This window comes from Orcinus orca, chromosome 11 (genome assembly GCF_937001465.1).
Source record: "Orcinus orca chromosome 11, mOrcOrc1.1, whole genome shotgun sequence".
NCBI classification, from domain to species: domain Eukaryota; kingdom Metazoa; phylum Chordata; class Mammalia; order Artiodactyla; family Delphinidae; genus Orcinus; species Orcinus orca.
In genome coordinates this window covers 41,542,669-41,831,026 of record NC_064569.1, presented here as the reverse complement: position 1 = coordinate 41,831,026, position 288,358 = coordinate 41,542,669, and the positions used below count along the sequence as shown (strand labels likewise).

General features: G+C 46.5%; 5 protein-coding genes, 1 long non-coding RNA gene and 1 pseudogene across 14 annotated transcripts; 3 read left to right on the top strand and 4 right to left on the bottom strand.

The window, feature by feature from the left end:
• Nucleotides 1–2,426: 2,426 nt before the first annotated feature.
• On the bottom strand, nt 2,427–17,540 carry ACVRL1 (activin A receptor like type 1). Of its 4 annotated transcripts, XM_004274302.3 has the most exons (11): nt 17,417–17,540; nt 16,742–16,933; nt 12,154–12,222; nt 11,358–11,609; nt 10,960–11,171; nt 10,608–10,707; nt 10,088–10,234; nt 9,521–9,796; nt 8,732–8,929; nt 6,061–6,191; nt 2,427–4,848 (listed from the first exon to the last, which is right to left on the bottom strand). In XM_004274302.3, exons 3-11 carry the CDS (start codon nt 12,215–12,217, stop codon nt 4,714–4,716), a joined length of 1,515 nt encoding a protein of 504 aa, XP_004274350.1. In that variant the 5' UTR covers nt 12,218–12,222; nt 16,742–16,933; nt 17,417–17,540; the 3' UTR covers nt 2,427–4,713. The 4 variants fall into 4 exon arrangements, with proteins under 4 accessions (XP_004274350.1, XP_049550085.1, XP_033292146.1 ...); XM_049694128.1 differs by lacking the exons at nt 16,742–16,933; nt 17,417–17,540 and adding an exon at nt 14,947–16,407; XM_033436255.2 differs by lacking the exons at nt 16,742–16,933; nt 17,417–17,540 and adding an exon at nt 12,793–13,548.
• A 10,620-nt stretch (nt 17,541–28,160) lies between these two features.
• ANKRD33 (ankyrin repeat domain 33) lies at nt 28,161–31,864 on the bottom strand. Of its 2 annotated transcripts, none has more exons than XM_033436551.2 (4): nt 31,723–31,864; nt 31,367–31,535; nt 30,361–30,416; nt 28,161–30,268 (listed from the first exon to the last, which is right to left on the bottom strand). In XM_033436551.2, the coding sequence occupies exons 1-4, from the start codon at nt 31,841–31,843 to the stop codon at nt 29,547–29,549; spliced, it is 1,068 nt and encodes a 355-aa protein (XP_033292442.1). In that variant the 5' UTR covers nt 31,844–31,864; the 3' UTR covers nt 28,161–29,546. The 2 variants fall into 2 exon arrangements, with proteins under 2 accessions (XP_033292442.1, XP_004274351.1); XM_004274303.3 differs by lacking the exon at nt 30,361–30,416 and having other exon boundaries at nt 28,161–29,678; nt 29,873–30,268; nt 31,395–31,535.
• Nucleotides 31,865–32,963: 1,099 nt separating this feature from the next.
• On the top strand, nt 32,964–36,424 carry LOC125960411 (uncharacterized). The gene is made up of 3 exons (XR_007470036.1): nt 32,964–33,093; nt 35,676–35,791; nt 36,154–36,424. It is a non-coding gene; the product is annotated as an uncharacterized LOC125960411 (long non-coding RNA).
• Nucleotides 36,425–37,709: 1,285 nt separating this feature from the next.
• On the bottom strand, nt 37,710–38,767 carry LOC125960408 (uncharacterized protein C10orf143-like; annotated as a pseudogene).
• Nucleotides 38,768–69,809: 31,042 nt separating this feature from the next.
• FIGNL2 (fidgetin like 2) lies at nt 69,810–94,829 on the top strand. Its single transcript, XM_004274304.3, has 2 exons — nt 69,810–70,036; nt 92,700–94,829. The coding sequence occupies exon 2, from the start codon at nt 92,711–92,713 to the stop codon at nt 94,679–94,681; it is 1,971 nt and encodes a 656-aa protein (XP_004274352.2). The 5' UTR covers nt 69,810–70,036; nt 92,700–92,710; the 3' UTR covers nt 94,682–94,829.
• Nucleotides 94,830–99,599: 4,770 nt separating this feature from the next.
• On the top strand, nt 99,600–100,591 carry TMDD1 (transmembrane and death domain 1). Its single transcript, XM_049694136.1, has one exon. It carries the CDS (start codon nt 99,633–99,635, stop codon nt 100,548–100,550), a length of 918 nt encoding a protein of 305 aa, XP_049550093.1. The 5' UTR covers nt 99,600–99,632; the 3' UTR covers nt 100,551–100,591.
• An 812-nt stretch (nt 100,592–101,403) lies between these two features.
• Nucleotides 101,404–278,954, bottom strand: SCN8A (sodium voltage-gated channel alpha subunit 8). 5 transcript variants are annotated; one of them, XM_049694090.1, is made up of 27 exons: nt 278,874–278,954; nt 219,355–219,684; nt 194,051–194,168; nt 192,041–192,131; nt 191,260–191,388; nt 189,289–189,380; nt 178,471–178,692; nt 177,453–177,516; nt 175,552–175,693; nt 173,451–173,657; nt 172,305–172,598; nt 161,051–161,413; nt 151,620–151,752; nt 146,467–146,705; nt 140,156–140,329; nt 137,710–138,066; nt 134,404–134,874; nt 133,751–133,868; nt 133,069–133,223; nt 129,973–130,146; nt 124,432–124,554; nt 118,162–118,446; nt 116,312–116,365; nt 115,662–115,799; nt 114,563–114,667; nt 111,261–111,531; nt 101,404–107,998 (listed from the first exon to the last, which is right to left on the bottom strand). In XM_049694090.1, the coding sequence occupies exons 2-27, from the start codon at nt 219,628–219,630 to the stop codon at nt 106,851–106,853; spliced, it is 5,943 nt and encodes a 1,980-aa protein (XP_049550047.1). In that variant the 5' UTR covers nt 219,631–219,684; nt 278,874–278,954; the 3' UTR covers nt 101,404–106,850. The 5 variants fall into 5 exon arrangements, with proteins under 5 accessions (XP_049550047.1, XP_049550046.1, XP_049550045.1 ...); XM_049694089.1 differs by lacking the exons at nt 189,289–189,380; nt 278,874–278,954 and adding exons at nt 189,537–189,628; nt 278,545–278,684; XM_049694088.1 differs by lacking the exon at nt 278,874–278,954 and adding an exon at nt 278,545–278,684.
• Nucleotides 278,955–288,358: the final 9,404 nt, after the last annotated feature.

Sequence of the window (288,358 nt, the reverse complement as noted above, 5' to 3'; positions counted from 1 at the left end):
CCTCAGAGCCTGGTGCCTATTCTGGGCATCCAGGCCTGGGACAATTAGGTGCTTGGCACAGACTTCTGAAGGAGAGGAGGGGACTCTAGCATTGATTGACCTCCTACTATGTGCCAGGTGCTTTAAAAACATTGATCATCAGTCTAGGATACCCGTCTCCCAGATGGGGCTCCCGGAAGAGGGACAGACTGAGGGTCAGATTTCACAGGAGGCTAAGAGCAAGTCTTAGTGCTGAAAGTAAACGTCCAAGACGGATAGCTGGGCCAAGCCAGCTTTATGGTGGCCGAGAGGAACAGGTTTATCTAGATGTCTTCCGTCAAACTGGCAGAAGACTGAACCAACCATATGGGAACTGGCTGTTCTGGTAGAAGAGGCGGGAAAGGTTTGTGTACCACAGAATGTGGGCCACCTTGCTTCCCGTTCCTTGCCTCTGCCTATCAGTTGCCCCCGAGCAGCCCCACTCTGCTTTTGGTGGTGCTGGTGGTAGTAAAGGAAACGCCAGTGTGCCTCTTGCCCTGCCCGCCCCCCCCCGGCTTTCCGGACAAACCTGCTCTGCCCCCCACCTCACCACTTGCTCCTGCAGTTGGGGATCTAGGTCAGTGAGAGTGGGTGGGTGAAAAAGAACAGAGAAGAGACTCATCCAGACGTGACACCCGCAGGGCAGCAGTGACAACACTTTAACCTGAAAGCTGCCTGAAAATAGACTGTGTGTCTATGACATTATGCAGATCATATGCAAAGACAAGAAGCCTTCTGTCTCTATTTCTAGCAATCTGAACATGGCCCTGGTAGAAGCAGCTCGTTCCCAGAGTCGCCCACCCGGAGTGATGACTGCACAGTCAGCATCGGTCCCCGCCCTGGGAGACCGGACTCAGGACGTGCACCCCTCCGCTCCATCCCTAGGGCTGGATCTTCTAGGCATGGGGATTTGCCACTTCTTGGTCTGTTAATCTGGATGTGAGAGAGGCTCTAGAGGGAGAAGAGCCACCCTCCGAGGGTAGATGCGGGGCAGGACTGAGGGAGAATGGTGACTGGGAGAATAGGGAGGACTGGGTACCACAAGGCCTTGACAGGGGAGGGCGTGGTCCTCAGCATCAAAGCTCACGCTCCAGGAACCAGCTTCACTCTCACTTGGGCACGTTACACAGACACTCATCACCCCTCAGAGAGAATCCTTACCACACAAATGATCCTCTCCCTCTTTATATAGATAAGGCAATTGGAGCCTGGGGTCCCCCAGGAAAGCAAAACAAAGCTGCGAAGAAGGTGATGGGTTTTCTTCTTTCAAAGGCAGGCAGGTTCCCTGAGGCTCTACATGGAGGCAGGGGCTTAGATGCCGCGACCTCCCACCGACTCTGGAGGGCAACGAGCCAATTCTTTTCCAGATCCCAGCCTGTCTTCTTGTGATTTCTTTTCCGTAATATTCCTACGGACCTTCTGCCCACACGCCAACCATAATGTGGACATCAGGGTGGGGATTTAAGGACCAGGGACTGGCAGGCACGGGAGGAAGGGAAAAGCTGCCTTTGCAGGACACCAGGAACGCTCTTATTTCCCCAAAGCTGGTGTAAGAGGTCCTCTGGGAAGGAGGGTTCTGTCTCTTGTGGAGGTCCATGGACATTGGCATCCACAGTCCTAGCTGGCTCCAGGCCTGAGGCCGCCTTGGGGGCTGCTGGGAGGCGGGCAGGTCCTCGTGGTAAAACGAATTGGGATACCCTTTTACCAAGGGTACCCCTTTCTGTGGCTCCCTAAGGGGGCCTCTACTGCAAAGGCACAGATCTTCTAGGCTGGGCGGTCAAATGGAAAAGTCACCTCTTGTCTTCTTTCAGTACCTGCCTCCCCCATGGTATGTCCCCGCCCTCAATTTCCCGTGGGGAGAGGGAAGCGTGCTGTCTGAGCCCGCCCAGGACGCCAAGGTGGGATCCCGAGGATGGCGGTCGCCTTCTCATTCTGAGGATGAAGACTGACTCCAGGCAAGGCGGGGCCCCATTTGAGGAGGGGATTGAGAACAGGGAATTAAGGCGGGCGGGTCCAAGCTGCCTCTGAGTGAGGACGCAGCTCCTTTCTAGATGTGGTTTTCGGGGGACAGTCCCTACAGAACAGAAGCATAGGGAAGCTCACGCACGCGGGCGCCGGGTGGGGAGCTCCTGGGCGGGTAAAAACAGGCGATCCCCGCGCGGGAGGCGGCCGCTGGGTAGCCCTTCGGCCAGCAGAGGGCGATGCGGAGGCGCCGCGAGCAGGCTACTCCCAGCCGGCGGTGGGAACTGAGATTTGGCTCCAAGCGGGGGCCTGCGCCAGCTGTGACTTGTCTCTCACGGGCAAAGCCCGGGCAGGATACCCTGGGACCCTCTCCTTCCCCGTCCCCTCTGGTTCCCTCTGCGATGGGCCACTGCAGAGGCACCGGCCTGCGAAGACTCAGCAGGAGCTCCGGACCTTCAACCATGCTTTATTGAGGACCTACTGTGTGCTAAGCACGAGCTAAATGCTCCCATGAAGAGTATCTCCAGGTTAAGAGACTGTAATTTCGGCCTTGGAACACCGTCCTGAACTCAGAAGCATTATGCAGACCGCTCTCACCAATGCCTCCTCCTCTCCCTGGCCACAGCTGTACTCCCAACCCCGGCCCCTTCCCTCAACCCTCCCCCATCACTCCAGCTCTTGCCTCAGACCTTCTCCTCTTAGGGATTTTCCAGCCTTTGGTGAGCTGCTGCCTTCAGTTTCTGGCTGTGGAGTCTCAGGAGACTTTTAACCCCCAAATCCAGTGGAGATAAAACCCTTGAGGAGTGTCCTGATTCCTGGGCTAGGTGGGTTCCAGTGACCAGAAGACGTGACACTATCGGGAAGCAGAGTGACCCACGACGATGTGGGAACGTGGCAGGTCCATGTAGCTTTCTGTTTCACCCAGTTTCACTTCCTGGTTCTCCTCCGGGCCTTGCACAATGCTGGGAGGCAGCCTGGGAAGGTGCCTCTCTGACGGTGGAAGGAAGAAACACTCGAGAAGCCGAGAAGCCGGCCAGGGAGGCTGTGCTGGGGCGTTTCCAGCAGGAGGGGAAGGAGGCTGTGTTTCCTTAATCTCCTGTGGACAACTGAGGGTCCTTCTCCACCCTGTCCCAGGCTGAGGGCTGTGAGGCCAGGTCTTCCCAAGCTTGGGGCTGTCATGTCCCTAGCCTGAGCTCTGTTCCCCACCAACACTCAGGCCCCACCTCCAGCCCCATCACCCTCCAGCCCATCTACCCGCCTAGGATTCAGGGTAACCTCCTCAGCGCATGGACATACACCCTCGATATTTCCAAACGCCAAACTTTCCATGTGTTTCTCTCCAGCCACCAGGTTCTTCCTAGACACACACTCTCTGGGGCCCGGCCAAGGGTGTGGGCCTGGGCCAGGGGCCAGTGGGGAGCAGGAACCTGGGTGCTGCAGGCTTGCTGGCTGGAGCCAGATTTCTTCTGAGCCTTGAGGCCCTGCAGGAAGCTGGCCCCTGGCCCCTCTCAGCCCTGGGCAGAGAAGGCGAAGCTATAGAGCAGGTGAGGGGCTGGCTTGCCTGCCAGAAGGCCCAGGGCTGTGTGAGCCCAAGGATGGCCACAGGCATGGGTTACGGCCGGAACTGGAGCTCGTGGAATTAAACTAGGAGGCATTTCAGACACCCTTGGCCTCAGCTAAAGTTATTTTCAAATCTCCATCTTGAGGCAAATTGCCAGGGGCTGGGGCACAATGAGTACAAGGGACTGATGAACTGAGTTCTGACACAGGCTAAACATTTCAAAGAACTTTAGAGCTGAAAAACACCTCAAAAGACATCAGGACCAAATCTTCATCTACAAATCTTTCAGTATGTAGTTAAAGAAACAAAGGTCCTGGGCCAGCGAAGCCCTCCTTCTTGTCCTGTAGAGCAAGCACCCGGACCAGACCCTGGGTCTCCTGACGCCCAGCTGAGCCCTTCCCCGACAGCCATGCTTGGCTCCAACATCCTCTCAGTTTATTCTGAAAGTCCTGGGCCTTGCCCATCTGACCTGCCACCTCTCCACTGGCCTATGACTCTGCCACGCCCGCAGCAAGACTCCTTGGGTTTAACACCACAGTAAGTCAGCTAGGAGGGGAGTGGAGCAGGGGCCCAGGATCAGGCCCCCCGCTCTCTTGGGCAGCTAGCATTCAGCTGGCAGGGGTCTTGTCTAGGAGATAGAGGCCCAAGGCGGCCTGGAGCTGAGATACAAACCCACGGAGAAAAACCCATGGGCCTGGGTGTCCGGGGCTTGGGACAGAGGCTAAAGCCTGGCAGGGCAGGGTGTCTACTGAAGGCTGGACGGGGCCCTGTGCCACCCTGGCAGCTCCGGTGGGGCAGTGGGGTTGACTGACAGCAGGGGGTAAAGTGCAGGCCACCCTGGCTCTGAGGCCTCTTTTGCATCAGGTCCTGGGGGTGGTAGGGGGGTGCACCCAGGGTGTGGGAGGCGGGGGAGTGGGGGGGAACCCGGCGTCAGGGAGCCTGCTGCTTTGAGCAGGCCAGACGGCGCGCGCGGCGGGTGCGGGGATCGGGTTTCAGCCCAGCTGTATTTTTGGCTGGATGGGCTGGGGGCCGAGTTGGGCAGGCACAGCTGCCCACAGAGGGGCACTCCCCTCCCCAGCACACACACTCACAGAACCTCTACCCAGACAGGCCACCATCCACTGCCACCACACACACTGCAGGCAGAGGGGAGTCAGGCTTCAGGCCTGTGGCTAGTGAATCCCTTTGGGCCTCTGGAGACCGTTGCTGAGCTTCTGCAGTGTCTTCTTGATCCGCAGCGCAGTGAGGCGGGCAGAGGGGTTTGGGTACCAGCACTCCCGCATCATCTGAGCCAGGCCTGAGAGGACCTGGGGGGAGGGAGAGCGAAGCAGAGGAGAGAAAGCAGAGACACGGGTCAGGGAAGGTGGAAAGGAAGAGGCGAGGAGGATGCCCAGTAGTGGGGAGACACGAGCAGAACAGAAAGGATGAGAAGACGGAAACCAGAGTGTCGAAAAGGAGGGGGAGATGAGGGACAGAAGTGGTGGGAAGAGGGAGCGTGGCGGGAACCAGGCAAGGATGAGGAAGAAAGATAAACATGGAAGACGAAGGGAGTGGAGTGAGTAGGGGATGGAGAGAGGCAGGCAGGACGGAAAGAGAGATGTAACTCAGATCTTCAGGGACACCCTTCGGTGAGTACACCCCACCCTCACCTCCACCAAGATCCAGGAAAGGGGAGATCTGCAGGCCTCGGGGCTCCCACGTGCCTATCTGCAGCGGAACCCCAGTGTAGAGGGCAGTGGCTCCCAGCACCTCCACCAGCCCTGGCTGCGTCCTCAAAATGCATGTGTCTAGGGAGGAACCTATCCCAGGAGTCTCAGCGGTCCCAGAGTGAGCCAGCCTCACTCCACCTCAGAGCTCGAGCCGGTTCCCGAGCCAGAGCGTATGTGTGTGCGCACAGGAGTGCATATGAGTGGCTTTTCGTGGCTCTGTATGTTGTGCAGAAATATACACATGTCTGTGTATACATACATGTATACACATGTGTACGTGGATTAATTCTTTCCATAAACATTTACTGAGTACCTACTGTGTGCCAGGCACTGTGACAGGTTAACAGGGAGATAAGGGTCAGCAAAGGAGACATGCTTTTCCTCTTCATGGGGTCAACAGTCTGGCATATACGTGCATGTGTGTGTACCTGTGAGTGTGTGTTTGTGTAGCAGCGCGTGCATGCCCCTGTGTGTCTATATACACGTATGCATGTGTCCTATGTAAGTATATGGAGTGTTCTGAGAAAGAACAAAAATGAGTAACAACAACAAAAACTTCGTGGCAGGAAATGCAGCAGAGAGCCTCTGACTTTTAAGGCGAGGTGAAGGGTTCTGGTTACCAGAATAACCACAGGGTCCCGGAGGTCCACAGGCAGGGACGTGGGAGGGAGTACCCAGAGAAGCGCCCTGGAATCTGTCCCCCAGAATCTATCCAGGTGAAGCAGAGGCCAGACACAAGTTCCTGGGCTCAGAAACCCCAGCTGTGAGCCACCACCCCACGCCATCCCAGCCCCACCAGAGGGGCCTTACCGGGTCTGCAGCCAGCCGGTTGGGGATAGTGGGGGTCTGCTGGTCAACACACACCACCTTCTTCATGTCCTCAAAGCTGGGGTCATTGGGCACCACATCATAGAAGGGGGGCCTGTAGTCCTCCACGATGCCTAGGGATGGAGGGCAATGGGACGGTCACTTGGGACCTCAAGGAGGCCCAATACCACCCAGAGGACAGCCTTGCCCACCCTCTGTCCCAGGGTCCAGGAAACCAGTTGCCTGGCCTTGCTACCCCTGAGAGAGACACCATAATATAATAAATATATTTATAAATAATAATAATTACTGCCATTTATTTTACATCTACCATATATGCCAGGCATCGTGCCATAAACACTTTACATGTATTATCTTGTTGGTCTTCACAGCAACCCAAAGACCCATTTTACAGATGAAGAAACTGATGCTCAGAGAAGTTGAGCCCACGGTTACACAGCTAGTAATGGCAGAGCCAAGACTTAAACTCATTGTATTCCTAGGCCAGATCTTGTTCCAGTCTTTCCACAGCTGCCTCCCACCCAGGGCCTGGGTACTGCTCCCAGGCCCCAACTATCACAGATGCCCCCAAATACCTAATGTTCACTGAGCACTTACTATGTGCCAGGCACTGTCCTAACTGCATGGCATTAAATCCTCACAACAACTCTATGAGGTAAGCAATACTATTAGCTCCACTTTATAAAAGCAATGAAATTCAGGCCAGAGGAGTTAAGAAACTTGTCTAAAATCACACAGGTAGTAAGTGACAGAGCTAGGATTTAAGCCCAGAAAGTCTAACCAAAGCCAATGCTCTTGACCTCCAAGCTACACTTAAGGAAGGGAGGCTGGCTGACTGCTGGATGAGGATGTGGAATGAGGGAAAGGGGGAGAAAACACATCTCCTAAGAGAAAGAGATTTTCACCCAGGTCCAGATCACATCCATCCACTCCCAGGGGTGGCACAGGCCTCTGCTGACACCTTCAGCCAGCAGCGCCCCCTCCCCTCGTCATCTGAAGTACGTGGTCCTTAGCAGTTTTCAGAAGATGATGCCTGTGGAGCTGCAGGCGCTGGGGCAGAAGAGGCCAGACCCCAGAAGAGCGCCCCAGGCCACACCCTGCTTCCAGCCCCCCCGCTGGGAGCCGCGGCCACACAGCACAGCCGCAACCTCGGTAGGGCCCACGCCAGCTGTGCTCCCCGTGGCGGGCTTCCAGGCCAGCCCCTGTGCTGCTCGAGCCCTAATCAGTGCTGCACAGAGGCCTGAGCGTGTCTAATGGGCCTTTAATCAGCGCCGGGGCTGACACCAGATTACAGTGTTTATAATGCACCACGAATCTGTGTGGGGCTGACAGAGCTTCCCTCCGCTCCAGGAGTCGGCCATCGTCCTCCCCCTCAGCTCAGGCTGGTCCAGCCTCCCTTTCCTGCCTGAAGCCTGGTCCAAGGGGCTTCGGCTCCTTCCAGGTGCCCCCTTCCCCAGCCCCAGCCTCTAGAGCTCATGTCTGAAGGGGCAGGGACCTGAGCCCATCCAGAGGGTGGTCCCCAACCTGTCAGGATTCCCAGCAGCCTCTCCCCATGGACAGCCTCCACAAAGACTGATCACCTCCCCACCTGGTCCAGACTATCACCCAACACCCATCCACCCCAGGGCTGGGAGGGCACCAGCCACAGGGCGGCCCCCTCTATGGGGCCATCAGGAACGAGGTCCCCCGCCTGCTCTCAGCCCCTCCAAATCTGAGTCCCCTGTGGCACCCATGGTAATAAAGAGGCAGCAGGGAATTCCCTGGCAGTCCAGTGATTAAGACTCTACACTCCCAATGCAGGGGACACGGGTTCGATCCCTGGTCGGGGAACTAAGATCCCGCATGCTGCACGGCTTGGCTAATAATAATAATAAGGCAGTAATAAGCAGGCACTGCAAGCGCTACTATATCCCGCGTTTTTGCGGTCAAAGAAACCAAGGACCGGAGAGGTAGAAAAAGCACAGTAATAAAGAGCACTGAGCCCCCAGAGTCAGATTGCCTGGTTTCAGACCCCAGTGCTGCCTCTAGACAGCTGTGATTCTGTGCCTCAATCCCCTCATCTGTAAAATGGGGATGATACTGTGTCACGCATGCGTCATTACAACAGTAATTGCCACTAATATTTACTGAGCTACAGAACAGCTCCAGATGCTGCCCTGAATACCCTATTCGGATTATCTCAACAACTAGAAGTTATGTTATTCTCATCTTACAAATGAGGAAACTGAGGCACAGGAAGGTTAAGTACCTTGCACACGGCAAAATCGGGAACTGAACTCAGGCAGTCTGATTCCCAGCCCACGCTCTTAACCACTAAGCAATACCACCTCCCTGCCAACAAAGAACGATTCAATAAGATAATACGTGTATACAGCGTGGCATCTGGCACATGTTGAGACTCAATAAATGTTAGCTGCTCTTAACACTTTTGTTATTGTCACTTACCCAAGATTTCACAGCCAGAATAGGACTCAGATGAACCTTAAAAGGTCACTCAGCTGGACCAGCTGGTGAGTGGCAGTAAAGGGAATATGGGAGGTCTGACAAGCCTCTCAGGACACGGGCACCAGCCACGGCAGGAAGTCCCATCTCCTGCCTGTCTATCCACCCACCCTATTCCCCTTTCCCTATCCTGTGCAGGGGGGAGCCTCACCATTGACAATGGTCCGGCGGGCGATTTCCCACAGCACCAGGCCAAAGGCCCAGATGTCCGTCCACTTGTAGGACTCGAAGCAGTCGGTTCGGATCTGCTCTTCCAGCACCTCGGGGGCCATGTACCTCTTGGTGCCCACGCGCGGGTTGTTGCCGATGTCCAGGTAGTCACTACCCTGGGAGTGCATTACAGCCAGGCCTGTGGGTACCGGGCCTGTCACTCCTGCCACTCATCCCAGCCCACAGACAGGGTGGCCCCTGGGAGGCTGGGGTCCGGGGGTGAGGTGGGATGGAGAGAGATGGTAGGACGTAAGAGGGGCCGGCACATGGAGACCCGCCCTGAGGTGGGCTGGGAGACGGCAGCCACGGGGAGAATAACTGTCCCAGTTACACTGTGCTTGTGTGGTGCCCTCTAGGCGCAAGAACTCAGCGAGGTGTGAGTAGGGGAGGCAGGCATTATGATGCCCATTTCACAGAGCTGAACCCCAAGGCCTGGTGACGGGGAGCGATGTAGTCAGCGAAGCCAGGACGAGAACCCAGGTTGCTGGCTCCCTGTCCCTTTCTCCTAACTCCTGGAGCTCGGCTGGTGTGGGCTTGAAAAGAACGTTAAGGCAACCTGTGGGGCTCTTGGAGAGGTGAGATGAGACCAAACACGCGTCTGTACGTTTTAAAGCGCCCATCAGTGTCCTCACCGACGCAAGGCATCCAAACCAGCAAAGGCAGTACCGCGTGGAAGGGGAGGAGCTCGCGGACCCCGCCCCCCGCGAAGGGCCCGCCCCTCCCCGCTCACCCAGGTCCGCGATGCAGCACTGCAGGTTGCTCTTGACCAGCACGTTGCGGCTCTTGAGGTCGCGGTGGGCGATGGCCGGCTTGCCCTGCGTGCCGAAGATCTCCACGTGCAGGTGCGCCAGGCCGCAGGCCGCGGACACGGCTAGCCTCAGGGCCAGCTGGGGCTCCAGCGTCTGCCTCTGCAGAAAGTCGTAGAGCGAGCCATGCTCGTGGTAGTGCGTGATAAGCCACAGCTGCGTGCTTGAGTTGCGGGAAGTCATGTCCGAGGCGATAAAGCCTGTGGGCGGAGGGTCAGGTGGCTCACCAAGGGTCTAGGGATGAAGGAGGCTCGACGGGTCAGGGTCAGGGCTGGGGACAGAGGATGCACTAGGTCAGGGCAAAGCTGGGGCTGGGGTGGAGGCTCATCTGGCTTAGGTCAGAGAGGAAGCTGGAATCAGAGGGCTGAGGAAGCTGAGGGCCAGCTGGGAGTCCTTCAGGGTTAGGTCAGTGTCCAGAGGCGAGGTGGCGGTCCAGCCCTGAGTGCGGGGGGATGAGAGCCGGGGGCCTGGCACCGCACCCTCCCGCTTGCCTAGGATGTTGTCGTGTCTGAGCAGCACCGTGTTGTAGATCTCAGTCTCCCGGAACCAGGACTGTTCATCCCTCGAGGAGAAGATCTTGACGGCCACACTCTCACCGTGCCACAGGCCCCGCCATACCTCGCCATAGCGGCCCTTTCCTGATCCCACGGCCAGAGAGGAAGGAGGGGGGTCACATACCGGACACACAGAGCCCGTGGGCACAGTAATCCCCAGAAGAGTCCCCATCGTTATGCTGCACCGACTTCATCTGCAGAACCTCTGATGATTATGTTTTAACTTAATCCAGACCCAAAGGCAGCCGGCAGCCCACCCCCATTGCCTCTTGCTCCAGCCCAGCTCCTGCAGAAGGATCTGGCACTGACCCATCTCCAACCCCCTCCCTGGCCAGCAGCATTCCCATTCGGAGCCAGGCCTGGCCCCACCTGTGACGCCGGACGCCAAGAGCTCCCTCACCCCTCCAAGCTCATGGGAGCTCTTGGTCCCCATTCCCCGGGCTCACCCACTGCTCACCCACACACTCCACCAGAGCCACCTGCCGCGCCACTGTCCTCTGCACCAGGAAGGGGAGCCCTGAGCCACTGCCGGTGGTGCAGTCACTGTCCAGGAGGTCCTGGGAGTACCGAGAGGCCACTGAGAGGCAGCCACGACCCGCCCAACCCGTTTCTCCCTCCTCGACCCGGGCCCCACTGCTGTGTCTCTCCAGGCTTCTCACTCACCAACCCCTCCTGTCCAGCACCCAGTCAAATCTCTGAGTGCCCGCCATTGTGCTCTTCTCGGCTACCTGCCACTCTGGGTCCCCTCTGGCTCTGTGCCTCCTGTCTACTCTCACCACCCTGTGTCCCCGGTTCTCCCAGTCCCATACCCCCAGCATGCTGTCCCCCTGCTCGGATGCCTTCAGGATGAGGCTGGACTCGCCCAGCTCGCTGTTCAGGCTCCGCTGCTTCTCCTGCCTCCGCCGGACATGCCACAGGCCCAGGGCACCCAGAGCCACTAGGACCAGCAAGGCCAGCACGGGGCCCAGGATGAGAGGCAGCTGGCCATCTTCTTGCGGCGGCTCTGGCGGAGTCTGGGTGGCTGGCACAGGAGGGACACTGAGACCCAGCTTCCACCAGGCCAGACGCCCCCCACCTTGCCACTCTGCCAGTCAGATCCCAGGGTCCTGCCTCCCCTGCCCTCCAGGCCAGAGCAGGAGAGGCAAGCAGGGCGGGGAGGGCAGAGTCTGAGAAGACAGGGAGGGGTTGCTGGAGCAGCTGGACGTACCCTCCAGCACCAGGGACACGTTGTGGTTGCAGAAGGGGCTGTAGCAGCAGTAGTGGTTGAAGAACTCGGTGGGCCGCCCCTTGCAGAGCTCCTGGTTCAGGTTCCCGCAGCCCCGATGTTCCTGGAGGTGTGTGCCCTCCTCCCGCACCAGCACTACTGTGCACCAGGCCCCCTGGCAGGTAGGCCCTTTGCAGTGTGGGTTCTCACACGTGCAGGTCACCAGCGGGCCCCGAGAGGGCTTCACGGGGTCGCCTGGGAGACACACTGGAAGCTCAGCTGCTCTGGGCCCAACTCCCCAGAATGAGCCTAATACCCAGGTCTGCCCCCTGCACCCCCCCACCCCAGCTTCTGAGCTCTCAAATCTTTGAGGCCTTGGTCCTTCAGTTCCATGCCCAGATTATCCTTCCCTCCAGTGACTTATCCCTGCCAGGGGCAGCTGCCACCAGGAGAACCAGGCTTCTGTCCCTTCCCTGAGCCTAGGACCTCCCCTCCCAGTTCCAGGCCCAGCCCAGCCCCCAGCCCCAACTCTGAGGGCTCTCCCAGGCCCGCACCCCCAGATAGAGGTCCCGCCCTGGAGTCTGACAGAGCAGCAGTCTGTGGGTTTGGGTCAGGAGGACAGCACGGGAGGGTTGGGGTAGCCGGGAGCTTAGTCTCACTGAGCCCGTCTCCCACCCTCCAGCCAAGTTCCTAAGTCCCCCTCCTCCCCAGCTCCTCAAGTTCAGCCCAACAAGAGCTGCGCCCAGGTAGCCCTTTCTCCACCCAGGCCCCTGTTCCATACTCGCTCCCCAGTACTCACCCTGGGTCAGGCCCAAGGCTGTCAGTAGCATCAGAAGGGTTCTCCTGGGAGGGTCCAAGGTCATGGTCCCTGGAGAGGAGAAGGGGTGCAATATCATCTATGAAATGTGATCCCTTCAGTGTTTTCAGCCACTGACCGTGGGTCCCTCCCACCCAGAGGAAATCACTGGGAGTTTTTTTGTGGGGGGGCAGGGAGGCCTCCTCCCTCCCCCCTGTGTCTGGCTTTGGGGAGGGGCCTGCAGGGGAAGTCCTGGTTCACTTCCCCATGGAAACCATCCTGTTAGGGGTAAAGGGTGGGGAGCCATGTTTAAGTGACTGAGAGCCCGGGGGACTCCCAGCTCTCCTGCTGCTGAGTGCAGACTGGAGGGTGCAGAGGGCGGAAGGAGACTACGGGACTAGGGTAGAAGGGGCATCTCTTCAGCAGTACCACCACCTCTGTCCCCTGCCCCCTTGCCCACCCCTTGGCAGCCTCCACCCCTGCCCACCCCTTTCCCAGTGCCCCCGCCCCCCCGGCCTGGCTGCCTCAAACATAAACAGTCTCCTGTCTTCACTTCCTGCCATTCAGGGTCCCGCCAAGCTGGGAACAGGAATCAAGATTGTTTAGATTGGGGTCTGGATAGAACAGGCAGGAGTCACGCACAAGCAGGGAGCAGGACATATTCTCAGGGCAGGCTGGAGTGGCCACAGGGTCTGCAGGGGCCGCCCGGGGCTGGGGCACCCCCATGATGGAGTCCTAGGAGGAAACCGTGTGAATCACGAAGCCCAGCTCTTATTTTAGAGAAGTTGGGGATTAAGGCTCAGTCAGGAGAGGAGGCTTGTGCAAGGTCAGGCAGGATTCAGTGGCAATACCGGGAGTACCACCCGGGTGTCCAGACTCCCGGTCCAGTGTCTTTCTACTCCATATCGCAATCCAGGGTGGCAGCCCACGTCTGAGCCCTCAGGGTTGTAACAACCATACAAAGCTTGGACAGTGCTGGGCTGTGCCAGGTGTGAAGGAACCTCTCTGCACCCTCATCAGAGTATAAGACGCCCTCTCTGAGCCACTCCCCGGCCCCCTTCTCTCTCCTTGCCGTCCTGGGAAAGAGTGGGGGTAGGGCCAGTGATGTCGAAGGGAAGTGAAACATACTTAGATGTTGAATGTTTGACCTTCTATGGCTGGTTGAACTTTTCCAGAAGTTTGGTGGAGAGCACTAGGGGAGTAATTCTGAGCTATAACAGTCCCCATCTCAGCTCCCAAACCATCCAGTGCTTCAGAAGCCACGCCCTTCTTCATTTCTCCAAGGTTTAGAATGAGAAGATTAGGGCTGAGGCTGCAGCAAGAAGGACTGAGGTCAGACAGCAAGAAGGACTTTCTGAATGGTGGTGAGTATGCAGGTGTGTGCCTGGGGACTGGATCCCCAGGTAGGGGCAGCTGCCACGACGGAGGGGGAGTGTCTTCTGGCATGACATGGTAAGGCTGGTAGGGCTGGGCATATGGCCACATAGGCTGCAGAAGGCCCCTAGTCTAAGAATGGTGCCAAATGAAGATCCATGATGCTGAGGTTCTGAGGGCGGGATGACTCGTGGGGGGATGAGGGGGGCGCTTCGTGGGCCTCTCTGGCTGGTGGCAGCTCTGGCCTTCCTGCCTGGGCTTCCTCTGCCCCAGAGGCCCAGGGCTGGGGGAGGAAACGGAGCCCTGGGCTGCTGCAGCTGTGTCCCCAGCCTCTGCCTGACCTCCTGCCTCTTGCCCCTCCCAGAAGGCAGTGGGGAGTCTGGCAAGCCCTCTACAGTGGGACTGGTGGCTGGAGAGGGAGCCCCAGACAAGCTGAATTTGCCCACTGGGGTAAGGGCGAGAATCCATCCTTGGCAGTCTTTGCCCAGAGAGCAGCTAGGGAGAGAGTGTGCAGCAAGAAGCAAAAGGGGGTAACGATAGGATGACAGCCGGCAGCCTTCTAGAACCCTCTACCCATGCTGTCACCTCTCTGTGCTCCAGCGCACCCTCTCACCTACACAGTTCCTCAGCAGAAGCACCTGAAGTGCTTCATTAGAAATGCACGTTCTTTGGTCTCACCCCCACTCCAGATTCTGATTTAGTCCATTGGGACCAGTAAGAAACACGCATTTTAAAAAACGTCCCCAGGTAATTCTGATCAGTTTGTGTGGGTACCACACTTTGAGAAGTGGGTCCTACACAATGCTGACTGGTCCCCGTGCTTTCATTTCACTGGGCAGGACCCCGCTGGGTGAGTGGGAGTGGAGTGCAAGGGGCAGGGACTCTAATTCCTACCCGGGGACCTCTCCCCCCTTCTACTGGAGAAGGGACAGACAAGGCTAAACACTGAAACCAGGGACTCAGAGACACGGCGGAGGGAGGGCAGGGCGCGGGCTTTGTTCAGGACATGTCCAGCCTCTGGGGCCCAGGAACAGTGCAGGGAGGGCTTGGTAGCATTTGCAGAATCCGCCTCTGGTCTAATCCTGGGAATGTAGTGGAGGCAAACTGCGACTGTCCAATTTCTAACCGGGCCTGGCGTGAGATTAGGTACAAGAGGATGCTGAGTCCAGACCAGTCCCAACTCCGAGCTGACCCTGCCTGACTCGCCCTGAGACCTGACTCTAGCACAGACAGACTCCTGGGGACTGGTGGACTCCTTTCATGTCTAACAAAACTTCTTGAAAGATCTCCTGCTGACTGAAGCAACACAGTTGTAAGCCAGAAATCACAAATGCTAAACTAATTTCAAATATTAACTCACCACTGTGAAATTCTTAGTAATAAGAGTTAACCTCCTCTGAGTAATACTTATGTGCTAAGTACCGAACTTTGATGGCTGATCTCATTTAGTCCTCACGACAATCCAATAGGGAAACAGAAGCTCGGGGATGTCAGGTTTCTTGCCCAGAATCACCAGGTATGTCTTGATCAGCTTAAATTGCTGGTAATAAATCCTCACTTGGTCATTTTATTTCTGCTGTTGTTTGCTGTTAGGTAGGTCCCTCAAAAGAGGAAAAAGAGCAAGCGGGGGTTGCATGAACAGACTGCAACTGTCATCACCTGCTGCCCAAATGCGGGTTTGTTTAGAAATCATCTGTTTGCTGTAGGCTTAGCCCTAGTTGGGGAGAAGCAGAGTAGAAGTGTGCTCAGAAGGTGGATGTCAATCCCTTTCTCCCCAGCACACCTGAAGGATTGATATAACCGGCTCCCAGCAGCAGCAGTGGCTCAGCACAGCAGGGACTGTCATGGGGCTGGAAGCGCCTTGCTCTGCACGTCGGCAGAGGACCATACGGCAGAGGACCAGGCTGAGCTGCTCATCCTGGGTTGCCCCTCAACTGTCACAAAGCACTTTCATCCGCATCACTTCACAGCGCTGGGATGTAGCGTCAAGTCTGGATTTTAGGATCTCAGACAGAATGCAAACGCAGCACAGTATAGCACGGAGGTCAGGTTGTGGTCTCTGGATCATGTAGACCCGGATTCAAATCCTGCTTTTACCACTTAGGGCTATGAGATTTGGGGCAAGTTACTTGAACTTTCTGAGGCTTCGGCTCCCCTATGAAAAATGGGGAATAATAATAGTGCTCATTTCATAGGTATAATGTAGTAAAATTATTTAGCAGAGTACTAAGTGGTACACAGTAAGCACTTAATAAATGTTACTAAACACCCAACCATCCATGGAGCTTTGGACAAGTGATTCAAATCTGAATCTCTTTCCTCTTCTGTAGGATGGACATAATAACACCTCTTCTGCTAGGTTGTGGCCAGGATTACATGACAAAAATGCATCTAAGTGTCTACATAGTAGTACTCAATAAATGGTAGCTATTTTTAACCACCTGATAAGATGAGAGGACAGGTACCAGGCCAAACAAACAGTAAGGGGTAAGAGATGTCGGACAGACCCTGACTCAGCCAGAAGCTGCCCATATAGAGAGGGTGAGAGCTACCGTCCACTCTGCCCCTGTCCTTAGAGAAGAAAAGAGGGGGTGGGTGGCCAGCCTTGGGATGGTCATAACAGCACTGGTCTCCAGGCTGACCTCCAGGGCAGACTGAAAGCCTGGGGTCCCAGGCTGGAGGGAGACTGGGATCCCCTCTGACCTGGATCCTGAAGGAAGTCCGTGCATTGGGGATTATCTGACCACACAGGGTTGGAACTGAGGTTTGGAGGAGGGAGTTGTAGTGTCACATTCCTTTGGCAAGAGCGGCCAGGACTGGTCTGGGAAAGATGGGCTCAACAGTGCTGGAAGTAGACACCCACCCCCAGGTCAATCCAGGTTCCTGGAAGGACATGTGACCCCCTTCTCTGTAAATGAAGGAGGGCAGGGATCCTTCCGCCCATTTTATGGATGAGGATGAGAGAAGCTAAGTGACGGGCCCCAGGAGCAAAGTTTTCTGATTCCCAGTGCGGGTTCAGTCCAGCCCCCTCCAGTCTTAGGTGGGGTGATGGGCAGATGTTGGTGGAGGGCGAGGGGCGGCTTGCACTACGAGGAACTGGGACTGACCCTACAGCGACCTCTCTGAGGGTCTCTCTGGGATATGCCATGGGGAGGGCCCACTGGGGTTGGGGTCAGCCGCCCCCCCGCAACGGCCCGGCCCGCGGACCTCGACTCACCTCTGGGCCTGCCCTGCGGGCAGCGCGGCGCGAGCGTGCAGCAGGCGGCCTCCTCCCCTCCCCGGCGGCGGCCGCGGTCGCACGACGGGCGCTGGACAGAGGGCCAGGGTCTGGGGTCCGGGCGCGGCCCCGGGCAGGGCTGGGGCCGGGGAGGGGCTGGCTCGGCGCGGCTGGCGCGGCGGCCTCCCGGGACTGGGAAAGGGGCCGGAGCAAAAATGTTTCTTATTCCAGCGTCTTCCTGCCTGGCCCAACTCCACCACTCCCTCCTAATAAACCGTTTCCTATTGCCCAGCTAGCCGACGGCCGCCCGCTCGACCCTCGCCAGGGCTCAGGGCCGGACCCTCCCCTGCGCGGCTGCAGATCCCGAGGGCGGCATCCCCCTCGGCTGCCCCCGCCCGGGATCAAGGCCGCGCTCCCGCCCCCAGCCTCCCACATCCGCCTCCCCGAGGGGGCGGGCCTTGGCCTTGGGCCGCGGGGGTCTCGCGGGGTTCAGGCCCAGAGCCGTGGGAGCCAGTGCTGGGACGCTAGGCACCGTACGAGGGCCGGCCGGGGGAGGGGTGGAGGTGGAGGTGCCCCTCCCCGCTCAGAGCCGCTGAGGGGCGGCCTGGAATCCTGGACGGGTAGGGGGGCACCGAGGGAACGACATGCGGGGAGGGCAGAATGGAGAGAAATTACCTGTCTTCCCACCCAAAACTCCAGCTCCTCCTTCTAGAAGGCTCAGAAGCAAGGGCAGACTTTGGGGCTGGCTGGGTGCGAAATATTTTGGCTCCGCCCGCCCCCCCCTCGGGGACTCCCCCCTCTGTCCAAATCCTTCAGCCGCCTCCCTCGGCCCCTTCGCCCCCCTCCGCAGCCTCTCACTGCTCAGCGCTCAGCGCAGGGTAAACAGGCCCAGATGGGGCAGCTCTGAGTCAGGGGTGACGGTGGGATGCCTTATCTGCACCACGGGCGGTCAGAATGGAGGGAGAGGCTGGGACCTGCCGTGGACTGCCCCCTCCGAGGCCGGCCCCTCACCCCACCAAGTGGAGCTTTAGAGCTGGGGACGGGGAGCCTCCCTCAGGACACTGCTGGGACAAGGCGGACAAGGTGCTTTGGGGAGGGGAGCAGAATGGCTTCTCCTGGAGAGAGAAGCAAACCCTTCCTGCTCATGCCCTTGCCTGGGCTCAGAACAATGACCTTGTTGTCTTGCTTTGCTCCAACCACTGTGAGCACCCTGAAGGCAGGACTCCGCTTCATCCCTAGCCTCAGGTTATCCACAAAGACTCTGAAGTCAGAATCCAGAGCAGTTGTATAACCCTAGACAAGTGACACCTCCCCATGCCTCAGTCCCCCATCTGCTAAATGGGCATAATAAACAGTGCCAGCCTCATAGGGCTGTCCGGAGAAGGAAGGGACATGATGCTTATCTCAGTTCATAGCCAAGATGCTAGCTGGCTGAGCCTGGCACAGGACCTCCATGACAGTGTTTAATTAAATTAATAAATGAAAAGGTTGGGGAGGTGATGGCCTCCATGAAAGTGTTTAATTAAATTAATAAATGAGAAGGTTGGGGAGGTGATGGCCTCAGGTGGAAAGATGTTGGTGTTAGAAGCAGAAGCAGACTTCTAAGGTGTCTTGCTCTAAGATGGGGATTCTGTAAGATGGGCCAGGGCATCCCTCCCAGGCCCCCACACCCTCTCCGACAGGAATAGAGGCTGGGGGAGACAATGACTAAAGGCTCAGACGAGCATCAATTGTTGACTGACCTCACTTCCTCTGCTGAAACCCTTCCCAGCCCCCACCCACAGCTGCTTCGCAACTTGTGAGCCTTGTGAATTCCAGAACCAAGGCACACCCAAATTTCAGTGTCAGGGCAGAGCTGTGTCCTGCAGCCAATAGGAAGTACTATGGGATTACAGTATCTGCTCTTTCAGATTATAGCAGCCGCTTTAGCACACTATTAGCTGCAGAACTGGGAGTGTGGCTGGTGTCCATCTTTCATATCCACTCTCCCCCATGCCTTGCTGTGGTTTAGGATAAACCCTTCCCAATCCCAGCCCACGGATCTGTGTCCTGAGAGGTGGAACGAGCAGGGGGGTGCTTCCCCAAGGGAAGCATTCCGTCTGAAACACACGCTGAGAACAGAAACATCGAGATGGACAAGAACTGAGCATCGCTGGGGAGAGTCAGTGGGGATGGGGGACTTTATCTGGGAAGAGTTCATGAAACATAAAAGGAGAGCAGGGTTTGGAGGAGGAAGACGGGGCCCGATGCAGGCTGGCTGTTCCTCAGGGCTGGAGTCTCCCCACCTCTCCAGAGCATGGAGCCCTGTGGATCCTGACGGGTGTGCTTTGGGGCTTCCTGTGGACTCCATGCTTTCCACAAAACACAGAGAACCTGGGGAAGGCATCAGAGGAGGGACACAGAGTTGGAGAAAGCACTGGAGACTCAGCCCAATGAGGAAAGGGAAAAGGAATTACAGACTGCGTCCAAGTCTACAAGAATTAATTACTCAAAAGGACCAGCTGTTCCCCATATACAGTGAGGACAGAATAAGAGGAAACAGGCGTAAAGGGCCAAGACTTAGTTAGATTTAGACATTTAGAAGAATTTCCCAGCAGTGTGTGAAGCAGAGGCCTGGAGATCCTAGGAAAGGTATGTGGGGTGAAACTTCAAGGAGATTCTCACCTATGGAAGGCAGGTGACATGAAGGCAGGGGATTGGACAACTTGACCTTTCAGGACAAGCTATGAATGTTGAGTTCAAGCATTGCTCTTGATACTAGGGCAGGGCCGGCTTCGCGGGTGTCCAACCTGTACAGACACCACGCTCGGTTTAATGCTCTGCTGGTACCATCTTGGAATTCTTAATCATGTTTGAAAAAAGGGCCCAGCATTTTGCACTGGGCCCCACAAATTACGTAGCCAGTTCTGCACTGGGATGAGTAGGAAGGAAGAGCAAGGAGTGGGACTTCCCTGGTGGTCCAGTGGTAAAGAATCAGCCTTCCAAGGCAGGGAATGTGGGCTCCACCCCTGGTCTGGGAACTAAGATCCCTCATGCCACGGGGCAACTAAGCCCTTGCACCACAACTGCTGAGCTCGCGCGCCTCCACAAGAGAGTCCGCATGCCACACACTACAGAGCCCACGCGCCCTGGAACCTGCGTGCCACAACTAGAGAGAGAAAACCCTCAGGCCACAAGTAGAGAGAAGCTGGCACGCCGCAGCAAGACCCATCGCAGCCAAAAATAAAAAACAAACAAAAATACCCAAATAAATAAAGAAAATAAATATTTTTTTAAAAAAAGCAAAGCAAGGAGGGTGCGACGGTTAGCAGAGGGTGAGGTGGGCTTCGCTCCATTTAAATTGAGAGTGGGAGATTTAGATCAGGCAACCTAGGGAGTTTTTCAAATGAAAACAGTAGAACAGGATACATAAGGAGGAAGAACTGTGGGTCTCCTTCAGGGAAGAAGTGGGGCAGATTCCTATGAATTCCATTTATCCATCTGTTCAACACAGAGGAGAGAGTCTCAGCTCTGAGGGCTGCAGGGAGAGGACGTGCCCTCCCTAGGTCTCCTCCGCTCGGGCCGGAGGCACCCTTCCACCATTACTCCATTACCATGGAGTCCTGAGAAGAGCAGTAAACCAGGGGGCGTGGGGCCTTGGTTCCGGCCTGTCTTAGACCGAATCCTCCCAAAGGTTCTTCCCAGCCTTGTGTTATCTCCTTTGGCTGTAAGATTCAGGAAACCACTTGGTCCTGGGCCCTGACACCACAGCTCAGGTGAAAAGACAGTTTGGCCACTGCTAATGTTTGGGGAGCGGAGGGCAGCCAGAGCTCTGTCCAGCACCTCAGGAAGAGGCTGGCAGACAGAGGCCACATTTTGAGCCACTGAGTCACCTTCCTCTTCCTCTCCAGCTCTTCCAGGATGTCCCCTAGATGGGTTTGTCCACTCCTTGCCTAGCCGGAGCCCTGAGGATGACTCATCTCAGGGGGGAAGCTCTTAAGAAAGGGATGGCACTACAGGGCAGGAGACTGAGATGAGACGGTGCCCGCACGATGCCTCGGGGGCCTGGGCTCTGCTGAGAAGCTGCCCCAGTCCCACCTCCTCCTCGGCAGTCCAGCAACCTGTGGATTGCCCCTCCCCACGGGCCTCCTCGAGGCCCTGACTCTCCTCCTCCAAACCGGCCCCAGCGCTGGAGGAGAGCACCCAGGCTCACCTTCCATACCCGTAAAAAGGGGCTGCGAATTCCATCTCTACCACATTCTCCAAATAAAAGCAAAATACCTGTGAACATTCTCCTCTAGCTGTGAAACTCTCACAGCTGTCTGGCTTTGAGAGAAGGAGACTGTGCTGTGAGGCAGGAGAAGGGCGTGAACTGAGAGTCTCCGGAAGGGCGGAGGCTCGCCTATGTGACAGGGGCCTCAGTTTCCTTACCTGTTCGGAGAGGAGCCCTAAATACCGCCTCTTCTATGAATAGCTCTCTGAGGGGTTGTTGTATAGATGAATGCAGAGCCACTGCAGAGGACCTGGAGGCACGAGGCAGCCATTCTGAAAATAACTCAGGAAATCCTAAAGACACACAGAGTAAATACACTTTAAAAATTCTGCAGAAGGGCTTCCCTGGTGGCACAGTGGTTGAGAGTCCGCCTGCCAATGCAGGGGATGCGGGTTCGTGCCCCAGTTTGGGAAGATCCCACATGCCGCGGAGCGGCTGGGCCCGTGAGCCATGGCCGCTGAGCCTGCGCGTCCGGAGCCTGTGCTCCGCGGCGGGAGAGGCCACAACAGTGAGAGGCCCGCATACCGCAAAAAAAAAAAAAAAAAAATTCTGCAGAAGAGTTTATAATGAGAAGCGACTGTGTCCATCCCCAGACCCTCTTGCTGGGGCCGTCCCCTTCCCAAAGCTATTTATTTCTCTGACATTTACCTCTATAACTCTAAATAATATGTTTACACTTCTATCTCTAGATTGTTTTCAGCTTTACTGAGGTATAACTGACAAACACAATTGTAAGGTATTTAAAGTATAAACATTGTAAATCAACTATACTTCAATTTTTAAACAGATGCAAGATTTTCCCAAAAGATATTTAAAATGTACATCGTGATGATTTGATATACGTATCCATTGTGAAAGGATTCTTCCCATCTAGTTAATTAACACATCCATCATCCCACATATTTATCTTTTTTTTTTGGTGAGTAAAATTTAAGTGCTACTCTCTCAGCTAATTTCAGTTATACAATCAAGTGTTATCAACTATAGTTGTCACTGAGCAAAGGGCTTGTGGGCCCGTCACGCAGAAAGTCCAACTCTGCCAGCAGGAGTTTGCAGCAAAGTAAGGATTTACTGCAGGGCAGCAAGTAAAGGAGCAGGAGACAAGCCTCAGATCCACTCCCACATTGTCTCTGAGTTAGGGGTTTTTTTAAGGGGAAGAACAAAGAGGCTGGGATTAATCATCGTCTTCTGACATTTCTGTGACATTTCTTTTTTTTTTTTTTTTTTGCGGTACGCGGGCCTCTCACTGTTGTGGCCTCTCCCGTTGCGGAGCACAGGCTCCGGACGCACAGGCTCAGGGGGACTCGGTTTCATAGTCACCATGTTATATGTTAGATCCTCAGACCTTATTCACCTTACAGCTGAAAGTTTGTACCCTTTACCAACCTATCCCTGTTTCTTCACCCTTCGGCCTCTGGCAAGCACTTTTCTACTCTCAGTTTCTATGAGTTTGACTTGTTTTTAGATTCCACGTGTAAGGGATCCCATGCAGTAGTTGTCTTTCTGCTATCGCTAGATTTATTTATTTATTTTTTTGCGGTACGCGGGCCTCTCACTGCTGTGGCCTCTCCCGCTGCGGAGCACAGGCTCCGGACGCGCAGGCTCAGCGGCCACGGCTCACGGGCCCAGCCGCTCCGCGGCATGTGGGATCTTCCCGGACCAGGGCACGAACCCGTGTCCCCTGCATCGGCAGGCAGACTCTCAACCACTGCGCCACCAGGGAAGCCCTATCTCTAGATTTAAAAGCTTCGGAATTTGGGTCATTTAGGCTCTCTCCCTTCTAATTATTGATCATGTGTTATTCTTCTGTAAATTTAATAATATACCTTCAGTTCCTGTTCTGTTGGTATCACACAGTATGTCTTGACTCTTCACCAAGTCGGAAGCGTGGTACCTCCACTCTTCCCTAGAGTTGCCATTTTGCTGCAATAAAGGAAGATGTGTCCACTAGCTGAGGTGAATGATCTTGTTTTGGGGGGATGTTCCACTGAATCTCAGGACTTGAAGATGTGCTGAGGGTCTGGCTGAGCATTTTGGATGTCACAGCAGTTCCCAGGGGCATCAAGACTTTTGCCCACTTTAAGCACGAGCAGGGCCTGGCAGTCTCTTGGGTGGTCCTGCAGGGACCCTTGCTGCTTGAGGAGAGAGTCTGAGGAGTTAAAGGAACCATCCCCAATGGAGAGGGCTTGTTATTTGGACAAGGAGGGGGTCCGCAGGATTTGAGAGCTGGTAATGGCCCCGGCTGGGACAGACATTGTTTGAAAGAGAGGCTGAGTGGCCGGGTGAGGCCAGAGGCCAGCGGGATTTCCTTCAGCTCCAGCCACTCGGGTGGGCGGGACCAGATTGCTGGAGCTGGACACAGGAATGTGCCTTTGTTTCCAGCTGGAGGGGAAATGCCACAAATCCTGCCCCTTTCCTACCCCTCCAGCATCCGTGCCTAGGCTCTGCCCTTCCCAGCGCCAGGGGGCCTGGTTCTGAGGGCTCTCAGCGAGCTCTTGTCTCCAAGACTCCCTCATCTGCAGGCCTCTGCCCCTTGTCCCCAAGGGCAAATCACAGATGTAGGATGTAGGGGATGGGGGGTAGCCAAGCTTGGTCTGGAGGAAACAACCACAAAGAAGGATTTAGGCTTTAGCTGCCCACCTCTCTTCTTTCATTTTTTCTTTCTTTCTTTTCTTTCTTTCTTTCGCTGTGGCGGTTCTTTGTAACATGCGGGATCCTTGTTCAGGCATGCGGGATCCTCACTGAGGCACGAGGGATCTTTTTTGCTGCGGCGCGTGGGCTCTTCTTTGCAGATCGCAGGCTACTCTCTAGCTGTGGCGTGTGGGTTTTCTCTCTCTAGTTGTGGTGCGCAGGCTCCAGGGCATGTGGGCTCTGTAGTTGAGGTGCGCGAGGTCAATAGTTGTGGCGCATGGGCTTAGTTGCCCTGCAGCATGTAGGATATTAGTTCCCCGGCCAGGGATCGAACACACGTCCCCTGCATTGGAAGGTGAATTCTTTACCACTGGACCACCAGGGAAGTCCCCACCACCTCTCTCCTTTCCCTGAGAGGGACCATGGATTTTATAGTTACGGATGATACCTAGGTCTGTGGGGAGGACTCGAGGGTCAGGCTTGGCACTCCCTCGACCCCCTAACTGCTGCTCCCAATGTTTAGACAGACTCTGCAGCCTCGATCACCGTCATACACGCTATGTATGGAGCCGGTTGGACAGGGGACTGCAACGTGCTGGGGGCACAGGGGATAGGAAGGGCAGGGGAGGGGCCGGGAACCTCAGGGAGTGGGGGGACCCTGTCTTTATTTTTTCCTTTGTCAGTGAACCTGTGTGTTTGTGCACCTGTGTGATGGGGTGTGTTTATATGTGCTTGTATGGCTGGCCTCTCTGTATGGGACTAGAAGTCTGTGGACCAGTGCGTCTGTGTGTACTTCTGTGCCTGTGAGCCTGCAGGCCCCTAGGGCCCCTGGCTGACCCTGTGTCCGCATGTGACGTTGCCTGTGTGACTCTGAGGGATGTTACAGAGTCCATCCAACCCCAAGCCTTGTCCTCAAGTCCTCCCTTCAAACGCAGTTATCTTCCTTAACCATGAGAAGCCGTGGTCCCTCTGAGGAGGAGAGGCACGACTGGCCTGGTGGCTGGTGTGATGGAAGGTACATAGATGTTTGCAACCATTTGGAAAGTACGACTGCCAGAGAGGAGGGAATCCTGTCAAGATGCCCCAGTTTGGGAAAAAGGGGACACACACAAATGAGCTCCTGCTTGTCCTTCTGTCCTCCCCACATATAGGTACTCCCTTGCCTTCTCTTGACCCAATAGGTGTTTCCTAGAATGGAATAGCCAGGGTCACTGCCACTCCTGGAACCAGGGCAGCCCCTAAAAAGAAGAGGGAGATGCTAATGGCCTCTCTAAGCATCCCAGACCTTGGTGGAGCCTGAACTCTGTTCTTTTCTTTATTGAGCCTGTATGGGTCCGGCACAGACCTAGAGGGCTTAGGGAGACAGACGCGGGTTCTGCCCTTGCAGGAGTGAGGGGAGGGTTCCCCAGGAGTCCCCACAGCCTGGCTGACATCCCAGCGTGCGTCAGGACAGCCAACCTTGCAGTCCCCTCTGTAGGAGCCCCTGTCTGCCAGGTACCATCAGCGCTATGGTAATGGGGAGTGGGCCGGGCTTGGGGGCGCCGGGCTGCAGAGCTGAGTGGGAGCCGGCCTGTGTGTTTTCACTTCAGGGTCTACCAGAATAATATCGTAGAATCACAGGGGAGGCCATGGGGTTCCAAGGACACGTCCGCTGGCCTCCTCCGCGGAACTGCCCCCTTGGTCGTTTCCTTACCCGTTGCCGCCCAGCACAGTAACAAAAGCTGCTGTTTACCGGGCGCTGACCGTGAGCCAGGCGGTGCTGTGTGCCTCGCAGGCCTCCCGCTGTTTAGGCCGCACAAAAAGTCTGGGAAGTAGCGATTAAATATTATCACCATTAGATGTTACAGAGGAGGAGACCGAGGCTGGGAGGGGACCTGGTCACAGAGATAAGAGGCAGGGTCAGGATCCAAACCCACGTCTGTGGGCCGTAGCAGAGCGGCTTTGACGTGGCCTGTGCTCTTCACCCCCAGGGACCTTGTCCTGGGTTCCGTGGCCTCTGCTGACAGGGACTCAGGCTGGGGGTGCTAGTGGACACGTGGACTTAGGGCAGCCCACTAGACTTCTTTCCTTGCTGGTGGCCTGAAAGGCTGTCAGGAGCTGTTAGAGGGAGAGAGAGATGGCTCAGCCTAGGACTCTAGTGGCCCTGGAGATGGTCAGGGATGGAGGGGTGGGTCTTCTCCAAGGTGGAGAGGCTCCCTCTGCTGGAAACTGTTGTCTGACCCATGGACAAGGCGTTACCACCTGCCAGCCCAGATCTACCCCAAGCCAGCGAGCCTGGAGGGAGAGCCGCAGAGGGATCGTTCTCTGGCCCTGAGGGTGCCATGGTCACCCCTGCACCCTTGTAAAACTCAAACTGGTTGGAAGTGGGAGGGAGAGGTTCCGAGAACCAGGGAGCCTAGGCTGTGGGCGGAGTCCGGGCGTGCTGCAACGGAAGGGACACGGGCTTCAGAGTCCGACAGACTTGAACTCCAAGTACCACTTAGCCACTTACCAGCTGGTGACCTTGGGCAAGTACCTTAACCTTCATAGCCTCAGTTTCCTCAGCTGTAAACGAGGAAGGTCGTGAGGATTACATAGGATAATGATGACATTAAGGCCAGGCACAGTGCGGAGCGCTGCCTTAGCTCAATTAATTCTCACAACAGCCCTTTGGTGACAAGTCATTATAACCTCCACTCTACATATAGGAGCCTTGAGGCTCAGAAAGGTCCGGTAACTCGCCCAAGGTCCCAGGCCAACTCTCAGGCTGAAGCATGTAACTTCCACGCTGTTCCAAGCCTGGAGATGGAGTTTCTTTACCTGGCTGCAATGCCCAGGGCCAGGGCTGGCTTCATGTGCTCTGATTTCAGCAGTGGGTGGGGAGGAGGGAACTCTAGCTCCATCCCAGAGGTTCGGAAGCAACTCGGTCAAACTCGGTTCCCCAGGGCCCTTCCAGAGCACCTCACCTCTCGACAGCACTTAACGGTTTACAGAGCCTTTTTACCCACATTAGTTAGTGGAGCTTTCATTGGAAAGAAAGAAACCCTGTTTGCCCCCAGTTAACAGATGAGAAAGGAGGCAAGGGAAACTTAAGTGTCTTATTCAGGATCACACAGGTAGGAAATGGCAAAGTTAACCTTGAACCCATTCTGGTTCACCACAGTTGCCTTCAGAACCCTCTGGGGGAAATCACGCACTATCTAACCCTAATATCATTGTCACCTCAGTGTGTGTGTGTGTGTGTGTGTATGTTTTCCTCTATTCAAAGAACAGATGTGTTTTACTTATCTATTTTTAACTGAGGTATAGTTGATTACAATATTATATAAATTTCAGTTGTAGGACATAGTAATCCACAATTTTAAAGGTTATATTCCATTTACAGTTATTATAAAGTACTGGCTATATTCCCTGTGTTGTACAATATATCCTTGTAGCTTATTTATTTTTTTTGTTTTGTTTTGTTTTTGTTTTTGTTTTTCGGTACGCGGGCCTCTCACTGTTGTGGCCTCTCCCATTGCGGAGCACAGGCTCCGGACGCGCAGGCTCAGCGGCCATGGTTCACGGGCCCAGCCGCTCCGCGGCATGTGGGATCTTCCCGGACCAGGGCACAAACCCGTGTCCCCTGCATCGGCAGGCGGACTCCCAACCACTGTGCCACCAGGGAAGCCCTTATTTATTTTATACATGGTAGTATGTACCTCTTAATCCCCTAACCCTATCTTGCTCCTCCGCCTTCCCTCTCCCCACAGGTAGCCACTAGTTTTTTCTCTATATCTGTGAGTCTGTTTCTTTTTTGTTATATTCACTAGTTTGTTTTACTTTTTAAGATTCCACAAGTAAGTGATATCATGCAGTGTTTGTCTTTCTCTGTCTGATTTATCTCACTTAGCATAATGCCCTCCAAGTCCATCCATGTTGTTGCAAATGGCAAACTTTTATTTTTACGGCTGAGTAGTATTCCATTGTGTGTGTGTATATGTATATATATATAACACATCTTCTTTATGCATTCATCTTTTGATGGACACAAGAGCAGATTTATTTTCAAGTCTTTCAAAATTTGGTAACACTTGACTAAAAAGTTGAAACATTCTGTACAGAATTCCAAATAATTTATGTAGGTACTCCACCCCCAAGGAGACGAAGTATAACTCCCCACTCCTTAAGTGTGGGCTTCATATAATGACTTCCTTCTGAAGAGTGCAATATAGAAAGGTGGTAAAAAGAGGAACATAACAGTGGAGAAACCTGACAAACACCACCTCAGCCAGGTGATCAAGTCATGTGCGTAGGAGGTACCCTGAATATGATGTGAGGAGAATGGTACATCTTCCTCCCCAAAACCCATAGCCCTCATCTCTTCAGAAAAACATCAGACAAATCCCACCTGAGGGACAGTCTACAAAATATCTGACCAACCCTCCTCAAAACTGTCTAGGTCATCAGAAACAAGGAAAACCTGAGAAAACTGTCACATTCGAGAGGAATCTATGGAAACATGATGACTAAATGTAATGTGGTGTCCTGAAAGGAATTCTAGACAGAAAAAGGATATTAGGAAAAAACTAAGGAAGCCTGAATTAAGAATGGATTTTATTAATAGTAATGTATTAACATTCGTTCGTTAATTGTAACAAATGTACTACACTCATGTTAATAAAAGAGGACACTGGGTACGGGGTACATGCAAACTCTCTGCATGACCTTCACAACTTTTCTGTAAATCTACGACTGTTTGAAAAAATTCAGTTTATTTTTTAAAAAGGCCTAAAGTTTCAAGAAGATACTTAGTGAAAAGTCTCCCTCCCACCCTTCATCAGCTGCTCAGTGTTCTTCCCTAAAATACTGTCATGTCTCTTTCCAGAAAGGTGCTGTGAGGCAGCATGGTTTGGTGTTAAGAGTCTGGCCCCTACAACTGGAATGGCTGGCTCTCAATCTTGATCTCTGTCAGTTTCTAGCTGTGTGAACCTGGGCAATTCCTAACCCTCTCTGTACCCCGTGTCCTCAAAGATAAAATCCTCATAGGATTATTGGGAGTTAAGTGTATTAATGAATATAGTAAATACCTTACAAGTGGTTGCTTTCATTATCACAAATAAGCAAGCAAACATATCTATGCAACAAATATGTTAAGAAAAAATACCCAAAACTTGTAAATAAGGCACACCAAAAAATCACTGAGTGCCCTTTCAAAGATATTTTAGATCATTGGCTAATAACCCCACCTATGGGTCATTCAGGGGAAGGAACTAAGTTTGCTATACGATTTACTATTGATTAGTGCGCAGACTGTAAAGTTAAGAGGTTAACGCGTAGAAGATTGATAAATAGCAAATTATTTTTGTCTGGTAAGAAAAAAAAACAGTTATGGTTTTATTGCCAGGTAGGAATTGATATTTTTGTATCTATCTTTGCAATCTTATTCAAGCATTCTTTTTTCCCCTGAATGTCTATAATAGTTTTTCATTTCTTCCTTTGATCCATGCGGCTGGTTTGCTCATTAAGTAGTTAAATAAATCTTGGTACTCACTACATATCTGTATTCGTCGAGTTTATCTTGGTGTGGATTTTACTTTGACAGATAGTAGCATGCCGTACACACTGTTCCACCCCTTGTTTGGGGTTTTTTTTCACTTAATACATCTTGAAGATAGTTTCACATGAGAACATAAAGAGCTTCCTTACTCTCGTTTTGCCACTGTACAGAATACATCATACGGGTGTGCAGTATTTACACTCAGAATCAATTTAGCCAGTCCCCTTTTGATGGACACCTAGGCTGTTTCCACCCTTTTACTGTTGCAAACAATGCTGTATGAATAACCTTGTACACAGGCTAAGAGTACAGTCACTTAGACAGAGGTGGATGGGAAGGCAGAAGGGGCTCTAGAGGGCAAAGGAGCCTCAGGGAGGGGCTTGATTACCTAGTCCCAGTCCGGCCTATCCCTTCGTCCCCTGGCTCTGTGCCAGCCTGGCCTCCTCCTGCCTCCTCCTCTCCATCCTGAGCTCCTGGTATCTCCAGACAGGAAGGGACAGCCTTCGATTCCCTGCAGACCTGGGCTCTGGCTTCCACTGAACGCCAGATGAGGGTGCCTTGGAGAGGAGGATCTTAGGGGCTTGGGGCCTGGGGCTGGTACTATCTCTGGGCTGGAGCCACTGATAGCACATGCTCAGTACACCCTGAGGGCTCTGGTAGGGGATGAAGACCCGGGGGCCAGGGACTTCCTGGGGGAGTTGGGGTACTGGGGGAGGGGGCGGGGCAGTGCCTAGCAGCTCTGGCACAGACTTGCTTCGAGTGCCCAGTGCAGGTGGGTGGTCAGGGCACAGGGTGTGGCAGGCAGTGGTGAGGAAAGGACTCGCCAGGCTGGTCGTGACGGTCACAAGGTGGTCCAGGACACCCCCCTCCTGAGGAGACTGCGCGAAGGGGAGGCTCAAGGTGGCCTGAAGTCGTTCTAGGAAAGACGGGGAGGCCTGAGCCTGGGCCTGTGCCACAAGCCCGGGCAAGGCTGGCCACTCAGGCTGGTAATGATGGCTGAGCTGCTCCACTTGGGGCCGCCGCAGCAGCTGCTGGATCCTTTGCACCGTGTCGAAGCTGTCGGTCAGAAATGCCCACTCCAGGGCTGTCTTGCCCCTGACAGGATCCACTGCAGTCAGGTCGGCACCTGGGGACAGGTACGGGGTGACATGGGGTAGGACAGGGATTGATGACTTGCAGAAGGGCAGATTCTTTAGCAGCAGGACTGATTGGGGTTACATGCAAAGCCACAGAGTCCCATCCTGTTGCAGCTGGAAGCTGGGGCCCCTCTGTGGCTACAGCCCAGAGACAGTACCAGTCCCAGATCCCAACTTCCGGTTTAGGACTGATAGAGAAATTGGAGTCCAGCGAGGGGAAAAGACTTCACAGAGACCTACTGTGTGTGTGTCGGGGGGGTATCTCCAAAGCTGGAGAAGAAGAGACCTCCTGAGCCAAGGCACTGACCAGAGGGCTGGTGTGACGTTTGCCCGGGACGGGTGGGGAGCGAGCTGTACCCTCTGGAGCAGGTGGAGCGGGGATTCTCATGGTTCCCACTCCTGGTTCTTCTCTGCACCACCACACACCCCTAATCCTGGGCGCGAGGGGAGTGGCAGTCACTCTGAGACAAAGGAGGGGGTGTAGAGCTTCCTCCCTTCTCACCCCAAACCCGGTGTGACGGGATGGGAAAGGGAAAAGCTGGAGGCTGGGGTCCCCCAGAGTGAACAACAGAGGGCAGCCCCACCTCAGGGAGTAATGAGGGCCCGAGACTCCACAGACAGTGTGGACTTCACCCCAGAACAACTCTACACGGCCACACGTCTCAACTACCCATCACTGCATTTCTGGAACCCTGGCTCGTCAGAGCTGGAAATCAGCCCAGAGAAAGCCATCACTCTCATCTTACACTGGTGAGGCCCAGAGAGGGAAGCTGTTTGCCCACGGTCACTCAGCTGGGGGCAGAGCCGGGATGAGAACTTAGGAATCTGGTTCCAGTTACCAGCCTTTTTGTATTAGGTTCTCCAGCTGGTCTAGGTTATCCTCCCAAGCTTTCTTTTCTGGGACCGCCATTCGCAATGCAAATAGAGCTATCAATAGCTGGACTTTGTTGCTTGTGAGAAGCCCCAGCACACTCCCCTCCTCCAGGAAGTCAGCCTGGATTGATCTTCCATCTCCACCTCTCTCCTCATTGCAACTATGACAGCTGATTTAGTGTCTGGTGGGGAGGCGTGGGGGAGGGACTGGAGACCACACATCCTGGTTCAGGCCCCATGCACCTGCCATGAGGAGGGCAGCCACGCATTCGGAGCGGTCCCGCATGGCGGCCTTCATCAGCGCAGTTAGCCCCCGCTGGTCCCGGCGCTCCAGGTCAAGGCCAGCATAGTAGTTGATCAGGAGACTCACCAGAGGCACATGGCCTGCAGGGCACCAAGGGCAGAGCTTAGCTACCCAAGAAAGGGATGACAAAGCCCCAAACCCACCCTCCCCCCAACAAGGCAGCATCTGGGGTGGGAGAACGTCGGTGCAAAGAGTGTGGGACTGTGGCCGGGTCTGGGGTGGGGGGGTGATGGGGTTTGGTAAAGGGTGGGGTTAGCAGCCTCTCACCTGCTTGGGCAGCCAGCATGAGGGCTGTGTCTCCTTCTTTGTCCTGCTGGTTCACATCCAGGAAAGGACAGCGGCTGAGCAGGGCCACAACACTTTGGAAGCCGTGGTAGCATGCGACCATGAGGCCTGTCTGGGGGAGGGACAGCTCAGCCCCGGTGCTTTCCTCCATGAGCTCGCTGGGGGGTCCCTGTGCCTTCTACCCCACAACTGTCCCAGAGATGCTCCAGCCCCTGTGAAGACCCACTCTCACCCACTCCCTTCCTCCTGAGGACCCAGGCTGTGGCTGTTGATCCTGAGACTCTCTAAGGATGAGTGTGGCGTGGTGAGGACACAGAGCGCCCCCTGCTGGCCTGTGAAGCACCCAGGGTAGCTCACCCTCCCATTGCTGTCCACCTGGGTGGCCTCCTCGGGGGAGACCCCATCGTCCAGCATGGCTTGGAGCTGGGCAGTGTCATTGTGGAAACAGGCCCAGTACAGGGCGCCCAGCACGCAGCTTGGGGTAAAGGTCTCGTGGTCGGGGCAGGACAGGGTCTCAGCGACGTCCAGCCCTCCCTTCTGCAGTGTCAGTTCCTCCTCTTCCATCCTGGGGGCAAGAAGGTGAGTCTCCCCTCCTCACGCAGTTGGCATCTATAACACAGAATGAAGGGAACAGTCTCCCTGGATTCCGGGAGGGGTCCCAGCAGCTGGCCCTGGGGAGAGCTTTTGCCCGCTGGAGTCTCCCGTCGCATCCACCTTGGAGAGAGGACAAGCCCCTGGCAGGGGGGCCGAAGGGCAAGAGCCCTAAGAGGGCCGAAGTCGTTCACTGCAAGTGAGGGTCCTAGCGAGAGTCAAGGAAGAGAGGCGGTCTTCTCTTTCCCATGGGACCTTACCTGGGGTTTGGAGGGTCCCTAGGAGGCAGTCATTGCTGGGGCCCAGGCTGGAGCCCACAGCATCCCCCCAGACTCCTGGGAGCACACACACCAGGTCTCTGGAGTGTCTCGAGGTGGACTAACAGCCCCAGGAAGCAACGCAGGTAACAGATGGCGCGACTTAACAGAAAAAGCTGCCTCAGACACCTCGGGGCTGAGCCGGGTCAAGCCGGGCTTGTTAGGGATCGGGGGGGCGGGCGGGGACGCTGCTCTCCTCTCCAAGCCGACCAACACCCGCCCCAAGAGCCTGGCCGGGGTGGGCGGGGCCCGAGTCAGGGCGGCTCCTCCCCCGCGGAGGCGGCTCTGAGAGTAAGACCCGCCTCTCTGCCGACGCGCTCACCTTCGGCCTTCTGGGGAGACTAGCTGCCGTAGAACCAGACCCTTCGACCGTGGAAGCGTTGCCAGGTTTCGGAACTCGGCCCCCAAAGCTGAAGTCCCTTCCTCCTTGGTGGAGCAGGGCTTGGTGAGGGGGTGGGGGTGGGGTGGGAGAGAGTGCAGGTGAAGACATCTCACTAAATAGGGGCTGGGACGCAGGTGGGGTACCAGGGGTCACCTGAATCTATTTTTTGAGGTTCTGGGAAAATTAAAGTATAAAGAATTGCTTAATTAGGGGTACAAAAATCATGATATATTAAGTTTAATGGATTAATCTGGTGTGGTAAATTAAATATGAAATATTTAAATTGTGTTAATACTTAAATAAATCATTTAAATTAAACCATTTATTTACAATTATTTATTAAATTAATAAATTATTATTAAAGTATTCTTTAAGTTAAATTACTATTAAATATCAAACTTAATGAATTGGGTTTGGACCTCAGGTGTAGAAAATGGAGCCAATCATATTGCTCTACTTATATCACTCCCACTATCAGATGTACAAGATCTCTCTCTTGTTTTCTTTTACTTCATTTGGTTTATCTCTTTCATCCCTGATCCCCACAGCCCATCCTCCTCCTTTCCTTTACCGACTGACACATATATCCTTGAAAATGTACATTTCATTGAAAAAGGTAGTGTTGATTTGTGTCCGTTTTAAGTAACACCTTAGATTGTGCTACAGAGCTCATCGTGTTTGTTCCTTTTACTCAGCGTTATGTTTTGGGGATCTGGCCTTGTTGCGTTCTGTGCAGTGCGCCAGTCATGAATGCCTTTGGTTGTAAGTAACCAAAAGCTGACCTCAGTGGTGTTGGAGGCTGCCACATTCTGGCAGTTCAACATCCATCCAAAACTACAGAAGCTGGAAAGCTAAAATGACACCTCCCAGGTTCTTGTGAGCTAGGAATCTGTGATTTAGGTCCTACTCTTGCGTGAGGCATAAGTCTGGAATAGAACTAAGTAGCATGGGACATCCGTTTTGCTGTCACAGGTCATGACAGATGCAGGAGGGTCCTGGTGAGCAGCTTCCTGATTCATCAGCTTCCTGTAGTAGTGACTGTTGTTTTCCCCATCATAGGCAGAGGTCACATGCCTCCCAAAGCTGGGAGTTGTTCCAGGACCTAGAGCCTGCTTCTCCATTTAAACTAGCCAGATTTATTTCTGTTGTCTGCAATTGAACCCTAACTGACACATGTGGCTTAAACAAATAGAGGTTTATTCTTCATACGGGATAAAAAGTTCAGGCATAAGAAGCTGTTGGTGTTGACTCCATGTTGTCAGGGCCTTCTCTAGGAGTCTCTTGACTTTTCCTCATGGTCACAAGATGACTGCTGTACCTGTAGCCATCACAGTAAAATGTGGTGAGTGCACACTATGGACTCTATGCAGCAGTTAGAAGAAATCTACCAGGTTATGTGTCAGAAATCACTGATGAGATGATAGAATCCCTGTCCATAACCTCCCTTCTCTCCAGTCACCTTTTATTATAGTTTGGTGTGACCAGGTGACACAATTTTGGCCAATGAAATGCAAGCAGCAGTCTGATGGGTGAGGCTCCGGAAAACAATCTTTGCTCTCTTGATAAAATATGTGAGGTGTACCTTTTAACGTCTTTCTTTCTTCCCTCTTATTCCTGCTGAATAGAATTCCATAGTGTGAATACATCACATATTACTTATCTACTCTTCCAGTGATGAACACCCATGTTGCCTCCAACTTCATGCCATTGCAAGTAATGCTGCAGTGAGCAACCTTGTACATATCTAGTTGTAGACCTGAAAGAGAGCATCTCTGAGACTGCTAGGTCCTAGGGAACATACATACTTATTTACCAGGTACTGTCGGATTGCTCCCTATTTTGCAGTGCACCCACCAACAGTGCATAAAAGTCTCCCAAATCATTACAAACCCTTGTACTTATTCGGCCTTCTAATGTTTGTCAATCTGATGGTACAGAACTATAAGGGGCTATTGCTATCTTACATTGGATTTTTCTGGTTATCAACAAGGTGAGCATCTCTCCACATACCTGATAGTCATTCTTGTTTCCCCTCCTGTGAATCACCTGTTCATAGCCTGGGTCCAATGTTCTATTAGAATTTCCTGTCTTTTTCTTATTGAGTTTTCAGGAATTCCTTTTAATATTCTAGATAATACACCCATTGTCAGATGGGTTTTAAAGGTGGCAACTGTAGCATAAACCTTTCTGTTAGCTTTATCTGTGGTGAACTTCATCGAAAGAAATCCTGAATTTTGATGTGGTTAGATTCATAAAAAATCTCCTTATACTTTGTGCTTTTGGGCCTTGCTTGAGAAGAATTTCCCACTCCAAGATCACAAGGATCTTCATCTCTCATTACTCTTGCAGTTTTATTTTTAATATTTAGTTTTTAATCCATCTGGAATTTACTTTTATATATGGTGTGAGGAAGAGAGCTGTTATGAACTGAATTGTGTCCCCCTACAATTCATATGTGGAAGGCTTAACCCCCAATGTGGCTGTATTTGGAGACAGTGATATTATGGAGGTACTTAAAACTAAGTGAGTTCATAGGGGGCCCTAATCCAATAGGACTGCTGTCCTTTTAGAAAAGGGAGAGACACCAGAGCACGCTGTCTTTCTCTTTTTCTCTCCTCCCTTCCCCCACCCCTGTGTGAGCACAGTGGAAAGACCATGTGAGGATACAGTGAGAAGAGGCCATCTACAAGCCAAGGAGAGAGCTCTCACCAGAAACCAACCCTGCTGGCACCTTGATCTTGGACTTTCAGCCTCCAGAACAGTGAGAAAATAGATTTCTATGGTTTAAGCTTCCCAGTCTGTGGTATTTTGTTATGGCAGCTCAAACAGACTAATACAAGATCCAGTCTTTTCTCCAACTAGTGAAGTAACCCCATCTATTAAACAATTCTCTTTCCCCTGATTTGTAGCATCATCTTTATCATATATAAACTTCAAATTTTCTTTAATGTTTTATGTTGTGTTTGAGTTCTTATATCATTTTACTAGACTGTTCCAGTGCTGATGCAACACTGATTTTATTACTCCAGCTTTGTAGTATGTCTGACTACCTGATAGGGTAAGTTCTCCACATTTCATTTTCTTTTTCAAAATTGATTTTTATTCTTTCATATAAAATTGCAGGACTTCCCTGGTGGCGCAGTGGTCAAGAATCTGCCTGCCAACGCAGGGGACACGGGTTCAAGCCCTGGTCTGGGAAGATCCCACATGCCGTGGAGCAACTAAGCCCATGTGTCACAACTACCGAGCCCGCGAGCCACAACTACTGAGCCCACGTGCCACAACTGCTGAAGCCTGCACGCCTAGAGCTGGTGCTCCGCAACAAGAGAAGCCACCGCAATGAGAAGCCTGTGCACCGCCACAAAGAATAGCCCCTGCTCGCCACAACTAGAGAAAGCCCGCGCGCAGCAACGAAGACCCAACACAGCCAAAAAAAACAAAATTGCAAATAAGTTTGTTGAATTCTTTAGAAAAAATTTGCTGGCATTTTGATAGGAATTGCATTGAATTTATAGATTAATTTGGAGAAAGTTGACTGCCTCACAATGTTAAATTTTCTCCTCCACAAACACGGTATATATCCATTTTCCAGGTTTTCCTTTATGTTCTTCAATAGTGTTAAATTTTCTCCAGCAAGGTCTTATACATTCACTGTTAGGTTGATTCCTAGATTCTTTATAGTTTTTCTTGCTATTGTAATTAAAGTCTCATATTTTTGTTTTTGTTTTGCTTATTGTTGACGTAGATTTAATTTTTTCTTTCTCTTTCTTAGACCTCATACATGCTGGATCAGATTAATCGCAATCCCCCATTCTCATTATTGGTGCCTGTATAGTCTGCTTTTATTTAGCTTATTAATTAGTTAATTATTTTTAACATGGCAATAAATACCCGTAATACCACCTCCAAATGAAAGCTTGAACTTGACAATACACTACGTGATTTTCCCAATGTATCCCCTGCCTCTCCCCACCCGAGGCAGCTCTAATCCTGAATTTCATGCCCTTTGTTTTGTTCCTTTATATATTGTTTTATTGCATCTTTAGGTATTCCTTCAAAGCATATATATTATGTATATTACACATATATAATTCTAGTATTTTAGCTTAAAGGATGTAAATGCTGTACGTAGCCTTCTGCTGTCTACTTTTATCACTGAATAACATCTTGCTAAGGTTCGTTCATATTGTCGTGTGGTGCTACAGTCCGGTCATCTTTGTTGCTATGTGTATATTCACTCCATTGTGTGAATATACCACAGTTATCATGCTGCTTTATTGATGGATATCTGGGGGGTTTCCAAGTTTCTGCCACTATAAATTGTGCAGCTATGAACACTCTTCTTTTTTTTTTTTTCTGATCCAGCATGGAGGTATGCAAGATCTTAGTTACCTGACTAGGGATCGAACCCGCGCCCCCCTGTAGTGGAAACGCGGAGTCTTAACCACTGGACTGCCAGGGAAGTCCCAAACACTCTTCTTTTTTTAATGAGAAATTTCCATTTTAATATAAAAGTGGTCCTGTGCCTGATAACTTCAGTTAGGGACTCACACAGAACAGACTGGGTACTAGCATTTAGTAAAATTCAGTTGCAGATTACAGTGCATTTTAAATATAAAAATAAGACTTTTCATTTAAAAAGAGTACATAGCCCTGGATACATCCATAAAACAATGGAAAAGTATAAAGCAGGGCTACATCTAGTTATGGGTCCATAAGCCACAGGATTCTCAAACCTCACAGGATGTTTGATACTGAATTTTCTTAAACTTTTAAATAATGCAATTGATCTTCTCAGGCAAGATGCATTTGAAAGGAGGCCTGGTGAGTAATAACATTTGGAGGCTCTTCTGAAGTGACGGGATCCTCCTGGCTCTGGCGCAGAGGCCCATGGGAGTACCTGGCGGAGAGGACAAACCGGGCTGCTATTTGAACAGGTGGGCACCCACCTCCATCCATGAGAGGTTTACATTTGCTGGCACACGAGGGTTCCAAACCACAATTGGAATCTTCCTTTTTCAACTTGCATCTTCTAAGAATTCTCTGTATGGTTAAAATGTCCAGATTCCCCCGCAGTGCATCTGGAGCAAGGCTGAGCCGAGGAATCCCCACACTTGGTCTCCCCTGGCCACTGTGTGTCCTTCGTGCTCCTCCCGGCTCCAGGATTCCAGGGTGCTCGCCTTCACCTGGAGGCAGCCCTGCTCCTGTGCAGCTGCCTCCAATCTCCTGCAGGCCAGTTTCCAGTTCCCCGGAATCTGCAGCTCCTCTGGCCTCTGCCGTCGCCACCGGACCGGGGCCAGAGTGTCCATGCTGCCCCAGGCCTGAGTCCGCCCAGCCTCTCATCAAACTCTCTTGCATGATTGTGTATGCAAGAGTATTCTAGGAGTGGAATTGCTGAGTCAAAAATCATTTAATTATACAATTTTAGGAGATAATGCAAACTTGTTTTCCAAATTGTTTGTACCTTTTATAACTGAACCCAGTAAATGTAAAAGACCCTGTGAGGCTTCTTCCACTCTTGTGTTGTCAGGCTTCTAATTTTTGCCAGTTAGAAGGATGTGAAGTGGTATCTCATTATGGTCTTGATTTGCATTTCCCTAATAACTAATATGGTTGCACATCTCTTCATGTGTTTGTGGACTGTATGTAATAGAATTCTCTCGCTGGACGCAGGCTACCCAACTAGAGAGTACATTTTCTAGCCATCCTTGCATTGAGTATGACTATGTGATTAAGCTCTGGCCTAAATTGACTCTTTGTAAGTGCAGATGGTATGCTCAGTTTCTAGAAGTATCTTTAATGCGATGGGAGTGTGTTCTTCTCATCTTCACCATCTTGCCTTCTGGCTGCAGACGTTATAGCTGGCGCTAAAGCAATCATCTAGGACCATGAGGCAGAAGCCATATGTTAAAGATGAAGGAACTACAGAGAAGGCACCTGGTTTATTTGTCTATACCTGGGCCCAAATCACACTGTCCTAATTACTGAAGCTTTAAAATGAATCACGGTTTCTGCCAAAGCAAGTATTCCCACTTTCTTTTTCTCCTTTAACAATGTCTTGACTACTCTTGGTCCTTTGAACTATTGGTATTTTGAATGTTTGTCAAATGTGACAGACAGAAGACGGCCACAAATCCTTTGACACTTCTCCTACTGGGAGGTGTTCTATTTACCTTTCCCTTGAACCTGGCTGGTCTTAGGGGCTCATGGCAGAAGTGATGCTGTGTGACATCTGAAGCTGGATCACCAGAAACCTTTCAGCTTCCCCCTTGGAAGTCACTCTCCAGACACTCTCTCAAGTTATTCCCTCTCAGGATGCAGCCACCATGCTATGAGAAGTCCAGCTTGTAGGTGCTATAGTTGACAGCCCCAGCTGAGTTTCCAGCCTCCAGCCGGCATCAACAGCATCATGGGAGTGAGCCACCTTAGGCATCCAGCCTAGTTGAGCCTTCAGGTGACTCCAGCTTTGCAATGAACACCTGTCTGTGACCACATAAGAGACTCTTCTATTTAATCTGTAGATCAATTTAAAGAAAACTGATACCTCTGTAATATTGAATCTTCTAATCCTTAAACATGGTCTATCTTCTGTTTATTGAGATTTCTTTAATGTCTTCAATATTTTATAGTTTTCTTCCTAAAGGTCTGTGCTAGAGACTTATTGTGCCCACCCGTATTCAATTCTTCTATCTCTTCCAGACATATAGGGGATTATACTTCCCCAGCTCTCTTGCAACTAAGCGACGTTGTGTGGTTAATTCGTCTAATAGGCTGTGAGTGGAATCGACAATGTCCCTTTTGAGCCCGTGCATTCACTTGCTAACGTAAGACCCTCCAGCAGCTTTTTTCCTGCCTTGGTGATAGCAGAGGATGCCTCATGGCAAGATGGTGGAGCCACAGGATCAAAGCAACCTGAATTACCAAATTGCTACCTGGATAATCATCCAGACACATGGCAGATTTTGAGAGAATGAGAGTGAGAAATCACCTTTGTGTGTGTGTTAAAGTACTGATATGGTTGACTAATAGAACATTTTATATTGTACACGTTTTGATAGATTTTTTTCCTACATACATTCTGATGGTAGGTAAATAGTATCCTTTTATTAATTTTATTAATATTTTCTAACTGCTTATTCCTATATTCTATATTTCCATATATTATTTTTACATTCTATTGTGTTTTATTCGAATAGAATATATGTTGCATATTAATTTTATATGCAACAAGCTTCCTAAACTTCCTTATTGATTTTAATAATTTATCTATAAATGCTTTTGGATTTTTGTACCTATATTCATGGATGAAATTGGCCTCTAATTCTCACTTTTTATCACCCTTGTCAGGTTTTGATATCATAAAATAATAATCCATAAAATAGGCTCATATAGTAAGTTGAGAAGTATTCTCTCATTCTCTCTTTTCTGGAAGAGTCTGTGAGGGGATCATGATTATTTGTTCCTTAATATTTGTTACTCTTCCCAGTGAAATCAACCAGGCTGTAGTTTTCTTTTTTCTTTTTTTTTAATTTTTTTTGCGGTACGCGGGCCTCTCGCTGTTGTGGCCTCTCCCGCTGCGGAGCATAGGTTCCGGACGCGCAGGCTCAGCGGCCATGGCTCACGGGCCCAGCCTCTCCGTCGCATGTGGGATCTTCCCGGACCGGGGCACGAACCCGTGTCCCCTGCATCGGCAGGTGGACTCTCAACCACTGCACCACCAGGGAAGCCCTGGACTCCTAGCTTTTTACAGAAATCGTCTATGAAATTCCTCACCTTGATTCTGTCAGATATAAAGGCTATGGAAATTGAAGCTCAAGTTTGCCTAATTCAACAGCTGTCCTCAAGCTAAAGTATATTCTTTGCTCTGTTCCCCTGAGTTTCTGCCTTCCCTTAGATTTTAAGCTAATAAATTCTTGCTATCTGGCCAACTCTTCAATGCTTTTAAAATAATTTGTATTTTAACTTGCATTTTTAGTGTTTTACTCCGAAAGATTAGTCCAGAGTCCAGCCAGTCATATTATTGGAAATAAAATTTCCTCTAATCGTAATTAAAAATCAACCTAATAGGAAAATGGGCAAAAGACATGGTAATTAATTCATAGAAGAATACAAATGGCCAAAATAATATATGAAAAGATACTTCATCTCACAAGTAAGCAGGAAAAGGCAAATTAAAACAGTAATGGGGACTTCCCTGGTGGCACAGTGGTTAAGAATCCGCCTGCCAATGCAGGGGACACGGGTTCGAGCCCTGGTCTGGGAAGATCCCACATGCCGCAGAGCAACTAAGCCTGTGAGCCACAACTTCTGAGCCCACGTGCCACAACTACTGAAGCTCGCACACCTAGAACCCGTGCTCTGCAGCAAGAGAAGCCACCGCAATGAGAAGCCCACACACGGCAACGAAGAGTAGCCCCCGCTCGCCACAACTAGAGAAAGCCCACGCACAACAACGAAGACCCAATGCAGCCAAAAATAAATAAATATATTTTTAAAAAATAATGAAATATCAATATTACTCTGGACCATCAGCTTAACAAAAATTAAACACTAGTAATATTAAATGCTTACACTGTTGGAAGAATGTAAATTAGTAAGTATTTTTGGAAAGCATTTTGACAGTGTCTATCAATATAACAAATGTACATACACATTAATCCAGAAATTCTGATTTTAGAACTCTTTCCCAAAACAGCACTTGCATATGTGAACAAAGATATACTGTGTATAACTTTGCAGTGTTATTTGTATTAGTAAAAAAATTTAGAAACCACTTAAATGTTCACCAGTAGAGGAAGGGCTTGGGAAAATATGCACGTGTAGATTTTGCCTTCATTAAAAAAAAAAAAAAAAAGATAGGGGAATTCCCTGGCAGTCCAGTGGTTAGGGCTCCACACTTCCACTGCAGGGGGCACGGGTTCGATCCCTGGTCAGGGAACTAAGATCCCACGTACCGTGCAGCATGGCCAAAAAAAAGGATAGATCCATATGGATTGCTCTGAAAATATCTCTGAGAAATGTTGTTAATTGAGAAGAAAAACTCAATGTAATATATATATCACGTGTGTGTGCACCCGTGCACAGTTGGCTGCTTACATATATGTAAGTAATGCATAGAAAGGCCTGAAACAGTAGTTCTCAACATTGGCTGCACAGTGTAATCACTTGTGGACTTTTAAAAATAGTGATGCCTGGGGACTTCCCTGGTGGTCCAGTGGGTAAGACTCCACGCTCCCAATACAGGGGGCCTGGGTTCGATCCCTGGTCGGGGAACTAGGTCCCACATGCATGCCTCAACTAAGAGTTCGCATGCCACAACTAAAGATCCAAGTGCTGCAACTAAGACCGGGCACAGCCCAAATAAATAAATAAATATTAAAAAAAAAATAGTGATGCCTGGGACGCACCCCAGAGATTCTGAGGTAATTGGTCTGGGGCACAACTTGAGCAAGGGGATTTTAAAAATCTCCTCATGTGATTCTAGTGTGCAGCCAAAGTTGAGGACTACTGTAAAGAATGAAGCTCATTAAAATGTTGGCAGTGGGGACTTCCCTGGTGACACAGTGGTTATGACTCAGTGTTCCCAATACAGGGGGCCCTGGTTTGATCCCTAGTCAGGGAACTAAATCCCACGTGCATGCTGCAACTAAGAGTTTGCATGCCACAACTAAGGAGCCCTGGAGCGACAACTAAGGAGCCTGCGAGGCACAACTAAGGAGCCCACCTGCCACAACTAAGACCCGGTGCAACCAAATAAATAAATAAATATTTTTTAAAAATGTTGGCAGTGATTCACTTAAGGAGGGGGATAGGAATGAGATGAAAGGGGACCTTCATATTTTGCTTTTTAATGTTTGAATCTTCCACCAGGATAATTACTACTTGATAACAAAAGGGGAAAAGAAAAGAATCAGAAAGATTTCCCTATTTCCTCCTCTTCCTCCACAACCTCTGCTGTACAGAGTTCATCATTGCTCAGTGCTATCTCAGAAATTCATTCATTCACTCAATAACTATTCATTGAAACCTACTTTGTGTCAGGCATATATTTTGGCTCTGGTGCTTTTCACACTAGTTATCATTAATCTCATACTTGGCTATTTCCCTCACCTTGGTCCCTCTGTCTCCTGCCTCTAGCACAGGGTCCGCCACTCAGGAAATGTGAATTTCCTGAGGCTCTCCTCCGGCCTGAAGAACCCCTCAGCACCATTCAGGAGTGACTGTACTAGAAGGATAGGAGCCTTTAACTTGTGCTGAGAGGCCCCAGGAACATCTAGCGAGGTAAAGGGGATTTCACATTTTGCTTTTCAAATTCTCTTCCCGCAAGCCTTGAGAAGCTCCTGCCAGTTCAGTACACACCACCCCCCAGCCTCTGCAAGGGTCCTGTTTCTGAAAGGCCACTCTCAGCCAGCAGGTGGCAGCCCTGTGCAGGGATTGGGGGAGCATCCCCACCCAACAGAGTGGAGGCTATAGCAGAGGGTTCTGGGGTCAGGGGCAGGTGCAGGGTCTTGGCAGGACTAGTGCACAGGGGGAGGAGAGTGGTGGAGTTCGATTTGTGGCGCAAACCACGAAGGACAGGAGAATTATTTTTGTAGGTCATCATTCGTCAACTTCTCCAGGCACCCAGAAGTTTCATGAGCTTTCTTTTACATTCCATCTGCAGCGATGCCCATTTGGAGGTGCCCCGTCCAGGCCTCGGGAGACCTCTGTGTCCCTCCCCCACCCCTGCTCAGTTCCTCAGCCTGGGTCTTGACCCTTCCTGTGTATGTCTTTGCTGATAGAGATGATTGCGGCAGGGGGGGAGTGGAGGTTGCTGGTTAATGTGTCAAATAATGGATAACATCCTGGGTGATACAGGTAACTTTCTGTCAGGTACATTTCCTTCTGGAGGCTCCGTGTGGCGGCCTCAAGGATTAACCGTGAAGGAATTGTGCAGGCTATCCTCCTTTTGATCTCTGAGCTGCTGGGGTCTGACAGGAGTTTACCAGAATGCTCTTTTCTTGCCACTCCAGTTTCTCTTCAGCTTAGTTCTCGTCACTGCCTTCTGTCTGGCCATCTTTTCAGTTTTTGATCTTTCTCATCCTTCTGTCTGGGTCTTTCCATCTTTTGACCCCTCTAACTCGCTCTCTCAAGCCCTGATAATATGCATTGTTTGGAGTACCGGCTTGATTCTCTCTCTATCTTGCTCTCTGACTGTCATGCCATATCTCCAGCCATCTAATCCTCCGGGCTGGGGTTTGCAGGAGTCTTGACATGTGGAATTCAATCAGAAAAAAAGGGGGAGTTTGGGGGAGAGCACAGTGGCACATCTTCAGATAAAGAGCTGAGAAAGCGCTTGGGTCCAGTTTGGAGCACAGACCAGTCACCCGTCAGGAGCCAAGTGTCCTCTCATCTCATCCTCTTCCTTTCTTCCAGGATCTTTTTCCAGCATGAACCACCCTATTCCTATCCTACAGGTCTGGTGGCAGGTACAGCTGGGGCCAGAGGTCAGTAGGGAAATGGCCCAACCCAGCTTAAGGACTAGGAATGGTACCCAGCAGGGTAGGGCGGAGAATGGAGGAGATGGCCTCTGACCCCAGCTCTGGCCCCTTCTGGGGGTCCTGTGTGACCGGCCATAGGTCATGCCCCCTCCTCCCCAGCCACGATCTACATCACAAAACCCACAGCTCGTAACTCAATGCCAACCAGGGAAGCCTGGGATTGATTTAGGGCCCCCTCTGACCAGTTCACCATCACTAGACTGTGGCCCCGGGGGTGGGGGTGGGGATGAGGGTCATGGGTGAAGTTCAGGCAGGGGGGTCCTGCCCAACACTACATCATACCTACTGCGCTCTTAGTGGACTTTTCGGGGGAGGGGTCCAGGCACAGGAGTTTAAGATTCTTGCTGGCTCAGCTCAGGACCATGCTGAAGGAGCAGCGTCCACGGCTTAGGAGGTGTTCAGGGTGAGCATCCTCAGGATTCAGGCCCCAGGCATCTTACAGAGCAAAGAGTGCCTCCTTACGCCCCCGAGAGCAGATAGGTCCCAAGTAAGCCCCTCCACCCATCGCCACCAACCTCAGTTACACTGAGCTTCTCAGGGCTCATCTTCCCAGCCTGGGGTTCCACAGTCCACCACCAATTACGTATATGTTTCACCTGGTGCATTTTTTTTTTTTTTTTTTTTTTTTTTGCGGTACGTGGGCCTCTCCCTGTTGTGGCCTCTCCCGTTGCGGAGCACAGGCTCCGGACGCGCAGGCTCAGCGGCCATGGCTCACCGGGCGCAGCCGCTCCGCGGCATGTGGGATCCTCCCGGACCGGGGCACGAACCCGTGTCCCCTGCATCGGCAGGCGGACTCTCAACCACTGCGCCACCAGGGAAGCCCCCTGGTGCATTTCTTGTTGTTAGCTTCCATCCATCCACTATTCCTTTCTCGAGATATCACTAAAGAATCTCCTCCATTTGGAATGTTTCAAACTTTTTTGACCATCACCCACAGTAAACACATCTACCTTCAGCCTCAGGACACATGAACATACATATAAGTAAAAGCAAAGTTTTATAAAACTACGTGATGCACTGTGATGTTTTCTTTTTCTATATGATGCACTGTGATGTTTTTTGGTTTTGTTTTTTAAATTTATTTATTTATTTATTTTTGGCTGTGTTGGGTATTTGCTGTGCGCGGGCTTTCTCTAGTTGCCGTGAGCAGGGGCTACTCTTTGTTGCGGTGCTAGGGCTTCTCATTGCGGTGGCTTCTCTTGTTGCAGAGCACGGGCTCTAGGCGTGCAGGGTTCAGTAGTTGTGGCACGCTCTAATGTTTTCTACTCCATTTTATTTTGTTGTAAGAAAAAATGTTTAAAAAATAATTTTACAAACAACTAAGGTGCTGACACTTACAGTTTATAAGTAACCTGTTACATTTTTACACCTTCACAAGTTGTAAAGCCCATTTTACAAAGAGGAAAATCCACATCATCTTCATAAAAGCCAGTGAGAAGGCAAGGCAGGGTTCTTTCATCGACCCATTTTATAGATGGAGAAACACAGACTCTGGGAGGTTAATGGACCTGCTTGAGGTCACCCAGCTGGTGAGTGGCAGGGATGGGCTTCCAAGCCAGGTCTTTTCCGTGCTGGTTTGCGGTCCCCTGTACCCTGTAGCTTCCCTTTCTCTCCTCCTCAACCCTCCCAATTGATATCGTTATCTCTTTCCAGTTTGAAGGCCATCCCTTCTGGGGGGAAGATGGAGGGACAGAACATCTGAGTAATTCTGTTTTCCATGTCATCTGTTAGCCTTGCGCCATCTGCCGATTCTACTCAGCCCCGACCCTCTCTCCCTGAGAGGCCGGAGCTGGGGAAGAGGCTGTTTTCTGGGGTCAGGACTCAGAATACCCACAGAACGCTCACTTTTCTGCTCAGAAGCAACAGCAGTGGACTAGAATTACAGGGCGTGCAAGGGAGGGGAAGGAAATGGGGGAGAGGACTTTCTGACATCAGAGGGATAAAACAGTAGGAGTCCCCCACCACTCGCAGGGTCTTCACGCCCCTCACACCTCCACCTTGGTGAGGCTCCAGAGCTGCTGGGAGGATGAACTGATCCCAGCAGCCCGAGCCCTGCAAGCTGCTCGGGGTGAAGGCAAAGGAAGTCCATCTTACAGGGAGCTGGGGCAGATTTATGGGGCCTCGGGTGTGGCCGGCTGTTACTCAGCCTCTGACTTTTTAGTTCCCCAGTCTCCTCCCCCGCCCCATCTCCTCCCCAAGAAGGCCTTTGTGCAGGACAATGAAGAGTCTATAAATTCCAGGGGACAGGGATGTCGGGGGAGGGGACACTTCAGCCCAGCATAGACAGCAAAGGGGGCCTCCATGGACCTGCTGCATCTCATCTAATCCACGCTGGAGCTCAGAGAGGACGGTGGGCCAAGCCTTTCCACTGCTTTTGACAGATGAAGAAACAGGCTCAGGGGCAGAGGGTGTCTCTAGTCCCTGCTCCGTTCACTCTATCTTTGAGTTTGGGCGTCAGTACATCACGGTATTTATTTTCCCTCTCTTACTCATCCCCTGGTCATTCCCTCAAGCCAGGCATTCACTCAACAAACATGTGTATTCACTCAACCAACACTCATTGATTACTAACTGTGCCAGGCCGAGGACAGAGGCAGAGCCTGGCCCGCCCTGGAGGAGCACACAACAGCGGGCTGTGACTTAGAGGCGCCAAAGTGTAGCTCTAACCCCAGTTTTTCAGGCTGGCAACCTGTACCCTGATCTCTTTCCTCAGCAAGTCCTCTGCAGCTGATGAAGTACTTCCACAAGCAATTTTTTTTTGTTTGTTTGAAGTATAGTTGATTTACAATGTTGTATTAGTTTCAGGCATACAGCAAAGTGATTCAGTTATACATACACATATATATTTTCTTTTTCTTTCCAGATACTTTTCCCTTATAGGTTAGGGCTTTTTTTTTTTTTTTTTTTTTTTGCGGTAAGCGGGCCTCTCACTGTTGTGGCCTCTTCCATTGCGTAGCACAGGCTCCGGACGCGCAGGCTCAGCGGCCATGGCTCACGGGCCCAGCCGCTCCGCGGCATGTGGGATCCTCCCGGACTGGGGCACGAACCCGTGTCCCCTGCATCGGCAGGCGGACTCTCAACCACTGTGCCACCAGGAAAGCCCCTAGGGCATTTTTTAATGTAATCCTGCCCAGGGCTCTGGGAGTTAGGTATTGTGTATGCCTCCCATGACGCTTCGTTAATATGGCGCTGAGAAGGTAAGTGGTTGCCCTTTGGCGGAGGGCAGAACACCAGGACCCAGGTCCTTGCCTCTGCATCACAGCTGCACCTCTGAGTGCTGTGGGGACCCAGAGCAAGGGCACAGGCTGTGGCCTAAACGTCCTCTTCTACTCACTTGCCCAAACTAGCCCTGTGCCCCCATGCTGACCCTTCCCTGGTTCTGTTCTCCTGTTGCTGCGGTAGTTATTAAATGCCCCAGCTTCAACCGTATGTTACTCATCTCACGCATCTATTGTGCAATGAAAGTTAATGAATCCAATGCTGATGATGCGTGTGCATGTTTGCTGAACGATCACACATTGTGTGTGTCTGTGTCTCTACTTGTAAACTGAGGCTATTAGTAGGTACTTTGTCATACAAATTAAATTAATTAAGCCATGTAAAGCACCTAACGCCTGGCACATAGTAAATGCTCAGTAAGCGTTGGCTGCTAAGATTACCGTGACTGGAAAGCACAGGCCTGCCCACGTCTAGGAGGCATTTGGGTGAACACAGCGGTTTGCAGCTGGCCCCCCCAGGGAGTAGACCCCTAAGTGACCAGATAGACTAGTGTCCAGTTCATTTCCCAGGGACTCCCGCGTTCCTGAAATGTATGGAAATACTGAGCACCTTCTGGGTTTGTGCTGGCCATCATGCTAGCAGAGAACAAGAAAGACACCTGAATTCATGAAGCTGACGTTCTGGTAGGTGAAACAGACCGCAAAGCAAGTGAATGAAGAAGATAATTACAGAAAGTGGTAAGTCCTGTGGAAGACACAGATGAGGTTAAGGGACACAGTACATCAGGCAGATGGGTGTGGGGCTGCTTCAGTATTGTGGTCAGGGCTGACGGGGAGGTCACATACCTGTGAAGGAGCTGAGCAGAGCGTTCCAGGCAAAGGGACATGCAAGGCCAAGGCCAGAGGTGGGGAAAAGCTTGTCTAGTTCAAGGAACAGAAAGGCAGCCAGGGAGCAGTGCCTAGGCAGAGGGGGGCATGCTGGAGGAGACGTCAGCACAGGCAGGGGCCAGGGGGAAGTTGGGGCTCTCTTCCAGAGGAAGCCATGGAGGCTGTGTAGCAGGGAGTGACATGCTCTGATTTGTTTTCTGATTGGTATTTTTAACGCCCCCCTGGCAGCTGTATGAGTTGACTGTTGGGGAACCAGGAGAGCAGACAGAAACCTCTGAAGCTGTGCAAGGAAGTAGGAGTAATAGGGGCTTACGTGCTGGAGAGGTTGGGGGCGGGGTCTGATCCAAGATACAGCTTAGAGACAGAAGGGCCAAATTTTGCTAATGAGCTGGACAAGGGAAGGATGGGAGAGTAATTCGGGAAGAGAGAAAGGGCCAGGGAAGCCCAGTTTGTAGAGCTGTGTCCTGGGTCTTGAGAGCCCTCTTGTTCTCTCTGGCCCTGCCCCTGGCCCACACAGGCCACCTCGAGCCATCTGCGCTCCGGCACACAGTCCGCTGCCCTAAAGCACGCGCAGTCCAGGCTTGCTCCTTCCATCCCTCAGTGAGAAAAGGTGCCCCTTGCCTTCCTCCAGAGTCAACTCCTGCCAAGGCCCGAGGTTGGATTTCGGACCCCATTCTAAACTCCCGGCCCTTGTTTAGATCACAACCTGCACAACCGTACAGCTCCCCTCTCCCCAGCCTGAACCCCTGCCCGGACCTGAACACCCTAGGAGCTCTGAGACCCACAGGCGCGGGGCTTGGAGGGACAACCGGCCTGAGCCGACTCGGGCTGGGAGCGGGACGGGAGGGCTTGGCCTTTCCTAAGGGAATCTCCCAGCCCCGCTCCCGGGGGAAGGAAGTCCCCTCCCGGACCTGCGCCCCTCACCCCGCTCGCGGCCCCGTCGGTTCCAGGCCGCAGAGGCCGCCGCCCCTCCCGCCCGCGAAAGCTTGCGCGGCCGATCTTCCGGCCTCAGGCTAAGGGCGGGGGAGGGTCCGAGCGGTAATTGCTGCCATCTGCTCCCTCCTCCTCCCCCTCCCCCAAGCCTGGGGGAGGGGCTGAGGCGTGCCGAACGCCCCCCTCTTACGCGCACCCCCGGCTCGGGAGGGGAGGGCGGGAGCTCAGGGGTGACCCGCGAACACGCCTTGGGGCGAATGCTGTGGGGTGCCGAGAGCGCCCCTACCCGCCTCTCTTTGGCCGCGGACGGGAATTCCCCTGCTGGAGTCCCACAGCTTTACAAGACACAGAATCCCAGTGTTCAGGTTCTGCTCCTGGTGGGGTCGAGACTTCTGAAGCGTCCTGGGGGTTGTCCCTCCTCAACTCGCTGACGCACGCTTTGGTCCGTGGTCAAGTCTTGCTTTGGGATATTAACGCATCAATCTCTGAACAGGACGGCTGTGACTGGTGTGGGTGGAAGGGGAGGGGAGGGTGAGGAACCCAGGGGAGGGACTGGAACCCCCTCGAAGAGGCTGGGTGGAGGAGACAGAACTTGGGTCTCAGACGCCTCCCTCAGGCTGGGCTGAAATTCTCCTCCAGTTACTCCGCCAGGGTGGGGCATCTTGAATACGTTCCTTCTCCGCTCAGAGCCGTTTCCTCCACTGTAAAACGGGGATACCCCAGTATCTACTTCTTGGGTGATTCCACAGAGGGCTAGTTGCTAGTCTTGGGGATACCAGGAGCATCAGGCCCTCCCCTGGTCTTGGGGAGCCCCCGGGGCAGGGGGAGTGATGACAGGGGTTGACTGGGTCCTGTGGAAGGTGCTGTGACAGCTGGGGACCCTGAGGAAGCAGAGACTCCGCTGGGGAAGAGGGGGGTGGGCTAGGGACAGGAGGCCAGGGAACAGATGATGCGAGCGAGCAGCCTCACTGTTTTCAAGCCCATCTCCTGGGGTCTCTGCAACATCAGCTTCAAGCGGTGAGGATGTTGTCCTCTCCATCCCTGTACTGATGGCAGCTCTGGGGGCACTGGGGGTGCTCACAGGGCAGAGTACCCCACTGCCCTGGCGCAAGGAACCACTGCCCAAATGCTTACACATCTTCACACACACCCTCAGGGGTCTAAACAATCCCCCAGGAGCAGAAGCACAGGTGATCCTAAGTGAGATTAGGCTCCCATATATATCAAGCCCTCACCCACCTTCTCATGTCAAGGTCCCTGGGTGACACAGGTGTCCTTCCTGCCAAGATCCTCGGACCTCACCTTGCAGCACAGAACACCTGCTGCCTCCCCTCCGGCAACCTTGCCAACTCCAACAAACCTGTGTTTGCCACTGAGGCCAGTTCCAGAGGGGCGGAGCTACAGCCCCTCCCCGCAACCATCCCCATCACCCACCTGATGGTCTGATTCCTCAACACAGGTGAGCTGTGGGGATGCTCAGCAGGCCTGCTCCCAACCCTGGAGGGGCTGTCACTATAGGGTGGGGATGCAGTGTGAGATGTTCTGGAATCCTAGGGACCACGGGACAACCTGAAGGTATTGCCTGCCGGAGGCATCAGGAGGCTTCTGGGTTTGGGCTGTAAGGAGAAATAGAAGTTCATGGGGCAGGAAGAACAGCACGTATATTCAATATCCTGTGATAAACCAAAATGGAAAAGAATATTCAAAAAGAATGTAGGGGACTTCCCCAGTGGTCTAGTGGTTAAGAATCCGCCTGCCAAATGCACGGGACATGGGTTTGATCCCTGGTCCGGGAAGACCCCACATGCCTCGGGGCAGCTAAGCCCATGTAGGACAGCTACTGAGCCTGCGCTCTAGAGCCCCTGAGCCATAACTGCTGAAGCCCGTGTGCCTAGAGCCCGGGCTCTGCAACAATGAGAAGCCCACGCACCGCAACGAAGAGTAGCCCCTGCTCACCGCAACTAGAGACAGCCCATGTGCAGCAACGAAGACCCAGCACATCCCCCCCCCACCAAAAAAAAAGAATGTAGGGACTTCCCTGGTGGTTAAGACTCCGAGCTTCCACCGCAGGGGTCGCAGTTTCCACCCCTAGTCTGGGAACTAAGATCCCACATTCCGTAGGCCAAAAATAAATTAAAAAAAAAAAAAAAGAATGTCTATATGTGTATAACTGAGTCACTTTGCTGTACAGCAGAGATGGGCACAACATTGTAAATCAACTATACTTCAAAAAAATGTTAAAAATTAAAAAAAAAAGAACAGCATGTGCAAAGACTCGGGACTGTGAAGGTAGTGATGTGTCTGGAGCAGGAGTGTTGGGGGGGAGGAGCTGACTGGGAAAGGGAGCAGAGAGGTGTGTGAAGGAGGCGGAAGAGACACATACCTTCGACTTGGGTTTGTTGTAACGAATTGACGTGTCAGCATAGGGAGGGACAGAAAGGAACATAAGATGCTGGAAGGAGTGAAACTGACAGGAAGTAAGATATAAAAGTCAGTGCCAGCCCAGTGATTAAAAAGACCATTCACTCATCTGGGCCTCAGACCTGGGAGACAATAGGGACTGGTGGGGACTGTGGTGCTCACGTCAGCCCCAGGGATCCCTTCTGGAAGACCAGTTGCTACTCAGCTCTGGCCAGTTGTTGCCATGCCAGCCTGTGAGCTTAGTGTTGTCAGCTATTTTCAAGAAAAATTACAAGTGTAGGTTTTTATGTGTGGCCTCCTGGTTTTTAAATGTTGACAACTATTTTTTAAATCTTTGAAATGGTGTGTGTGTCTAAAACACACATAGCACAGATATATCTGAGGATGCAAACATACCGGAAGGCTGTTGGAAGTTTTGTAAGAGGGAAATGATCTGAATAACAGGCCTGGGTTTTAGAACACCCACTCAGGGGCATTATGGAGGAAAGGCCTGGTCAGTGAGGGCAGTTGCAAGTGTCAGGACCAGAGGGGCTGAGGCCTGAACAAAAGCAGCTAACCTCGAGAGGAGGGAAGGCCCCAGGCACAGTGTAGGGGTCTTCAGGGATTAGCCTTCCCTGGGGGGTTATAAGTCGCCTATCCCTTTGTCCCCTTTGACACTGCAAAAACATCATCTAGTGGGTAGGGAGACCTATTTGGAGTTGGATGCCCCATAAAATCCCCAAGGTTGCACGTTAGCAGGCCACCTGGAAGAACTGGGTAAGATATTCCAAACAGCCCCAAGAGGGAGGGGCTGTGTTGGGGGAGGGGCTCAGGAATCCGCCTGGCCTTCAGGAAGACCCCAGCCAGCCCTAATGGGAACCACACGTGGGGTGAGCTGGAATCCTGGATTGCCTGTGACGTCTGGCTTTGGAATCAGACACTTGGCTCAGGTCACTCCTGACCTGCTGAAGTCTGAGGCCTCCCAGCCCCAGCTCCCTTCGTAATCGCTGCCAGACACATTCTGCCCCAGCTCTGGGGCCTGCCTGGGTCCTGAAGAGGGGGTGCTTCTCAGCTTCCCCCCACCCCCATTTCCTGCTAGGAGAGCACCTAAGTTCTGGGGGACTAGGGGTTCTCAGACCAGAATCCTAGGCTTCCTGCTGGGCCAAGGGTTGATGATCTCAGAGTAGCAGAGCAAGAAGTCCTTCCCAGTGTCCCCCCAAACAGCATGCCCTGAACTTCACACACCTCCTGGCGCCCTGAGCTGCTTCTGGCCTTGTAGTAACTGGTGCCCTTGGCCTCCATCCCTCCCCTGTAGCCTCTATGCGGCGCTCTGTGGCTCTGGCAGTCACAGCCTCTGCCATGCCCCACAGGGTTCATTTCCTGCAGGACCTCAGGCACCAGGAGCAGGGAGCAGTCCAAAGGGCAGGGGAAGAGCCTTGTGAACAGGTGGTTTGCTCCTGAGGATTCTCTGTAAAACCGGGGAGGGGAACAGGTTTCTCCTCGCATACTTCCTGGTGCTCTCTCTTCCCCCTAACTCAGACACCTCCAGGCCCAGGGACTGGAGCTGTGTCACATGATATTTCAATACAACATGGAGGGTCTAGGAAAATTCCCAGTCCTTATCTGAGTGGCTTACTCCAGCCTTTGGGCCATGGCTGTCATCACACCTGCTAAACCCTCTTCATAACCCTCCAACTATAGTGTGTCTGTGTGTGTGGGTGGGTGAGTGGGGACGCACTTCCTGCTCAATCCAGGACCCTCCCAATGACCCCCCACAGGCCCTCGACCCCAGCCCCCTCCTCCTGGGTGCCCTCCTTGAGAACTTCCAGGCAGCCTGCTCAGCATCAGGGCAGGGGCCCAGGCGCTCGGACAGGCTGCATTCCTGGGGGAAGGGGAGAGGAGAGGAGGACTGCACAGAGCACCCTCCTCCCTTCCGGCACAGACCAGGCTGCCCAGCCTGGAGCTCTCTCCAGCCTGCTGAAGATGGCCAGAGTAGCGCCAGCAAAGCCCCTGGCAAAGGCAGCAGGACCAGGCACATAGGGGCCCCTCCTGGTCTCTGCTAAGGACGAAGTCATCTGTGCCTTGGAGCTATTCTACTCCTGAGGGGACCTAAGGTTCCAGCATTAATAATGACCCACAGTGGGCACTGACTGGGTGAGAGGTCCATGGGGTGAGGTGCCCAGGCATGGAGGGGATGCAGGGCAGAGGAATAGGACAGCCCCTCGGCATAACTTAACACCACACTCCTGCAGGGCAGCTCAGTCTCCCAGGAGTCTCTAGAGAGGGTTTAGGGACTTCCAGAGAGAAATCAGGTCCAGCAGGATGGAAATCAGGCAGCAGTTGTAGGATAGGAGAGAGTACTGGGGAGGAACAGGGAGCCTCCTGCGGAGCTGGTAGATTCGGGTAGTCCCTCCAACCCAATCCATCCCCATCCCCCAGCCTGGTTTCGGGAAGCTCTCCCAATGAATATTTAATAGCTCAGCGCTGGGCCTGATTGAATTTTAATGCTGGCGACCCGAGCCCGGAGCCGAGTCCAGGCAATTAGTCAGGAGCCATTAATGCTGACGGAGCTGATTTATGGGCGGGACCGACCTGTGGGGGGCGGGGGGTGGGGGTGGGGTGGGATGGAGTGCTGGAGCCCAAGCTGCCGGGAGGCCCGGGATTGGGCGGACAAAGTCTCCGGCGTCAGCCAATCCCTACGGCTATCTTGGCTTGCTTTGCATCTCATTTGCATAGCACTCCCAGTGGGCAAACCTGGGCGATGGGGAAACCCAAGGGTAGGGGCGACTGGCTGAGAGCGGGACCCAGGCTTGGCCCTCATCCTGAGACCTGACTAGCATTTATGGCGAGGGAAATGTCTCTGTTTTGCACGTAGGATTCCACTGGACAGTCCCATTGTTCAAAGGACCTGCCCCCAAATCTTGGTAGGACCCAGTTCTGGGGGAAAATTCCAAAGGAGGAGGGGAGCAGAGAGGAGGGCGGACCTGGGAACTCTGGGCAAAGATGCTGGGGCTCAGGACCTAACAAAGGACTCTGGGTTAAAACAGACAGGAGCCTTAAGGAGCCCTTACTGTGCGCCAGGCTCTGTGACTCCACGCGTTCCACAGCTCTTCCGCCTCCCCTACCGGTTCCCAGTCCCTACTTGGCCTCTCAGATGGAGGTTCTGCACTGATGGGGATGAGGGTTTTGGGTTTTCATGGTGCTGGATTACGCCTCCGAGGCCTGGGAATGAATCCAAGGGGCTTTGGGAGGAGATGGCCCTCCTCCCCTCCCTACTCCTCACCCCCCTGACCTGTGTGAATGAGCTGGGACTCAGCCTGGAGTGCTCTATTGAACTATGCCCGACCCCTTAAATCGTAGGTCAAGGATTTAGCTGGCCTGTCTGCTGCCACTCTGGCAGGTGGCCTCCTCCTTACCAGCCCCCCACCCCTGTCTGAGCTTTCAACCACTGGAGATGTGGTGGAGAGCCAGCGTCCTTCCCCATGGGTCCAGGCCTTATCTGAGCTGGAGTGGTCTTTACCAAGGGAGGGGCAATGGAAGGGAGTGGATAGAACTCTGGGCTGAGAAGCCAGTCCCTACAGGGAGGCTTGGGAAGGGGTTGGCAGGGAAGGGGGAGGCATTAGTCAGGGAAGTCTTCCTGGAAGAGGGAGGGCAGAGTAGAGCCTGGAAGGAAGGGAGGCACGGGTCAAAGAAAAAGAAAAGGAGAGGAAATCTTCAGCAAGGGAACACCCTGTTTGAATCAGGAGAAGGTGAAGTGTAAGCTCAAAACTCTCCATCCCTTTAAGCAGTAATTCAGTGTGAGGCTGCCTGCCAAGGCAGATGAGGCAGGGTGTGAAGGGATGATGAAAATTAGTGTCACTATTTAATGAGCACCTACTATGTGCTAGGCACTATGCTCAGCACTTTAAATATACAGTTTCATATAATCTTTAGAGCAACCTAAGGAGGTAGTATTCTAGTGTTCTTAGAATTCCCATTTTACAGATGAGGACACTGAGGCTCTGAGAGAAGCGGTAAGTTGTCCAAGATCACATAGCTACTTGGTGGCAGAGCCCTTGCTCTTTTCCACCCCTCCACACTGCTCACAGTCATCTCAAATTCAACTTATACTCTTCTTTTTACTTTCCAAATCTCCTCCTCCTCCCACGTTTCTTACCTCCCTTTACCAGCATCTACCTAGTGATAAAAACAGATACTGCAGGTAATCTTTGCCCAAATCCTGAGAAACATTCCCATTTACATTGTCACCCAAGCCTGTGACCTTGGTGTCATCAATCATTTACAGTTCCAGGATCTGCTTCCTAAAGATTTCTGAATTCTATTCCCACCTCTCCCGCTTGGTTCAGGCCCAGGTAATCCTCACGAGGGCCAGGTGAGGTAAGACGAGAGCCTCATGGAGCCCTTACTATGTGCCAGGCACTGTGCTAAGAGCTTTCCTGCATTTTCTCTTAATTAATCCTCACCAGAAGTCTGAGAGTAGGTCCTTTGATTGATAGGTCACTATGTTATAAATGGGGTGGAGAAGGTCAGGAAATGGCGGGAAGAAACCCCCAGTTGTACTGGGCTCACTATGATGGTGGGGTGGGGAGCAGACCCCACCAGATCAGGTGGAGCTCCCAAGTCTCTTGCCCTTTTCAGCTGTTCCTTGAAGCCCACAGTTTCCCAGGCTGGATCTGTGTCCTGATCTCTGGGTGCCTCTCCCCACTTTGACAAGAGGAACTGGGTTTCAAGTTAACAGAAGACCCAACTTAAAAATGCCCTAAACAGCAAGGATGTTTATTTATTATGTTGCAAAACAAGACGTAATAGGTGGGACTATTGGTTAATTCAGTGACTCAACCGTGTTGTCAAGGGCCAAGGAAGGACCCAGTGTTCCTTCCTTCCTTCCTTCCTTGTTTCTTTTTTATTTCTTTTGTCAATTTTACTGGAATATAATTTACATGCAGTAGAATGCACAGATTTTAAAAGTACAGTTTGATGAGTTTTGACAAATGTATACCTAGTAGCCACCATTCCAATCAAGATATGGAACATTGACATCATGCCAGAAAGTCCTCTTGTGACCACATGTGGTCAGTCCCTCCCTCACCCCCACTGGTAACCACTGATCTGATTCCTACCTCCATAGGTCAGTCTTGCATGGTCTAGACCTTTCTATGAATGGAGTCATATTATATATACTCTTTCGTGCCTGACCCTTTTGCTTCAGACAGTGTTATTGAGATTCATCCAAATAGTTGTATGTATCGGTAGTTCATCTTTATTACTGAGTAGGACTCCATTCTATGAATATTCCACCATATCGCGTTCTCTTTTTTCTGCCATGTGTATCATGTTGGTTTTCGTCCTTGTACCCTAACTTCTCTTAGAGTCACAAGATGGCTCCGCAGTTCCAGATATCACATGCAGACAACAACATTCAGAAGCTAAGAAGAGGGGCTTCTCCTTTGGCCTCTGAGAAGTCTTTCCAGAAGTCTCCCAAAGAACATCCCCTCATGTGTCATAGGCCAAGATCATATTACACGTCCGATCTTAAACCAAACACTGGTAGAGAGAATGGAATTCCCACAGGTGTCTCAGACTAATCCAGATTCACCCCTGGGACTGGGGAGGGGCTCAGCCTCTGCTGAAGAACTGGCAGTCTGGTCCCTGAACAAAATCAAGGTTCTGTTAGCAAGAAAGGTGGGGAGAGGCAATGACTGTTGGTCAATAGTGACTGCTTTATCTGCTTCTTCAGTGTTAACAGTTCAGGTTTTCCATTTGCAGCAACGTGGATGGACCTAAAGATTGTCATACTGAGTGAGGTCAGACAAAGACAAATATATGATATCGCTTATACGTGGAATCTCACAAAGGGGTACAAATGAACTTATCTACAAAACAGAAATAGAGTTACAGATGTAGAAAACAAACTTATGGTTACCAGGGGGGAAGTGGGGGGAGGGGTAAATTAGGAGACTGAAATTGACATAACACACTACTACATAAAAAATAGATAACTAATAAGGACCTACTGTATAGCACAGGGACTCTACTCAGTACTCTGTAATGGCCTTTATGGGAAAAGAATCTAAGAAAGAGTGGATATATGTAGATGTATAACGGATCCACTTTGCTGTACACCTGAAACGAACACAACATTGTAAATCAACTGTACTCCAATAGAATTTTTTTAAAAAATGCATCCACGTTGCAGGTATCAATTGTTTGCTTTTATTGCTGAGTGTTGTTCCATGGAATGGATGTACTACAGCCTGTTTAACCATTAACCTTTGAGGAACATCTGGGTCTTTTCCAGTTTTGGGTTATTACAAAGAAAAAGCTGCCATAAATATTCATGTAAAAAAGAAAAATATTTTTGTGCGACCATTAAATCTTTTTCTGGAATAAATGTCTATGAATGAAAACAAAACAAAACAATTCGGGTTTTGTTCAGGGATCCACCTCTCAAGGAATGTAACCTGTGTCCACCCGGGAGTAAATCTTGTTGCACCTACATCAATCCTAGTAATCCTGCCCCCTGACCGGGGCTTGGTTTAAGTACGAGGACTGTGGACGATACAGATTGCAGCACCTAACATCCATTCTCCTGTCTTCTTCCTTAATAATAAAGACTCGGGCTTCCCTGGTGGCGCAGTGGTTGAGAGTCTGCCTGCTAATGCAGGGGACATGGGTTCGAGCCCTGGTCTGGGAGGATCCCACATGCTGCGGAGCAACTAGGCCCGTGAGCCACAACTACTGAGCCTGCGTGTCTGGAGCCTGTGCTCTGCAGCAAGAGAGGCCGCGATAGTGAGAGGCCCGGGCACCACGATGAAGAGTGTCCCCTGCTTGCCACAACTAGAGAAAGCCCTCGCACAAGAAACGAAGACCCAACACAGCAAAAATAAATAAATTAATAAACTCCTAACCCCAACATCTAACAACAACAACAAAAAAGGCACATTTTATTTAGGGTGACACAGTGCTCTGCTGAAAAATGTTTCTAGATTTTCTTGCAGCTAGATATGGCCATGTGGCCAAGTTCTGACCAATAAGATGTAAATAGAAATGCTCGTGGAACATCTGAGAAGGTTGCTGACTCTGCTGAGGAACAAACGTTGGCCCTTTGTTTTGCTACTTCTGGTCTACAACATGGATCTGATAGCTGGAATTCCAGCAGCTACTTTGGAACATGAGATGAATTTGAGAGTGAAATCACGTAAGCTAGGTGGTGGGTCTCCAATTATACTGAAACTATGGAGCCGGCACACCAGCACCACCTATTTTCAGACTTCTTTTATGTGAGAAAGAATAAACTTCAATCTAGTTTAAATCACTCTGAGTTTTGCCAACATATGCAACTGACAAACACAGGCAGTAACAATTTCCCACCAATGAGGCAAGAGGGAAAATCTTCTGGATGTCTCTGGGAAAGGTTTCTTTGTTCTCAAAAGGAGGCACTTGGGGGGAATAGTTGGGCCCACATGGGATGATTAGAACTGCATTCAGGCATTTTGTGATTTGAGGGGAACCATCCAGGGACACAGCAGATATGCTGAGGGTGTTAGATGTGAAGATGGAAGGAACCTGGGTCCCTGAAGAAGGTGTTGAGTCTCTGAGTGAACTCTGGAGCCACCATTTCTCATTCTTATGTAAAATATTGTATTTGATGAATTCTGAAATGCACATTTGGTCACATGATAACATTTCTGAAATCAGTAAACATCTTACCATCAACAGCACCTTAACCTGCTGTCAGCCAGACAGCAGACGTGCTTAGCTGTCCTTGTTGCACAGGTACACATTTGGTGGCTTTCCTGGTGTCATGACAGGACAACTGCAACCCCATGATGTTTCACTCCACAAACCATGTAAGGACTCTTTGAGTCCTGACTGACATCTAGAAATTTTTATCAACGATCTGACAAGATCATCTGCCAGCATTGAAACTTCCAGAATGGATGTCAGTGGCTTAGAGGGAAACCCCAAGGGTAATAGTGGATGTGGTTGGCAAACAGCAAAATGGTCCCCAATGGTCCTCACCTTCTGCTAGTCACACCCTATGCAGCCCCTTCCCACATCGTTCTGGGCTGGTCTTTGTGACCAGTAGCATAGGGAAGAAATCATGATGCTATGTGACTTCCAATATTAGGTGATAAAAAGACCGTGGCTTCTGTCTTGAATGATTGGGCTCTCTCTTGGATTGTTTATTGGGGAAGCCAGCTGCCATGTCATGAAGACAGTCAGGCGGCCTATGGAAAGGCCCACGTGGTGAAGAACTGAGGTATCAGCCAACAGTCACCTAAGAACTGAGGTCTGCCAACACCCACATGCCTGAGCTGGGAAGTGGATTCTGCTGCCCCCAGCTTGAGTGCTAGCTCATGAGAGACCCTGACCCAGAAACACCAGCTAAACCGCTCCCAGATTCCAGATCCATAGAAACTATAACATAATAAATGTTTGTTGCTTTAAGCTTCTAAGATTTGGGGTAATTTTTTACAGAGCAACAGATAATTAATTCAGTACTGCAGTCTTCTAAGAAATGCTGTCTCACCAATCCTTAAATTGGCCCCGATGATGAGTCCATGTGGAAAAACATTGACAGCTCAAAGCTGAAAAGGGATTCCAAGAATCAGACTCTGAATATGATAAATTTAAAGAAATTCTTAAGCAATTTATTTCACCCATGTTTTCCTTGCTATATAGGTGCAAGAGTAATTTATGTTAAAAAGTATATTTCAGGGGCTTCCCTGGTGGCACCGTGGTTAAGAATCCACCTGCCAATGCAGGGGACATGGGTTCAAGCCCTGGTGCTGGAAGATCCCACGTGCTGCGGAGTAACTAAGCCCACGCGCCACAACTACTGAAGACTGCGTGCCTACAGCCCATGCTCCTCAACAAGAGAAGCCACCGCAATGAGAAGCCTGCGCAAGGCAAAGAAGAGTAGCCCCCACTTGCTGCAACTAGAGAAAGCCCACGTGTAGCATCAAAGACCCAATGCAGCCAAAAATAAATAATTTATTTTTTTTTAAATGTATATTTCAGACTTCCCTGGTGGTCCAGTGGGTAAAACTCCACGCTCCCAATGCAGGGAGTCCGGGTTTGATCCCTGGTTGGGGAACTAGATCCCGCATGCATGTCGCAACTAAGGAGTCTGATTGCCACAACTAAAGATCCCGCATGCCGCAGCTAAGACCCGGCACAGCCAAAATAAATAAGTAAATAAATAATAAAATAAATAAATATTTTAAAAAGTATATTTCCACCTAAGTCCAAAAATTTTTTCCAAAAATAATAAATAAATAAATTTATTAAAAAAAAATCAGTGGCATCTAAATTGGATGAAATATGATCATGTTTTCCTTATTGTATAAGCCATTGTGAGGCGAGTTTTCTGGTACTTGCAGCAGAGGATTTTTGTTTGTTTGTGTTTTTTTATCATCTTTATTGGAGTATAATTGTTTTACAATGGTGTGTCAGTTTCTGCTTTATAACAAAGTGAATCAGCTATATGTACACATATATCCCCATATCTCCTCCCTCTTGCGTCTCCCTCCCACCCTCCCTATCCCATCCCTCTAGGTGGTCACAAAGCACTGAGCTGATCTCCCTGTGCTTTGCGGCTGCTTCCCACTAGCTATCTGTTTTACATTTGGTAGTGTATATAAGTCCATGCCACTCTCTCACTTCGTCCCAGCTTACCCTTCCCCCTCCCCGTGTCCTCAAGTCCATTCTCTACATCTGCGTCTTTATTCCTGTCCTGTCCCTAGGTTCTTCCTGACCTTTTTTTTTTTAGATTCCATATATATGTGCTAGCATACGGTATTTGTTTTTCTCTTCCGGACTTACTTCACTCTGTATGACTGACTCTAGGTCCATCCACCTCACTACAAATAACTCAATTTTGTTTCTTTTTATGACAGCAGAAGATTTTAATTCGGGGGTATTGGATAGGGTTGAGAAGGAGGTGCATAAGGAAAAGCAGAGAACAAGTGTGTGAGGGAGAGTAGAGGAGGTTGGACAGGGGTCTGTGGCAAACAGCTCAAAAAATATTTATGGGAAACCCACGTTGCTCACTGTTCAAGTGTGTTAGTCCTAAGCCTCCAATGTGTTATTAAGGGCCTGGAATCCTGTCACCCATGGTGTGTAGCAGTTGCCGGCTGCATTGGAAATGCTTGCAGTTCCCAAACAAAAGTGGAGACATGTGACCTGACACAGGAGTTTTCCTGTATTTTAAATTTTATTTGCCCCCAAAAGCCTTTACAGTTTCACAGCTTTATGGCTTTATGGCAAGGGCAAGGGCAAGTGGAAACATGCCGGACAGAGGCTTCCCTGGGACATCCGTTGCCCCTCATCTCCCAGAGGTGTGGCCAGTTGTTGGGAAAATGTCCAGGGGCCGAAATCTCAACTAGGCAAGAGAGGGGACTGGGGCTAGGGATCCAGTTAGCTTTAGAGGTAAGTGTGAATCACTATTCATAGATTTTGATGACTCAGCCATTTGTTTCATGAGCATCTTCTCATCCTTCCTCAGGAAAGCCCCGTGAGGGCTGGGCATCTATCATCAATCCACTTTACAGATGGGGAAGCTGAGGCGGGAATGTTAAATTTACAGGGTAAAGAGCAAACCAAGAGTTGAACTCCGGCAATCCGGCTCCAGAGCCGGTGCCTGTCTTAGCCACTACCTTATGGCATTTTAGATGCGTGGGGAATTTAGCAGTCGCTGAATCCAAGCCCCTGATTTTGCAGTGGAGGAAGCAGGGATTTTACAGAGAGAGCGGGACTTGCCCAAGATCCACAGGGAAGGGGTGGCTGGGCGGGATTCGGGCTGGGGCGTCCCGGATTACAGTTGGTGAAAGAAGGGGGCGGGGGAGGGGGGGTGTGGGCAAGAGGAAGCACTGGCCCTACCCACCCCGTCCCCAGTGCAAAGCGCCCCTTCTTTCCATTTTGGGAAGGGGTTCAACTTGGTGCGGGGGTGGCTGGGGGTGGCCTCGGGAAGCCACCCGGCCTCCTTCATTCTCGGGCTTCCCTGAGGCAGCCATTGTCCAGGGAGGAATGTTCGGCCAGCAGCCCCGAGGGGCGGGGCCTCTCTCCGTGCCCCAGACAAGCTTTGTGCTTTGTGCTCTCCACCCAGGGCCCCTCCTGGCCTTCACCAGCCAGGACTTCCGAGCATTTTTCAGGGCTTCCAGGCTAGGTCGCTTAAGGAGGACGCTATTGGGAAAGGCGTGGGCCTTGGGAGATGCACTGGGCCCTGAAACGCCAGTCTGGGAGGGCTGCCTGGAGGAAATGTGAGGGCACCACCCAGAGGCCTGGGGTAGTGGCTCCTCAAAGCTAAAAATATGCATTCCCAGCCTCTCATTACTAGTATTTTTATCTTAACCAGACATATGCACAAAGGTGGGTGTTACAAGTCAGTTCATCAAGCTTTTATTTGTGGGAAAAAAAATCTACAACAAAGGAAATTTGTTATTCTTGCATGTCCACATGATGGAATATTAAACTGTCATTAAAAGTTGTGTGGTATAGATAAACAACAAGGATTTACTGTATAAAACAGGGAACTATATTCAATATCTTGTAATAAACTATAGGGCTTCCCTGGTGGCACAGTGGTTAAGAATCCGCCTGCCAATGCAGGGGACATGGGTTCAGTCCCTGGTCCAGGAAGATCCCACATGCCATGGAGCAACTAAGCCCGAGTGCCACAACTACTGAGCCCAAGCGCCACAACTACTGAACCCCGCTTGCCCAGAGCCCATGCTCTGCAACAGAAGCCACTGCAATGAGAAGCCCACGCACCGCAACGAAGGGAAGCCCCCCGCTTACTGCAGCTAGAGAAAGCCGGTGCGCAGCAACGAAGACCCAACACAGCCAAAAATAAATAAATAAATAAATTAATTAATTAAAAAAAAACTATAATGGAAAAGAATCAGAAAAAAGGAATATATATATACGCATAACTGAATCACTTTGCTGTACAAACAGTATCGTAAATAAACCAGACTTTAATAAAAAAAATTATGTGGTTTAAGTATATTTATAGACAAGAAAAGATACTCAAAATACTTGCCTATTGAGAAAAGCAGATTACAAGATAGTGTGGCAATCTCTCACTATATCGACATCTAGAAAAATACCTGTCTTCCTCCAAAGTCTTACCAGTGGTTATCTCTGGGTGGTGGGATTAAGGGTGTTCGATTTAAAAAAATTTTTTTGTTTTGTGCTTCTCTATATTTTCTAATTTTTTTCTTTTGCGGTATGTGGGCCTCTCACTGCCGTGGCCCCTCCCGTTGCGGAGCACAGGCTCCGGACGCGCAGGCTCAGCGGCCATGGCTCACGGGCCCAGCTGCTCCGCGGCACGTGGGATCTTCCCGGACCGGGGCACGCACCCGTGTCCCCTGCATCGGCAGGCGGACTCTCAACCACTGCGCCACCAGGGAAGCCCTCTAATTTTTAAAGTTACTTTTAAAAGGTGTTTTACTTGTGTAACAAAAGTATTACGTGTGTGTGGACCCTAACTGACTGCTGCTTGGGCTGCGTGTCCCCCACAGGAGAAGTTTCTCCAAGTCTCAGAGGGTAGGCAGGGACAGCTGTTCAGGCATCAGAAAAATGAGCAGTGACCATCAGACAGGCAACATGCCTGAGCCCGGTAATAGTAGCAACAACTCACTTAGCATTTCACAAAGTGCTTCCACACACACAGTCTTATTGAATTCCACCACAACCCTCTCAGGACACATCACTCACCTTTTCCAGGTGAGGAGCCAGGCTCCAGCTAAGTGCTCCTCCGCTGCCCGCCTGGAGTGACAGCAGGCAAGTAGCTGGATTGATTGAACCCAGGGTCTCCCATCTTCAACCACGGCACCCCACTGCCTCCCCACTCATGTCCATTGCAGCATCTTACATTATCAACCTGTCCCTCTCCTCCTCTGACTGTGAGTTTCTCTACGGAGCACTGGGGTCCTACTCAAGTCTCTATTCCCAGAACCTAGTATACGTAGGCATCAGTACATGCTATTGAATTAATGAATGAATGAACAAATATTCAAACCTTGAGCCCTGGTGAAGCAGGTCTTGGTAGTTCCCAAACCTGCTCTTTGTAGCCCGTGTCCTTTTCTATTTGCTGCATTTTCTGTATTTATTTCCCTTTTGTTCTGTAATACTTGCAAAGTCTTTTGGAAAATGGCTGACAGCGAGAGTTGTGGGAACAGCTCTCTGTCTGGATCTGAACCAAAGCTTTAAAAAGGCTCCCAATACCCACTACACACCAGTAACTGGAGGCAACCACCCTGGAAGCCAAGGGCACAGAGGAGAAGCTCTTCGTCAGCTCTCCTCCCTGCCTGGGGGAAGGGTTTCTATCCAGGACCAACGCTTGGAAAGGATGGGGCTCCACATATTGAGTGCACACCCTTCCAGACCCCAGACCCAGAGAGGTGGAGGTTCAAGGGTGGGCTGTGGTTACAGAGGCTGGGCCAATCAGGGAAGGCTTCCTGGAGGAGAGACCTGGGAGGCTGGTTTAAGAAGGGGAGGAGGCCAGGCCAGAGGGGAGAAAAGCAGGGAACATGCCTGGGCAGTTGCGCGCTGGATGATTTAAGTACAACCAGATGTGCTGGGAATCTCCTGTCAGGCCCAGCCCCAGTGAGGGCAGTGGGGGTGGGGAGGTCTCTGAGCCACTTGGATTTTCAGTTCCTCGTTCTTCCTTGGGTTGTAAGCTTTAGGGACGGGAGAAGCTCAGTGGGGTTCCAGAGGAGCTGGCATGCGAGAGAGTAAGCCGGGCAGGCTCCAGTGGAGTCTTCCGCCTTTGGATAGGGTGTAGGAGGGGAAGGGCTCTTCTAGGAAGCAGGGTATTGGGCTCAACCCCTGGCACCTAGAAAAAAGGATTAGGAGAGCTCTGGGGTAGCATCTACCAGCTCTGCTGGGGGTAGGGGATAGCTAGGGAAGCATTACAGAAGAGGCCGTATCTGAGTTGGGGTTCTGAAGGATACATGATACTCCAGGGAGGGAGACTCTGCAGTATTAAAATGGTGTGGTGCTTAGTGAGAGGTTCTGTGGCGCTGTATTATAAAGGCGCATGGTGGGATGACAGTTCAGTTTGGGGCGCTGGCCCAAAGGCTGTGATGCAGGATGGGGTAGGATGGGTGTGCTGCTCACAGACCAAATGGCAGAGCCAGAGAAGGTATGAGGATTTTGGAAGTGGGTCCCAGGGTCCCCAAGTGTTGGGTCCCTGGGGGAAAGGAGGGGCACTTGGGCCCCTGGGGGAAAGGAGGGGCCTGACAGCCAGCCCCAGCACCTCCTCCCGAGTCTTAGATGGTCTGGCACAGAGCTGTGTCTGCCCAGAGGGAGGGACGCTTTTTCTCATTCTCACGGAGGCTCTTACGTGCCCCTGGCCGGCTGTGGGGTGGGGACTGGACCCAGACACAGCCTGCAGCTCACTGGGAAGGCAAAGCTGGTCTAAGCACACAAACTGTAAGAGAGTGAGGGCATGAGCAGGGTTGGGGAGGCACTGGGAACTGGGCCTTGAAGTCCAAACAGCTGGAAAGAGAAGGGTTAGTGCTTCCACTTGTAGGGGAGCAGCCTGAGGCCAGGGTGAGTGGGAGGTGTGGCAGCCAGCTGGGTGTGGTGTGCTCTGGGCACGCACCCCCGCCGCCCAGCCTGGACACATTTCCTTCCTTTCCTGCTTCTTAATGACTCCTGAGTGGCCGATCCACAGGACTACAAAGAGAGGTCTCCCCACCCTTTCCTCTTCCTCCCTTCCATTTCTTTCTCCCTTCCTCCCCCCACCCCCATCCTTCCCCAAGGCCCTTTTCTTTCCTTCCTCCCCACCCCACCTGCTCCTCCCTCCCTCCCTCTCTGGCTTCCACATCTTCCCTAACTCTCCTCTCTCCCTTCAAAACCCGCAAAGCTGATTCTCCCTGGGCCAGCTGGATGTTTTCGGAAAGGCCTTGTTGCAAGTCTCTGGACCAGGAAGGTCACACACACACCCCTGCACACATACCCATGTCCCCCTCCCCACACCCCATGCTCAGGCACTCAGCAGCACACCCAAGCACAGCACCTGCTTCCACCTTGGATGTGATACAAGCAAAAGGGCTGGGAAAGAATGCAGGGCCCTCAGCAGAAGCTGAGAGGAGCATTACTGCCATCACTACCACTATTATTATCCAATCCATTGCCAGGCACTTGACCTAGGCCGGGATGATCATAAGACCTGCCAGAACCCTGTCCTCAGCAGGGGGCTCTTAGGGCGCAGATCTGTTGACTGGGGACAGCCAGAAGAGGGGTCAGCAGGGAGTCCTCGGAGAACAGACCCCCAAGGCCCCGCCCAGGAGGGCAGACACGATGACGGGCCATTTGCCGGGATTGAGTATTTGTCAGCCCAGGAGGCTGGATGATGTATTAACAGGACTTTAATGAGCTTGGGAAGGGGAGCCACACTTCATTGCCTGAGCCTGGTGGGCAGAGGGGTGAAGAGACCAACCTCACCCCCATCTGCTAACTAAACACTTTAAGTCAACCTATGCCTGTTTGCCCATCAGAAACAATTCAGCACCTCCGAGATGCAGCACCTTCCCACGTGAAGTCCAGCAAAGGTCTCTCAGCGTGCTGACCTGCCTTACTATCTTACTGGAAAGGCCTTCCTGAGGTCTAACCTTGTCTTTCATACTGGAGGGACCTGGGGGGTGAAGGAGAACCCGATCCCTACTCCAGGGGAGCACCTTATCAACTCCTTTCTCCACCCTCACCCCTGTCATCCACCCCACCCTGGAGCCTGGGGGAGCATGGCCCCCAGTGACACCTAGCCACAATGCCCTGGCAATGCTGGGCTTGGCCTCCTGCTGGCTGGGGTCACTCAGCTCATGTGGACATTGGCCTCTCCCTTAGCTCCTGCCCTTGACCCTTGGGGAGCCTGACAGATAGGGTAGAAAGAGTACAGTGGATTCTAGATCCAGCTTTGCTGTGTGACCCCAAGCGCGTCTCTTCTCTCTGGTGCGCAGATACCCCATCAATAAAGAAATACTCAACAAATTCCTTCCCCCTCTGTTGTCCCGGGATTGTCCCTTCAGCTAGGGGTTCAGGTCTCCTAGGGTGGCAGCTGTGGCTCCCTTTATCCTGCCTTTCTGATTTTGAAGCCATGGGTTGCCCTACCATTCTGACCCTGTGCCAGGGTGTGGTCCTAGGGCTGTGGCATAGAGAGGAAGAGAGGGTTCTGGGGTTGCAGAAGATCCTGACCTTGGTGAATTCCAGAACCTGCCTGGGTGCTAGTCCTGCTTCCACATGTGGGTTGGGAAAAATATGGGAGCCTCCCCCTTTCCCTGAGTGGCACCTCTAGGGGTGCCCTGGGAGATCAGAACCCAGAGCTTCCAGAGGGGGCCAGTGAGACCCCAGAGACTCCAGAGGAACCATCGCTAGGAGAAGGGAAGGGGAGAGTTTGCAGTGTTTCTGCAAAACACTGAGGACAAAGCACTACCGGGAAGTTGGGGGTGAGAGCACAAGGGCAACCTTGTCCCACTAGTACTCAAGAGAGTCTGAGCAGCGCCCAGAAGAAAACAAAAAACAAAAACCACACCTCAGAAGAGAGGACCCTCAGACACTGCCCTTGCATGGGAACACAGAAGGCCTTGGGACCCTCTGGGTGCTCAACATCTCCTCTGGGAAATGTATCTGTAACTTCCAACCTAAGCTCAGATCCCTCTCCTCCTGCGGCAAAGTGGGTTCTGCTGCGGGCTGCTGGCCCTGCAGATTTCCTTTCCCGCCTGCATCACCGCTGAACACTTGCGTCAGTGTGTCTGACAGAATTCTGTCTACCCTTGTCCTGGGAGCTCCACCGGGAGAGGGATGTGCCTTTGGGACTTTCTCGGGTGTCCCCAGTGCCTAGCCCAATGCCCAGGCACAGAGTAGACGCTCTATATGTATCTGCTGAATGAATGCACCAATTAATGAACGCCTTTGGACACCTCCAAGCCGATCACAGGTCTGGGATTCATCCTGTTGGCCCAGTGTGAATGCTGCCTTCTTGGGGAAGCCCTCCAGGGAAGCCCACTGTTTAGACGTCACATCGCATTCTCCACTGCCCACCTCCAGGGCTCTCGGTCCTCTCCCGAACCCACCCCACTCGGAGTGGCATTAGTGCAGGGCGGTGGACTTACTGGGCTGTGTGTGTCCCACCCTCTGCATCCCGGGCAGGCGCAGGGGGGTGGGGCGGAGGAGAATGAAAGAGTGAGTCTACCAGGCTTAGGCTGAGAGGCCGAGGCAGTCCAGGGAGTGGGGGTCGAAGGCGGCTAGCGGACGGGGCGGGCCGGGCCGGCTGTCTTCCCCTTTGCCCTTCGACCCAGGAAGCCGCTCACACCCGGCGGACACGCTCGGCCGCCCTATTGCCCAGTCCCGGCCCCCACCCCTCCCACCTCGGGGACTGCTCCTCACCCTGCTCGGCCTCCACCCCCACCCCAACTTCCCGCTCCAACGGCCCGGGAGAGGCGGGAGCGGGCCTGAGAGTGGCGCAATGACACTCCACACCAAGGGTCATTTGCTCTTTTTCCCCCTCTGTGGCTAATTTATTTTAGAGCCTGGGGAGGAGAGGGGCGGGGCCGGGCCGGGCGGGTAGAGAGGAGGGGCCGGGCGAGCCCAGGGGAGGTGGGGGCGGGGCGGGGGCGAGGAGGGGAGGGCGGGGAAGCAGCCGGGGTGGAGAGGGCCGGGGAAGGGGCGGGAGTTGGGGGGAAGGGAGGGGCACGAGGGGAGGGGAGGAGCAGGGAAAGGGGAGGGGAGCAAAGGCCTGCGAGGGAGGGCGCTGGGGGCGGGCGAGGGGAGGCGGGGGTGGGGGTGGGGGTCCTGCCTGCGGGGGGAGCCGGGACGGCCCCTTGTCCGGCCACCCCCACTGCCCAGTCCCGCTCCCGCCCGCGGCGGCCGCAGCAGCCGCAGCAGTAGCGGCTCCAGGATGGTGAGCGCCGCTGCCCCCCAGCCCCGGCCTGTCGCCCCCGGCCCGCGCCCCAGCCCCGGGGCCGGACGCCCCCCCAGGCCGCGCACACTCACCTAGGACCCGGCCGGGATGCCGAGGTACGGGGCCGCGGGCCCGGCGGGGGCAGGCACGGGAGCGCGCGGGCGGGCCGGGGTCAGGGGGTGGTGACCGTTCGTTCGGTCGGGGTGTCCGGAGCTTTGTCCGCGGGCGCGGGGCAGTGCGAGGGCCGGAGAGGGCGGGGGCTGCGGGGCGCGGGGTTCAGCGAGGCGGGGGTCGAAGGGCAAGGCCAGCGAGAGACCCCAGCGGGTGCGTGGGAGCCGAGGGTCACTTCCCGGGGGGAGGGGGCGGGCAGAGAAGGGGCTCTCCTCTCCGCAGCCGACGGGCACCCTCTTCGCCGCCCCCTTTGGTGCGGAGGCTGCAGCAATAGCGAGCAGCAGGCTCTGGGGGTAGCCTGCGGGATTGGGGGTGGGGAACCAGAATTTGCGGGTTCGGGTCCCAGAAGGATCCAGTGTCCGGAGCCCGAGGGCCGGCCCGAGGCCCCTCCCACTCCGTCAGGTCTTTGTCCAGCGGCCCCTGTGTGTGAGGGAGGGGGGTGGGGACTGGGTTCCAGGCCCGGAGATTCCCCAGCATCGTGACGGGGCAGTGACAGGAGACTGAGGCCACTTCGGGCCCTGCGGGTCCTGCGTCCCTCACGCCCAACCCCTGCCTTTCTTCTCTTCTGGCCCGGGAGAGCATAGCCCCCATCTCAGAGTCGGGGTGTTGCAGGAAGCAACTTACCTTCACCCGTGCGCTACAGGCTGCGAGGGTGACCCTCTGAGCTCCCGGCCCTCTCTCCCGAGAGCCCTTTAAACTTCCCCGCTCCAAGAGCCCTCTCTTGGTCTGTCTACACAGAGATTCCCTTGCTAAGGAACCCGCTCGATAGAGGGTCCTCCGCTAGGGTTGGGCACACAGTAGGTGCTCAGCAAATGTACGCCCCCTTCTCGGCCCCTGGGCGGAGGAGGCCTGGGAAGGGGTCTACGCGGGGGCGAGTGTAAGTGGCCTGGAGTCTGCGTCCACAGGCAGCCAGGAGTCCAGAGCGCAGCGGTGGGTGGACGGGTGGGTGGGCTGTTAAAGGGACGGTCACTAAATCAGGATTAGGCCGTGGGGCTGTCAGGCTGCCAGGCCCTGTCTCCATGGATACCTAATTTGGAGGAGAATAGAGGACGGAAGAATGTTTGTGTTGTCGTCCGCGCGGGCTGCCGCGGCTGAGCGGACTCCAGCCGTCGGCCAGGCAGCGAGGAATGGGTATCCGTTTCGAAGCCCACTCTGGGCTTCCGCGGGGCGGGAGAACTTCTCGGTTCTCGGGGCCCAGAGCCTTCCCTGTGGAGTCGCTGGAGTGGGCCAGGTGATGCAGTGGTCCAAAGAACTCTGACCCTGCACAGGGGAGCCCCAGAGTCCAACCTGACCCCCTGTGCATCGTCCTGGAAGCGGCCGGGCTGGGGTTCCTCAGATCCCCCATCCCGGAGCTCCTAGCCGGGAGCAAGCGCCGTCCTCCGCTGCGCTGTGACCCCGGAGGACGGACGCGCTGCGCGGCTCGTGGCTGAGCGCCGCGGGGACCCAGCCGCACGCCGGTACCCGGCGGCCGCGGGAGCGGCCGGGCAGGGGGCGGGACGGGACTTAACTGGGGTGGGCGAGAAAGGGGCGGGGCCTGCCGGCCAGCTTCGCTCCACCGGGTGACAGGCCTCGTAAATCCCCCTCTCCCGTATTTAACGCCATTTCATTTATTTCCACTTGATTCCACTGGTGTCCTCAGCAGCCGCCCCTGTAAGGAGCGACCCTCGTGCCCTCCCTGTAATATCTTCTCGGGGGAAAGCCCTCTTGCGCCAAAGGGAATTAGTTCTGTGGGGCAGTGGAGCTGCTCCGGGGGAGGCCCAATAACCCCCACTTTTCAGGGGGCCCCCCGTCTCCTCAGGAGAAGAAGAGGAGGGCTGAGAGACCCAGGGATGAGTTTGGCTTTCCGAGGGCCTGCGGGATTCTCGGGCTGTGGTGTGAGGGTGGGCTGGGCTGGGCTGGGGATCCCATGAGTGGACAATCCCACTGCGCCGACTGGAGCGGGGCAGGAGAGGGACCAGGCCCGAGTGTGCTGTTCTCAGAGCCCTTTCCTGCCTTCCTCCTGGTCATCCATGGCCACAGCTTTTTATGGAGCAAGAATCCCCGCCCCTCCCCTCCCCTCCCCTGCCTGGGCTGCAGCTTTATTGCTGAGACCTCAGACTCTCTCCACGCAATTTCACGCCTCTCTGCCTTCGCTCTGGCTGTCCCCTCAGCCAAATGCTTTCCCATTGTCCCTGTCTCTCCACAACCTCCTCATTCTTCAAGGCCCAACTCGGATGCCACACGTCCTCCATATACGGTCTCCAGAGCCCGCAGCTCTTGTCACTTGCTCCTCCCTACATGTTCTCCTAACCCTGCACCTGTGCCTCCTGTCAGCCTCTGAGGCTGAGTCCACGCTAGGCTTTTCCTCCTGGAGGACAGGGTGGAGCATATACTTCCCCGTGCCCCGTCCCCACTGGGGATGCCTGGCACCTTGTGGGTGCTCCATAAATATTTGTGGGCTGAATAAAAGGGGTTTTGTAAGGGCAGCCTGCAAAGCATGGCATCTGAACACTTGCAGGCAAATAACTCTGTGCTCCTGGGTGGGGGGAGACCCCTGGGTGGCTCTCTTCCTCCTCCTCATTTGCTGACCCTCCCCCATCCCCAAGTCCGGGGAGGACTTTGCCCCTTCCTTTCCCCACAGACCAGCATTCTTTCCCTGCCACTATCATCCTGTTAAACAGAGAGACCAGTCAGGATCCATATGGATCACATTAACAATTGCTTATTATCTGGGCCAAGACTGCCCCCACTCTCCACCCCCAGCTCCTCCTGCTGCAGCTGCTGGACCCTTAGGAGCCCAGCCTTCCCGCCTCCCCCTCCCCCCACCTCTGTCAGCCAGGGATCGCAGGGGACAGGCTGGTCTCCCTTGCTCTCCCCATGCCTTCTAGCAGAAGTCTGCTGCTTCTTGACTTGGCTGGCGGCTAATGACTCCTCTACCCGATTTAATGAAAACCAGGTTCTTTGCGGGAGCATGGCTCAGTGAGGTTCCAGGGCCGCTGTGGAGAGAGGTGGACCCGAGGCCGGGTACACCTGGGGTCCACAACCCCGAGAGCCTCTGCCTTCCCGGGGACAGAGGCTGTGGGCTGGGGTAAGCCCCACTAGGCCGACCATGGGGTATACCGATGCCTTCTGCCATCTCAGCCCTGGGCTGGCCCTGCTCCCTTCTTGGAGCTGGCAGGCTAGTGAGGAAGAGCAAAGCAGGAGAGGCCCTACAAGGCTACGTGGGTCCCAAGCCTTATGCCGCAGTCAAAGAAGCAAGAAATCTTAGAGTTTTCCAGAGTGGCTTGAGTGCTGAGGTCGGCCTTGAAGGATGAGGGGTGCGGTTTATGTTTCAATGCATGTAGCCCAAGAATACTAGGAATGGGAGGGTCTTCCAGATGACCCAGTCCTGGGTGCATAACTTTTTTTGATCTACAGACCCCTCAAAAGCCATCCCCAGAAAAATGCTCTTCCATCACTCGATACTAGACTTTGCCTTCTGCTTTAGAGGGTCCTTGGACCCCGTGACACCCATGGGAACCCTACATCAGGAAACCCTCCCCCCAATCCAGACCCCCCTGACGTGCTGAGAGCAGAGTGGGGCCTGCAGCCCAGCACTCCTGCCCTCCACGTGGTGCTGTCTCCATGGAAGGTGGACAGGATGAGCCAAGAGACCAGGGGCATCGGACGGAGCTGCTGGGCCAGCCTCTGCGCGGGAAGGGTTCACACTGCCTGGGTCGGGGTATGGGCTAGTCACCTCTGATTGTGTCACCTGGAGAGAGGAGGTCCAGGGGTTGTTTTGTTGTAGGACCCACTCATCCCCAGGAGCAAGGATGCGTGGCAAGAGAGTCTAGCTCTCCTCTGAGCACTCTCGTAAGCGACTTGATGAATCATAGCTAATATTTACGTACATAGTGCTTATTAAATATTCTATATCTCATCTGAGAAGTGGGACTAATCATGGTGCCCTCCTCATAAACATTGTCGTGAGGATTAAATGAGGCAGGGGCCGGAAGCCCTGAGTCCCAGTCTTGAAGGACTGTGGGCCTGTGAGGGCCTGGTCAGAAACGCAGGGGACAGAGCTCAGGGCTATACAGATCCTCCTTGACTTACGATGGGGTTATGTCCCGATAAAACCATCGTAAGTTAAAATTATTGTAAGTCAAAAACACATTTAATGCACCTAGCCTACTGAACATCATAGCTTAACCTAGCCTACCTTACAGGTGACCGGAAAACTTCCGTGAGCTTACAGTTGGGCAAAATCATCAAACACAAAGCGTACTTTATAATAAAGTGTTCAGTATCTCATGTAAGTTATTGAAGACTGTACCGAAAGTGAACAACACAGTGGTTTAATGGGCGCAAAATGGTTGTTTCGTATCAGTTGTTTACCTCGTGATGGCATGGCTAGCCGGCGGGAGCTGCGGCTCACTGCCACTGCCCAGCGTCACGAGAGAGGATCGTACTGCATGTTGATCGCTAGCCTGGGAAAAGATCAACATTCACAATTCAAAGTACGCTTTCTACTGAATGCGTATCGCACCACTGTGAAGTCAAAGAGTTGTAAGTCAAACCATCGTGAGTTGGGACGTCTGTGATTGCTGTTGATGTTGACATTTTCCTACTTGGGCCAGCAGGAAAATGGAGAAGGGATTGCAGTGGGAGGCATCCAGGTGCCTGGCTCTCTTTTCCTTTGGTAAGGAGGCGTGGACAGTCAGCCTTTGCAATTCACCTTGGGGACTGGTGGAGGGGTGGGGTGTCCTCAGTGAATGGTAGCATTAGGCAGTGGCCTCGGACCAACCTCCGTAGGCCCTAATCCCAAATTTATGATGACCAATCATGCCCCCCACCCGAGGGGCCAAGCCCTGGGCTGCAGTGACCCTGCCACTAATCAGGTCTAATTGCCCTGGACAAGTCACATACTCTGTTTGTGTCTCTATGTCTTCATCTGCAAAATGGGGGTAAGAACACTAGTGAGTGAGTTCGTAGGTGATAGAGGTGTTGGTTTCACATAGTGTGTCCTTTGTCTCTGAAGTACATGCCTACCTCTGGTGACCCACGTGGTGATTCAGTACCCACTGCAGAGAACCAACTCCCAGCGCAGGAGCAAGGAGAAAAAGGGGACATGAGTGTGAAAGTTCTGGCCCAGGGCAGGGTTTGCCCAGGCCATCTTTGAAGCTCTCTCCGAAGTAGAGTCAGGGCAGGAGCGGGGGCTCAGGAGGTAGGTGAGAGGGGAGCCAGCTTGGCTACCTCTGGAATCCGGGAGGTGGAAGCTGCCTCCCCCCTGCCTCCCCTCACCGCCTGGCAGATTCAAGCCACCTGATCCCCTGCTCAGTGCTGGAATCAATCAATCGGGGATGGATGGGAAGATGTGGCAAAGAGGCTGCATTTTATTCTAACAAACCTGGGTAGAACACCTGCTGGGTGCTGGCACCATGCCAGGTCCTGGGCCGGGATTCCTGGGCCCCTGAGACTCCCCACACACTCCCCAGGCACCTACATACCAGCCCCTGAGTGGGGCTTTCCTGCCTCGGATCTTCCATAACAACCCTCGGCTTCCCGTGTGGCCTGGAAGGAGCAGATCCCATCCTTAGCCCTGGCGCTGTTTGCTTTGCTGCAGGTACCCACGTGAAGCACTGCTACACTCACCTCACACTCAGCAGGGCCCTGAGCCAGGCCCAGATACTTTATCCGGACAGGCTTTCATCCAACAAGCATTATTTCTGATGTGCTCCCCCTTTCCAGGAGCTTACAAGACAGTCAAGGACCAGCGGATAGGCCAAAGGACAGGCTGAGCTTTCAGAACCACTCTCCTCGTTTTCCCTGCGTAGGAGGGAGCCTCCGAAGGTGCTTGAGCTGGGGAGCGGTAGACAGGACCCAGGATGGGATGGAGAGGAGAGACTTGGGAAAAGACCACTCCCTTCACAGCAGGGCTTTGCATCTTCAGCAGAGTCCCGAGGAGACTTCTTTTTCCCGAGGGAGGCTGTTCATAGGTGACAGAGGCCCTAATTCGGGCTCTTCCTCTCCTCTCTGCAATTTTTCTGGGTCATCCCCACTTACATGTCTAATAGGCACTGCAAACCCAACAAGTCTAAAAACCGAGCTCCGGCCCACCCCACCCCGATGGGGCAGCTCCATCCTGTTGACAGTGGGAATTAGGAAACTGGGAACGTCCACCTGCTGCTGTCTGGCCTGTTGGGCCCTTGGATGCTTGAGAGTCTGGGGTGGTTTTTCTTCTTTCCAGACCAGTGGGGAAAGAAAACTGGCGAGATTCGGGTTATACTGCAAAAAGACACCTCCCGCTGCCTCATGTTCTTCCACATCTACCCAATCTACCTGGAGGTTTCTGTTGGGGCAGAGGGGCGCCAGGGGGACTTTGGCCACCAGGGGGGATCGCCCCTCCCACCCAGCTCCTCAGAGAGACAGAGGTCATTGGTGGCCAGACGCTCACCCCTCTAGGAAGGGGCTCCTTTTCCAGGTATCCTGTGTTCTGTGTGGGATGCCCATCCTCCTGTCACCATCTTCCATACTGTAGCCCTCTTGGGTCAGAGTTTTGGGGTTTGAGCCCCTTATTGGGAAAGATGGAGCTGCCTCATCGGGGTGGGGTTGGTCAGGAGTTCAGCTTTTAGACTTGTTGGGTTTGCAGTGCCTATTAGACATGTAAGTGGGGATGACCCAGAAAAATTGCAGAGAAGAGAGGAAGAGCCCATCAACTTGCCCAAGAGTGCCCCACCCTGTAGGCAGCCTCTCGTGTTGAATGCCTCTACTGATGGGGAGCTTATCACTTCCAGAGACAACCTACATGTTCTCAGACAGCTAACATTAAGGCAGAAATCTTTCATGGCAGATTCGTCTCATTCGAGGATGGGGTGGGGGAGAGCCGAGGGCCTGCACAGAGCTGCCACCCAGCACCATGTCCTAGCTTGGTGACTTCGACGAGTTAACTATGCCTCAGTTTCCTCCTCTGTAGCATGGGAGTAACAGTCGTACTTCCTTCCTGGGGTTATTGTGAGGATTACATGCGCTCACGTGCTTACAGCAGTGCTTGGCACGTGTGCTGGGGACCCAGACCAGAGCAGACAGGAGTTGCTGTGGTTGTTGTTTGGTTTTCGCCTAGCACCATCCCCCCCCATTTCTCTTTCTGTTCCTGTGGCCCCGCAGGTGGAGGGGGCCACCCCCTGGAGGACAGCCCTGCCCACTCACGCCCAGGTAGACCGGCCAGGCTGCATAGCTGGAGTTACTCAGCTCGGCTCCCCCAGGGCTGGGAAGGGAGTAGGAGGGGGCAGAGGCAGGCAGCCGCTGGGGAAGCCTGCGTAGGCTGCCTGGGCCTGCTCCCTTACCTCTGCTCTGCTCTGGCCCTGTGCGGGGTGTCTCTCACACACCCCTGTGCACGGGGAGGGGGGTATATTTGGGGCCCGGGAACATAGGATCACACAGACTTTAATGCTTAAGCCTTTCGGAGGTCACATGCCACCCAAACTGACTCAAGTCAACCTTGGATCCTAAGCTTGGCTGGGGGGAAGGGGGTGGGGTCTGAGAGGGGGCCTTTGTCTCTTGGGCTAAACACCCGTGATCCGTGATCCCGGAGGAGCTCACGAATAGAGTTGTATTCCAATGTCATTAATTCCCTTTGTAGCCCCGTGTATTGAATATTTAAAAAATTCTACCCCCTGCCCAGGTTTATTAAGGTATAATTGACAAAGTAGTCCCATGTGTTATTTGTTTCTTAACTGAGGTATCATTGACATATAACATTAGTTTCAGGTGTACAACACAATGATTTGATTTTTGTATATAGCATGAAATGGTCACCGCAATAAGTCTAGCTAACATCTGTCACGATATATAGTTACACCTTTGTTTTCTCTTGTGTATTTTTATCTCATACACTGACAAATACTTTTGAGAACAGGCCGCAAGGTTTACTAGATTGCACAAGGGGCCTACGACTGAACACTGGTCAAGAGCCCTGACCTCCTCCCCCTCCCACAGCCATGCAGGGCCAAGTCCCAAGGGACGAAGGGCCCCAGACGCAGATCCACGAGGAGACAGGCACTAGGAGGGTTCACCCAGCCCCGGGGAGCAGGGCTGCCGGAGCTGGCCAGTAACCGCCGTGACCACAGCCTCCTCCGCCAGTGCCCGCTGCTGTGCCCACTCTGTGTTGAGAGGCCGAGTGCGCCCCAAGATTCCCAGGGACAGGAAAAGTGTGGCTCGGGAGGAAGTTGGGTCTGGCACGGTGCGGGTTCCCAAGAGGGACCTGAAGGGGCATGTGACATTATCTGGGCATTTTCTAAGTTGGACAGAGGGCAGAGAGGGGGCAGGGCACTGGGGCTCCTTCTATTGGCAGAGGAGGAGTGGGTGAGAGGTGCTCTAGGACACAGGGCAGCAGGGCCAGGGTTCAGGCAGGACATCCAGGGAAGCCGTGGTCTGGGACTCGGTTCCCCGCACAGTCCCAGCCAGCAGTCGAGAGGGGCAGGACAGGGGCCTTACGCTGCAGGGTGATGCCTCCATTCTGGGGCCCAGCTTGGAAAGTGCCCTTCTCTCCTAGGGGTCTCTCAAGCGCATTGGATCCTTCTGTGCCAGAGTGTCTCCCCGACCCCGCCTTTTTCAGGCTGAAGTGCTTGGCCAGCCCTCTTGGGAGCCAAGTCAGAGCCAGGCCTGGTGTCTTGCCCCATCCCCTGGCTCCCTCCAGCTACTCTTGAGAGTACCACCCTTCCTTCACTGCCCTCATGCCAGCGTGGGGGCACGCTGGGACATGCTGGTTCCCCCATTTCACACCGGAGGAAACAGAGAGGTTGAGACACTTGCCTCACATCTCAGAGGCTGACCCACTCCATGCATCATCTGAGCCCTAGGAAGGAGGTGGGACTGTGACCTCCAGAAGGACCCCTGGGCTTGCCAGGGTGGGCTCAGAGACCCCCAGCCCCAATGGCAGTCTTCAGACACCTGCCTAACTGAAGTCACCAGTGAGTCCAGGCTGCATTTGAGGGTCCCTGGGAGCAGCCAGTGAAGGTGAGGAAAGGAGGAAGAAGGGAAGGAGTGTGTCCTGCTGTCCAGTGGGCTCACACTATAAACCCCTCCTAGCAGTCTGTTGGGGGCACTCAGTGACGTCATGGAGATCGAGCTCCGGGTCCAGGAGGCAGTGGCCTCTGGGAGATAGCAGCCTGACCCACCAAGTCCTCCGGAAAGCATGGACATAGGGTGAGCCCTCCCTCCCTTTGTGTCCTGTCCCAGGGCCCAGCAGTTAAAGCCCCCACTAACCTGCTCCAACACAGCTCAGGTAGTGAGAAGAGGGCATAGTAGGGTGGGCTGTGCTGCCCTTAACGCAGTTACCAGCCCCGAAGACTCACTTTACTTGGCCTTGATGAAAATTCTACTTACCCAGTAGGGCCACTCTCAAGCAGGCATGGAGAGAAGCCAATCGGCTTTGCTAACCTTCATTGAGGGCCGAGTGGTTGATAGCCCAGAACCTCCCAGAGCTGTAGGTAGCTTACAAGAGGATGCCTGTTAACCAGAATGGTTTTCTGTTCCTGAAATTTCAGGCAGCCTAAATAAAGCAAACAAAATCGAGGTAGGTGGAGACAAATTGAGTTTTCTTTGGGGGAAGGGGGAAGGGTGATAAGTAGGCCAGTTCTCTCTACCTGCTGTCTCCAGGGAGATAGATGAATTGGGGATAGGAAACCCGTATTCCTTGCCCTGTGTTTCTGGATATCTTCCCAGCCTGCGGAAGGGGTGAGATTGTGTGGCTGGAAGGAGAGGGCTTAGAGCATCTCCCAGCAGCTACAGCCACCAGGATGAGGGTCAAGAGAAAACATGGAGGGGCTGTCGGAAAGAAGGGAGTGGGCAGGAGAGTAGGGCTTCAGAGCTGGAAAAGTGATTAGCAGCTCTGATGAGGCTGAAGGCAGCCCCGGCAGCCCCGGGGCAGCACAGGAGGGAAAAAGAGCTGTCATGCATAGAGGGCAGACCTGGTGAGTCCCACCACAGTCAGCCAGATCGCAGTGGGTACAGGCAGGTCCCCAAGCCCTGGGGGTGGATGTGCCTCATGGGGATTGGGGGTGGGACTGAGTCTTCAGATAAAGCGTTGGCTGCCCTGTCCTGGGTCTGGCACCCCAGGACCTTCTGCAAGAGAGGGGAAAGCCCAGGAGCCGTGCCCAAGTTCCTAGGGGAGTAGATGGGCCGTTTGATCAGTGAGTGTGTAAATTGGGATTTTGTGGATCGCTTATTCACTGCTGGAGCTGGGGCCCCCAAATTCCTCTGTGCCCCAGAATGCTTAATTTAGTCCTGAGCTTTCCCCTGGGAGAGGAGGGAGGACAGCTCCCCACAGGCCCCCCTCCCCTCCTGCTGTGTCTCCTCCCAAGGCCCCAGGCTTTGTCATTGCAGGTTGAGTGGTTCAAATGTGCTAATACACTCCCTGGGGGCCGCTGGGCAGTGGGACTTACCCTTCAGTGCTGTGATTGGCTAGAAAGACCATGGGAGGGAGTTCATGGCGGCAGCTGGGAGTGTGTGTGTGTGTGTGTGTGTGTGTGTGTGTGTGTGTGTGTGTGTGTGTGTGTGTGTGTGTGTGCGCACGCGCGAGCGCACACACGTGCTGTGCGCCTGTTTGGGGGGAGTTTGGGGGGGCTGTCCATCCTGCTCAGACCACTGGGCAGAGACAAAGGATCTTCATCTAGCCTGGAACGAGGATTAAGTCCAGAATAAGCCACGTCCCTACCTGGTCAAGCTGGTTAGGGAGCCCACCTGTCCATCTTTACATCCTCTTATTACCTCTTGACGTGGTGGGACTTATTCGGTGTGCGCTGAATGGATGAGTGACCACATGACTGACTGCGTTTTTAACTGGGGTTGTGTCTGCTAGAATAATCCAGCATCTACAGATTCCTAAATCTCCCCCTAAGATTCCTAAGTACCCCCCCTTCTCTCACTGCTGACACAAGGGCGGGCATGAAGGACTGGCCAGACCTCAGGGGACACAGCTGTGACCCCCAGACTCTGTTGCACTGAAGAGTGCTTTCACAGTGATCACGTTTTTCCCTGCCGGCCCCCATCTGTCCATGGGATTTAATGAGGATGAGGATGGTAGGCGAGGGGGGATGGGTGTTAAGCAGCTGATGGGGGAGGGAAGGAGGCAGAGCCTGGAGGGCCAGATGACAAACTGCCCTGTCCTACTGTCCTCTCCTCTTCAGCCTGCCCCTCCTCTGCTGGTGTCAGGTGGGACAGGTTGGGCTGGCAGGGTGGTGGGTTCAGCTCATCTGCCCTCCCTCCCCGGCTCCTGGGGAAGCTGGAGTCCTGAGGAACGGAATCCGAGTCCTAGGGATGTCTTACCTGGAGACCCTAAGAAGTGAGACTCCGTTCAAGTTCAAGAGAAAGCAGCGGAGGCTCCAGCTGTAGTGGGAAGCACCCCGGCTACAGAAGCAAGTCCTGGCTGGGATGAGAGCAGCACAGTTCCCATGGAACTTCCTGCAGTGGTGGGGATGCTCTGCGTCCGTGCTGACCACGCAGGTGCCACTACCGCGTGTGGCCAGTGAGAGCTTGGAGTGTGGCTAGTGTTGTCGAGGAAATTCCTTTAATTGAATTTCACTTTAACAAGACATTTTTTATTTTTAAATAATTAATAAGTCATTATAAGTGATTTAATTCTAAATAATACATTTTAATGAATTTAAATAGCTCCCTGTGGCTAGCAGCTGCGATGTGGGCAGCACAGGATTAGAGGCTGTGTTCAGAGGTGGAAGCCAGGCTCTTGGGTGCAGATCCCTTCCTGCCTGTGTGACCTTAGGCGGGGTTGTTCGCAGCGTGCGGTGCCCCCTCCCCAGTCTGTCAGAGCACCCCAGCCCCAGTGCGGGTGGGTGACCGAGCGGCCCTTAAGAGTTCCTGGCCGGTGAGGGGGCCCAATACCCAGGGACAGACCAAGAGCCCAGGGTGGGAAAGGAGTGGCTGTATAGAGCTCTAGACTTTGAAGCATCTTAGAACTTCCTTGGGGGTGTCAGTCCTAGAAGGCTTCCTGGAAGAGGGGATAGGGAGCAGGCTTGGGCTGGAGCTGTGCCTGAGAGCCTCGCCCTGAGGGGGCCCTGTGTTTGGCACCCAGGCACCTTGGCCAAGGCTGAGATAGGGAGGGGCTGGCAGCATGGGCTGAGAATCTCAGCTTCCCCTCTTACTAGCTGTTGTGGCCTTGGGAGAATCACTCTCCCTTCTCTGAGCCTCCATTTCCCTTCTGTAAAATGGGGAGAATATGTTTATATATCAGGGAAGTCGTGAGGATGAAACTGAATGGTAATTATTCAAGTTCTCTGCAAACACTAGAAGGCGGGGAGAAAGGGAAGGTTTATCCTCAAGGGTGCTCGGCCCCTGGCCTGGCCTCTCAAGACGATAACAGATGGTCACAGCTTGTCTGTGGCCCTGACCGCGGACACAAGCAGGGATTTCTGCACTCTCCCCTCCCCCCAGCGCGTGTGCACACACACAGCCCAGATGGGGGCTGCTTGGCCGGCCTCCTGCTGTTTGGCATTTGACATATGAGGAGTCCAGGGCCAGAGCACACCCCACGCCCCCTGCCACCCCCATCCCAGAGAGGAGCCAGACTGGCGGGGAGGCCTTACTACCTTGAGGAAGCAGGATCCCAAGGGCCCTGATCTCTTTACCATGTGTCCGGTGGCCTTTGATGGGAATTCCATTGCCCCTTTTGTCCTCTCCCAGAGGCCTGGCTGGGGGAAGAGAGGAGGAGGAAGAATTTTTTGGGGAAAAAGAAAAAAAAAAAAAAAGGAAGGCCAGGTGGGGTCCCTGGGAGGCTGGGTGTCCTTCGGCTCCAGCCAGATCAGGGCTGGGTATTTCCTCTGGTGTTCACAGACACGGATTCCCCTTCCAGGCAATCCCTCCCCGTCCACTCCTGAAGTAATTCCCTGGCTTTGCCTCTTGCCACCCTCAACAGCTCACGTGGGCTCAAATTTAGTCACCTGGGTTTTTTTCTTTATTTGGACGCAGAAGCACTTTCAAGCCTCTTTGCTCATCCATCCATCCATCCATCCATCCACTCTACAGAGTCTATTAAGAACTTACTGTGCGCTAGGTACTGTCCTAGGTGCTTGGGATAAGACAGTGAACAAAACCAAGTACCTGCTTTCATGTAACTTTCCAATGGGTACAAGAAGATAAAGCCACAAGTAGGTCAGATTATGATGAGTGCTACAGAGGACATCAGGTTGGGGGGTCAGGTCTGATGAGGTGACAGTTGAGCAGAGGCCTGGAGTGAGTGAAGGTGTGAGCCGTGCAGAGGCCTGGGGAAAGAGTGTTTCAGGCACAGAGTGCAGCAAGGCCAGGGCCTCTGAGGCGGGAGCAAAGCCAGTGTGCGGGGAGCAGTGAGGAAGCCAGTGTGACTGGAGGGGAGGTGCCAGGGGACAGTGGCGGGAGGGGAGGCCCGGAGGGGAGGGGAAGCAGATGGGTGGGATGAGGTCGGCTACTAGGAGGACTCTGGCTTTTCTTCCCAGTGAGATGGGAGCCTCTGGAAGCTTCTGGGCAGAAGAATGACATGCTCAGACATGTTTTCAAAGGTCCTGTGGCTACTGCGTTGCGACTAGAGAGTGGGGCACAAGAGTGGACATGGGGAGGGGAGAATGGGAGGCCGCTGCCGTCCTCTGGGTAAGAGATGTCGCCGGAGTGGTGAGAGGTGGCTGCAGTTTGGATAGATTTGGAAGCTGGGGACAGTCTGATTTGCTGGTCTGAGGTGTGAAAGAGAGAAGTTAGAAGTGACCCCAAGGTTTCTGGCCTGAGCACCTAGAAGGGATGAGGCTGCCGTTTCCTGAGGTGGGGAAGACCCAGGGTGGGAGTAGTGGGTGGTGGGTAGGTCGGGGCTGGGTGAGAAAGTCAGAAGTTTGATTTTTGGACACGTCAATTGTGTCCATTAGACATTTAAGCGGGGAGGGGTCAGGAAGAAGGTTGACTATGCCAGTGGGGTGTGCATGGTGGGGAGCTAGGCTGGAGAATCCTCAGTGCACAGCCGATGGTCAAGGCCGTGAGCCTGGGTGGGGTCTCCAAGGAGTTAATGTGGAGAGAAGCCTCCAAGGACTGAGCCCTGGGCTCAGCAAGGCTCGGAGGGGAGGGGTGAAAGGAGGGTCTGAAAGAGGTGGAGGAGGAGAGGGGGCGGGGCGCCCAGTGAAGAAGCTTCAGGAAGGAGGGGGGACCGGCTGAGTCCAATGCCGCTGAGCTGAGGACTGGCCATCTGACTGACGGTCAGACTTAACAACGCGCACGCAGACAGCTGGAACGCTGAGTGTGAAAGCCTGGATGGAGGGCGTTCAAGAGAGAATGGGAGGGGAGGAAGCAGAACTTGTAGCATAGGCATCTTTTAAACTCTTTCTTGTTTTTGTTTTGTTTTTGATTTTGGTAAAAAGCAAGCAGAGTGCAATAGGATGTAGTTGGAAGGGGATCAAGAGACCCTCTTGAGCTCCCCCAACCCCAAGATGGGAGAAGGAGCAGCACGTTGGTGGGCTGATGAGGATGACCCAGTAGAGGGGGAAGCTGGTCATGCAGGACAGGGGAGACTTGAGGGAACACGGTCCCTGGGCATCGAAAGGGGACGGGATCCAGGCGCAAGAGGAAGAACAGCCTGTGTTCTTACTGCCAGGAGGGGCTTCCTCCAGCTCTCCCCGAAAGGCAAGGGGTCAGTTAGGGCTGGAGTGGCCAAGGAGGATGCGTGAAGGAGGAGGGACCTGCCGTGGGCCTTGAAAGATGGGAACGAGCTAGTTGGCACAGGGAGAGCTTTCCAGTGAGTAGACCTGGGTGAGCAAAGCCCTGTAGGCTGGACTGAGCAGGGCCGTTTCCCAGGTGTCTTTTGGCTCCGACCATTCCCACCTCCTGGCATGTGACCCCTTCCTCATCTCCCTATGGCTCTCCCTTCCCCCTTCCCCAGCTCCAGTTCTCCACCATTTTTCCAGCCAAGGAGTGAGTTTAGGGACATGGAGGGGAGTTTTGAGATCTGCTGGGTAGACCCCTGCTCCCCTCCGGGGTCTGCTCCCCCATTTGTATCCTTGCCTTACCGGAGCCTGTGGAGGTGTGAAAACACTGGCCAGCAGGAGGAGGCCCTCTTTTTGACCTTGGGCAAGCAGGACCTCCTCCCTGGGACTCAGTTTTATCATCTGTAAATACTATCTACTTAGGTGGGGTGTTGGGTGGTGAGTGATGACACGGGTGTGCCGGCACTCCCTGCTCAGCTCCGTGGCGAACACACCCCAGTGCTTTCTGTCCACAGAGACCCATTTTAGGTGCCGCCCTGATTCCCCACCGAAAACAGGCTCCACAGCCTCCCAACTGCCAGTGTTCATTCTTTTCTTTTCTTTCTTGCTCTTTCATTCTTTCCTTCCCTTCCTTCCCTTCTTTCTTTCTTTTTCTTTCTCTCCATCCCTCTTCCTTTCCTTTCTTTTCTCTTCTTTTCTTTCCTATGGCCATAACCACTTTCACCTCATCTTCCCTGTGAGACGGTAGAGTTGCAAGGAAGGGCTGGGTCCGGTTTTGCCCCTGTGACAGCTGTTGCTCAGTGGCTGGCACTCTGAAGGTATATGAAAGTGTTTGCTGGCTGGACGGAAACAAGACTGTGAACCTGAAGAAATTGGGCTGCCGCCCTTGTGGCGCAGAGTTTTGTAGCTGCCTCTCTGGCCTCTTCTGGTTCATCCCCTAAACACTTACTGAGCCCGACCCATGCTAGGCCCTGTGTCTAGGGCGGGGTGCTGGGGGTCCAGCTGCGCTGGGGGGACAGCTTCCTAGATGGTGGGTGCAAGGCCTGAGACAGGTGACCTGTCCTGTCCTCCAGAGGCTCCCGGGTGCCCTCCCTCTCCTCCCCTCTTGCAGTAACTGGGGGTTGGCACGAGGGGGCAGGGCCCAGTGGATGGGGGAACTGTCCCCTTCAAGCTCTGCCAGGCAGCCAGAGACCCCCGGGGCATCAGTTGTGAGCGAGAGACAAAAAGCCTGGGACAAAAGGCCTGTGGGAGCCGTGGTGAATAGATTAATGAGATTTCCATACGAGGCCCAACAATGGGATTCTCCACTCCAGCCCCTTTGTCCCAGGCTGAGATAATAGAGCCCGAGGAGCTGGCCCGGGAGGGTGACATCGGCCCTTCTCCACCCAGGACTGGAGACACCACACAGCTGCCCCTCCTTCCTGCCCCGCCCCCAGCCCTGTGGGTCAGGGAATTCTGAACCAGAGAACTTCTGTGAGATGGGGAGGGCGTGTTAGGGGCCCCCTTACGGAGTCGGAGGGGGGTGTTGACACTGCATGGTTGGGGTCCCTTCCCACCTCAGCCTGTATAAAACTCATTTAAAGGGTTCCTAGTGAGAGCAAGTTTGCTGTCCATCATCAACAGCATCTCATTTGACGCTGAAGAAAGTGAGGCTTGGAGAGGTTAGTGTCTTGCCCGTGGTCACGTAGGGACAGCTCAGGGCGTCTGCTGCCTCTTGATGTCAGAATGAGGGTGGAGGCGTGTGTGAGGGAGAAACACTCCTCCTGTGTGTCCCCCTTTCTCTCACACTGCTTCACTTCCAACACCAGAACTGTGGGTTTTCCACACACCAGCCAGTTCTGGGACACCAGCTGGGTGTCCTCCATATTTAACTCAATCCTGACACAATCTACTGGAGGTAGCGGCAGCTCCCACGGGTTAAGGGCCCAGTCCTACAAGACTGCCCCCTTCAGATGCCAGTCACGAGTCTGGGCTGTTATCTGTGCTTCTGACCAGTGTGGGGTGTAAATCAGAGGTTCCCACGACCCCCTCCTGCAGTTCGATTAATTTGCTAGAGTTGCTCATGGAGCTCAAGAAACCAGTTTACTTACTAGATTACTGGTTTATTATGAAAGGATTTAAGTCAGTAACAGCGGGATGGAAGAGACGCATAAGGCAGGTATATGGGAAGATGCATGGAGCTTCCTTGCCCTTTCCCAGCAGCCACCCTCCCAGCACCTCCACGTTTTCACCAGCCCAGAAGCTCTCCCAGCCCCGTCCTCTGGGGTTTTTGTGGAGGCTTTTTACACAGCCAACAGCGATTAAGCTGTTGGCCACTGGCGATGGAGCTCAATCTCCAGCGCCTCTCCTTTCCCTGGAAGGTGGGGTGGGGGGCGCTGAAAGTTCCAACCCTCTAATCGTGGCTGCTTCCCCTTGCAAGCAGGCTTCATCTTTAGGTTTCCTAGGAGCTTTCCCAAAATCACCTCATTAACATAAACTCAGGTGTGGTTGAAAGGGACATGTTAGGAATCACAGGAGACCAATTTCATCTTTATTGCTCTGAAGCTGTTTCAGGAACTCGGACAAGAGAGCAAATATTATAATGAAAGATGCTCCCGTCACTCTTATGCTTAGGAAATTCCAAGGGTCTGGGGAGCTGTGAGTCAGGAACAGAGGATGAAGACTAAATATTGGGCTGGCCAAAAAGTTCGTTCGGGCCCACCCGTATCGTAAATCACACTATCACAGCCTGTGTCAGACCTGATGCACGGAGTGTCCTGGGCCTGGTCCACGGGGATCGGAGAGGCCCACGAGGACTGAAATCAGTGCATTGAGTGCCTTGGCCATTTGTAAAGGCCCAATCACTTCCCTCTTTGATCCTGGAAGACTTCCTACAAGTGACGGGAGGGTTTTATAGAATTCTTTCCTCCCCCTCCATCCAGCAATTCTTTGTTACTATTTATTGACCACCTATGAGTTTGAAGGACTGCACTGTGTGTGTGGAGTCAAATGGAGTTCCAGCCTCCCAGGGTCTGTAGAGAAACAGTTGCTTCAGGAGCCTGACCTCCTTTGCTCCCCAAAGGGTGCAGTTTCAAAAAGTGGCATTTTCTCCACAGAGTCCCAGCCACCCCCAGCGAAGCCCACACACCCAAATAAGGAAGTGTCTGCCCAGCCTAGGGGTGTGAGTGCTTCTCAGATGGCGAGGTTGCGGGTGAAAGGGACAGCTCTACTCGGGCTGTTTTGCAGTGAGAGGGCACATATTCTTCTGCGTGTGGGGCACAGTTAACTTGGGATCCCCCAGGGGGAGATGCTTCCAACTGCAGGTTTGAAGGGTGAGCATACAGCACTTGAAGCATAGCCACATTCCCGGGCAAACACCGAAACACGTTTCCTTAGGGCCAAGGAAACAGCCTTGGTGGAGGCTGTGTCATGGCCTCAGGCTCTTCTCTTGCCGTGAGTACCAAGGGCTAGACCAGGGAGATAGTGCAGCCAAGAGGTCAGGGCCTGGGCCCTGTAGTTAGACTGCTGGGGTCTGAATCCTGCTCCCCTGGGTAACAGCTGTGTGACCTTAGGGATGTATTAACCTCTCTGTACCTCAGTCTCTTCATCTGCCAAATGGGGATGAAGACAATAGTATTTCTCATTGGGCTGTTGTGAGGGCTACACAAGACAGTGCATAAAGCACGGAGAAGGGGCTGGCTCTGCCCCCAGTGGGGACACAGAGGAAATGGCATAAGGACCAGTCTGTCATATCAGAGCTGGAACATTCTTCACATTCCCCCAACCCCAAGGGGAAGTGACTTGTTCGGATTCACTCAGCAAGGTTGGGCCACTGCTCAGGTTCCTAATTGTACCATTTATCCTTCTACTTTATATCCGACGCTGAACTGTGTACTTATGTTATCTTTTTAAATCCTCGTGGCCATTCTGCAAGGCATATGTCATGCCCTTTAACAGGTGGAGAAATTGAGCTTCAGTGAGGTTAGGCAGCGTGCTCAGGCTCACATCATGAGTGTTTGAACCTGAATTCAAACCCAGGTCTCTCTGATTCAAAACCCATACGTTCCCCCAGTCCCCCAGGCCTTCCATCATGTGTAGCTCAGCTGATGCAGGGACTGCAGTGTGCCCTATGAACCTGGGAAGGAGGTGGGGCCCCTCTCCAGGGGAGATCCCTCCAGCTCCTGACTAGCAGGCCCCACCTCCCCGTGGGAGAGGAGAGGGCTGTAACTGGCCTGAGGGTGAGGGCAGGGACACAGCGTGCTCTACCCTGCTATCACTGCAGGCAGAGAGTGACACTTGAGGGAAGAATGAAGGAGAAGGGCAAGAGAGATGGGCTGGTAGTTAGTAGGGGACTTAGGGTAAAGGAAGTCTTTCTGAAAATGGGAAAGAATTAAGCTTGCTGTGGGGATGAAGCCAGGCCATGGTAGTGGGGAAGAATAGTTCATTCATGGGGCAAGGTCCCAGCCTGGGCCAGATGGGGTCATGGGTTGAGGTGGAGGGACCCTCAGGCCGCCTGGCCTGCAAAATGGATGCAGATGGAGATAAAGGTGAAAATAGAAGGCCAGAGGTGAGGGAGACGTGCCCCTGGCGAAAGCGGAAGAGAACAGCCTGGAGCGGAAGGCCAGTATCTGAGGGGACTGAGGGTAGAGGCAATCTCAAAGTGGGTGGGATAAGCTGTGGTGGACAAGGGCCCCTTTGGGCAGGGGCTAGGAGAGCCTGCAAGGGGCTAAGCCCGGAGCAGATGAGACAGACGGGTATGGAGCTGGGAGGACAGGCTTGGAGGGCCAGAGGTAGTGGGTTCCCGGAGTCCACAATGGCTGAGGTGGAGTGGTTCGATGCGGACCAGGGCCCGAGTGCTTGCTCGGTCTGGAGAGAGGGGACCTGAGTGAAGACTGCTGCAGGCCAGGGCAGGAGCCGGCTGAGGGGCAGGGAGGATACTGCAGGACAGCCACAAGGAGGGGCAGCGGATCTGGCAGTGGGCGAGGGAGATGTGTGTGAACAAGTCCACACCCAGAGCCTTCCTTGCTGTGTCTGTGTATGTCCTTCTGGGAGGGGCCACCCTTTTCCCCCAGCATGCCCAGTTTAATAAGTTCAGGGAAAGTGCTCTCATCACATTCAAATCTCTTTTCCCTATATTAAGGAGCCAAAGCTCCCTATCTATATTCACAGATAATAGTGAATTAAAAAAAAAACAGGTTTGGGGGGGCTACGTCATAACACAATTTTTGCATTTGTATGACTCTGATGTTACCACATATGACCCTGCAAGCAGAACCACTTGGGATTTCTGATATCCCAGGACATTACCCGTTTGACAATAGGTAAAGCCTCTGTTCTTCGGAGACCCCTCCATAGGAGCGGCATATCTGCATCCCTCAGACCTCACCCTCAGTTCTGCTGTCTCTGCTCTGCTCTCTTGCCATTGGTGGCCAGGACCACCTCTCAGATGGAGGCGAAACAAATCTAAGAACTCCTCTATTAAAGATTTAGTATCCGTGGCTCATGCCTTCCCTAGGGCAGCGGGGATGAGAGTAAATAGTTTTATTTTCAAAGACTGTCCTCACCCAGTGACATCAGGTTACAGCCATAAGAGGTGATACAGTCAGGCTGCTGCAAGTAAGGGCAACTGTGGAGAGCCTGAGAAGCGGTCTGATTACTTTCAGCCTCTTCTTCTACCACTCCCCCCATATATACCCACTTGCAAGGCTCCAGGGACCCAACAGTTCTTGGTGCTCCCTCTAGGCTTACAGCGTATAGGTTATGTAGGTTGTGCACTGCACAGGAGCCCTACTTCTAAAGGGGCACAGTTCACATCATAGACGCGGTAGATTTGTAGACTTATTATGACGATTTTCCAGAAGGTGGCAGTAAGGCATCTTGAAGGAGGGAAGAGGGCATATGAACTATTCCAGCCCCGGCTTTCTCAACGCACTGTGCCCTGCATCTTTGAAGGGGCTGGAACCCTCTAGCCGGTCTGGTCAGTTTTGGTCTCTCACCCTTCAAGGTCCAGCAAAGATACTCCTCCCTGGTGAGGCCTTCTCAACCAGGCATGGCACATCCCGCCGAGCCCTAGAGCTCTGGGCACACACCTCTCTTTTCCCACCTCATAAAGGATGTTGTCTGTCTCCTCCACCTGGTTGAACCATCATATTCACCTTTCAACCTGCCCCCATGCCCAGCACAGCTCTTAGTATGTGCTCAGTAAAAAAATTTTTTTAAATTTTATTTATTTATTTATGGCTGCACTGGGTCTTCATTGCTGCACACAGGCTTTCTCTAGTTACGGCGAGTGGGGGCTACTCTTCGTTGTAGTGCGCGGGCTTCTCATTGCAGTGGCTTCTCTTGTTGCGGAGCATGGCCTCTAGGGCGCACGGGCTCCAGTAGTTGTGGCATGCAGGCTCAGTAGTTGTGGCATGCAGGCTCAGTAGTTGTGGTGCGCAGGCTTAGTTTCTCCGTGGCATGTGGGATCTTCCCGGACCAGGGCTCGAACCTGTGTCCCCTGCATTGGCAGGCAGATTCTTAACCACTGTGCCACCAGGGAAGTCCCTCGATAAAATTTTGTTGAAGAAAGAATATTGAACCTGTAAGGTTAACGTGTCTTATCAAAAGCTTAGGTTTGAAAAATCATCATCAGCAAAAATCTTCTCTGGCATGTCATGGGCCCATTTAGTCTTTGAGATTTTATCCTCGGATCAGGCCACCCAGTTGGAACCATATGCCTGGCGAGTGCTGTTCCCCAGGCCTTGGATCCCTTTTACCAGTGTGGCCCACGCCTGGACTGGTGCTGAGGGACAGTGGACAAAACGGCTGTGTTAACACTTCTGCCGTGTTTACAGCACGGCCACTGAAGAGGCCACTTTTATTACATCTCACAGGTCGGCTTCCTGAGGTCCATGAAAAAAAGTTCCATGATCTCAATGCCAGGAACATTTTTGCTTCTTTTGAGTATGACAGTGTTTTTTTTTTTTTTTTACTTTGCAAGATGAGTTATTTGGTTCCTGGGAAGCTCCGAGACAAATTTGTGACCCACTTTCTATTATGTGCACTAACTTCGCACTGCTGTGAACTAACTTTGTCCCATCTTCTCTAGAAGACATATATGTCTTTTCTAAACAAAGTTTTTGTACTGTGGTGTAACATTCTGTGAACGAGGCCGGTGTCAGCACCTGCTCTTTGCACACAGTCGTCATGGGCAGAATTGGGTCTGGAACCCAGGTGCTCTAACTTCATCAGGTAGAGACTAAAAGAAACCAAGTAGAAAGGAAGTGAATGCTTCTGGGTCAGCCTCTGGGGTTTCCCAGGGCCGATATGGTGCTGCCACTGACACGGGCATCCCTCACTTCAGGCCCAAAGGGAGCCCCTGGAGCCTCAGGGAAGGCTAAGGTGAACAGAGCACTTAGGACTATCAGACTGCTGGGCCACCGCTAGGCCAGGGGCCTTTACACAACCCCAGTGCCTCTGTAGTGCCCAGCACATGGTGGGTGTGCAGCAAATATCTGTTACTGAATGAGCCCCACCTGGGTTTGACTATTCCCAGGGCTGGGGGTGGGGGAAGGGGGGACTACCCATTCCCTGACCCTTCACTACAACAGGTCTAAAAGTAAGGACCATGTGTCCTAGAGGGCAGGGCTAGAGAGGCCAGGACAAAACAATAGTCGTTACCTAGAAGGTGAAGTTAGGGCCAAACATGTCATTTTCAGATCCATCTTGGATCTGCGGAAAGTATTTTCAGATAACTTAATTGTGGGACATGAGGAGCAAGTCAAATATGGTGTTTTTGGTGCCAGAAGACGGCCTAGGGAGGGTGGAACGGTGTGGGTGGATGCAGGAAAACCAGCCTGTCCCAAGCTAAGGTTTAAGAAGGTCGGCCTGTGGCTGGCAGTCGACGGGCTCTCAGAGGCTCTGCAGGGTCTCACTAGACTCTTCTCTCTCTTGCCTGAAGCTCTGTCGAAGATGCACTGGACACCGGAACACGCCCAGCCCCTCAACCAGTGGCCAGAGCAGCACCTGGACGTCTCCTCCACCACCCCGTCGCCGGCCCACAAATTGGAGTTGCCCCCCGGGGGTCGCCAGCGCTGCCACTATGCTTGGGCACACGACGACATCTCTGCCCTCACTGCCTCCAACCTCCTCAAGCGCTACGCAGAGAAGTACTCGGGGGTCCTGGACTCGCCTTACGAGCGCCCCACCCTGGGCGGCTACGGCGACGCCGCCTTCCTCAACGGCGCCAAGGGGGACCCCGAGCCCTGGCCGGGGCCGGAGACCCCCTACCCCTTGGCCTCGCTCCACGAGGGCCTCCCGGGAACCAAGTCGGGCACTGGGGGCGGCTCCGGGGGCCTCGGGGGTTCCCCGGTTTTAGCCGGTAACCTACCTGAACCCCTCTACGCCGGCAACGCGTGCGGGGGCCCGTCGGCAGCGCCCGAGTACGCGGCGGGCTACGGCGGGGGGTACCTGGCGCCCGGTTACTGTACGCAGACCGGCGCCGCGCTGCCCCCGCCTCCCCCGGCCGCGCTCCTGCAGCCCCCGCCCCCGCCGGGCTATGGCCCCTCTGGGCCTCTGTACAACTACCCAGCGGGAGGCTACGCCGCGCAGCCGGGCTATGGGACCCTCCCGCCGCCGCCCGCCCCGCCCCCGGCCCCCTACCTAACCTCGGGCTTGGCGGCGCCCACGCCCCTGCCCACACCCGCCCCGTCCCGCCCACCGCCCTCCTCCTACGGCTTCCAGGGGGCCTCGGAGGCCGGAGTGTCGCTGAAGCGCAAGGCGGCCGACGAAGGCGGCGAGGGCCGCTACCGCAAGTACGCCTTCGAGCCCGCCAAGGCCCCGGCGGCCGACGGCGCCTCCTACCCCGCCGCGGACAACGGCGAGTGTCGGGGCAACGGGTTCCGGGCGAAGCCGCCGGGAGCGGCGGAGGAGGCATCAGGCAAGTACGGTGGCGGCGTTCCCCTCAAGGTCCTGGGCTCCCCCGTCTACGGCCCGCAACTCGAGCCCTTTGAGAAGTTTCCGGAGCGATCCCCGGCGCCGGCTCCCCGCGGGGGCTTCGCGGTGCCGTCCGGGGAGCCTCCCAAAGGTGTGGATCCGGGGGCTCTGGAGCTGGTGACCAGCAAGATGGTGGACTGCGGGCCGCCGGTGCAGTGGGCGGACGTAGCGGGCCAGGGCGCGCTCAAGGCGGCGCTGGAGGAGGAGCTGGTGTGGCCCCTGCTGAGGCCGCCCGCCTACCCCGGCAGCCCGCGCCCGCCGCTGACCGTGCTGCTCTTTGGGCCGCGGGGCGCCGGCAAAGCGCTGCTGGGCCGCTGCCTCGCCACGCAGCTGGGCGCCACGCTGCTGCGCCTGCGCGGAGCCACGCTGGCCGCGCCGGGCTCCGCCGAGGGCACGCGCCTCCTCCAGGCCGCTTTCGCGGCTGCGCGCTGCCGCCCGCCCGCGGTGCTCCTTATCAGCGAGCTGGACGCGCTGCTGTCAGCTCGGGAGGACGGCACGAGCGCCGCGGGCGCGCTGCAGGCGCCGCTCCTGGCCTGTCTGGACGGCGGCTGCGGCGCGGGAGCTGACGGCGTGCTGGTCGTGGGCACCACCTCGCGGCCCGCGGCCCTGGACGAGGCGACTCGCCGGCGCTTCGCTCTCCGCTTCTACGTGACGCTGCCCGACGGCCCGGCCCGCGGGCAGATCCTGCAGCGGGCGCTGGCCCAGCAGGGCTGCGCGCTGAGCGAGCGGGAGCTGGCGGCCCTGGTGCAGGGCACCCAGGGCTTCTCCGGGGGCGAGTTGGGGCAGCTGTGCCAGCAGGCGGCGGCCGGGGCGGGCCTCCCGGGGCTACAGCGCCCCCTCTCCTACAAGGACTTGGAGGCGGCGCTGGCCAAGGTGGGCCCTAGGGCCTCGCCCAAGGAGCTGGACTCGTTCGTGGAGTGGGACAAAATGTACGGCTTCGGACACTGAAGGCGCTCCGTGAGGCCGCGGGAGCCGCCGCCCCCCTCCCCGGCCCTCTGTTCGCGGAGTGAGGGATATGGGGTGGGGGAGAGAAGGGGGCTGCCTTCTCTCTGTGGATGTTTTTGTTTCGTGGGAAGGAAAATGCTTCTGCTAGGCAGATAGATGCCGTATGCGCTGTGTACTCAGGTTTTTCCTATTTATTGTGGACGGGAAGCTCGCCATCTCCGCCCCGCGGACGGCCGGCCCGGGGCCGAAGGAACTCCTGCTCTCTCGCCACAATCCTTTTGTCTCCTTGCTTTCTGAATGGCTCCCTCCCCCTCCTCCACTTCCCCCTTTCTCTGCGTTCGCGTAGTTTTCTTTCCCCGTCGCTTTGTCACTGACCATACCTCCCCCCGGCGCTGGCCCTGTTTCTCTTTTGCTTCTCCCTCCCCTGTCTCTCCATCTATCACCCTCTGTGCTTCTGTCTCCATCCCTTGCTCTCCAGCCTCTCTTGTCTCTTGGTCCCTCTCCCTGCCTTCTGTCTCTCACATTCAAAGTCTGCAGTGTCCCTTTCAGGAGATCTGGAGGTTTAGGGGCTGAAGAGGAGGGGTAGGGAGTCCCCTCCCACCCCGTATCCATCACCCAGCTGAAACCTTAGGTCTGTGGGAGTCAAGCAAAAAAAAAAAAAAAAAAAAAAGAACCACCCAAAGAAGGGTTTTTTGTTGTTATTTGTTTTTGAGGGGGGAAATCCCAGAAATGTAGCTTGTTTAATATTTTAGGCCTCTTATTTTTGTAAGATGTGTAGAATTTGCTGTTTTTCTTTTTCTTTTGACAACTCAGGAAGAAACTGACCTCAGAAAGAATGTTAGATTTTGGCTGCTCTCCTGTGTGTGTCCCCACCTACCCCTTCACTCCCAGGGAAGCAGGTTCTCCCAGAAGACTCAGAAAGTGAGACCTTTCTGAGTGGGGAAGGGGAGAGGAAGACCCAGAGGCCACACTTAAACCCCTGTGCTTCTTGGGACAGAAGCAGAATGTATTGCTAGGGCTTCCTGCTCAGGCCCAAGGTTGTAGGTAGGGGTGAGGGGGGGTGTGTTGTGGAATTTGGGAGGAGGCAGGTCTTGTTCCCTTCCTGCTGGGCCCACCCCTCAGCTTAGTGGGGTGTTTTCCGTGGAGGGTTGGTTATCCAGAGTTGGGATGCCCTTGTCTACTGCCTGCCCCAGACCCAGAAAGTAGGCTGAGAGGGTCCAAATGGGAAGATGATCCAGGCAGAAAGTCCCCAGAGAGGTCATCCCACCTGGCCCTTGTCTAGGCAGGGGTCTCCTGTAACTCACGCTAAGGAGATTTCCTTGGGAGGGAAGATAGTCTGGCCACAAGTGGTTGGGCACAAAACTGACTACAGACTCCGCCTCCCGGGCCTGCTGGGAGGCCCTGAGGAGGGGTGAATGAGCATCCTTTACAGGAGGAGGTTCTGTGGGGACTTGTACCTCCCCCATTCTCGTAGGGTCCTAGGTCTAGAGCTCCAGGGGCTATGAGAGGGTGAAAGAGATGGGCAGGCTGTGTTCCCCTGAATAAACATTGGGGGTTTATTCTCAGTCCCACCCAGACTTTCCCCCCGGAAGCCCAGGCTTGGGCACCCTTCCTCGTGAGAACCATATTCTTCTTCCCACCAGCTCTCCTTTGATGGGGCTTTGGCAGTTCGCCCCTCCCCCTCAGGGAGCCCATTTCACAGCTCTGACCTTTGGTCCAAAGGTGGGGGGGACAAGCTGTCACCCCAACTCTTTCTCCCACCCTAGCCGCCTTTCCTGTTCCTTGCCACCCTTACAGCTCCTGCAGTCTCTGTACCACCTCCCACTACTAGCTGGAAGGAAGTTCGTGGGGGACATTTCAGGTGCCAAGGTGCTAAGGGCCTGTGCTGGCTTAGGAGTGCTAAAAGGAAAGCTGCTCTGTTTTCCCCCTTTTCCCCCCTTGGTCCCTGGCCTTCCACTCCTTGGAGCTGGCTGATTGCAGGGCTTTGGTGCCTCAGAAGCAGTGGGTGCAGGGTCTTGGCTCTGAAAGGCCCTTGCGGGGAGCAGGGAGTGAGCAGGTCCTCTCAGGTGTGTATATGTGTATGGGGGGGGTGGAGGGCATTGGGGAGGTGGGGTTGGGATCCCAGCCTTCCCTTCAAGAGGCAGGCAGCTCTGGGGGTTGGGGGAAGAGCTCACTGACCAGGACCCAGGGCCCCCACTGCCTCCTCTCCTGGCCTTGGGGAGCTTTGCACAAGGAGACAGCCTCCAGTCTATAGCACCTACCTCATGGGCACTGAGGCGGGTGGGGAAGGGCAGGTCCAGCTCTGGCAGTGTTTGGGGGGGCATACCAAAGAATCCAGGGGCAGGGATGGGGGGAGGGCAAGCTGGCCCTCTCCTTCCTCTGCCCAGATTGGGGTTGGGGTCCTCTCCTCCAGCTGTAACCATTTCTACCTCATTTTGATGCGTGTTGTACATGGACGTATTTATCTCCTGTTTGACGATGCTCTGCAGTTTGGTCTGTCTACCTCAGAAAAGACTGTATTTTAAAAGGAAGTATTACACAGTATTAAAACGATGATACGTGGTTTCCAGAGGATTTCTTGGGGGCAGCAGGATGTGGGGAGCCCTCTGGGGAATGCTTGGGCTTCCAGGTCTGCTGGAGCCATGGGTGTGGCTCTGTGGGTGTTTCTTTTCCTTCAGCAAAACATGACTGTGGGACTCCTGTTAACTCACTGGCACGGCAAGGGCCCGCCATGTGCTGGGCAGTGAGGCCACCAGATGAAAAGCCTGCAATTCTGAGCTCTTAGAGGCTCAGAATTGGGGCTGACTTATATCCCCAGAGCTCTGAATCCTGAGGGATAAAGAAGGGCTCATATGTTTGTTGAATGAGTGAATGAATGAATAGATGTATGCATGGAGGAAAGGGGGGCTGAAGAGGAAGTTTCACTCAGAACCTGGAGAGCAGCCCTTGCTGGCCAGAGCTAGGATCGTACTTGTATTCCATCCTTGGACGGAAGGAAAGTGGACAGAGGGCAGGGTGTGGACACAGTGTGTTCCAGTCTTTCAGGTCACATGGGATCCTTTGTCTGCCACCATCTGTCTGTCAATCCCCAAACTCTGACAGCTCATCATAAACTGGGACACAGAAAACTAGGAAGGAACATCTTGCTGAAAAAGCTATATGGAGATGCCCATGAGAGGTTTTGACCCACAACTTCCTGAGGTCTTGAATGCGCTGAGCAAAATTACTGAAAATGCACCAGAGCGCAAGGGACGTAGGCCCCCTGGCGTCCTCGGGCTCAGCCTAAGGGCGTACCCAGGACTTGTAGGAGGCAAAGCAAGCCCAAGGCCAGACCTTGCAAAGCAGTTCCCCCTCCAAGAGAAACAGCTGGTGCACCTGGACATGGGGGCTCTAGGGCATTGCCCCAGGGCTCACCGACCCCAACCCTCTTGGCCCTTGGAGGTCCCGACACCCCCTCGCACTCTAGTTGGTTTATGACACACCTACTCTGTGCAGACACCACGTAGTACTGAGGATACAGAAATGGTTAAGCACAGCCACCATTCTGGAGAGCCCACAGTACAGAGTGGGAAAAGCTCAAGAATGGATCATTTGAAAATACAACTGGATAAAGCTGCTTGAGGAGGGACCGTGTCAAAATTTTTATGTTCTCACATCTGGCACAGTATTTGGTACGCATAGAAGACACTGAGTATATGTTGACTAAATCCTCGAATTAGTTACTTTCCAGATAAGTGTCCCGATGGAGGATGCGTAGGCTATCTCAGGAATGCCCAGAAAAGATTCTGACTCGTGGTGGTAGTGGTAGTGATGGGTCAGAAAAACTTCCTGGACAGGATTGGGTGGGTACAGCCTGACAAAGCTATGGAGGCTGGAAACTGTACCATACCTGTGACTTGTTACAAGAGCATAAAGTGAGGGCAGGAGTGGGGAGAAGTGGGTGGAATCATGGAACTGCACCGCTGCACTAGGAGGACCTTCCATGCCCTGTGAGGAGCTGAGGCTCCACGATGAAGCCTGCGTGTGTGGGGCCGGGAGGGGGTTAGTGGCTGGTGGACAGGGACTGATTTGCAAGTTAAGAGTTTACCCACGGATTCAACAAATCTTTACTGAACACTATTATGCACTAGTTGCTATGGGGACAATAGATGGACCTTACACTCTAATGCCGGAGACAGACAGTAAACAGGCAGAGCGGCAGCGTGCTGTGGGAGTACATAGGAGGGGTGCCTAATGGAGAGACAGGCAAAAGGGTGTGTGGGGGCAGGGAGGGCATCCCAGAAGGGACCTGTCAGCTGGGGAGTGACTGAGGCAGAGCAGAGTGCAGTCCAAGCTTGCTTGGGGAAGGGAAGCCAGTTCCGTCCCTGAGGGTGGGGGACTTGAGGAGGAGGGTTTGGATGCACCCGTGGGAGGACGGGAAATGGTAGAGTCTATACACGTTTTGTATTTAGCAGGTAATAAGAGAATGTGGGACTTGATTGCATGTCGGAAGTAAAGGAGAGCAAGGGGTCTAGGGCTTCTGGTGGAGTGTGAGGGGCGGTAAATGGGTTAGAAGAGATGTGGGAGACTTGCTAAGTTTGAGACATTAGTGGGACAGCCCGGAGGTCTCGGGCAGGCATTTCAGTTTAAGGGCCCGGGATCCTTGCCTCCTGGGGGACTGAGTCCCCCCCCAATCCCTGGGTATTGGGAAACTCTCACTCCAATCCCCAGGTTTTGTGAGACCCTCCCCGCTTAATGCCTAGTTTCTGGATGTTAGCAGATCCTCCTCCGACAAGTTGCCTGTGTCGGAGGGCCCCCCTTCCCGTCCCTGGGTGTCCCCCTCCTCCCGCCCCCAGTCCCCGGATGTAGGAACCTCATCCCTGCCACCATCCGTGGGTGTTGGCGCCCCTCCCCCATCCGCGGGCATTCGAAGCTCCTCCCCCCACAATCCGTGGATTGTGGTCACCGCCCGGCGATGGCTGCGCGGGCTCCGGCTGGGGCCCTGGCCCTGGCGCTCTGGGGCTGGGCGCTGGCTCCGGCGGGGGCCGTGGACGCCATGGGCCCTCACGCGGCCGTCCGCCTGGCAGAGCTGCTGACTCCGGAGGAGTGCGGCCACTTCCAGTCGCTCCTGAAGGCGCCGGAGCCGGACGTCGAGGCCGAGCTGGCCAGGCTTTCGGAGGACCGGCTGGCACGGCCCAAGCCGGTGCCCACGTTGGCGGCGGCGGGGCGCCGGCGGCGGCGCGAGGCGGCGGGGGAGCCGGCCGGCCGGGCGGCCGAGCCCGCGTACGTGTCCGACGGCTGCCGGGAGGGACTGGCGGCCTGGCTGGCTGCCGAGGCCCCGTCCTTGTCGTGGGACCGCGTGGCCCGGGCCCTGCGGCGCAGCGGCCGCCCGGACGTGGCCCGGGAGCTGGGCAAGAGCCTCCACCAGCAGGCGACGCTGCAGCTGCGCAAGTTCGGGCGGAGCTACCTACCCCCAGCCGGCGCCCCCGCTGCCCCCATCCCGGCCCCGGCCCTGCGCCCCCGCCGCTCCTCGGCCCGCGAGCCCAACTGGGACGAGCTGGAGCTGATCGTGGAGCGACTGCCCCAGGCTCCGTACGAGCGGAGCCCCACGGGCTGGGCCGGGCCGCTGGCGCTTGGCTTCCTCACCGGCCTCGGTGGGGCGCTGGGCGCCGGGGCGCTGCTCATCCTGCTCACGCCGTGGATCACGGGCGGCGATGGCGACGGGGCGCGGCCCCACAGCCTCTGGCCGCCTGCCCCTCCCCTGCTGCGGCCCTCCGGGGTGCCCGGCTGCGGGGAAGAGGAGCCACTATTGACTGCAGAGCCCCTCGCATCCCCAGGGGCCTGGGCTGCAGGTGGGCCAGATACCCCGTCGCCTCTGTGTCCCCGGCTGTGAAATGGGAGCACAATCCTGGTGGCGTGCTGCCTTTGACATATTATAAAAGTTACGAAATACGTAAAAGTGGGAGCGATCGGTTTGTTGGTTGGAAATGACTGGCGTAGCCAGAGGGGCAGCCAGTGGAAGAGGAGGGCTCGGGTGCCAGTCTACCGGGGAGGGCAGACCCTCCCAATTGCTGTCAGCTTTAGTTCCTTCTTTGTCTCGCACTTATTCTTCCACTAAGAGCTACCATTTATTGAGTACTAACTAACTGTGTGTCAGGCCCTAGGCTAAGCAGTTACATACATTATTTGATATAATCCTCAAAACCCAAGATTATAAGGTATTATCTCAATTACACATAAGGAAACTGGCCACAACTAGTTAGTGGCATAGTCAGGCGTTTGCATCCAGAGCTGCCCGAGTCAAAAGTTTGAGCTCCAGAGGGAATGATCCGTGAGCAGTAAGGGAGCTGGAGAAACGGGATGGGGACTGGAACAAGGTGCAGAATTTCTGTTTATTCCGAGGCCCTGCTGGAGTGGGCTGGGGGCGGCACAGCTAGAGGTGTGCCCACTTCCAGGGCCTGCTGCCTCCAAGCTGCTCTCTCCAGTCAGGCAAGGCCTCCTGAAGCTCCACCTGGAGCCTCAAATTTTTCCCACCCACCTGAGTGTCTGGGGCACCGCCCGCCCATCAGAGGAGCTGAGCCTGGGCGAGCCCTCACACAGATCCTACTCAGACTGTGCCCCTGCCAGAGGAAGGGGAGAGGACAGCTGTGGGGTCCTGCTGGGTGGGAGTGCTTGACTCCCCCGCTACCCTGGGCTGAGGGGCTCCGGTGTGAGAGTAATGACAGAATGACAGGCCAGTCCAAGAAGAGAGTTGAAAACAAGATTGACGTAACCCTTTATTGCAAATTCTAAAGTAAAAAGATGTACAGTACAAAGTAAAATTGAAATTTCAGACTATAAACTTCCGATCCTCTTATACATTCTCATTTCTCAAGCATTTCTGCCATTTCCGCATAAACGGAACAGGGAACAAGTCGAGGGGGTGAGGGAAGGAGATACAGCAAGGGAACAAAATTAAGTATCTGGAATAATCACAAACCCCAGAAGCAAGTGAAAGGAAAGACATTTTCTCGACCTGCTGTCCTGGTGATGAGAAGCGGGGGTGGTTGGAGCAGTGCAGTTTAAAATGGCTCTCAGAATAGCAGCATTTATGGTACCATTTCATCCTCCATAAGTCCAAATAATACTTTGCCCTTCCCTAGTGCCTTTGCCTCTGTATCTCAAAAACACTTTACAAAACATTTAGTTAAAGCCTCACAACACCCCTGTGAGGTAGGTCAGTATTATTATCCCCATTTTACAGATGGGGAAACTGAGGCACAGAGAGGTTAAGTGACTTGCCCAAGGCCACACAGCGAGTCAGTGGTCGAGCTGGGGATGGAACACAGGAGTTCTGTCCCTTTTCTGGAACCACTGGACCACGCTCCCCTTTACCTATATACATTCTTCACACACACACACACCACACGTGCACACCCGCCCACCCCACCCCACTTAGCCTCTATGTACAGCAAACAGCAGTGGGGGGCAGGGGTAGGGGTGCCTCAGGAGTGTTTTGACGGAGGAAATCTTGGTGCTCTTGGAAGGGGAATCCAAGAAAGCACAATGCTGAGCCACAGCACAGACTGTGCAAACCTCGGGCCCCTCCCAACCCAGACTTCTTCTTCTCTCCTGACGTCCCCCTGGCTGGCTAGTTGCAGCCGATTCTTTAGGGGGTGGGGGTACCTGAAAATGAACGAAGCTTTTTGCAAAACTTTGGGCAACATCTGAGAAAATAAAGAGGCATCGTCACAGAAGATGCCCAAGACTCAAGTCACAAAGTCATAACCCATATGGCGATCTCACCTCCACAGCAGGCCTGGAGGCGGGGCGGTGGGGGGGGGGGGGATGGAGACTGACCTACCAGCCATCTCTCTCCAGAGTGGAGCTACTGGAGCGGACTAGAGTGGGCACTTCAGAACCCTCCTGAGTGTTCCTGGACTGGGAGACACGGCCTAGAGAGGGATGTCCCCAAAGCTGGGCAGGGTGAGGGAAGGGGAGGGCGCCCCCCTTCCCTGCCGAATGCGAATGAGAGCAGCCCTAGTCCGCTGGTTTGTCCCTGGGGCTGATGGAGGGCAAGGCCCAGCATTAGCTAGCAGAGGGGAGGCGCTGGGCATCGTGCTCGCCCGAGCTTTGGGGCGTTGGGATGGTTTTTTTCCTTAAAAAACGTGAAAAAGGCAGAAGGAAGGCCAGCCCAGCTGGGCTGGCTGACAGCCTCTCTGGGGGCTCTGCTGGGGGGACCGATGAGGAAGGGGTTTCATGGGCCTTGAAGCACTGGCCCCGTAGTGGGAGGAATGCCACATGCAATGGGTGACTGGGGATCTGGGTGGGGGGACGGACAGGACCTTGCTTTTCTCTCCAATCCCTACTTTTTAGCCAGAACTTTGCAGGAAACCCTCTGATTTCTCTCCCTTCCATTCCCCCTCCTTTCCCCAAATGTGCTGAAGTCCCAATTCCCAGACCCCTCCCAGGAATCAAAAATTGGGAGAGTCAAGCAACAAATGCACACCAAGACAGGCTTCCCTTGTACAGTAAAAAGGGTCATTTTTATTTTGTTTCCTTTTGGCTTATAGTAGTGATGTACTTTTTATCACGTCTCGTTTAGAGCAGTGCTGGCCTCCATGCGTTCACTAATACACTAGTCTTCACTATTGGTCTTTTACAAGCTTACATTGGTTGCGGCGAAAAAGAAAAGAACTCTGGGCACTGTCGTTCCAGGGGCTTTGACTGGGAGTTTCTGTTAATCTCTCCTCAGTCAACTTCTGATGCCAAGAGTGGCTCATTCGGAGAGGGATGGGAGCAGGTCCGCTGACTTGGGAAGTTTATCCTGCGCTCGCCCTCTGCTTTAAATTACGGAGTCTCCTCATCCTAAGCAATGTGGAGGTTAAGGAAAGAAGAGGGGAAAGTGTTTTTCACACACAAACCAGCAACCGTGTCAGCTGCTGCTCAGTGGCTTTGGCTCTGCGTTTTAAATTAACAGCATCACACGTCTTTTTGCTTTTTGTCCTTTTTTAAAGGTGGATTGTGGAGTATAAATACTGCACCAAGGACCTGGCTACAAAAAATAAATATTTATATTGTATTTATATATCTATATATATATATGTGCAGTGATACTGTGGCTGCCGCTGCTTTTTGATTGGCTTCGTTAATATTTGGCAAAGCGTTGCCACTTACCCACTCGGTGAAGACGTACAAGAACGTCATCACTGACTCTTTGAGTTCAATGCCTGTTAACTGCGGGTGTAAACTGCTGGTGATGGTGTCACTTACTACCAAAGAAGTGTGGAGCAGGGCGGGAGAGGGCGAGAGTGCGTGAGCGAGTGGGTGGGTAGAGGGGCGATGGGTGAGGGGAAAGAAGGTGGGAAAAGTTAAAAAAAAAAAAAAAAGTGAAACTTCAAATAGAGTGGAGGTGGCTTCTTCCCTATGAAGCTGGCCGATGGGTGTCAGATACCAAGGCCCGTGTGTGTCACTGAGGAGATAACCCGCTGGGTGGGGACCAGGGTCTGGGGGAGGAAAAGGGTCAGAGCTCAGAAAAATCTCATTAATATGCTCTAGTAGCTTAATGACATCACTAGCATGAGCACTTAGAGGACGGAGCGGGATCTTATAGTTCTGTTGCCCATCTCAAGACCTAAGAACAAGAACGATTATGAAGTTTAGCCAAATCTTGCATAGAAGTGGTTAGAATTTATTGCACATTGGAACAAAAATATATATATTTTTTGTTGTTTTGGAAAAGACCATTAGCAATAAAAAATTTTTTGTCTGTCTGTCTGGTTTGGGGATGTACATTGGCTGACAGCATCTAAGTTCTAAGAAGAAAGAAAAGTATAAAAAATAAAAATAAACATGACAATGGCATAAGCCAGAAGCCATTTCCTATTTAATAAGTTAATAATTTGTATTTACAAAAAGGCATGCCAATAAAATAAAATGATATATTACAGTATTTATAAGTCTCTTAAAAAGAATAACCACACGTCAGCTCGTTTTGTGCTGTTTACGATGTAGCCTGTACACGTTACTATACATCCATCCTAGCAGTTAGCAGGGTCACCGAGAAAAACGCCTTCCCAACCTGGTATCAGGCGTAGTACAAAAAGTACTACGGATGGTGCCGCAGAAGCAGGCTTATGAAAGCTGGACAGAGTTTCTAATGGTCCGACAAGATAGAAAGCTCTGCTTACTGACTTGCTGTGGTTTGTTCTACGCAAAACTAGTCAGGTGGACTGTGAAATGACATCCAAAGTGCTTCTACTGCAAGGCAGATTGGTGTGTCTGATTGTGGGTTTTCTCCCTCCATTCTATGGTTCAGGAAGAATTTATTTTGATTTGGTTTGCATGCTGAAGTCTCTCCTCACTCTTTGTATCGACTTCCTGACACATTCAACTGCAGCATCTTAGCTCTGAAATCGAGTCATCAGATGAGAAACCCCTGGACTAAAAACTGTCTTCCCTGAAGCGGGAGACAGACGGAAGCTATGACACTCCCCCGCAAAGCCACCCTCCAATGACAATGGGCAGGTCCCTAAGCAGATGGCAAAACTGGCCGAAAGAATGTGCTGGGGGAAGCTGGAACTTTCTAAGAATTCATATTAAGTCGCTTTCTCGTGAGAACCAATGCAGTAAAGAAACCAAGTGGGCTGGGTTCAGAGGCGGCCCCATCTCTACTGAGGTCCCACCAGTGACTATTCTAATAATAAATGAAAGAAAGCACAGCTGTAGCTCCAGTGCTGTGGCCCTCACCCACCTCTGTGGGTAAAGGAAGCCCTGCTTGGTGGAAAAATGTGACGGAGGCAAGAGGAACCGTGCAGTGTGTCAGCTTGTGACAACCCCTCTGTAGAAGAGAGGCCTGTTCAGAATATCTGAACCCCTCTCCACATGGACCCAAGCCCAGAGAAAGCCACGATGCAGAAGGACGTGATACTGATGAAGTGAGCACCCCTTTACCCCCAACGAAAGGTGGTTTTAAGTTCCCCCAAATGACCCTCTAGAGATACCATGCTACTTTGAATAGCACTTTTATCTCTACCCCCAAAAAAGTCAGTTCTCCAGTATGAAGGCTAAACAATCATCATAAATATTGCAAGATAGAAATGAAAAAAATTTTTTTGATTTTTGTTTTTAGCCCTAGGATTTGGTTTTACAGTGACGTTAATACAAGCCATTTGAGATCAAAATCTCCCCATGTATGGGACACAGAGAGCAGCATTAAATAGTTCATCTTTCAAAATGTGCAACAATGGCTGTATGTTAGAGATGTCTGTTAAACATATACACACAACGGATCCATCTGCTTGTTGGACTGGGTTTGTTTTTTGTTGGTGGTGGTAGTCAATTGGTTGGTTATGTTTCCCTACCCGGAAGGTGTACGAAAGACTTCTAAGAATTCAGAAAGAATTGCAGCGGGTATGGAACGCTTACCATTTTTTTCCTCCAAATACAGTGAACGGTGCAGGGCTGGGTCCTGTCCAAAGGCTGACCCAGTGCAGGGGACAGGATTAGTAGTGTCCTGTGGTGTATGGTTCTCATGCATGACTTCTGATCACGGCATGCCATCATGCAAATCATTTCTACGCATTGAACGAGCACGATGTTTGGAATTGGCCTGAGCAAGTCCTCCTCAGCCTGAAGAAACCTGATTGTTTTCCCCCACCCATCTCCAAACCACGTGAAGCCCATGTGGAGAAGATGCGGCTTATGTCAAAGAAACTGACAATTAAATGACATGGGCTAAATGTGAGTGTGTGTGTTTTTTTCTTTTTGCTGCTTAGCCTAACGTAAGAATGCAAATAGAGTTTGCATGAACAAACAAACTTTTAAATTGATGCTTTCTGCTTCTGAGAATCAACAGAATGAAAAAATAAAATCCATTTGGCTGCAACGGAAATACACTGGTCCCGGCAGCCTCGCCTCTGTTTTTGTATCCTGTTAGTTTTGTCCTAAGTTGCATTGACTGATGTGGAACATGCAGTAACCACCTGCCCAAGCATTAGAAAAATCTGTGAGTCCAGGGAGCAGGGTCCTTTGCCCTTGGCAGGTCACTGCTCAAGATGCAACCGTGTTACATGGTAAGCAGACTACGTTTGGTATAGATCTTCGGGTTAAAGTGTCTCCACAGCTGTTCTGCATTGATAATATTCAGGAAGTTTGTAAACAATCTTTCACTTGCGAGTTTTAAATCTGTACAGTGTTTAGTTTTTGCTTCCCTCTAACACTTGGATTCTCTGACCTCTTTTTGTCTTCTGGCTCTTTCCCTTCTTCCTTCCTCTGCCCGTTGCTGTTTCTCCTTCTCGGGTTTAGTTACACTGTCATAGGATGGGAGGGAGGCTGTAGACGGGGTGCTCTCTTTCTTCTCCCGGTGGGCGCCTCCATTCTCCAGCTTATTGGAAGTTGTCTTTTTGCAAACGAAGCCCCGCCTTGCTAAATGTCCCCGGTAGGCGCGCTGCAGGACCACGGCTGACACCTCTTCCTGCTTGCGCCGCAGCGTGGTCGTGATTGGCTCGTAAGACATTTTGGAAGGATTGGATGCCACAAACCTCTCCTCCATCTGCTGCCGGAGGATGTCCAACTCTCCGCTATCTCCCAGGACCCGCTTGGTGAAGGCAAAAAGGATGTCCAAGCAGTGGATGCGATCCCCGCTGACCATTGGCAGGTCCATGGCGATGAGCTCTATGGTGTTGGGCTTGGGCACCCGGAGAGGATGCTCCAGGGCATCTGCAAAGTCTGCCAGCTTACTGTACTCGATGAACTGGGTGGCATCGGGGTCGAACTTCTCCCAGATCTCATAGAAGGTCTCAAAGTCATCCTCACTCAGAGGGTCTGCGCTTTCCTCCGTGGCTACGCTGAAGTTCTCCAAGATGATGGCAATGTACATGTTCACCACGATCAGGAAGGAGATGATGATGTAGCTCACAAAGAAGAAGATGCCCACCGAGGGGTTCCCGCAGTCTCCTTTAAAGCCACTCCCTGGGTGTTCCTTATCCAGACTGCAGTCGGGGGGGCGGTTCAGGATGGGCAGCAGCAGGCCATCCCAGCCAGCCGAGGTTGTGATCTGAAATAGGCAGATCATGCTGTTGCCAAACGTCTCAAAGTTGAACATGTCATCAATGCCAGCCTCGTGCTTTACATACGCAAAATTGGACATCCCAAAGATGGAGAAGATGAACATGACCAGGAAGAGCAGAAGGCCGATGTTGAACAGAGCAGGCAAGGACATCATTAAGGCAAAGAGCAGGGTACGAATCCCTTTGGCGCCTTTGATCAGACGCAGGATGCGCCCAATACGGGCCAATCGGATGACTCGGAATAGGGTTGGGGAAACAAAGTATTTCTCAATTATATCAGCCAGGAACATTCCTAAGAAGAGGAACAGAAGACGTGTTACTGAGCCCGGAGATGCCCTTTCTCTTTACGTATGTCGCCTGGCACTGTGGAACCCTTAACTTCAAAGGACTTTACAGAATGAGTGCCTTACTATTCAATCTGAACCCTCACAATAAAAAATTTTCTCAAAAGAAAAATCCCATGTCTCAAACATACAGAGAAGCCGAGAAAACAAGAAAATGGACACCTAGGTACCTGACACCCAGATACAAAATTTCCTTCCACTCATCACCCCCAGAAGACCCACTATCCTGCAGATGACATGTCTCACCCCAGTGTCTTCATAATTTTGCTATGTACGAACCCATAAATAATACATAGGTAGCAGCCTACTCTGTTTAAGGAATTATACCGTATCTCTCTTTCTAGATCTCTAACTTGCTTTTGAGACGTTAACATTATGTTTGTGAGATTGATCTCTGCTGTTAAATTCGTTTTTTTTTTTTCAGATTTGTCCGTGCATAACTTTCTGAGGTGTTACGGATTCTTCTCCAAAATGCTATCAAATTACCACATCCACAAACAGTGAATGAGAAGTCCTGGCTCCGCCCCGTAACTTCACTGCCCAATGGCTGTGAAGCCTTAGTCCGCTAATGCCGCTAATTCTCAGGGCATCTTCTTCCTGGCTCTGAAGAGATATTTTTGGTTCTCATTGCCCCATGTTCCTACCTTACCAAACTAGCCTACAAACTAAAGGGACCTCTCGGGAGTAGTTTTCAACTCAAGAGCTTCTAGATTTTTGTGTTTAAAGCCATCCATCAAAACCCAGTATCACCAGGTAAAAATGTCCAGACGTTAATAGGATATAAAAGTAGAGGGTGGGGCTTCCCTGGTGGCACAGTGGTTGAGAGTCCACCTGCCGATGCAGGGGACGCAGGTTCGTGCCCCGGTCCGTGAGGATCCCGCATGCCGCGGAGCGGCTGGGCCCGTGAGCCATGGTCGCTGGGCCTGCGCGTCCGGATCCTGTGCTCCGCAACGGGAGAGGCCACGGCAGTGAGAGGCCCGGGTACCGCAAAAAAAAAACAAAAACAAAAACAAAAGTAGAGGGTGAAACACGCACATCAGAGGGCCTTTTTCTGTTTACATTCATCCAGGGGTCCACTTCCACCAGACCACTTGCCTTTAAAACTAAAGAGCGATAACGGGAGCCCAGTGAGGGGCCGCAGAAGGAAGAGGAGATGAAAAGGTTGGGAGATGACAGCTGAAGGCACGGCAGTGACACCACGTGCTCTTCCTTTAGGGTCTTCTCTTGCTGTCGAGGCCCCCACAAGACAGTGTGAGCACATCTTCATTTAAATAAAGATCTTCCAACCATAAGGATTCATAAATATTGGGGTAGTGAACTGCAGGTTTTAAGGTTTTAAGCTATGAATCTTAACTTTCAGCTTTCAAGAAAATCTCTACCTCAGCCAGGACTCAAGATGATTTCTCAGCTCTCCTCTTTTTACTTCTCAATTACGTCATTACCAGTGACCACAAGAAGTCAGGTAATGTATGTAATACTTGCATTCCGTACATGGTGGGCAACTAAGGCTTCAGAGAGGAGATGATGCCTCAGTAAGGTTCTGTAGGGTGAATGTGCATTTGTGCCCAGAGAAAAGGGGAGAGAGATGGGCAGACAGCAATCCAGGCAGTGGGATCAACATTTAAGGGGTCCTCCAGGAGGTTCCAGGGAGAGTTTTACCCAAACTCCTCTTAATTTAAAAAGATTTTTTCTAGCTTTTGTTTCTGAACAGATTAATGACATTTAAAAAAAATCCCAATTATCAGAAGAAACTCTTCTTCCTCCTTATTTTCAAGTACCATCTGAGAATAGGGGGCATGGTTTCGTCTGTGGGTTTTCCATCCCACTTAGTGATGGGTGGGCAGAAAAAGTTTAAGAAACATGGACAAGGGTAGCATGGTCCAAAGTGTGTTTTGTGGGAGGTTAGGAGTGCGGAACTGAGGCCAGGGGGCTGGGCTTGCTCGCTTACCAGTTGCATGTCTCAGTAACTGCTCTGTGCCTTTGTTCTTCATGATACTTTCAGGGCTGTTGTGAGGGTTACATGCATTAAAACATGTCAAGCACTTAGAATGGTGACCAGCACATAGTATGTTCCGTTAAACTCTTAGAAACATTATTATTACTTGAAAACAGGGTGTTGTGATTGAGTAAAGGTGGGATGATGTATTAAACGGAATTCTTTACTCCCAAGACTTTCAAGAGCCTCCTGTAGGCTAATGTGCCTTGTGACCCTCCAAAGGGAAATTCAATGTATTGTACAGTGTTGCCCAAAGTAATTTCATCATGGGATTCTTTTCTTGGGGAGAAATGTATGAGATCAGTCAACACATTTTTGGACACGCTGCTCTGGAGGACAGAACTAGAAAGTGGGAGCGCAGCTGCCTTCTGGTGGCCGTGGTCACCACCTTGCTAAACCAGCTCTGGAGCTGGTTCCCTGGGTCTCGGGCACTCTACCCCTGCTAGCGTAAGTCAGTCAAACCCACCTGGAACCAAGGTAGTGTTTCACCATTCGAGATGCCTTTTAGGAAGGCAAGGAAATTGGGGGGAGGGCGATCAATAGGACAGCATTTCCACTGCCTGCCAGGACATGAGCCCTTCCAGGCCCTTAGGCTGAAGCAAATGCCACACAGTCACTGTTAAAAACCAGCTTGAGTTCTGCCTCTGCCACCTCCTAACTGAGTGACCCTGAACATCTTCACAGCAAAGATAGTAACATACCTTGCTTCCTGGGCTGTCATAAGGATCAAATGAGACAACACAAGTGAGGAAACTCTCCAACTACTTGGCACCATAAAATCTTAGTAAATGAGCATTGCCATCAGCAGAAGTGCTGCCACCACCAGAACGTTCCTCATTAATGTCCAACTTAACAATCTCTTACCAGGCCTTTTTCCACTTTATACTGCTACTGTAGCCAGATTTTAAAATATATTTCTTTTACCTTACCTCTTAGAATGTAAACTCTTTGAAAGCAAGAACCAAATCTAATCTTTTCCCCCTCTTCAGCCACAAAATTTACAACCCGAGACTACTATGAAGACTCATAGAAACTTGCTGGCCCATATCAGCGATTTGGGGCGGGCCCACAGGTTGACTTGGGGGCCGCCCGCCCTGGGCGTAACCCGAGAGTAACCTGCCCGCCCTTCAGCCCCGTGTCATTCGTTGCACTCCCCGGAATCCCATCCTCAGGGCCAGTCAGGTCCCTTTCCCGTCCTCGCCTGCCCCACTCACCCACAATGGAGAGGATGACCACCACGAAGTCGAAGATGTTCCAGCCAATGGTGAAGTAGTAGTGCCTCAAGGCAAACATTTTGAGCACACACTCACAGGTGAAGAAGATGACAAAGACCAGGTTAATCCAGTAGAGAATGTTCTCCATCTGCTTGCTCTGAGTATCTGTCTCCACCATCATTGTCACCATGTTAAGGCAGATGAGCATCATGATGACAATGTCAAAGGCTTGTTGAGTGACAAAATCAAAGACGATACCTTGGATTTTGTTCTGGGTGGGGAGGGAGGGAGGAAGACAGAAGAGGCTTCATGAAAACCTTCCCCAGCAGACTGTGGGAGCTGCCACCCTGTTTTCTTTGCTGGAATACTGGCCAGCTCTCTGCTGCTGCTCTATCAGGGTATCAGGAGCATGGCTAAAGACCAAGGTCAACATTCCCTCACCAAGAGTTTTCTAAAATTGCCACTCTTCTCTTTGTGTCTGTGCCATCACACGTTTCTGGGTGTCTTCCTACCTCTCCAGCTGCTCCTCCTTAGTCTCATTTGCTGGCCATTTCTTCTCTTAATCTCTTCTCCCTCCCTTGGAGAGCTCATCTACCATCTATTCCTACTGCTCACATATTATCTAGGTACTTCAGTTTCCCAAGTGTTTTCTTCTCCAGCCTGTATCTTTCCTCTGAACTCCTGGGTTGCTTGTTTGCTATCGCTCCTGGATGACGCATAAGCATCTAAAAGCTCAGCAAGTCCAAAGCAAGTCCTCTGCCCCTCTCCCAACTCGCTCTTCTCTCACTGCAATTATTTATCCAGTCTCTAAGCCAGAAATCTGAGGGTCATTCCCGCTCACCCCTCTCCCTCATCCCCCATCGAATCCACTGCAGGTCCTGTGGAGTCTTCCTTGAATTCAGCCACTTCATTCCATTTCTGTGACCCTCCTCTAACTAAGCCACCAGCATCTTCCCTTTTGGACTTCTAGAAGGGTCTCCCGACTGGTCTTCCTGCTTCCTCTCTTGCCCTCATCCAATGCAGTCTCCACAAAGCAAGTGTGATTATTTAAAAACATAAATGGTTCACATCACTCTCCTACTTAAAATCTCTCACTAGCTTCTCACTGGACTTGCAACAAAACTCCTATGGTTGACTGGCTTAAAAATGCCTTTCAGGGCTTCCCTGGTGGCGCAGTGGTTGAGAGTCCGCCTGCCGATGCAGGGGACACGGGTTCGTGCCCCGGTCCGGGAGGATCCCACATGCCGCGGAGCGGCTGGGCCCATGAGCCATGGCCGCTGAGCCTGCGCGTCCGGAGCCTGTGCTCCGCAGCGGGAGAGGTCAGGGCAGTGACCTGGCCGCACAAATGTTTCCTGCTTTTAGGGCCTCATTTGCTTTCCCAGGATTCCTTTCCCCAGCCTTCTGCCTCCTTCTCATCCACTCAAATAGACCCGCCGTAATGAGGCTTCTCCCACGACTCTGTTAAAGGAGACCCCCCACCCCAGCCCAGGCCTCCATTATATTCTGTCATGGCCCTTCAGTTGATTTTTTTCTCACAACACTCTGCATTTTATTTATTTATTTGATGTGGACCATTTTTAAAGTCTTCATTGAATTTGTTAAAATATTGCTTCTGTTTTTTTTTTTTTACGTTTCTGGTTTTTTTGGCAGCGAGGCACGTGGGATCTTAGCTCCCCGACCAGGGATTGAACCCGCACCCCCTGCATTGAAAGGCAAAGTCTTAACCGCTGGACCGCCAGGGAAGTCCTTGCATTTTATAATAACTGTTCTCTTATTTATTATCTATATCCCCACTACACTAAGCTCCATGATTGCGTTGTCTAAATTTGTTCATCACTTTTTGCCTAGTGCCTGGTACACAGTAGGAGATCTGTAACTATTTGTGGAATAAGTCTTTATTAATGCTTCCTACCACACTGAGCGTTTATATTTTAGTGTGGAAGAAAATACGCTCAGGTTCCCACGTGCAAAGTACTGAACAGAACTTTAGAAATGGCGATCCCCTTGCATTCCCTCTGATGGCATTTCTGTCACAAAGTGGAAACTACCATCAAGGAAATATAAAAAATGTTCTCTTTCTTAAGATCTCCCTGATTTTTTAGATACCTAGGCACTTGAGCTCATGCTTATTTTCAGGATTACTTAACCTGGTGGGTTTCAAACTGTTCCGCAAAGCCCTAGGGTTTCCTCTCCCTCAGAAGTTGGTGAGGGGGGGTATGCCAGGAACAGGGTGTGTGGTGTTAAGTCAGGAAGATGCTCTGGGACTCCCACTCTTGATTCAAAGAAAGTAGCTTCACTTTCATTTTTATAAATTAGGTTGCCAGGTAAGCTTTTAAGAGTTCCGCTGTGTTGTTGTTTTAAATAAAAAGTTAACTCTGTTTATTTATGGCCACGCCGCACGGCTTGTGGGATCTTAGTTCCCCAACCATGGATCGAACCCGGGCCCCCGGCAGTGGTAGCACGGAGTCCTAACCATTGGACCGCCAGGGAATTCCCTAAAAAGTTACTTTAAATAGAAGTTACAGAAGAAGGAACTTTGAGCGTGGCTTTTGGGGATCATGTCCCACTCGGCGGGCTGTATGGCTTCAGGAGCACAGCGTCTCCTTCTCTGAAGCAAGAGAACCACCACCAACACAGGGTCAAGCAGAATCCCAGTCCCCAAGTCTTTTACAAAAGGCTCAGTTCAAGGGAGGAAATCAGGCCACAGACTCTCCTAGCTTCACCCTCTCCTGCTCCCACAGATAACCGGGAAGAGGCATTAGCTTAGCTTTCAGGCACACCCTTGCAAAGACTTACTTGCTAAGCAGAGGGCTGAGAAAATAATGACCAAATCCTATCTTGTACTGGTAGGAAAGAGATCAGCTTTCATTTCACTTTCCTTTGTTCATGTTTAGTGGGTCTCTTAAAACATCTCTCTACCAGGGTCACAGCCAATGTGGTCAACATGCTGATTCTCTGCTGCTGCCCAAGGACGCCTCAGAGGAAAGGTCAGGTGCAAATGCAAAAGCCACCCCATACCTTAACTCCTGTTCTTCTGCCGTCTTCCTCAGATCCCTGCTTGCGGGATCTCAGTTCCCCGACCGGGGATTGAACCTGGGCCCTCGGCAGTGAAAGCACAGAGTCCTAACCACTGGATGGCCAGCGAATTCCCTTCCTCTGATCTTTTGGATGGGACAGCGAGGAGAGGATTGGAGGGCCCAGGCCGCCCATCATTTGCCCCTTTCCTCCCTCTGCAGTAACTCTAGCCGTGTCTTTTTCCACACGGGGCCTCACTCTGCCCTGGGCCCACACAATGCACTCACCAGGGGGCGGGGGATGGGTTTCTGTGGTTTCTTTGAGCCCAGCTTTTTCATGGCATTGTAGTACTTCTTCTGTTCTTCGGTCATGAAGATGTCTTGACCTCCAAAGTAAAGGAGGGAAGGAGAGAACGTGCAATTACAACTGGCTTTCACATGCTACAAGTTTGGACCTAAGGTGCAACCCTGAGAACCGAGGGGGCTTTACCCCCTTTACTTTCCAGAGGTCAGTTTAGCTAATGGTCGTCCCAGAGGGAGGCAGACCTGGGACAACTAATCGAACTCAAACAGATACCTTTGTTCTCAGCTTGGGATTTCTGAGACCTGCTAGGGGCTAGGAAGGGAAGAAGGAAGGAAATGGAGTAACAGACCTCCAGGGAAGGATAAACTTGAGAGCCATGACTCTAAACACATCTTCGTAAATTTTGGGGGGCCTGCTTTCCTGACACAATTCTCAAAAAAGCATTTTAAAATGAAAGGATTTTCAAGTCCTGGCTAATGGCCCATTTATTTCCGACAATATTAAAAATTTAGAAATCTTGGTGGGAGCAAACAATTTGGGAAGTTCCTTGGAGTTTGTTGGGACAGGCTCGATTTATAAAATGAATGACAAGAGTAATCTTATTTGCTTTGGAAAAATTGTTAACGACCTGGGACAAGTAAAGGAGGTGAGCTTTCCAAGGTTGATCTCTCAAATCCCAATGTGCTGGTGGTACCAGGGATTAACACAGAAAATGACAAGTCGAGACAATTTCTGCTTCTCACTAAAGCTATTCATCTGCTGCTTTCCTTTTCAGCTGTCACTAGACCCTCTCTGACCCTCCCTCCCTCTGGTGGGAGGCCAAACCTAGTAAAAAGCCTCCGGAATTGCTAGTAAATTTGGTACCAGTAAATTGCTAGTCTAGTAAATGTGGTAAACCACACACTGCAAAATCCAGCAGAACACAACGGGCTGGTTGGGACTAATGTACAGTGGGGCCAGTGCCACGGCGAGGTGATGATGTGGTTTTAGAGAAAGAGAGGCATTTCTCTCTAGAGAGAGGGACAGAAGTGCCTCTCATCTGGGATGACCTCCGGCTGCTGGCAATGTGGGGAGGAGACCTATCTTTTTCTTTTGTTGATTGAAGTTATCAATGATGACACCGATGAACAGGTTCAGGGTGAAGAAGGAGCCGAAGATGATGAAGATGACGAAGTAGATGTACATGTAGATGTTGTCCTCATACTTAGGCTGCTCATCAGGCTGTCAAGGGACAGGAGAGAGAGAAAGAGAGTCAGCTCCTAGCTTGGGGGTCAGGTGGGGGATTCCGACATGCCAAGGCCGTCAGCCCCGCTGACCGCTTGAGCTGCTGAGCCAGCTGGGGTAGGGGAGCCCGAGGTTCTCTCTGCCTGTCTCCTCCTCCACGCTGGCAGGTCCTGCCCTGAGAAGGCATGTTATGCCTTCCATGACGTGTGTGGAGAATATGCAAATCGTGAGGCGAGGGGGAGGGGAGGGCTGTCTGCTAGGAGCCACGCTTATTTCAGATCAGCACTGAAGAGCAGACAGCTCCATTAGGGCCAGGTGAAAACCAAGAGCCTATCCACCTGGAGCCGCTGTAAGAGAGTGGTGACTCACTGAGAGGGGGAAAGTGACCTACAATCAGTGAGACAGGCAAAAAGCGTTCTAACCTTCCCTCTCTTTCTTGATGAGCTCCACCATGCTGCTTGCTTTCTAACCAGTTAAGAAGGTCGTGGTTTCACCAGGTATAACCTTACCTTTCGGGAATCTACAGCTGCATACATGATGTCCATCCAGCCTTTGAAGGTTGCCTGGCAAACAGAGTCAGTCATTAGACTGTGCCTGTTAGGGGGTGGGTGGGAGTCTGGGCAGAGGGTCCCAAAGGCAGGCTTAGGTTCAGCGAGAACACAAGTCAGGGAGTTTGGGTGCAGCCTCACGTGGACACAGAATTTTCTGTTTGTTAATACAGGTCCCAAGGGAGCTTTGTCTAAGCCCTGAATATAACATCAAAGATTGGCAGAGAAACATGCTGACAGTGGTAACTGGATCAATACTTTTACAAAAGGTCTTTAAAATGGGTCTGAGAAGGTCGCCTGAAGCTAGGGCAAACTCATATTTATGAGTGGCAGGAATCTACCGAGTTTACTTAGAACTTACCCCTCCATGAAGGAGTCATATTTTTAAAAGGTGTTCAACAAGCAATGGGGGGGGGGGGTCTGAAAATTAATAGTTGCATTAAAAAAAAAAACAAGGTCAGAACTTTCCCCCTACTAAGATACACATGTTTAGCCTATGGTAGTGGCAACAGTGGCTTCGTCCTAGGCAGCCCCTTCCCAATTCTCCCACTATACCAAACCTGATTTTGGAAACTAATACGGGTAACCAGTTTAACAGTCTCCATGTTTTCCTTTCATTCTCTGTTTTATTTACTCAACCAGATTCTCAGTTTTCTCAGGGCCTGGGCAGTTCTTTATTCATCTGATGGCTCTGGTACTGCCCAAGCACAGTGCCTTGCATGTGGTGGCGACTCAATACAATGTCTGGCTGGCTGACGTGCACTGGTTTCCTGGAGCTGCTCCAATTTAGGTTCAATCTGTGGGTCCAGTTTCTTGAACTGGGAGAGAAGAGCTAAAGAGCTCTGGAGTGGGATAAACCACTGCTCATCCCATTCATTCCTACAGGCTAACGGTAAGTGCTTACTATACGCAAGGCCGAGCTGAGAGCTCCACCTGCGTTATCACATTTACTACTCCCAACAACCCTACGACATAGGGACAGTTGTAATAGTAACAAAGAAACATAATAGCAAATACCATTAATTAAGCACTGCTATGTGCCAGGCATTGTGCTAAGAAATGTTAATAAATTATCATAAATCCTCTTAACTACCGTGCAAGGTATTATTACTCAAATTTAACAGATGAAGAAATAGACTCGGAGAGGTTTAGTAATTTGTCCAAGGTTACATATCCAATAAATACCAGAGTGTGGCTCAAACCTACATGTTTGAGTCCAAAGACTAGGAGCTTTCATTGTACTCTACCGTCTTGTCAAACTCTCCAAAAAATCAACCAAAGAGGAAGAGAAAACTAGACGTGGTGGAATGCTTCATTGTTTACTGTGATACGTTAACTTGAGACCTTTCTCTGGGGTTGAGCTGACATGAGTAGCGGCATCATAGCACCGTCACATTGTCATATTTAGTTAACTCTAGTGTAGCTGTTATGTAGGATTGTTCTGCTCCATCAATTTTTTTTTTTTTTTTTTTTGGTCTACGCACTTACCTACTTTATTTTTTCTTTCTCTTTAACTACATACTCCGTCATGGAGAGAGATGGTGATCTCTCTGCAACTTTATTATGCTGCAGGAATCCTTATTTGTAGATAAGCAGAACTCTGCTGCTGAGCACAGTGACAGATTCCCTTCGCTGAGGTTTTGGAGATGTCAGAGTACTCAGGCAAGGTGTCTCCCTGGAACTGGTGTGGGAAATGACATTGTCCCCTGACCTATTAACAGCAATCCTGATTCTGGACGCAGGGTTGAGAAGGAACCAAATGAGATTTCTGCTAGCCTTCTGGATTTCATAGGACGGAGAACAATCCTTACCACTTGAAGAAGCGCCAGATATCCTGCCCCGACGTTGTCAAAGTTGATCTTCACGTTCTTCCATCTGATTTCTGTATTGTTCCCCTCCATGAGCTTTTCACACTCAGTTTTATTGTTGACATCTTCAATTTCAAATCGGATTTCGGAAGACTCATTAAAGCAGTAGTGGTACTTTCCGGCAAACAGGTTAACTCCCATGATGCTAAAAATCAGCCAGAAGATGAGACACACCAGCAGCACATTCATGATGGAGGGGATGGCGCCCACCAAGGCATTCACCACCACCTGCGTTGGAAGGGGGAGGTTGCTGAGTGTCGGGAAGAAGTACAGGCGCGCACACTCTTTTGATTTCCAGGAGGGGAATGACACTTTGTGGCTTGTTCTGACTATGGAAACATTATGTTCCCTTTGGAATTAGGGTAACCAAACAGACCCATACGCAGGACCGAAATTTTGTATATCTATGAAATATATTTTGAGGAATTCTAAAAATTACATATTTATTTCATTGAACACAAATTCCCCTGCCCAAGTTGACCTAGGTCTCTCTCCTAGGCATCAACCTGGGACCGAAAAAATTATTTCATTGTCTAGTGTCCCTTCCCATCAACTCATAAAATATGCCCCCCATGGGAAAATCTGAGTGATTTCAAGCTCACTAGTTGCCTTTCGACAGACATTCCCCCTCTGCAAAGCAAGGTGAGGTTGTTCAAAATCACAGAGAACTCCCCCGTGGGGTTAGCAGTGAATCGCTCAACGGTACATAAAGTCTCTTTTATGACTGTGCAAGGCCAGTTATCTTATTTCAGGCAAGAGCTGAGCATGCATTTTTTGCAGGCTCAAGGAAAAAAAAAAAAAGCTATATTCCCTCTACCAAACAGTATGAAATAAAATCTGAATGGTGGTGTTTTTCATGCAAGATTCATTATTCTTCTTCAGGCTTTTTTTTTTTTCCTGACTTTGCAGGCTTCTAGATCTGAGTCGCCCTCTGCTTGGCTAATATGCTGGGGTCTCTCTGCTCAATCTGGGGTTTGACTCAACTCTTCACAATGTATTATTAGAAAAAGAAATAATTTGGGTTTTTTGGGAGAATTTTGGGTTAGATCACTGGTCTTGAAACCCCCAAACTGGCATATGGTTAAAAATCAGACTACAGTAAGCTTGGGAGTGAAAAAAAGCCAAGGGAAAGGAGCTCCCTCAGGAATTAAAGTTTCTGTGTTTTCAACTTTGATTTTGCTTCACACTATAGATGAGAATAGCTAGACAACACTTCCACTGCGGCAGCAGTTTTCACTAGAAGAGTTCAAAGTGCTTTACAAAAATAGCATTTCAGGTGGTGGGGCAGAAAACAAAGCTGGTGTTCATTTCTTCCCTGATTCTCACTGGCTGTTATCTTAAGCAGGACTGCTAAGGCCCAGAAAGGTGACCCTAAAATGGGAAGCATGTTTCTTCCTTTTTCTAGTATCCTAGGAGGATAAGTGGAGTTAAAATAAAGACCCTGGATATAAACAAAGTCTTCTAATGTTTTGTTAGAAGGAGGTGACAAGCATCACCACCTTCCTCCATCCGCTTTTCAGTGCAGGGAAGAGAGAGGACACGCTGCCAACCGGCACAGCATGGAAACGGCCAAAAGGGCCGTGCTGTAGAAGGAACACCAGGGGGCAGCTCTGGGCTCTAATTATGAGCCCGACTTGGGACCAGGTTTTCCTTATCTTCTGTTTTGGCCTTAGATTGTAATGTCACTCATTGGAACACGTGGCTGGGAAGAGCTGTCTGTTCTGTCCTATATAGAAAAGGCAACGATATTCTGCTAAGGAGTCACTCTCCTTAGATTAAAATATTAGTTTTGTGTTTCTCCAATTCATGTATGAAGGCCTTTAGATTGAGAGGTAGTTATTTCCTAATTCTTAGACCAAGAAATCTCTTCTAGATGTAATAGCTCTGTCACTGGTATAAAATAATTATACTTCCATTGTTCATTACTTTGAGCAAGGAAAGCCAGAACACCTGAAATCTGGGAACTCCCCAACGTTACTGTGGAGAATGATATTCATATTATTAATTTATGTTACCAAATTTGTCAGGTGATCAGATATGAATTTTATCTCCTCTTTCTACAGTTGCCTACCCTTTGATGGGAGTACTTCAAGGCAATGAAATGTGCAAAAGAATAGGCAAAAGGAAGATGACCCACAAATGGAATGATTTGTTTCTCACAAGTTAAGGGAGTAGGTTATGTAAAGTTTCAAAAGCTCAAGTCTATGTGACAGCATTTTGCAGCAGCGCTCAGGTGCGAGAGCGTGACCTTCTATTAGACCATCACAAGTGTGCAATACAGAAGTTGGCCCCCAAAGATTTGAAGCCTAGAAATCTTGCTTTTTATATCAATTCAGAGTATACCTCCTCTAGGAATTCTTCTGACTACCTTCACCTAGTCTAACCTGTCCTACATAGCGTCTGTGTGTTACAGTTAAATATGGGGTAATATTTCCAGCAGGGAAGAATAATTAGCTAATTGACTAAGAAATCTCTTTGCACTTTTAAACTCATAGATATGCTCAAAGGAATCAGTACACAAAAGCATTTACTGGGCCTCGTTCTCTGATACATATGACATAAAAATCCTATAAAATCCAATGTACTTGTGAGATGCAAATGTACTTTCACTTATAATGAAATGTACTTTCATTATAACCAAAAGAAAAACTTCTTAGCTTCATTTCATGAATAAAACAGTAAACAGCTGATGAACTTTACTAATAATTCTTCCTTGTTGTGAACATTAGCTAATATTCTCAGCAACCAAAGAGCAAGAAACCATGCTTTCTTATTTTGAACTCTTACACTATAGACATATATAAAAATGATAATTTAAGTTTCCATGGACAGTTACATAATAAAGTGGATCTCCCCTTCTGCTCCCTAATAACTCGTTATTCTGTGTCACCTTTAATTATGAAATTCATTATTGTTAAAAGTTAGGTATAGAAATAGCACTCAAAGCTAGCAACCTATGAAGTTACTTTTTGCAATGGAAGTTTGTATTTAGCAGTTGATAGAAATCTCATTTGATGAAAAAATTCCAATGGGTACTAATTCTTTCAGCATTTTTGTCTTCTCTCTAATGCCTAGAACGTTATTGCTCATTAAATACTATAAAATCTGTCAAATAGCTTTCAATATCTGGCAGAGGGAACATGGCTTTAATGGACAACTATATACTGACAATCAACAAAAATGCATGCATGTTTCACAGCATTACTATTCTGTACCCTCAAAAGTTTAACGGCACAGCAAAATCCTTAAATGAAGATTACTATGGAGGAGAGAAAAGCAAAGAACTACATTCAGCATTCCTTTGCCGACAGCATGAGTGTTTCAGTGTTCTGGTCTTTGGTTTGAGGAAGAGACTGAAGCCAGTGTCCCAGGACAGGCTAGGGCCTTATGTTCCCTCTCGAGCGAAGGTCTGAACCTCTCACCAGAGCAGCACAGTGACAGTTGAGCCCATCTGCATTGATGGTATTCAGTTCATAAAGATGTCTTGTTTAAAATTTTCTAAGGGGATAATCTCTTAGATTATGCAAGTGTTGGCACACACAAGGACCCAAACCAAGAAATGAAAAACACGACCCTGCAGAAGAGTAACGTTCAAGTAAAACCTAGGTCCCTAATTCTGTTTATTATTGGGGCAAATTCACTCCTCCCTTCTTGCAGTTATTCTTGCACAGAAGGGCTGGGGAACTGCAGGAAAGGAATGGGTCCTGAGTTTTCACCTCCGGCCCAACCAGAAGTGGCCGTGCTGTCGCTGACTGGAGCCAACCAAAGGAGGTGACATAGTTTTCCTCACTGAATGTTTACTGTTTGAAAGCCCGGCTTTGGGTTCAAACTTGTTCCTGCCCTTATTATCTCATTTGAGAAAACCTTTACTAATGCTTTTCAAATAAAAGTGTCTGCTCTTCTGGTCACCCATTCCAGACCTCTGGGCTCAACTACTTGAAAGTTGACAAGTAAAAGTGTTGAGGGAATGGAAATTGCGAGTCCCGGAAAGGTGAGGAAAGGAGGAGGAGCTAAAGGGAAGAGGTGTGGCCACCAGAAGCACTCCTGTGTTCAGACAATACACGTAATTTCCTCGCGAGCCAACTGGCGGCAGCTGGTCAGGGAGGACTGCCTCTGCCACAGGTTGGGACTGGCAGTAATGGGCACCCAGATGGAGAAAGTCGGTAGGGCATCTTCTTTTGGGCTTTCTTTGGGTATTACCAGTCTCCTTTTAGGAGTTCCAGGACCCCTCCTGGGGCATGTGGAGGATCACAGGCTACTGAGTTTAGGTACAATCTTGCAATTATTATCTTTAGCTTTCAGTCACCAAAACGGATTATCAACTTTATAACAAAACTAGTAGGACTTATTCAAAAATTTTAACTAATGCTTTCTGAAAAAAGTGGGAAGGTGGGCTTCCCTGGTGGCACAGTGGTTGAGAGTCCGCCTGCCGATGCAAGAAACACGGGTTCGTGCCCCGGTCCGGGAAGATCCCACATGCCGCGGAGCAGCTGGGCCCGTGAGCCATGGCCGCTGAGCCTGCGCGTCCGGAGCCTGTGCTCCGCAACGGGAGAGGCCGCGGCAGTGAGAGGCCCACGTACGGACCAAAAAAAAAAAAGTGGGAAGGTGGGAGAGGAGGGAAGAGCATTTAAATCCCATTTTCAGTGACACCACGGCCCCCTAAAACACTGAGCCCTCTGCAACATACTTTCCCCTTACATTTAGCCCGAGCATAACAATGACCTGATTGCACACATTCTGAAACCTCTCTTACCTGTGGGAGAAAGACTTAGAATCCCAAGTTTTGTTTCTTAAATTAAAATAAATTTATGCTGCTGTGGAACTGACCTTCCTGCAGATGGTTTCAGGTGGGTTGCATAAAGCTTATATTTAGTAAACCAAACTGTGACTGTGCTACAGGAGAAATGCACATTTCTTGCAGAAAGCATTTGTCTGGATAAACTAGAATAATAAAATTCCCAAGTCCCAGTGAAATTTTCGTCTTCCTGTACAGATGTGGGTGGCTTCACGAAACAGTGGCCAGGAACCCACAGATGAGGACTGAATGAAGCAGCACTGTCCTGGTACCTCGTTTCTCTGAGCAGTCTTGCTTCACGTGAACTACCACAACAGTTTAATTTTTATTCCTACATTCTGATATCTGCACGTTTAAAAACGTATCCTCTGGTTTGCTCTCCTGCATGTATTCAACATCTGAATTAAAATGAGTTTTCTTGGTCTCGTTAAGTATAACAGACCTCTCTGATTACCATAGGACAACCATTACCACCAAAAGCCAGTGGTCCATTTGATTTTACGGTCTTGTCTGTGTGTGTGTGCGCACGCTCGCGCACGCACGTGTGCACACAATTTTTTTAAACCAAGAGAGACAGCAAAAAGGCACCAAAAGAGGGAGCCTTATTTCTATAGTTGGCAGGGTGACAGCACCTTGCACTGTTTGGATTTGGGTGGAGCTGTCGCCAAAGAAGGAATAGCAGGTGTTGAGAAATTTCAGGAGAACTAGCTGATAGTCACCTAGCATCGTACCCGGTTGTTATTTTGACAGTGTTAGGACAGGGGACCATATAGCGTGGGCAGAGGGGTGGGGGGTGAGGAGGAAAGCTTTGCTATCAGACAGAGGCTGCCAGTCCTTACGGGACTGGGCTGAGAACAACAAGGTGCAATAAGAGGAATCAGAACAGAAAGAAAAGCATTTCTTTTCCCAGGGCCATGCCAAATTCTGCTCCGTCCCCAGTTCCAGGCCTGCCATCCCGTCTTCAAGCCCCTTCTCGGCCGCTTTCTCAGTGACTCCAAGGCCGCAGTCCTCACCTGGCTGACGCCCCTACCCTGCACTCTCCCTGCCTGCGGCCTCTGCTTTTCAGTGGGTCTGTGGGTGACAATTCCCCTTCTTTGCACCTGGTGATTCTCCCTATTAAATCAACAGCCCAGAAAGCCGCCCCGAAGTGCTACAGATAAGCCAGGCCAGATGAGAAGAGCCAATGTTAACATGTTCTGCGATGGCATGTCGTCGGGGGTGGGGCCGGTATTAATGTGATGAGGCAGCTAAACGCGACTGCCCTTGGGGCAGGTGCGGGGGACAAAGAGTGGAGGGTCAAGTCAGCAGCTGCATCCAGAGTGCGTGTGTGAATGACCTTTCCACCACGTGATCAGTTCTAGCATGCTTAGACGGTTTCCACTGGCATGCAGAAGGATCAGCTGCTCTTAGTATCTTACCCTCATCCCTTCAAATCGTGATAAGGCTCTTAAGGGTCTCAAAGCTCTTAGGGTCCTAAGGGACTTTATGGCACCTAGTTCCGAGTAGCCCAGGGCATTAGCTATAAGGCTGACTAAAGAGACCTACACGGAAACAGAAGAGAAAAACAAAAACAAAAAAAGGAAACAAAAGAAAAGAAAACAGAGGTTCCAGAGTGTTAGAATAAAGCCCCTAGCACTGATTATACAGACTGGGCCCCGCCCCCCCCCCCCCCCCCGGAAGAGGAAGTGGGTAACACCAGCTGCCTACTTCAACTTGGACTCAAACGACCTGGAAGGAAAGGTGGTTGAGAGGCAGAAGAAAAAACACAAAGGGAAGAGAACGCGGAGAGAGGGCAGTAGAACAGACATACGAGTTGGCAAAGGGAAGAGGCTGGAGGGAGAGGGAGAATGAGGAAGTTCCATTGGAAGGAGAGGAGCCTGAACAGATGACAAAAACCTTACCCTCGCCCTTTATAGTCTCTGCAGGTCCCCGAAGTTCCCATTAAATTAAGCCAGACAAATTTAATGGTACCTATGGAAAAGAATACAGATAAATACACACACTCCACACAGGCTGCCCCCTCCTCAGCTCATTCACCATGGACTTCCAACAGGGACAAGCTCTCTTACTCCTGGTTGACAAGAAACCATTTGAGAATTGGATGCGTTATTACATCAACAAGGAAACGTATTCAGTAAGTACCACAGCTGACTTTGCAGTTCCCAACAAGAAAAGGACCAAAAGAAACTTCTTAATTGAGGTTTGGCTCCATGGGAACTCACTTAAGTGATTCTCTCACTTTTAACCGCAACAATCCTTCCATCTTTTAACTATAACCATGACTCCTTCATGGCCACGAGAGCTTGGGTGAGTCTGGACAACTGAATCCATATTTTCCCCTTATAACCCCCATTCTTTCTCTCCAGAACAGCCCCAAAAGAACCGGCCTCAGGTCTGTCCTTTCCAGGACAATCTTCTATTACTCTCATCATCAGAGTAACAGCTGGAAGGGTTCTTGGAATAATTCTTTATTTATAGATGAGGAAAATTGAGACCCATACACAGGAATTTGCCCGGTGTCACACTGGCAGTTCTGGAGCCAGGATTAAAGGCTCAGATGCCTGATTCCCAGGCCAGAGCTCTTTCTCCCATGGATAAGTCACCTCCCTCACTGGAAGGCTGGATGACAAAACCTCAATAGAGGATTACGGTATCTGAACAATTTGGGGTTGAATATGTTGCCATGCTGGGGAGAAGCAGTCTGGTCTCTGGGCCTAGAGTCACGGTCAAATTCTTTCCTGCTCTTCCACTGGCAAACTCACCTTATTCTGCCAGAGGTCTCAGAACAGTTACCACGCCGACCCTTAACTATACCTAAGGCTGCCTGGGCCTAACCGGAGAGAGAGATGTAGCTCTTCAGGGGGCACCAGACCTGAAATACCTTTAGTTAGAATGTTTGGGCTCCTGGCTTTCTTAGAGCAGTCTTTCCTTTATATTGCACCACAAATTCTGGGATCGGTTAAGATGTTTCCATCAACAATTCTTAAATTCCCTCTACTGGGAAGTGGTGATTACAGATCGGCTTGGCCTGAACTGGCATTTTAAAGCAACAATCCATAACTTAGTTTCATTTGTTGCTTTTTATCTCTAGCTGAGGGATTTACTTCTTTGATTCTGTATCTCTGAACTGTAAAAAAAAAAAAAAAAGTTGCTTTAAAGGAAGATATTTATAATTAAGCAGCAGGGGTAGAAGTAGCAGGTCAGTGACCCTAGTGAGGGTCACGGATGAGCAGGCTCAAAGGTTTCAGTTTTTCAAAGGGTTGTGAACTTTCAACTATGCCTGTCCTCGTAACCCATTAGTGCAGGTCTCTCCTCTACAGTCCTGGGCTGTATCTGAAGCAAATCTGGAATGAAATGCTGCCCTATTAGGCCACTCATGCTCTTTGAAGGGTAGATGGCTCAGAGGTCAATTTCTGTTCAAAACAAGCGCCTCCAAATCCTTATCTAGAACACAGTAGTACCAACCAACCATCTTCCCTCCATCCATCACTAACAGGAAGACTCTCCATGGAGGTGTCTTTTGCCTACTATTGCCAAGTGTAGCCAATTCTTAACCCCAAAGAATCTATAGGTACATCTGAAGGTAAGTTACCTCAGCCAAATACATGAGTTCAAAATACCTGAGTCAACTTCATCCTGTGAAACTATGCCAGGTAAAGACTGCAAAAAACTAAGTTTCACACAAGACAAGACAACCCAAGCTCTTCTCGGGGCGGGGGGCGGTGCGTGATTTGTCTGATAATAAATAGGCCTGCCTAAAGTGGGGGGAAGGGTGGAGGAGGTACAGAGGCCAATTCAGAGTCTGGCTCTAAACGGTGCTGAGAGAGAGTCTGCCGCTCAACTCATCAACCTGGCCAAGATCACCCAAGACAGGACCAGCAAGCATCCTATCTGGGTTATTCCTAAACAGTTAGGGGCAATTTTATAATCTGCCGAGTCTCCATGTTAAACTCTCACTGGACATAATCAGAACATTGTTTAGAATTAAGGAAAGAATCAAACCTGAAAGAAAAAAAAAAAGGAGTTGAGGGCAAGTCAAAATCCAGGGTATCTGTGGCTTCAGGCACTGAAAAAAAGGGAGAGACACTGGGTGGCTTTTTCAAAATGATGTGAACATTTTCAGATGGAGAATGGTTTCAGTAGTCTGAATTCAGGATGAGGTGAATGGTCTCCGCAAGTCCCCATCCCTGGAACCGATATGCTGGCTAATCTCCGGATCTGATGTGGTAAATCTCCCTGGGAAAAGATGACAAAATTCTTTTCCAGGACAAGATCTCCAGTGCAGCCAGGGACCTGGGCAAAAGAAAATGGTGTCTCTGTTTGGGAATTCGCCTGGCTTACAAACACAGCGAGTTAACCTTGGAAGCTGTCTAGATCATCCCCATGATCCTAAAGAGTGCTCTGAGCAGCTGTAAAGGGCAACAAGGAAGAATGAAAATCCATTAGGGAAACAAACATGGTGATGAATAACAGATTCAGGTATCAAGCCACCGGTGGATGAAATGGGAGGAAGAGAGTCTCAGAGACGCTCCAAAATGAGGACCTAAAATTTACACCTGCTGGACGTTCTAAAATGCCAAAGGCACTACACACTCTGTCCAAAAGGACAGCAAAAACTGACAGTTCCCCATGTCCAGGTGTCAGTCTAAGCCTTATTCTCCGCCCACAACTCAAAAGTGGCCAACAGTGCAGCCACGGCATGGACTGGGGCTCCCCCCGCCCCCAGCACACTCTGCTTCACACTGGTTATTTGTGTACGTGTCCCATCTTTTCAGTCCTTTGAGAGAAGTGACCTCGTCTTCTGCTCTCTGTATCCCCCCACGATACCTGGCAGGAGGCTTTGTGTTGCGGATGCTCCGTAGACATGAGACATGAAGAACAGATGCACTGCTCTGTCCCAGAGAAAACAGAAGGAAGGTCCTGGGAAAGCCCTGTTCCTGGGATGCGGGATTTCCACAGCCTGGAATCAGGTCAGAGTGGCCCTGCAAGCCAGTGTGAGCTTCCCAGGGGCCGGGACTCCGCCTGCCTGTCCCGTGACTCCCTATGGCTTCTGGGACAATTCCACACGGAGAATGGTGTTTCATTTATGTCTGTCTACTAGTCACTGGTCCAGAGGTATTCTCAGGAGCCAGTGTCAGGTCTCATGGCAATGTAAGAATCCAGCAACTCCCCAAAGCTAGGGGGATTTAAGGGTTATTGTCAGTTGGCTACATGCCTTTCTCATGTTTTTTGTTTCCCCGCCACCTAGTATAAAAAGTACTAAAGATATTTGCTAAATAAATAAATGGTGACATGCAGAATCGTTAATGCTTCTAGCAGCTTATTTGGGTACCAGAGGAATGTGGGATACTTGACTGACACTCACAAATTCTGGGGTTGCCCACCCCAGAGAGAAGAGGAATAGAGTCGTAGAGGTTAGGGTGAACAGGAGGCAGGTCATGGTAGGGAAGATCTGTTTCTGAATCACAGCTTTCCTAGGGCTGTTGGAAGTGTGGTAGTGGATGTATCTATCCGAGTTCTTGGAAGGTCCAGAAGATGAGGGGCTTCTAGGATTCCCACGGGTGTCCCACCTGATTCTAAGTGGTCCTGAGGAGTTACAGTGAAATGAAGACTCCAGAGCACTTCCCCTGTGCTGGCCCAGTGTCAGTTTAGTACTCTGGGCCTTATCCCAAGCCCACTCCTTAGCTCCTAGAACTCAAGCTTTCCATCTGTGGGAGGTAGAGTCCCTTCCATCCAAGGTTGCTGAAACCTCTGGCTAGGAGGCTCTCTTGCTGGCAACTCTGGGGCGATACCTCTCTGGTTCACTCGGACGGCAGACAGTGACCCCCTCACTTCATTTAGGGATCTTCCCGAAGGCTTGCTTTTTGAAATGGGGAATGTAGATAGGAGCATAGTGACAGCTCTTGGAAGGAGTCATTAAACCATGGAAGTTGCAGATGCTGTGTTGGGAAAGGAGTGCATTAACAGAGCAGAACGCCAGGTGCCTGTTACTTCCCTGCTGCTCTATGCTAGATCCCGGAGGCACTCTACACGTAGTTCACCATATAGCCAATGAAACCCATATTCTAAATGTATCAACCCAGCCGCCAAGCACGCCACTTTCTTGGCGCTTCTCAGCCCTCAGAAGGAAGTGAAGTTTCCATGGGCCCTGCTCCTGAAATTCCCATTCACTCCCATTCAAATGCTGATTTGGCTGAAAGAAAAAAAGCTGTAGTGATTAGACAGAATAAGAAACACTCATCAGGGTTAGAAAACCCAATAAGGAACAAGTCGTGGTGGGGTGAGAAATAGTGTCAGGTGACGCAGCTTCCACCCTGAAAAAGAACATGGCAGGCGAAGGCCGCTGAGCTGTGGAGATGCTCTCAAAACCTGGAGGAAAAAGGATTTCTTAAGAGTTTGATCACCTCTGTGGAAATGCGACGTGTGGGAGGAGGGGGGGCTTTGTTTCGGGGTGACTCCTCCTCGCCCTGACAGTCTGACTTGTTCAGATGAGTCTAGTATGAAGACTTGAGGTGGATGGGAGTGTCCCCGGGGACGGTCGGCAAGAGAGTCTACTTAGATCCCACCACCACCTCCGTCCCAGCAGCACCCACCTCGTCCTCTAAGCCCTCTCCTGGCGGCAGGAGGAGGACACCACACTGGCTTGGGGACACAATCCTCCTGTTCCCAGCCTAATAACAAGGCTCTGACACCAATGATTCTGCCCAGTCCTAACCTCTGAAACTTCTAGGCCAAACCGCCAGAGTAAAGAGCTGCTGAGTTAGTCCCTGGAGCAAAGGCAGGACTTCAGAGTCCCTTTCCAAAGTTACGGTCTGAGTGCTCCAAAAGGAGCTGTAGTGCTCTATCTACATCTTGTCCTACACCCTGGGCCCCAGGCAACTCCAGCCATTAGAGGAAGGACAGTCCCTGTTTTTGCTTTCCTGTTGGCATGGGTGGGAAGTAGAAAGCAGGACACGTACAGCCACGATGAGGAAGTCCAGCCAGCACCAGGCATTGGTGAAGAACTTGACGAAGCCATAGGCTATCCACTTGAGCAACATCTCCAGGATGAAGATATAGGTGAAGACTTTGTCAGCGTACTCCAGGATGGTACGAATGGTCTTTCTCTGCTCAATGTAGATGTCCTCGAAGGCCTGGAAGAGAGGCAGCAGCTGCCTATAGTGCCTAGAGGGAAACAAGCAACACGGAGCTACTGCCCCCTCCGCAGCCCTCCCACCTGCGGTGGCCCGTCACCAGCTCCCTGTCTCTTTCTCTCTATCCCCTGCTACACACGGCTTTTCTCTTTAAAAAAGCGTTCTTGAGATGGAAGTCACATACCTCACAATTCAGCTATTTAACGTGTACAGTGCAATAGCTCTTAATACAATTCAGAGTCGTACATCCGTCACCACAATTGGAGAATATTTTCATTACCCCCCAAAGAACCCCCACACCTCTAGCTGTCACCCTCTAGTCTCCCAATCTCCCCCTAGCCCTGGCAACCACTCATCTATCTTCTATCTCCACAGGTCTAATCCTTCTGGACATTTCGTATAAATGGAATCGTATAATATGCGGTCCTTGGCGACCGGCTTCTTTAATTAAAATAATGTTTTCAAAGTTCATCCATGTGGCAGCACCCCTCAGCACTGCATTTTTCTTTTTATCGATGAATAATGTTCTAGTTACGGCTATACCAACATTCTGTTTATCCTTCATCAGTTGATGGACATATGTGTTGTTTTTACTTTTTGGCTATTGTGAATAATGCTGCTATGAACATCTGTGTACAAGTTTTCATGTGGACATGTTTTTATTCCCCTTGGGTATATACCTAGGAGTGGAATGGCTGGGTCATTGGTAACTCAAGTTTAATTTTTTTGAGGAATTGCCGAACTGCTTTCCAAAGAGGCCGGACCAGTCTACATTCCCACCAGCAGTAGACGAGGGGTCCAATTTCCCCACATCCTTGTTAACACTTTATATAATTTATAGGACAAACATTTTTCTCCCTTCAGCCCCTGACACCACAGACACAGGTGGAGAGTTACAGGACTGGAAGACACCGGGTGAGGAGAATCTCAACACTCCTTTCTTTCTCTGGAATTCCCAAACGAGGGGATGAGCCTCTGTCATGTGAAGGTCTGAGCACTCGTGCGTGCAGCGGGGTGGACTGCAGAAGCTCTGTGCTGGGGGGAGGGAATCCTTGAAGCGTGGAAAAAAAAGAAACCTGGAGGTGGACAAAGGGTCCTGTGCCCGGCGGTGGAGGAGCCTGCTCTGAACAGTCCCAGAAGGAAGGACAGAGCCAGGCGCCCGCAGACTCTCCTTCCCAAATGGAGGCACATGGACATCCAGGTTCACTGCTGGGCAGTGGGGACAGAAATCATGGGTCCACAGTCCTCAGGGTCTGGTACAAATCAATCCCCTCCGCTCAGTGGAAAAGCTATAGCTTCCACGTCACGTTTCCCCTTAGCTCCACCTGTAGAGACCCATTCTAGAACCCAACATGTGTGAGCTGTCTGCAACTGTTCATCCTGTCACTGGGGGCGCTGATCCCCCTCTGAGATCTCCTCACAACCACATTCTAGTCTTTTCCTGGACATTTTAGCTGTGGCTTCACTTGACTTGAGTCTCATGCTACTACTGCACAGGGTCTTCACGTCCTGAGCCCAGTCTCCCCCGTTTTATTCACCTTTGATAAATAAAGACTGTCACAGGTAGCAGTGAAGAAGGTTCAATACATGCGTTTCACTGCTGCCTCTACTCTTTTGCGTAGAGACGGGGGAAGAGAAGAATCTAAGGGTGAGGCATGCCCTCTCTTATTTTGGGTTTTCATTTACTAGATTTGAAGAATAAGGATGACAACAGTAATAAAAGACCTTCCTCAATCCCTGGCCTGAGTCTGATCCTTTCTCAAGGGCAGGGCCTGCGCCGTCCTCTTGGGGCCTCCACAGGCCTCAGGAGGTGCTGAGTGGATGCCTGTTGGTGCAATAAGCGGCCCGGGGGCAGGCAGGATGGTCTGGCTCCCCTTCACTAGGGATGGAGGCTTTTTTGTCTCCTGCTCTAGTCCTGAGGCTTTCCTGCATTGCTCACCACCCCCCACAACTCCCCACTGTTCACCGTCATCTTCACGCTCGGGCTCTTCTTCACCACATGTCACTTCCTGTCTCGGCTTCTCCTGTTCTCCTACCTCACAAGCCAGAGAAACTTCTCGAGTCACTGGGGGTTCTTTAACACTACATTTGGGGCTTCTCACTTGTTATTTTTTGCTTCCAGATTAGGCTCTAATTCCACACCTACATGAATGTGCCCACCTTCTTTAAGAGCATTTCAAAATCCAGCATTATTTACTTTTCCCTTAATTAAAAGAAGGAAAATGTGTTGTGTCTCTAGTTCCTGCTGTCTTCGAATCTACTCAACCAGGAAGCAGCTCCCTCAGAGCAGACCCTGTGCAGATCTCCTCAGTTATAATCCTGCTAAAAAATGAAAGTAAACACCAAGATAATTAGTCCCAGTAGGGGAGGAACCTGTGTGTTCAGTGCCCTGTGTGCCTCACTGACTAATGAGAAGCAGGTACAACCACGCGAATATAAATGACCTTTGTATCAGAGATCTGACTCCTAATATCTGCTAAGGCCACGGGCTCTCCAAGTCCAGCAGCGTATGACGGGAGAGGGGGTGGAGGGGTACCACCTCCCTCCTATCTTGGGCAACTGAAAAGTCAAGAACTAGTGATTCAGGGTATTAGGCGAGAAAGGGAAGCTCATCTTAGGAAGTTGTTTTGAATGGCGCAAACTAAGCAGTGAAGATACTTGGTAACCTGTATTCTCTGCCTGATGAAAAGGGGCTCCTAGGCTTCAGAGGGGTCGTGCTGGGTCTAAAGATGAAGATTTGGACAAGTCTGAATTCGAATCCCAAAGGCTCAAAACACCAGCTCGAAGCACGTCCGTAGATCATTATTCTTGGGCCTACAGTCAAGCTGTGTTCTCAGAGAAACTGGGCTTGGGCCCATCCAGCCCTTCCTGCTCTACCCCTTCCCCAGCCAATCCCCCATGGTTCTTTCCCCCGGACCTCACCAGGGCGCCACTGCTGAGCAGAATCATGAAGATGATGAAGGTCTCAAACCAATTGTGCTCCACAATGAGGAAGCAGGTTTTCCGCAGGATCCACCAAGACTTGCCCAGCCCTTCCTCAATGTTGACCTGGCAGCACTTGAACCTCTGGACACAACCTGGCACCAGCGGGAGAGGCAGGTCAGACTGTGGGACGTGCCCCGCCCAGATGTGCCCTCTCCTCCTTCTCCCAGGCCCCACCAGGTGCTGCCCCACCACACAGCCAGGAGTTCAGTGGCTGAATCAGAAGGTCTGACTCAGAAGTGGAGAGGGTGGCAGGGCTGAGGCTATGCTGCCAGGCTACCAGGGCAAGGCCCTCTGGCGCTGGGAAGATGTCCTATAAAGAAGCAGTGAGAGGGAGGAGAAAAGGGCAGTCAGGAGGCGGGCACGGCCATGACAGGAGAGGCCTTTCTAATGGAAGTTTGGGGCTGACGTCAAGAAAAAAGGACAAAGAAAAGCCTGAGAGTAAAAACTTGTGATAGCTAAGACTCAAACAGGCAAAACAGTATCAACCTCCCTCCAAATGATGAGGCGGGGTGAAGACAGCCGTAGAGCCCCCTCCCCAGCCAACCACTGACCCTGGCAGAGATGTGTCTGCGAGCAGGGCAAGTGCTACAGGCCATCCCCTCTCCTGGCCCCCTTTCACCTTCTGTGAAACAGGCATCTGGATCCAAGTATTCCTCAGGCTGTTCCACAGGGACTTCTTCTACTTCTGGTTTGATATCAATGGTGCTGCCTTCAGAGGAGCTAGTGTCATCCAGTTTCTAGATACACAAGGAAAAGGGAGAGAAGCAACACTGCAGCAACACATCCACTCTACACTGACGACGCTACCTTGGTACAGATGATGTACCGGATACAATTCTTGTTGCAAACCCATGATCGTCCAGTTCATCACAGGCAAACGACTACCACAGCGCCCTCAAGACTTCTGTCAGGATGGGGTACAACGTTAAAGCCCACTCACAGGTGACAGTGATCTACCCTAAGCAGAAGGTGGGCTATAGACTGGTCTCAGTGATACAGCTCAGACAGATTAATGGCAGGGAAGTACTTGACGGTTTTCTCCAGCCTCTGGACCCAGATGATCCAGAAGCCATGGAGACAGATCTGGGAACATCTCAGGAATCTAGCTCATCTAGAATAACGATGGGGGGTGGGTAGGGTTGGTTCTCAAAGTTGAGAGTCGGCTCTTCCAGAATCTCTCTGCCAGACCCAGAGCTGAACCGAAGCCTTGGGGCTGACAGAGCCGTTTGTTCTCACATAGGAGCAAGACTGGTTTCTAGGCTAGGACCTTACATCTTTGCTGCCTTCAGGGTCCGACTCGCTGCTAACGTCCTCGGTGTTGAGGTTCTCAAAGTCAGACTCGCCTACCGCGATGGGCACTCTCACGGTCAGGTTGGGGTTGTTGATGAAGGACATGTGGTCCTCATCAATGATGTACTTCTCCACGCTGCTGCCAATGCCGCTGGTTGTGCCGTTGCCATTCTTCTGGAAGTCACCGTTCCGGTGGATGTCGGCGCCAGTGTGGTTGGCGATACAGTTGGCCTTCTTTTCGTACAGCTCGTCCAGAGGTTTCACCTCGTCGGCCTCGCGCTGCTTGAAGTGGGCCTGCATGAAGGCGCGCACTTTCAGTTTGGTCCAGGCCACGCCCTTCTTGATCCGGATAACTGAGATCTGTAGGTTGTTCATTTCCCCATCATCATCTGTGGCTGCCAAGTTGTCAGCACTGAAGGAGCTCAGGAGCAAGGCCAGAAACAGGTTCAGCACCTGGACCAGGAGCATTAGGAAAAAGGAGAGGGAATGCAGAACGGTATTGGGTAAAGGCATCCACTAAACTAGGGTTGCAAACTGGGAGCCCACAGACTTCTGTGAAAGACTCAGGAGTTTCTATTGTGTTTCACTTGACCCACGTAGTGTTTTAAATGTCACTAGGTGGGCATTTGGTTTGGTTTTGGTTGTAATACAAGGAGTTTAGTACCCCTTTTCTTGGTTCTTTTGTAGTGTTATATACATATATATGTACTTCAAAACATACTGCTTTTCTTATAATCCAAGAAAGCAAAGGCTGTATCCACTTTGGGAGAAAATTTCCCAAAAATAATAACAAAAAGGTGGCCATGGATTATTGGGGAGGATCAAAGAATGCATAGATGCCACGTGTTCATGAGCAGCAGATGTCCTGGAGGACCCAGGTTAGAAAAAAAGTAGGCTTGGAGAACCAGACTCTCATACCACAGATCTAGAAGGTGGAACGGTAATATATTTGATGTCACCCTATTTTAAGAATTAATTTTCTTTGTTTTCCTAACATTTATCAAAATTAAGTAGCTCTAGCAAGACAGTGATGGTGACTTTTGTGTTCTATCATATATCGAAGTGTCAAGCCATCAGAAACAAGCTTTATTTATGTTGTCTTTTCCCCTCTTTCACCACATTGGGCATTAAATTAATTATTTTTATTAAGACTTACTTTTGAAAAGTGGGAGAGATGTTCACTTCTTGATTTACACTTGGCCCTTACTTTGTCACACTTCTGAAGAAGAGTAAGGCATAGTTTTTCGGTGGAGATAATCATATGTGCAGAGTGGGAGAAATGGAAACAATATGTGAACTATATGTATCATGATTACTGCGGCCTTTTGCAGAATTACAAAGGGATATGGTCGGTAAAGTGTGGGTCAGTTGCAGAAGGCTCTGAAGGCCAGGCTGAAAGATCTGAATTTTATTTAACTGGATTCACTACTGGTCCTTGAGCAAAGGAGTCACAGGTGATGACAGAGATTTGAGAAAGTCATTCCTACTAGCTACGTACAAGGGACGGGGGTGGGGGGTGTGAGGGGGAACTAGGAATTAGGAGGTTGTTGCTTGCATGAATTGATGAGGGTCTGGATTAGGCTATAGTAACCTCAAACCTTAGCATGCAGAAGAATCTCCTGGGGTGGGATGCTTGTTAAAAACAAGCATTTCCTTGGCCTCACCTGAAAGATTCTGATTCAGTAGATCTGATGTAAGGCCTGGGACTCCGCCTCTTTTAATGAGTGAGACTCAGGTGATTGTGATGAAGGTGGTCTTCCTCACACTTTTAGAAATAACAGATGGGTTGTAGAAATGGAAAGGAAGGGGCAGATCTCAGAAATACTATGAAGAAAGATGTAGGTATAGAAATGCTAAGAAGAAAGACATATGAAAGACATCAGATATTTACTAGGAGTGGAGAGAAAAATCAGAAAGACTTATAGGTTACTAGAGACTACATGGGCAGAAGAACTGAGCCAAGGGGAACTGGGAAAGGTGTCATCAGAGGCAGAAATAATAGTGGGTTCTGTCATGTGCTCAGGTATCTATAGCCAGTCATGGGGCGATGCCCCTGAGACAACTGAGAACAGGAGGCTAGAGAAACGGTAGGAGGTCAGGGCTGGTAATGTCTGATCCCACTACAGACCAGTAGGCAGCAGTTGTATTCACTGAAGGAGTGGAAAGACCAGAGGAATCAGGACTGAGGGGAAGTTGGCTGGGCATGGAGAATGCAAGCGATTAAGGAACATTACAGTGTCTATTTTTATAGGTCCAATGAAAGAACAGGGGGAGCATGGCTAGTTCAGAGGCTGGTGAGTAGGAACCCTCTACTGGCATATGCTTCTCTGTGGCAGAAAAAGGAAGACCCCTACTGTGGATGCGCTCATAAGGGGTCACCTGAGTATGCCTTCTTCCAGCCCTCCTTGCTCTACACCTGCAAGCGGGCTTTGGCCTGACCTGAAAGATGAGTGCTTCTCAAACTTTAGCATGCATGGGAATCACCTGGGGATCTTGTTAAAAATGCAGATGCTAATTCAGTAGTTCTGGGGAGGGGTCTGAGATTCTGCGTCTCTAGGACACTCTCAAACGATCTCATTGTTGCTGGTCCTCAGATGACACTTTGAGAAACAAGGTGTGACGTCTCTGTTGGGGAATGTTCTATATACAGAGGCAGAAGACAGCAGGCAGACAGATCAGGGTGAAGCAAGAAATTGATCTGCAACTTATACAAATTAGATAAAACCCTGGGATGGTTCAGATCCATGGTTCTCAATGGAGGGCGATTTTGACCCCTGAGGACAGCTGGCAACGTCTGAAGACATGTTTGGTTTTCACAACTTGGGACGGGAGTCACTACTGGACAGTAAAGAGTAGAGGCCAGGATACTGTAAACACCCTACAACATGCAGGAAAGTTCCACAACAAGTAATGATCTAGCCCAAAAGATCAATATTGTCAAGGTCGGGAAATTCTTTTTTTTTTTTGTAGCAGAAAGAGCATAGACTTTGAAGTCAAGGATCTAATATAAGCCCTGACTCTTTATCAGCTGTGTGACTTTGGGAAAATGTCTTAACTTTGCTGAGTTTTGTTTCCACAACTATGAAAGAGGGTTGACAGATTGTGGGGCTCATGACCTAAAACAGCAGTCTCCTTTCCTTCACCTGTACCTTAGGGTTCTTCAGCCAAGAAAGAATAAAGACCAACCCAGACATGGAAGGTAGTAGAAGCACTAAGCAGACTGGGCTTCTGGGTCAAGGGTAAGACGTTCAGAGCGAAGAACAAAGAGATCTACACGTTAGTACTAACCACCAAGTTGCCGATAACCATGACCATCATGAAGACGATGAGGCACATGGCCTGGCCGGCCACCTCCATGCAGTCCCACATGGTCTCGATCCACTCCCCGCACAACACTCGGAAGACGATGAGGAAAGAATGAAAAAAGTCATGCATGTGCCAGCGAGGGAGTTCACAGTCCTGGTTGATCTTGCAGACACACTCTTTGTAGCTCTTTCCAAAGAGTTGCATTCCCACCACGGCAAAGATGAAGACGATAATGGCCAGCACCAGGGTCAGGTTGCCCAGGGCACCCACTGAATTTCCAATAATCTTGATCAGCATGTTCAGGGTGGGCCAGGATTTGGCCAGTTTGAAGACTCGGAGCTATGGGGGAAAAAAACCCCAAACAAAACCCAAGTGAAACTCAATTCATTTATTCTTACCACATGGCTACAATATAAACATGAAATTACTAAGATCATCTTAACATTTATCGAGCACCCTTGGGAAATCCCCAGGACTTTCTAACCGTATCTTAGAGGAAAATGAGAGAAACTGAGGCAAAGATGAAGGAAAACAGATTAACTGCACAGGAAGTGAAAGGTTTAGAACTAAGAACCAAGAATACTGCCTCTAGTCCCCTGAATTAGTCTCTGGGTCAATCTACCTTTTAAAAATCCATATACCTGAAATAATCCTTTTCCCACTGATTTTCCTCTGACTTCTCAAGGGTCATATCAAGGAAAATGTGATTTGTAGTGAACCAAAAGGTCAGTTGGGTAAGGACGGTGAAAATAAATCATCTGTCTCTTCAAAAAAGCAAGCATTTAAAAATTCTACATACCTCTCTTTTTGCTTGCCAATAAATAATCAATAGCTGATACGAAACTTCGTGACATGCTTGGAATAACTTGGAGGAAAACCACAACCTCCAAGTAGGGGAAGTTCCAATATGTCAAATAGCTTATGAAAAGGGACTATACTGATATTAATTCAGAGGACAGAACTTTTGGTATCTTTCAATCACGAGATTTCTGTATTCTGTAATGAATGATTACAAGGTCTTGGCTAATAGCCTGAGAATTATAATGCATGAAGCCCATGAACAGAGATCGTCATCGTATGTCTTAAGTTAATAACTAACACGTGATGTAATAAGAATTCTGGTAGAAGGCAACAGCACTGATTAGGACTTTTTTCTTCCTATTTAAAACTTGAGTCTTCATACATTGTTAGTGGGACTGTAATTTGATGTAACCCTTGAGGAGGGAAATCTGGCATTACGTGGCAAAACCATCTGCAGATCTATCTCTGAGCAAGCAATTGCACTTTTAGAAGGTTAAACTTATTGTATTTAGGTTAATGGTGTATGGTAAATATTTGTACTATCCTTTGATATAAAAATAAACCTCAATAAATCTAAAAAAAAAAGAAAACTTGAATCGTATCTGAGAGTTCCAAGATTTACCAGATGTGGGTCTGTGCACACTCTGGGTCTCTCATATTTTTTCCCTATTCTGACTGGCTTTTAATTTATCTAGAGTATTAGTGGCAAGGCTTCTATCTCTTAATTCTTCATCTTATCTTCTAGAAAATAAGAAGTATTCTCAAAAAGTCTACTGTGGGCTGGATCCTAACCAAAGACCAGTAAGCAGAGGTTCCAGAAACTTGACAAATATTTGTGACTTGGATTCAATGAGATTTCTGTTTTATAAACAGTTTCACTCTAATCCAATTCTATTTCTTAGATATGCTGAATGTCCTGAAATCTTTTCAGTTGCAAGTGCTTAGGTATCTTCCCAATAAGGAGCTGCTTTGTCTGATGCTTTGTCTGAGTGGGATATCCCCATGATAACTCAGCTGCTCAAGCGACTTCATCAGGACATCACTTATGCCTGTGCATATGGGAAGCTACTTCGAGGATATCATTAACTATTCTTTCAGAGGCATTTTAGTAAGTTGAACACTAACTTCTTCAAATACATTTGAAAAATCTTTCTTAGCTAATGATGGATGTTCAACTACTAATTTCAATATAACTTTAAAAAACATTACTTTATTCTCATATTTTGGAAGGGGTCACCATGACAGAAGAAGAGTGGAGCCACCTTTGAAAAAGAAGAAATTCTTGCCACTTCAGGGAGATGTTCAGATAAAGAAAGAGGCTCACTAGCAAATCCAAACTGGACCTCAGAATAGCCCTTGGGAATCCTTCTTCTTCGTCTTTTAGATTAACCATTATTTTCTGAGGAACTTCATAAAGTTGATTTCTGTTTGTTGACTGATTTTAACAACTACTTTCTATATTAGGTAGTTAGCAGAAAAGTTTTCAATATTTTAGTTGCTAAGCCAATAAACAGCCAATGAAATATAGCTAAAGATTTTAAAAAATCATCAGATTATCTTATGCAAAACTCTTTCTAGTAGCTGCAAGATAGGAAATATAAAAAGAAATTGGAGAAATATGGAATACCAATCGGAAAGATCGCAGCACCGAAAGCCCCTCCACGTCTGCTAGACTCAGTTCCATTAAACTGAGGGAGACAATAAATCCATCAAAAATGTTCCAACCTTCTTGGAAATAATAGTAGGGATCCATGGCTATGAGCTTCAGGAACATTTCCGCTGTGAAAATTCCAGTGAAAACCTAAAGAGGGGAAGGCAGGGGTAAGAAAAAAGAAATAATAAAAAGAAAACGCCTTTATCATTATCTTTGAATATGGCACGTCCAAGAAGCCACAAGCACCAGCCTTGGCTAAATTCTGCACCTGAGGCCGACAATACCCGGATGTCCCTGACCATGCCACATGATGCAGGAAAGTCTTCTTATTTTCCTCTTTTTTTTTTTTTGCGGTACACGGGCCTCTCACTGTTGTGGCCTCTCCTGTTGCGGAGCACAGGCTCCGGACGCGCAGGCTCAGCGGCCATGGCTCGCGGGCCCAGCCGCTCCGCGGCATGTGGGATCCTCCCGGACCGGGGCACGAACCCGCGTCCCCTGCATCGGCAGGCGGACTCTCAACCACTGTGCCACCAGGGAAGCCCTTATTTTCCTCTTGAATGAAGAGGAAATGTTCACATCTTTGTTGCCAGAACTACCCAATTCATATTGTTCAAACGTGCAGTTAAAAAATTATTCTAAGCAATTGAAAATATCACACAGGTGACTCCTAAAGGGTCAGCAGTCGTTTGAATGCGTATGCCACATTTGGGATGTTGGCCAAAAAAAAATCACTCGTGTTATAATTATATTTAAAAAATACAGTATTATTCCTGATTTGACATTATGTGCCTTCTCAAATGTCGACATATACCGCAAGCCTTCTTATTTTAAATGGTAAAAGCAACAGAACATTGCTAAAAGTGTGAAAAATACAGGAGAAACGTTCACAGTCTCACCACCTTGCATACAACTATTATTTTAATGTACTCCTTTTCTTTTTTTTTTCTTCAAATGCATATATATTTTGTCAGAGTTGTAAACCACAGACTACATAATATTTTAGCTTTACACTTATCTTGACTTATCACGACTCATTTCACGTATCACGTATTTTTCATTTAATCATGACTCCATCCATGTTGCAACATGGTCTTCCTAATTCTCACTTTTATTGCTTGTATAATATTGTGTTGGGTAAATATATCCTCAAAGAATTTTCTTATTGTTGGAGACTCTGGTCCTTCCTTTTGATTTTTTCAATACGATAGTCAATAATGTAGTAATTATTTTAGATTTGGAGCTTATTGGGCACGAGAATGACGCCTTCCCTGTGTTACCTGGCTCCCACTTTTCTGCCTCTCAGAGCACCTTGGGTTTCCCAATGCTTTCTGTATCCTTCCCAAGGCCTTAGTAACATAACATGCAGGGAGAGAGTAAAATCCCATGAACCCCAGTTTTGACAAGACCAATACCCTCATTCTAGCCTGAGCATGTAACATACGACTATGACTGAATATTCTATTTTTAGAGGAGAGGACTTTACACGCAGCAGATTTAAAATTCATAGTAAGTTAATACTTGTAACCACTTCGTTACCAACTTTACATATGAAGGAGTTTGAGGAAGACTTCGGAGATATGGTCTGAGGACAGAATTAAAAATAGTGAAAAATACTTAGATTACAGACACTGTTTTGAAACACACTGAGTTAATGTATAGCAATAAACAGAATGACTTGATGAAAACACAACAAAATGGATAAACGGGCTGGAAATTTTGGGGGTCCATATACGTTTCTATGGTTCCCCCACTTTGCTAAATTGAAGATGCAGTATTCTAAAACTGAAAGAAAATATTCCCTGAAGAGATCTGGTTAAGTTAAATCAAAGTTCATAGTGCAAGCTAAGCGTCTACAAATAGAATACCACTCTGCGTGAGGTCAGGAAAGTAGGGGCAGTGAATCAACTCCTGACACACGCTTTACCCTTAGAATCAGCCCATCAAAGGTTTCTCTACATAGAAACATTAACCCACTTAACGCACACTAAGTAGAGACTGACTTTGCTGTCCCATTAGTTCTTGATGAGCATACAGTAAGTGCTCAGTAACAAGCACGGGCTGACTGACCTCGGAATATCTATACTGTGGGAACTCTGGTTCCCGACAGAAGATCAATGACACAGTTATGTGGTGCTGCCTTTCAATGGGATGAAAGGCCTCCAGGTACCTGGTAGAAATGCCTGTGACAGAGGTCGGCACCCATGTTGTTTCAGCACATAGCGTGCTGCCCTTGTTTGGGGTTTGGGTGCAAATAAATTTGTAACTATTGGAAGGAATTAAATGGAGAAGAGTAGATTTAAGGTTATCCATTTGATGCCATTCTTCTTGGCACTGTGATATGCTTCTTGAGGAGAAAAAGGAACTACAAGGACTTCCTCGGTGGTGCAGTGGTTAAGAATCCGCCTGCTAATGCAGGGGACACGGGTTAGAGCCCTGGTCCGGGAAGATCCCACATGCCGCGGAGCAACTAAGCCCGTGTGCCACAACTACTGAGCCTGAGCTCTAGAGGCCGGGAGCCACAACTAGTGAGTCCGCGTGCCGCAACTACTGAAGCCTGTGTGCCTAGAGCCCGTGCTCTGCAACAAAAGCCACCACAATGAGAAGCCCATGCACTGCAACGAAGGGTGGCCCCTGCTCTCCGCCAACTAGAGAAAGCCCACGTGCAGCAACAAAGACCTAACACAGCCAAACATAAATAAATTAATTAATTAATTTTTTAAAAAAAGGGAACTACAAGCAGCACATCAACTGTATATAAATGTCCCTCTTGTGAATGTCATCGAATATTCACCTAAGAATTTATGTTCTAGTGCAGCAGATCTCAAAGTGTAGTCGGGGATCCCTGAGGTCCCTAAGACCTCAATGGTCTTAGGAAGGAAGCAATGAGGATGTGTTGAAAGGATACAGAAGCCACCTTGAAGGGACTCCTACTGGCCAAATCAGGAATGGTTTAAACATCTAAGTACATGATAGTAATGGATTAAAATAAAACCCACTGAATAAGACTGAAAACTTTGAGTCCATACAGATATAAGTAAGTAAAGGAACAAATCAAAAGTTTAATGAAAAACAGGAAATTTAGATAGCTTCAAAGTGTCTTCCTCACAAACACTTATTAATTATAAATGGAAAAAGAGTAACTGTACAGGGGAGAAGCCTGGCAGAACCTCCTTAATCAAGTGATCAAGTGACCACAGGCAGAAATGGGACAAACGCAAATCACGTGCCACCTGGTAGATGTAATGAGAAGATGACAGTCTTGCTGTGCGACAGTCCTGCAAAAGCCCAGGAGAATGTACTTGTTTTTAAAAGCACACTACGGTATTTGGGGGTGACAGGCTGTGTCAGCAACGTACTCTCAAAAAATAGTTTTTTACGCTGTACTTGAAACTTTTCTGTAAGATTAAGATTGTTTAAAAAACCACGTTATAAACTCACTGTTGTGTTCAAATGGTTACCAAAACAAGGCAAGAAAAGAATCATTACGTTTATCTACTAAACAATACAAAAGTCAAGTAGCTTCCCTGGGTTCACTTTCCTCTATAAAACATGGGGGTTGGATCGAATTATCTTTACTCTTCCTCCTATTATGAACATTTTTTTCTTATGGGGAGGATGGAAGAGGCAGGGATTGCCAATTTACAGAATGCTGTTCTCATCTTCCCTCAAAAACATCTATCTGCACGTTTGTGGACAAACACAACTCAATTCACTGTCCCAGCTGTGGGAAAAGCCTCACCGTCCAACCACAAGAGAAGGTCCTAGGGCTTCCCTGGTGGCGCGGTGGTTGGGAGTCCACCTGCCGATGCAGGGGACGCGGGTTCGTGCCCCGGTCCGGGAGGATCCCACATGCCACGGAGCGGCTGGGCCCGTGAGCCATGGCCGCTGAGCCTGCCCGTCCGGAGCCTGTGCTCCGCGGCGGGAGGGGCCACGGCGGTGACAGGCCCGCGTACCGCAAAAAAAAAAAAAAGAGAAGGTCCTAGTCTATTTCACAAGCTAGTCCGCCCATTTTTTGTTGTTGTTGTTCTCTTATTCTCAGGTTCAGTCAAAGGCTGTATCCAAATCTCCAAGCCTTTGAAAATTCTCCTACTGAACTACAGTTACACAGTTTCTAGTACAGAGAGGACTTTTCACTAGTCCAAATACTTCTGTAGAGGTTCTCATTTGTTCCTCCCAACTACTGATTGACATGGTGTCATCCTCATTTTACAGATGTAAAACATTTCCGGACAGAAATCAATGGCTTGTTTAAGGCTAATATGTCCAAAACAGAACTCCTGATTTTAAACTCCACCCCTGTTCCTTGCTCAGTCATCCCCATTTCCCCCTCGGTTACCAAACTTCCCCAATCTAGGCACCATTCCTGATTTCTTTCCCTCAACCCTCATGTCCAATTCACTGGCCAGTCCAAAGTATCCTGAACCATTCACTGTTCTCCATCCCCACTGCTAATCAGACAATATTTTTCCCTTGAAAACTCTGCCCCCGGAGTGCTTTCTCTTTGTAGAACTTGGTTCTGGTTGGCTTAGCTCGGGAAGTCCCTAAATATTAGCTGCTGACCTTCTCCTCTCTCCCTCTTCTTCAGTGATGATTCTGAGCAAAGTCTTCTGAATGCTCACCACTCTAATTTAGGTTTTCTTTTTTTGGGGGGGGGCGCTGTGCTGTGCAGCATGCGGGATCTTAGTTCCCCAACCAGGGATGGAACCCGTGCCCCCTGCTGTGGAAGCAGTGGAAGGGTGGAGTCTTAACCACCTGACTGCCAGGGAAGTCCCCTCTAGATTTTCAAGAAGCGAAAAATAACGTTATTTGCTGGCCTGGTCTGAGGGCAATTCTGCTGGTAGTATGTGAAAAGGCCTCTCAAAATCCCTTGGAAATCAAGGACTGATTCTGTGCAAAGCAAGTAAAAGTAAAGACTTTGAGAAAAACGAAACACTGCAGGAAACACATCACTGCCACTACCATCAACAACAAAGTTGATCAAGTCATATTTCTCGTTACATAACTATTGGCTAATAAAATAAAGCTTATATCGCTATGATATTGTTGATTGGCTCAAAGTGCTGCCTGATGGCCAAGCCCCAGGGTCGGCCAATCACACAGCAAGCTACCTTCAGAGGCCTTTCAGAGACAGTTAACAGGTTTCCTGGATAGTCTACGAGGGTATCCTGTTTCAAGACTCTGGGTATTTCATTGAGCTGCACATTGCAGTAGTGAGTCGGAAGTGTGTCACTAACTCAGACATAAAGATTGGAAAGATTAGAGTATCACCTTGGATGTGTACTAGAGCACATCAGCTGTAAGGACTAACCAGTGTGTGTTTTCCGAATCAGCAGTCAAAATGATATTATAACACTTTAACAGTGTATTAGGACTTAAGGTAGAAACTCTGTGTGTGTGTGTGTGTGTGTGTGAGAAAGAGAGAGAGAGAGAGAGAAATACCAGGCAGAGATCATGCACAAATTAAATGGTAACAACTAGATCTGACATGCCTATAGTGCAACTCCTAAGGAATAATGCAGCCAGATGACCTAGAGGATTCTTTCCAACTAACTCCTTACAGTCGATCAAAATTCAATCAACTCCTGATTTTTGTACTAAAGAAGTAAAACAGGAAATCCCCAAATTACAACTACTTGACTTCACGATACACGACATAATCTATTTTTTAAAAACTGCATACTTATCTTCTAAATAATATAAATGAATCACTTAAACCAACGTTAAAATAAATTTGGCACAGATCAACTAATGGTAGAAACTGAATGACACTCAGAAGTTGGACAGGAGGGGAAACCAGCCTAGAATTTAAAATTTCCCATGGACAGTCCCCATATGGATAATTAAGATATGACGGTGTGGGCAAGTTTATCATTAGATTTAACGCCCTGAAAGAGCTCCCCTATTTTGTGGTGGTTGTTACTGAAGGTGAAAAAGGGGAAGCGGTTTGCTGGAGTAATGCAGGAATTAATGTGAGAAACAGAATGAGGAAGAAATCCACAAGTCTTTGGCTCAGGTTGCGGAAACCAACCCACTGTACCATGCCTCCCATTCTGCAACCAACAGCTCCTAAATGACGTCTTCAAAGTTCTGCAGCAAGAGGAAACAGCTAAGGGATCACAACAGTGAGCGGAAGCGGCGGGGCTGCGGCATATGTGGAAGCATTTGTCTTCCAATTAACTATTACTTTCTTTTCAACTAAACTCCAGCTTTCAGTCTCAGAAAAAAAATTCCTACAGGCAAAACCCGTTCAGATGGTCAAATCAGGAGGCCGTGCTCCATCTTACCAGATTTCCTACAGTCAAGACATGTTCGAACTGTGGCGTCATAGGGTGGTGCTCCATTGCCATAAACAGTGTGTTCAGGACGATGCAGATGGTGATGGCCAAGTCCACAAAAGGGTCCATGACGATCAAGTTCACAATCTCTTTCAGCTTTATCCAGTAGGGGTGACACTCCCAGATGAGGAAAGTGTTGGCAAATTTATACCAGCACGGCGGGCACTTTCTCTGAGACTCTTCCAGCTCTGTAGTGAGTAGAGAACAAAGGTAGCCCCTCAGTCTTGGGAAGAAAACAAAAGGGTTGGACTTGGTGGGTATCACTGCTATTAACACAAGAAGGAAGGTGGCCAGGGAGTGCTGACTTTCCTGAGGGCTTCCCTCAGTTTTCCTTCTCTTGAAGGCAGAGAGGAGGCATGACCAGTGCCAGGTCACATCCCAGTTAACAAGGATCTAGTTAGAAACAAAACGCAATCCACCCGTTTGGGAAGCATAGCAACCCTGGTTCAACTGGCTTCCACACTCACGAGTGTATGATCTCAGGCAAGCTACTGCGTCCTCTACGCTTCCGTTGCCTCATCTAAAAGGGCACTGACTTGCAGGCTATAGGACTAAGTGAATCCTATAACCCTCCTCCATTGCTTACAGATAGCACACAGCACAGGGCCTGGCATGAGGTAAGTCCTCAATAAACGGTAGATATTTTATTACACATGGTATCATTAAACTATTTATTATCAGAGAAGCAGTCAAAAGCACACACACTGAAGCCAGACATATACGGGCGTAACCAGCTCAGGCAGTTGCTAACTGTGGGCCCTTGAGTAAATTACTTCAGTTTGCTGCGACAATTAAATGAGCTAAAACATATATAAAGTGCCTCAGAACACCCCAGCATACAGCAAGTGCTATGAAAGCATTTGCTATTGTTGTTTATTTTCTTTACAGCACAACCAGCATTGTCAACCAAGCCACCACGTGGACCGTCTGTCTTAGGTTCTCAAAGATGTATGAGTTCACAATGTGAGTTTGCAGTGCAGTCAGGAACAGAGGTTGCATTCCTTCCCCTTTGCTCCTTCCTTCCTCTTTCTCATCTCTGCTCTCTTTCTCCTTCTCTTGCCCTTTCACCCTTTCCCACTCTCATCCTTTCTTTCTCTATCTTCTTCATCTCCCCGTCCCTCAGTCTCTTTCTTCTTTCCTTTTTGTTTCTCTCTTCTTTTGTCTTCGTCTCTTTAGTCTATCCCTCTTTTAAAAGCAGGACCCATTTTTTCAAACAAGATCTTATGTGACCCCCAGTATGTAAAACAGACAAACCAGGAGCTGCTCTAGTTCAGGCAGGAAGAGGAGCTTGGAGTCCAGGGCAATCCAAGGCTTCCTTCCCTGAGGTACTACCCCAGGGTCCTAGGACAATCACTGGACTCGATGAGCTCTGAGGTCGTTTACAAAGCAAAGACTAGAAAGGACAATTAGACACTAAAGGCAGAGAGCCATTCAGCTCCAACAATCTAGGCGCGAGGCCCTCGGTAACAAAGCCCTCCTCAAAATTCAGTATGAAATATAATAGCCAGCATCACAGAAGTCCAAGGACCTTGATCTGGAAGGATGTTCTTGAAGAGGGGTAACTTTGAAAACCCATCAGCATGATAACCCTTAGAGGCCAGGTCTTGGCTCTGTGGGGTTGGATATAACTGCACCCGCTACCACCCTGAGCCCACTCAAATCCACTAACAAAATCAAGTCGTTCAGGGAACAGAAAAAAAGTTGCCCGACATTTCACGAAGAGCAAGATGGCTGCTTTACATCAGTCTACTTTCCCTTTTTCCAACCAGCCGGTTGGTGCCATGGTGATGGCTTTATTTTAGATGCGGTGCTTTGGTTGGGCTTTTAATTGGCTCCCTGGTTGCTAAGAAAATGGTTGCCTTGGTTTTGCAGACTTAAGGGCCACAGTAAGCGACACGTGGGAGTCTGCGTGGGAAAGGAAGTCTGTGAAGAAAATTTGCTTTGGTTTCTTCCCCATAGAACTCCCTCCCTTCCCAAGGTAAATTTAGTCTTCTTCCCAAAAAAGAAAATTGAAAAGGTTCTCTTATTTCCATGAATTCTTATAGTACATATTTGGAAATCTGGTTCCGTTCCTTTTTTTATCTCCTCCTCTCTCCAAATGTCCGCTGTTCACCTGCACGTGGAGGTTGAAGCAGCGGACTGTTCACGTTTCTAACAGTTGACAACTGTAATGTTTTACAAGGAACTAGGCTCCGAGTCCTTGCCAGACAGACAAGGGTAGGGTTTCCCTACCCTGTGGGGCACCGAAAAGGGATACTAGATATCTAGTATCCCTGCCATTTACTGAGAGGGGAAGATCCTCAGGATACTCGTTTCCGTTCCACAAAAACTAAGACGATGCGGAGCCTTAGGAGCGAGAAGAGATCAGTTAGGTGAATAAGGAGGTTTATGAAGGGACGCACAGCTCTGCACACCGTTACTGGCCCTACACACCCACAACAGCAAAGTCTGGGCAAATGTGTTAACATATGGGGGTGAGATGTCCAAAAGTTAGTTTGCTCCTGGACATTTTCAGAGAGAACCTTGGGGGCACTGGGAATTGTAGTCTCAACCTTGGGGGCACTGGGAATTGTAGTCTCAACCTTGGGGGCACTGGGAATTGTTTTCAGAGAGGGCCTCATGATTCCTCCAAGATGGTGGCCTTTGTAGACCAGGAGGTTTCTGAAGGCCAGGGCTTCTCCCAGGTCAATTCAACAACGTGCTAGGCACTGGGACTGCGTTGATGAACAAGAATCGCCACCCTCACAGAGCTTATAGCCGCACCTGGAAAGGCAGACACCAGGTAAGTAATTGCACTGACACTTTTGAAACTGTTTCACCTGAGAATCAATAATGCTAAATACCATCACTGCTTCCTCATTCTTACTTCAACTCTCTCCCCTTCTCCCATAGCTTTACTGCTTTGAGGAGAAGTAAGACCACATTACTCTCTGCCGACACCCCATGCCCCGTCCTCTGAAATATCCCCAAAGCTTACGGCTCTGCTGATTGTGAATTCCGCTGAGTTTATTGGATCCTGGTGAGCATGCTTGCGATAGGATAGGGGTGAGGCAGAGCAGGCAGGATTATCTCATTATTTGTAGGATTATCTCATTATTTACAGGATTCTGGAATTCTCCACTGTGGTTTCTAAACCATTAGATAAGAAGCCCGCTTCTTTGGATTAAAATAATGTCAGAGTTTCCTAACTGAAGGCTGAAAAGCAGAAACAAGTATTCATTCAGTGTTGGCTTTCCATGTTGTAGCAATTGTTAAATACAGAGGGAACAGTGGTTACATAGGAATGGATCTTCCTTAACGTCCTTTAATTCTCTCACATCATTCAGCTCCAGCCATTCACTGTCCTTTGATTACAGCAGTTCTGTCTCGTCCGCTTTAGCAAAGGGAGTCAAATCCTACTAAGCCCTCCGGAAGGAATCCTGGAGCCCCAGCACTCCTCCCCAGTTCCAAGCACAACAAGATTCAGTTCCGTACACATTTTTTGAGCATCTACTTTTGCCAGACCCTGCACTAGGCCACCGGGGTAACCAGTAAATCACTGTTGCATTGAATGGATAGGTCTGCTCTGATGTTTTTACCAGGAATAAAACAGGCCTGTTGGAGGCTGTTCGTCTTTCTTTCTCAACTGCTACAGATACTCAGAGAAATCTTGTCTTGGTCTCCAAGTGAAGAATAAAATTTGCTAAGGTTCTTAAGCTAATATTGATATATCTTATCTTGGAATTCTTATGATCTGCAGTTACTTACCTGTTATCTCAAAGTATAAACTATAAAGCTTAAAGATGTTCTATCAGACAATGACCTCAATGGGAATTAAAGAAAACAGGACAAATGAAGCTGTTCTGGAGCTGAAAAGTAGTTAGTTCAGTATTCTTTTTACGTGATACACCTCAAGATTAGTCTAGGTTTAGTCTAACTCCTTGCCCATATGTGCAGGGGAGTTTCGGGTTCCCTTCTAGGGATTCTCCTTTCACCACAGATGCCCCTGCCCATCTCTCTCTCTCTCTCTCTCTCTCTCTTTCTCTCTCTCTCTCTCTCTCTCTCTCTCTCTCTCACACACACACACACACACACACACACACACACACAGACTAGAAGTGGTATGTGGCTTAAATGACTCAAAAAAAAAAAAAAAACTTGTTCCAAGGACACCAGAGTAATTTGAGTCTCCTTATCTCAGGGACTCTGATTATTACTGGGTTAGCCTGGGTGTGTGGATTCTGCAGAACGGCAATCAGGAACAGTACAGTACGGATCTATAATGGGACAACTCAGCTAAATCAGCATGAATCAGGTGAAGAAGAAGTATGCAGAATCAATCAGAATCTTGTGAGAGAAAACCTGGTCACTGAATCTACTGCCAAAGAAATCAAGAGGAGCCTGGAATACAGACCACAGTCGGACAGAAAGCTGACAGTTGCGAGGGAACTGCAGTGTAATGGGAAATCCTCAGCAAGCCAGGCTGTGTCACGGAGGAGCCACCTGCTACGGAGTTCAGGCTCTGACGGCCACGCTGCTGCAGGCACGCTATGATTCAACAGTGGCTGCCCTTCCCCCGGGCACAGAGCGCCAGCGTTAGAGGGGTTTCAGCTTACCTGTTCACTCGTGCAATGTATTTATGGATATACGGGGGTGTTTAAAGCGAGGCAGAATTAGGTATAATCACAATGCACGGTACATTTGTCCTTAAGGGAAAACCAAAAGGAAGAGAGGAAGGTAAGTTTTGTGGTCGAGGGCAGGAGGGGGGGGTTCCATCATTTTCTGTCATCACAGTTCTTCCGTCTCTGTTCCTCTCTGCCTCACGTCACCCTACTGGCTCCTCATGGTGCTGATTACAGAGACTTCTTGAGGTCCTCTAGCTCACTCTTACGTTGTTCCTTCATACTTCTTACCTATCTGTGTACAGTGCTGGCAGCGGCTTTGAAGTCCTTCCTGGATTCTCCACATGTAGATCTGAAATGCTGGTTTCTATAACCAGCAGACTCTATTCCTGAAGCTGAGACAATTTTTGCGGAACTCAGACCAAGGGACTATATTTATATTATCATGCACACTACATATTTATAGCTCAGCAGCTTGGACCAGCAACACAAGGCACATACCTTCTACCAGTGTATTTGTAACAACGCTCAATATACTGTTGATCCTGTCCTTCCGCCCATAGGAGGCCAACTGGTCCATGGAAACTAAGAGAGATCCAGGGCCTTTCTTCTTAATTTCCACCTCGGTTGTAGCCTGAAAAAAACAGCAAGTTGGGTGAGTAAAGTCTCATCAACGTTAAGGCTGGGCCTTAGCGGATATAGTCTAGAGTGAGCGAGAACCTATGCTCTTCCTTAGATCTTTTTACTTTGATCCTACAGTCCTATTCGCCTCAAGGAGTAGAATGAAACGAGTTGGCCATGGATCATCCTTCGTTCCACAGATGACAAGACCAAGTCGTTGAAGTGTGTATAAAATCTACAGTGAACCCAAGAGTCTGGCTGGGATCCAAATACATCATCTGCTCCATGTACGCAGAGAGTAGAAAGACCAGATCCCCTGGGAAAATGCCATCAGAAGCAGACCCTCCTGTCCTCCTCGCATATCCACAGCATTTGGCTAGAATTGGACCACATGATAAAATAAGTCAAATTCACCTGTACGTGAAATTTCACGAAGGGCCAGGTGCCTGATCACGCTGAGTATTACAGACACGGTTTCCTTCACTTGTAGGAGCACCACCATTCTACCAAACTGTCACTTCCAAATGTCAAAACTGGGCCTAACTGAACGTTAGCAAGTGGAAGTTCTACTCCAAATCTCCTCCAAGCCACTGCAAACAAGAGTGGTAGGTTTTGCCATCTTAATTAAACACATTGCCTCATATGTCTTTTTACATTTATCTTGTCTTTTTACATTTTTATTTTATGAGTTAACCTGAAAAATTCAAATTCCCAACCAAATAAAAAGGGCAGAAAACACCATCAGACTGTTAAACAAAATATTTTTTACACGCTCCTCCTTGGGCGATACCAGTATGGTAGATTACAGCAAAGGGTTTCTGAATGTCCCTAGCTTGCGCTGTTTGTGCCAACCTGAATATTCTACATCAGATCAGGCTTAATGGGGTGGCTTAAAACCTAGCTTTCTAGTTAACCATGCTGTACTGTAACACGTCAACCATATAAACTTAGCTGCTCCTTCCATGTGAAGGTAAGAGGACGGAGACAGTCACCACAGGACAGGGAAGACATGTGTTTGTATGAAGCTAGAGAAGTATCTGTCTGATCAGTGACAGTAAGTTTTGAAAAGAAAATAATCATCTCTGGAGAGTTACATCAGAAAGCCTTTCTATTCTTACATATATTTAGATTTTAAGAACTGTACTGAAGAAAGTTCCGGGCAGATTACAATTTATCCCATCATGGTGTTTTATCAAATAGTTCCACTGATTCAGAGATTTGGTTTACCTTAGGGTTTTGTTTGTTTTGTTTTGTCTGTCTGGCAGAGCTACAGAAGAAATGGAAAAGAAAAAGAACTGGTTTCCTTGGGAATTCCTGGATGCATTACTATACAAGCATCTGTATTTGTAAGAATGACTTAACCATTAGCTCAGGTCATGATACAGTATATTTCTTTGAGAAATCACTTTGTGCTACAATTCCCAGCCTGATATTCATGACATTTAATAAATGAGATTAAACTACTATATTTAAAAAATGACAGGACTTCCCTGGTAGCGCAGTGGTTAAGAATCCGCCTGCCAGTGCAGGGGACACGGGTCCAAGCCCCGGTCCGGGAAGATCCCACGTGCCGCAGAGCAACTAAAGTCCGAGCGCCGCAACTACTGAGCCTGTGCTCTGGAGCCTGCGAGCCACAACTACTGAGTCCACGTGCCACAACTACTGAAGCCCGCGTGCCTAGAGCCTGTGCTCCACATCAAAGAGAAGCCACCGCAATGAGAAGCCTGCACACCGCAACGAAGAGTAGCCCCCACTCATTGCAACTAGAGAAAGCCCGCGCGCAGCAACGAAGACCCAACGCAGCCAAAAATAAATTTAAATAAATAAATAAATAAATTTATTTTAAAAAATGACAATCATCTAAAAATAAACACAGAAGTCCCAATACAATGGACATTCTTATTTCTGACATTTATTAATTCTAGATTTTTATTGAACTGCCCTTCTGCAAATCTACAATAGATAGATTTTATAATGCTGACCCCCGAGGTACTGGAAGATCTAATGGACTGGCTGGTTTATCAAAGAAGGATGAAACTGCACTTAATATGGCTTTGGTATTAGTGTAGCTTACTGTCTTTTGGGCATGCTGGATGTAATAAGATATAAATTCTTCAGGCTTTAATAACACCAACCTTAAAAAACAAAATTAATGAAAATGCTATCTAAAAAGACCTAGTCAAATCATTATATTATCATTTGTTGATACCTATTCAAAAGATAAAACAATTTTTAGCTTGGATAAAAAAATCCACAAAAATTAAAGAAAAATTTATCCCCAAACTTAATATTAAGATGGAACAATTACTATTTATCTCTTTCTAGGTAAAATGAAAGTAAACTGTAGCAGGGCTATGTGGAGACAACTTCTGAAATATTAAAATTTGTTCCATAATCCATAATGTGTTATAGAACTATAATCTATACTGTACAATTGCTTAACTTTTAAAAAAGAAACAAATGAAAGAAGATGCTGAGAAATGAACATTTCAAAGCCCATACTTAGGAAATTCTAGAAGGTAAAAAGAGAAATCCATTAATTATCTTTTTACAAAGGCAAGAGCATTTAGCATAGATCCAAATAACTGGTTCCATCAAATGTCTTGGTAATAATAAGATATCCAGAAAAATTCCCACATATTTGTAAATGAAACAACAGACTTCTAAAGATCTGTGAATCAAAGAGGTTTGCACAGGGAAATTTAAAAAATACTTTAACTGATGACAATGAAAACACAATACATCAAGATTTATGGGATGAAGCTAAAGAAATTGTTAGAGAAAATTTTACAGCTTAAAAAAGATATAAGATCAATGCTCGAAGCTTCTGCCTTAAGAAACTAGAAAAAGAGGATCAAATTAAGCCATAGGTAAGTATATGAAAGGAAATAATAAGAATGGAAATTAATGAATTAGTAAATGGACAAACAATAGACAATCAAAAAAGGTCAAATGATGGTTCTTTAAAAAGATTAATAAAATTGATAATTCCCCAGGCAAGACTGATCAAGGAAAAAAAATAGAGAAAACACAAATTATAATTTCCAGGAGTGAAAAAACAGGATATCACTATAAATCCTATAGACGTTATTAAGATAATAAGGATATGTTGTGAATAACTTTATGCCATTTCATCTTGGATGAAACAGACAAACATATCCAAACACAACTTATAAAAACTGACATAAGAAGAAATAGAAAATCTAAATAGCTCATATTAATTCAAGAAATTATAATAAAAAATCTTATCACAAAGAGAACTCTAGGCCCAGATGGGGCTCCATAAGTGAATTCTATCAAATGTTTATGGAAGAAATAATACTAATTTTACACAAATTCTTTCAGAAAACAGAGGTTAAGAGAATACTTCTCAACTTCTTTTATAAGGCGAACATAACCCTGATACTAAACCTGACAAGAACATTACAAGAAAAGAAAATTAGAGATCAGTATCCCCCACCAACAGAGATGTGAAATCCTTAACAAAATATGAGTAAACAGAACCCAGCAATATATACAAAGGACACTACATCATGACCAACAGAGTTTATCCCAGGAAAGCAAGGTTAATTTAATACTAGGAAAAAAGTCAGTGTTATTCATCATGCTAACAGAATAAAGGAGAAAAACCATATGATCATCTCACAGATGCAGAAAAAGAACATTTAACAAAATTCAACACCTCTGCATAAAAATAAAATTCCTCAGCAAGCCACAAATACAATGTAGCAGTTTCAGTCTGACAAAGATCATCTAGGAAACCTATAGCCAACACCATGCTTCTTGGTGAAACATTAAATCCTCTTCCTCTAATACTGGAAACAAGGAAGGATGTATGCTTTCATCAAGTCTATTCCATTTTGTATCTAAAGTCTTAGCTAGTGCAATAAAGCAGGAAAAGTAAATGAAGAGCATAAAGATTGCAGTTGCTGTTACTCACAGAAAATATTACTGTGCATGTAGGAAACACTATGGAATTTACCCAAAAAACCCAAACAACAAAAAACCCTCCAAGGCTAATAGAACCAATACATTAATTTATCAAGGTCATGAGATATAAGGTTAATATACAAAAATCAACTGTATTTCTATATTCTGGCAACAAATAATTGAAAATAAAAATTTTAATTATACCTTTTACAATAGTATCAAAAAATATCAAATACCAAGCAAAAAAAATCTAATGAAAGATGTCTAAGACCCCCACTAAAAACTATACAACTTTGCTGAGAGAAACTTGAGAAGACTTAAATCAATGGAGAAATGTACCACATTCATAGTTTGGAAGACTCAATATAATTAACATGTCCATTCTCCCCAAAGTGATCTATAGATTCAGTACAATCACTACCAAAATTCTGTGTTTTCTGAAAAAACATATACATATATTTATGTATAAATTTTTGTGTGAACACCTGTTTTCCTGGGTATATACCTATGAGTAGAATCTCTGCGTCATCTGATAACTCTATGTTTAACTTTATGAGGAGCTGCCAAACTGTTTTCCGAAGTGTCTGTACTATTTCACTTTCCAACCAGTAATGTTGGCTATTGTTTCTTGTGTCAGACTATGACCAGTTGAAGGGAAGAAAACCTGGAGCAGACTCTTCATCGTCACCTTCCACCTAGAATCTGCTTGGGATTCTGTGAGGTATGTCTCTACTATTGGCTCAGCTGCCCAATTCTCATCACCTGGAAGGTGGGAAGGAGGTGTCTTCCTCCAAGCATGCTGAGACCCAAGGACCAGAGGAAAGATCACATACTCATTCTCTCCCCTCCCTTGTTTCTTGGGGTCATCTTTTGGGGCGGCGGGAGATGAAGGTGTATATTTTTATTTGTTTCGTTTTCTTTCATTTTGTTGGGGAGGGAGGAGGAGAACTAACAACTTTTTAAAGTCAGGAGCCTCTCTGCCTTGTAAAAATTCAGCCCCTAAGGAGCCTTGGTGCAAAACTATCAGTAACAGAGGAAGCCATTGAGAACCTTAATTACTTTAAACCCAATACAAATTTATTGCATTTCTCTTAACTCAAACACAAAGTTTATTAGGCCACTGACTTCCAACCTCCTAAATTGTAGCTGTCCTTCTCAAAGAGATATTCTACCATGTCTGCAGATGGCAGGTTCTGCCCACATTTCTATAGATCTATCCAAGGAATCTCAACTTGTTATTGATTCTGAACTGCTTTCACAAGGAAATACATAACTGGCAACTTACCAGCCAGTCACCTTTCTTGGGACTAAAATTTAGAGCATTTTAGAAGTGGGCTTAGGACCCAGCCATTTATCTCCTGTTTCAAGCCTTTCTAAAATTTTTGCAGTATTCTGCTTTAAAATACTGTACAATAATTTCTCCTTCTCAAAGGATCTTTGGAATCTTAGAAGAAATCCGACCCTCTCCAAGTCAAGCGATTCAGCAGAAATCCCACTGTCTACTTCTCAGGCTACAAAGGCCAAAAAAGTATAGGGAAAGGAATGGAAACTGGCTTTCTGAATACCAAGGATGGGCCAAGTAATACGCTTCACATTTTATAAATGTTATTACATTTAATCTTCAAATAGCCCTATAACAACGGTCCTTTTTATCTCTTTTTTACAGATAAGGAAATGGGCTTAGAGATGCTCATTTTTCAGGATCACTTGAGTAAATAAAGAACCCGGGCTTCATAGTTAGCATAGCATAATGGTTAGTGGTTAACGCTGTGGAGTTTGATTGTCTGGATTCAAATCCTAACTCTACTGCTTACTGTGCAATCTTGGACAAGTTGCTTTATTTCTCTAAGCCTTGGTTTCCTCCTCGTAAAATGCACACAATAGTAGTATCTAACTCAGAGGGCAGGAGCTGTGAGCATGAAATGAGATAATGCTTTGCATTTACAACATGATTTCTGAGTTATGTGTGTTTTTGGATGGTCAGTGGCACCTGCTTCCTTTACGAGTGAAGAGCAATGATTTTCCAGCTCAGAGATGAAGACATGGGGAAAGTCCCCTTAACCTCTGCTTCAGCAAAACGCAAAAGTTCTCAAACTATCAAAAAATTATCACCACTCAATCACAACTGAATAATTAATGAAGATGTGAAATAGTTTTTGATGAGATTCTAATGAGGTGATGTCTGGATGTCTTTTTTTCATAGGGAATATCATATTTCTTAATTTGAGCCTAAGGAAAAAAAAATACAGATGTGGCATAGCCCAAGCATTAATGTTGTGTGAGATCAGCTTATGGACCATCAACGGCTCCTACACCAGTCCATAAAGCGTGAGTATGTAACTGGAAGCACTCTGATGGTTCAGGCGAGGACAAGTTCATCTGTAGCTGCAGACGCATCCAAAACGTTTTGACAGTGAGAATCGCTATCTTCTCACCCAAAGAGGTATAATAATTGCTCACTTGGCCCAGGCTGCATATAACATTATGAATATATTAATTCCTTCTAAGAGAAATGACTTTTCCTACTTCCCAAATAAACAGTCAGGAAGTTCTCTTGGCGTCAGGAAGACCTTGGTTCCATTTCCACAAGTCACTAAGTCTCTGAGTCTATCTGTTGATTGGATAAAACCACCTACTGAATGGGGAAGTTATAAGAATTAAATGAGATCATACATATAAAGGTGCTTAGCATAGTGTCATCAGAACTCAGTCTATGGCAGCTATAAGTATTAGGCCCACTGTAGAAAACTAGAAAGAACAGAAAAGTGTTAAGGAAGGGGAAAAAAGTCACTAATAATGTCCCCTTCCGAAGGCAGCTACTGTTAACTTTTAGTCAGTCATCTTTTTTCTATATGCAGTTTGTCTTTATATAGATGATATCATACCACACAAACTATATGCATTCTGTTATTGTTTTGTTTTGTCTTTTTGGCCTATTAATGTAACTTAGATATTTCCCCACACCGTTAACCACTAGGAGGTGCTTCTTTATGGCTTCTAACAAAATAATTTTTCCTCGTTATGAAGCCCTTGGGAATGATACAGTCCTACCTACCTCATCTTCGTGCCACTTTGGGATCTGACCTCTTGGCCTTGGGAATCCTCAGGTCGGTCACCATCATCACTTGGGGCCACTGCAAAGCATCTCCTAAGTGCTTACAGGGTGTTGAGTGTGCAGGACCCCCAAAACCCCAAAGGCAGCGTTCTGTCAGCCACAACGTAAGGCAGCGCAGACAGCCTTACATTCCACAGCCATCTGCTCAACTGCCTCTCAGATTGATCTCCCACACAATATAACAGAAGCTGCTAAAAAAACAAAAACAAAACCCGCAAACCCGCTCAGCTGCCTTTAAGCTGAAGTTCAAGCTCCTTCTTCCTGGATACCTTTTCTAATACCTTCTCTTCAAAGAAAAAGCAAGATATATTATTTCGCTTCAATATTTTTTAAAACTGCTAGGATATCAAAATTTACTTTCGTTTTCAACATCTGAATTATGCCCACTGTACTGTCCATGCTGATCCACCCCTCCTTCTCCATTGATATCATCTCTTGTTTTATTAGAGAACATAATTATCTATCTAATTACGGAGCCAAAAAATTTACACCTAGACATAGAACCAGTGAAGATCAAAAAATTATATTTCAAGTAAAGACAGTCACTCATAACATTTATTCTGGCCAACTACCTAGCTTGCAGGGGCTTTGGAGACACCGTTTGTTATCATTATTGTTCCTATTACGCTTGATCTGAAACAGTTCTCCAGAAGAGCAGTGGCCACGTGACTAGGCGGAGAAGACATGAAAATTAACTGAGAAGCAGAAGACTGAGGTTTCTGAAAGGTCTGTCAGTGATGAGCTGTGTAACCCCAAGGAGTACAAACTCACTGAGCCTGTTTCCCCATCTCAAAAACAGGAATAATCAGCTCCATTTTGTCAGCCTTATGGAATTTTTATTCGAAACAAATAAAGCATGCAGAAGTAATATGTACCTTGTAAAGAGCTACACAAACATAAGGGGGAAAACATTTTGCTTTCAAATAAAAAGTCAGGAAGAGGAAGGACAACGTCAAATATCCTAACTGTCTTTTGAATTTAGGACAGTCAACAACTGTCCTAAAGTGCTAAAAACAGATCATTCTGAATAATTCCATCCTTGATTGTCCAATTTTCCTCCACACATGCAACATGCTAATGAAACGGCTGGCTATCTTCATGCTGTGTTAGAGGAAACCGAAGTGTTGCAACAAAACAGACCGACATGCTATCTCAAGAAGCTGAGACCGGCTAAGGAGGGACTGAGGAAAGTTAAGGAACTAGAGGTAGAAAGGATTAGGATCACTAAGGTTATAAGAATTTAAAACTAGAAAAAAAGGTATAAACAGCTTAGAATCTAAAGAAATGTTAAGGGATGGCTTTTCCCAAAGAGGCGAGCCATTATCCTAGCCCCTAGACAAGCGATTTTGTGAAGCTATGATATACAGCTCCTCCAGAGCTTGACATTTGATTACATTTAAAATTCATCTTTCACTTCCCTTTTCCTTCCTCCCCCATATACCATGTGTTCTTGCCCTGACCACCTACCTTCCCCTCCTTCGATTTATTTCCATCTCAATCCCTTTTAAATGTCTAGGTCCAGTTCCCCACTGGTTTCCTTAACCTCTCCTTGCCTGGCTCTCCCAGTGCCTACTTCCTACCCTCAGTATCACCCATGCACATTCCTCTTTGGAAAAAGAGGAAAAATCACATCTCACTCTTGTAGAGGAGACTAAGAAAATTATTCAAAGCTATGTTACTTTTTTTTTTTTTAAATAGGAAGACAAGAGCTTTAAATTCCAAGTTGTTTCCCTACGAGGAGGGAGGACGCAGGGGGAGAGAAGCAATGATAGTTCCAAACCCGCTCAGACTTGGGTCACTGGTGACGGCAGAGGCCCTTCTCATTCCATCCGGGCAGGATCCTCTGGCCAGAGGCATTCAGTCAAAGCAGGTGTGGGGAGGAAAAGAGATAAGCAGGCAGAGACGTGCAGAGATGGAGAGAGAGAAAAAGGGATAAAATAAAGGAAAGAGTTGATGGGGAAAGGGCCAGAGTCAGAAACAAGAAAGGAAGATGGGGGAATATGGAGCAAGGAATAAAGTAAAAGGGAAAACAGGGCGAGTAAAAGAGGAGGGTGAAGAGAGAAATAGGAACAAACCAGGAGGGAGAAAACAGAAGTGGTGGGGGGCAGAGACACGAGTTGGGATGGAGGGTGGAAGAGAGACCGGGTGGAAGGGACAGAGCAGGGAGAGAAGAGAGGAAGGGAGTGGGAGAGAAGGCCATGCCTAGCCTCGGTCTACTTTTTTACTTCCTTACACTGTCATCAGTAGCTGCCTTATCTATTTTCACCTCTGGCAGGAGACGCCCGCTGATGTGGGAGCCGGGGCCGCCGATGAGGGACACCACACCGTTGCAGTCCACCGTGCTGTTGCGCTTGACGCTGCGCCGCAGGCTGGGGAATATGCGCGAGGAGCGGCTGCCCTGGCTGTAGCCGCTGTAGCCGCTGTAGCTGCTGCGGCGCTCGCGGGCTCGGATGGGGATGAAGAGCGAGTCCCGGCGGCCCTCGCTCTCCTCCACCGTGCTGTGCTCGTCGTCCGCAAACTCGTTCTCGGAGCCCGGGTCCCGGAACCGCCCAGGCCCCCTGAAGCTGAAGATGCTGCTTTTGCTGTTGTGGCGGGACAGGAATGGGGAGCCCGGAATGCTGAGCAGTGACTGTAGGGGCAGGAAGAGAGAGAGACAGAGAGAGAGGCATGAGACAGGAAGGGGACCCCGCAGAGGCTGAACAAAGGCTGCCAGCTTCCCCAGTCTGGCCCCATCCTTGCATTCCTGTTCCTCAGAACACAGGTGTTTCCAGAAAGCACTTCGGGATGTTGAATTTCTACTGCTTTTCAACACCCATCACTACTCACTTCTCCTTGCCCCATAACCTTGCGATACACCTGTCTTTGACCTGTTAACCATTCACAAGTTCTATTCACTGTTCACCCATGTATTGAAAGGATGCTTTTATCTCATGCTCAGTGTATTCAATCCACCAGGAAATACATTCAGTGTCTATTTCTCATTACTGTGAGCTCACCTGGAGTGTGCCTTTAATCTACCAAGTTAGATTCTATGCCACACTTGGCAAAAGGAGAGAATTTAAAAGTGCCCAGTCACTTGCCACTCTCTCAATGGGTACCACATGCCCTAGAGGCTCAGAACTATGCCAATAGTTTTTTAGTTCAGTTGAAAATGGTATGTCCCCTCCTCCTCCATTTTAAAGTCAACGTTTTTTTCATGAGAAGTTTAAGTATCTGTAAATTATATAATTCCCAGCATTGACATTTTAAAGTCAAACTTGTATTTATCACTTAGAAATTTTTCATCTTTTTCTCCTTCAGCTCATACTTCCATTCCACCTGCCCTAGAGAATTTTATGCTAATGTATATTTTTATGCTTTAATGTATTTTACTGATCACCTTTCAATACTTTTCGGCAACAAAAAATTATAAATAAACTGTACTTAAAATTAAAAGAAAATTTTCCTGTGACCATGAGTCTCCAAGAAATTTAAAAAATTCTCCTGGATTGTGTTTTTATTACAATTCTCATTAATACGATTGATGACAAATATATTCTACACTTTATAAGTAATGACTAAGCTTAAAAAGAAAATTTTATTAAACTATATCTCAATGAGATGAATTTTTTTTTCTAATTAGTGTTTTGGTGTTTAAATATTTGTAGATAGTATTATTTATTATTAGAATCAAACATGGCTCAACAGAAACCCCTCTCTCCCTTCTAATATTATTTAGATTTTAAGTGCTGAGAAACCTTACTCATGTAAATGGTACCTTGGAACAGAAGAATATTGTTATAAACAGTAATGTCACTCAATTCTTTGAACTCCTTCTAAGTTATATGCCAAAATTGCATAGTAAGCGATCAGCAAAATTTATCTTAATGCTCTATCAGCTGACAATTAAATCAAGTCCTCTTTCAATTCTGTTGAAAGCAAAGAACTGAAAACCACCCAACTTGCCAAAGGACTTGTACCCAGTTGATAGAAGTATTCCACTTCCTGATTCCTGAGGATACCAAAAAGGCCTTATTTATTATTAACTAATAATTATATCGGTACCTCTTACAGGGGTTATTATTTTACTTTAAAGGAACCATATTTAACCCAACAGAAAAGGCTGGAATAACCAAAATATTGTCAATTTCTATACATCACTGCCAACATTAATTTTTTAATACAATGATGTTATCACATGCTTTAAAGATATTTTCATCAAAACCTTAAAGCCACAGACTTAGCTCATTTAATTTACAAAAATGCCCACCATATGATCTAATGAGCAAAGCCAGTCCCCAATGTCAAAGCAATTGGCCAACTCAGACTTATTTTCATTGGAAAAAGTATGACTTCATTTTTAATTTTTAATAAATGTATTAATATGTATCCCAGGGACATCCATCTTGCTCCTGAACTTAAAACATCCCATTGTCCCTGATTATAACTCTATATTTCACTCTTATTACAAGTATATAAGAGATAGGTAAATTCAGAAAGCCTTACAATGGGTTTGTTTCCTAGATTAAAGAAAACTTTTTAGACTCTAATATTTTCAACTGTCCCTTTGTTTTGCACCTCCAAAGATTTTTATATCTTAGGGCAATGCACCACTTAGGATTTGGGATGAGAGAGAGGTATGCCTTCCTTTTGTAAAGTGGGAGAAGGCTGACTGTGAAAAGAAAAGTGGAAAAGAACTGGTGTGACTTTGGACCACAGGCCTCACCCTAGGCGTAGGAAAATGTAACTTAAAGATCTGGAAATCAGGTTCCTTAAAACTGTGCTTAGAAAGTCTTCAAGTACCCTGAGGGGATGCAATCCCAGTTTGAGGACCTCTGCTCTAAGAGAACAAAACCTGACAGACAACTGACCTCAGACAATCCTCCTTGCTACCCTGAGATACTCAGTTTGCCCAGTTATGGCTTTGAAGGAATTTCAAAGTAACTTTTAGCTATATAAGATTTTTGCCTTAGAGTTTAGGCCTTACCCTTCTGGTAAAATGATTCCACTGTGAAAGTTCTTTGTGGGCTAGGACTCTGCCAATATAGTATACATATTAAAAGTGCTAAATAAACATTTTAAAATAATACTTTTGATGATAACCCTGGAATGGCTGTAGGGCTCCTCTTTAATATTTCTGCCCATATCTTTTTTTTACCTAGAACTCCACTTCTAGTTCTAGACTCAAAATGATCCCAGTTCCATTCTCTTCCTGTAATGTACAAAGCCCCCATGCCCAGGTGGGTAGATTTTTTTTGGATATTTCTAGTTTTATCATACTTCATTCTCTAACCTGTATTTCCCTTGTTATGTAGTCTCTTCTTGCGGTGGCTTGAAGCAACTCACAAATCCCTGAGATAATAAATGAATTTGATTACTGGAAACTGCATCAAGAAAACCACTTATCACAGATCATTTTACACAAATGTTACTGTTAAATACATACTATATGCTGTATGTAGACCTCTAAAAAAATAGGATTCAGGTACGCAGCATCTCTGACCCGTTTCCTGATCACTCTGACTTGTTCTGCTCTTCTGCCTCATCCCTGCACCACAGAGGAGGAGCTGCATGGGTTAGATTCTAGAATGTTCACTGGGTCTCATTTATGAGTGGAGGGTGTCACTGTGTATTAAAAGGGCACATGCATGGCCATGTTCCTTCTCCATGCTGTTGAGCTGGTAGAGGGGTCAGCGCCTCCTCCAGCTTTTTGCTTGCTATTCCTCATTTCACATATATGTTTGGGCACCCTCACTGATTCATTCCCCTGAACCATTCACAGATCAATGCTAGTATATAATCCGCTCCTGGTTTGCAATGAGACAGTAAAAACCTGAGAGAAGCATTTAGAAATTTTAATAGCAAGTAGGCATTTTTACAACATCCAAGAATGTGATGATTTTTCTAGAAGGTTATTGCAATTATATTTTACAAGAGTATCATTCATGAAGAAATGGGAAAGACAAAAACTGGTCCTTCGCTACAGATAGTTTGAGAAACACTTCTCTAAACAATGTGGCTGGCCAGAAGATTTGTTAAGTGTTAGAACGCACCTATGAGTTTTGGTTTCTTTCTTTCTTTTTTTTTTTTTTAATATTTATTTATTTAGGCTGTGCCGGGTCTTAGTTGCAGCATGCGGGATCTGGTTCCCTGATCAGTGATCGAACCCAGGGCCCCTGCCTTGGGAGCATGGAGTCTCACCCACTGGACCACCAGGGAAGTCCCACCTACGATTTTGTTTTAATCAGGTATGGTAAGGTGACAGACACAGAGATAACTGTCTTTGAAAGAAGAGTTTATTACTTACAGTTCCCAAAATAAGGGGGCATGGCATGCTGCACCATGTCATGCCAGGCCACACAGGGCCTCACGGTGGGTGGGGGTGGGTACGAGGGTCAGTCAGGAGGCAGGAGGAGCCAGGCAAAAAGCCTGGCCCAGAGCCTTTGCTGTGGAAGGGATGGGTGAGGCAGAGCAGGCACATTTGAACAAGTTTAAAATTGGATAGTTTGAATAATTTCAAACAGGTTCTGGGCTATAGGAATGGTCCTGGCTCTGGAGTGATTTAGGGCACGGGAAATATTGGCTGGGTGTGTGAATTAGATACCAGGAGGTTGGGGATAAGGGTCTTGGACTGGTTGATCTGCACATGAAAGGCACACTTCCTGGCAAGTTGTTCGCTCTCTCTAGGAATTAAACTAGCACCAAGAGGGGCAGCTCCTCCTAGCCAGCAAGGCTCCTAACATGTCAAAGCCCCGTAAAATACAGAAAATAAAAAACTGCCTCCCTTCTCACCGCAAGCTTCCCTGGACTGAATCTGTGATTTTCACGAGGCCGACGTTGGGTGCTGACCCTACCTACTATATTAGGTCTCCATATTAGGAAAGAGGTTTGATTTTTATTTGATAAATGATCATTAAATACCTGTTGTGTGCTAAGTGATGTGGATATAGTGGTGAACAAGACATATAACATGGTCCCTGCCCTCTCGAAACCTGCAGCCTAGTAGGAAATATTATGTACTACATGAGGAAATACTATATACTATATTAGATCTCATATAGTATATAATACCTGACTATTCTTAACTGATAGGAAAGTGAGAGGAAGTGATAGAAAGATAATGACCAATTCAGTGACCCAGGAACACTTAGGAATCAGGATCCTGAGACAATACACACTAAAAGGAAACAGTTTATCTATTATTCTTTAATTCTTTGTTCCATTCTTGGCAAAAGAGTTGACTGCAATAAATGTGGAAGGGGAAAAGATGAATTTGTCCCATTTCTCCTTGTATCCCTTGTATCTAATCCTGATCTAGCCAATTCCCTAAGGAGACATATCCTGAGGGTAGCCCCTGACCCCCCAGTCTCAATTCTCCTGGACTGGAGGGTTTTAGGTATGACTCAGGACCCGTGGCTCTATTAACTCCTGGGATCCAGGCTAGTTTATGAGATAGGTCCTGTTTTCAAAATCTTTCCTGTCAACAGACCAGGAGCTTCTGGTCCTTTTCAGGCAGTCACCTCACAGCTAACTAAAAATACTCCCTTAGATCTAGGTGTCTGCTTGGGAGAATAGCTCTGGAGTGTTCTTGGTTAGAGGGAGGAGCCCTCACATTACACAGAAAAATTAATTGGGAATTTCAGGGCATCCATGTCAGCTGTTTACTGGGATAAGGCTTAACAATGACTGGGATGTTTAGAATGTAATAAATTGATGATTTAAATGTCCTACTTCCATGCCATATTTCACCTTTTCTTCACTTTTTCTTTCCAACACAGCAGCTGGTTCTTAAAATGTGGTCTGGGAACTCCCGGGGTCCTTGTGACCCTTTTATTGGGCGGGGGGGGGTCACAAGATTAAAACTACTTCATAATAATACTAAGATGATGTCTGCCTTTATCACTCTCATTTTCTCACAGGCATACAGTAGACTCTGTGAGCCTGACAGTTTCACAGAATTTAAAGACTTTTCTTATGAGCTTGATAGAGATAATAATATACGTGATTTTTTAATATTGTGTGTCAGTACTTCGAAGATCTGCATAACTCAGTGAACGAGTATTTCCCAAATGGTCAACGTAAGATGCTACAAGTCATTCATGAGTTAAAGACCTATAGTGCAAAATACAGGAAAGGATTTTTTTTTTTTTTTTTTTTTTTTCCGGTACGCGGGCCTCTCACTGCTGTGGCCTCTCCCGCTGCGGAGCACAGGCTCCGGACGCGCAGGCTCAGCGGCCATGGCCCACGGGCCCAGCCGCTCCGCGGCACGTGGGATCCTCCCGGACCGGGGCACGAACCCGTGTCCCCTGCATCGGCAGGCGGTTCCTCAACCACTACGCCACCAGGGAAGCCCTACAGGAAAGGATTTTAATGTAACAGTACCAAGTTACTGATACAGTTTCAGCTTCCACATTGCAACTAACCATTTAAAAATCTACCATTATCCAGTTTTGGAAAAGCATCAAAGAAGAATATTCACAATTATCTAAAAAGGCTGTTAAAATATTTCCTCCTTTTCCAACTACATCTGAAAACTAGATTTTCTTTAAATACTTCAACCAAAGAAACATACATCGCAACAGACTAAATACAGGTATATTCCAGCTATCTTCTATTAATAACAGATTAAAGAGATTCGCAAAGATGTAAACAGTACCACTTTTTACACTAATTTTTTTTTGATCTGGAAAACAGTTTATTTTTTCAAAAATATGTATGATCTGTGTTAAACATATAATGGGTTTATCATTATTATTTTAAATAAATCAGTAAACAAACATTTTAAAATTTCTTAATTATAATTTCTAACACAATAAATTGAAAGCACATTTAAAAAAAGCTCTTTGGGGTCCTCAATAATTCTTAAAGATATAAAGACCAAAAAGTTTGAGAATTGCTGCAACAGAATAATTAAAATACTTTGCAAAAATGAACTCAACCTACTACTTGTTTTCACCTAAACCCTAAAAACACAGCAGTAATTTTACAGAGAAACAGGTAGGAGACAGGTTGGGCAGATGTCTCGAGAGGATCTCAGCAGATCTGAAATACAGGAAACTGACATTCACGTGAACTGTGCGGTGGGAAAACTGAAGCCAGTCGCCACAGACGACCAGGTACGTGTGGAGGTGAGTGAGGAGCGGGTGGCTAGAGACTGCAGTACAAGGCTTATAGTCAGGAGCCCCCGGTTCAAATCTTGCCTGCAACACCTACTAGCTATATAACCTTAAATAAATTAGTAAATCTCCCTAGGGCTCAGTTTCCGCAACGATTCGTCCAGATAAAATCAGAGAAACTGCGGGAGAGTCCTGGGACAAAGAGTATTACTACTGTGTGGGCCTTCTAAGCAAGTCTTGGCAGTCAGCCACGGACTCTAGGAATCCACAGTTTTTCTCAAATGGGGAGATTAGAGGAAGTGAACATTTTCATGCAAAGCAGGACATCTCAGAAGCTCAGCTTTATTTCTGAGCTAGGGAGCAATCAGTGCAACTCTGTGCTGAAGCCTATGGATTAATCAGAGCCCATTCAATAGCAAAGTGTTAATGGTACTAAGGTATTCATTAACTAGCTCAGGATGGCTCTCAAGACAAGGGCTGGATTACAACAAAGCTACAAGCACAGTTTTCCCCCAGAAGAGACTGAACTAGGAGAAAGGTGAGGTGAAGGTGAGACAGAGATGGTTCCAGGCCATAAAGGAGTCCCAGAAGGGGTTAAATCAGATTTATAAAAGTTCTTCATTCATTTTTCCAACAAATATCTGAATGGGCATAGAAGCAGACCTTGACTTTAGGATTTTATCTGAGAGAGGAGAGGATATGAACATTCGTAAATATAAAACCACATACAGTAAAAAGCAACATGCAGAGAGGTACGTATAAACATAATGGAAAGATGAAATGATAATTTCCAATTGGGGGTGGGATGGAGGAGGGTCAGGGAAGGTTTCTTGAGAAAAGGATGTGAAGAATAAATACAACGTGGACAATTCAGAAATGGAAAAAACAGGGCATCTTAGAGAGGCTGTTTCTGGAGCAAAACAGAGGGTAGAAAAGAATCATCGTGTATGAGAAGCATCTAGTAGTTCACTGTGGTGTAAGTATAGGGTGCTTGAAGGGGCACAGGGACTGGAGACTGAAGAGGGAGTCTGCATCGGGGAGGGGGAGTGCTATGAATTCCACCCCAAAGGGGAGTTCCCTCTCCCATTCTTCTTAGTAACTACTCTAAACTGTCACTATTGTCTTCAAGCTCCCGACTCAACCTCTCAAACCCTTCGATAAGATTTTTAATTTCCTACATTATTGAAAACTAGAGACTGACAGGTGCCATCTCTCTCCACTTCCTACTCCCCATCTACAAACTTGCCCCCACACACCCACCTCTCTTGTGCTGGCGTCTTTGGGGGGGGACAAGGTACCCCCTTTCCTGTTAGAGGCTACGCCTATTTTCACATCTCCCAAGACTGTGTTCTACTTTCTTTTCTGTTCTACTCCATTTTTACTTCCAACCCTCCTTCTTCTGGGTTTCCTCTCCAACAGATTATAAAAATGCTTATTTTTGGGCTTCCCTGGTGGCGCAGTGGTTGAGAGTCCGCCTGCCGATGCAGGGGACGTGGGTTCGTGCCCCGGGCCGGGAAGATCCCACATGCCATGGAGTGGCTGGGCCCGTGAGCCATGGCCACTGAACCTGCGTGTCCAGAGCCTGTGCTCCACAATGGGAGAGGCCACAACAGTGAGAGGCCCGTGTACCGCAAAATTTAAAAAAAAAAAAAGCTTATTTTCACCCACATTCTTTTTTTTTTTTAAGATGTTGGGGGTAGGAGTTTATTAATTAATTTATTTATTTTTGCTGTGTTGGGTCTTCGTTTCTGTGCGAGGGCTTTCTCTAGTTGTGGCAAGCGGGGGCCACTCTTCATCGCGGTGCGCTGGCCTCTCACTATCGCGGCCTCTCTTGTTGCAGAGCACAGGCTCCGGACGCGCAGGCTCAGTAGTTGTGACTCACGGGCTTAGTTGCTCCGCGGCATGTGGGATCCTCCCAGACCAGGGCTCAAACCCATGTCCCCTGCGTTGGCAGGCAGATTCTCAACCACTGCACCACCAGGGAAGCCCCCACCCACATTCTTTAAAGAAGTTTGAATGAGAAGTCTTTACTTCCCACTCAACACGGCATCCACCCTTACCCTGGACTGAAATATAACTTTCAAGTTCTCAATGACTTCTATTGCCGAATCCAACGGATATTTCCAGTTCTGATCTCATCAAGCATCTCTGTTAAGTTTCAATCCATTGATCACTCCACTGCCTTCTCCCACCCTTGTGCTCTCCAGCCCTCACTGCACTGTCGGTTCTCTTAGCACCTCTAACGACCGTTCACTTGTCTTCCTCCATGAGTTCCATCTCTGATGGCCGTGAACATCAGTGGCCCACTGTTCTTCCACCTGACACACCTCTCCAAGTCATCTCATCCAGTCTCATGGTTTCAATCCCCACCTGTCAGCTCAGGACCTCTTCCCTGAGCTATCATTTGACTATCCATGTGTCTACTAGGTTTCCCAACAAACAATTCAAACTTGGGATGTCCAAACTGGAACGTACTTTTCTTCCAAACCTGGAATGTCCTTTCTTCTGTCTTACTGCTCCCTCACCAACACACATGTACATTACTTGACTAACTCCTGTTTATCCTTCATTGATCTTCCCCAGAAAATCTTTGCTGAACCTCCAGGTTGGAATAGATCGGTGCCCTCCAAAACACCCCAGTGTATCTCAATTATGGAATAATATCATCAATGCTATTACACAAATAATTTTTTTAATGTATCTGGTTGCCCCATTACACTGTAAGCTCCCTAGGGCAGGGATGGTGTTCTAACCACCTTTTAATCTCTAGGACCTAGCACAATCCTTTCTTTTTTTATTCTTTCTTTTTTTTTTTTTGGCGTTACGCGGGCCTCTCACTGTTGTGGCCTCTCCCGTTGCGGAGCACAAGCTCCGGACGCACAGGCTCAGCGGCCACGGCTCACGGGCCCAGCCGCTCCGCGGCATGTGGGATCTTCCTGGACCAGGGCACGAACCCACGTCCCCTGCATCAGCAGGCGGACTCTCAACCACTGCGCCACCAGGGAAGCCCCCTAGCACAATCCTTGACATACAGTAGGCACTCCATAAATGCTTGGTGACAAATAATGAGAGAGATGTTTTAGGAAGTGATCTGCTGACAATATATAAAACATAAAGGAGAGAGAGACAGACAGGAGTGAATGAAGCTGCAATGGATAACTGCAGTAGAACAAAGTAACACAAAGTCTGAACTAAAATAGGATTAATATGAATAAAAAGAAGGGGATGGACATGAGAGATTCTGCTGTGATAAAATGAACTGGACTAGCAAAAGACTGAACTGGGAGGTGAGAGATGTAAGGGAGAGGCACAATCAATCATCTCTGGGAAACAAGAAAAGACACTGAATACACTGCCATAACCAGGAACTGTAATCTATTCTATACCTTACAAAACTTTCTTTGAAAGGGGGAATTAGGGCTTCCCTGGTGGCGCAGTGGTTAAGAATTAGCCTGCCAATGCAGGGGACACGGGTTCAAGCCCTGGTCTCGGAAGACCACACATGCCGCAGAGCAACTAAGTCCGTGCACCACAACTACTGAACCTGCGCTCTAGAGCCCGTGTGCCAAAACTCCTGAAGCCCGCGTGCCTAGAGCCTGTGCTCCGCAATAAGAGAAGCCACCGCAATGAGAAGCCCATGCACCGCAACAACGAGTAACCCCCCTCACCGAAACGAGAGAAAACCCGCATGCAACAACGAAGACACAATGCAGCCAAAAATAAATTTAAAAAAAAAATTGGGGAATTAAACGGCTTAAGAATTGGATTTTGGTGGTGTTCTCTGAAATCCAAAAATACCTATTATGTGATGAAATTTATAGTAATACAATGCTCAATAATAATCCATAAGTCCTCTCCCTTCTCTTTCTTTTAGTTTCCCAATTTATCAAAGTTGGGTAAAACTGGAGGCTTCTAATATATCATAGGCTAATTTATCAGCATGACACTATATATCTAGAATAATTAATTACTAGAACTTGCTACACTCAAATAAGGTGACCTAAAGAGTTCCATGACTTTTTTTTTTAACCTAAAATTATATGAAACTCTTAAAAAGAGGTATTTGATCTAAATTCTGAAGTTCAGATGCTAAGAGGAGAAAAGTTCTTCATGATGTTTTAGAACATAAGGCTTGCTGGTTGTGACACAGACTTTACTGCTATGGTAAGTTTGCCAAAGGTGACCAGGTTGTCCTAGGGCTAGCTTTAGAGCAGAGAAGGGAGCGCAGGATTAGAGCACAGGGCAGCCCTAATACGCGAGTAACACTTCCTCCTAAAGGAAAACAGCGTGTAGGTATGGAGAAAAAGGCCTGAGAATGCAGGAATGGGTGCGGAAAACGTAAACCCAAAGGGGAACATGAGAATCAAGTGAGATTAGGAAAACCAAAATTTCTTAGGCTTATTTGACCCAGCGCAAAGAGTTTACCTGATTCATGATGGAAAATTTCCTCCCAATTCTGTTGTCTGGTAGCCGAAAGCCCTTCCTCCTCATACCATCTTCTGACTCTGACTTGAACACCTTCTCGGGATCCCCTTTCTCTTCCCCTTCAGAGAGCTCCTTTTGTTTCCTCTTCTTTCTCCTGTTACGTCTCTCTTTGGCACTCTTGGAACTGAGCTTAGAGATTTCAGATGAGCTTCGGGGCGAGCCTGCCCCTTCTTCACCTTCTTCCTCTATGGCATCTTCTGAGACAGTTCCTGCTGAAGTGGCCATCGCCGCCGCCTACGAAAGGAGCCACAGCAACAGTGCAGATCAGAAGCAATGAACTGGAGCCACCCAAAGCCAAGCAATTAGTACAGGTCGTTTCCTTTCCCACAGATAGGGGAAAAAGGGAAAAAAGGAGGAAGGGAAACCAGCCCGTCAGAGGAGCCTGTGGCTGGGGCCTGGCATCCCTTCTTCCTAGCTGAAGCTGTATCGTGGCACACAGCCTTGCATAACCAGAGCAGAACGGCATGGTGAGAACTCTGGGGTTTATTCTCTTGAGTATCTCAGACAAGAACGTGGCTGCCACCTTGGTACCAAATGATCCTTTTTTTGGACAACTCTGCAAATCAATGCTAAGAAACTATACTATACATTATGGGCCCAACAATGTAAAAATACATGTATATTTGGATAAAGATAAAGATGAAAAAGTAAAGTGTTAGGGTGTTGGTGGAATCACAAGTTTGTTTTTCAAATTTTACCTGTATCTTCTTTTCAAGACTTGCTATGACCACAGAGAATCTCTCAAGGAGACCCTAATGTTTTTCTCAACAAAAAGGCTATGCTTATATGAAGCATTATATAGACTGCTCTGGCCACTTTCTTTTCTCCCCAGCCAGCACAGCAGTTGTACACTGAACAGTTGAGAAATTCAACAAAAGATCATATTCACAAACAATATGGCCATTAAGACAAATGGAATAATTGGACTGACCATCTGTAGTTGTTACTTGGGTTATTTTAATCAGATCAGTGACTTCTATTTGACAGTGACTGATGCCTAAAGAGATCCATTGGAATGGCAATCAGGCGGGGCCTTAGTCACCGTGATATGGCAGGAAAGACCATAGCAAAGAATTGGTCACCAACCTGTGCCTCTTCCTGTTGCTTCTTAAGTTGCTCCAACATTGCTTTGAATTCAGCCTCTTTCTGCTCTGCTTCCTCCAGTGTTGCCTGATTCTGTTCTTCATAAGCCATGGCCACCACAGCCAAGATCAAGTTCACCAGATAGAAAGAACCCACAAAGATGACCAAGACGAAGAAGATCATGTACGTTTTCCCAGCTGCTCTTAAGGTCTGTAAAGACAGAGACCACTTTCTGAGTTGCTTGCATCAAACGAATCAGGCTGAAAACAACTCATGGGCTGGTGTTCCTCTGCAGGGGCACTACTGAATTTTTACTTTTTTTTTTTTTTGCAGCATGTGGGATCTTCCCGGACCGGGGCACGAACCCGTGTCCCCTGCATCGGCAGGCGGACTCTCAACCACTGCGCCACCAGGGGAGCCCCCACTACTGCATTTTGAACAGGACAGTACTTCACTGTGTGGTACTTCTTCACACTGCAGAACACTTAGCATCCCCAATGGCCAAACGGCCTCCCCTACCCTCAACTCACAGTAAATGTTGGTAGTACGTCCCATTCATTATGACAAAAAAGTCCTCTTCCACTTCCAAATACTCTTAATATACTCCTTTTGTAGAAAAATGCTTAATTTTTTTCTTAAAGGAAAAATCGCTCTGGGCTAAGAATTACATTTGACTTTGTCAGCTCGTTCTAAAACAAGTCTGAAGAAATGAATACAAGACCTCAGCTCATTTATCTACTGGTCCTCAAAGAGCATTAACAGACAAATTCCATCTCTGGGATCAGGTCCAAGTCATAGGAAGTCCCTATCTTGAGGGACATCCTTCCTTAGCCTGTTGCAATAGGATGAGTTTTTTGTGTGTGTGCGTGGTACGCGGGCCTCTCACTGTTGTGGCCTCTCCCGTTGCGGAGCACAGGCTCCGGACGCGCAGGCTCAGTGGCCATGGCTCACGGGCCTAGCCGCTCCACAGCATGTGGGATCTTCCCGGACCGGGGCACGAACCCGCGTCCCCTGCATCGGCAGGCGGACTCTCAACCACTGCGCCACCAGGGAAGCCCCGTAGGATGAGTTTTTAAAGAGGGGTATGACATAAAGGATAGTGTAGGGAAAAGAAAACAGGAAGGAGGATCCCAAGAGTACTCCCTGGGGACTACTCAAGGAATACTGAGTATTCCTTGAGCAAGCACATAGACATCAAAGAACAATTGTGTTTTCGGTTATGTACACGGGACCCACTATTACTTAGTTTGCATTTTTGTTCTTCTCAACCACAAATTGAAACTTAGCATAAGTCACAAATATTTCATGGGAAAGATTCAATCCTGAGGGAATACTGGGTTGTACAACAGAAAGGAAGAGTTCTAGGAGATACGAATAAGAAACTTCCCTTAAAGAGCTTCCTTCATGCCTGAGGGGAACACATTTCTTATCCTCAAACTAATTTGCATTACCAAATGCTAGAGTCAAATGGAAAACAATGGATCATCAGAGAATCTCTAAACTGGAAGGCCCTCAGCAGTCACCTAGACTAACTTCTCCACCACAACCAGCAAAATTAAACGACTTGCCCAGTCACCAAAGCAGCCTAACAGAATAGTAGTGACCTTTAAAAAAAATCTGTCACAACATTCTTGAACAAATACAAATGTGTTACAAACTTCAGAACATGGACAAGATCTTATCCAAGATCCCTGTGGATAAAATCTCATCTTTATAATGTCTAGCATAGTGCCTTGTACAATGTGTTTAATATTTCTTAAAAAGATGCCCTAAGCCCAAAACTCCGAAAGGAGAAATACTGAAGATGGTCTGGTGAAATGATAGGAAGCAGGTAGAGAATGCAGATTCCCAGGCCGGGCAAGAGGCTCTCAAGTCTGTGAACCTCTACAGCTACCCATGATGAGCATTAAAGGACCAGGCCAAGAGCTGGGAGAATTCACTTACTTTTGTAAACCAGCTGACTCTGAGAAATACCACCCTAAGATCCTATATAACGTCTTCACCAAAGGTCTCTCACACAGAATGTCCCCAACCCCACAAAGCCTCATGCAAATTCTATCACCAAAGAAAAAGAGGTAGCACTCGAAAAAGAGGTATTACTTACTAATTGATACAAGTTCTCCCAGTAGTCCTGGGTCATAAGGCGAAACAATGCCAAGAAGGCCCAGCTAAAAGTGTCAAAGCTTGTGTAACCATAGTTGGGGTTCCTTCCTGCTTTCATACACTGGTATCCCTCTGGGCATTGCCTGAGGAAAGAAAGGGAAACAAAGGGCTTTTCAATGTAATCCTACCCAGTCATCAGCTGTAAGGCATCTCTGTGACCTTGGAGATAATAAATATATAGATGGTTATTTATTACAGGCCAACAAACAGGAATTAAAACAAAGAAAAAGAGGAAAGAAACAAAGTAGCAAGGTCAATTTTTCAAAAAATGATGTCATGGGGACAGTCAAGGATCAGAATCACCTGAAAAATGTTGATTCCTATGACCTACCCAAGACCTAGGAATAAAAGCTCTGGATATGGGATCCAGGAATCTGTATTTTTAAGGGGCGTGTCAGATGATTCTTATGCATGCCAAAATTCGAGAATCACTGTCCTAGATTCATATCAATGTGCAATTCAACCCAATTTAACTTAGCTGCTATCCGAAATGACAAACGGCTAGAAGTTTCTCTTAATCATCTCGATTCTCTTAACACCCATTGTGACAACCATGTCATACTGGGGATTTCAGTGACCTTGATTATAACAGTTCTTCTGCTTTAAGACTTGCCTGATATTTATTTCAGTGTAATTTCTAGTAGCTACTTCAATACAGAAATTAAATGAACTTCTAGTCGTCATGTCATCTTAAAACACCAACTCCTGTATTTACCAATATACTCTAAATAATGACACTACACCCTACATTTATATAGTCCTCTGTTTACAAAGCACTTTCACATATGTTATGTAATTGGATCCTTACATAACCCTTTGAGAAAGTGAGAACATGATTAAATCCGTTTTTAGATGAAGAAACTGAGGCTCACATAAGTTAAATGGCTTGCCAAAAGTCTAGAAGTAGCAGGATCAGGACTAAACTTTGTTGCTGTACACTCATGTTCATAGCAGCATTATTCACAAGAGCTAAAATGTGGAAACAACCCAAGTGTCTACTGACAGATGAATGGATAAACAAAACGTGATATATACATACAATGGAATATTATTCAGCCTTAAAAAGGAAGGAAATTCTGACATATACTATAACACGGATGAACCCTGAGGACATTATGCCAAGTGAAATAACCCAGTTGCAGAAAGACAATTACTGTATGATTCTACTTAAGTAAGGTACTTAGACTGGTCAAAATCATAGAGACAGAAAGTAGAATGGTGGTCACCAGGGGCTGAGGGGAGGGGAGAATGGGGAGTAATTGGGTACAGAGTTTCACTGTAGGAAGATGACGAGTTCTGGAGATGCATGGTGGTGACGGTCGCATAACAACATCAGCATACTTAATACCACTGAACTGTACATGTAGAAATGGTTAAGAGACCAAATTTTATGTTACGTGTATTTTGCCACAGTATAAAAAGGGGAAAAGATATTACATTGCAACTCTTTCCCCTCCCCCACGTTGTCAGGCCTGGCATATTCTGGGTCAACCTTGGGTGCTAACCTATCATGAAGACGGTGTCCTTATTCGATATTTTATTAATTGTGTTAGGATAGAATGAGGAGAGTCTTCAAGAGACAGGCAAGATATCTGATGTTATAGATTCTGTCTTTAGCCTTTTACGTCTTTAATTTTGGCTTGAGACTATGGACACCTTCACCTACTAGTGAAATGTCAACTTTGGACGGACAAATATAAGACAGAAAGAAAATCTGAGTCACCCAATACGTCGGGCCCACTAAGGATCCACTATATGAGCACAAAGAAAGAGAACATATTGTCCATTTTTGTCTGACAAATTATTTTAAGGGAGGAGAATAAAATTAGGTGAGCTACTTACCCAGCATCAGAACTGTTCCCACAGAGCAAAGGTTCCAGCATGCCAGGAACTGTGTAAAAATTTGCTAGAAAAGTTTGAAGAGGCAGGAAATGAATAAGGCAGATTTCAGTGAATGAGAGAATAAACAGTTATTGATTTTAGCTCACATAAATCTTTCCTGACAGCAGTGAAACCTGATAAGAATTCTTTCCCATTAACTATTCTCCTATATATATTTAACAATGAAAAGTGCTGCTGTGTAGCCTTTAGTGCAATGTTCTTTTCACAGACACCTGACTTCTACTCGTACTTCAGATCTGTACGCCACGTTCTAGCACTTGAATCAAAGGGTTGTTACACCACTCTACTCTTCTATCCTTATAACTTCTCTCTACCAAAGATAAACTGATCGCTAGTCACCATGCCCCACTTTAATTCAGAAGGCACGTTTGCCTTTCGTGTCCCTGAAATCCCCTTTGCAACACTTTCTTGTAGATACTAACTGCCTTTATTCCTCAGGAGTGACTGACAGTGAGACTGCTAACTTTCCCCCATTGTTTTACAGAAGTACTACTATACCAAATATTCCTAAGGGTAAGACCCAAGTGCCTTGGTTCCTGAAATGAACCTGTTAAAACTCCTTAACTGTAATAGGATCAAATGATTACTTAGAGATTACTCGACTCCCAAAGACCAGATTGATTCCTAAGGTCTAAGTAGTATTCAGAAACCTTACTAGGTATATACTCTATAAACTAAATGTTTACATATCTCAGGGAAAAGAGGATTTTTATCAAGTTTCTAAGCCTGATTTTCAAAGCAAAAGTTTAGGGGTACATGTGAAAAAGATCTAAAGTTTCATTTTTGCTTTTAAAGGGAGAGAAAAGAGAGAGAGGGAGAGGGGGCTGATATCTGAGAGCTTCTGAACATTATCCGACCTCACGGGAAGGGAGTAAGTTCCCAAGGCTCGTTCCAGCAGTCCTGGCCTTCCTTTCCGGAAGGCTGTTTCTTGCGCACTCGCAGAGACGGGGCCACCTACTTTTATTGTTGATGTACTCGTCCCAGTCAAAGCCCTTGGTGCCATTTTCAAGATAGCTCTCGTTGAAGTTTATGGGCCACACCACACACTTGTTTCGCAGGTTTCCCATGAAGAGCTGCAGTCCGATCAAGGCAAAGACACTCAGGCAGAACACTGTCAGGATCATCACATCCGACAGCTTCTTCACGGACTGAATCAGGGCGCCCACGATGGTCTTCAGGCCTGAGGGGAGAGAACCCCCAGAGTCAGAGTCATCCCACAGCCCTCCCCACCTCCCCCAGCCTCCCCGCTCCGCCACGGCTCTTAGTCTGCCCCACAGGGCCGCCCACGAAGCGCGGCCACTTCACCATTTACACCGTGGGAATAACAGTGGGGCGGCGGTATTGTCAATTCTTCCAGGGGCATCAATTTTTAAGTCAATATTTTTTTGAAAAAGAAAGTCCCTTCTCCAGCATGTGGCTCTTTTCTTCCTGGAAGCACTTCCCTGTCTCTGACTGCTTCTCAGCGACTCAGATGAGTCAAGGTCTTACTTGCCTCAGTGTTGCCACACATGCTGTTCCCTCTGCCTGGAATGCTTCCTTCCCTTCTCTTGTCCCTCCTGCCTGTTTCCTATTCATCCTCCACTCTCGCTTAAAGAGCAATTCCCCCAGAAAGGCTTCCCTGACTTTACGACTCTTCTCCCTCCCCTACTATTACTATTTTAATAGCACCTTTTACTTCCTCTGTAGCATTTATCATGGTTATGGTTAATTATGTCTGCCTTGTTCACAGGTGTATCTGCATGGCTTAGCCCACAAGGTACTCAGTAAATATTAGCTGAATAAACAAACAGAAAATCAGGAATTGAGGAGGCTTCCAGTTTGGAAAGAGAACTACAGGTAAGTTTAAAAGCCAATAATAGGTGAGAAGGTACAATAATATTTTCCCAAGAGCTCTGGAAATGCCAATATATTGAAAAGGTTAATCAGTATCAATCTAGTATTTGTAGTTTGTATTTCCACTAAAAAATATACCTTCTCTGCATCACATATACTATACCTTTTTTCTGTCCTAGATTAAAAACTTGAAAAAGTTTAAAAAACATATAACCCACTTGAATTGGCGGTTTAAATGCAAGCCACCGGTTCAAATTTGAATCTGCAGGCAGATTTCTTAACTGCACAGGGAGAGATCGGTGATAGGAGGCAAAGAAAAGTATGGTTGTGGGCTCGTGATGTTTGGATCAAGACTGAGTCTACATGTGGTTCTCCTGGGCATGCTCACACATCAGCTAACCATAAACCATAAGACATGGCCAAGAAAGCACTGAGCACTCCCGGGGTGCCAGAACACCAGGACGGACAGCAGGCAGACACACAGCCTTGACACACAGGCCTCAAGAGGGATCTTATCCCTAATCTACTTCTTTTCTGTTTTGTTTTGCTTTGTTTTTGCGGTACGCAGGCCTCTCACCGCTGTGGCCTCTCCCGTTGCGGAGCACAGGCTCCGGACACGCAGGCTCAGCGGCCATGGCTCACGGGCCCAGCCGCTCCGCGGCATGTGGGATCTTCCCGGACCGGGGCACGAACCAGTGTCTCCTGCATCGGCAGGCAGACTCCCAACCACTGAGCCACCAGGGAAGCCCCCTAATCTACTTCTGAAGACAAGACTATCACACTGAAATTCTACAGAAATCCTAACCCTGGCTCTGATCCTAACCCTAATCCCAATTCTAATCCTGAGTCTGGGTAGATAATTACTAATCTTAATCAAGTTATACAACTTACTTACGTGGCCTGAGCAATAAACCTAATCTCCTTGGACCTCAGTGTTTTCATCTTTAAAATGGGGATGATTATAGTAGAATATCATAGGGCTGTTGCGAGGATTAAGCATGATTCATACAAACACTTAACACAGCACCTGGCACACAATAAATGAATCAAATGTTAACCATTTTTGTCTGAACCTTAGTTTACTCAATTGTAAAAGGTATTTAAAATATCAACCTCGCTGGGTTGTTGTGAGGTTTAAATAAGATAATGAATGTTAAATACCAAGTACAGTGCCCGGTACTTACTACCTGTTAGCTATCACTATTATACCTACGTTGCCCTCTTCAAAGAGACAGGATAATGGGATGATGACACTGCATGGCTAACCTCGTACGATGGTGACCTAATGGGTAGTGTGGACGTGACTCTTCTTTTGCTGTATTTTGCAAGTGACTACCTAGAATTTTCAAAGTTGAGTCCAATGGTGGTAATGGATGCCGTGCCTAGCACAAGCCCTGGCACAAAGCAGACCCTTAATATGTTTTTAAGTTCTTTATTGAAAGAGTAAATGAGTAAGAAGCTTTCTTTCATACAGATATCCTGAAAGGGATGTAAGGGAAATTAAAGAAAAAAGAGCCAAGAGTTAGACTGTAGAGACGTGGCAGTGTGCAAAGACTTATGTTTGCTCACAGAGCGGGCCTTCCATGGACACTGTGGCCACCAAAGGGGTTAGGAAGAGCTTGCCTGGGCTCCAGGGATAAGGCATTTCTGGCCTGATTCCTTGTCTCCTCACAGGGCTGTTCAGAAAGAGCACAGGGCAGGAATCAGAAAGCAGGAATTCTGATCCTGGCTCAGCCACTATTTATGACCCACTGTGTTTCAGAACAAACTTAAGGTCACCTCCCGGTCTCATTTTCTCATACACAGAACATGGATAAACACAGGAGCACCGGCAGTGGGCAGTGGAGGAGAAGCTGAAGAATCGTCTCTAAAAGTGTTTTGGTTTTTTTTTTCTTTTTAAAATCTTTTTAACTGTGCCTTGTGGCACGTGGGATCTTAGTTCCCCGACCAGGGATCAAACCCGTGCCCCCTGCAGTGGAAGCGCAGAGTCTTAACCACTGGACCGCCAGGGAGGTCCCTCTAAAAGTCTTTAAAAATAGGGCAGAGATATTTACTTGTTCGTGATTAAGTAGCTGAAGTTTCAATCTTTTATTCCTAAGTCCTGGAAAATTGCATCATAATCACACAGCTAGGTAAGAAGGTATTGGTGGTATAGAATAAAAGGCAGCTATAAAGAAGTAAAAATTGTTCCAGTGTTCTGGAACTCATTTCAATAAGTCGCTAAGGAATAGAAAAGTCCTTCACTGTATTTGGCTGGGTTGAGGCAGGTGTATGTTGGGTCGATAAGTCAATTCTAGGCTCCTAAAATTATGCAGTTCTGCTTTCAAAGTCAAAGAGTGATTTTTAAAAAAGAGTAGTTGATAAACCATAATGGAAAAGAATATGAAAAAGAATGTACGTATATGTATAACTGAGTCACTTTTCTGTACAGCAGTAATTAACACAACATTGTAATTCAACTATACGTCAATAAAAAATAAATTAAAAAAAAAAGAGTAGTTGAATAGGTCACTGAAGAATGGCTGTAAAGTTTATTTTCCTGGACTTCTTTATGAAGAGCTTATATAGCCATCTCTCCTGAATGGTTCAGACAATCACCTGTCTGAATACTGGATGATAGCTCAAGGCCCTTTCTACTTCTATTTTAATGAATTGAGAAATGAGCTGTAAGCTGTCATTTGTATTAGTAACAAGAGGATAAAACTTTAAAATAGTCAAACCAATGTATTTGTGACATTAATTAATTTTTAAGAACATACAATTTTAGCATAAGTCTAATCTGATTTTCCTGGGCTGGGAACTCTTTGGACAGTTCCAAGCCCATACAACAGGACGTTCCAGGCTATGAGCTCAAACTATCTTCTGTTCCATAAGGGTGGGCTCCCAGCAGCCTTGTTTGTAGGAAGTAACCTTCTCTTAGTAGTTAGATGTCAGGATGCACACCTGACCTAAATCTAGATCCTGTCCTCCAGGAATATAGAATGGGACAAGAGACAGTCCAGTAGCCTTTTCATGTGGTGGGAATGATAATATATAAATCTGGAAGCTAAATGGTAGCCATATTCTATCATTATATTAGGATATGTCTGTGAAGTCAAGACAGCATTCTAAGGGACAGAAAAAGGAAATAGGAGCATGGAGAAGAGAAAGATGAAGACAAGGTACTCCCTGGTGTCTGGGGCTTTCTGGCTCTGCATTCTGCTTTCACTGGCTTCCAGAAGCCCCAAAGCATTCCAGCCCTTAGTTTCCTTGAAGTACTCCTGTATCTTTTTACTTGCAACCAGAGATGCTCAAATAATACACCAACCCTACATGGAACTCCTCACTTTTCTGGGGATTGACCTGAACACTCACAATCGGCTGGTTCAACATCTCTTCTCCATAAACCAGATGCTACCGCTGAAGAAATCTGTACACATGAGTCCAGAAAGCTAAAAAAAAATTTTCAAGTGTTTTCCTTTGAAGTCTGAGGCTTAGATCAACTCCTCTGTGGAGTTCTTTCAACTTTCAAGAAGGTTAAAGTAGAGACTTAAGTTGGAAATGGTATTCAGCCGCTTATACTTCACAGGGTCTCAAAGGAACAAAACTTAATTAAGCAAAAATGATCACTAAATAACACTATGGCCAACCAAAAAGTTTACTCTCTAAGATTCTCATCCAGATTGTTAGGAGAAAATTAGAGGAAGGCACAGGAAGAAGAAAGGTGACGTAACTTAATATCTGTAAGTGAAGTTAGGCACACAATTACTCAGCAATATTGAATGGTTACTGGATTATACACGGGCCTCAGCCAAGACTCTTCTTCCTTCCGTTAGTGTTGATAATTGCAAATGACCATATCTGCAGACACTGATGCCAATTTATGGAAATGACGCCATCAATGCTTTTCTTTTTTCTTTTTTTTTTTTTTTTGCGGTACGCGGGCCTCTCACTGTTGTGGCCTCTCCCGTTGCGGAGCACAGGCTCTGGACGCGCAGGCTCAGCGGCCATGGCTCACGGGCCCAGACGCTCCGCGGCATGTGGGATCCTCCCGGACCGGGGCACGAACCCACATCCCCTGCATCGGCAGGCGGACCCTCAACCACTGCACCACCAAGGAAGTCCCATCAATGCTTCTCTTAAGCTCAACCTTCATAGTCTTGCCAGCAGTGGCTGCCACATACTAGTAAACACAGCCAAGCAAAAGTGCTCCCCCAGCAACAAGCAACACGGGTCAAAAAAAGTAGGAAGTTGCTGGTAGAACTTCTGACCCGAGGCGTGCAAGAATGGAGACTGTTCTGGTTGTGAGCATAAACTGTCTTACTTCCTCAACCAGTTCATAACACCACATACCAGAATACGCAAGAAAACTAATAATCCGAAACAGAGCAGTGAGCTCCTTCTTGTGACTCCTACACAACAGAGTGTGACACAGGAGCCATGCGGCGGCAAACTGGACAGCGAGAAGAAGAGGCGAACGTCCACCAGCACTGGGACGTGTCTGAGCAGAAGTAGTTAATAGACTTACTACAGAACAAGGAAAGACAGCTGGACCCGATGTACAGAAAGGTCAGCTACCAGACAGGAAGTCGGACACTTAAGAAATTTTGAGAAGCAGGTGCAGCCGCTGTCACAGAATTTTACTCCGCTGTATGTCCAAAGGCGCCTCTGAACCTCCTGTCACCTTTCCCAAGGCCCAGCAATCCCTTAGACAAATGAACAAAGCCTGCTTATGTGCTAAGTCCAGAGAAACCAGCCATGCATGCTGGGATCAAGATCGTCCACCATGCTGGTGCCAGATTATAAATAAAGTCCATTTATCTTTCCTAGTTCATGGTTCAGGTTGAGAAATCTAACTGGTTTGAAGCAACACGAGCCACCCCTCCTACAAAATGAACATCAGAACAGGCCTCAACAGCAGTAACAAGCAGCTCTCGCAACAGGGGGAAGAACAACTCCCCGGTCCCACAGTCTGGCTCGGTCCAGGCAAGTCCTGGGGTACAGTCATGCCGGGTCACCTTCCCTGCTGCAGATGCAGTCCTCACAGTGACAGTTCTTGCAGGTTCTTCAGATCAAGAGTAACGTGGGAGAGACCTGGGGGGCCCTTGATTTATTTACTCAAGACTAGATTCGTCTTGAGTAAGCCTGACCACAACTAAACGAGCTCTCAGAGGTGGGGCTGGGAGGGGGCGCTGGGAGTTCTCAGTGTTGCTCCCATCAGGACCACTGTGGTAAACTTCAGCTGTCTTTCCTGAGAAACAGTGTGGGAAAAGGAGAAACACAAAAGCAACTGGATTAATCACTAGAGTATTTTAAAAGAAACAATGACTCTGAATAGAGTCTTAACACACTTTCTATCCCCCTTCACAGCGCAGCAGAGATTGCCACATTCATAATGGGCACATTTAAAGAAAACACCTTCTTTGTGAATATTGCGGGGGGGGACGGAGAAGGGCCTCTCATTTTCCCTGCTTCTTATCTGATACCACAGGTAAAGAGAGAGAGACGGTAACAGAAATGAAAGCAGAGAAATAACAAATCCAAGAGAAAAATGATCAAGAAATTACAGCTCGAAAGAGAGCAAAATGACCAACAGAAGTAGTGCTTTGGGGAGCCATTTAAATGATGATGGAAATGAAAAGGGACTGGCAGCGAGGCCCTCCCAACCAGTTTTATTTACACCATTAAGTGCTACACTCTAAGAAAACCCTGAGACACCTTCTTTGAGATGTCCACCTTATCTTGGGGGCATGTTAGTCCCGTGGCTCATGGCCAAAGCACGCAGGAGATGAAAATTCTGACAAAGTCACTTAGAAGTTCATTTTTGTACCCAGATGAACACAAAGTGAAAACAAAGTTTTAAGGTATACGACATTCTCCACAGAACACTTCAATGTCAAGTTGAATCCAGCAAGTTCCAGACCAAAGAAAATATTCAAAGGGTCTTTTCCTATAACTGACCCTTTTAGCACAGTTTGCATGGCACTATTCTTCAAGTGGAGTTCTCCGAAGCAGAAGGGAAACCATGAATGATAGGTATCCAGGTCTTGAGTTGGCAAATAAAAAGGGTCAGGATGTGAGTTCAGTCTTTTCTAAGCCACAAGAAGGCTCTAAATCAAAGTATCTCTTGTATAAAAGGCTGGAGCTAACTGGTGCACTGTACTCTCCAATCTTCAGGGAGTCCTGACTGCCCTGACACATTCAGAGTATCTATCAATACCAAAGATGCTAAGAGGGAGGACGGCATCAGCCAGGTGAGCCGGGTGAGTGCTCTAGGAAAGGGAAAACTCTCATAAAGAGCCCTGTGAGAACTTGCAGGTCCCACATCAGTTCTGTGCCTGCTCTCACTCCTGTTTTTGGCAGCTTCGGCCGCATAGCACAGGGAGATCAGCTCGGTGCTTTGTGACCACTAGAGGGGTGGGATAGGGAGGGTGGGAGGGAGGGAGACGCAAGAGGGAAGAGATATGGGAACATATGTATATGTATAACTGATACACTCTGTTATAAGGCAGAAACTAACACACCATTGTAAAGCAATTATACTCCAATAAAGATGTTTAAAAAAAACAAAAAGCCGATCATCAAACCGGGAGCAGGAAAAGGCAAAAGAAAGCAACAATCCCACTGAAGTGGCCCATGAGAAAACTTGGTACCCAAAGCAATGGCTTTTACTCAGAGGGAACTATGGCCTAACTCTGTAACTGTGGAGTCAAAATGACTTAGATTTCCAGTCAAGAGAGGGCCCAGGTCTACTGCCTCATACACTGGTGTTACCACCTGGGAAGGAGACCTGGGTAACAGGCAGGTAGGAACAAGGCAATAGCCCTCTACACGTAGAATGGGGAGCAAAAGGACTTGGGATTAAAAGTCACACTTTAATTCAAGTATCAATTATACCATTCACGGATAGTGATCTATTATTGGCTTTATTACCCCTTAAAGTTATTTTCCAAAGCCTCCCAAAGCCATCTGAGTTGCGGGGTGCTCCTAGAAATAGGAATCCAGGAATCTATTTCAAACTGTGAAGCTGGTGTCTAAATCTTCATACAAACCTTTTCTTTGGGTTTAGGTTTCTTCTTTATAATTGCTACTGCTAAAATCATTTATGGAGGACTACTATGGGCCAGGCACTGTGCTTATAAATATATATTTGTAATACAGAATATAAAACTAGACATGAATATATACCTATAAAACTAAAGTAATAAGGATAAATTACGTGACATCAGTCAAGAGTTATCTTGCAGAAATGCTGCGGTCAGAAGTTAATCATACAGCAGAGACAGAGACAGAGGCTAAGAGCTGGAGCAGAGACAGCATCTGCTGCCCTAGTTAGTGAGCAGAACGCAGCTTTCCAATTTAATTCTGGAAGAGAAGTTTTGAGATCACAAGAACATAAAGAGACAGATGCCTTGCGGAGTACGCTGGGGGAAGTGAGCAGAAAACATGGGATCATATTTAAAAGAGGCCAGAGGAGGAAAGAGACCAAAGGAAAAATGAAAGTAAAGATTTGGTGGTACAGATGTCTTAAAAAAAAAAATAAGACAAGGCCTGCCTAAGGGTTAGGCTGCCATCAACAAGCTTCATGAAGCTGCCTAAAGAATGAGCTGAATTTTCTGTCAAACGGATTTGAAACGGCTAGGAACTAAACCTTGATAAGTCAGGGTTATAGTTTTTTGCCAAGGAGAATATACTCCAACTGACACCCAGCCTCTGGTTGATAAGCAGTAAGCTACCATTGCTAAAAATAAAGGAATTCATTTTTAAAAAATATTTATTTATTTGGCTGCACTGGGTCTTAGTTGCAGCACACGGGATCTTTTAGTTGTGGCATGCAAATTCTCAGTTGTGGCATGTGGGATCTAGTTCCCTGACCAGGGATCAAACCCAGGCCCCCTGCACTGGGAGCACCGAGTCTTAGCCACTGGACCACCAGGGAAGTCCCAAGGAATTCGTTTTCTTTTTCATTTAATAAATTTATTTATTTTTGGCTGCATTGGGTCTTTGTTGCTGCACGCGGGCTTTCTCTAGTTGCGGCGAGCTGGGGCTCCTCTTTGTTGCGGTGCACGGGCTTCTCATTGCGGTGGCTTCTCTTATTGCGGAGCACAGGCTCTAGGCGTGCAGGCTTCAGTAGTTGTGGCACATGGGCTCAGTAGTTGTGGCTTGCGGGGTCTAGAGCGCAGGCTCAGTACTTGTGGCTCACGGGCCTAGCCGCTCCGCTGCATGTGGGATCTTCCCGGACCGGGGCTCGCACCCACGTCCCCTGCATCGGCAGGCGGACTCTCAACCACTGCGCCACCAGGGAAGCCCGGAATTTTTGTGTGTGTGTGTGTGGTACACGGGCCTCTCACTGTTGTGGCCTCTCCCGTTGCGGAGCACAAGCTCCGGACGCGCAGGCTCAGCGGCCATGGCTCACAGGCCTAGCCACTCCGTGGCACGTGGGATCTTCCCGGACCGGGGCACGAACCCGTGTCCCCTGCATCGGCAGGCAGACTCTCAACCACTGCGCCACCAGGGAAGCCCTGGAATTCATTTTTAATAGGGCCATAATTTACTGGCCCGCTTCATAGCCCAAATCTGTAAATGGAGAAACTTGAGGTTTACCTTCCTGAGGTTCTCAGTAAGCTACATTCTAAGTCTTCCCTCTCTCGGATTCTACCTCTGTGCTTCCCTCTCTCTGCATCTGATATCTAGATAACGTGTTGAAAAGGGGAAAAGAGGAATTATTTTTGGTTCAGCCACAAGGAGAAGAGCCACGTGATGCCAGGAATAGGATGCCTCTGTTCTTCATGTCCCTGTTTCTACAAAACTGCAGTGGAAAGCCTGGCCTCTCGGGAGTCTTCCCTGAAAACTCCTGAACATAACCAAAGTCGAACCAGCAACAACGTAGTCTTGACTTCTGCCACATTTCTGCCAACAATATTTTAGTTAGCAGACTAACTAAAATATCTTTCCTTCCAGATTTCAAGACTGGTCTTTAGAAAAATAGTTATTACCTGGTAGAAAGGATTTGAATTAAATTAATGGATCTCAACCTGGGGGCCACAGGTGGGCTTTGGTGTTGGGGGGTGGTGCCTGTGACCTTTCATCTGATTCTCAAAAGGATTCAAAACCTTCAAAAGGTTAAGAACCACTGAGCTAGCTCAACCAGAACCAAGAAAAAAAAAGGCAAACATTTTAGAGAGACTGTCAATCAACTACCTCTCAACCACCCGCGGATTCCTTTTTTTTTTTCTTATGAAGTTTCTGTACTTTTTTGTTTGCCCACATGTTTAGACGTATCTTATCTTACCTTTGACTTTTTTTTTTTAACAGCACCTGCATAAGCTTTCACTGGGATTTATGTTTGAGAATGATCTCTGAATATATATGTAGTAGATGTCTACTGGTTCTTATTCTAGTGAAACAGACAGCAACAGAATGTGATAGACAGTGATTATTAAAGTTCAGGCTCTTAAATTTGTCTGGAACACTGGACTAGTTAACTGGGTAAGGTCTCTTCTGTGATTAAATAATTCCATTAACACAGTAACAATAAAAGTACAATTCTTCGAATAACATCCCATCAGCAAACCATGCGACAGGAAGCCTAGAAATCATAAGCAATGGAATGATGGTGAATGTTAAAATTACTGTAATTCCATGAGGCTAGGAAGCAAGTGATTGATATTCAAAGAGACAGCTAGCTCCGTGACAATTCTTTCAGATATTGTAAGATCCAAGTGATTCTTAAGCACGTGCTTTTTCAAAGCATGGATGGAATGGGGGCCGCATGCCTAGCAAGCACTGTCAGAGATACTGCTAAGGACCAAAGAGCCATTCCAGAGAACGTCTCCCAGGACAAACATGCGGAATGCAAGGCCATATCCGCTGTGCTGATGCCGCTTTAGAATGTGGTGGACAAAATGAATGGAGGAGAGAGAGGAGATGAGGCAAAGTCAGTCTTGTGTTTAAATTTTCTCACCTGGAATTACAGAGATAGTTTTCAAAGCTCGCAGAACCCTGAATGTTCTCAGCGCTGAGACATTGCCCAGGTCCACAAACTCTGTCACATATCTGTAGTAAGGGAGGTCACGCACAGACACAAATGACAAACACGGACACAAACACAAACACCGAAGGAAAAAAACAAAACCACAACAAAACAAAAAGTACAATACGTCACGTCAGGGCCCTAACCCAACACCTAACACCAACCCCGGGCCGTCTTACCTGGGATTACCGAAATAGTTTTCAAAGCCCTCAGTACCCTGAAAGTGCGCAGAGCTGAAACATTGCCTAGGTTTACAAACTCTGTTATATACCTGCAGAATCAAACCAAAGTTAACTTGTAATGGTACCACTGGGCGAGGGTTTGAGCACGGGGGTAAGAAAGGGTCTTATATACAAGCTATGATTTCATTTATTTCCTTGAAAAAGAAAAGTTTCAAAATATAAACATTTAAGGAACACATTTTTTTTTCAATTGGGCAAGGAGAATTCAAAAGTGTATTTGAAAGAAGTGATACCACCAGAAGGTTCCTAGGGCTTCCTTTCTTCCTCAGCATTGTGATGTGCAGATCCCAATCAGAATGACTACTTAGTCCATTCATTTTTTTTTAGTAAAAAGGAAGGCCAGGAGGTATTCAAAGGCTTATGTCTCCAAGTTTTATGAACAATTTCTTAGGAAAAGGAGACAAATTTCTGCAACAGGAGTCTCATAAAAACAAACCTACATTCAAGTAACTCCCTAGTTGATAATGGCAAAAATGCCTAAAATCTCTGCATAAATGACTTATCTAAGAGTTGTATGCATATCTTTGCAGTCATGCCTACAGATGAAGTTTTAGCCCGTGACATACAAAAACAGGGCTCAGGAAAAATCTAGATCATGGGATCAGAGCCAATATTGTGTTAAGTGCTCATTTAAGTGCCCATGTGGCACTGTGGCACTGTGTTAAGTGCCAATATTGTGTTAAGTGCTCACCAGCTCTGTGCCTAGCAAGGACACTTAAATTTTAAATGAACACCAATGTGTATTCATAATGCTGGAAAGCTAGAAATTGCCTTAATATAACAGAAAGTCAAAGTTCCAGTTTCAAATATTCAATGCATATCATTCATTCACACTTTACAGTTGAAATACATTTTTCTATCTGATGTTCAGACCCATACATACACAAATGCACTCAATTTCTTACACGTCTGTGTGCATACACATAAACACACACACAATCTATACAACACACTTAGCCCCTACCAAACCACAAAGTACTTTCCCAACCTGAAAATAAAAATAAAGTCTGCTATAACTCTTCTATCACCAGCTAAACTTCCCAAAGAGATACATTTTCATTGTTAAAACAACACAGATTACCCTAGCATACCAATGTGGGGTTACACTGCTCCCTAGTAATAATAGTTTGAAGCTCTGGTCGGTAATTCTTTACGAAGTGACCAGATTGGATACACTTGGCTCATGTTTTGACTCTAAAATATGCTCTGAATTCCGCAACATCTGGATAGCCTCATGAAATTACATGTGATATAACATACCCAGGACACTGAGTTCCAGCCTAAGGTTTACACCTAAAAAATCTGAGGTCTTCACTGAGGCCGCCTAGTGATAATTGTGCGACCCCGGGTCAATGCTGTAGGGGAAAATAAAATATGAGGGAGTGTCAATGGGAAATCACTTCCTACTTTCTCTCCCAGCTGTCAAGCCTCTGCTCACCATCTCCCATATATACATGCTGTCATTTCCTGAACCACAAGAGGCCCTCATAAGCAAGAATCATAGGCATAAGTCCATACCACCTTACACGGTTATCCATTAATTCCTCATACAACTAAGCCCACAAACTCACACTTACAAACTGTCATACAAACACACCCAAGAGTACAACCACACACACATAATCACCCAGAACACCAATAAAGTAAGCAGAGAACTTACGCCATCATGATGACACTGAAATCTAACCAGTTCCACGGATCCCGTAAAAAGGTAAAGCCATCTATGCAGAAACCTCTTGCAATGATTTTCACTAGTGATTCAAATGTATAAATCCCTGTGAACGTGTACCTGTCAAAGAAATGGATATCTTGAGGTAATTTCTGAACAGACAGAAACTTTAAATGAATCTTTTAAGATAACACTTGCCGACGGATGGCTTCAACTAACAGAGACAAAACAGAAAGAACACAGCCAATGCAGCAGAAAGGAAGTGAGGAAGAGAAAGGGATGCTTCAAATGAAAATTACTGAAATGCACAAAGCAAGAACTCTGGAATGTGGCACTGGGCCCTGACGGGTGTTGCAAAGAAAAAACTCTGTATTGCCATCTAGCACATGATCATTTTGAACCAGGCGAGGAGGCCCCACAGTTAATTTTAACTTGAGACAAGTCAACAAGAAAGGGAAAGCTAATGTTGGAGAAGAAGGCAGTATCATCAGGAACTGAGGGTACAAGATGGTGATGGGGCAGCAAGTCAAAGCACTGGCTGACACAGGAGAGGGCAGAGGTGATGAGTAGTAACTTCCAGGGCATACTTTCTCTTTCTAGAGTTGACTTCTAAGGATAGTTCTTAAATTCCACACGTATCCTCACACATCTTTGTGACATGAAAAGTGGGCAATAATTTTCTTCCTTGGTGGATAAGCTGTGCAGTGCAAGATTCAGTGACTAAAAATACTTAAAACAAGCTGGCAGAAAAATAAATAAATGAGCTACTTACTCCACATTCTTCGACCATTCGGGAGGGTTACTAAAAGTCATGAATACACAGTTGGTCAAAATAGTGCACATAATGATCATGCTAAACACTGTAGAAAAAAGTCAAGGGAGAATATACAAAATCTGGCCAGTTTTTATCCTCAGGAAGCAAACACACATCGCATTGGGTATCACAGGAATTAAATCAGTAACCTGAAAGGAGACAAAGCACAGAGAGGAGGAAAAGGCGAGGTGATAATGAAAACTGTGGTCATCACCACGAACAGAGAGCGCCACCATGTGGACCCACACCTGGCCAGAGAATGTGAGTGGACACAGCAGCATGGCCACTCTCTTTCTTTCAAAAGCACTGTCACTGCTCTACTCCTTTTGGATAAACATTTCTCCCTCTTACCACTTATGCCTCTAAATACCTCTCTGCCCAATAACCAGAAATCTTGCAGTCCACCAGATGCCAAAGTCATCAGGTGAGAAAATAAATTAAATCTAATCTATATTATTCAGTAGTCATTTATTGTTAATTATCTTGCATTACCCGTTATTTGGAAATGTGCATGTCATTAATGATTTTTCTTTTTTTTAATAGTCTTCCAAAGGTCTGATTGTTCTTGTGGGGCAAGGCAACAGTCAATGTACGCTGAATTTGTCCAATCTGGGAAACCAGTTATGGTACATTGGGTAAGGATTTTAAGGACATCTGCACCACCGTACTCCTAAGAATTAGGTAACGAGGCAAATTCATCTGATCATTCTGAAAGTGCCTGGGAATGTTTATGGGTAGCAAATCATTCTGTTGCCATTTTAATTCCATCCAGGATCTCTCTCAGCCCTTCCTGTTCTTGTCTACTGAGAAAAATTAAACGGCTTCAGGTCAATATGAGTTACTCGAACTCAAACTGTCACTTTAATAAGCACAGAAGCCATATCTCATTTGTTGCTAATTCACTCTCTCTTGCTAATGGCATTCACTATCTTCATTCTATTAGTGGAGTTTTAAAAAGAAAAACTACTTCTTACAGCTGGATTTTTTTCTTCACTACAGCTGTATTTTTCTTCAGGGAATAACAACATGTTCTGGCTAGAAGAGAAAAAACACCATCTTCTGATCCAGCAAAAAGGGAAGTCCATTGTGAGTTATTTATTTACTTATAAACCTTTAGATTTCAGATCTATGTTGCTTGTAAACCAAAGATTCCAGACCAGGTTGCGAAGTTCTTACTGTTAATAAAACGTGCAAAAGCTCAGCAAACCTATTTACAAAGTAGCAACTGCTGGTTTCCTCATCCTACTTGGAGGGTACAAAAACCCTGAAGCATGGGACTAAGTACTGTCAAATTGAAGGCCAACCATGAAAGTTTAAAGTCACTCTGCAAAGTTGCTAACCCCATCACATAATTTGTCATCTGTCATATACTCTCCTATATTAATAAGACATAAAAGTCAAGCCACATGAATAAATGGGCATTTTCTGTTTAAGGGGAGCAAAAACACCAAAACAGATTCATAGCAATCTTGCAATCTAGATCTAAACCTCTGTACCAAGGAGGCCATTTAATCTGAAAAACTATCCTAGATACTTTCTAAGCTCACTGTTCAAGAAATCAAAAATATTCAAGGCAGATCTCTAAAACACTCATTCAATTATTTGTAACTCAAGAAGTAGCCTTTCAAAAATTCTAATATGGACTTTAATATATAGGAAGCTGAACAATCTTGAAGTCTGAGTGCTTTAAAAAGTAAGACTTCAGTAAAAGGTTACCATCTTCATTTGTTGCTCTTAACGATACCCACAAAATTCCAGACTCCCATGACATCATCCTAAGAAAAAAGAATTTGCTGCAGCTCAACTCAGGATTCAGCAGAAGTCACTCTTAAAACTTCTAACTGGTGGGATAGTCACCTACACTATTGGTAAAATACTTAATATACAATCAAGTTGTCCACATTCAGAAACACACACCAGCGACCATGCAACTCCTGCACGCACTCCACATTTGCAGAAAAGGATATGAATGTATCAAAATTTTAATAGCTATTCTTCGTATCAGGTTAAAAGGACTTAAAATGTACAAGGCAGGCGTGGCACTAAATCTGAAGAGAGTTTTCCCTCTGTTTAATACTACAAAGGTCTGTGGAAAAAGAGAGAGAGAAATTATTAAAGCATGGGAATTAATCATCACATGAAACAACATTTTTCTAGGCAAGAAATAAACTCAAATGTACTTGTAAGTTTTACTTCCCAGTTTGGTGTCTAGGGCAAGAAACCTTCAGGCAATATTAAGGCAAGAGAAACCTCTTTCCCTCACCTCCCTCCCCCCTCCTTGCCCCAGATTACATTACAAATAGATGACACTATCTCAGCAGTTTCACAGAATAAACTTTCCTTTCAGAAACAAGACATTTGAATTATACATAAACTATTTTATGCCAGCTCTGGACAAGATACTTAAGTTTATTTTTGTTTCCCTTTTTTTTGTTTTTTTGCGGTACGCGCGCCTCTCACTGCTGTGGCCTCTCCTGTTGCGGAGCACAGGCTCTGGACGCACAGGCTCAGTGGCCATGGCTCACGGGCCCAGCCGCTCCGCGGCACGTGGGATCTTGCCGGACCAGGGCACGAACCCGTGTCCCCTGAATCGGCAGGCGGACTCTCAACCACTGCACCACCAGGGAAGTCTTAAGTTTATTAATTTAGGATTCATTCACTCAACAAATATTTACTCAGTGCCTACTATATGCCAGGCAACGTTCTAGGTGCTTGGGAAGTATCAGTAAACAAGGCCACCCTAGTGTGAGGAGCTTATACTCTAAGGGGGGAGACAGATAATAAATAAAAAACATAATGAGTAAGTAAATTACACCAAATGTGATAAGTGCTATGGAAAAAGGAAGAAGATCAGGGAAAGGAGGCTCTAGAGTGCAGGGGTCAGGGGATGGGGTGAATGGAGAGATGACAGGTTTGGTGGTTTTTTTTTTTGAAGTATAGTAGATTTACAATGTTGTGCCCATCTCTGCTGTACAGCAAAGTGACTCAGTTATACACATATACACATTCTTTTTTTTTTTAAATAGTCTTTTCCATTATGGTTTATCCCACGAGATTGGCTATAGTTCCCTGTGCTACACAATAGGACCCTATTGTTTATCCATTCTAAATGTAATAGTTTGCATCTATCAACCCCAAACTCCGAGTCTATCCCTCTCAGGTGGTCAGGGTAAGCCTACCGAGAAGAGAGATTTGAGCAAAAACTCAAAGGAGGTGAGGAGGGTTCTTCATTCCGCCAGTATTTACCTACCAAGTCTACTCTGTCTGGCTTTTAAGAGCCTCCATTATCAGCCTTGCCAAAATCATTCCTGGCATGAATCCTCCTGTCTTGCCAAACCAGTACAGGTTATAGTCATTTAAACTTTGGTCTTGGCTCTCATTGCTCATCCTACCCAGAATGCCTTTTCCTGTCGCATGACCTCAATTCAATTAAAATCTTTTTGAGCATGTTTTGTGCCGAGCATTGTGCTAAGCTCCTTGGATACAAGATTGAATAAAATTGTACTTTTAGGGAAGACATATATGTGAACTAGTAATTATGATGCAGGGTAAATACAAAGTTCAGTAACAAAAATATGCGTAATGTATGAGGCAGCAGGAGAGAGAGATTTTTCCCCCATTGGGTGGGAAATGCAAGGGAAGAGAGTGGGTTGCGAGGTGTTCACAAAGGCAGGTAACTAAACATTTGGAAGGGGTTTTAAAGGACAAGCGGAGATTAAGAGAGATTAATTGGGCAGATAAAGGAGGAAGGGTTGGCAAGGAAAGGGACCAACATAGGATTACAAAGGCACAGTAGCACAGAACTGTGGGTGTTTTCAGGGAATTGATAAGTAATTCAGTGTTGATGGAGGATAAAATAGAGAGGGGGAGCAGCAGACTGTGAAGCTGGAGAGAGATGTAGGGGCCTACCAGACTGAGTTCCTAAGGACACAAGGTCAGTGGCAAGTACACAGCCCTAGCATCTCACCGTGCAGGCGAACAAAGCAAATGGTCAAATGCTAGCCATTTTAAGTAGGCTTTTGGTTTTGTTCTGTTTTTTAATTTAAAGCAATACACGTTCATAATCATTAAAAAAGGAAGAGAGGGCGGGCTTCCCTGGTGGCGCAGTGGTTGAGAGTCCGCCTGCCGACGCAGGGGACGCGGGTTCGTGCCCCGGTCCGGGAGGATCCCACGTGCCGCGGAGCGGCTGGGCCCGTGAGCCATGGCCACTGAGCCTGCGCGTGCGGAGCCTGTGCTCCGCAACGGGAGAGGCCACAGCAGTGAGAGGCCCGCGTACCGCAAATAAAAAAAAAAAAAGGGACGAGAAGACAAGTTCCATCTCATGACCCAACGATAACCTTTGCTGCTTGTATATCTTTTCAAAACTTTTCTGTATTAATATAACATAAATATGCCTTAAAAAGACTCTCCTTCTCTCTCTCTCTCAAATGGGATTCTACCATAAATACTCTTCTGCACCTTGCATTAAAAAAATGAACCCTCACAAAGAAAAGCCCAGGACCAGATGGCTTCTCTGATGAATGCTACCAAATGTTTAAAGAATTAACACCAATCCTTCACAAATTCTTCCAAAGAACAGAAGAAAAGGGCACACTTCCCAACTCATTCTGTAAGGTCAGTACTGCCTTGATACAAAACCATACAAAGACATTACAAGAAAAGAAAACTATAGACTAATATCCCTTATGAATATAGATACAAAAAGCCTCAACAAAGTACCAGCCAACAGTATCTGGTAGCATATAAAATAAGGATTATACACCACGACCAAGTGAGATTTATCCCAGAAATGCAAAGATGATTTAACATATGAAAAGCAATCAATGTAATACAACATATTAATAAAATAAAGCATAATTGCTGCATGATCATCTCAATAGATGCAGAAAAAACGTTTGACAAAATCCAATACCCTTTCATGATAAAAACATTCAACAAACTAGAAATAGAAGGGAACTTCCTTAACCTGATAAAGGGCATCTATGAAAAATCCACAGCTAACATCGTTTTTAATGTTAAAAGACTAAAAGCTTTCTCCCTAAAATGAGGAACAAGGATTCCACTCTCACCACTTCCATTCAACACTGTACGGGACGTTCTAGACAAGCCAATTAAGCAAGAAATACTATTTCTATTTGCAGATGAAATGATCTCGTATATGGAAAACCCTAAGGAATAGATACACACAAAACTATTAGCGCTCATAAACAAGTTCAGCAAGGTTCCAAGACACAAGACCAACATATAAAAATCAGTTGTATTTCCATATACTAGCAATAAACAATCTGAAAATGAACTTAAGAAAACAATGCTATAGAGCGGCTGGGCCCGTGAGCCATGGCCGCAGAGCCTGCGCGTCCGGAGCCTGTGCTCTGCAACGGGAAAGGCCACAACAGTGAGAGGCCCGTGTACGACAGGAAAAAAAAAAAAAAAAAAGAACACAACGCTATGGGGCTCCCCTGGTGGCTCAGTGGCTAAGAATCCACCTGCCAATGCAGGGGACACAGGTTCCAGCAGCCCTGGTCCAGGAAGATCCCACATGCCAAGGAGCAACTAAGCCCGTGTGCCACAACTACTGAGCCTGGACTCTAGAGCCCGCGAGCCATAACTACTGAGCCTGCGAACCACTACTGATCCCGCACGCCACAACTACTGAAGCCTGTGTGCCTAGAGCCCGTGCTCCGCAACAGGACAAGCTACCGCAGTAAGAAGCCCGCGCACCACAACGAAAAGTAGCCCCCACTCGCCGCAACTAGAGAAAGCCCACGTGCACAGCAACAAAGACCCAATGCAGTCAAAAATAAATTAAATAAATAAATGTTTTAAAAACTATAAAAAGCAAAAAAGAGAAAGAAAACAACTCCATTTACAAGAGCATCCAAAAGAATAAAACACCTAGGAATAAATTTAACAAAAGAAGTATAAGACTTATACACTGAAAACTATAAAACATCATTAAAAGAAATTGAAAAAAACATAAATAAATGGAAGGACATCTTGCACTCATGGATTGCGAGACTTAATATTGTTATGGTTCAACGCAATCTCTATCAAAATTTCAACTGCCTTTTTGGGCACAAACTAACAAGCTGATCCTAAAATCTGTATAGAAATTTAAGGGAACCAAAATAGCCAAAACAATCTTGAAAAAATAAGGACAAAGTTGAAGACTCGCACTTCTCCATTTCAAAGCTTACCACAAAGCTATAATAATCAAAACTGTGGTACTAACATAAGGATAGCCAAACACATCAATAGGATAGAATTGAGAGTCCAGAAATAAACCCATACGTCTATAGTCAATTGATTTTCGACAAGGGTTCCAAGACGATTTAAAGGGGAAAGAGCAGTCTTCAATAAATGGTGCTGGGACAACTTGATAACCACATGCAAAAGAATGAATCTGAACCTCTATCTCACACCCGATATGAAAATTAACTCAAAATGGATCAAAGACCTAAATGTAAAGGCTAAAACTATAAAACTCATTGAAGAAAACATAGGTGTAGATCTTTATACCTTTGGATTAGGCAATGGTGTCATAGGTGTGACAGCTAAAGCACAAGCAACCAACGAAAAAAATAGATAAACTAGACTTCATCAAAATTCAAAACTTTTGTGCAGCAAATGACACTATTAAGAAAGTGAAGACAACCCAAAGGATGGGTGAAAATATTTGCAAATCATGTATCTAATAAGGGTTTAGCAGCCAGAATAGATTAAAAAAAAAAAAACACCTACGACTCGACAGTAAAAAGACAAATAATCCAACTTAAAAATGGGTAAGGATTTAAATAGACATTTCTACAAAGCAGATATACAAACAGCCAATAAGCACATGAAAAGATATTCAACATTATTAGTCATTAGGGAAATGCAAATAAAACCACAATGAGATACCTCTTTACATCCACTAGGATGGTAATAATTTAAAAAAAGAACATGGAAAATAACAAATGCTGGCAAGAATATAAAGAAACTGGAACTCTCATATATTACTGGCAGGAATATAAAATTGTTAATCCACTTTGGAAAACAGTTGGCAGTTCCTCAAAAGTTAAACAATGAGTTACCACATGACCCAGCAATTCCACTCCTAGCTATATATCCAGGGGAACTAAAAACAGGTTCACACAAAAATGTATACATGGATGTTCATAAAAGCACTATTCAAAATACTGCAGAAGTGGAAACAACCCATCAGCTGACAAACAGGTAAACAAAATGTGGCATATATCCATGTGACAGGATACTCTCCAGTCTTAAAAGGATTGAAATTCTGACATATGCTACAACATAGATGAACCTGGAAGACATTATGCTAAGTGAAATACGCCAGGCACAAAAGGACAAATGTTATATGATTCCACTTATCTGAGGTATCTAGAATTAGCAAATTCATAGAGGCAGAAAGTAGAATAGAGTTCATGAGGGGCCTCAGGCAGGAGGACTGGACAGTTATTGTTTAATGGGCAAAGTTTCTGTTTGGGATGATAAAAAAATTTGTGGACATGGATAGTGGCGATATGGTTGTACAACATGGTGGATGTATTTAATACCACTGAATTGTGCACTTAAAAATGGTTAAAATGGTAAATTTTGTGTTATGTATAGTTTATCACAATAAAAATATATTGACCCTTGAACAACATGGGTTTGAACTGCTCAGGTCCACCTGTACGTGGATTTTTTCAATAGTAAATCCCACAGTGCTACACGCTCCACAGTCGGTTGAATCTGTGGCTGCGGAAGCACCGGTACAGAGGAACCGCAGACACTAAGGGACCGCAGGTGTGGGGGACACTGCATGTTTGGAGGGCTGGCTAGAAATTATATGTGGATTTTCAACTATGCTGAGGGTCCATGGCCTTAACCCCTGCATCGCTCAAGGGTCAACTGTACATTATTACCTGAAAAGTGCCCATTAAGGTGTTATTGATACATTTTTAAAAATCAGTTTTATTACAAGCCAAATAATAGAATTAAGAATAGTCATAGCTAAAAGTGGTTCCCAACCCATTCTGAACTTCAGAAAGATTTAAGGAGCTTTCTGAAAAATAAGGACATCTGGGCCAAGAAAAAAAGAAAGAGAATTTAAGTGTTTATACATGCTACAACATGGTCTTGCAAAATCCTGAAAAGAGTTCAGACACAAAAGGCCACGTGTTGTACGATTTCGTTTACGTGAAATGTCCAGAACAGGCAAATCTTGATGGAAAGTTGGTTAGTGGCTGCCTAGGGCTGGATGGAGAGGGGATTAGGAACTCGCTGCAAATGGGTCTCTCTAGGGTGATGAAAGTGTTGTGAAACTAGATAGTGGTAATGCCTGCAAACCTTGTGAACAAAAAGCCAATGAATTGTACACTTTAAAATGGTGGATTTTCTAGCTTGTGAACTGTATCTCAATTAAAACAAAACACCACAAAAACACACACAAAACTGAACCATGTAAGAGGTATAAGACATATAAAAAGTTCTAAAGAACGATACCACATTTATGCACCCATCAGTTAGCCTAGGAAATAACGCCTTACCAGTACTGCTCCTTTCTGTCCTCCTTTCCAAATACACACTCTCCTTCCCACAGAGGTCAGCGATATTTTGAATTTGGTACTGAGGTCCCACCTTTTGTGGTATATTTCCAGTTACTCTGAGCTCCCCCTTTTCTACACTCAGAGTTTGTGTCTTTCATTATTCTCCCAGCTCTTTTTGTACCCTCCCCTCCACCCTCTCCACCTACTCCTAGAACTAAGTTTCAAGCTCTTGGAGAGCGGGAACCAACCTCACTCCTCCCACTGCCTCCCACAGCTCCAATATAATGCTCAGGCCAAGCACTCCCAATAAACGGTTGCTGGCAGATTTTTCAAAGTTCCTGTCTCCTCATCTTCTGCTCTTTCCTCTCCTAATCTGACAGAGCCACACCGGTCTCTCCACAGTAGAAAAGCAGTGCTGGTACTGAGCCATATACATCCTGGAAGTGCTCAATGCACCATCCCCAGGGTGAGAATGCACTGCAATAATATTCTTCCTGTACTAGAAGGGACTGGTTCCAGTGGGGCACGCTGCAGGCAAAGACTAATCCTAAAAGCAAGAGGAAGTAGTAGACTTGGGGTTAGGCTGAAAGAGGTCAAGGGCTGAGCTACCGGCTCTTCCATATTTTGGCTTCCCAAAGAAACAAAGAGCCCTGCACTCTCTCAAAACCCCCTCTCTGAAGTACTTGTACTCCTCTGTGTTTCTATAGCAACCCCCTCTCTGAAAATGCCAAGCCTTTTAAATAACCTCCTCATTCAACCTCATAATATTCCCGTGAAGTATGTGTGAAGGAGGGATTATTATCCTCTATGCATCTCACAAAAGCTCAGGAGAGGGACACCACCTATCAGAGGTCAGGCAGCAAGGAGCAACACATTATTCCAAGTTTAGAGCCTCTTTACAGCTCCTATTGTGCCGGATTGAGAGGCAGTTCAATGGGAACATGGCAGAGAATGAACCTGGTGTGGGGGGTGGAGTCTCCGGTGAATGAGAACGTTGAGCCCCTGGGGTACGCTGCACAAAAGCCTCAGCAACAAGGGAAGAAGCACTGGCCCATGCCCCAGGATCCAAAACCACCAGGCTGGGCCTTTCCAAAGTCACCTACCTGCCTTAGAAGAAGACAGGCAACAGGGTTGTTAAAAGTTAACAAACTCTGCACCTTCCCAATTTCTCATCTCGTAGTTTGGTCATGATGGAAAGATAGGTCTAGAGGGACCACTGAGGGTGTTTCCTATCTCAGAATCAGAGCCTGCACAGCACCTGGCATGGAGCAGATGCTCGATAAATGCCTGTTGCTTGGTGACTGAACAAATGCTTGTATGTCTGAGGTGAGGGAAAAGGAGAAGAGGAAAAGGAAAAGGAAGACGTTAGGAAACTGAAGTTGTTAGGCCTTGGTTGAAGAAGAACTAGGAGGTAGCTAGGATTCTGAATGAGTACAGTGCTGAGTTGGCAAGAAAGAGACTGATGATCCTGAGGGAAACTAGGTCTTTTTAGTGAATTTTAAAACGATGGTTTTGTAGGTATAAAGGCTTCCTTATGGACATTTTATGTGTGAAGGAGAAATTTCACCATTAATTTGGATACTGAATACTGTATACAGAATAGTTTATCATCACTCCTTTCTAAATATTTACACCCTCTATCTTTATCAAGTATAAAAACAGGAGATATTTTTTCTATTCAAAGAGAAATAAACATCTAGCTTTCACCAAACCTCCAGAAACGAAGGTGAATCCTCCATACTTCAAGCAGCAAGTTGTATTACAATAAAACATACTTTACTGTTAAAATAATTAGATTTACATATGCTTAATTCATATGCAGTTTTTCAAACTTCATCTTTTGCATAAAGCAAGATGCTGTTTGGACCAACACAAGTTCTCAAGGCTTAGGAATCTTTTAACACTGGGGCTTGCAGTGCTTATCTGAGAGACAGAATAATATATATCGGGGGTCAGCAAACCTTTTCTGTAAAGGGTCAGATAGCAAATATAGGTTCTATGGGCCATACAGTCCCTGTTGCAAAAACCTGCCATTGTAGTTGCAAAAGTAACCACAGACAATACGTAAACAAATAAGAGTGGCTGTGTTCAAATAAAACTTTATTTACAGACAAGGAAATTTTAATTTCATAAAATTTTCACATATCACAAAATATTATTATGCTCTTGACTTTTCCCCAACCCTTTAAAAATGTGAAAAACCTTCTCTTTTTTTTTTTAGCCACACCATGAGGCTTGTGGGATCTTAGTTCCCCAACCAGGGATGGAACCTGTGCCCCCTGCAGTGGAAGCGCGGAGTCCTAACCACTGGACAGCCAGGGAAGTCCCGTGAAAACCCTTCTTCTTAACTCATGGGCTGTAGAAAAGCAAATGGCAGAGTTGATCTGGGCCAGGGATCAAGGTTGGCTAATCCCTGTTATGTACTAACACCAGTTCTGACCTAAACCAGACTGGTTGCTTAAGAATGATCTGATCAGCTTTAAAAAAAAAAAGCAGATTCTCAAGGCCCACCTCAGAGGTTCTGATACACAAGCTGCAGAGGAATCTGTGCTCATCAGGATTTGAGAACTGCCACATCACCTGTCAGGTATTAAAACACATAGGTTGTCCTTCTTCACCTGCCTCTACCTGGCTATGTGGCCTGGGGGAGCCCCTGCAGCTCTCTGGATCTCCTTTTCCTCATCTCTAACATGAGAGAGGGGCTGCCTGACGGGCGTACCCAGGTCCTTTCCAGCTCTGCAATCTGTGAGTCTACAGTTTGCAAAATGCACAGAAGCATCCAACATTCAGTGCAACAAAGCAGCAAACCGTACCTTTGAGGAGAAAACCTACTATTATTCATTCCTTCACATTACATCTTGCTAGAACTCTCCTGAGTTACTTATTTTGCTCCTTCAACTGAAACTCTGTCAAGTCCATGGTCAACAGTGCTTAATACTATCCTGACAACTATACTTATGTGGGCAGAGGGCAGCATGGGGCAGAAGGGTACCAGACAGAACTGTACCACAGGCTGCTTTTTCCCTGCCCTATATCCCCTACTTATACCCCCTGTTCTTAGCAGGACAGTGACTATGGGAGAGAGAATGGATAGGGATGACTGGTGATGGGTTGGCTTTTAAAAAAATATATACAAAAGCATTTTAAAGTCATACACATGGCTGATTTAAATGTCAGTCATCATTGTTAAACTGCTGGTAAGAATCCAGAAAAGAAGATTCGTCCCTTATTCGATGCTGTGCTCCAACACCAGATCCTTTAAAGCTCAGGAGGACTGGGAAGGACAGCAAGCCTTGGATTCTTACGAGAATATTTCTTAAGCAACAGTCACTTGGTACTCATGAAGTCCAATAATATTCTACCTAATCTGTCTTAAATTAGATCTTTGTGAAGTAAATGAGTTAAAAGGGAAATTGAAATTGAATTGTGGCTTATGGCCCAAGGGAAAATATCAGTTTATAACAACAGCCACTGAATGTGTGTGAGCACAAGGCCCATTAGCAGCGGTGGAACAGCTCTTCACAAGTTACGGCATGGAGTATTAACAAATGTGTCATGCCGGCATAAGATGAGCCTTCTGAAAAGCACAGGTTCGGGCTTCCCTGGTGGCGCTGTGGTTGAGAGTCCGCCTGCCGCTGCGGGGGACACGGGTTCGTGCCCCGGTCCGGGAAGATCCCACATGCCACGGAGCGGCTGGGCCCGTGAGCCATGGCCGCTAAGCCTGCGCGTCCGGAGCCTGTGCTCCGCAACGGGAGAGGCCACGACAGTGAGAGGCCCGCGTACCACAAAAAAAAAAAAAAAAAAAAAAAGCACAGGCTTTTCATTTCTAATTAGCAATGTGGGGATAGAGCACACGATGGGGGAGCTTTGCCATTGCTAACGCAGGGTAAGAGATATGCTCTTCCGTCTACAGTAAGGAGCAGGGACATTGTGCAAGGCCAGGTGCGAGCGCATTCACGGTCATGCCAAACAAATCCTAGCACACTGCAAACACAATACAATAAACGCACACAGTTACCAAAGTACTGCATGCAGCCAACTCCTGAGCATTTCCCCACCCTCACCCCAGGACTGGATTAAGCTTTTTAGCCATACAAAATGTATAAATTAAAGTAATAAAGGGTGGGTACATATGAAAGGACATTACAGGGAGGAGTACTCAAGGCAGGGGTGGAGTATATCACAGAACAGAAAGCTTCTTAGGGAAAGGTTTATTACCCAGCTCCTGGTTTGCTGTGGGACACAAGGCCCAGGAGAGCAGTTCTCCACCCAACCAAGTTCTCCCTCCCCTGAGAGGTCATCATTTCAGTTGGGGCGAAGGTAACCCGCAGGTATCTGATGGCCTTCCAGCTATAATGAACACCTAGGGGCTCAGGGATTGAGCTAATCTACAAGGGGGCAGTTGGCTCCATCCGGCTCTAACTGTTATCGACACTGATTTACGACCATCTCCCCAGGGTTTGGACCCTAGATCCTAACTGTTTTGACTTCCGGAATTGCCTGACCCTCTCATTGTTAGCTGACTTCTAGCCTTAAATTCTTGTCTGCTAAACCTAATATATACATATGTACCTTTTTCTCCCAGACATATGTCACCTCTTCTGAACCAGGCAACTAGCTAATTTGACTTACAACAGTTCTTAGCTCTTTCCTGCCTAACTATAAATTCTTAATTCTGGTACCTTCTACGGGGGCAAATCCTCTCTGCCTATTGGTTTCAGAGTGTGCACGCACAGAGAAGGACTCTGCTACCCAATAACAATACAAATACAGCTGATCTGAAGAACAGCTATAACAGTGATAAGAGCAGTAGCCAGCTGTCCACTAGTCAATGGCTACAGTTTTTGGCATTCGCTTCTAAGTAACTATACAGCCAGTACAGCAGGCAACAAATAAATGTCCTTTCAAGTTTTCCCTGTTTTACTACAGAAAAAACGTAATGCTAAATCTAAACAGATTCTACCTCAGACTAGGAAGCTGTTCAGAAATAAATGACCTGCACTGTCAAAATGACTTACACCCTGCTGAAAAGGAGTCCTGATGCCTTTCTGAATGCTAATCTGCTCAGTGGGTCCCTCAAGTAAAATTACAATTATAGTCCCAGTGTGTCCCAGGAAAGGCTCCAGCAAAGGCACAACTGCCTGAATCCCCAGAGTGCCTGTGTCCTGGTGCCCAGCTGAGAAATACTGAACTAAAAAGCAGGACATCAGGACACAGGCAATTTCCTTTTTTTCATTTAGGCTCATACTTCTGTTTGAACTATATATTTAGAGCCCTCATCTTCCAGGTCTCTATTCCACTACACTGAGGGGTGAGCAAGACAGACCTCCAAATCCCATATTTATATTCCTTTTATTCATTGATAATTGTACCTATGAGTCTGTTTGAAGAGATAATAACATTTAGCATGTATTAAGCAGGTACTATGCGGCAGGCACCCTACTGAGATGCCTTATACAATACCTGTCTGTCTCACAGCCACCACTCGATGAGGCAGGGACATTTTATAGATGATGAAATTGTAGCAAGACCACAAAGTTGTTTAGTGGTAAAACTTAGAACTGAACCAAGGCAGTCTAACTCCAAAGCTTATCCCTTTTTCCTTTATAAATTTATTTATTTTATTTATCTTATATTTGACTGCGTTGGGTCTTCGTTGTTGCGCACAGGCTTCCTCTAGTTGCGGCGAGCGGGGGCTTCTCTTGTTGCGGAGCACGGGCTCCAGGCGCACAGGCTTCAGTAGTTGTGGCTCGCGGGCTCTAGAACGTAGGCTCAGTAGTTGTGGCGCACGGGCTTAGCTGCTCCGCGGCATGTGGGATCTTCCCGGACCAGGGCTCGAACCCGTGTTCCCTGCACGTTCCGCGGTGGCGGATTCTTAACCACTGCACCACCAGGGAAGCCCCAAAGCCTACACTTAATTATCACACAATACTGCAATTTTGAAAAAGCTTCAAAACTACTTATCAAGTCTAACTCCTCACTTTACAGATAAGAAAGCAAGCACAGAGCGCTCTGCCCAAGCTGAGACCACAGAGGTGGGAACAGGAATAGAAGGGTTCCTCAGAGTCCTGAACTCTTTTCAGCACACCAGGTCATCTGGTCCAAACCTCAGGCCAATGAAGAAATCTTTTTTACTTAATACCTTTAACTCTGGCAAAAAAAAAAAAAAAAAAAAAAAAAGCCCTTGCGCATGCCACAGAGTTCACAGCAGCTATTTATGGTATTTTCCCAAGCTAAGCTCCATGCAGATAATGCTAGCACCCCATCTGTCTGTGGCTTTGCTGTTTCCCACTGCTTCTGCATACACTTCCTCATTTGGTTTGACCTTATAACCCCATGCCCTTCAACCCACATTTGGAGCAGCTGACACCCCCTTCCTGCCCACATCCTGGTCACAGGAAGCCACACCTGGCAGAACAGCAGCTGCTTCAGCTCTGAAACAGCATATGCTGCTCCCCAAGGCAGGGCGGCTCTGAACCTCCTACGTGGCCACCCCGCCTCACTGCCCTTCAGTATGAGCTTGCTTTTGATCTCCTTCCCCCTTCCCCTCTTGGGGGTACCCAGCCTGCAGCTGCTCCGGGGGTAAAGCAAAAGGCAAAAAGCAGGTTTATTACGTAAATGCCTCTCTTCACTGTACTCATATTCTAGAATTTATTCTCATTCTCCTTTCTCTTAGAAAGCAGCAGAGGAGACTGGTTTAGAGGCTTTAAGCCACAAAGACCTGGATTCAAGGCCCAGCTCCATTGCTTATTAGCTGTCATGATTTTAGGCAACCAACTTAGGTTGCTAAGGCTAAGTTTTCTTATTGATAAAATAGTGATAATGAGTGACAGCACCTACCTTATCAGATTATGAGGATTAAGTGCAAATTCACAAAAAGTCCTTACTACAGTGCCTGGCACAGAAGAAGGACTCAACAAATGCGATTACAATAACGCTGCTGCTGCCACACAGATGCTGCTCTTCCTTCTGCAACTTGGCACCTCAGGCAGGGTAGCAGGAGGGGACTAAGGGGTAATATTCAAGTTACTTAGTATTCACACACTTGACAGAAACCAGTAGGACACTTGTGCATAAGCTACTCCAAGAGTCCAAAGTCACTAGGACCAAAGTCACAGTACAGCTGCACTGGCTCAAAATGGGCCCCAGAGGTTACTTCAGACCTGAGAACTCTGGAAGCAGGAGAAAAAAAAAAACAAAAAAACTGCTGAATGCACACAGTGGGATCCAGCCTGCCTCTCTCCTTTATCTCCCTTCTTACCAGACCAAGCCCCATGCTCCAGTCACAATGAAACTCATGGTTTTAAACACTTCAACGTTTTGCACGCCTCTCTGTCTTTTCATGTACTGTTCTTTATACCCAAACTACTCTTTCTTCTCTTTAACAGATGAAATGTTTTTTAACCATACTTTAATACTTCAAGGTACAGCTCAAATATCACCTCCTCTCCATTCAACTCTCTCAAACAGAATTATCCTTCCTTCCTGTGTGTTCCCACAACACTTCTGTTAGAGCACTTAACATAGTACTGTCACTCTGTTTATACATCAGTAACTCTCACTGGACCCTGAGATCCTTAAAGGCAGGGGTGTATCTCCAACTACTGTGACTTTCTTAGCTTAGCAAGCAGAAGATGTAATATGATGCCCATCTGGTACAAGGTAGACAGTTCATACCTATTTGTTGAATGTATGAATGAATCTCTTAGTCATGAGGCAATGATGCAGCTAAAATCAACTAACTTATAACTATATCCAACTTTATGCTAGGTGTCTAATCGACCTTTTCCACTCTTTCGCTCATCCACCCATAAAAATTTATTAATTTTAGTTTGAAAAGTCTTTTCATCTTTTCTACATCTTAGATACCATGCTGAAGATATGATATGCAACAAATGAACTAAAAAAAACCCATACTATATTCATATTGAGGCCGTGCAAAATGACAGAAATTATCTAAAAATGATAGTAAAAAACAAAACCCCAAAATCATCCTGCAATATACTCTATAGAGACAGCATGATATGGTAGAAAGACCATGAGCATTAAATTCACATATCCCGGGAACTGAAACCCGGCTTTACCACACACTAGGTGAGGGAATTTCAACAGCAGAGTAACATTTCTGAGCCACAATTTTTTCCTACTTGTAAAAATGTGCAACATTCACTGATAGCTTCCTAAGTGATCCTCAAGGACTGCAGAAAACTGGAGAGTCAATAATGACACCTAGAATTTGGGTGGTATCCTCAACTAAAGTAGCAGATGGAGTAAGTAGGTTTGAGGGGAGAAAACGAGTTCAATTTTGAATACACTGAGTTACCTATGGGAAGTCCAGGTAGAGATGCCTGGCAAGACACTGAATATTTAAGGAGTGCTCTAGGCTGGAGATACAGATTCATGTGAGAGAATGGGTAAGATCAGCCAGGGAGAATTTGCCAAATGAGAGGAACACAGGCCAAGGACTGAACCTGTGGGAATGTCAACATTTAAAGGAAAAGTGGAAGAAATGAAGGAAAGAGAAGGAACAGTCCGAGATGGAAAGAGAATTAGGCCAAGGAAGTGAAGAACTGCAAGAATCAGGGAGTAATAAACAGTGTCAAATACAGCAGAGAGGTTCAGTGAGATAAGAACGGAAAAAATGTCCATTAGATTTGGTAATTTGAGATCCTGGAGGATCTTATATTGAGAATGCCAGTAGAGCGGGGAGGATGCAGACTCAGCTGCAAGGATGGAGGAGTGGGTAGGAGATGTGCAGGTGGTGAGGGTGAGCAACGGCTACTCTTTAAAAGCTTCAATGGCATGAGAAGAGAGATTATACCTGCTGGAGATATGGGGTCAAGTGTGGGCTCATTAAGATGGGAGAGGCTTTTCGTATGTTTATAGGCTGAGGGGAAGAACCACTGTGAAAGGGAAAGATAGAAAGTACAGAAAAGAGAGGGGATAACTGAGAGAGTGAAGTGCTAGAGGAAGTTGGGAGGCATGGATGGGCTCAAAGGCACAGGGAGAGGGATTGACATTGAACAGCAGATGGGTTGGGTACCTTATCCTCTGAAATGGGAGGAATATTTTATTCAAACTTCATTCCATAGGCCAAACTTTGTAGACTCAAAGTGTCTGGAACAGGAGTGCCTTTTCAGAGCAGGTATCAAAAATTTTGCTAGAATCAGTTGACAGAAAATGCCATATAATGGGGAAATCCTAATCTTGAATTGTGTCAAATAGGGTTATATATAAAGAATTTACAACTCATGTGAATTTGGAATCAGTCAATCCCTGTATAATGATGTCACAGTCTTACTCTCTTTTACTAAGAATGGATTTAAAATATGGCTAATTATAGTGAGAAGATGATCAATATCACTGTAATCTCGAGAATCCTCCAACATTTATATGGTCATTATTAAATATCCCATTCAACAGGTTCTTTTTTTAAAAAATAAACTTATTTATTTATTTTTAATTTTTGGCTGCATTGGGTCTTTGTTGCCGCACGTGGGCTTTCTCTAGTTGCGGTGAGCGGGGGCTACTCTTCGTTGAGGTGCGTGGGCTTCTCATTGCAGTGGATTCTCTTGTTGCAGAGCACAGGCTCTAGGCATGCGGGCTTCAGTAGCTGTGGCACACAGGCTTAGTTGCTCCTCGGCATGTGGGATCCTCCTGGACCAGGGCTCGAACCCGTGTCCCCTGCATTGTCAGGCAGATTCTTAACCACTGCGCCACCAGGGAATTCCCCAACAGGTTAATTCTTAATAGAATAAAAAGATTTCATAAACTACACCCTGGAGAAACCATCAGAGATTAATTCCTAAAATTACCAGTCAGCGTAATGTTATGGCTCAGGTGATTAGCTAATAATATACACCCAAGAATTCAGGTAAGGGCTTCCCTGGTGGCGCAGTGGTTGGGAGTCCACCTGCCGATGCAGGGGACACGGGTTCGTGCCCCGGTCCGGGAAGATCCCACATGCCGCGGAGCGGCTGGGCCCGTGAGCCATGGCCGCTGAGCCTGCGCGTCCGGAGCCTGTGCTCCGCAGCGGGAGAGGCCACGACAGTGAGAGGCCCGCGTACCACAAAAAAAAAAAAAAAGAAGAATTCAGGTAAAAGTTGTCTCTTATACACTATGTGGCTCAGAACCTTGGAACTGCAAATTAGGACTTGTACAAGGACTAGAGAAGACCTGAGGTTCTTTTCTGGGGAAAATTTTCTTTTCTGGGGAAAATTTCAACACTAATGTTGAAATGTATTGATCTCCTGCCTATGTAAAAATCTAAGATTGGCAAACTCAGTGGAGTAACAATACTGGCTTTTAAACAACTCAGAATACCTGTGATATGGGTCCTTTTGAAGATTATAACTTAGTACTTGCTAAAAGCGTATTTAAGACACTGAATATTTAAGAGAGCATGTAGCCGTTGACTCTTCTGCATTCTCCACGTTTGGGTCTCTGTACCAAGTTACAGCACCACAATCTTTAAGGTACCTGGACTATATTAAATTCATTAATGTACCTATGGTTATCTGTAATAATTTTATTTCTTTACTTGTCTATTATCTGTCTCCCCAACAAAAACTGACTTCCAGGAGTGGTATATAGAGCTTGCCTCCTTTGTTCCCGAGGGTATGGAACAGAACCTGGGTATAAAGAAGACAATAACAATTGATCCAATTATCAAATGAAGGACTGAATGCTCAACTCTTTCCTTAAGCTTCTACAATCAATCACAAATTCCTATCAATTTATCTCTACATCACTTCTGACTTCACCTATTCCCCTTACTTTTCACTTCCACCACCACACTTCAGACCCTCACTACTTCATAGCCGGTCGCTCTGTCCCAGTTCTCTTTCCCTCTGGTTTATCCTACACATCACTGCCACATTCACCTCCTCAAAACACAACTTTGATCACATATCCTTACTCCCATTCAAAAGCCTTCAGTAGGGCTTCCCTGGTGGCGCAGTGGTTGAGAATCCGCCTGCCAATACAGGGGACACGGGTTCGAGCCCTGGTCCAGGAAGATCCCGCATGCCACGGAGCAACTAAGCCCATGTGCCACAACTACTGAGGCTGCACGCTAGAGCCCATGAGCCACAGCTACTGAGCCCACGTGCTTACAGCCCGTGCTCCGCAACAAGAGAAGCCACCGCAATGAGAAGCCCGTGCACCACAGCAAAGAGTAGCCCCTGCTCACCACAACTAGAGAAAAGCCCTCACGCAGCAACGAAGACCCAACACAGCCAAAAATAAATAAATTTATTTTTTTAAAAAACAGGCTTCAGTAGTTGTCTATTGCTTATCAAGTGAGGACCAGACTTCTCCGTCTAACACTGTAAGTCCTCCATGACTTGGCTCCAGCACACCCTTCCCAGACGCATCACCCAACTCCCCCAATTCCAATCAAATTAGACTATTGAGCTTTCCCTTACATTATCTTATGCCCTTGTTTCTGAGCCTTTGTTTATATTGTTCTTTCTGCCTAGAATGTTTCAGTCTCTCTTTTCTAAAATCCAAATATTATGCCTACTATGAAGTAATAAGGCCCTTTCTGAGGCCCCCTTATCAAAAGTGATACCACCCCACACACTACCATGTTATAAGCTACGTAAGGGTCAAAAATGGACTTTATTAATCTGTGATCCCCCCAAGAGAGCCCAATACCCCCAAGGTCTCACACATAGGAAGTACTCAAGAAGTATTTGTTGAATAAATAGATCATATTTTATATGAGACAACCCAAACTGGTATATACCCCACGTCAGCTTCTCTCACTTCCTTTAGAGTCGGTTAATACAGGGAGGGTAACACAACTCCCACAGACGAGAAAGAAGCAAAACACTTAATAAAGGTAGGTATGACAGAACAACTTCGAATATTCAGGAAATAACATCCTTTGTGTCATAGACTTGATACCAATAAATCAGGAAGAGCACTAGGTAGCGGCTATTACCTAATGGTCTTTGATAAAGTCCCTGCTAATCTAAGGAGCTAAAAGCGGAGAGTTAAGACTGGTGCACTTACCAAAAGTAATTCAGCCCTCCGAAAGTCCCCTAAAATGTCAGGAAACCCATTTCTTTTTTTTTTTTTTTTTCTGTACGCGGGCCTCTCACTGTTGGGGCCTCTCTCGTTGCGGAGCACAGGCTCCGGACACGCAGGCTCAGCGGCCATGGCTCACGGGCCCAGCCGCTCCGCGGCATGTGGGGTCTTCCCGGACCGGGGCACGAACCCGTGTCCCCTGCATCGGCAGGCGGACTCTCAACCACTGCGCCACCAGGGAAGCCCCAGGAAACCCATTTCTTGATCTAATTCCTCAGCCCCTAAAGGAAACTAATTCTTCAGGAAAGGAAAAGATATATTGATAATCAGTGTTTTTCCCCCTAGAGTTCCATTCATTTTGGTAGATGGGAAAACTTTTCATTAGGAAAAAAAAAAAATCATAATGTCACCTTTCATGTTCAAAGCACTTAGAAAAGTACATAGTGTTTCCACAGGCATTATCTCATAAGATTGACTCGTTCATTCAACAAATATGGATTGAACACTTACTATAGGGCACGCACTGCTCCAGCTAAGGAGCATACAAGAGAATGAACAATAAACAAATAAATATATGCTAGGTGTATAATGGAGAAAAATGAAGGAGGGCTAGCACAACAGGCTGCTTTGTTTTGTATAGTGTAGGCAAGATATAATCTTCACAACAACACTGTAGAATAGGTGGGATATTAACTATTAGCATAATCTTAATTTTCTCTATGAGGGAGACTGAGATGCTGAATGGTTAAGTGACATGCCCAAGATCATTTAGAATTAGGTGGAAATGGGATCAGAAATAAGGTTTCTCAGCTCCTGGTCTATTGCTAAGGCTATGAAAGAGGAATCTGATTTAAGATTGTTTAATTAAATTCCTTTTCCTCTAGATAATGATACTTGGAGAATGGAAAAGAACCCCATACCACGCACTTCCTTAACCCACCACCCTGAGAATGGCCTTCCTCCCATTTGCTCACAAGCATTTGCCTCAATTTGATTTGGTGAATAAAACAATGGAAACATTTTGTTTTTTTATATTGCTGCAAAACTTTTTTTTAAACAAAATAAAACGTCTAGCTTTAAAACACCTAGTTTTCGCTCAAAACAGAAAGCGGCATCTAGGCCTGTTGTGCAGCAACAGGCAATTCAACGCTTCATTAGCAATACTTCAAATCACACCTAATGAATGTAAATCCTCCTTTAACAGCCTGTCTCCACTCTGCACACCTGCTGAAAGTGTGTGAAACTAGATTCTGCAAGGATTTTCTGCCAGGAGCTCATGGGCATGCATGCATGCGGCACGCGCGTGTGCGTGGTGTGTGTGTGTGTGTGTGTGTGTGTGTGTGACTTAAGAGTTCTTCATTTGAGGAAGCTGATGGCATTAATATTAGGGATGTAAGGAAAAAACTGTAAACATTGCTGGGCACAGGGTGCCCTGCCATACCTAACCTGAGTTACAACTAAAACCCACTTCTCAGGGCTGGGATCTTAATGTATTATAGAAATTCAGGAGGAGGAATCCGTTCCAATGTAAACAACAAGTTAGGCTGTAAGGAAGAAGAGGCCTCAGGGCTAGGCCTAGACAAATGTGGTTAAGTGTCCAAAGGTGAAGTTAAAGCATAGAGTATATTCCAGAAGAAGGGGATGGAGACCAGAAGGCAGGCGGCACCAGGGCAACAGAATAGTTTGCAACAGATAAAACATAATAATGTGACAGGCATAATATGTGAAATACAATTAGAAAGATATAGACATAAGCGCAACTCTTACCTTGCATATATTGTAGGTAAGGAAATTTGAAGCCCAGAGAATTTAAGTGATTTGGCCAAGGGCAGACAAGAGGCAATGGCAGAACTAAAATGAGGTTTTTCTATTCCCAGTTAAGTGCTCTTTTCACTATATCATTCTGCTGGGGGGTTGGCGGGGGCTAAGAAATAATCTTCCTTTAAAAAGCAAAAATATGTGAAGAGGTGAAGTAAAATTCCCTCCAAATTACACGTCCAGCTGAACAGTGGTAGCAGTATCGATACTGAGCCCATGTCTCTGGACCAAGTTGTCTAGGCTGCTAGACTACTCAGAGCTCCTTCACTTGAGAAGGTAAAGTACTGGAGCTAACGCAAATGCCATCCTTTCCCCCAGAAGCACTGCATTTCTTAGGACCCATCCTAAGAAGGGCTATTAAACCACAGGGACTATAAGGGATGTGAATGAAAAAGCAGGGTTTTTTTCTCTCTCCGTATCTGCATGCCTCACTTCAGAAGGACTGAGCCAACCGAGGCTGAGGATCAATCAATGAAAAATTAGAAAAGTGGAAAACTAGAAATATGTTGTAACAAACTGAGAGTTAGGAGGTGTTCGCAAATACTTTTGACAAAGCATTTCACCTTATTAAGTTTATAAAATGAGGAGGCTGAACTAGATGATGTCTAAGCCTACCATATTCTAATTTTCTTGGATTCTAGGTTGACTCCAATTTGCAGGAAAAGACAGACATGAAAACTTGAAGGTAAAATGAACTTTGGGAAACCATATGTAATTTTTTAATGCAATAGGTATGTGCCCAATTTAAAGGAACATAATCAATCCTGTAATTTGGATTTTTGCTTACAGGGCTTTCTTATGGGAGGGCATATCCACAGAACAAAAAGGACACCAATAACAATTATTGGTTTTAATAAACAGGAAAAAAGGGTAGCAGCCAACTCTGAAGGCCTTCTTTCAACTTAATACACTGACTTTCTTGTTGCCCCACTTAAGACAGTTCTTAGGACTAAACACGGCCATTTAAAATTCAACAAGTTATTATTAAGCACTGGAGAGTATATTTTGTAGTAAAGATAGAAAGACACTTCAAGCAGTAGAGAAGAAGTCCTTGATTTGATTTACCAAAAAGCATGTGGAAGGGGAGAAATGAACAGAGAATTTACCCTGATAAAACTTAAGATTCCATAGTATGAAAGAAGGGAAAACAAATAACAAAATTAAGACTTCAATTGGCTTAATAAAATAGAAAGAAAACCAAGAGCAAAGGCATTCAGGACGGCTCAAGTTCCTAAAATACCTATTTGTTTTTGGTTGTACATATGCAGTATAAAGAAACTCTGGAAGATACTACTAACAATGGTTACCTGTGGCAGAGAGGCAGGAAGTGGGCTGAGGAGAGACAGGTGTAAAGGGGAGACTTTTACTCAATACCTTTTTTACTGAGTACCTTTTATTGAATTTTTAACCATGTAAATATATTACCTATTTTAAAAATTAAATAAATTAAAAAGTTTAAATGTCCTGTAAATTCAATTCTTTTCAGGTGACACTCGAAAAACAAGAAAGCCAAAGAATGGAGACATGCGAACAAAGTACCAAGAGGCAAGGAAAATGTTGTAGCACTGGGAGTTCTGAGACAGTCCAAAGAGAGGATGATCTGGATCGTTCTGGGGGCCATCCGGGAAAGTCAGGTGAAATGCAATATGGACACCACCAAGAAGCTTAGGATAGATAGCTCAAACCAGCACCAGCTGGTGCAATGGTATCTTGAAAACGTGATACACATGTTTTATGACCCTGTGTCCCTGGACAGTGTGAAATCCACAACAGAGAACTAGTTCTCTTTCACCCTCTAAAATAAAGAGAGAAGGAAATGAGAGTCACAAAAATGATCAATCAGGTAGAAAACAAGACCTATGAGGAAAAAATAAAGAAACCCACTTGTACCATTAAGCAAAGAAAAGAAATTCTACTTTGCAAGAATTATTTAAGGCAGCCCTTAAGAAACAAATGGAAGGGAATGTCCTCTTAAAGTCCTTTCTACTCTCAGGATATTTCAATATGTGGGTTGATTCCCAGCGTGCTTCCTTGTAGGGGAGACCTCGCTAATTTGGCCCAGTGAAAGGCCTGGTTAGTAAGACGTCTTAGTAATGCCAGTGAAGATATGCAAGTGAACTTGAACAAGCACATTATTTTTAATCAATTGAAAAACGCTTTATTTAAAAAGACAAATAATACCTTGAAGTGCTACTAATGTTCTTTCTTGTCATAGGTGTTCGTTTGCTTTTAATAATCATTAAGCTAAGCATTTATGTTTTATGAATTTTTCTGCATGGTGGTATATTTCAGGTTTTTTTTTTTAAAAAAAAGAATTTAAAGAATACAATTAAAGTTATCCTTTCCACAAACTATCTACCCTTGTGGTGAGGCCAAAGGCTGAAGTCAGATTTTCTATCATGAAGAGCCAGTCCCCTACTGGAGTGCCATCAACAGCTGGCCTAACCCGGAGAAGAGTCCCCATTAGCGCCAGAGACCACTCTCTGCGGGTCCTCACTCCCAAGCTAGGAGCACCGAAATCTAAGGCACTGGGAATGGAAAGAGGCTGTCTATAAGGCGGGAAGCAGGGAAAAAGGCAAGCAAAGGAAAACTAGGCTCTGACAATGAAGAGCTCTCTACATTTTTCATATATTAGTCAGGCTTAAGAAAAGGAAGTTTAATTTGCATCTGAGTTAGAAAAACAAATAGTTCAAATAAAAGCAAAGAGGTTTCAGGCACCTGAAAGGCCAGAGTCCAAAGGGCTTTACCTATCTGCTTATTGCCATAAGAGTATTTTCTGAAAAAGTTACACCAGTTGGCCAAACTTATCTCAGTAGGCACGACCTAAACTCTGTGTTTTGTTATTTCTTTTTACCTCTAAAAAGACTAAGGACGCAAGGGCAGGAAAGAGGAGGGAAATATATCTTAAAATATTTCAAAATTTTACAATCAATGAAATATTTTTTTAAAAACAGTGCAAGATTCCATGTTCCCTTACTCACTAACCCAGAAAGCTAAAACCTTGTCTCCTTCCTCACCCACCTACCCCCATTCAGCAAAGGCCCAGATTAAATAGTTAGATTTTAAAAAAAGGATAAGTAAGTAAGGAAATCAATGACAGTTTATGGAAACTTACTTAGCCCCAGAATTTGACATTTGAAAACATCCTTAGAAGTCTTGTCCAACTTCTCAATTCCTACATGAGAAATTTAGGCCCAGAGAGGTGAAATGACTTGCTCAAGGACATGAACTAGTTCTGAGATTTTTTTTCTTTATCTACTACTTTCTCTTCCCATGAACTATTTGTGGTAGCTTGAAAAATACACATACTAAGGAAGGAAACTATAAATAATAAACATGGTGAATTACGGTAGAGTGAAGATTTCTTACTTCTAGTCTACTTTTCTTTATATCATATCATGTTTTGTTCCTTAAACATTCTAAATTTCCCAGTGGAAGTTACAGGCTACTGATTCTACTTTTTCCTATTACGTAGCTGTTCTGAGCTGCAACAGAAGTACCAGGGTGAAGGGCCATTTTCTGTAGACAACGTCTTAACTAGTTTTGCCATTCAGACCTAAGATGCCTCCACAACTATAGCTAAATCAAGAGATCTATTCGCCTCAAGTCTTACTTCTGTCCCATTATTAAGACAAAGAAACAGAAATTTCTTCCATAACTGAAAGACTAAAAGGCAATTTAGTTAACGGCAGTTTATAAGACAGTTTTGTTAATAAAGGCAGTTTAGTTAAGCTTTATATTTGTTAATATATAATTACACAAAGCCTTTTTACCCTTCATCTGGAAACACCTATGGATTTAATTCTTTAAATGACATCTGTCAAATGGGGGATTCCCTAAAATGGTATCTGATGTCAGTCTTCAGTATTCAATGGCTAATTACTTGGCCACCGGATTAACTGGGGGCTCTGCTTCATTACCTGTTGCCTAGTTTCAAAAGATAATCGTGAGAAAGAAACCCAAGGTTTGGTCAAACATTTGTCCGGGAAATTTGAAACTCTTGGCAAAATGAAGATTGGTATTTCTTTCACTCATGCTTCTTACTAGCAGGAATAACAGAATTGACTCTATGTAAGAATCAGTATTCACTGAATACAGACAACTGTGTAACAAGGCTACAGACCTGGTCTCCTCATTGGCCCAGTTTGATTTACTCTATTCTATTCTTGTCCCCAAAGGCTATGATCTAATGTCACAAAGGGGGTTAGGTAAGCAGACAAAGCCATCATCTCCATTATATTAACAACAGGCTCTGTTGATGCTGCGATAGTAACATCATCTTTATATATAAAGATAGAATTCTGAATGTGTGAACAAGATTCTACAGGGCTGTGCCGTCTCTCACTATGCCATCTTTCTTGTACTCTATTAAAACACTCCCATTTATGCCCCCCCCACCTTTTTTTTTTTTTTTTTTTTTTTTTTTTGCGGTACGCAGGCCTCTCCCTGTTGTGGCCTCTCCCGTTGCGGAGCACAGGCTCCGGACGCGCAGGCTCAGCAGCCATGGCTCACAGGCCCAGCCGCTCCGCGGCATGTGGGATCTTCCTGGACCGGGGCACGAACCCGCGTCCCCTGCATCGGCAGGCGGACTCTCAACCACTGCGTCAACTGGGAAGCCCCCCCCCTTTTTTAAATCAATCTTTTTCTACTGTCAAATCAGTTAAAGGAGCCAAAACCAGAAGTCTTATTAACAGACTGAAAAGTGCCAAGACCCACAAATGACCCTTAGCAGCAATTAAACCAAAAAAGAATCCGTCAACTGGAACTGAAACAAAAGGCTAAGTACTTATCCAAACTCTGGCAAAGACACAGCTCTTTCCCCCCATCCCCCCTGAGCCTGTTAGGAGCGGGGTATCTGAAGCTGCTGCTCCGTCTCCTCCAACTCACTTTCTGCGTCAAATAGTATGGGTCAAAGTCCTCCAAGGGAACCGCAACCAGGCCTTGGGGGATGTCCCCATAGATGAAAGGCAAACTCTTCCCTGCTTCCAGGTCACTGTTTGGCTTGGGCTTGCTGTCCTCATCATCTTCCCGATGACTGCCATCGGCCTTTGGCGGTTTCTTGAGTTTGCTCTCGGCAATGCGCCTCTCAATGTTTGCCAGTGACTCAGGGGTGAAAGGCTTGAAACTATCAGGGCCTGGTGGTGCGAGCAGCCGCGCTGCCATCTTCTCATCCTGCAGCAGCTTCGTTAGTTATGCTGCGTCCAGGACAGGTCAGCTCTGGAAGAAACGGCAACACAGACAGCATTAATCAATCGCTGCTCTAAAAAGAGGCCAGACCAAACCATCTCACTCTCAACCTTTAGTCACAACCTTCGCAACACATAGTTTCTCCCATGACATGGGTATTTTTCTCTTCAGAAAGTCTGTGGCATGAATGGACGAGGCAATGTCCATAACCACCCCTCAGGGGAATGAGAAGCCAAGGAGATCAGAACATGGGAGTCTCCTGAATTGCTAGTTTTTATTATTGACTTAGATGCAGCTCACAGTTAGGAACCACGTACAGCTACAAAGATATATTCCACACCCTCTGTGCTTAGTGAAATAAGTCAAACAAAGACAAATACTGTATGACGGCACTTATATGTGGGATCTAAAAATACAGCAAAAACTAGTGAATATAACAAAAAAGAAGCAGACACAGATATAGAGAACAAACTAGTGGTTACCGGTGGGGAAAGGGAAGGAGGAGAGGGGCAATAAAGGGATTAAGAGGTACAAACTATTAGGTATAAAACAGGCTACAAGGATATATTGTACAACATGGGGAATATAACCAATATTTTATAATAACTATAAATGGAACGTAACCTTTAAAAATTGTGACTCACTATACTGTACACCTGTTAACTTATATAATATTGTATAGCAACCATACTTCAATAAAAAATAAAGTGATTTTCTTATAGACAACATTAAAAATATATATATTCCATACCCTCAAGTAATTTCTATTCTAAATGAATAAGGTATGTTTAACATGACCGAGAGGCACCTATTAGCTTTGGAATCCTTATATGCTCAAGTCATCTTCCTTTCCTAGAACTCTGCTCCCTAAAGAAACACTCTTTTTCCAAGGACAACGCAAGGGTAAACTGCCTCTCTTTTCAAATTTCAGTTTCTGAAAACACTAAACCCTTCAAAACTTTGGAGGCACAAAAATATAGACAGAAATGCTTCTATTTGCTTTGGCTCTTCTGTTTCAAGTTCTTTTTCAATTCACCAAGGTTTGTAAAATCCATCCAGTATAAAAGTCCAGAAGTACCTGCTCTGATGACCAAGCTCGTGCCAGGGACAAACACAAAGCGCTTTTCTTCACGGAGAGGGCACCTATTGCTCTACGTACCTCCCACTCAGCAACAGGAAAAGCAAATGGGAGAGGAATCTTAGAGACCTTCCTCTGATGCAAGAGCCCTGCAGCACTGCAGGGTGAACGACAGCAGAAAGGCCCCTGAGCGGGGCTCACGCCAGAAGGACAGGAAGTGAGAAATGAATCACAAACCAAATTCCTTTCTAAACAGAGAAACTGAAGTAGTGCCATACTAGAGCCAAAGACTTCTAAGCATGGTATCTGAAAAGCCCATTTTCATTTATGTGTATACAGAGTCCTAGGTTATTGAAACACACACCTTGGAACAGGGGGCTCCCTAATGTCAAAGCAATGGGACTCTTCCCACGAAAGCTTTAGGGCTTCACTGGCAGTTCATCTGGCGCTCGTGGTGCTGCTTCTTCCTTTTGTTTTATGAGCTTCACAAAGACGATCTGGGACATTTTTTTAAAGGCTAAACACAGTTCTTTCCCTCCTACTTAGCCCTCAGGGTCCACTCCAAGGCTAGCATCCATAAAGCTTGAGGCTCCTTAAGAGAACAGTAGTAGAGTTGGTGCTAAATAATCTGGGAGTGAGATACCCAAGGGCTCTTTGCATAAATACCCCCGCAGAGAGCCCAGAGTTTTCCAGTGGTGCTGATGGCTGCGAAAGGCAGTGTGTGGTATCCACATGGGCTCATCAGCTCACTCGGTTACAGCCTGGCACTGACGAGGCCAGAACCGCAAGTCAGCTCCATGCTGCACACACACAAAACACCATTCCTCAGACGATGGGGTCGAAGAAATCCTTTTCATGTGTGAGGCATGCGATTCTAGAGCTGCGAGGGACTTTATAGATCCAGTGCACTTCATTTTAAGAATTGGGAAACTTGCAGTCTGAAGAGATGAGGTAACGTGCCCAAAGTCACAGGGCCAGGAAAAAACACACAAAGAGCTCTGACTCCCCCAACCCAGACTTCTTTTATTCTGACAAATATCAGTTACCCCTCTGCCTGTCCCAGCCTGACTCCCACTACTCCGCAACAGGAACAGTCTGGTTCAAGTAAACCGCACGCAAATGCCAATGGTTTTACTGATCTAAGACTTTACTCCCACTGTTTCCCCCAAACCTAAAATTCCTTTCCTCTTATCAGTCCCTGAACTGCCTCCCGTAAATCCCTACTCCTCCGAAGAATCTTCCCATCAGCTCCAGCCCTTACGAATTATTTTCCCCTTGTGAACTCCTACAGCTTTATCGTGATCTCTTAGCTAGCACTTATCACATACTTGCTATGTTTCAGGTATTGTTCCAAGCGCCTTGTTTGTATTAACTCGTTTAATCTCCAGAACAGCCTATGAGGTAGATATTATTATTATCCCCTTTTAACAGATGAGGAAGAAGAGGCACAGAGTCCTAACGGAGCTTGGCCAAAGTTACACAGCTAGCAAATGACAAAGTCAGGGTTCAAGACATCTTATTCACACTGGCTTTGGCTCTCAGTCATTGTCTAACTGCACCATATAAATCCCTAGGGGCATGAGTGGTGTCTTAAACTTCTTTCGTATTCTTCTCACAGAGAATACGATTATGCCTGGAACCCATAACTGGTCCAAATACTTGGGACTCCTTGGTTCCCACAGCCACACTCATCCTCAACCCTGGGTCACCCTACTTAGAGGACAGAGAATACTGCAAGAGGAAGTCACTGCAGATGCTGACAAAGTCTTGTAACCTGACTGTACACACCTGGGCTCTTCATAGGTAAAGCCATCCTAGGCTAAGTCCTCTGCCTTTGTTTCCTCCTGCCTTCTCCAGGTTCCCTCAACGATCACGGGTCTCCAACACATTCTCAATCTTCACTTTTCCTCTCCTACTTCTGTATTTTCTCCCTTTACATCTTCATCCCCCCCCCACTCTCTCTTCATTTGGCTTAAGCGATTCTGGTTCTCTTCTGATACCCTGGTTCTATCCTGGTTCTTCCCCTACCACCTTTTTCTTCTGTAAGGGCTGGTTTTCTGCAATCTCTCTGCATCACTCCTCCTTTTAGGAATCTCATCTACTCAAAATAATCTGTATGTGGGTGATTTTCAGATTTCTATCATCAGCCCTGATTGCTCTTCTGAGCCCCACAACTGCCTGTCACCACTTCACAATTAAAGCATTTAAAACCACTCATCTTTTCGCTTCCAAGACGGAGTCCTCCACTTGGCTTTCTTAATTCTGTGATGGGGACCATCGTTTTTCCAGCCATCTAGCGTGGACCTTCAGTCATCTTTGCCCCGTCATCCTTTGCTGTCCTTGCCCAACCAGTCACCAGCCTCACTAGTTCTTCTTCCTTCAGAGTTTCCATTTTCAACCTAATTCAGGTCCTACTGCAATAGCCTCCCACCTGTGGACCAGTCCTCAGCCCACCAGGCACATCTCCAAAGATCCGTTTCCCTAAAAAATCTGCTTCCATTTTGTCATTTTCCTCCCTCGAAGTTACTGGAGTTACAGAAAAGAATCCAGACTTCTGCCATTTCACTGTCATTCAAGGCTTTCTACAACCTTACACTTCTCAGATATTCATCTACAACCTTATACTTCACAAACATGCTTTTCTACTGCTTCCCTGCAAGAACATCTACTCTGGCGACTGGTTTTTGTTTTAATTTTCTAGTATTTTTTTTTAATTTTTTTTTTTTTTTTTTTGCTGTACGTGGGCCTCTCACTGTTGTGGCCTCTCCCGTTGCGGAGCACAGGCTCTGGACGCGCAGGCTCAGCGGCCATGGCTCACGGGCCCAGCCGCTCCGTGGCATGTGGGATCTTCCTGGACCGGGGCACGAACCCGTGTCCCCTGCATGAGCAGGCGGACTCTCAACCACTGCGCCACCAGGGAAGCCCTTCTAGTATTTTTTTTAAAGGTAGAACAATAAAGTGTATACGAATCTTAAGCGCACAGATTAGTTTGTAATATGTATACACCTGCGTAACCACCACTTAGATCAAGATACAGAAGATATGTCTCCAGCACCCCAGATGGCTCTCTTGAGCTCCCCCGTCAAAGACCACCACAACCACCCCTGCCCAGCAAAAGCGCTTCTGACATCTACCACCATAGATTAGTTTGGCCTTAGCAGAAGATAAAATATACTCTTCAAAATCTGGCTTCTTTCATTCAACATTATTTGTGAAATTCATCTTTACTGGCGTGTGTAGCAGCAGTTCATTCTTTTTATTGCTCTGTGGTATTCCATGTAGGAACATACAATTTATTTACCCGTTCTACTTTGCTGGACATTTAGGTTGTTTATAGTTTCAGGCTATTATGAATGAAAGCTGCTAAGTACCTTTGTGTGCACGCCTGTTGGTGGCCATATGTGCTCTTCTCTTTCCAGCACATAGGCAGGAGTGGAATGCTGGGCTCAGAAGAGAGCATACGTTTATTTAGCTTTAGTGATACTTCTACCAGCGAGATAAGAGGGTTCCAGTTGCTCTACATCCTCACCAACACTTGGAAATGACAGCCCTCTTAATTTTTACCCATTCTAGTGAGCATACGTATAGTGATAGCTCATGGTGTTTATAAAATTTACCGAGGTGGAATTAACCACTTTAAAGCGAACAACTCCGCGGCAATTGGTACATTCACAACATACTGCAACTACCGCTTCTATCTAGTTCCAAAACATTTCCATCACTCCAAAGTAAAACCCTTTACCCGTTAACCAGTTTCTCTCCATTCCTCTCCCCTGCACCCACCCAACCCCCCAGCTCCTGGTACCCATCAGGCTGTGTTCTGTCTTTATAATCTATTGATTGATCTATTCCAGAAATTCATATAAATGGAATCATACAGTATGTAACCTTTCATGTTTGGCTTCTTTCATCCTCATTGTAGCATGTATCAGTTCTTCACTCCTTTCTATGGATGAATAATGTTTCAATATATGTCTGTATCATGATCTGTTTATTCATCCATCCACTGAGGAACAACTGAGGGGGGAGGTCTTTCCACTTCTTGGCTATTGTCAACAGTGCATGCACATGTACTTATTTTAGTTCGTCCCTGGTTTTTTTTGATGTGAACCATTTCTTCCTTTTTTTAAAAAAAAATAATAAATTTATTTATTTATTTTTGGCTGCAGTGGGTCTTCGTTGCTGTGCGCAGGCTTTCTCTAGTTGCGGCGAGCGGGGTCTACTCTTCGTTGCGGTGCACGGGCTTCTCGTTGCGGTGGCTTCTCCTGTTGCAGAGCACAGGCTCTAGGCACGGGGGCTTCAGTAGTTGTGGCTCGCAGGCTCTAGAGCGCAGGCTTAGTAGCTGTGGCGCACGGGCTGAGTTGCTCTGCGGCACGTGGGATCTTCCTGGGCCAGGGCTCGAACCCGTGTACCCTGTGTTGGCAGGCGGGTTCTCACCCGCCTGCGCCACCAGGGAGGCCCTGATGTGGACCATTTCTGAAGTCTTTACTGAACTTGCCACAACACTGCCTCTGTTCTATGTCTTGGCTCTTCGGCTGCAAGGCGTGTGCGACCCCAGCTCCCAGGTCCCCGACCAGGTATCCAACCCTCACCCCCTGCATTGGAAGGCAAAGTCCCAACCACTAGACCGCCAGGGAAGTCCCTTAGTCCCTGTTTTTAATTCTTTTAAGTATACACGTAGGAGTGGAACTGCAGGGTCACATGGTAACTCTAAGCTTTATTTTTTGAGGAAATGCCAAATTGTTTTTCCACAGAGGCTAAACCACTTTGCACTCTCACCAGCAATATAAGCAAGGTTCCAATTTCTTTACATCTTAGCCAACATATATTTTCCTCTCATTATTATTATTATTATTTTTTTGCGTTACGCGGGCCTCTCACTGTTGTGGCCTCTCCCGTTGCGAAGCACAGGTTCCCGACGCGCAGGCTCAGCAGCCATGGCTCACGGGCCCAGCCGCTCCGCGGCATGTGGGATCCTCCCGGACCGGGGCACGAACCCGCGTCCTCTGCAGCGGCAGGCGGACTCCCAACCACTGCGCCACCAGGAAGCCCTCATTATTATTTTTTTTAACAGCCATCTTAGTGGGTGTGAAGCAGTATCTCACTGTGGTTTTGATTTGCATTTTTCTAATGACTAATTATGTTGAGCATTTTTCCATGTGTTTGTTAACTCACTGGAGTTTTAATTTGCTTTTCTCTGACGACACTGAGCACCTTTTCATACGTTTACTGCCCATCTAGAAATCCTCCTTTGTGGAACGCCAGTTTCAATCTGTGTGCACTTTTTTCTAGAGTCATCTGCATTTTCTTATTGATCTGTCGGAGCTCTTTGCACATTCCCCATACAAGTCTTTTGTCAGATATATTTCAAATATTTTTCTCCTTTTTACTTTCTTAATGGTGTCTTTTGATAAAAAGTAGTTCTTAATTTTACTGAAATCCAATCTATCAACCTTCCCTTTCATGTTTTTTGTTGTTGTTGTTATAAAGAGATCTTTGTTTATCCCAAAGTCATGCAGCTATTAGCCTAAATTTTCTTCTAGAAGCTTTTTTGTTTTACCTTTCTTATTTAGACTTCATATAATCTGGACCTGATTTTTGAATATTGTGCGAGATAGAGGTCGAGGTTCATTTTTTTTTCTACGTGGGTCTCCAATTGACCCAGCATCACTTAATAAATGGTCACCGTTGTTTTCGTTGACTCCTAAACACACTTTCATTTTCTTATTTTAAATCTCCCGAAGTCTTTCTCTCTTTCTCATCTAAATTCCATTCATCTCTAAAACCAGCTTAAATTCCTCCTCCTTCTGAGGACTAAAAATAAAAATAAACTTTTTAGATTTAGAAGGAATTTAGAGACCATCTAGTCCAACTTTCCTTAACTTTACAGATAAGAAAATTTAAGAGTAAGTTAAGTAAGAGAGGCTGAGTTGTCTAACTGCTAATCGGTGACAGATGCAGAGCTAGGGCACAGGTCTCTTGGCCTCCAATATAATGCTTTTTCACTATGCCACACAGTCTCTTAGGCAATACACCTCATCCATCATAACAATAAATGTGACTTTTAGCCCTGAGAATTCTGAAAGAGATTGAACCAGACTCAAAGTTGGGAGAAATCGATGATTAGGGCTCCCTTCTGTTGGTCACCCAGGCGTATTAAGGCCTTAAAATGTCAGTTGTGGCTTGAACACACTAAAGATGACTCTAAATTAAGGAAAAGGGGGTGGAAGAGGGAAAGAAAACGGGCACTGGAGTGAGGTTATGATGAAGATGAAGGAAGAGAAGTCATCTAGGAGGAGTTGTTAAGGGAAACACTATAGGCGGGGGTACACAAAAAATGTTAGAAGGAGGATCAAATAGCAAGTAGTATTAAAAACTTGTCAGACTTAAAAAAGAACAAGTTGGAGGACTCATATTTTCTGATATCAAAAATTACTACAAAGATACACTAACCAAAGCAGTGTGGTACTGGCATAAAGACAGACATACAGACCAATGGAATACATTAGAGAGCCGAGAAACAAATCCTCACATATACGGTCAATGATTTTCAAAAAGGGTGCCAAGGCCATTCAATGGGGGAAAGAACAGTCTTCAACCAATGGCGCTGGGAAGATCGGATACCCAATGTGAAAGAATGAAGTTGGACTCTTACCTTATTATACCGTATACAAAAATTAACTCAAAATGGATCAAATATCTAAATGTAAGAGCTAAAATTATAAAATTCTTAGAAGAAAACATAGGGGAAAAGCTTCACGAAATTGGAGCTGGCAATGATTTCTTGCATATGACACCAAAAGCACAGAAATAAAAGAAAAAATAGATATATTGCACATCATCAAAATTAAAAACTTTTCTGCATCAAAGGACACTATCAAGAGAGTGAAAAGGCAACCCACAGAATGAGACAAAATATTTGCAAATCATGTATTTCATAAGGGATTAATACTCAGAATATATAAAGAATTCCTACAACAACAAAAACAACAACAACCAAAAAAAAATCTAATTTAAAAAATGGTCAGGACTTCCTGGGTGGTGCAGTGGTTAAGAATCCACCTGCCGATGCAGGGGACACAGGTTTGAGCCCTGGTCCAGGAAGATCCCACACGCCGTGGAGCAACTAAGCCCGTGCGCCACAACTACTGAGCCTGCGCTCTAGAGCCCACGAGCCACAGCTACTGAGGCCGCGGGCCACAGCTACTGAAGCCCGAGCACCTAGAGCCCGTGCTCTGCAACAAAGAGAAGCCACCACAATGAGAAGTCCACGCACCGCAAATGAAGAGTGACCCCCACTCGCCGCAACTTGAGAAAGCCTACGGGCAGCAACGAAGACCCAATGCAGCCATAAATAAATAAATAAACAAATAAATAAACAAATAAATTTAAAAATAAATAAATAAATAATGGTCAAAGGACTTGAATAGACATTCTCCAAAGAAGATATACAAATGGCCAATAACCACATATAAAGATGCTCAACATCACTAATCATTAGGGAAATGGAAATCAAAACCCCAATGAGACACCACTTCACACTCGTTAGGATGGCTATTATAAAATGAAACAAAACAGAAAATAACAACTGTTGGAGAATGTGGAGAAACTGGAACTCTTGTGCTGCTACGGAAAACAGTACGGCGCTTCCTCAAAAAATTAAACACAGAATTGCCATAAGGTTCAGCAATCCCACTTTTAGGTACATACCCAAAGGAACTTGAAGCAGGGACTCAAACAGATATTTGTACACCCATGCTCACAGCAGCATTATTCACAATAGCGAAAAGGCGGAATCAACCCAAATACCAACAGACAGATGAATGGATAAATAAAATGTGCTATATACATACAATGGAATATTATTCAGCCTTAAATGGGAAGGAAATTCTGACATATGCTACAACATGGATCAACCTTGAAGACATTATGCTAAGTGAGATAAACCAGACACAAAAGGACAAATACTGTATGATTCCACTTATATGCGGTACCTATAGTCAAATGCATAGGGACAAAAAGTAGAACAGTGGTTACCAGGAGCTGGGGGGAAGGAGCAATGGGGGAGTTACTGTTTAATGGGTACAGAGTTTCAGTTTGGGATGATGAAAAAGTTCTGGAGATGGACAGTAGTGATGGTTGCACAACAATGTGAATGTACTCAACACCACTGAAGTGTACACTTAAATGGTTAAAAAGGAAAATTTTATATTATGTATATTTTACCACAACTTATTTAAAGAGAAAAAAACTGAAGCATTACTGTGTCCCTACTATATGCCAGAAACTGTACTCACGATCAGTATAGCTCCTTGCCTTTAGGGACCTTTAAAGTCTTCTGGGAGTGGAAGACAAATAAACAGGCAAAGTACAGTAATGATAAATCCAGTAAAGTAAAACGGGCTTCGACAGACAGATACAAGCAAGACACCTAATCGGGGAGATCAGGGAAGGTTTCCTGAAGAAAGCGACATCTTAGCTAAAGCCTGAAGCTGGTGAAGTACAAGGTGGCAGGAAAATGGAGAGAGCTCTGCAGGAAGAAAATATAGCACACACAGAAGACCACAGACAAGGGAGATCAAGCCCCTAAGGGACTGCAAACAGTTAGGTGTAAGTGGTCTTTACAAAATTAACTAACAGGTAAACAGGTGCCTCATCAGGGGGGCAAAGTCATTATCATGGCAAGTGGTTCTGATTTTATCCTGAAGGCAATAAGGAGATACCGAAGGTCTGAATGACTTGATCAAAGTTACACTTTAGGAAGATTATTCTGGCTACAGTGTAAAGAGACCGTTGTAGCAATTCAGTTGAGAGGAAGTGATGGCCTGAACCAGGCAGCAGCAATAGGGATGATGTACAGAACGGAATGTCGACTAACTGAAGTGGGAGGGAAGGTAGAAGGAAAATCAAGAAAGAGGCCCAGATTTTTGCTGTGGGCAATGGATGCAAGGTAGTAAAACTCAGAGACAGGGAATAAGATGTGATGCACAGCTCTGGCGTTTACGGTTATGACTTCACTTCTGAGTTGCTTTGGTACATCCAAATGGAGATTCTGAATAGGCAGTAGACACGTGGTCCTGAAGTTCAAGGGAGAGACTTAACGACAAGAACTAAAAGGAGAGAGGCAGCTTTGTATAGAACTACAGCTAGACTCTGAGGACTGCCAGCCAGTCTCTGCATGTTGATACATAGCTCATTTGGAATTAGCCAGAGGAACAGCAGTGCACTGGGAGGAAGGTGGGCGGCTCTCATCACAGGAGAAGAGAGAAATGCAGCCAGATGGATAGAGTTTACACTGTCCCCACTCCCTGGGCCCCTCCTTCCTCCAGTGACAACTAGATTCTAGGCTGCCAATTTTCTACTTTGTCACTTACAGATTTCATTTTGGAAAATCATATAACAGCTCTAGAAACTGAAATAAAAACAATTTTGTCAAATCTTAATTTTACTCATTTGAAACATTAAAAATTGCTGTCTCTCGATAACATTGAAATCTGGCTCTCCCTCCTGCAAGATGCTATGGCCCATCCTCACCCTGATGCGTGTCAGCACCTGCGCTAACTGACAGCGGTCCTGCGCATTCTTCTGTCTCACTGGCTTTCCACCTCATGAGGCCACTTCAAAGTTCGTTCTTCTTAAGCCTCACACCCACCCAACTTTTCCAAAGCTGAGCTATTTGCCTCTGATTCTCAATAACTGGGCTCTTCTTAATCCTCTGAGATAGTCACTCTTGGTTGATTTACATCTGTCTTCCTGCAGATACCCTTTGAAGGATGTGTTTATAGAATATTTTGAAAGAGGGCTAATATGGATATAAATTTAAGATTAACCATGATAAGCAAGTAACTCTATCTGGAGGTACGTGTGAAGCACCTACACGTTGAGTACTTGAATATTTTGATCTAAAAATGCTTTTAAGTGAAGTCAAAACCAATGATTATAATGATTTTTACATGGATCTAGAAGCTTCTCTGAGCAGGTCCCATCAGCCCAAAATGAAGATAGGTTTCCACCTTGTCTATGTATCCATGCAACTATCAAGCCTAGTCTTCCATCTGCTACTCAATATACAGCCCAATCAAGAGGTCATTAGACTTCCATCTCCCTGGCCCTGCGGACACCACAAGTCACATTTTCCCTCAATTTTATCACCTATCCCCCATCACCAATTTTCTTTTTTTCAAATTTAACTGGCTTTCCATGTTCCTCTTATTTCTTCCACAAGGTACAGGAGCCTTTCCCCTTTCTATCCCTTTGTAGGCTCTGGTTGTTCCCCCACCCTCCCACCTATTGCCATTCTCTTCACTAGTCTCCTGATTCAAGTTACGATGCAAACAATTTTTCTTGCCTATTGCTTTACAGCTGAGAAGGGTTTCATTTCTGTGATCTGTGGTTCTCCACTTCTTTCTGCCTCAATTCCAACATACCCATTAGATTTTACCCTCAATTTCCTATGCATTTCTTTCACAGTAATATTGAGATTCCCCTCTCACCTATGTGGTCCCTTCCTCCCATCTCCACGCAACCCCACGCAATTGTCTAAAGAGACAGCAGATGTTGTCTTATTTTCCACTAGATTGTCTCCGTGTATTCCAGAGAACTAAACTACTGACATATGCTTGACACTGAGAAAAGAAATGTCAATTAATAGGTGTTCCCACTCTAAGGGAAGACCAAAATGTTTAGGAAGCCATATTTTATCTCCAGTATCTAAGACAGGCTTCTAGGTACTACTCTAGAGCCTGGATGAGAAACTCTCACTTTATACCATCTCCCATAAGCATTTATTGGGCGTGGTGGGAACAGGAAAATCCCTCCATATGAAGGAACATGTTGGGAGTGGAGGAAGGAAGTAGCTGTACACACACAAACATTATAAAGTTCCTAATTATAACTGAGGGAATCAACGAATCTCGTATTTGATGTTGTTTTTTCCTTTATAATTATACACAGTTAATCAGCTTAAGTCCAATGAATATGCGATTTGGACTCATATATATATGATTCACTGCTCTGACCAAAAATCCAACGGTTTTAAGCTTTGCCTCTACTATATAATGACTGTGAGACCTACTAATAGACAAAGAAAGCACAGGGTTAATATGGTGTCTAACATGCAGAAAGGGCACAGTAAATATTAGCTCTTAATACCATCTGTATCACCAGTTTCATTTCTTCCATTCCACACAACCTTCATAAAATAAATAAAAATCCAAAACAATTTCTGCAAATCACTGCATAAATCCTGCTGAACAAAGATGCCATCACTGTGGAAATTCATCTGTGGTGGGCAGTCAGTGAAGGAAACATTTTATCTATAATGTTCACTTTTCAGTTGATACAAAAAAAAATCTAAATGTGGGTATAAATGGTAGTTAAGGGGTATCAATATATCATGTGTACAAAAGACAAATGTAGCCGAGTTGTAGATATTCTCTACTACATTACAGACTGCATATAGCCAGAGGCACACTTGCCAAGCTCAACTGAGGAATGCAGACGATGTCACTCTTAGCAGAGAAAGAGATGGTGGAAATGCTTGCTGGACTTATCTTTCACAACTGAGGATGAAGGTATGGAGTACGATAATATTAATAACATCACAGGGTTATATTACTTTCATCTGCATATACCCTTTTTCATTGCATATAGAATTCAGAACTTAAGTCACAAGATTTCACAGCTAGCTTTAACTTTGCCATCTTCAAAATATGGTGTTTGACTATAATGAGGATTACAAGGTTTCTGTTTTCCACAATTGGTAAGACCCCAGCCCATATGCGTCTATAAAGCTTGACAATTTGCAATCAAATTAATGGTTGTAGGGCTTCCCTGGTGGCGCAGTGGTTGAGAGTCTGCCTGCCGATGCAGGGGACGCGGGTTTGTGCCCCGGTCCGGGAAGATCCCACATGCCGTGGAGCGGTTGGGCCCGTGAGCCATGGCTGCTGAGCCTGCACATCCGGAGCCTGTGCTCCGCAACGGGAGAGGCCTCAACAGTGAGAGGTCCGCGTACCGCAAAAACATAAAAAAAATAATGGTTGTGGACAGCTGACATCACCTATGCCATAGAGATTTTTTTTTACATTAAGACATCAGATCAGGATCTCTACCACACCCCCCAAAGAGATACAGTCCTAGGCCATGCTTAAGAAACTGATGTTGTAATTCAGATATTGTCACTGACCAGCCGTATGGCCCTTAATAAATCAATTCACCTACCCAAGCCTTGGTCTTATTTATAAAAGGAGGGAGGTGAGTGAAATGATTTATAGAGCCAGATCTATATTATGGAGGTTCCATAATATTATGGAATTTGCCCAAGGTCAGTTAAATGACCTTGGAAAAATTCCATATTATGGAACCTCCATTTCCTCATTTGAGGGTTAAATGAGACGATGCATGTGAAGTAGGTCTCAATAAATAAATGATCATCATAATACTACCAATAATAATAGTTAATATGGAGTATTTACTACATGCTCTAGGCACAGCTCTAAGAGTTTTCATTATAATTCTTTTGATCCTTCCTACAACCCTGTGAGGTAGGTATTATTACCATCCCATATTACTTGTGAGAAAACTGAAGCACAGAGAGATGAAGTAACTTACCCAAGGGCACAGAGTGGTATTCAAACCCAAGTTGTTTGGCTCCAGGGTCTGTGTTCTTCATCATTTCACTATACTACTTCTTGTTATCAGCACTCTTTTTCCCTTTCTCTGAACCTCTTCTAAGATCCCTTTCAGCTCTGCTTCCAGAAAAATAGACTAATTAGCTACCCCGGACTCTGACAGGCTAAGCAAAGTTGGCTTCGCTGAGAGAATTACAAAGGTTCTAAATGTATAGAGGCTTACATCAGAAAGAATTGTGTCCGGATTCAATACCTATCATTCAATGATTATGTGTTGAATAAAGGAATGAACACAGAGGCTAAAAAGAAGTCAAGTACCATTCGGTTGATCCTTACGACAACCGTGACCAAGAATTCATTCATTCAATAAGCACTTCTTAGGTGTCTACCATATGGCAGGCACTGGCAAGCTCATAACTTAGAGAACTGATATCAGAACACATTCTCCTAAGTCATTATTTGGCAGTCGTGTTGTAAAGTAGATTCCTGTACTGGGTAGTAGAAAGTTGGATGAAAACTTTAAAGCTTTTTTGTTTTTCAAATGAAATCTCAGATGAAATGTCAATATATAACATACACGAAAGCATCTCTGCTCTGGTTGAAGCAGGGAGGGAGCCTGAAATCCACCTCGCTCTGCCCACGTCGCCCCAAAGACATTCCCGAAGAGTGTCAGGATGGCTCTAAAAGTATTACACAAAACAGTTATTGGGTCTCTTTGAACTCCAGAATCAGTGGACACCTCTTATAGCAATGGATCGTGATGGTTTACTAATAAAGTTCACTTGATATGTACATGCAGGAATATATGAATGTGGTTATGTGCCTGTATGCAAAGCTGGTGTAATGTCTATAAAGATTATTATAATATCGATTGGCAGGCATTTTATAAACATTACCTGTAATTGTCACAACCACCTAATTAAGCAGGTATTATTGACAGCTTCATTTTACAAGCGAGGAAAGTGAGACTCATATAAAAAAATATGAATTCCCAAGGTCATATGGGAAGCAGCCTCCCTCCAAAGCCCACAGGGTTTCCCTTGTAGACTAAGGTCAGGTACTTGCCTACTCCAAAGAAGCTCTATAAACAGGAAGAAGATGCAAGAATGGACAGCTTATATGGAATTTTGCTACTCAGGCAACTCGCAGGTTGTTTCACTGGTCAAAAAAGGTGACACCCCAACTGGGTCAGACCTAGGGCATTCAAGCAGCATTGAGAACCAAAGCGTTGCACGTGGCTAAGAGGTTGGAATACAGGAACCACAGACGTCTCGTGGAGCGCGTACGGTTTTTGCTCTTCACTTGCTGAATCAATCTCTAACGAAGAGCAGGGCAGACCCACTAAATGGTCACTAGAAGATCACCTACTTACCAAACTCGGAAGCACGGCTCACACTTCTATGAGGTTGTACGGGGGAAGGGAAGATGGGTCACCCAAGTAGCTGCTGTGGTTCTCAGACACGGTGACTACAAGCAGGGAGACACACACAACAGGGGGGTCTGAGATACCGCTTCAACCAGGGGCTCACGAAATCCTCCTCACGGGGTTACCGCGAGGAGCTGATGGGAGAGTATCTGCGAAGAGCTCTTGAGGTGTTATACAAACGTCAACACAGCAATACACAGCAGCCTGCCCGTGAAGTGCTAGGAGGTCATCGCAGCAAACAACCTGGTGTGGTCAGCCACGATGAAAAACAGCACAGATCTTTCCTGAACAAGATTTTAGACTTGCTAGGAATCCTAGGAGATTCAGCTGACAGAGCGACAAACTCTGCAAACAGTTGCTGAGGCTACAAATTAATGCAACCTCATATTTGTATAGGGTTGTAACATTTACAGAGCATTTTCTTATCCTTCACCTCATCTCAGCCTCACTTGTGAGGTTAAAGGAGCAAATATTGCCAGATTCAATTTCACAGAAAAGGTATTTGAGGTTAGGGAGGCCAACTGACTTGCCTTGTTTCAAAGAGCCAGTGACACGGGGACAAAGTATTAAATGCGCCCCTATCCATTTTCTAAGGAGGGAGAATTCCTTACCTGTTAAAACTAGCTATCTTCCTAATGCTGAAAAGAACAATAGGTAAGAAGGGAAAGGGGAAAACTCTTTAAATAATGATGATGGTAAAGAAGCCACGAAGGAAAACTCCGGGAACGTGGCTGCTGCTGGAGGTGGCTGTCAGTGCAGCTGGGAAGTTTGGGGACAGAAAGAAAAAGAGGAGAGAGGGCAACTATTGTATGGAGTGGCTAAAGAATACTCTTCAGGAAGTCTAGCAGTTTAATGCCCAACACGCTTTGCTAATCTCTTCAAGAATCATGCACTGAAGACACCCATTACTCATTAAGTCTTTCGGAGGCGAATTTGAGGGTGTTTTGTTTCTGTTGCTGTTCTGTTTTGTTTTTATGGTGCATTAAGACAAAAGCAAGGTAGCTTACAAAAGCAGACAGTTACATCTGAGTTACACCGGCAAGTGGCAGGGTGTGGGCTGCTTTCTACCCCAGTGCTTTTCTATGACAACACACTGCCTCTAGGCACTGTGGACGTGATGTAGACAGTCTTTTCAGAAGCATCCATGAACATCATCTCCGAATATATAGCACAGCAACATGCATCCCAATACTGTTAGTAATGCTTTCACAACTACTTTCCAACTGAAATCCCACAACCACCCTATGACAGGCTCACAGAGGTTAAGTGACATCTTCAGGGTCACAAAGATAGCAGGTAGCAGAGCCAGGACTTAGACTCAGGATATGACTCTGCATCCAGTGCGCTTTTCTGTAGGTTGATGTTCCTCATTCAGGAAAAGAATGTTATAATGGGACGGGCACAGTGATAACAAGATGAGAACTCTATTTCTAATCTCATTTGTAAAGCATTAACAAAAATTAATCTTATGCTTTCCCCTACAACGTTCAAAGTTCTCGCTCTCATCTTCTCAGAGATGATGCGACTAGCAAAAAATCCTGTAGGAAAAATCAAAGCAGAAAATTGTTCACGTTTGTTATGGTGCCTTAACTATTGCTAACCGCCGCACTGACGACAAATGAATCCTTTCAGCCAGCACAACCCATGCAACCTCTGGACAGTACAGTAATTCTAAACTGGTGGATACACTTGGAAACTGGTATGAAGTTTAGGTTTGATGGCCATGGCTCCCTTCTGCTCAGAAACCTTCAGACTCTCCACGGCTTTTGATTAAAGTTTCAAATCCTTAAATGAGCACTCAGGGTCCTTTTCAGCCTATTAATAGCCATTCTCCACTTGTATCTCATGCTCCATAACACCACTCCTCACTCCTTCTGTGCTTTTCCATTCCCACACCTGTGGTTGTACCACTCCTTTTGCCTGGAATGCTACCTTACCTATCCTTGCTTGGGATAGCTGTTCATATTCCCCTAGTCAAAAACAATCTCACCCTCCCCTCAGTATTTTGTATCACTCCTAAAATACTACTGGAAGTTTTATGTTTCTGTGTTTCATTTTCCCAACCTGATCGTAAGTAACTCAAGGGCAAGATCATGCTTATTAATCACTGCATCCTCCGAATGCCTTTGCCTTGTGCTTTGCCCACAAAGAGGAATACAGTGGGATGTCAGATAATTGTGGCATAAATGAAAGAATGAGATTCAGTTTTTGTCCTAAGACAACGGCTATGCTGGGAAGCAAACTGACTCCAATACCTTTTAAATAATGCATCCAAAAGTCTCGAGGTCGTCAATATCCAAGAGAACCAGGGCTCAAAAATCGACTATATAACTAACCTTCTATTAATCACCTTTCCACATACCCATAGTCCAAGATCTCTGTGATAAAAGTTAAGTGATGGCTCGGGAATGTGGCATTCATTGTCAATAAAATGAAGCATCTTCTTTGGGCAGAAGCTGCCATGCCTTCATTCAGACCACTAGATGGAAGATGGCAACGATCTGAATAGTCGGACCCAACTGGCTGACTTACTCCTGATATTAATAGGAGTATGACAGGTTGAAGTAGTCTATAAAAACTGTATTATTAAAAAGAATGAAGACTCAGGATAGTAGCTCCATTGGGGAAAGGTAGAAGAGGCAGGAGGAGACTTCTGGCTTACTGGTTACAGAGGTATGTTCACTGAAAACTTACCAAGCGTACAGTCATGGTTTCCGCATTTTTCTATATGCATGCTACATTTCAATATGAAGTTTTTATAAATGATGATTAAAGAAATTATCTAATATTAAGAAACCAAGAAGAAAACAAAAAAGAAACCATACCATTTAAAACAATATCTTAAAACAGCACTTAAAATCAGATAAGATGAAGGAGGAACCAATTAAAACTTTTTTAAATCATTATTTATTTCAATCCTAGGTATACTTTCTTCATTTCACTACTTCCTCATTCATTATGTCTAGTAAGGCAATAGCATTTAAAACTCTGGCTTTTCGTTTCCCCACTTAAAAGTTCAGACAGGGGCTTCCCTGATGGCGCAGTGGTTAAGAATCTGCCTCCCAATGCAAGGGACGTGGGTTCATGCCCTGGTCCGGGAAGATCCCACATGTGGCGGAGCAACTAAGCCCGTGAGCCACAACTACTGAGCCTGTGCGCTAGAGCCCATGAGCCACAACTACTGAAGCCCACGTGCCACAACTACTGAAGCAAGCCCGCGCGCCTAGAGCCTGCACTCCATAACAAGAGAAGCCACCGCAACGAGAAGCCTGCGCACCACAACTAAGAGTAGCCCCGGCTCGCCGCAACTATAGAAAGCCCGCGCGCAGCAATGAGGACCTAACACAGCCATAAAAAATAAATAAATAATTTATTTTTTTAAAAAAAAGTTCCAGAGAGAATTCTGGAATTCTTATTACTCAACCTAATGACTTCTCTTGTACCTATGAGTAGAAAACCCTAGTTTAAAGTTTCTTATCAGAGTTGGGGGGGTGGTGGTGAGATGAATTGGGAGATTGGGATTGACATGTATACACTGATGTGTATGAAATGGATGACTAATAAGAACATGCTGTACAAAAAAATAAATAAAATAAAATTCAAAAAAATAATAATAAAGTTTCCTATCAAATGGCTCAGTTTCCAGAATGTCCCCTTCAGTTGCGACATTTTCATTAATTGATTCATTCAATTTATTCATTAATTCAAGCATTACCAGTGCTTTCTATGTGCTGGACATTGTGCTAGATACTGGGGATTAATTGAACAGTGAACAAAATATCTGTATCCCATCCTGTGGAGCTTAAACCCCAGTAGAGATAGACAGATTATCAGCCAATTACAATGCAGTGACACGACAGGATTAAGGATAACCCAGAATGAGGAGCAGATGGGTGTGGGTGGGGAGGGGGTAGAGGTAGCGTTTCCTATAAAAGTAATACCTAAGGTGAGAAGAAAAGGTAGTTTGTTCTATGAACATGTGAAATGTGAAGTCCTAGGGACAAGACAAACAGAAAAGAGCTTAAAATTAAGTTTATTTCTCTGCAGTCTGATCCAGCCTGTCTTCAACTCTATGAGAATTTCTTCAAACTAGGAAGTGGCTAACTTGTTAACCATGCTGACAGTCTTTGAAAATCATTATTTGTCTTAACATGATTTTACATAATATTAAATAGCATTCTTCGGCTTTAAAAATCCTAGCAGCTTTTTCCTCTAAACCCAATTCTTTAAGAAAAAAAAATTTTTTAATGCAAACAGAACAGTAAAGCACTCATCAAATTAAAGTGTTTGAAAATTACAGCTAGTAAAATAGTCTCAGGTCCAGATTGGAGAAAAACTCTGAGTGGCTGCCAATACTACTTTACTGCCTTATTTTGATATCCTGTGATCTCTTAAATAAATATTAAATGAGTAATATTTATTATCGTTTTTCCTACAGAAAACTCGAAAAATAGGAAAATATAGAAAATGAAAACCGTCTAGAGATGAATGACTATTAAATCCTTCCACGTTCTTTCCTTTGTCCGTAATTTTACAAAGTTGAGGGTCATATTTTATATACATTGCTATAAGATATCTGTGTCCTCCCAAAATTCATATGTTGAATTACAAAAGGTAAGAGTCCCTTATAAAAGAAACCCCAGAGAGCTCCCTCGCCCCTTCCACACAGGAAGACACAGTGAAAAGACTGCCTTCTATGAACCAGGAAGCAGGTGCCCACCAGACCTGAATCTGCTAGCACCTTGACCTTGGACTTCCCAGCCTCTAGAACTGAGAAATCAATGTCTGTTGTTTATAAGTCACCGAGACTATGGTATTCTGTTATAGCAACCTAAATGAACTAAAACATACATTTTGAATTCTTTTTATTACAGTTGACTTATTTTATGAAATATTTCAGGTATTAAAAGAACACACAGGGAATTCCCTGGCAGTCCAGTGGTCAGGACTCCTCGCTTCCACACCAGGGGGCATGGGCTCGATACCTGGTGGAAACTAAGATCCTGCATGCTGCAGCCAAAAAACAACAACAACAACAAAAACATATAGATAGTAACAGAACTTTACAGATACAACTGAAGCCCCCTGTGTATTCTTTTCCATACAATACCTCTCTTCCCTCCTCAAAAGAAACCACTATTTTGAATTAGGTGTTTTTCAAATTCTTGCACTTTTTATATTATTACCACATAAACAGTGTATCCATTTATAACATAAAGGACTGTTTTGCATGTTCTGAAACTTTGTATAAATGCGAAATATTGATCATATCCTGAAACTTGCATTTTTCCGTTCCACATTATGGCTGACATTTATTCCTTCTGACATATTTTCTGCTAATTCATGCATTTTCACAGCTTCATAGTAGTGGGTCATTGTTTGACTATACCACAATTTATTTACTCTCCTATTGATGAATCTTTGTTACTAACAATTTTGCACTATTGTCAACAACACTACCATAAACATTCTTGTCCAGGCCGCCATGTGCTCACGTGAGAAAGTTTCGCTTGGGTATATATATACTTAGGAGTTCGATTACTGGGTTCTAGAGTATACGCATTTTTAATTTCTACACTTGAATCTTAAACGTTTTAAATAATAAAACTGAATAGTCCTTCAATACAATTATTCAGGAATACCTTCACCCAAGTATCCCTTCTCTGGTTTGGGCCAGGGTATCATAATTTAGTAAATGTGGACGCCTCAAGACAATGAGCGCCGACCAGGATCTATAAAGACAGCCTGCACACAGTGGCACAGAAATGGTTAAACAGTAGTTACACCTGACTATCTTCAGTTTAATGCGCTATGAAGGAATTGTTGAGGCATCCTTAACTCTTACCAGGAGAACTCTCTTCAGACTACATTCAGCAGGAGAAATAAAGAACAAAGGAGAGAAAGACGTATTCTGGGGCCATAAAGAATCGGTAACAGTGGTTTCCCTGGTGGCGTAGTGGTTGGGAGTCCGCCTGCCGATGCAGGGGACGCGGGTTCATGCCCCGGTCCGGGAGGATCTCACGTGCCGCGGAGCGGCTGGGCCCGTGAGCCATGGCCGCTGGCCCTGCGCGTCCGGAGCCTGTGCTCCACAACGGGAAAGGCCACAGCAGTGAGAGGCCCGCGTACCGCAAAAAAAAAAAAAAAAAAAAAAAAAGAATCGGTAACAGAAATTTTGCAAAGCATATTGGTAAAAGCAAACCTCCTTAGCCAAACAGTTGATGAAGATTCTCATTGAAAATGTGATTTTTGAGCAAACGGAAACTAAGAAAATGACTTTTTTTAAGTGGACGTTCCACAGCAAAACAATGTGGGAGATAGGTCAGAAAAAAGCTCAGAACCTTGAAAATGATAGAAGGGAATACAGAGATGATTTCCCCTTGGTCTCTGCCTTCCAAGTAGTTCTAACTCTCATCTGTGCGTATGTACATACGTGTGTAAACACATCCAAGTGTAAAGTAGATATGTTAGAGTTTGAAACAGCCCTTGGGAATTCTGATATACCGCTTCCCTCGGCAATCTCCTTTCCTCCGCTCCCCCTCCCACAGCCTTGGAAAACATCGCTGTGGGTTCTCTGTCCAGATGACTGATGCCACATGTAACACAGAGCTTTACAAACGACCTCCACATACGTTACTGCATTTGATTCTCAAAATAACTTGGCGACGGCAGGTGCTGCTATTATTCACATTTTAGAGAAGAGAAATATAAAGCTCAGAGAGGTAAAGCGATTTGCCCAAGGTCACAGCAAAGGATGGGGAGGGGAGCTGTGAACGCACTTGAGGAAACAGAACAATGAATATAGGTTTTGTAAGGCAGACCTCCTACAGGGAGGCTAAGCGCTCTGCAAAGAAGGTTTGTTCAAAAGAGTTGGGGAGGGGGGCGCACACGGCGATTCTGGGCTTCGGGTGAACCCATGATGATTTCTGACATTCAGAAAGAGACCTAAAGCAAATATTATATTATTCTCTATGTTTTTCTGTATGCTTAAACCATTTCATATTAAAAATAAAAGAATTCTGTGGGCGAAGTTTAGAGATACCAACATATTGAGGTTAGGATGCCACGGAGTAGACAGTATCTGAGGCCCAGGTAGAAAAGGTTTTACTTCTCCAGGAATCAGAAGAGGTGAAAGGTATAACTATGTTTAGGATGGAGGTTGACACAAGAGCACACAAGCAAGAGAGACAGTTATGCAAGCAGTAGACCTAGAGGGGAACTAGGGAGCCCCCAAAGAAGCCAACAATACTTTACACGGGGTCAAGCTGATTTCAGTAACCTGAGGCCACACACCTAGGACGAACTTTCTCCGTAAACTGTTCTGAAATAATTCCCCCACTTAACAGAAAAATCGTTTGTGCTTTTTAAAACAGATGAATGTATCCAAGCACAATGCAGTGAGTCCCGCGGCAAACAGGCATGACTGGTTTGAAAAAGAACAAAGACTAGGAATGCTGGGGTTCACCTTGGAGGAGAAATTCCTCCTTACTTTAAAAGTGGAGGGCTTCCCTGGTGGTGCAGTGGTTAAGAATCCGCCTGCCAATGCAGGCGACGCGGGTTCGACCCCTGGCCTGGGAAGAGCCCACATGCTGCGCACAGCAACTACTCCCGTGTGCCACAACGATTGAGCCTGCGCTCCAGAGCCCGCAAGCCACAACTACTGAGCCCGCGTGCCACAACTACTGAAGCCCGCGCACCTAGAGCCCATGCTCCGCAACAAGAGAAGCCACCGCAACGAGAAGCCCGCGCACCGCAACAAAGAATAGCCCCCGCTCGCCACAACTAGAGAAAGCCTGTGCACAGCAACAAAGACCCAACGCAGTCAAAAATAGATAAAATAAATTAATTTTTTAAAAAAAAGCTTGAAAGAAAGAAAAGCGGAGGCTATGGTAAGTTACTTGAGCAAGGGTGGTGACAAAGGCTGGCCAACCAGGAGTCACAGGGTAGGGGGCCATGCTGCCTCATAATCTTGCTGGGAAAACCATTTTATGTAAAAAAAAAGTCTTCTATCTCATCTGTGGTGCTGGTTTTACCTATTTCCCTAATCCTTCCATATTAACACGGTGGGGGTGGGGGGGGAGAGGGATGTATCTTGCTGAAGGTGCATGGCTGGGCCAAGAATAGAACTCCAGCATCCTGTCTCTCGGTTCACTTCTGGATCATGCTACCTCAGGAAGGAACATTTGGAAATAGTGATTCTCTCCCACCTTGCAAACAAGCTGTGCACAAGCACATGATCAATGAATGAAGCTGGCTAAGTGACTCAGCACCGGGCTGGCTCTCTTGTGAGTCAGGCCCAGAATCCTGAGTGGCTGGAAGCACAATCTCTTTAAATGAGACTTTAAAACCAAGGTCTTTACCACCCAAGAGCACTGAAATATTTCAGGGGTATTTTATTTCGTTTGAACAAGGATCAGGATGTCACTTCTCACATCTTGGGTGTGAATCAGCTTGAGTAATTATATCGTCCATAATTTCCATGGATGTACTTTCTTTGTACATCGTAGGTGGATTCAGGTAGTAGTCTTAGAGTCCAGAACCAGGTGAAGTGGATAGAGGCAAGAGCATAGACAGGACAGTGGATAAGCGGCTGGACTACAGGAATTAACTAACGATTTAGGATCACATCTGCATCCTTCCTCTTTAATGCAAAAAAGACCCAAAAGTAAGGCCTTCTCATATTCCTCTGAAGATAACAACTAAACACACAGCTTTGGGGGCATACGGGTAAGCTGCCCCAACCTGACCCTGTCAATAGCTGTTGCTTTTGACCACCTGCTCCCAGTAGGGAAGAAGCTAGCCTCTGAGCAATGACCCCTGTGACAGATGGCACGGCACAGACAGAAAAGGGTCAGCCAAAAATACTCCTTCCCACACAGGGAGGGAGCCTGGGTGTTTAAAGGCAGGAGTCAAAGGAACAAAGCAATGAAATTCACCAAGTGTATCTAAAACTTACCCTCAGGATATCAATAGTCTTTTGAATGACAAATGAATCAAAACCCTTGATGAAGGGACCTCAGGACCCTGGGCACAGCAAGCTGCCACCAGCAAGGTTTTAGAACAAATTATCTTGGGGAAAAATGTGACAATGGAGCCATTAAAGAGAACCTGAGCACTTAAGGCAACCTTAAGATCAACTCCAATTTCCAGAGACTGACTAGTCTTGATATAACACAAAGAGTTCAGAGCACAGTGATTGCAGACATCCGTCCTGGAATGGACTTTAAGTGGCAGGAAAAAAAAAATCCATTAGCCCCTGCTTTGCTTTGATTACCAGTACTAGGAGGGAGATATAAAAGAAGCAAAAGTGAAGAAGCTGGCATAAAAAATGGTGAGTAAAGGAAATGTCACTTATCATGTGCCCATGCCCGGCACTCCTCAAGGAGCCTTTACACACAGTACAAAGGAAGCATTACTTGTTGCCATTTTAAAACAACAACAACAACAGAAAAGAAAATACCGTAGCAGCATTATTTGCAGTAGCCGAAAAGTGGAAGCAACTCAAGTGTCCACTGATAGATGAATGGATAAAGAAAATGTGGCATATACATACAATGTAATATTGTTAACCCTTAAAAAGCAAATTCTGACACAACCTACAACACGGATGAAGCTTAAAGACATTTTGCTGAGTGAAATAAACTAGTCACAAAAGGACAAATACTATATGATTCCTCTTATACAAGGTACCTACAGTAGTCAAATTCATAGACAGAAAGTAGAATGGTGGTTACCAGGGGTTGGGGGAGAGGGAAAATGGGGAGTTACTGTTTAAATGGGTACAGAGTTTCAGTTCTGACAGATGAAAAAATTCTGGAGGTGGATGGTGGTGATGGCTGTACAACAATGTGAATGTACTTAATGCCACTGAACTGTACACTTAAAAAATAGTTTAGGGGCTTCCCTGGTGGCTCAGTGGCTGAGAGTCTGCCTGCCGATGCAGGGGACACGGGTTCGTGCCCCAGTCCAGGAGGATCCCACATGCCGCGGAGCAGCTGGGCCCGTGAACCATGGCCGCTGAGCCTGCGCGTCCGGAGCCTGTGCTCCGCAACGGGAGAGGCCACAGCAGTGAGGGGCCCGCTTACCGCCAAAAAAAAAAAAGTTTAAATGGCAACTTAAGTACCCATCAATAAATGAATGGATAAAGAAGATGTGGTACATATATACGATGGAATATTACTTGGCCATAAAAAAAGAATGAAATCTTGTCATCTGCAACAAGATGGATGGACCTAGAGGGTATGATGCCAAATGAAAGAAGGCAGGCAGAGAAAGACAAATACTGTACGAGCTCACTTACACGTGGACTCTAAACACCAAAACAAATGAACAAACATAATAAAACAGAAACCATGTCACAGATACAGAGACCAAGCAGGTGGTTGTCAGAGAGGAGGGAGTGGAGGGAGGAAAGAAATAGGTGAGGGAGATTAAGACGTATGAACTCCCAGTGGCAAAATTATGAGTCATGGGTATGAAATGTACAATGTGAGGAACAGAGTCAATAGCTGTGTAATATCTTTGTATGGCGACATATGTAACTAGACATAGGTGGTGATCACTTTGAAATGTACAGAAGTACCGAATTGCTATGCTGTGTAACGAGAACTAGCATAGTGTTATAAGTCAATTATATTTCAAAAACAGGCCAACTCAGAAAAAGAGATCAGATTTGTGGTTACCAGAAGCGAAAGGGTGGGAGGAGGGGGAATTGGATGAAGGCAGTCAAGAGGTTCAAATTCCCAGTTGTAAGATAAATAAGTAGTAGAGGGGGAAATGCTTAAAGTGGTAAACTTTATGTTATGTATATTTTACCACAATTTTTAAAAATGAAATAAACAGGGCTTCCCTGGTGGCACAGTGGTTGAGAGTCCGCCTGCCGATGCAGGGGACACGGGTTCGTGCCCTGGTCCGGGAAGATCCCACATGCCGCAGAGCGGCTGGGCCCGTGAGCCATGGCCACTGAGCCTGCGCGTCCGGAGCCTGTGCTCCGCAACGGGAGAGGTCACAACAGTGAGAGGCCCGCGTACCGCAAAAAAAAAAAAAAAAAGAAAAGAAAAAGAAATAAAGCATAGGAAACAAGGTTAAGAAATTTGTCAGGTCAAAACTCATAAATGGAGGAGCCAAGCTTCAAGCTTGTGATCTCCTCGGGCACTCCTCCCTCCTCCACCCCAGAGCTGTCCAGGCTTTCAGCGGGAAGGAAAAGGATGAGGAAGAGAACATTGATGTGCTGCTTGACCACAGTGGACTTGGCTGTAATGGCTAATTCACATCTCCCCCCTTGCTCTAGTCATTCAGGTGTCTTTACTCAAACCTTGTCTAATCTTCTCATTTTCATCGCATAGCTCTCTCCCAAGAGTATGCCCTGTTTAAGAAACGTCCTGTATATTCCAAGCTCATGGTCACTCAACAGGTTCTGAAAACCTTCCAACCCTAGAAAGCCTCCCAGAATTGGAAAGTAACTGAATACCACGACTCCAATTATGCAGGCCCTCTGAACAGTTCTTTCTTGCTGAAAAAAAATGTATGCTGCAGAATTCACTTGCAAAGCAAAAAAAAAGTTTAAAAAGTTCTGAGGCACCTTAACTTCACCTGGCCCAGAGGTTCTCTACTGGGGCAGTTTTGCTCTTCAGGGAACATTTGGCAATGTCTAGAGACATTTTTGAGTGTCACAACTCGGGGCAAGGGGAGTGCTACTGGCATCTAGTGGTAGGCCAGGGTTGCTGCTAAACATGCTACAATGCACAGAATAGCCCGCCACATCAAAGAATTCTCCCAATCAAAATGTCACGGGTGCCAAGGGGAGATATGCTGATGCCGACAGCCCAACCATTCCATGCCACTTGCACTCCCTTTACACACTGCCAAGAGACAACAGCCTCTGCTGTCGTGATGAACAGAGAGCTGTGACCTGAGGCAGTTCATTTCATCTGTGAACAAATAAGTGCATTCCTCACACGCCATCAGAATTTGCCTCTAAGGAGCTTTCACCTGTCAACCATAATGCTAATTCTTGAGGTCAAAAGGTAGTCGACTCCCTCATCTACATGGCGTCCTTCAAAACCAGAAGATAGTTACCACATCTTATAAATGTAGTAGATGGACATTTATATATTGTCTAGACATGCTTTCATGTTTATTTTGGTTTAAGAGCCCTACACTGAAATTGTCAGGCAACATGTCTAAATTGTGTTGCCCAGTTTACCAGTAAAAATATCCAGCCTAGTACTTAATAGTCTATAACTAGTACTATTAATATATAACTAGGTTGATGGTGAACATGAAGGAGGTGACACCTGCCAACCTGCTGTAATTCCTGGATAAGCAAAAGGTTCCCTTATTTTACAGAAGTACCATCACTAGCCCACACAAACACAGGCCTGTTGATATCAATGCTCGACTCCTCTTTCCACTTTAAACAGTCTCTACCACGGAGGCCAGCATGTAGACACAGACACACACACACACACACACACACACACCCCAGCTTGTGAGAATCCCTACACAGCAAGAATTCTCTTCATCCTCCAGAAGGAAAGTAACCCAAACATCTCCATAAAAGGCTGCTAATTCCTGGCCTATCTGCTTATCTGAGCTACAAAACTGCTAAAAACCCCTGACACTCTACATGGATTATATTATTAATGACATCAGCAGTCTAAGAGATTGGCTCTGCAGAAGCAAGAGGCTTTGTAAGCATTAAGTCTAAACCTTGAAGAGCTACTCCATACAATGACAAGGACTCATTTCTGAACAGAGTTCGAAGGTTGCTTGTTTGACTCTGGCAAATGTATAGCCACAGTGAATAACTGCAAGTTTTAAATGATTCCTAAAACCTCAACAACTTGGCCTTTACTACTGTCCCACCAGTTCATGCACCTCCTAATACGCCACTGTCATTCCGACCTCTAACCCTCCATCAGGCACGCCCTTCTTTTGTTTCCCAAACTAAACCTCCAGTGTCTTTAAGGTCTACATCAGGATCTGCCTCCAACCTTCTATCAAGTCTTTTTATTAAATCCTTTCCTTGATGATCTCTCCCAGGCAGTACACCAACTTCTCACTCACTTGCATATATTCTGCTTTAGAATTAGTTCTCAAAGCGTTTATTTAGATACCCTAAACATTGAACCAGTATCAATGAATCAACAAATATTTATTGAGTACCTATAATGTACTTTGCACTCTAGGTTCCATAGGAGATAGGAAATATATATACTTTTTAGTTACTCCCCTTAAAGTGCCAAAACTAACTCACTCAAAACAATCACGAGGGCTTCCCTGGTGGTGCAGTGGTTGAGAGTCCGCCTGCCGATGCAGGGGACGCGGGTTCGTGCCCCAGTCCGGGAAGATCCCACATGCCGCGGAGCGGCTGGGCCCGTGAGCCATGGCCGCTGAGCCTGCGCGTCCGGAGCCTGTGCTCCGCAACGGGAGAGGCCACGGCAGTGAGAGGCCTGCGGACCACAAAAAAGAAAAAAAAAAAAAAAAAAAATATCACGAAATATAAGGAAGAACATAATTACTAAATTATAGCTACAGATGATAAATACTGCCGAAGTTCAGAAAATAAGATCAAGGTCGCTCAGTCCTCATTCCTTGGAGTGAATGTCAGAAACAAAAGAAAAAAGAGATATATTCATTCATTCCCTCAATATCTTCTGAGGCTTTTTATGTATAAGGCATTGTAATATACCTTACATTTATAATGGACTTTAAGTCTTATTATCTCATTTCATCTTTAACAACAATATGAGATAGGTAGACAAAGTGGTAATCATCAACCCCATCTGTAAATGAGGAAACTAGGCTCAGAAGGAGGAAGACATCTGATCCAGATGCACGTGTTAACAGCAAAGTCAACAGCAGAACAAGTTTCCTGACTCTAACTCTCTCCTCACAGCCCCAAATAGTGCCCCACAATCCCTCCTCCCCTAACTCCTCCAGCTACACGCATATGACTATGCTCCTTCCCCAATCGCTGCTTTTCAGATGCAATAGTAAAAAGACAACTACCTAAACACAACTTTGAGTTTTTAAAATATCTGCTCCAGGTCCTTAAAAGAAAATCTGTCGATCATATGCCTTTCCTTATATCTGTCATGAATGTGAAAACTCAAATCCGTAAAATAAGCTCCTCTAAATCTAAAGTATTGGGTGGGCCCAAAAGTACCTTCGGGTTTTTTTTGTTTGGTTTGATTTTGGTTTGGGTTTTGTTATTGGGGTATAGTTGTTTTACAATGTTCTGTTAATTTCTACTGTACAACGAAGTGGAGTTCCCTGTGCTATATAGCAGGTTCTCATTAGTTATCGATTTTATACATATTAGTGTATATATGTCAATCGCAATATCCCAGTTCATCCCACCCTGCCAAGCCCCTTGGTGTCCATACGTTTGTTCTCTACATCTGTGTCTCTATTTCTGCCTTGCAAACCGGTTCATCTGTACCATTTTTCTAGATTCCACATATATGCAATAATATACGATATCTGTTGTTCTCTTTCTGACTTACTTCACTCTGTATCACAGCCTCTAGGTCCATCCACGTCTCTACAAATGACCCAACTTCGTTCCTTTTTGTGGCGAGTAATATTCCATAATATATATGTACCACATCTTCTTTATCCATTCGTCTGTCGAGGGACATATAGGGTGCTTCCGTGACCTGGCTATTGTAAATAGTGCTTCAGTGAACACTGGGGTGCAAGTGTCTTTTAGAATTACGGTTTTCTCTGGGTATATGCCCAGGAGTGGGATTGCTGGGCCATATGGTAAGTCTATTTTTTGCTTTTTAAGGAACCTCCATACTATTCTCCATAGTGACTGTACCAATTTACATTCCCACCAACAATGCCAGAGGGTTCCCTTTTCTCCACACCCTCTCCAGCATTTGTTGTTTGTAGATTTTCTGGTGATGCCCATTCTAACCGGTGTCAGGTGATACCTCATTGTAGTTTTGACTTGCATTTCTCTAATGATTAGTGATGTTGAGCATCCTTTCATGTGCTTGTTGGCCATCTGTATGTCTTCTTTGGAGAAATGTCTATTTAGGTCTTTGCCCATTTTTGGATTGGGTTGTTTGTTTTTTGATATTGAGCTGCATGAGTTATTTGTATATTTTGGAGATTAATCCTTTGTCCATTGATTCATTTGCAAATATTTTCTCCCATTCTGAGGGTTGTCTTTTCGTCTTGTTTATGGTTTCCTTTGCTGTGCAAAAGCTTTTAAGTTTCATTAGGTCCCATTTGTTTATTTTTGGTTTTATTTCCACTACTCTAGGAGGTGGGTCAAAAAGATCTTGCTGTGATTTATATCAAAGAGTGTTCTTCCTATGTTTTCCTCTAAGAGTTTTATAGAGTCCAGTCTTACATTTAGGTCTTTAATCCATTTTAAGTTTATTTTTGTGTATGGTTTTAGGGAGTGTTTTAATTTCATTCTTCTACAGGTAGCTGCCCAGTTTTCCCAGCACCACTTATTGAAGAGACTGTCTTTTCTCCATTGTATATCCTTGCCTCCTTTGTCATAGATTAGTTGACCATAGGTGCGCCTTCAGTTTTTTAAGTAAAAATAAAAGACACATTTTTCTTTTTTTTTTTAACATCTTTTTTTTTAACATCTTTACTGGAGTATAATTGCTTTACAATGGTGTGTTAGTTTCTGCTGTATAACAAAGTGAATCAGCTATATGTATACATATATCCCCATAACCCCTCCCTCTTGTGTCTCCCTCCCACCCTCCCTATCCCACCCCTCTAGGGGGACACAAAGCACCGAGCTGATTTTTCATTTTCACCAAGAACTTTACTGAACAATGTATTCACCCTTTTGTTCTACTACCTTCTGCCATTTTTCAGGCAACTTCATAATTCCATCTTCCCAAAACTTTTTATCTTTTGAGCAAAGAACTGTTCCAGGTGCCTTTTACAGTCTTCCAGGGAATTGAAATTTTTTCTATTAAGAGAATTTTGTAAAGACCAAAATAAATGGAAATCCAAAGGTGCAACGTCCGGTGAATACAGTGGATGAATCAGAACTTCCCAGCCAAGCTGTAACAGTTTTTGCGTGGTCATCAAAGAAACATGCGGTCTGGTGTTATCCTGATGGAAGATTACGCGTTTTCTGTTGACTAATTCCGGATGCTTTTCGTCGAGTGTTGCTTTCATTTGGTCTAATTGGGAGCAGTACTTGATGAATTAATCATTTGGTTTTCCGGAAGGAGCTCATAATAGAGGACGCCCTTCCAATCCCACCATATATACAACATCACCTTCTTTGGATGAAGACTGGCCTTTGGTGGTGGTTCATTTCGCTTGCCCCATGATCTCTCCCATTCCACATTATTGTACAGTATCCACTTTTCATCACCCGTCACAATTTGTTTTAAAAACAGAACATTTTCATTACATTTCAGTAGAGAATTGCATGCAGAAAAACGGTCAAGAAGGTTTTTTTAGCTTATGTGGGACCCAAACATCAAAGCAATTCACACAACCAAGCTGGTACAAATGATTTTGAACACTTGACTTGGATATTTTGAGTATGTCAGCTATCTCCCGCGTGGTATAACATTGATTGTTCTCAATTATTGTTTCAGTTTGATCACTATCAACTTCAACTGGTCCACGTGACCATGGAGCACGGTCCAGCGAGAAATCTCCAGCACGAAACTTCGCAAACCACTTTTGACGTGTTCAATCAGTCACAGCACCTACTCCATACACTGCACAAACCTTTTTTTGCATCTCAGTTGCGTTTTTACCTTTCTTGAAATAATAAAGCATAATATGCCAGAAATGTTGCTTTTTATCTTCCATCTTCAATATTAAAATGGCTACACAAAAATTCACCAAATTTGATGTCTTTTTTTAAATGCTCGCTGATACGACAGCTGTCACATACAATCTAACAAAATTGTTTCAAATGAAGTTAAATACAACGAAGTGTTACTAGAGCCATCTTAGGGGAAAAAATGAACGAACTTTTTGGCGCACCCTATATATTCGGAAAACAACTGGAGTGTAGGGGGGAGAGGGAAATTGGAAACACAGAGCAAAATAAGAGGATGTATTTTTGTATGAAACATTAATGTTTATAAGGGAGAGAAACGTACCCTATTTATTTGGTTACAAGCTTTCCATCTGTTAGATTAAACCCTGTGTCTTCAGAGACTAGCAAGTGCCTGGCACATGGCAGATGTTCAATAAAAGTTAGCAAATGAATGAATCTGTTTTTTCTGATGTATCATGAGCTCCCTGCGGGCAGAGACCTCATCTCATCCACTTTTGTACTCCTGTTTCATAGTAGGCAGTCGATAATGTATTGAATTAGATTATCCGACTGCTGGGTAGAGGCAGCACCATGCAGGAAGGCTCCATCCGTGCTCTGTGTTTTCGCAGAGCCTGGATTTGTCTGTTTGGCATCCATTAATCACAGGGCCAAACTAATGCCCAGCATCGTTTACACCTCCCCTGCCAGCAAGAGCCCATATTCGGGACGATCTTATTTAACTCTCACACACAAGGCCAATACTTCCCCTGCCCTAAATCAACCCAGGGCCAGGTACCAGACAACAAGGAACAGCCCCTATGCCCCAGGATCCAAGGAATTATTCAAACCAGCCAATTCTAAGCCATTTCCCCTGCCCTGTCTTGCCTTTCCCGTGGAAAACACAGAGGCTCTGGGCCATGCCTTCTCCTTGCTACTGACCAAACCGGGTGCTTCTCCTTGCGTCCCCGTGTGATGTGGCATGTCCCCTTCTCCTGGGAAATGTAAATGATACATCTTTCTTTTAATGGCATTGACCTCTCCACGTTGTCGTTTGTCGCCTTTATATTTATTTACTTATTTTGGCCAAGGGATCCTAGTTCCCTGACCAGGGATCAAACCTGGGCCCTCAGCAGTGAAAGCGTGGAATCCTAACCACTGGATCACCAGGGAACTCTCTCAGTCACCTTTATAAATTAAGACTTAGGCACAAATCAGTTGGATACTATCGCTACCACACCACCAGACACAAAGAACCAAAACTCAACCCAGACTAATCCTATACGCCGGCTTATACCACTGCTTACAATATCTGACCTCCCCTATCAGATGGTACCTCCTTTGACGACTTAAACAAGACCTGCTCTTGTATCACGGACTCACCAAAGTTAATGCTATATACACAGCAGCCACTTGATAAGCTGAATGTTCCAAAGATAAGTAAATAATCAGTTGACTTTTTTCAGCCCAAATTTTATCAATTGTTAATTATTCCCTCTGCCCTCAAAAAAGAAAAAAAAACACCTGAAAATGGGTGACTAAACTCTAATGCCGCACAGCTGAGCAGTTTACTTAAGTGTTTAGAGCAACTTTATAACTTTAGTTATAGTCCTATAACTTTAAACTGGAAACAACCAAGATGTCTTCCAACAGGTGAATGGATAAACAAATCGTGGTGTATCCACAGAACGGAATATTATTCAATGACAAAAAGGAACAGCTACTGGTTCATGAAGCAACACGGATGAAACTTCAATGCATTTTTGCTAAGTGAAAGACTACAAATCGTATGAGTCCATTTATGTAACGTTCTAGAAAAGGCAAAACTATAGGAATGGAAAACAGATTAGTGGAGTTAAACAGTAGACAGTGTGACTGCTATGCGGGGACGTACGTGGAAATTTTTAGGGTGATGGAACTGTTCTATATGGTACTGGGGTGGTAAATATCTGACTTTATGTGTTTGTCAAAACCCAAAAAACTATACCTTACAAACAGTGAACTTTAATGTACACAATTTTTTTAAAACTCAAAAAGGATATCAAGGGATCCCAAGATAGAATGCAGACTGTGACAAATGAATCTCACATATTATAAATGTATGACATAAACTCACTGAAGGGGGTGGGGGGAGAAAAGGAGCTGACCTAAGTAACCTTGGAAAATGTTGTTTCAATGGGGAACTATAAGGCTAAAGACAAAAGGAACTGTACATAAACACTGTAAGCTAATTGGTAAATTTACTGCTCACTGGAGTATGGACTGACAATTCTGAACTTGCTTCACGTGTATACAGAATTAAATAAGTAAGTAAACCCACCATCTACTGTGGAGGATGGTGACAGGCAGGGTTCTCACTGTCAGAGAAGGAACTGCAGATAAGCAAGGGGGGAAGGCTAGAGTAAACTCTGTGGTACTGGATTAGAGTCAGAGAGAACAGTGTGAATCCATGTTTAGCTTAATATATATGCAGATGGATACATAAATAATTATACATATGTATATACATGTGGGTTAGTATACAGATGTGTATTTCCTAGCTCTCTCTGCTGAGGGGGCCTACTAGCAATGCACACACCCAATGCTCAGATCTTGGTTTCTCCAAAGAAAAGAACCAGGGCTCCTGAAGAAAATGCTGATTCTAGAGCAAGGGCAGGGAAAATACAAGATGAGCCTGGAACATCTCCTAGTTCTAGAAAGTAAGGAAGTGCTCTAGTGGCAAAAGGAGGAGGGCATGTCAAAGGGATACAGAAGCCAGCCTGGAATAGTTCCCAGTAGCTAAAACTGGAACAATTTCAGCAATAAAATAAATAGCATGGTACTGTATTATAACCCAAAATATATGAGTTCATACGGATATAACTTAATGGCAATTAATAAACACACGGGTAAAAAGAGTAAGTCTTCCTTTACAGAAGAATTCAAAATAATATAAGCAGACAGTACCTCCTCCAGGAGGTGGAGCTTAATCCTCACCCCTCCTCCCCCAACTGTGGGCTGGACTTAGTGACATTTCCAAAGAATACAGCAGGCAAAAGGGAAAAGAGTCACTTTATGGTGGAGAAACCTGGCAAACACTACCTTAACCAAGTGATCAAGGTTAACATCACTGGTGATAAGTCATGTTAGCACCACATCCCCAGAAGGGATGTGATGAGGAAGACACTTCATCTCTGAGGTATTCGTCCTCAAAACCCATAACCCTTGTCTAATCATGAGAAAGACTTCAGACAAACCCAAACTGAGGAACGGTCTACAAAACTCCTCACCAGTACTCTCAAAACTGCCAAAGTCATGAAAAACATGGGAAGTCTGAGAAACTGTCACAGACCAGAGGAGCCTAAGGAGAGAGACATGATGACTCAATGCAATGTGGTACCCTGAACTGGATCCTGGAACAGAAAAAGAGCATTAGCGTAAAAACTGGTAAAATCCAAACAAAGCCTTGAATTTAACAGTAATGCACCGATGCTGGTTTCTTAGTTTTGACAAATATACCATGGTAACTTCAGATGTTAACATTAGGGGAAACTGAGTGAGGAATGCAGGGTATTTGCAAATTTTCTGTAAATCTAAAATTATTCCAAAATTGAAAGTTGACTTTTTAAACAATCTAACGCTGGTGTGGGGTCAAATTAGTGAGGAACAATTAACTAAATTTTTATTTGCAAGACATCTGTATGACAGAAGTATAGGATCACATCATTGGGCACATCTTTTTACAGAGAGCAAATGAAGTGCACCTGACACACTATCTTATAAACTGAATCTACTGTAATGATACTTCTGTTGATGGAGAAAATGCATTTCCATGGCACATTCACAGTCAGGTGCTTCTTTACCAGAGGGAGAAATAATCCTCCCAGTATAGGACTACATGTTCTTTCTTTGACAAGAACTCCTCCCTTCCCTCCCACACCTCCAGATGAGATTAAGTAGGTTTCCCCGGCCATTTTTGCCTTTGTAGCAGAACTCTGGCCTCTCTTGAGACCCTCACCTTGTCTGGTCTGGACCCTGACGTGCCTATAAGAGGCCTAGGGCTGTCCTGACTTGCCTATAAGAGGCCTAGGGCTGTGACTGAGACTCTGCCCCTTCCTTCTATTCACTATTGCCTCTGACACACAACTAAAGCAAGCTGAACAATCCCAGTGTCTCCATGTCCAGATTAAATCATTCCCAGAAGCATCACTGTGTACATAAACTGAGAATAGCAATGTCTTAGCCTACAGCCAAATAAATGCATAAGGTATTCGAACTGAGGAGTAATACCCTACTGTCACAATTTTGAGAGCTCACTATCTAAAAGAGGTCATCATTACAATGCACTTTGTATTCCTAAATGAAAAGCAGCACTATTTAGGGTAATGATTTAAAATTCAAAGAAGTCATCGGCTGCCTTCTCAGAAAGATGAATACTGACTCTGATCTCTAAATCCAACTTCAGTAAATAACATTCAAAAGAGAGAGAGCTTCTAGACCCAAAGAGACACTGTAAGTTTATGATAAGGGCCACACTTGATTAACTGGCTTTATACAATAAGCAGAGAAGATCACAAAACTTTATGATGGTAAAAGATAAAGCATTTAAACAATAAAAGTTTCTTTTTTTTTTTTTTTTTTTTGCGGTACGCGGGCCTTTCACTGCTGTGGCCTCTCCCGTTGTGGAGCACAGGCTCCGGACGCGCAGGCTCAGCGGCCATGGCTCACGGGCCCAGCCGCTCCGCGGCATATGGGATCTTCCTGGACCGGGGCACGAACCCACGTCCCCTGCATCGGCAGGCAGACTCTCAACCACTGCACCACCAGGGAAGCCCCAATAAAAGTTTCTTGACAGTCTTTCCTCTACTGCATTACTCTGAAAAGCCACAATCTGAGGAAAGGCCAAGGATACACCGTGAACCATCCTCAGCATCTTCCAGTAAGCCCACTCCATTCAAGTCTTTGTAAGAACCGTCACACTCTTCCTTTCCAGTTGGCCCCAGTGCTATCTGATCCTAGTCTTTTTTTTTTAATTTGACTGACGTGGAACAGGTTTGAAGGGCAATTTCAAACAAGAAATTCCAACAATGTTTTGTGTAACAATTGCTTCACTGTATTAAGTGCACAGCCTTCCAAGATCACTGTTTTCCTTTGTTCTGTATTTTCTACTGAGTTATATTTCTTTTAAAAAGTAATACATGCTCATCCAAATTTTTCCAAAAATATAGGGTTAAATACATAAAAATTAAAAGCAAGATGACTATTTGAAGAGCCACCCAAACCAGTTTTATTACTTAATAATTTACCCAATTAGGGTTCCCACTTGGAGAGAACACACCATTCACTTTAAAAATAGTCTTTTTTTTCCAGATTAATTTTATAGCTAATTTTATTTTTTAAAATTAATTGAAGCAGATAACAATACAGTCAAAGCCAAGTAAACATGAAAATTTTTAAGCACCTCACTGATCTGATTTCTAGTCTCGCGTGTAATGTAAGGACTGTTACTAGTAAAATGCTCCATCGTGTTGGAAAATTTGTATGTCAGATTTTCCAAGAAAGCCTTGCTTTCAAATAAATACTATGAACCATCAGAAAAACCGCTAAGCGACAACTCTTTGGTATCCATAATAGTAAATATGTCTCCAAGACTGCTTCACATTAAACATTTTCACATCAAATGTGTTGATCTAGTGATCAGAAAAAAAAAATCATTATGGGTTTCCCTGGTGGCGCAGTGGTTGAGAGTCCGCCTGCCGACGCAGGGGACACGGGTTCGTGCCCCGGTCCGGGAAGACCCCACATGCCACGGAGCGGCTGGGCCCGTGAGCCATGGCCGCTGAGCCTGCGCGTCCGGAGCCTGTGCTCCGCAACGGGAGAGGCCACACAGCCAGAGGCCCGCGTACCGCAAAAAAAAAAAAAAAAATCATTATACTTGTAGGGCTTCTGTTCCACCGTAAGTACAGCAAATGATAACAGCTTTCACTTGCCCTCTCTACCTACCTATATGGGCATGGTTGTGTAGGTGAGAACACATGATAGATAAAATGTTCCTCAGAAGAAAGGCTTTCATGCAAACCAACATTTGAGGTTTAGGAACTGATTGTCCAGTCAACTGGTCCAAGATCCAAATCCTCCTGACTGTTATAGCCTTCCTTTTGAATAGTTCCTATTTAGTTATTTTACAGTATTTTTTTCACAGCTTGTTGGCATGTCTCTTACTAGAGTAAGAAGGGAGAAGAAAGAAGGAAAATGCCAATTAACACATTTTCCTTTTCTTCCATATCATGTTGGTAAAAGACTAGGCAGAACCAGAGTTAGATGTTAACCAGAGTTAGAAAAAGACTTAAGATTATATGAAGGTTTCTATTACCTATTCTAATTTTACTCTCCTTACCAAGGCTTAAAAAATTGATGGATTATTTGCAGTTGTATGAAATAAGGTATCAATACGCTATTAACAATCTGGTAAATTTAAATGGACACACATACTTTCTAGTCCAGCAATGTCACTCCCAGGTATTTATGCTATAGATATTGCCCCACATATGTTAAATATGTATACAAGGGTATTCAATATAACTTTCCTGTAATAACAAAGGACTGAAATTGATGGAATAAATATTTATTTGCTGACTAAATAATCATTTATTGGTGGAATAAAGTCCATCAGTAAGGGACTTATTAAATGAATCATAGTGTATTCATTCAATGGCATTCTCTGCAGCTGCTAAGAAGAATGAAGGCTTCGGTAGCCACTGCTATGGAAAGGTCTCCAGGACATATTAAGTGAGAAAGCAAGGCATACAGCAATATGCACAGTACACTGCTGTTTTTGTTATTATATGCACACATTCCCATTTTAAATTTGGTATTGTGGGGAGTATCTCTGTAAGGATACACAAGCAATTGGTACATGGGTGCCTCCAGGGGAAGGAATTAGGTAGCTAGGGGATAAGTAAGTGAGGGAGACATACCTCTCTCACTTTTTTCCCTTTATATCTTTCAAATTTTGTACTGAGTTCAAATATAATCTATTTTTTAAAAACTTTTAATTTAAATTTAAAAATTAAAAAGGAGGAAGAGAGAGCATCCTGCACTGAAAACACTGGAGCCCTTCCTTGAGGTGTCTTCTCCACTAGGGACCCTAAGGCCTGTCAGTCCAGTCATTTGATCTTTCAGGATTGATAACCTGCCTTGAAGCCAACACCTTTCTTGCCACTGCCAACCTTGGTCCTCTCTTAAAATGTGTCTAATAAATAATCAAAGTTTCTGGTTCCTGTTAAGACGGAGTAAGTTCACTCTACCCTGTCTCTCCCAGTGAACTCAGCTAAAATCCATGGATAGACAGAGATGCTCCATGCATCATCTGATGACTGAAAAGTAACTGATAGCAGGTGGATTGGAAAAACAAACCAAAGCTCAAAATATCGTGAAACCAACAGAGCTTCCCTTTTTTCTTCTTCTGGTATCTCTTGGCCTGGACTCAAAGGCAGCCCAAACCCAGAACTGTGCACCAGGTACAGACAGAAAAAGCTCCAAGATAAGACCTCCATTTTTGGCCCAAGAAGCAAGAAAGGGAGGCCCTAAGGTCAAAGGGAGTGGAGGAAATCCCCTGATTTTCTCTGTTTCTCTTTTGTCCTCCCTTGCCCTACCTCCAAGGCAATTAGGCAGCAGTGGCAATGACAACACCAGCCAGAAAGGAAAACCTTTTCTCTGACCTGAGGAACTGTGATCCCAAGAGCATAGAGGGAACCTCCACTGCTTTGTTTTCTCTCCCTAGCCTCTTGCCATTTGGTTCCCAAGGAAAAGGTAGTTACAGGGCGTGCAAGGCAGAGCAGAGAAATTCAAGTCTCAGCTTTCTAGCAAGAGGAGCAGGAAGGAGAATCCTTTGGATCTAGAAAGTTTGGGAAAACAACAGGAAGAAAAGGGAGTTCAGTGAAGCTGTGTGTGAACTCCAGGAATCATCTCCAAGCTGTACATGAAAGTATCTGACCCTAAACAGCATTCTGAAGGTTTTGACAACTGATATATGAGGTATACCTGCCCAGGTCTGAGTCTAGCCACTGGCTGGTATGTACGTGGAACAGACACAAATAGCACAGCAAACAGAACTTTGAAAACTGAACAGATACTGAACCCCAGCCCAAAGAAGGCAGGTAGGTACTTGTGGCCTGAACCTAACTGGACTGACTGCCTGCTCACATAAACAAACAAACAAAGACATTCTCTACAGGATTTAAACAAGACCCAGAGTCTCATAATATAATATTCAAAATGTCCAGGATACAAATCCAAACTGATATACAGCTGACCCTTAAACAACATGGGTTTGAACTGCGTGGATCCACTTACATGCAGATTTTCTTCAATAAATGCATACTACAATACTACACAATCTCCAGCTGGTTGAACCCGCAGATAAGGAACTTCAGATATGGAGGGCCGTTGATAAAGTTATATGTGGATTTTCGACCGCATGGGTGTTGGTGTCCATAATCCCCACACTGTTTAAGGGTCAACCCGTAAAATGAGACTTGAAAATCTCAATATCTCACAAGGGAAAAGACAATCAACAGACACCAACCGCAAGATACTGGAATTAGCAGACTTTAAAGCAGCTATTATAATCATGCTGCAAGAAATAAAGGCAAATGCTCTTGAAGTAAATGCAAAAATACACAGTCGCGACAAAGAAACAGATGAAGAAAAAGAAGTCGGAGGAGAAGGAGAAGAAGAAGAACCAAATGAAAAAAATCTAAACCAGAAAATACAATAACAGAAATTTAAAACTTCACTAGATGGGACCTATAGTATAACTGAGATGACAGAAGAGTCACTGAACTTGAAGATGGATCAACAAAAATTACCCAAGCTGAACAAACAAGAAAAAAGATTGGAAGACAAAAATGAACAGAGCCTCAAGGACCCACTGGACCTATTTAGATTTAGACCTTAATCTAAAATATCAATAATTATGTTAAATGTAAATGGTCTAAACACATCAATTAGAAGAAAGATTATGAGGATGGATTTAAAAAAAAAGACACACTGTATGTCATCTACCAGAAACCCACTAAATACAATGATATATATAGGTTAAAAATGAAAGGATGCTGAATGTAATATGGCAGCCTGGATTGGATTATAGAACAGAAAAAAAGACATTCGTAGAAAAACTGGTGAATTCCATATAAAATTCTGTAGCTTACTTAACAGTGTACAAATGTTAATTTCTTAGTTTTGATGAATGTACTATGGTTATGTAATATGTTAACATTAGGGGAAGCGAGGTAAAGTGCATATGGCAACTCTCTGTACTATTTTTGCAACTCACTTATAAATCTGAAATTATTTCAAAAAAATTTTTAAGTAAAAGGAGAGGTAAGTATATACCATGTAAACATGAATTATCAGATCTATATTAACTATATATATAAACAGGCTATATTAATATCAGATAAAGTAGACTTTAAAACAAGGAAAATTACCAGGGATAAAAAATTATTTATCATTTTAAAATTAAAAAAATTATTTATTTAAAAATAAATTTTTAATTTAGTTATCATTAAATAATGATAAAAGGGTCAATTCACTAAAAGTTATAACAATCCTAAATGTGTGTGCACCTAAGAAAGGAACCTCAAAATATATGTAGCAAAAATTGATAGAACTAAGGGAAGAAATGGACAAATCTACAATTATAGTTAGAGATTTCAATCTTCCTTTCTTACTAATCAATAAAACAAGTAAACAGAAAATAATCAAGGATATCAAAACATGTTGTACATGTTAAATATATATAATTCCTGTGTGTCAATAATATCTCAATACATTTGAAAAAATAAAGAGATAGGACATAATGTTGCAATTAAATAATAAACCACATTTCAATTTTTTTTAAAAGGAGAAGGAAAAAATTCAAGGATACAGGGGAGTGAGGGGAGAAAAGAAAGAAGTAAGGGAAATAAAGAGGTACAAACTTCCAGTTGCAAAATAAATGCGTCACGGATATGAAATGTACAGTGTGGGGAATACAGTCAATAGCTATGTAACATCTTTGTATGGTAATTTATCACGATGATCATTTTGAAATGTATAGAAATATCACAACACTATGTTGTGTAAAAGGAACTAACATAGTGTTGTAGGTCAAGTATAAGTATACTTTAAAAACAAAAACAAACAAACACAGAAAAAGAGATCAGATTTGTGATTACCAGAGGCAGGGGGTGGGAAGAGGGGGAACTGGATGAAGGCAGTCAAAAGGTAGAAACTTCCAGTTATAAGATACATAAGTACTTGGGATGTAATGTACAACATGACAAACATAATTAACCCTGCTGTATATTACATATGAAAGTTGTTAAGAAAGTAAATCCTAAGAGTTCTCACCATAAGAAAAAAGTTTTCTATTTCTTTAATTTTATGTCTATATGAGATGATGGATGTCCACTAAACTTACTGTCATAATCATTTCATGATGTATGTAAGTCAAATTATTATGCTGTACACCTTAAACTTATGCAGTGCTTCACGTCAGTTATATCTCAATAAAACTGGGAGGAAAAAAATCAAGAATACAGAGGAACTGAACAACCAATTGCATATAATTAACATTTATAGAACATTCCACCTAACAACAGTAGGATATACATTCTATTCAAGTGCACAGGGGGTATTCACCAGGATAGACCACATCTTGGTTCATAAAACAAGCCTTAACAAATTTAAACATATTGAAACCATACAAAGTATGTTCTCTGACCATAATGGAATTAAACGAGAAATCAATAAAATAAAGACTCTGGAAAATCTCCCAATACTCCAAACACTTGAAACAACACACTTCTAAATAATCCATTGGTCAAAGAAGAATTTTCAAGGGAAATAAAAGTCTGACATATCAAAATTTGTAAAATGCAAACACAGCAGTGCTTACAGGGGAATTTATAGTATTAAAAATAAAAGCTTATATTAGGAAGGAAGAAAGGTCTCAAATCAATGATCTAAAAAAGAGTTTTCCACCTTAAAAAAATAGAAAAGAAAAAGAAGAGTAAATTAACTCAAAGCAAGCAGAAGGAAGAAAATAAATAAAAGAGCAGAAATCAATTATATTGAAAACAGAAAAGAAAAAAGAGAAAAATCAATAAAATCAAAAACAGTTTCCTTGAAAAGATGAATAAAATTTCTAAGCCTCTAGCCAAAAGGAAAAAAAAGAACGAATACACAAATTATCAATATTAGGAATGAAAGAAAGGATATCACTATAGACCCACAGACATTAAAAGGATAATAAGGGAATACTATGAACAAATCCATGTACGTAAAGTTGACAACTTAGATGAATGGGCCAATTCCTTCAAAGCCACAAAGTACCAAAACTCACCCCAAAAGAAGCAGACAACCTGAATTGGCCTGTATCTATTAAAGAAATTTAATTCGTAGTTAAAAACTCTCACACAAAGAAAACTCTAGGCACAGTTCACTGGAGAATTCTACCAAATATGTTTAAAAAGGAATCTACAATTTCTCTTCCCCCAAATACTAAAGGGAACACTTTTTAACTTATTTTATAAGACCAGCATTATCCTGATACCAGAATTAGATAAAGACAAGAAAAAAACAAAACTACAGACTAACAACTTCATGAACACAGATGCAAAACTCCTCAACAAATACTAGCAAATCAAATCCAACAATACAGAAGAATAACACATCACAACCAAGTGGTGTTCATCCCAAGAATGCAAGGGTAGGTCAATATTTGAAAATCAATCAGTGTAATTCATTATATTAACAGATAAAATAATTTAAAAATCACATAATCATATCAACTGATACAGAAAAAGCATTTGACAAAATTGAACATCCATTCCTGAAAAAACTCTCAACAAACTGGGAATAGAAGGGAATTTACTCAACCTGAGAAAGAGTATCTACAAAAACTAACAGCTACCATCATACTTAATGATGAGACTAAATGCTTTTTCCCTAAGATCAGGAAGAAGTCACAAATATCCACTCTCACCACTTTCATGCAATATCTTACTAGAAGTCTGTAATAAGGGTGGAGGAGAGAGAGAAATAAAAAGCATATAGATAAGAAAGGAAGATATAAAACTGTTCCTTTTTACAGAAGACATAATTGTCTACATAGAAAATCCAAAACAATTTATAATAAAGCTCCTAGAATTAATGAGTTTAACAAGGTCGTAGGAGACAAGTTCAACACACAAAAATCCATCATATTTCTATATACAAGGAATGAATTAGAAACTGAAATGTAATTTTAAAAATTTACAATAGCTTAAAAAATACTTAGGTATAAATCTAACAAAATATATGCAAATCTATATGCTGAAAACTATAAAATGTTGATGAGAGAAATCAAATACGACCTAAATAAGTGAAGACATTTATCATATTCATTGATTGGAAGGCATGATACAGTTATTAATTCTCAAATTGATCTACTGATTTAATGCAGTTCCAAGCAAAATGTCAGCAGGAGTTTTTGCAGACACAGACAAGCTATGAAATTTAATGGAAAGATGAAAGAACTATAATAGCCAAAACGATTTTGAAAAAAGAAGAATAAAGTTGGAAGACTCACACTATATAATTTTAAATCTCACTGTAAAGTTACAGTAATCAGAACAGTATGGCATTGGTGACAGGACAGATACATATATCAATGGAAGAGAATAGAGAACCTAGAAGAAGGCCCAAAAAAATATAGCCAATTGAGTTTTGACAAGAGTGCAAAGTCAATTCAATGGAAAAAGAATAGTCTTTTTTTTTTTTTTTTTTTTGCGGTACGCGGGCCTCTCACTGTTGCGGCCTCTCCCGCTGCGGAGCACAGGCTCCGGACGCGCAGGCTCAGCAGCCATGGCTCACGGGCCCAGCCGCTCCGTGGCATGTGGGGTCTTCCCGGACCGGGGCACGAACCCGTGTCCCCTGCATCGGCAGGCGGACTCTCAACCACTGCACCACCAGGGAAGCCCAAGAATAGTCTTTTAATAGCAATGTGCTGGAACAATTACACATCTATCTGCAAAATACATAAAAATGAACCTTGACCTAAATTTCATACATTATACAAAAATTAACTCAAATGGATCAGAAATCTAAATGTAAAATGCAAACTATAAAACTTTTAGAGGAAAACAGAGAACATATTTGTGACCTTGGATTAGACAAAGAATTCTTATTTATAACATCAAAAACATGATCCAGGGCTTTTTAATCCAATTTAAAAAATGGGCAAAAGATTTGAACAGACACTTGACGAAAGATATATGGATGGCAATAAGCATGTGAAAAAATGCTCAAGATCATTACTATTAGGGAAATGCAAATTAAAACCACAATGAGATACCACTACATACCTATTAAAATAGCTAAAATTAAAAATCTGAATGCTCAATGTCACTAATCATCAAAGGAATGCGAAATCAAAACTACAGTGAGAAACCACAGTTGTCAGACAGCTATTATCAAAAAAATCCCAAAAGATAACAAGTGTTACCAAGGATGTGGAAAAACTGGAGCTCCCTGCACACTGTTGGTGGGAATGCAAAATATTGCAACTGCTATGGAAGACAGTATGGAGATGCCTCCAAAAATTAAAAACAGAACTACCATACTATCCAGCAATCCCACTTTGGGGTATTTATCCAAAAGAATTAAAATCAGGATCTTGAAGAAATATTAGCTCTATCATGTTCATTGCAGCACCATTCAACTGTAGCCAAGATAGGGAGACAACCTAGATGTCCATCAACAGATAACATCTAAAGAAAATGTGGCATATACATACAATGGAATACTATTCAGCCTTTTTTAAAAAGAAGGAAATTCTGACATATGCTATAACACAGATGAACCTTGAGGACATTATGCTAAGTGTAACAAGCCAGTCACAGAAAGAGAAATGCTGCATAATTACACTTATATGGCGTATATAAAATCATCAAATTCAGAGAATCCAAGTAGAATGATGTTTGCCAGGGGCTGGGGGAAGAGGGAAATAGGGAGTTGCCAATGGGCAGAAAGTTTCAGTTAAGCAAGATGAATAAGCTCTAGAGATTCACTGTAAAACACTGTACCTATAGTCAACAATAACGTATTGTACACTTAAAAATTTGTTAAGGGGATAGATCTCATGTTAAGTGTTCTTACCACAATAAAACTAAAAAACAAACAAAAATCTGACAATACCAAGTGCAAATGAGGATATTAACAACTGAACTCTCATACACTGCTGGTGGAAATGCAAAACGGTATAACCACTCTGAAAAACAGTTTGGTAGTTTCCTATAAAGGTAAACATACACTTACTTTATTACTCAGCAATCACCCTTAGGGATATCTTTGAATACTGTAAATTTAGATTCACACCAAAACCTACACATTTACAGCAGCAGTATTCATAATCACTTGAAATTGGACACGTCTCAAATATCCTTCAACAAATGAACGGATAAACAAACTGTTACATAACCACACAATGGAATACCACTCAGCAGTAAAAAAAAAAAAAGAACGAACTATTGATAAAGACTACAACATAGATAAATCCCCAAGGTATCATGCTGGGTTAAAGAAGCCAGTCTCACAAGGTTATACTCTGCAGTATGATCCCATTTCCATGATATTCTAAAAAAAGCAAAACCACAGGAATGGAGAGCCAGTTGGGGGCTGCCAGAGATCACAGGTTACAGAGAGTCTGACTACAAAGGGGCAGCAGAGGGGGGCTTTTTGAGGTGATGGAACTATTGTGTATCCTGATCGTAGTGCTGGTTACATGAATCTATACATGTGTTAAAACTCATAGAACTATATTCCAAATTTTTTTCAACTGTACTGCTTGTAAATTTTTTAAATAATAATTAAAAATAACCAGAGTTGTTAAAAATGATGTTAAAAAGGCAAAAATATATTTGTCATACATAAGTTAGAACTTCAAAAGGTCTTCAAATATTAGTAATATTGAACTTATTCTTCTGAAGGAAATAGTACTCTACTCGGTTATAGGCCCCTAATAGGAATAAATTTCCAAATAGGAAGAAGGATACTGTCCCAGGGGCACTGTGTCTTGGCCCAAGGCCACAACTAGACTTCAAGGGGTATGATGCCTCAATTTCCACCAGAAGACTATCTGATACTCTCTTGCCCAAAATATAGACTAGCAGCCACACTTCGAACTCTACAGATCCACTAGATTTTTATAATACCCTCAAAAGTCAGCATTCAGTTCTCACAAATAAGAGTTCTTACTAGGTTCTGTGATTAAACCACGGAAGGAAAAAACAACTGGCAAAGCCCTGACAACTCAACGTCTATAAACAGAAGCAGTGCCTATAAGAAGCTGATGGCTCTGGAATCCTGGCTAGAAAAGTTGTACTGTTTTCTGGAGGATTTTTTTTTCCTTGAGATTTTGCAATAGATTGCACTGAGTGATAAATGCATTGCTCTTAAAAAAAAAAAAACTTTCTCTGAGCACTAGCCTGGGCAAAGGCAGAGCTGCAGAGCAGAGCCCAAGCAGGGCATAGAAGTCACACACACCCGTGTGCTCTGCCTCACCCCTGGGAACCTGGGCAGCCTGCTGAGGAGAGGGAGGTGAAAGATGCGCACCTCTACAACCTGAAAGGGACAATACAGGCCAGAGACTTACTAATGGTCAGGAAGGAGCGTGTGGCTAGGAACAAAGCACGTCAGCCCCCAAGGGTCAAGCTGCACACAAGCTTATTAAAATTAAAGAGGGAAGACGCTCGGATCTAATTAATAACAAGTCTTTGATATCCACTCATCACACAAAATGGACTTCTTTTCTTTGAACTATATAGCTTTTGAGCAATTTCTAATGCAAAGAATCTACACTAAGGTCCCAAAATAAAAGAAATTTCTACCCCTTTAGCCCTTATGGCTGAAGTTTTCTTGTATGAGTCAGAAAAGAAAACAGCCTTGTGAGGTAAGTGAAATACTCATAGGATCATTCTGCTTTGTTTCCCCACTACATTTAATCACTCAATCTATCTGCGTCTTTGGTTTTCTACCACCCCTCTTTTCTAGAGACAAGGAAGAAGAAATATTACTAATAGAAGGAAAGTGAAAAAATAAAAACCTATACACCTACTGAAATATTACTTGCACTAGAACATCTAGATTAATAAAACAGATTGCCACCTTTCAGTTTAGTGGTCTTTATGGACTTTCCTCACCCCAAACTATTTTAAGAATGGCTTCCCAAGAGTCTGTTGTTTACCTATTCTTCATCACTGTTACTTTGAGCATTCATACTAGGAAGCCGCTACAAACTTACAGTGTGACTGCGCAGAGAACCTCCTGATGGGATTACTGTAAAGACGCTTTATACCCCTAAACAGAGTCTAAGTTTACTAACATCTTGTACATGAATTCTGCCTGCTCTACTGGTTCCACATAAACCATGGAGACTACTGCGAACAATCTGAGTGCAAACTATGGCAAATGTTAATGCAATTTGCAAAAACTCAGTAACTTTGGTGGTGAGAAGGAAAATTAAATGGAAAGATTTACTGAATTAAATTGCTTTTCTCCAGGCGCATTCTATTATTTTGCATGCATATGTTCTGATGTTCCAATCACCCTTTATTTTTTCTTTCTTCTTTTTTTTAAATTAATTTATTTTATTTATTTATTTTTGGCTGCATTAGGTCTTCGTTGCTGCGCGCGGGCTTTCTCTAGTTGCGGCGGGCGGGGCCTACTCTTCGTTGCAGTGCGCAGGCTTCTCACTGCAGTGGCTTCTCTTGTCGCAGAGCACGGGCTCTAGGCATGCGGGCTTCAGTAGTTGTAGCACACGGGCTCAGTAATTGGGGCTCGCGGGCTCTAGAGCGCAGGCTCAGTAGCTGTGGCACACGGGCTTAGTTGCTCCGCGGCATGTGGGATCTTCCCGGACCAGGGCTCGAACCTGTGTCCCCTGCATTGGCAGGCAGATTCTTAACCACTGCGCCACCAGGGAAGCCCACCCTTTAGTTTTTCTTATTCAAAGATCTTTACTGACTGCAAAAGACTAGACTAGAACCCAAGCTCCCTGAGCTCACCCTTTGCTCTAAATTATCACAGTATACTGAAATTACGCATTAGGGTCCACTCTCTACTCTCTTGTACCCCAGCTACACCAAGGAAGTTTATGCAAGTCTGACCTTTTGTATTGACAGCCCAAGGTCAATACCTGAAATAACAAGCAACATCACTGGCTGATAAGGCCTAACACTTTCCCTCTGCTTTCACCTATTAGAATTCTCTCAGTTGCTACCTTTAATTCAACCTGCAATTTCAAATACTTACTATGGCTTCCATGAAACACACAGAATATAAGCAAATGATCAAAGAAAGAAAGTCACTGAGTTTCAGTAAGGACAAAACAGTCATCCACCTATGGAAAGGTGCATAATTCTTGTTTCTTTATACACTAAACCGAAGGTCAGTTGAGAGTATAAAGGAAAAAGACAGCGAGCTAAGTGTCTATAAATGGACAGAATAAAAGACCACAAAATAAGAAAAGGACAGAGACCCACAAAGATTAAGTAATATTTATCAGTGAGAGAACACACAGAATAAAGAAGTTGGAAGATTTAGGTTTTCCTTAAAGAAAGCATGAGAAGCTGATGGGGGAAAACCCTCTGCAGAGAAAGGATTAAAAATTAGAAATTAAGGTAGCTTGCTAACCAAGATGCTCTGGACTACACTGCCAATGTGTATTACAGAACTTACTTCCTCAGATTTTCTAAACAGAAGAGTCTCTGTCGCTGAACTTTAAAACAGCAAAACAATCTTTAACTCCTCCTCCCTTTTCCCCAAGTAAAGTTATTCACCAATTCCTATTGGGCCTTCCCCGAAACAATTTCTTACATTATAAAAATGCGACTTAAACGCACACATCCGTGTGACACACATATACAAAATTGTATTTATATTCTTTCCTTTCCATCTTCATCACTACTGTCCGAGTCCAAGCCTTTGTCACCACACAGCTAGGCCAAATCAAACAGTCAATTAACTGGATGTCCATTCCTTGTTTTGTTCCATCCTGTTATATACACACTGCTGCCCAATTCTCCTAAAATATTAAAGCACGGCTTTGATGATGTGTCATTTTGCACCCCCTAAAAAATCTTCTATGTTCTCCATTGTCTCCAAGGATAAATGCAACTTCAAAAAAATTCTTAGTGTTTGGCTAACTCTACTGTATCTTTGCAGGCTTGTCTGCCACTGGGGAATTCTACCCCAGCCCAACTGATTTGTTCTTAGCAAAATTTCTAATTTGAATATAATTCTAATTATACTCTATATCCAAATCCCCAAATTTATGACACAGAATGGAAGAGATACCTTCAACAGTGCCTTCTGAGAAAATGTTTTCATATTAAATGACTTAAAATCCTTAAAAAAATAAAAAGAGGAAATAAAAAAAAACACTTAAGAATGTCACTAAAATTTTTGCTAACGGGAATTAATTGATCTAAGATGACCTAGAATGAGAGTTAAATCCCCAAACTATTTTTAACAGTCTTCCTCAAAAGACAATGGACATAATTGTGGGGGAGGGCAGGGGAGAGAAAATGTGTGCAGGCATATATATGTAGAAAGGATACAAGAGAAACTGCTAACAGTAGTTGCCTTTATGGAGGGCACACTGAGTGAAGGTGACAGTATAAAAGACTTAACTTTGAACTCTCTGATTTTTTAACCCTTTGCCTCTGTAACTACTCAAAAAAATGTAAAAGATATATTTTATGTATAGAATACAGAGATACCTTCCACGGTGCCTTTTGAGAAAATGTTTTTTATATTAAATGACTTAAAATCCTTTTTTTTAAAAAAAGAGGAAATTTTGAAAAAACATTTAAGAATGGTACTAAATTTTTTGCTACAAAGCAAGAAAATTTCTCCAGCTTTTCCAAAGCAGACATCAGATAACGTAAGCAATTTGCAGCAAAGTTCTAGCAGAGAAAGGGATAAAATAACATTTAAAACATAAAACATCTTCCTGGTTCTGTGCCCTATCCGGAAAATTGGGACAACTCTAGTTCAGGAAGAAGAACAAAGACATGTATCCAAAGGAGTTTGCAGAGGAGAGAGAACTCTTTCTCTTAGAACATGAGCAGGGGCTTCCCTGGTGGCGCAGTGGTTGAGAGTCTGCCTGCCGATGCAGGGGACGCAGGTTCGTGCCCTGGTCTGGGAAGATCCCACATGCCGCGGAGCGGCTGGGCCCGTGAGCCGTGGCCGCTGAGCCTGTGTGTCCGGAGCCTGTGCTCTGCAACGGGAGAGGCCACAACAGTGAGAGGCCCACGAACCGCAAAAAAAAAAAAAAAAAAAAAACATGAGCAGTTCCTCCAAGTTCACATCCAAATTCCCTTGTCCATTTTCACTGCAGTCATTCTTTCACCTTTCCTCATTCTCCACCCTGATGATTCCTCACACTCTCAATGCTTTCTTCCCTATCACAATATAAATCTGTTTAAAATGCTTTATTTTGTTCAAGGTATCTTTCCTAGAAATAAGACATTCCGCCTTTTTAGTCTTCACCAAAATCTTAGGAAATCCAATTAAGAACTCTGTAGCAAATGAGATTTCTGGCTATTCTGACCTCTGAGAAAGCTCTACCAGTCTCATTCGCAACCTGCTCGATTTTTCTCTGCAATTTAATAATAACGCATCAATTTGTTTTCATTTAAAAGCATTTTATTCAGCTTCTTGCTAAGACAGAAAGTCACTAGTGAATGTGAAGAAAAGCCTGCTGCATTATCCTTAATTGAAGAAGAATTCCTTGTGAAACAAGACTAACCATGTAATAAATTAAGCCCTATTTATTTACAGGGCTGTCACTCAGTAAAATGAGGGGAAAATGCTATTTCACACTGGCTTCCAGGGAAGCCTTTGGAGGCTCAGCTTTCAACTGTCTGTACTTTAAAATAAGGAGAGAATAAGAATACACTAAAAATGAGTTGCCTTCCCATTGATCTCTTCCTTTCTCAATCATTATCTAAAAATTTACAGTAACATTTTAATTTTGACTTTTGCTCCCTTCCCAAGTTCACTCTGATGGAAATGCTAACGATCAGTTAAATGCTCAAGATGCAGAAAACGAGAGGAAAATAAGTGACATGTATAATTCATAGCCTAGATAATCCATCCTTGGATAAATAAGCGTTCGCTATATTTCTCTAATGTTCTTATTCCCTAGGAACCCAAAAGATTTCACATCATAAAAATCTCACTAATCAACTGAACATGAAAGGAGCCTGTTAATGTGTCTTTTGAGGGATTTCAGTGCTTTCCATTTCCAGATCCTGGGACAAGCCCAGTGAACACAGGAGGATTCTCGCTACCACCAACAGTGAATATAAAAGCGTTCCAAACCTCTCCAGACAACATTTTAGTTATCCTAACCCAATCGACTCCTTCCAGGATCAAGAGAGCTTCAGTCCCAAACTGAGAGCACATCTTAGACCCTCAGGGTCCTAGCTTTTCTTCTGCTCCACTCTCCTCAGTATGACACATCTCCATATACCTAAGGGAAACTGTAACTATTATCTACCTTCACCTTTGCTCTTTTAGATCTAGAGCCTCCCAGAACTTTTTCTGCTTCAACTAGCATAACCTTCCCGCCACCAAGCACCAATTCTTCTCTGAGTCCTACACCAATTTCAGCCTTGCATAAGCAAAAAAGTCCAGGTGATAGTGGCCATAATTCCCCTGTGGTCCTGGTTATAACTTATACTGGCAACGTGGGAGCATTTATGAGTAGCCAAATGTGTATTTATGTGCAAGAGAAATGACGAATGACAAGCAGACACCAAGACATGATGACCTTTAAAAAAGTAGCCAGGATAGCTGCAGAAACAAAACGACCACGTTACTTCAATGCCTCCTATTTTCATCCATATTTTATTTATTGATATATCTTCTGTTCATTTTCCCTCTCCTTCCTGCTTCCAAATGCTCTCCTTCAAAGGTACTCTTGCCCTCCCTCTGCCTATCCCAGAATCTTTCATTATGCCCACTCAGTAAGATATGTTTAGATACCTAGGGTAATGATAATTTCTTAAAGCCAAAATCGTTCACAATACTTGGCTATATGAACATCAGAATATAATACCATTTAATGGAAGAAAAATTTTTAAGCATGAGTCAACCAACCTGGGTCCCTGTCTCCACTCCATCACTTAATGGTCCCATAGCCCTAGACAACTCATTCAAGCTCTGGGATCCTCAGTTTCCTCAGCTATAAAATGCGTAGAATAATATTTATCTTACCTAACTCAAACTATCAACAGATAGAAGGATTTTTTAAGTTTTTATAAACAGATAAACATAGAGTAATAATTACCAAAAGTAGATGGTCAGCCATGAGACCTAAATGTATGAGACTCATTCAAATAAAGCAATTAAAAGACTATATAATGGGCTTCCCTGATGGCGCAGTGGTTGGGAGTCCGCCTGCTGATACAGGGGACAAGGGTTCGTGCCCCGATCCGGGAAGATCCCACATGCCGCGGAGCGGCTGGGCCCGTGAGCCATGGCCGCTGAGCCTGCGCGTCCGGAGCCTGTGCTCCGCAACGGGAGAGGCCACAGCAGTGAGAGGCCCGAGTATCGCAAAAAAAAAAAGAAAAAAAGACTATATAATGGGAAAACCTAGAAGGGTGCTGAAGACAAAAGCAACTCCAAACCCGTGTAATCACTTACTACAATTAAAACATTCAGCTCAAGTAAGGATAAAGGGACACCTCAGCCTTTGGGCCCATTCCACCTTCAGATCCCAAACTATAACTAAAAACAGCCCAGCTGCCTGCCAACCGGCGAATGTCAGAGCATTCCTATTTGGTAAAGAGTCCTATTCTAGAATAGTTTGGGAATGAATGCAGAAAGAGTTACTCTGGTAACTCCATTTGCACTGTGTTGGTGGAGGTCAGCACTGCAATTATACAGTAAAACTCTTCTCCTTTTATATTAGCAATGTCCACCCAACTCAGCACACCTGCAGATTCTATTCTCTCTGCCAGACTGAAGATAAAGCAACCGTCTGCTTTTCAGACTACTGAAATTTAATACAGTACATATATACTCTATCAAATACACATATAAATACACACTAAGCTGCTAAATCCCTAGAGGAAAAGGAGCTAAAATATACTGAGCTCTATGTGTCAGGAAACAGAGATTTCATTTAATCCCCACAAACACCTTGCAATGTAGGTATTATTATTCCTATTTTTATAGGTGAGAACACTGAAGCTCAGACAGATTAAATGACTTACCCAAGGTGACAAAGCTAGTAAGTAGCAGAATCAAGACTTGAACTTAGTTTTGCCTACCTCCAAAGCCTACACTGTTCCTGACTTTTTCTTCTCAGCAGTGTAACTAAGGCAACCTTCTTGGGTCTTCATTTCACCTTAATTCCTGATAGGTACTTAAACGCGGGTCCTGGTTTTGTATCTATAACTTCACGGAGGGACAGAGAAAAATTTTCCAGAAGATTTCTTCTTTGTCTTTTATTCACATACATTTACTTCATATTCCTGCACACATTATTTTTTTTAGGTTAAATCACTTCCAGTCAGCATTTCAGCAATTAATATATGTGAAGGGTGAAAGCTCCGTTTCCTTCTTTTAACACTTTAATAGCCATAGGTTTTGAGCAGGGTATAATCTTCTAAGCTGAGTCCTGCCATTTAAAGAGTGTTAGTGCTTAGTGCAACGCTTCACACACAGTAGGGGCAGAGGGAGAATATCTGTAAAGTTTTCTTTATTCTTCTAGTTAACTTGCTATATTTAAATCAAAAGACTTTACAGGAGTCCAATTCTAAGAATGAATTGGAATTCACATTAAAGAAATTTCGTGGAAATTTTTTTTACATGATTCAGAAAATAAAGGTAAACTGAGATATAATGATCTAGCTGTTAAGCTTCTCAATGACTAACTAGTGGACTGTGAACTTAAGAGTTTAAAAGGCTTGGTTTTAAAATACTTATTTTTTGTTCTTCTGAATAACTTTTGCAAGTGCTTCTTGCCCTCTCTACAGAAAAAAAAAAAAAGACTGAAATAACCATAAACACAGACAACTGTTTTGCTAAGGATGACTTTTTTCCTGTCTTTTATATATTAAAATATTTCTGCAATAAGTATACTTTTTTTTTTTTTTTTTTTTTTTGGCGATACTCGGGCCTCTCACTGCTGTGGCCTCTCCCGTTGCGGAGCACAGGCTCCGGACGCGCAGGCTCAGCGGCCATGGCTCACGGGCCCAGCCGCTCCGCAGCACGTGGGATCCTCCCAGACCGGGGCACGAACCCGCGTCCGGACTCTCAACCACTGCGCCACCAGGGAAGCCCTACATTATTTTTATAATTATGGAGACTGATCTGACTCTGGATAAACTGTATTTTTTAACACTTTCTATACAGTGTGGGGGCTTTTTTGTTTGTTTTTTAACATCTTTATTGGAGTATAATTACTTTACAATGGTGTGTTCGTTTCTGCTGTATAACAAAGTGAATCAGCTATACATATACATATATACCCATATCTCCTCCCTCTTGCGTCTGCCTCCCATCCTCCCTATCCCACCCCTCTAGATGGTCACAAAGCACCGAGCTGATCTCCCTGTGCTTTGCGCCTGCTTCCCACTAGCTATCTGTTTTACATTTGGTAGTATATATAGGTCCATGCCACTCTCTCACTTTGTCCCAGCTTACCCCTCCCCTCCCCGTGTCCTCAAGTCCATTCTCTACGTCTGCGTTACAGCGTGGTCTTATTTTCCGTCTCAGATATAATCTGTAGGAATTAAGTATTCATTAATTCATGCATGTGCCTCCGGAACAACTTGTTACATAATATCAGCACATTAAAGATAATTACTTTTCCTTCCATTCAAGAATGCTTTTCTTGCTTTAGGTGGATATGTCTCTATCTTCGTATTCTTTTCAAGCAGGTGCAGGTTTCTTGTGTAATCTCTATAGAACACTGAATGTCAATCTTTTCTTGGTAAGAAGCACAAGAATGACATTTGCCCCTGACACAGCCCCAATTTATATGTCTTTCAACTTTATGTATGTTACCTTTTCAATGACACAAAAGTACTTCAATCACAGTGGAACCCAAAAGGAACGAGCTGCTTTATCCCTGTGCTAGGTGAGAGATTCAGACAAGCTGAATTTTATGGCTCCCTTCACTATTTTAGGATTTTAAAATACTTTTTTGACAAATTACTTTAGTGAAACAATGAATCACATACTGGCCTCTGCTGTGTTGAGTCCTTTTCCCAGCTCACTATTCAAATCAACCCAAAGAAGATGCCCTTCTGATCCAGCTTAATTTAGCAAGCTATCTGATTACTTCTTGAGGAGACCAAATTCCCATAACATTAATAGTTTCTTGCTACTTGAAATTATCAAAATGTGCTGAAATAATGCAGTCAGCAAAATGTCACTGTATGACTTACATATGGATCTGCTGCAGCCTGTGAAAACACTGTCTCCATGAGGGACAGCCAAAATGAAGAGTTATGTGGGAGTAATAAAATATGGTAACTAGGCCTGCAACTTCAAGTATAAACCCAGCTGCGCATGCACATGCGCGCGCACACACACACACATCTACAGGAAAGCCTGCTGATGATAAAAGCAGGAAAAACCCAAAGCACGTCCAGCACGAGTGCACTCTACGGCAGGACTGTCAGGGAACTGTCCTTTCAGCACCACGGCAAGAAACCCTGGCGCAAACCTCAACACTGGCAACCAAAGCTGGGCAAGTTGGGCCCTGCGAAAAATTTGTTAAAGCCCCTACAAAGAAAGCAAAATCAACTGTATGATTGTTTGTTTGTAAGCATGCTATATTCCATTTCATAATCTTTTATTAATTTAAAATAAAATCCTTCAAATATTTTGATAAAAGTTGACAAAACCCCAAATGAAAACGGAAGCCTCTCCAACTGAACCCAAGAAACCAGTAACTGACCAGCACTATCAAGAACTGTGTTGTAGTACCCACCAGCAGCCCTACTAAGAAACAACATATTTACACATACCCTGAATCAGATGTCCATAGAACACAGGACACGCTTGGAGCCCTCTCCAGGGAGAGCCTCAATTTCTAGGACAGACAATGTTTGCTGAGTACCAAGCCATCACTACTACCCGCTTCCAGGCAATCCAATTCTCTTTCAGGGAGAACTGAAGCCTTGTGGATCGTGAGCTCCAAAGAAAAAATGCTGCAGTATTTCAAGAACCAGGTTACAGGTAACGTGTTACAAAGCTTTCAGCATTTTAAGTCTGATTCCCCTGAGATTTCTACCAGGATGGTGGTACCAGGTGGTAATGTTATCCAGCCATTTGCATTACACATCAAAAAAAAAAAACCAATTTTTTTTTTTGAGGAAAGAAAAAGAAGTCCCCTAACCACCATTATCTTCTAATACACGTGGAGAAAAGAGAAGTACAGAAAGATTGTGAAACAGTGAAAACCTACCTACCACACCCGAAATCTCCCTTGGAAAGCTAAAACATCCCACAGCCCTAGCACACCACTACCTTTCTAAAGGCTCTCCAGGTTCAAACTCGAGAAAACGGTTATAAAAAGCACTCTCTCCCTTTGCCCCCAGAGCCCTCACCCACACTTCCTGCTTCCATCCCGGCTTCTCTGGTGCCCATTGTGCGTGCATTAAAAGCAATTTTCCCTGTTTGGTAGAGCTTGCTCCATGCTAATTATTTCTCCCTCCCCCTGAATTAGCCAGATGCAATGCAAAGTTTCTTCTACCCCTTCCCCTCCCCCAAAACAGATGCCATCCTTTTATTATGAATACCGACGCTGAACCTTGGCATCTTGGAATCTCCGGATATAAAATGTATTCCCCCATGTTTCAAAAACTGCAGTGTAAGTGAGGAAGAGGGCACAGGGTGGGGTAGTTGGAAGGAAGGCATGGATTGTAGAATCATATTTATCAGGCTGTAAAATTATTCCCACTTCATCCCACCTCGAAACTGGGGCCCTTGAAGGGGTCTGAAAGCCGTGGCTAAGCCCCCCCGAAAGTTAGCTGCCAAGTCTCCACCGGTGGTTGCTGCCGGCAAGGAGGGGATGGAGCTGAGCTCTCAGGAAAAATGCAGAGGCTTTGCGGTCCCCCAAGTACCAAGTGAGAACTAGAGAGGAGGGGTCCAAGCCTGTGGAGCTGGGCAGTCCTGCAAGCCCAAAGCTAGCAGAAGCCCAGGGTGCTGCTGCCGGTGGTAAGGTGGGGGAGGGAAGCAGAGAGGAGGAGAGGAGCAAGCTCTGCATCGGGTGGCGTAGGGGTGGGGGCGGGGGAAGGGGATGTTCTGAAAGTGATGTACTCCCTAATGCAGGAATCCTAGCCTGCCAAGGAAGGTCCCGGGGGCCCCCAACAACCCCCGAGTACCCTGTCGGGAGGGGGACGGATGCATCCGAGTAAAGGACAGGGGAGTCCTGGCTGCCCTAAGAACCCACGAGCCCCAGGCTTCTGCAGTTGGTAACAATCTGAAGCCGGATGGGGGAGAAGGATGCAGTAAGACATGGGGGAGGGGGTAGAGCTAAGGAGCTGCCTAGAAGATCCGGACGGCGCTGCCCTTCCAGTGCAACCGGGCGAGGGGCCCCGACTCTGGCCCGGCTCTGAGAGATGGGGAGGAGAGGGTGCTGCCTTACGGAAGGGGCGCCGAGGGCACGCCAGTGTCCCCCAGTGCAGCCAAGAGCGGAGGAGAGAGAGGGTGTATGGGGGTGGGGGCCGGTGGTCCTCAGTTCTCCTCAGGGATCCCCAGTAAACACGGTAGAAGGAAGCAAGACTTCCAAACACCTGTCCAAAACAGGGAGGGCACAAACCCCGCTCCACTGCCCCTGGAGCCCCACCGCGCACTCTGCGGCAAAGCCCCTGGCTGGAGGTGGGCGAGCCCCGCTCCAGGGTCCCGAGGCGAGAAGGGGAAGCCGGCGGGCGAGGAGCGGCGCCGGGGCGGGGGCTATGGGGCTACTTACGGCAGCGGCGGCAAGGGAGGCAGCGGCGGCCCTAACGCGGGGCCCGGGAGGCGCGGCCGGACTGCTGAGGTGCGGAGGATGCTGCGGGCGGGACTGCGGTCGGCGCCATCTTGGAGCGCTCCCCGCGCCCGCCCCCCGCGCCGCCGAAGTCCTTGCATAATTGATGACTCGCGCCCGCCGCGCGCCGCCGCGCGCGCCCCCGCCCCCGGGCCCCCCGCCCACCGTGCCCCCACGCCGACCCCCGGAGCGCGCCCCCTGCCCGCCTCCTGCCCCCGCTCGCGCACGCCGCCCCCGCCCGCCTGCCTGCCTGCGCCCAGCAGCCCACCTACCTCTGCAGGGCGCGCCCGCCCGCTCGCTGGCTGTCAGGCCGGCGTCCCCGCGCCGCCCGGACCGGATCCGGGGCGAGGGAGCAGGGCGCCGGCAGGGGGCGCCGCGCCGGAGCGCCTCGCGAGCGTCCCCGGGCCCGCCTCCCTGACGCCCCCGCCGAGCCGCGCGGGAGGGGCACCCGGGCCGAGCGCCGGGACGCGGCCGCTGAACGCTGGCGGGCTGTCAGCCAGCACGCGGGCGTTGAAACCCGAAAGGTGCTTTGTGGACTCGAGGGCCCCGTGACCCTTGGAAATGCCAAGTCTTACCTTTCTCCTGAACGACAGTCGCAGAAGGAAATGCCTAGTAACAGTGCAGTGCTCAGTTGTTAGAATCTCTGACATCTAAAAACACCAGGAACTCAATTTACCCGAGCTTTGGCTGCCTGAGAAAAAAACGCAGAAGTCTATGAGCAGCAGCTGGAGCCTTGTGATTCAGTGGACGCGGCTCCGGTGTGAGGAGGAGGGAGAAATCCCTTCCCCCAGGCCTGAAACTGCAATGGTCACCTTAATCCTTTTGAATCTCAGTTTGTCCATCTGTAAAGTAGGCACGATCATTTGAACTGCTTACTCTACACTCTCTTACGAAGATCTAGACAATGAATGTGAGAACTCTTAGCACTTTATTGTGCTTCTCACACATATTTCTTTTTACCGCAAGTTCACAGTTAAGAGTGAAAGAGTATGGGCAGGCCGCCGCCACTTACTGAGTACCCTTGGACGCGAACAACTCTGAGCTTCATTGTTCTCATCTGTAAAAGGGAACAATCATAGGACTGACCTGATAGGTTTGTTGTGAGAATTAAAGAGGAGAATGCATTTCACACCCTGAGAACACGATCTGGCATACATAGTGTGCCCACTACATACATTTTTAAATAGCTTTATTGAGGTATATTTGACATAGGATAAACTATGCATGTTTAGAGTGAACAGTTTTGACATATGTATGCATGCATGAAACTATCACAACCATCAAGGTAATGAACATACCCGTCACCTCCAAAAGTTTTCCCAGGCCCCTGTGTAATCCCTCTGTGCATCACTCTCCCACACTCACTGCCTCTCCAAGCAACCACAATCTTCTTGCTATTACTGTACAATAGTTTGCATTTTCCAGAATTTCAAACAAACAGTATCATACAGTATGTACTTTCTTTGTAGGGCCTCTTCTGCTCAGTTTAATTATTTTGAAATTATTCAGTTGTCTATCAATAGTTCTTTCCCTTTTATTGCTGAGTACTATTCATTATAGAGGTATACCACAATTTGCTTATCTAGTCACCTGGTGATGACATTTAGGTTATATCCAGTTTTTGCCCATTATAAATAAAGCTGTTATGAGTATTTGTGTGCAAGTCCTTGTGTGGACGTATGCTTTTATTTCTCTTGGGTATAAATGTCTTAAGAATGGAATGACTGAGTCCTACTGTAGATGTATATTTAACATATTAAGAAAGGGCCAAACTGCTTTTCAAAGTGGTTGTGTCATTGTACATTCTTACTAGCAGTATATGAGAGTTTCAGTTGCTCCACATCCTTGGCAACACTAGGTATGGTCAGTCTTCTTCATTTTAGCCATTCCAACAGGTAAGAAGTGTTATTACGGTTTTGATTGGCATTTCCCTAATGACTAAAGATACTGAGCATCTTTTCGTGGGCTTATTTGTCATCAGTATATGCTCTTGGGTGACGTGTCTGTTCAAGTATTTTGCCTATTTTTTAAGTTGGGTTGTTTGTTTCTTATTAATGAGTTTTGAGAGGTGTTTATATATTCCAGATACAAGTCTTTTATGAGATACGTGATTTGTACATATCGTCTCCCAGTGTGGGTGTACCTTTTTATTCTCTTAAAGTCTTTCAAAGAGCAGAAATTCTTAATTTTTATGAAGTCTGGTTTATTACTTTCTCCTCTTCTATGGATCATGCTTTTGGAGTAATATATAAGTTCTTTTTTTTTGACATTGATATCTAGTGTTCCTGCACTACCTGATTACCCTTGCACCTTTGTCAAAAATCAATTAATCAAGTATGTTAAGGGTCTGATTCTGGACTCTCTATTCTATTTCATTGATCTTTTTGTCTATCTTGACACTAATACCACACTGTCTTCATTACCCCTGCTTTATAATAAATCTTGAAGTCAAATAGTGTCAGCCCTCCGACTTTGCCCTTCCTTTTTAAATATTGATTTTGTTATTCTAGGTCCTTTGCATGGCCATATGAATTTTAGAATCAGCTGGTCAAATTCTGCAAAAAAAGCCCCCTGGAATTTTGATCAAGATTGCATTGAATCTGTAGATCAATTTGGGGAGAATTGATATCATAACAACACAGTGTATCATTCCATTTATTTCAGTTCTCTTTAATTTCTCTCAACAATGTTCTGTAATTTTCAGGATATGGTTTATTTTTCACCTTTCTGGGATTTATTCCTAAATATTTCATATTTTTAATGCTATTAGTGTTTTTATTTTTTAGCTGCTCTGCAAGGCATGTGGGATCCTAATTCCCGACCAGGGATCAAACCCATGCCCCCCTACAGTGGAAGCTCAGAGTCCCAACCATTAGACCACCAGGGAAGTCCCAGTGTTTTTATATTTTAATTTCTGATTATTCATTGGTAATATATAGAAGTACAATTAATTTTTATATATTGACCTTATGTATTGCAACTTTGCTAAATTCACTTATTAGCTGTTGTAGATTTCTTTGTAGATTCCATCAGATTTTCTACAGAGACAATTATGTCATTGGCAAATAAAGAGTTTTGCTTCTTCCTTCCATTCTGAATGCCTTTTATTCCTTTTTCTTACCTTATTGCACTGGCTAGGACTTCTAGTACAATGTTGCATAGAAGTGGTTAGAGCAAAAATCTTCCTCATCTTAGGGGGAATACATTCAATCTTTCATCACTAAGTATGACGTTAACTGTAGGTTTTTCCTAGATACCCTTTATCATGTTGAGGAATGTCTCTTCTTTTCCTAGTTTCCTGAGAGTTTTTATCAGGAATGAATGTTGAATTTTCTCAATCCTTTTTCTGCATATGGCTTTCCTTTTTAGTCTGATAATATGGTGAATTACATTGATTGATTTTCAAATGTTAAACCAACCTAGGATAATGTATTGATCATGGTGTATTATCCTTTTTATATATTGTTGGATTTGATTTACTAACATTTTGTTAAGAATTGTTGCATCTGTGGGACTTCCCTGGTGGCACAGTGGTTAAAAATCTGCCTGACAATTCAGGGGACACGGGTTCAAGCCCTGGTCCAGGAAAATCCCACGTGCTGCGAAGCAGCTAAGCCCATGCGCCACAACTATTGAGCCTGCACTCTAGAGCCCGTGAGCCACAACTACTGAGCCCGTGTGCCACAACTACTGAAGCCTGCGTGCCTAGAGCCCGTGCTCTGCAACAAGAGATGCCACCACAATGAGAAGCCTGTGCACCACAATGAAGAGTAGCCCCCACTCGCCTCAACTAGAGAAAGCCCGCGCGCAGCAACAAAGACCAAATGAAGCCAATTAAATAAATAAATCTTAAAAAAAAAAAAAAGACCAGGATTCAAAAAAAAAAAAAATGACCTTCTTCATCCTTGGCCATATTTTTTATTCTGAAATTTACTTTGTCTAACATAGACAAATACTGGCATGGTATTTCTTCTTACATTTTTAAAATTTTAACCTATTTATATCTTTATATTTAAAATGGCTTTCTTTTGGGCAACATATGGTTGGGTCTTGTTCCCCACTCCCCACTCCTGCCAACTAACAAGTTATGTTTTTCAATTGGGGTGGTTAGACAATTTACAGTTCGTGTGATTATTAATATGGTTGGGGTTAAATCTAACATTGTGCTCTTTGTTTCCTATTTATTCTTTCTATTCTCTGCTTCTTCTCTTTTTCTGCCTTATATTGATCAATGGGAATATACTTTATGAGTCCATTTCATCTACATTGTTGACTTATTGCCATAACCCTTTGCTGTGTTATTTTGCTACTATATAAGTTTAAGTATTTGCCTTAACTTGGGTACTGACTTAAACTGTAACTTCTTTGACCACTTGGGCTCTGTGTGCATTGCATACAGTAGGCTTTGAATACATACTCATTGAATGAATGAGCATTTATTTCTTCTCATCTTACATCAACATTTAGAGATTACCTGCTTAGGGGGCTCCGGATAACTGAACTAGAAGTTGGTTTTGATTGGAGCAGGCCTCATACCAGGTGAAGAGACAGAGAACTGATTTCCGATATGGTAACTATATCAAGATGATTGTAAAGAGAAGGAAAGGAAAAGAAATCCACAAAAAATGGTTAAAGTAGAATTACTAAAGGCTTTATGTAGTATAATTTATAAGGAAGCCAATGTGTAAATAAGTTAGAGAAGTTGAGGTTACAGATTTTTTTAAAATTTAATCCCATGACATAGAGAAACTCTTCTTTCTTGCCTTTGTAAATGGTTTTTGCTTTGCATTTTTGAAGCTCTATGGTTGTTATACTCAGGATGTATGTCCTCCTTATTAAACCTGCTTTTCCTGAAAATCAGACCCTTTGGAGCTATCATTAGACATTATTAGCCAAAGAGTGAAAGAGGACAGAGTTCTATATCCTTTCTCCAATATTTTCATGAACATGGAAATTCAGCCTCTTGGGATTACATGGGGTTCATGTAATAGGATCTGTTACTTTTAAGCTCCGAGTAGCTAAACTTACAAACTTTTCAAAATTTGAGAATCTTTGCTGACTTCACGAGAATCTTCGAAGGCCTTACAAATGTCAAGGATTTCCTTTAACAACTAAGCACATGTCAGAAAAAAATTCAATACACTGAGATGAAGAGGGATTAGACTTCCCAGTGTCGCTCCAGAGGGCAAAACCTAGACCAGGGGTGGGAGTTCCTAGAAGATATGTGCCAGCTCACCATGAGGAAGGACGTTCTAGCAGAGCTGATCAGCAGCAAAACAGACCACCCCTGAGGAAAGAAGCCAAAAGCATTGGTTCAAGGAGAAACTGTAAGATCAGTTGTTCTGGACATTTTTAGGATGCAGGCTTCCTTTGAAAATCTGATGAAAGCTATGGATTTTTTTCTTCCCAGATAAATTCGCAGATCCATGCCCACACATGCACATATACGAATGCACAGCTTTACATTCTATTGTGAAACTCGTCCTTGAACCCCGAGTTAAAAATGCCTGGTGTACACAGATGTTTAAAGTGTGAAGTGGGACATGCCCCTTCCTACTCTGAGAGCCTGTGACCCTTGGGTTCTACCCCCGTCCTCACCACTATTTTTAGAGGTCATCTGTGGTTTCCTGATGGAAATCCAGCAGAAGTGCTTTCCCTCTTTGGATGTTCTGCCTCACTTCTCATCTCTACCTTTTGACCCTATAATAGTCTACTTAATCTTCTATCCCTCATTCCAGACGTTACTGCTTCCTCTGAATTTACTGTTCCCTTCCATGGAAACAGGATTTAATCCCTTAGCTTTCTGTGATGCCAGCAGACTCCAGTCTGGAACTTTTATCTCTGAGATTACTCCTAATCTTCCACACTGCAGAAATATTGGTGATGTAGAGGACATCACTCATTCTAGTCTTCTTTTGCACTGCAAGCAATGTGAAATCCCCCAGGACAATATCCACCATGTGTTAGCCTGTAGACTTTTGGACAGTCCTACTTTGGGTTTATCTTACTTCTGGCTTATCCTACTTTTATTATAGCTTTACAAATAATTTGCTGATTAATTTGGTCAAACTACATCTACAAGAGCATACCTCAGGCCTCAAGATCAGCATCCGGAACCTCAGTGATGGCACTGCTATGCATTCTGTGTAGTAAGTACACTCTCTGATAGGCACAATGAGAGGCAGTATTCATAGTGGGCAGCCACGTGGACTGTGGAGTGAGATGTCAGGGATTCAGATTCAATCATCAGCATGACTTAACTACCGTCTTTCAAACCTCACATCTGATCCATCGCCAAATCCAGAATCTAACCTCTCTCACCACAGCTACCTCTGGTCCAAGTCACCATTTTCTTTCACCTGACTTGTTTCAGTCGCCTCTGGGCTGATCTCCCTGTTTCTCCCCTGGCCCTTCTTCCGTCTCTTCTCAACTTAACATCCAGAAGGATCCTTTTAAATAGAAGTTAGGTCAAGTTACTCCTCTCAAAACCTTCTAACAGCTGTAAAAACCAAAACCTGTATTATGAATTACAAGCCCTCCCAGGATTGGCCCTTGCTAATTCTCTGACTTCACATCCTTCTATCTGTACTCACACCACAGCACTCACTGGCCTCACCCATTACTCAGACACAGCAGGCACAGTCCCATCTCAGGGCTTTTGCACTTGCTGATCCTTCTGCCTGGATCATCCTTCTTCTCTCTTCCTCCAGACAGCTACAGGGTGCTCCCTATTCCCTTTAGATATAAACCCAGGTATCTCCTTCTCAGTGATGCCTTCCTTGGTCATCCTATCCAAAATTTCAGCCCCACCCCCAATACTTCCTGTTCCCCTTCGTGCTTTATTTTTCTCCTTAGCAAATATTATTATCCAACATACTGTCTATTTTATTTATTTATCTTGTTTATTGTCTGACTCTCCCACTAGAACAGAAACTCTGGGAAGGCAGGGATTTTATGTCTGCTTTATTCACTGCTTTATCCTCAGTACCTAGAAGAGGGTCTATCAGGCACTCAAAATAAATGTCTTGAATGAATGACAGAAGGAAAACTGAAATGGGAAAAAATATATGGTGTTCGCACAGGGTTAAGATGAATAGAGCAATGGAACAGAATGGAAATCCCGGAAACAGACCCCCACTTATATGAACTCTTGATGTACGACCATAGGTGACATTGCAGATCAATGGGGAAATGACATACTTTTCAATAAATGGTGCTGAAATTGGGTAACCAGATGGAAAATAATGAAATCAGACTTCTACTTCCATGTGGAATAAATATCTAAATGTGAAAGCCAGAACTATAAAAGCTTTGAATATAATACTGGAGAATAACTTTACGATCTCAGGGAAAAGAAGGATTTCTTAAACCAGACACAAAAAGCACCACCTGTAAAGGAAAAGATAAATCCAGTCCTGATCAAATTGAGTCTTTATTTTCCAAAAGATTCCATAAAGAAAGTACAAAGACAAGGTGTGGGGTAGGGAAAATATTTGAAAAACATATAACCGACACAGGCCTAAGATTAAGAACTCCTGCAATCAAACCACCATTAGAAACTAGTCAAAGACTTAAAAGACTTAAATTAAGCGCTTCACACGAAGAGAAATCTAAATGGTCAATAAACATATAAAGAGGTGTTCAACCTTATTGATGATGAAAATTTCAAATTAAAACCACAATGAAACGCCTATCAGATTGACAAAAAAATTCAAAGTCTGACAATGCCAACCGTTGGCTTAGATGAGGGACAAGGGGAACTTTCGTATACCACTAATGCGTGCACTGTGCAAGACAGAATGGAATTATCCAGTCAAATTAAAGACAGGCACATTCCATATCCTAGCAATTTCACTCTTCAGGTGTGTACCTTAGAGAAACTCATGCTCATCTGCACCAGGATACATGGGGGAAAATGTTCATAAAAGCGATGTTTACCATAGTCAAATGTCCTTCAACACTAGAATGAGTAAGTTAAATGCAGTATAGTCACAGAAAGGACTGCTCTACAGCAATGAAAATGAACTAATGAGCCCTACATGAAACAACATGGATGACTGTCACAAACATCGTTTTGGACACAGAAGCAAGACACAAAGTAAATAGAGCTGATTACTCCCTTTATAGAAAGTTCAAAAACAGATCAACTACATTACATAATTCAGGGATCAGACATAGGAGGCAAAACTATAAAGAAAAGCAAGGAAATCGTTATCACCAAAGTCAGGGTAGTGATTGCCTGTGTAGGGGAAAAAAGGAAATTATAATCAGGAAGGGACAATTGGAGGGCTTCTTGGGGGTCAGCAAGGTTCTGTTTCTTGACTTGGGTGGCATTTTACAGGTCTTCATTTTCTGATTTTTCTTGAAAATGTGCTCTCTGTTTTATGCCCTCTGCTGTATGTATGATGCATCTCATAATAAAATCTTTAAAAGGAGAGGAAAGCTGGCAGATGTTAACACTAGAGTAAAAAGTTAAAAGGTCTAAGAAAATACAGTTCTGTCAAGAAAATGGAAATATTGGGTCTATTAAAGAGTGAAATGGGGCTTCCCTGGTGGCGTAGTGGTTGAGAGTCCGCCTGCCGATGCAGGGGACGCGGGTTCGTGCCGCGGTCCGGGAAGATCCCACATGCCGCGGAGCGGCTGGGCCCGTGAGCCATGGCCGCTGAGCCTGCGCGTCCGGAGCCTGTGCTCCGCAACGGGAGAGGCCACAGCAGTGAGAGGCCCACGTACCGCAAAAAAAAAAAAAAAAAAAGATTGAAATGTCACATATGCCTGTGGCAGAGCTTTGTGATGTGGATGATCCTACCATAGGTACCAGGTAAAAATAAGAAAAATCAATTTGTGAAACTGTTTCAGCAAGTATTCCAGCTGAATATATATATATATATATATATATATATATATATACCAAATTATGCGTATCAGATGAGATAAATTAGTAAGAGTCCGAAAGAGTCATTTAAATTTTTCAGTTATACTTTGAGAGGAAAATTTTATACGAAAGTGGTGTATTAATGAAATTGATACAAACTGCAATAACAGATATACACTGTAATCTCACTGGCTAAACACAATAGAATTTCATTTCTCATATGCAGCCCGATGGGTGATGGGTGGCAGGGGGCAAGGGGAGTAAAGTAGCTTTGCTGTACACAGTCATTCAGGAACTTCCTGGATGTCAATACCCACAGGAAGTTTTATGGTTACATCACTTCTGCCCACATTCCATTGGCCAGAATTTAATCACATGGTCCCACATGCAAGGAATGCTGGAAACAAAGTCCTTTGCTAGAAGCCACTTCTCAGCAATAACTCTATATCCTGCAAGGGGAGCATGAGACTTCATTAAACAGACTTCATTAAACACCTCACTGCCACCGTGGTCTTCATTATTTTATCGTTTTTGAAGATTTCAGAATATATATTTTTGATGGTCAATGTTCCATGGTACATCAACTATAGCATTGTTATAGTATGCTGTCTGAACTATGAACTTCATATTGATAAGAACTGAGTCTATTATTTTAACAGGTAAAAATACACAGAAGAAGTTTTAACCCCCCCCCTCCTATTTTACACAAAAGTCGGCATAGTATACAAAATGTTCCGCCCCTTGCTTTTATACTTAACAGTATATCTTGGAACACTTCCAATGTCTTTACATAAAGAGCCTCCTCATTTTTTGTTATTGCTACATAGTATTCTGCTATAAAGATGTTTTGTCATGTCTTTAACCAAGGACAGGTCTTATATCCCC

Bases quoted from the DNA above. Each gene is read 5' to 3' on its own strand.
- ACVRL1 (XM_004274302.3), bottom strand. From the start codon at position 12,217: ATGACCTTGGACCCTCCCAGGAGAACCCTTCTGATGCTACTGACAGCC. The intron at 9,797-10,087 runs GCAAGCGGGAGG...CTCCGCCCACAG, and splicing joins CAGACACGACAACATCCTAG to GCTTTATCGCCTCGGACATG. The intron at 4,849-6,060 runs GTAAGGCCCCTC...CCCTCCCCCCAG, and splicing joins ACCGGCTGGCTGCAGACCCG to GTCCTCTCAGGCCTGGCTCA.
- ANKRD33 (XM_033436551.2), bottom strand. From the start codon at position 31,843: ATGGTCGCATGCTACCACGGCTTCCAAAGTGTTGTGGCCCTGCTCAGC. The intron at 31,536-31,722 runs GTGAGAGGCTGC...GGTGCCCTGCAG, and splicing joins CATGCTGGCTGCCCAAGCAG to GCCATGTGCCTCTGGTGAGT. The intron at 30,269-30,360 runs GTAACCCCAATC...ACCTGTCCCCAG, and splicing joins GGGACTCTGTGGCTTTGCAT to GTGCCGACCTGACTGCAGTG.
- FIGNL2 (XM_004274304.3), top strand. From the start codon at position 92,711: ATGCACTGGACACCGGAACACGCCCAGCCCCTCAACCAGTGGCCAGAG.
- TMDD1 (XM_049694136.1), top strand. From the start codon at position 99,633: ATGGCTGCGCGGGCTCCGGCTGGGGCCCTGGCCCTGGCGCTCTGGGGC.
- SCN8A (XM_049694090.1), bottom strand. From the start codon at position 219,630: ATGGCAGCGCGGCTGCTCGCACCACCAGGCCCTGATAGTTTCAAGCCT. The intron at 178,693-189,288 runs GTGAGAAAATTT...CTCTCCCCTCAG, and splicing joins AACTATCTCTGTAATTCCAG to GCCTGAAGACCATCGTGGGC. The intron at 172,599-173,450 runs GTTGGTGACCAA...CTCCTTTCGTAG, and splicing joins AGCAACAGGAAGAGGCACAG to GCGGCGGCGATGGCCACTTC.